The sequence below is a fragment of the Oryza sativa genome, chromosome 3 (genome assembly GCF_034140825.1).
Source record: "Oryza sativa Japonica Group chromosome 3, ASM3414082v1".
NCBI classification, from domain to species: domain Eukaryota; kingdom Viridiplantae; phylum Streptophyta; class Magnoliopsida; order Poales; family Poaceae; genus Oryza; species Oryza sativa.
The window spans coordinates 6,480,941-6,758,384 of record NC_089037.1 but is presented as its reverse complement, the minus strand read 5'-3'; the positions used below and the strand labels follow the sequence as shown (position 1 = coordinate 6,758,384).

At 44.8% G+C, this 277,444-nt stretch overlaps 28 protein-coding genes, 7 long non-coding RNA genes and 1 other non-coding gene across 47 annotated transcripts in view; 13 read left to right on the top strand and 23 right to left on the bottom strand.

Moving 5' to 3' along the window:
- Positions 1-3,869, top strand: part of LOC4332132 (glucan endo-1,3-beta-glucosidase 7) — a 4,232-nt gene extending 363 nt beyond the window's left edge. Inside the window, exons 2-4 of one of the 3 annotated variants that reach the window (XM_015776706.2) lie at positions 2,056-2,435; positions 2,510-3,127; positions 3,243-3,869. In XM_015776706.2, coding sequence (XP_015632192.1) covers positions 2,056-2,435; positions 2,510-3,127; positions 3,243-3,452 — 1,208 coding nt within the window. In that variant the 3' untranslated portion in view covers positions 3,453-3,869. Of the gene's footprint in view, positions 1-2,055; positions 2,436-2,509; positions 3,140-3,242 lie in introns of all 3 variants that reach the window. The other 2 variants (XM_015776705.2, XM_015776704.2) reach the window with 2 other exon arrangements.
- Positions 3,735-11,802, bottom strand: LOC4332131 (uncharacterized). 2 transcript variants are annotated; one of them, XM_015776707.3, is made up of 15 exons: positions 11,395-11,802; positions 10,836-11,067; positions 10,047-10,126; positions 9,230-9,268; positions 8,674-8,692; positions 7,745-7,801; positions 7,038-7,165; positions 6,885-6,953; positions 6,396-6,481; positions 6,203-6,312; positions 5,487-5,537; positions 4,937-4,995; positions 4,600-4,644; positions 4,391-4,465; positions 3,735-4,283 (listed from the first exon to the last, which is right to left on the bottom strand). In XM_015776707.3, the coding sequence occupies exons 1-15, from the start codon at positions 11,491-11,493 to the stop codon at positions 4,167-4,169; spliced, it is 1,266 nt and encodes a 421-aa protein (XP_015632193.1). In that variant the 5' UTR covers positions 11,494-11,802; the 3' UTR covers positions 3,735-4,166. The 2 variants fall into 2 exon arrangements, with proteins under 2 accessions (XP_015632193.1, XP_015632194.1); XM_015776708.3 differs by lacking the exon at positions 7,745-7,801.
- A 14,234-nt stretch (positions 11,803-26,036) lies between these two features.
- TRNAE-UUC (transfer RNA glutamic acid (anticodon UUC)) lies at positions 26,037-26,110 on the top strand. The gene has a single exon. It is a non-coding gene; the product is annotated as a tRNA-Glu (tRNA).
- A 144-nt stretch (positions 26,111-26,254) lies between these two features.
- Positions 26,255-33,814, bottom strand: LOC4332129 (coatomer subunit gamma-1-like). Its single transcript, NM_001417426.1, has 18 exons — positions 33,472-33,814; positions 32,282-32,379; positions 32,099-32,149; positions 31,911-32,024; positions 31,626-31,826; positions 31,449-31,550; positions 30,245-30,352; positions 29,936-30,166; positions 29,602-29,852; positions 29,318-29,489; positions 28,887-29,042; positions 28,740-28,790; positions 28,404-28,544; positions 28,133-28,327; positions 27,932-28,063; positions 27,656-27,829; positions 26,962-27,201; positions 26,255-26,836 (listed from the first exon to the last, which is right to left on the bottom strand). Exons 1-18 carry the CDS (start codon positions 33,551-33,553, stop codon positions 26,642-26,644), a joined length of 2,694 nt encoding a protein of 897 aa, NP_001404355.1. The 5' UTR covers positions 33,554-33,814; the 3' UTR covers positions 26,255-26,641.
- Positions 33,815-41,383: 7,569 nt separating this feature from the next.
- LOC9268745 (proline-rich receptor-like protein kinase PERK4) lies at positions 41,384-44,869 on the bottom strand. The gene is made up of 9 exons (XM_015774431.2): positions 44,749-44,869; positions 43,594-44,306; positions 42,997-43,482; positions 42,808-42,894; positions 42,627-42,697; positions 42,472-42,548; positions 42,238-42,382; positions 41,971-42,135; positions 41,384-41,872 (listed from the first exon to the last, which is right to left on the bottom strand). Exons 2-9 carry the CDS (start codon positions 44,171-44,173, stop codon positions 41,639-41,641), a joined length of 1,845 nt encoding a protein of 614 aa, XP_015629917.1. The 5' UTR covers positions 44,174-44,306; positions 44,749-44,869; the 3' UTR covers positions 41,384-41,638.
- Positions 44,870-46,272: 1,403 nt separating this feature from the next.
- LOC4332128 (DNA (cytosine-5)-methyltransferase CMT1-like) lies at positions 46,273-52,502 on the bottom strand. The gene is made up of 21 exons (NM_001417425.1): positions 51,413-52,502; positions 51,258-51,283; positions 51,066-51,162; positions 50,481-50,588; positions 50,269-50,403; positions 50,069-50,168; positions 49,623-49,834; positions 49,472-49,537; positions 49,133-49,366; positions 48,956-49,014; positions 48,815-48,881; positions 48,405-48,734; positions 48,262-48,330; positions 48,094-48,180; positions 47,905-47,992; positions 47,419-47,540; positions 47,242-47,346; positions 47,112-47,155; positions 46,970-47,039; positions 46,783-46,886; positions 46,273-46,617 (listed from the first exon to the last, which is right to left on the bottom strand). Exons 1-21 carry the CDS (start codon positions 52,256-52,258, stop codon positions 46,407-46,409), a joined length of 3,180 nt encoding a protein of 1,059 aa, NP_001404354.1. The 5' UTR covers positions 52,259-52,502; the 3' UTR covers positions 46,273-46,406.
- Positions 52,503-53,423: 921 nt separating this feature from the next.
- Positions 53,424-55,457, top strand: LOC4332127 (uncharacterized). The gene is made up of 2 exons (NM_001417424.1): positions 53,424-54,071; positions 55,059-55,457. The coding sequence occupies exons 1-2, from the start codon at positions 53,477-53,479 to the stop codon at positions 55,250-55,252; spliced, it is 789 nt and encodes a 262-aa protein (NP_001404353.1). The 5' UTR covers positions 53,424-53,476; the 3' UTR covers positions 55,253-55,457.
- An 837-nt stretch (positions 55,458-56,294) lies between these two features.
- LOC4332126 (uncharacterized) lies at positions 56,295-63,042 on the bottom strand. Its single transcript, XM_015775765.3, has 8 exons — positions 62,715-63,042; positions 61,120-61,452; positions 60,630-60,889; positions 60,128-60,269; positions 59,659-60,030; positions 59,410-59,541; positions 58,562-58,690; positions 56,295-58,472 (listed from the first exon to the last, which is right to left on the bottom strand). Exons 1-8 carry the CDS (start codon positions 62,811-62,813, stop codon positions 56,409-56,411), a joined length of 3,531 nt encoding a protein of 1,176 aa, XP_015631251.1. The 5' UTR covers positions 62,814-63,042; the 3' UTR covers positions 56,295-56,408.
- Positions 63,043-68,552: 5,510 nt separating this feature from the next.
- On the bottom strand, positions 68,553-73,527 carry LOC4332125 (metal tolerance protein 4-like). 2 transcript variants are annotated; one of them, NM_001402098.1, is made up of 7 exons: positions 73,118-73,527; positions 70,959-71,131; positions 70,679-70,877; positions 70,320-70,498; positions 70,077-70,227; positions 69,605-69,738; positions 68,553-69,509 (listed from the first exon to the last, which is right to left on the bottom strand). In NM_001402098.1, the coding sequence occupies exons 1-7, from the start codon at positions 73,293-73,295 to the stop codon at positions 69,330-69,332; spliced, it is 1,194 nt and encodes a 397-aa protein (NP_001389027.1). In that variant the 5' UTR covers positions 73,296-73,527; the 3' UTR covers positions 68,553-69,329. The 2 variants fall into 2 exon arrangements, with proteins under 2 accessions (NP_001389027.1, XP_066164224.1); XM_066308127.1 differs by having other exon boundaries at positions 68,963-69,509; positions 70,959-73,026; positions 73,118-73,256.
- Positions 73,528-75,290: 1,763 nt separating this feature from the next.
- LOC107280249 (uncharacterized) lies at positions 75,291-79,391 on the top strand. 3 transcript variants are annotated; one of them, XR_001544267.3, is made up of 4 exons: positions 75,291-77,521; positions 77,862-77,953; positions 78,849-78,949; positions 79,015-79,391. It is a non-coding gene; the product is annotated as an uncharacterized lncRNA (long non-coding RNA). The 3 variants fall into 3 exon arrangements; XR_010739877.1 differs by having other exon boundaries at positions 75,291-77,953; XR_010739876.1 differs by having other exon boundaries at positions 75,291-78,949.
- A 467-nt stretch (positions 79,392-79,858) lies between these two features.
- On the bottom strand, positions 79,859-83,142 carry LOC4332124 (probable protein kinase At2g41970). Its single transcript, NM_001417421.1, has 8 exons — positions 83,023-83,142; positions 82,567-82,781; positions 81,771-82,024; positions 81,536-81,662; positions 81,127-81,400; positions 80,849-80,981; positions 80,613-80,699; positions 79,859-80,530 (listed from the first exon to the last, which is right to left on the bottom strand). The coding sequence occupies exons 2-8, from the start codon at positions 82,664-82,666 to the stop codon at positions 80,411-80,413; spliced, it is 1,095 nt and encodes a 364-aa protein (NP_001404350.1). The 5' UTR covers positions 82,667-82,781; positions 83,023-83,142; the 3' UTR covers positions 79,859-80,410.
- An 879-nt stretch (positions 83,143-84,021) lies between these two features.
- Positions 84,022-85,129, top strand: NSHB2 (non-symbiotic hemoglobin 2-like). The gene is made up of 4 exons (NM_001417422.1): positions 84,022-84,244; positions 84,376-84,490; positions 84,591-84,707; positions 84,800-85,129. Exons 1-4 carry the CDS (start codon positions 84,108-84,110, stop codon positions 84,938-84,940), a joined length of 510 nt encoding a protein of 169 aa, NP_001404351.1. The 5' UTR covers positions 84,022-84,107; the 3' UTR covers positions 84,941-85,129.
- A 14,375-nt stretch (positions 85,130-99,504) lies between these two features.
- On the bottom strand, positions 99,505-101,526 carry LOC4332121 (allene oxide synthase 2-like). The gene has a single exon (NM_001402097.1). The coding sequence runs from the start codon at positions 101,262-101,264 to the stop codon at positions 99,828-99,830; it is 1,437 nt and encodes a 478-aa protein (NP_001389026.1). The 5' UTR covers positions 101,265-101,526; the 3' UTR covers positions 99,505-99,827.
- A 3,613-nt stretch (positions 101,527-105,139) lies between these two features.
- Positions 105,140-108,092, top strand: LOC136355520 (protein FAR1-RELATED SEQUENCE 5-like). The gene is made up of 6 exons (XM_066308214.1): positions 105,140-105,216; positions 105,298-105,520; positions 105,665-105,920; positions 106,446-106,903; positions 107,001-107,288; positions 107,361-108,092. The coding sequence occupies exons 1-6, from the start codon at positions 105,140-105,142 to the stop codon at positions 108,090-108,092; spliced, it is 2,034 nt and encodes a 677-aa protein (XP_066164311.1).
- Positions 108,093-116,273: 8,181 nt separating this feature from the next.
- LOC4332120 (wall-associated receptor kinase-like 14) lies at positions 116,274-120,648 on the bottom strand. Its single transcript, XM_015777737.3, has 3 exons — positions 119,761-120,648; positions 118,682-118,756; positions 116,274-117,688 (listed from the first exon to the last, which is right to left on the bottom strand). Exons 1-3 carry the CDS (start codon positions 120,527-120,529, stop codon positions 116,418-116,420), a joined length of 2,115 nt encoding a protein of 704 aa, XP_015633223.1. The 5' UTR covers positions 120,530-120,648; the 3' UTR covers positions 116,274-116,417.
- Positions 120,649-121,680: 1,032 nt separating this feature from the next.
- On the bottom strand, positions 121,681-122,428 carry LOC136355768 (uncharacterized). The gene is made up of 2 exons (XR_010740120.1): positions 122,343-122,428; positions 121,681-122,215 (listed from the first exon to the last, which is right to left on the bottom strand). It is a non-coding gene; the product is annotated as an uncharacterized lncRNA (long non-coding RNA).
- A 26-nt stretch (positions 122,429-122,454) lies between these two features.
- On the bottom strand, positions 122,455-129,132 carry LOC4332119 (conserved oligomeric Golgi complex subunit 6). Its single transcript, XM_015777193.3, has 11 exons — positions 128,788-129,132; positions 128,602-128,654; positions 127,880-128,027; positions 127,628-127,735; positions 126,989-127,056; positions 125,844-125,967; positions 125,600-125,746; positions 125,008-125,268; positions 124,644-124,928; positions 123,874-124,017; positions 122,455-123,248 (listed from the first exon to the last, which is right to left on the bottom strand). The coding sequence occupies exons 1-11, from the start codon at positions 129,001-129,003 to the stop codon at positions 122,733-122,735; spliced, it is 2,070 nt and encodes a 689-aa protein (XP_015632679.1). The 5' UTR covers positions 129,004-129,132; the 3' UTR covers positions 122,455-122,732.
- Positions 129,133-129,625: 493 nt separating this feature from the next.
- LOC4332118 (nuclear pore complex protein NUP133) lies at positions 129,626-137,128 on the bottom strand. The gene is made up of 8 exons (XM_015776570.3): positions 136,803-137,128; positions 136,474-136,598; positions 134,598-136,373; positions 133,298-134,013; positions 132,106-132,264; positions 131,627-131,936; positions 130,952-131,019; positions 129,626-130,459 (listed from the first exon to the last, which is right to left on the bottom strand). Exons 1-8 carry the CDS (start codon positions 136,976-136,978, stop codon positions 129,917-129,919), a joined length of 3,873 nt encoding a protein of 1,290 aa, XP_015632056.1. The 5' UTR covers positions 136,979-137,128; the 3' UTR covers positions 129,626-129,916.
- Positions 137,129-139,840: 2,712 nt separating this feature from the next.
- On the bottom strand, positions 139,841-143,831 carry LOC107277077 (protein RGF1 INDUCIBLE TRANSCRIPTION FACTOR 1). Its single transcript, XM_026024495.2, has 4 exons — positions 143,790-143,831; positions 142,131-142,490; positions 140,558-140,707; positions 139,841-140,439 (listed from the first exon to the last, which is right to left on the bottom strand). The coding sequence occupies exons 1-4, from the start codon at positions 143,829-143,831 to the stop codon at positions 140,116-140,118; spliced, it is 876 nt and encodes a 291-aa protein (XP_025880280.2). The 3' UTR covers positions 139,841-140,115.
- A 1,268-nt stretch (positions 143,832-145,099) lies between these two features.
- On the top strand, positions 145,100-146,927 carry LOC4332117 (pentatricopeptide repeat-containing protein At5g47360). The gene has a single exon (NM_001417419.1). The coding sequence runs from the start codon at positions 145,146-145,148 to the stop codon at positions 146,556-146,558; it is 1,413 nt and encodes a 470-aa protein (NP_001404348.1). The 5' UTR covers positions 145,100-145,145; the 3' UTR covers positions 146,559-146,927.
- A 1,366-nt stretch (positions 146,928-148,293) lies between these two features.
- LOC4332116 (cyclin-SDS-like) lies at positions 148,294-153,930 on the top strand. Of its 3 annotated transcripts, none has more exons than NR_184446.1 (9): positions 148,294-149,037; positions 149,142-149,312; positions 150,376-150,542; positions 151,762-151,890; positions 151,978-152,158; positions 152,416-152,460; positions 152,584-153,194; positions 153,270-153,443; positions 153,555-153,930. NR_184446.1 is itself a non-coding variant. In NM_001417420.1 (7 exons), the coding sequence occupies exons 1-7, from the start codon at positions 148,354-148,356 to the stop codon at positions 152,614-152,616; spliced, it is 1,410 nt and encodes a 469-aa protein (NP_001404349.1). In that variant the 5' UTR covers positions 148,294-148,353; the 3' UTR covers positions 152,617-153,913. The 3 variants fall into 3 exon arrangements, 1 of the variants encoding a protein (NP_001404349.1); XR_001544214.3 differs by having other exon boundaries at positions 152,584-152,890; positions 152,995-153,194; positions 153,270-153,911; NM_001417420.1 differs by having other exon boundaries at positions 152,584-153,913.
- Positions 153,931-163,843: 9,913 nt separating this feature from the next.
- Positions 163,844-165,130, top strand: LOC4332115 (mitogen-activated protein kinase kinase 9). The gene has a single exon (XM_015772890.3). It carries the CDS (start codon positions 163,905-163,907, stop codon positions 164,922-164,924), a length of 1,020 nt encoding a protein of 339 aa, XP_015628376.1. The 5' UTR covers positions 163,844-163,904; the 3' UTR covers positions 164,925-165,130.
- Positions 165,131-165,157: 27 nt separating this feature from the next.
- On the bottom strand, positions 165,158-167,368 carry LOC136355767 (uncharacterized). Its single transcript, XR_010740119.1, has 2 exons — positions 167,092-167,368; positions 165,158-165,703 (listed from the first exon to the last, which is right to left on the bottom strand). It is a non-coding gene; the product is annotated as an uncharacterized lncRNA (long non-coding RNA).
- A 1,564-nt stretch (positions 167,369-168,932) lies between these two features.
- Positions 168,933-172,752, bottom strand: LOC4332113 (heat stress transcription factor A-9-like). The gene is made up of 4 exons (NM_001402096.1): positions 172,261-172,752; positions 170,144-171,029; positions 169,610-169,667; positions 168,933-169,210 (listed from the first exon to the last, which is right to left on the bottom strand). The coding sequence occupies exons 1-3, from the start codon at positions 172,582-172,584 to the stop codon at positions 169,645-169,647; spliced, it is 1,233 nt and encodes a 410-aa protein (NP_001389025.1). The 5' UTR covers positions 172,585-172,752; the 3' UTR covers positions 168,933-169,210; positions 169,610-169,644.
- Positions 172,753-173,673: 921 nt separating this feature from the next.
- LOC112938216 (uncharacterized) lies at positions 173,674-176,447 on the bottom strand. The gene is made up of 4 exons (XR_003241266.2): positions 176,190-176,447; positions 174,948-176,106; positions 174,612-174,850; positions 173,674-174,043 (listed from the first exon to the last, which is right to left on the bottom strand). It is a non-coding gene; the product is annotated as an uncharacterized lncRNA (long non-coding RNA).
- A 10,376-nt stretch (positions 176,448-186,823) lies between these two features.
- LOC4332112 (alpha,alpha-trehalose-phosphate synthase [UDP-forming] 6) lies at positions 186,824-191,270 on the top strand. Of its 2 annotated transcripts, none has more exons than XM_015775090.3 (4): positions 186,824-187,159; positions 187,386-189,871; positions 190,236-190,509; positions 190,602-191,270. In XM_015775090.3, exons 2-4 carry the CDS (start codon positions 187,878-187,880, stop codon positions 190,914-190,916), a joined length of 2,583 nt encoding a protein of 860 aa, XP_015630576.1. In that variant the 5' UTR covers positions 186,824-187,159; positions 187,386-187,877; the 3' UTR covers positions 190,917-191,270. The 2 variants fall into 2 exon arrangements, with proteins under 2 accessions (XP_015630576.1, XP_066164366.1); XM_066308269.1 differs by lacking the exon at positions 186,824-187,159 and adding an exon at positions 187,211-187,273.
- A 508-nt stretch (positions 191,271-191,778) lies between these two features.
- Positions 191,779-197,577, bottom strand: LOC4332111 (two-component response regulator ORR21-like). Of its 2 annotated transcripts, none has more exons than NM_001402093.1 (6): positions 197,171-197,577; positions 195,316-195,468; positions 194,835-195,233; positions 194,581-194,657; positions 192,480-193,825; positions 191,779-192,061 (listed from the first exon to the last, which is right to left on the bottom strand). In NM_001402093.1, the coding sequence occupies exons 1-5, from the start codon at positions 197,292-197,294 to the stop codon at positions 192,503-192,505; spliced, it is 2,076 nt and encodes a 691-aa protein (NP_001389022.1). In that variant the 5' UTR covers positions 197,295-197,577; the 3' UTR covers positions 191,779-192,061; positions 192,480-192,502. The 2 variants fall into 2 exon arrangements, with proteins under 2 accessions (NP_001389022.1, NP_001389023.1); NM_001402094.1 differs by having other exon boundaries at positions 192,488-193,825.
- Positions 197,578-211,346: 13,769 nt separating this feature from the next.
- LOC4332110 (probable UDP-3-O-acyl-N-acetylglucosamine deacetylase 1, mitochondrial) lies at positions 211,347-216,407 on the bottom strand. Its single transcript, XM_015773134.3, has 7 exons — positions 216,242-216,407; positions 215,873-216,172; positions 215,544-215,750; positions 214,530-214,628; positions 214,102-214,166; positions 213,344-213,488; positions 211,347-211,750 (listed from the first exon to the last, which is right to left on the bottom strand). Exons 1-7 carry the CDS (start codon positions 216,302-216,304, stop codon positions 211,664-211,666), a joined length of 966 nt encoding a protein of 321 aa, XP_015628620.1. The 5' UTR covers positions 216,305-216,407; the 3' UTR covers positions 211,347-211,663.
- A 3,230-nt stretch (positions 216,408-219,637) lies between these two features.
- Positions 219,638-224,830, bottom strand: LOC107280403 (uncharacterized). The gene is made up of 4 exons (XR_001544427.3): positions 224,424-224,830; positions 222,939-224,303; positions 222,507-222,833; positions 219,638-220,396 (listed from the first exon to the last, which is right to left on the bottom strand). It is a non-coding gene; the product is annotated as an uncharacterized lncRNA (long non-coding RNA).
- Positions 224,831-233,913: 9,083 nt separating this feature from the next.
- Positions 233,914-241,901, top strand: LOC4332109 (protein VAC14 homolog). Of its 2 annotated transcripts, none has more exons than XM_015776560.2 (20): positions 233,914-234,333; positions 234,435-234,548; positions 234,634-234,699; positions 235,081-235,170; positions 235,244-235,363; positions 235,451-235,479; positions 235,581-235,723; positions 235,802-235,896; positions 236,085-236,171; positions 236,278-236,385; positions 236,488-236,579; positions 236,724-236,805; positions 237,053-237,118; positions 237,887-238,002; positions 238,137-238,257; positions 238,335-238,496; positions 238,579-238,707; positions 239,272-239,340; positions 240,580-240,846; positions 241,454-241,901. In XM_015776560.2, the coding sequence occupies exons 1-20, from the start codon at positions 234,241-234,243 to the stop codon at positions 241,538-241,540; spliced, it is 2,136 nt and encodes a 711-aa protein (XP_015632046.1). In that variant the 5' UTR covers positions 233,914-234,240; the 3' UTR covers positions 241,541-241,901. The 2 variants fall into 2 exon arrangements, with proteins under 2 accessions (XP_015632046.1, XP_015632045.1); XM_015776559.2 differs by having other exon boundaries at positions 234,631-234,699.
- Positions 241,902-242,548: 647 nt separating this feature from the next.
- On the bottom strand, positions 242,549-243,731 carry LOC112938310 (uncharacterized). Its single transcript, XR_003241448.2, has 2 exons — positions 243,144-243,731; positions 242,549-243,067 (listed from the first exon to the last, which is right to left on the bottom strand). It is a non-coding gene; the product is annotated as an uncharacterized lncRNA (long non-coding RNA).
- A 4,443-nt stretch (positions 243,732-248,174) lies between these two features.
- On the top strand, positions 248,175-252,406 carry LOC4332108 (glutamine synthetase cytosolic isozyme 1-2-like). The gene is made up of 11 exons (NM_001402091.1): positions 248,175-248,323; positions 248,610-248,649; positions 248,757-248,860; positions 248,972-249,020; positions 249,948-250,054; positions 250,440-250,527; positions 250,986-251,114; positions 251,251-251,325; positions 251,520-251,611; positions 251,701-251,860; positions 251,952-252,406. The coding sequence occupies exons 1-11, from the start codon at positions 248,250-248,252 to the stop codon at positions 252,105-252,107; spliced, it is 1,074 nt and encodes a 357-aa protein (NP_001389020.1). The 5' UTR covers positions 248,175-248,249; the 3' UTR covers positions 252,108-252,406.
- Positions 252,407-252,642: 236 nt separating this feature from the next.
- On the bottom strand, positions 252,643-253,775 carry LOC136355875 (uncharacterized). The gene is made up of 2 exons (XR_010740415.1): positions 252,767-253,775; positions 252,643-252,721 (listed from the first exon to the last, which is right to left on the bottom strand). It is a non-coding gene; the product is annotated as an uncharacterized lncRNA (long non-coding RNA).
- Positions 253,776-254,712: 937 nt separating this feature from the next.
- On the bottom strand, positions 254,713-257,310 carry LOC9266669 (probable cinnamyl alcohol dehydrogenase 9). Its single transcript, NM_001419167.1, has 5 exons — positions 257,157-257,310; positions 256,062-256,175; positions 255,436-255,967; positions 255,210-255,363; positions 254,713-255,073 (listed from the first exon to the last, which is right to left on the bottom strand). Exons 1-5 carry the CDS (start codon positions 257,237-257,239, stop codon positions 254,868-254,870), a joined length of 1,089 nt encoding a protein of 362 aa, NP_001406096.1. The 5' UTR covers positions 257,240-257,310; the 3' UTR covers positions 254,713-254,867.
- Positions 257,311-264,707: 7,397 nt separating this feature from the next.
- On the top strand, positions 264,708-266,874 carry LOC4332107 (cytochrome P450 CYP94D108). Its single transcript, XM_015773303.3, has one exon. The coding sequence runs from the start codon at positions 264,869-264,871 to the stop codon at positions 266,489-266,491; it is 1,623 nt and encodes a 540-aa protein (XP_015628789.1). The 5' UTR covers positions 264,708-264,868; the 3' UTR covers positions 266,492-266,874.
- A 5,439-nt stretch (positions 266,875-272,313) lies between these two features.
- Positions 272,314-275,963, bottom strand: LOC4332106 (probable inactive receptor kinase At1g48480). Its single transcript, XM_015775688.3, has 2 exons — positions 274,373-275,963; positions 272,314-273,288 (listed from the first exon to the last, which is right to left on the bottom strand). The coding sequence occupies exons 1-2, from the start codon at positions 275,778-275,780 to the stop codon at positions 272,669-272,671; spliced, it is 2,028 nt and encodes a 675-aa protein (XP_015631174.1). The 5' UTR covers positions 275,781-275,963; the 3' UTR covers positions 272,314-272,668.
- Positions 275,964-277,444: the final 1,481 nt, after the last annotated feature.

Here is a 277,444-nt window from a genome sequence, read left to right as displayed (position 1 = left end):
CACTCAAGCTGTCTCCTGCGAATTGTGCCAGTGATTCGTTGCTTCTTGTACATCATTGACATGCTACCTTGTTGTTTCTTATCGCGGTGAAAGTTTTGATTTCGTTTTTGCATTTTGTTGGTAGATAGATAGATGAAATGGTATCACCGAATCATCTTCAGATCATGTTTCGCTCGCTGGATGCTTATTAACTGGTTAGCTTAGTTCGGTTTTGGAATAGTGGAACAATGGCTTCACTTTCGTTGTGATTCTTTGTTCCTCGAATTAGCGTACTGCACTAGAATACTTTAGTCAGTTCAGCGAAGTGGTAGGACGAAATTCTGCGTCGTTTTTACGGATGCAGGTTACTCATTCGTGCCGAGTTACCGAACCTTTTCTAGCTTCCGGAATGGTGAGCAAAGAAGATGGCGATTGATGGCACATTTTTTTTTCTAATAAATAGGTGGGGAGGATTTGATGAGATCTTACTTTTTTGCTCCGAGAAATTGAGATTTCGCCAACACGAGGGGCAAAGTGGGGAGAGAAATGGAGTTTCTCTGCCACGACTCCTGATCATATTCCCAACGCCTAGATAAAGAGAGGAATTATTTTGGGATTGCATTCAAAAGCGACGGTTAATTATACAGAACACCATATATTGTTTGTTAGAGAAAACTCTTTATTTAATACCTAAAGCACTTATCAGTCTACATAACGTATGAAATCGGTTATTGTGCCCCTAAAGTACGAAAAGCGTTCCACATAAAGTATTCTATAGTTTCTGGGAGGTACTTTTAAGCTAGTTAAAGAGATATGATATTAGGTGTGTGTGTATGTGTGTGTGTGTGTGTGTGTATATATATATATATATATATATATATATATATATATATATATATATATATATATATATATATATATATATATATATATATATATATGTTTATAGAGATAAGTGCACGCATGTGTATGAATATTTACGTTTATACCGTGTTCCAAAAAAACAACATATCAAAGTTGTTTGGAAGTTTTTTTTATTTTCTAAAGAAACATGTGAGGATGGTTTGTAAGTGTTCTTTTAGGCGGTGATGCGACCGAGTGGTATTGTTTGCATGACAGACACGTTAACCAATTTCAGCCGAATAGTTCAATCACTAACTTTCTCCGATCACGTTACTTCTTTCCTAAGCCGCTATAGTTAGGAGTAAAAATGCATTTAATCAATTACATCCTCATGTCACTGTGTGTTCGTCGTGGTCCCGGTGGCCAAAACCACTCTACAGGTTATTTGAACCAATTTCATACTTTTGGGAGATAATTTACCCGGTTGTTCCATACTTTATAGGATTAATCAGACTTTTTCAACGCTTTATTCTCAAACGGTAGAAATGGTAAGAAGCCGTTGTGCTATGGCTGTTGACTTTGTAGCTAAACATTGCAGAGACCCGAAGTTGACTCTTCCTTTTTTTTGAAAAAGAAAAAAAGAACAGAGCAACTTGGCATGAACTGTAATCTGCGCTAGCTGCATATGAACCATGCTCAATTTACATTGGCCTGGTGAGGTGACTTTTACCAACGATTCGCATTGAGTACACCAAAAGGGTTGGTCAAGGAATCTAGCAAATACCAAATCAAATATCCAAAGCATAGGAGCCAACACTCGTGGGCGCAAGATCCATCACCTAACGGCCGCTAGAATAGTTGGAGGCTTTATTTTGGGGGAGAATAATTCGAACTTGACCAACAGGCAACAGCTCTCGCCATTGGCCAAACAAAGAGGAACAATGATCACGCTTCACGCCCGGCAGCATTTGACAGATAATGGCTGCCCCAAAGAGGCCAAAGCTGTACAACGCAGCTCGTCCTGTTGCTATCCAACTACTGCTCTGGAGGTAGTACGTTTGCGTGTGCTCTCACCACTGCCATATGCTTAACGTGACAATTAAGTAATTATTAGCAGATGCTGCGCGTACGAAGTTTGCGACAGCGTTGGCCATGTGAATTTGTATGTGAAATGAATTTTGCTGAAATTTTGTAAACTTGGATTTCTCATGCGAGTTTGATTGATATTTGCAGCGTCGCAGTCGTTCATCGGAGTGAACTATGGGACGATAGCCGACAACCTCCCGCCGCCGGCGTCGACGGCCAACCTGCTGAAGTCGACGTCCATCGGCAAGGTCCGCCTCTACGAGCCCCAGCCGGACCTCGTCGCCGCGCTCGCGGGCTCCAACATCTCCATCCTCCTCGGCGTCCCGAACGGCGACGTCCCCAACCTCGCGTCCTCCCCGGCGGCAGCGTCGGCCTGGGCTGCCGCGAACATCCCGACCACGGTGCCCGTCTCCGCCATCTCCGTCGGCAACGAGCTGCTCAACTCCGGCGATCCCACCCTCGCGCCGCAGCTCCTCCCCGCCATGCAGAACCTCCTCGCCGCGCTCCCCGCCGGCTCAACCACCAAGGCACGTATCTCATCACAGCATCTCTACGTACGCATCGCGGTGGTTTCTTGAACGAGTTTGCGGTTGACTAGCAGATCTCGACCGTGCATTCCATGGCGGTGCTCTCGTCGTCGGACCCGCCGTCGTCGGGCGCGTTCCACGCCGACCTCGCCGGGAGCCTGGACCCGGTGCTGGACTTCCTGAAGCAGAACGGCGCGCCGTTCATGATCAACCCGTACCCGTACTTCGCCTACGCCTCCGACACGCGGCCGGAGACGCTGGCGTTCTGCCTGTTCCAGCCGAACCCGGGGCGCGTCGACGCCGGGTCAGGGCTCACCTACACCAACATGTTCGACGCGCAGCTGGACGCCATCCGCGCGGCGCTGGACGCCAAGGGGTACAGCGGCGTGGACATCGTCATCGCCGAGACCGGGTGGCCGTACAAGGGCGACGCCGACGAGGGCGGCGCCACGGTGGACAACGCCAGGGCGTACAACGGCAACCTCGTCGCGCACCTCAAGTCGCAGGTCGGCACGCCGCGGACGCCAGGCAAATCGGTGGACACGTACCTCTTCGCGCTCTACGACGAGGACCTCAAGGGTGGGCCGGAGTCCGAGCGGTCGTTCGGCCTCTACCGGACTGACCTCACGGCGAACTACGACATCGGGCTCGCCGCCGCTCCCGGCACGGCGGCTCCGGCCACCGTTACTCCAGTTACGGTGCAGGTTTCATCGATGCTCGTTGCCTACCGATTCTGCCTGCAGTCTTTGGATCGAATGGAATGGACGTCCCTGATCTGATCTCCATGTCTTTTTTTGGTTTTTGCAGAACACGCCGCAGCCGAGCAGAGGGATGACGCCGACGGGGTACTGTGTGACGGCGGCCGGCGTGCCGGGGACGACGCAGGGGCAGCAGGTGCCGCAGACCAGCTCGTGCTACATCCCCGCAGGCGCGGTTTCGCGGCGAGCTGACGCCGCCGTGCGTCGGCTTGTTTGGCTTGGAGTGTTGCTTTGCCTGGTGACTTTAGTCCGCAAGTAGATGGCTGCGTAGGTACACTCCCTCCGTCCAAAAAAAAAGACAAACCCGGGTTGCCGTGTCTAACGTTTGACCGTCCGTCTTATTTGAAAAAATTATGAAAAAAATTAAAAAGACAAGTCACGCATAAAATATTAATCATGTTTTATCATCTAACAACAATGAAAATACGAATTATAAAAAAATTTCATATGAGACGGACAGTCAAAGTTGGACACGAAAATTCAGGGTTTGCCTTTTTTTCTGAGACGAAGGGAGTATACGTACTAGGTACCCGTCACCTGCTAAGAGGAAAAGACACGTACTCCACATACTTTTGTGACCAACTTGGTATCATTGTGCATATGAATAGTGACATGTCACTAGATAATATTTCTACGAAGTTGCACATAATCGAATGATTAAGCTTTCAGGTACCTACATGCCATTCTTCCACCTTCCAGCCAGCAGCCACCATTCATTAGAGTGTAAAAAATATCATGTTCTGTAGATTGCATGAGCCATGACGTGCTTTTATCTACAAAACTAACTAATTATCAGTTTCATGGTATGCACAGCCTGTCTAAACATGCACCGTCCACCTTTTGTGCCAGAAAGCACAGCGAGCCGCTCGCACCAAATTTGACAGAAACATAGCACCAAGGCACCTATCTTCTCAGGTGGAACTTTTGTGCTTGAAAAGTTCGTATGTTGTCACTGCTGGAAACATCAGCATAGTCATGAGTTAAGTTTGTTCCAAAGATAGGCGGCTCTTCTTATGATTAGGTCTGCTGACGAGCCTTCTGCATATGCTTCCAAAGCTCGCAAGAGTTTTATGAATTTGGCTCCATCATCCTGAAGAAGCATTGCGGGCAAGAATAACAGTGTAAGCAGGAATCAGAGGGACAAACTTTAGTAATGGTTTAGTTGTTTTCATAAATATATGATGCTACAATTGCTACCTTTGGCTTCTGAAACACAAGATCCGATGTCTTAAAAGGAACCATATAGGATGGAAGGTCAGAACGTAATGTGGCCTACAAGAAGTGTAAATTCAATGAGAAGAGTCTGGTTGAGATAGAATCTCACAATATAATATGGAAGATGATTGCATTTCATGATTCATCAAGACAATAGAAAGGACTTTTGAGCAACATAAAAAAAAGATTACCAGGCTTTTGCAAAGCATTGCTTGTTCAGATTGAGATATCAAAGCCTGTAAAGGACCACACCAAATATGATTTGCTCAACCATTTGAGAAGTCATAAGATAAAAAATGATATATTTGACAAGAGAGTATGTGCAATCAACATTCAAGAAGATAATCATATTATACTAAAGGGTAAAATATCAATGCCATTTAATGGGGTCATTGTATTGCGCTGTTCTAGTGAAACAAAAGCGTCATGCAACCCAGTTTCTGTATCTTGGCATTTCTGTGCATAAGTGCATGCTGATAAATGCGAAGAGGGGATATCTCATCTAATGTATAATATTAAGAATGATACCTGTTTAATTCGTTCTTCCTCAACTTCATCCACAGATTTCAACAGATTCTCCAAGGAACCTATGTGAGTACCAATAAAATGACAAAGTTATAACTTTTGGAGAATTGCAGGATTATCAGGACAGCTAATATGCCCACTATTTCCAAACTCAAAACATAGAATACTTGGATTCCAAATATAAGTTATTCTAGATTTATGTACAGGGATAATAAAGTACATCAAACGACCTTGTTACCCTTTACTTATACCACATTGAATAATGTGAATTATTCACGGAAGAAAGGGAGGAGTAAAAGGTGGCTAGAAGTTTAGGATGACTTACATTTAGGAAAGACTTGAGAAAGCTAAAAACTACTTATATTTTTTAGGGGAGTAGAACTTAATAACCAAGACTAAACAGGTAGATTGATCACAGGGAAATCATGAACTTTTCAATCTTGAGTAGTTTGAGTGTATACAAGCAGTCCTTTATTAGAACAGAATGTGTTTAGCTCGAGTGGTTCGCACCAAGGCGACAATCTAAAAAAAAACTTTAAAGAGAAGAACATACCAAACTTAGTTATCAGTTTTACCGCATTAATATCTCCAATCCCTTCAACTCCTGAAAAAGAACATGGTTCCGGTCACATCATAAACAACTTGGTCGATAGACTACCATATATAGAAAATTAGCTTACGAATCTGCATTGCACTGGTGAAGTGTTGGTAACGTACAAACATATATCATAACATGAAATAATTTTCAGACATGAGAATCATGTTTTTCCCCTTAAAAAGATGGGGGACAGTAGACTTCATAGGGTCCATAACATATTTGATGAGTTGATTTAAGGTTTTTATCAAACAGTAAGATTACAGCACATAATAAATAATAAATAAATAGGTAGAAGAACCAAAATGAAATCACTATGTCTATAGATCATGCAACCACCATTTTCTTCGGCAAGCACATTATATACAGTGTATGAACTTTATTTTCTATCACATTATCAACTTAAAAATACTTTGACACATCAAAATCGTGTGCAACTGTGGTCCATTTTTCTGTTTTAGAGCTGAAATGAAAGATATTGGACAAGAAAAACAAAGGTAGCCAAGCACAAGAATTTATTGCGAGAAATAAATAAATAAATACAACCCAATGCAGACCAAAGTTTAGTATCCTTTCTCTCATAGTTTTCATAGCTACCAACAAAAATTAGTCTGAAAGAAGAATGGATGTCAGAACAGATGTGTAGCATAAGGCACAATAGAAATAAAGGGTACCTGGTATATTGTCGGCTTTATCTCCAGAAAGCGCAACAACGTCAACAAACTGTGATGGTTTCAGTGCTCCATATCTCTTGACAAAGTCTTCAACTCCAAATGAAACCATCCTCCATGTCCAAATAAAAACGATTAGCTATTAGAGTATTCCAGTAAGCATGCAAGAAAGGCAAAAAAAACCAAGTACACTTACCCAGAACCACGAGGAGCAATCCTCAGCAAACGTAAAGAAGGTGAAAGAATTTGGAAGAAGTCTTTATCAGGGGAGACAATCCGTACCTTCAAATAAGGACCAGAGTACACAATAAGATATCATATCCAACACACTGCAACGGCATCACATTTTAGTTACACTGTATTTCTTGCATTTTTGTTACAAAATTCAACATACCTATGACTTAATTCCAGACATTCAGTTTTGTCATGTGCAATTGGAAAAGTTAGTTATGAATCAACTTTTACAAAATATCAATCATTTCAAAACAAATAAAAACAGTTTCAGTGAATCTATAACACCTCAGCAGTTTATAAGTACTAACTTTTGTAAATGATGTGAAAGATTAAAGACGGCACTGGAGAACGATTCATGAAGAGAGATACTTATGAAATATCCATTGAGAATATTGAAGAACAATTCATGAATAAAATGTTCACAAATAATCACAGTAGAAAGTTTTATTACCTTGTAGCCTGCAGATACACTGCTGACAGCTAGTGTGCCAATAACATCATCAGCTTCGACACCAGGAACCTACAACCATCATTTAAGAACTCAAATGAAAATATATAATAAAGAATATAATGCCAATCATACACTTGCTAATATATCTTTTACCTCAATCACTTTGATTGACATCGCTTTAATAGATGCCTTCAAGTATTGCATGCCCTGGACAATGGTGTCTGGTGTCGGGATGCGGTTGCTCTTGTAGGAAGGGTATAACATGTGACGAAAAGTCATTCCTGAAAAAAAAAAGACAGTTTCATGCTTTTATAGGATTGAAAACATTGCAAGACATTACTTCCAATTGAAATTTTAATTGTTCTTCAGTGTACAACTATATAAGAGTAATAGAAAAGGAAAGTAAAATGGGAAATAAGTAAGATGGATTGTTCCAGCCCAGCAGGCTAGAAACAAGTCCAGTCTCCAGAAGCCCCAAAGCAAATACAGATGAGCCAGGGTACACAAGTGTAAAAACCATATATAGTATTAAACTATCATTCCCAAATATAAAATGAAATATCATCGTATTATTCTACTAGGGGAAAAGAAAAGGATGATTTGAAATAGGATCAGAAATAAGCAGTATCTCCCTAAAAGTCATAAAAGAAATGAAAGGCAGGCATTTGGAAGGTCATGTTAAATCACTCCTACTGCTTTGATACTTGGCTAAGTAATGGACTAACATAAAGTGCGACATAAATCCAGGACATCCATCACATAAAGATGTGGTTATGCCTAAAATCTTAGATGAATCCAACGGTTACATTCTCCCATGAATCCCATGATCCTATCAAGTTACTTCAGTATATCACTCTTACCTTTTGCCATGTGACATTCTTTGGATGGCATGGCAGTATAATGACCATAAGGGACTCCTGAAAAGAAAAGTTTGGCCACTTATTTGTTACTCTAAGAATTTTAAGGAAATGTATCATTTCAAATTTCGTAGTAAAGATGCCGGGATTTTTCTTATGATCTAATAAATCAGGGGATGTAGATCCAAACAAGTAGAATCCCTCCACAGAAACATTTATATGGATTTAAACTTAAGCCATGCATCTTGAATTGAACTATATTAGATAAAATCACATGGGAGGCCAATAACATTTATTTGTTGTCATATCAAAATCTACAAATACTATCCTTTGTGCAGAAAAAAAAAGGGAAATCATAGTACACTTCAACAAGGATTAGTAAGAAAAGAAAGTGAGGAAAAAGCCAGTTGTTCCAATCAGCAATTAAAGGAACAAATCAGAGAATGGGATATATGAGCAGGAAAGAGGAAGGTTTTGTCTTAATATATTGCATTTCTTAAAAAGACAGATGGAGAATTTTTGTTTCTTTCCTGATTCATATTATTTCTCAGCTACTACTCTGTCTTGATATGAGTTACATACACAAGAAGCACAAGAAATTCTTCAAGAGCATGTATGTTTTAAGCCAGGATTTAAGGACAGATTTGACATTATATGAAGAGGTGACAGAGACTCAAGATTCCTTGAGCTCTGTTTCCAGGAGGCTAGACCTCCCATTACAGGCACTGCTGACCACTGCCACCATCCGTTGCCATTTAACAAGTTGCAGACAGGACAAGATCTCATGCTACGTATGCTCAAAGCTTACAGAGAAAAATTTACCAAGTGTTTGCTGCAGAGAGCAATCAACAAACAATCACAGCAAAATACTAAAATAATAAAGTGAAAGTTTACTCAGTGAATATGAGAATTATCCAATTGAAAAAGCTCACCATCATGGTCAAACACCACCTGCATATGTGTTCAAAGTACCATAAGGAAAAGGAATGCTAAGAGGCATAAAACATAAAACCACATACAGAAACAAACTGTGGTTTCTACAAATGATGCTTACACTGCACCTGGTTATTGGTTTCCTAGCAGTAAGCCAGTAACCTCTAAATATTCTGGAAATATTAAGTATTATGTTCCAGTATAATGGTAAAATAAATACTCCTTTGGCGCATTGGCCCTTGAATCCTTAATTATGGGCTAAACATACAATTTAAGTTGCTTATATGCACTTCTCATTACCATGGTTTAGCACCATGTGTTAATGCTCCCCAGTTCCTAAGGATAGACATGAAACTTTCACATTTTGTTAGCAAGAAATATGATTGGAATTGCAAGGGGTGTCTGTGATCTTAGTTATATATAAGGGTTTTAAAAATTCTCTATGATTCATCCAACAATGTTCTAAAACACTTTATTTTAACAAAAGTTCCATGAGAAAAATGACAGATATGAACAAGACCATATAATTTTAGGCTACAAAAAAGATGAGCGTACCGCTGCATGAGATGGAATGAACTCCAGCATATCTAGAACCTGGAGATATAAAAAGCAATGTAGTTATAATAGGGATCACACATGTTATAAACAAAATCAAGTGGAATCACAACAAAGGAACGCATGTCATAAAATATTACAACGAGAAAAGAAGATTCTGTGTAGAGGCAGAAGGTTAACATGTTGAATTGTAACACCGCCACATGATAAAAATCTATAACGATCCACAAAGGACAGATGTCAACCGGGGATAAACTTATGAGGCTAACATATACTCCTTTTTTTTTCAAACAGGCGATGTTTTTAGTAAATCATCAGTTTCCAACAACTCCAAATACCAACAGTTCATCTCAAGCATACTAAAGAAAAAAGTGTATCTTCTGTCATCACACTTATTCATCGCAAGTAAGTCTTATCTCATGCTGGTTCATTAAACAATGCCACTTAAAGACAGCATGTGTGTCAAAATTTCACTACCCAATCCACGTTTTGCAACATAGCAGTTTGAAAACCTTGCTTATCTACAAAAGACGTTGCTTAATATTTCTCCACTTCAACAATGTTGCACTTCCTACTTGTACGATGATAGATTTGTAATGAGAACAAAATACAAACACATGTACCATAGTCAACCTTAACTAGAAACACAGATGAAGACCATTGTGCTAGAAGCCTAGAAGATGCGTTTCAGACGAACATTAGGTGAAGCAACCAAAAAAAAGGACTATCATTAAAGGGACCCGGAAAACGAACTATGAATAAATTTAAGCTTATTAACAAGTATGCCACAAAAAAATCTATAAAAAAATATACTTACCAGTGACAGAGCTTTAAATATAGTTAAAACCCAGTCTCCATTTCCATCAGCATGCTCCAATTGACCATGCTGCAGCTGTGCTGCATACATGAGGAAAAAAAATAAAGCTGTTGAATCCAACAATTAATGCAATTGGGCACCTAACTCCAAATTAACCCTGGATTTTAGTGCTCTTTAATGTGAGCAGCTGAACCAGTTTTGTGCAGAAAAATACTATGGTAGTTTTGCAAAACATGATTTTGTTTGAGTGCCTTTGACATGATTATCCTAAAGGAATTAGAAAGGAACATACTACCGGAAACCAATAATGAAACTTTCTGCTGCTTATAAGATGCTATGACAGCATAGCACAGTTCAACAAGACAGATATATACTGAGATAATGGATGGGTGTTCTCAGGGTAGGAAAGCAGCAGAGAAGTTAAACCACAAAAAACCATGCCCATATTTTTTTTATCAAAAGATCATGCCCAAATTATGAGAATAAATTGAGAAAATGTTTTCATGTCATGAAATAAAACATCAAGTGTGGGCACATGTACAACTTCTTTTGCCCTTTGTGCATGTGTCTGTGTGTATCTAGGACATATTGCAACATTCTGTTGTGCCTTCACATTATAGGAAGAATAAAAATGTTCAGTTCCCATGTATTAATCATGCCAGTGGAATTTAGTTTAAATATAAATATCAAAACACTTATTTTCTAAACATGCATTTACCTTGATAAGGAGGAGAAGCCAAACATAATATACCAATACAGATGTAACAAAGAGAATCAGGAAACATTTACCCAATATCTTGTAGTAGGATCTGTACATTACTGAGGTTCCATCAACAAGCATTATTCTACTCTTTGAAGGGTCAGCATGAGCTACACTATCACTAGGATTCGGAGAAGTTGTCAACAAGCTTGAGGGCAAGCTATCATCATATAATGGAATTCGTGGAATGTTCTCCATGGATGGTCCTTGAAAATTCTCGATCATGTCTGTGATTGGCAATACGGACTGTTCCGAGAAACCCTGATATTACATAGAAAATTTCAGTAACATTAATTATCTTACATTCAAATCATTGGATTGAATGACAGTGTGACCGTATATAACCCTTGAATAACTATCATCTATAATAAGAGAAAAAAATGTTTGGATAGTCTAATTTGCAGCATAACATTACAACAGTGGCCCGATGAACAACAAACATTGGCAATGTCATTGAAGCATTGGTGGAATGGCTGTGCGCTGCCCCAAACCTCATTGCGTCTAGCTAATATGCTGATTGTTTTCGATTCGTGCACTCCCCAAGGAAAAGGGATCAGAAGGAAGAGAAGGGGGCGCTATAGCATGTACCTTCCTGGAAACCGCGACCGGCAATGGGGCTCGCCGCGCGGCGGCGCGGAAGAGGAGGAAGCGGGGCGCCGTGCTGGCACGGAGGCAGCAACACGCCATCGCCAGATGCCAACCTCTCCCCCGTCGCCCCCACGAGGGTTAGGGTTCTGGAGCACGTGGATTGATTGGTGGGAGGGGATGGAGGCGAAGGCGTTCGACGAAATGCGCGAGTGGCGGCTGGCGGGGGGAACCAGACGACTGGAGCAGAGACTGCTAGATGAGGAGGAGCCACTCTTCACCGCACTCCCCACGGCGAGCAAGCCGCACTTCACCGTGGACCACCGCGAGCGCGCCCCCTCCCGCGCCTCACGGCGAGCGCCGCCGCCCCTCCCTGTGAGGTCGCGACTTGTGATGCTCAGGATTTTCTCCGCCCTCCAGGACTTCCGCCTGAGTTCGATTCTATAGTGAAATGCGATTAGAAGGGTTTTGGAGGAAAAAAAATTACAAAATCAATTCAAAAAAAATAACTAAGTCATTTGTTTGTCTGTAGTATATATTGTTTTAAAGAGATTTTTATAGAATAGAAAAGAAAACTCTTCATATTTTGAAGAAATCTGGCATTAGGTATAACCTAATATTTTATGAAAAAAAACTTTTGATACGTATAATCTTCCTCTCTCGTCGTAACATCATTTAACCATGTTTATCAACCACAACTAAGTTTTAATGTTAAACTTGATTTTAAAGTTAATTTTGTGTGGACGAGGAGAGGAAAGGGAGTTTCTCGTAGTCTATTTTCAACATTGGTTTCAATCACAAATAATACATATATAAAAATTGTACCTATAAATTATTGTTGTCTCTTCTTTTATTTATCTATAGGTTATCAGCCATACATTAATCAATTGGAATGTTGTGTTTTTGTATTTTTGTGTGAGACATCCATATTATTGTTTTGAGCAATTATAAGGTTTTATCTGCTTTATACTATCTCTGTCCCAAAATATAAAAACCTAGGTAGTAGGATTCAATAGGTCATGGCAGTGACAGAGCTAGTGGCACCGTCAAGTCTACACAACCAATAATGTTTTATGGTGCTCCATCCATTTATCCTATATTCCTTTAAAGTTGATCCCCGCTAACTATAATTAATACCATTTTTCTACTTTGTGGTGCATCCACGTCACCAGAATTGTTTACCCCCGTTAGATTTTATTTTCAAGGCTGTGATTAGTCTAGATGTAGCTTCGGTCTGCAGACCACAACCTATCAAGTGAGTCTAGCCCAGCGAGGAGGCCGGCCCCAAACCAATTAACTCCCATGAGTTTTTTTTTGAGAGGTACTCCCATGATAATTGGGTTGCATGCATCGTTTAATTTTCTATCTTAATTACTACCACCTGTAGGATCGAGATGTCGACTAGAGGGGGGGTGAATAGGCGATTTAAAACTAAATAACACCTAATCAAAACTAACCTAAGTTGCTAGGCTTGGTGAGGGTGAACTCTAACTAAGCAACTAAGTTATGTTTTGCAAACCTAGGGTGATAGTGGCTCAATTATATCTCTAGGAAAGTAAATCACACTCCTATGTCAAAGTATGTCTCTAGAAATGTAAATTGCACAAATGTAAATGCGACAATCAAATGAGACAAGGAGACAAGAGATTTTTCACCGAGGTTCGGAAACTCGCCGGTTTCCTACTCCCCGTTGAGGCGAGCCCAACTCCACCGCTCAACCACGAAGCCACCGCACGCCCCCTTCGTCAAGGGGTGGGCAAGGCGGGAGCCGGCCCACGGAGAGGACTACCCAAGCCTCGATCACCAGGGTAGTTCTTCCTTCACTCCGAAGGTGGTGAACCCAAACCACTCACAAACCGGCGCCGGGCCTCCTTCACAATCTTCTCGGAGAGGTCACCGGGCAACTCCTCCACAAGCCGTCTAGGAGGTGGCAATCCTCAAGAGTAACAAGCAATGACCCGGCGTGGAGATGATCAAATGCCACACTAGCTCTACAATGGAAGCAAATGCACTTGACTCTTGGCTAAACAACCCTCTAACACACTAGATGGATGAACACAAAGCTCAAGTGAGTGTGAGAGAGATGCAAGGGGTGTATGCAATTGAATTGGGTGCCAAGAGAGCCCCCTTGCTGCTGGTGGGGGAGTATTTATACTCCCACCCACCAAAACTAGCCGTTGGGAGCGAAATCCCCCAACTCTGTGCTCTGCCGGTCTGACCGGAGGTATGTGGCCGGTCAGACCGTGCTACTCTGCAACGGCTAGAAAACTAGCCGTTGTAGCCCTGTCAGAGGGCCCCATCAGCCTGGTCGGTCAGACCGACATGGGGTGGCCGGTCAAACCGCCATCGGCTCGGTCTGACCGAATACGGCTCCGTCGGCTCTGTATCGGCCATCCCGAGCAGCACCATCCCGGCCTCCAGGGGGCCGGTCTGACCGCGCATGTGCCGCCGGTCAGACCGGCCTTATGCGTTGGTCAGACCGCCTTCTTGCGGCCGGTCAGACCGGCCAGGGCACGCCAGTCAGATCGCCACTATGTGGCCGGTCTGACCACCCCTGGTCAAGCCGAACCTAGTGAAGTGTGTGTGTGTGAAATGTGAGCACAAGTCTAAATGTATAATGACCTAATGTGGCAATTAAAATCATCTCTTTGCTAGGTCATTACCCCTTTTAATAGTACGGCGAAACTAAAAATAAACTAGCAAATTTGATCGCCCTACACCTCGATCAATTCTAAATTAAAGCGCTAGTTTTACCGTTTTCTTTCCCTTTGCTTTGCGCCGTCAATTTTAATCCATCGATAATCATCCATGCGCACATATGACGTGGACCTAACTTAAAATGTATAGCTCAAAGACAATGGTTAGTCCACAATTAGCGCTTGTCATTAATTACCAAAATTAACACCGGGGGCCTAGATGCTTCAATCTCCCCATTTTTGGTAATTGATGATAAACACCACAAATATATATAATCAAACATAGAGCACATGGACATATATTGCATTGACAAGCAAAAGCTCCCCCTAAACATGTGCATAACAATCACAAATAGCAAATATGGAGCCAATGCACAATTCAATTTCACAAATCAACATAGCACAACACATAGACAAATTATAATGTGAACTTCACATATGAATCAACCGAATGCATAAGATGGTCACAAGTATATCAATGTCACACCAACCATCCATCATAGCACAAGTTCACATTAAGACCACATAAAGGGCTCACAAATAAATATAGGCTATTACAAGACCACGAAGGGTCCAAATGACATAGAGATCAACAAAACGAAAAGGAACACACAATATAGAGTAATAGCCCATACCCATACATAATATAGCCCAAACCTCCTTAACCTATTAGATATGAGGTGACTAACCTCACTACTACTAGTCCCAACCCACGAGACATAGGAACACACTTTTTCCCCCCTTTTGGCATCAAGTACCAAAAAGGTCTTCATTCTTGTGGTGGAGAAGGAGGACGCGCCGAAGTGGAAGGATGATGAGCATCACGACGACGATGATACACAAATGCTTGGGTACTCTTCAAAGTTTGGACTCGAGAATCCAAGACACCCACCCTAGTATGCAATCTTCCCACCGAAGTATTCAAGTTGCCAACATCGGTGCGCAAGCCACGAACATCCTCATGCAAAGCTTCATGCCCGGTAGACAAGCGTTGAATGCTTTCACTCAGGGTATTAATAGCCCCAAGTACCGGGTTGAAGTACTCGTTGGGTTGCATTCCAAAATAAGCATATTGTGGATGGAAAAAATCACTTGGATCATACCCATGAGGAGGAGGAGGGGCTGCACTTGAGCTTGCACCTTGATCAAAAGTTGGTTGGCGCACACAAGGAGCTCTAGGAGTGGAGAGTTGGAGACGAGGCTTGTACTCCTTATGTTCTTTTAAATTGTGACCAATTTGTCCCAACTTGCTTTGAATCAACCTCATTATGTAGGGAGCATAATAGATTCCTTGTTCAATAGTCCCCTTTGAGATGGCAATCTCCTTCATTATAAGGTTGATAACATCAAACCGACGACCATCCAAAATGGCATCAATGACATGCCAAGCAACTCCGCGTATGTCATCATTGTTGCCGCATCTTGGGAGGATGGTGGCCCTTACTATACGGTTGATCACACTTGGGAGAGCCCTCAAACCCGCCACCTTTCCATATGTGTGCCTTCCCCCTTCTTCATAAAACTGAGAAAAGTGATCAATGGAGAAGGGGTTGTGGGTGTGCTCATCATGAAGGTCATCCCCGTTGTTGAAGCGGATGTGCAAGAGCTCCTTGAATTCACGGCGGTTGATAGAGCATCGAAGGGTCCCCGACATCCACTTCATTGCATCACAATCGCCGGACACTCATACGGTGGCATAGAATTGCCGGATGAGATCTTCATCAAAAGGTTGCTTCATGGTGACAATTCTATCAATCCCAACGGTCCGGAACATCTCTTGCAAATCTTCAAACTCCGGTGTCTCACCAATGTGCCTCCAAGAAATCCACTTGTGTTCGGCGAAGGCTTTGTTGGCATACACTTGTTCATACACGGACTTTTGGAACCGTGTATGAAATCTTGGATCATTACAATCGTTAGGCCTCTAGAATTGATGATGATGACGGAGGATAGTGTATTTTTGAGCATTCCTCAAATTAAGCACAAATTGGATGGTGGAATCGAGAGGACTCCCATCATCACTTGCCTCATCATCTTCACCATTGCCACTCCCATTGTCATCACCATCATCACTTCCTTCCATCTCATCACCCTGAACATTTTCCATATTTTCATCTTCACTTTGAACATACTCATCTCCGCTTTATTCCTCATTCTCACTGATGGGATTGGGCGTGGGCTCACGATGACCATGGCGAGTGCGGGGAGGCATAGCTGAAAAACAAGGAGCAAAGGATGGATAAGCAACAATTTTAGAAGCCACATAGTGAAGAGTAAGGAATGGGGGTGCTGCCTGTCAGGGGCGGTCAGACCGAGAGCCAAAGCCGGTCAGACCGACGGCCATGGGCCGGTCAGACCGGCGTCTCACGGCCGGTCAGACCGCCGCTGACAGTAGCACAACCGAATCATTCCACAATCCACACAAATGATTCTAAAAATTGCTAGGACAAAGTTGCACAAGATTGGAACATGAACATCAAGGTGTAGGTCTATTTCATAGAGATTGAAGCAATGGGGGAAACTACCCTTAACCCTAGAGATTAAAATAGACCGATTTGAGAGCAATGCACAAGAGAGAGAGAGTGATTTACCGGTTGAAGGAGTTGAATCACACCAAGAAACTACCCTCTATTGGTGCAAATTGAAGAACACCTCTTCCTTCACCTAGGGTTCCATGCCATGGATCACAAACTCAATAAAAACTCAAATCAATCCATGGAATAGAGAGAGGAAGCGGAGGAGAATCACTTACGGTGTAATCGGAGTGATTTTGACGGTTGAACCGGATGGATTTGGTGGAGGGAGGTGACTAGGGTTTGGGAGAGGAGATATGAGAAGAAATTTCGAGTTGGAGAAGAAGGATGAATGGGAGGAGATGGAGTCGGGTAGGGGAAGAAGAGAGAAGAAAAGGGAAGATTCCCGGGCCCACCATCCCCGGCCGGTCAGACCGGCTATACACGGCCGGTCAGACTGCCGGGGTGCGGCCGGTCTGACCGGGCCACCGTCGCCACCAGACCGGTCAGACCGCGCATATAGCGCCGGTCAGACCGCCTGGCCCCCAGCCAACTGTGCACAGCCCTTGCACAGTTCGGCTACCCCCACACAATAAAATTCAACAAAAATTTAATTTTTGGAGCAATTTTGAAATGTGTGAGTTGAAATATTGCCAACCATTCATAATATTTGAAATTTATGAAGATTTGCAACAAAACTCACTTGAGTGCTAGGAGGTGACCATTTATGGTCTATAGGGGTTTTTGGGCGAATTTGATTTTCAAACAACTTTTGAAATATTTGGTTTTTGAATATGATTTGAATACCAAAAACATTTCAAATCTTCTTCACTACCAACTTTGTTTTGAAACTTTTCTCAAATTCCTTCTCAATCTCATTTTGGGGTTTAATCTCATTTTGACCAAAAACAAGATTCTAGATTCTTCAAAAGAAGGCCAAAATGGCATTTTCATTCAAAAATCATTTTTCTTACAAAGTGAGAGTTGGAAAACATATAGGGAACCTTGTGAAACATTTTCCAAGAGATAGTTTTCAAATTACATTGATTTTGCAAAAGTTTTGACTTATGTTGACTTGGGCATTTTGAAAATACTACTAGCACCACTAGTTGATTTGCTTACATATAAAAGGAAGTAGAGCACATGCAAGAGTGCAAAACTCCCCCTTAATGTGATATGCTCCATTTTCGCAATGAAGAACCAAATGGCAATAAATCCAAAGCATAAGAGCAAATAGGAGCAAATATACAATATGCAAAGGAAGCAACCATGGTGCACCATCTCAAGCCACATTAGAGAAATATATGACATTTAACTCATTCCTCAACTTGCAAAAGCGGGTTTCATCAAGAGGCTTGGTAAAGATGTCGGCTAGTTGGTCCTCGGTTCTTATGTGGCTAATGACTATGTCACACTTGGCAACATGGTCTCTTAGGAAGTGATGGCGAATGTCAATATGCTTGGTTCTAGAATGTTGGACCGGGTTGTTGGCTATCTTTATGGCACTATCATTTTCACATAGGAGTGGGGTTTTAGTGAAGGATATGCCATAGTCCAACAAGATTTGTTTCATCCAAAGCAATTGGGCACAACAACTACCCGCCGAAACATATTCCGCCTCGGCGATAAAGAGGGCTACGAAGTTTTGTTTCTTGGATGACCATGACACAAGGGATCTACCAAGCATTTGGCAACTACCGGATGTGCTCTTTCTATCCACTTTGCAACCGGCATAATCCGAATCGGAATAGCCAACAAGCTTAAATTTAGCACCTTTTGGGTACCACAAGCCAATAGTTGAGGAATGCTTTAAATATCTTAGAATCCTTTTCACGGCCACTAAGTGACACTCCTTAGGAGCGGCTTGAAACCGTGCACACATGCAAACACTAAACATGATATCCGGCCTAGATGCAGTAAGGTAAAGCAAGCTACCAATCATGGAACGATAAAGTTTTAAATCTACCGGTTTACCTCCCTCATCAAGGTCGAGATGCCCGTTGGTTGCCATAGGTGTCTTGATGGGCTTCGCATCCTCCAAGCCAAACGTCCCATCCTTGAGTTGCTTGATTTGAAGTCCATGGAAGAAGCTCAACTCTCCAATCATGGACATCTCAAATTCCCTAGACATCATATCACCAAATTCCTTGCAAAATACCTCATTAGTACAACCGAATATGATGTCATCAACATAAATTTGACACACAAAGAAATCATCACCAATGATTTTTGTGAAAAGGGTGGTGTCAACTTTTCCAATTTTGAAATCCTTTGACAAAAGAAAATCTCTCAACCTTTCATACCAAGCTCTAGGAGCTTGTTTTAAACCATAAAGAGCTTTTGAGAGTTTATAAACATGGTTAGGATATTTAGGATCTTCAAAACCGGGAGGTTGTTCAACAAAGACAAGTTCGGCAATTTCACCATTTAGAAAAGCACTTTTCACATCCATTTGAAATAGTTTTATATTAAAGCATGATGCAAATGCAAGAAGGATGCAAATAGCCTCAAGTCTTGTCACGGGGGCAAAAGTTTCACCAAAGTCCAAACCTTCAACTTGTGTGAAACCTTGCGCCACAAATCTTGCCTTGTTTCTCACCACCAACCCGTTCTCATCTTGTTTGTTTCTAAAGACCCACTTTGTCCCTATGACATTGTGGTCTCTAAGTCTTTCAACCAAAGTCCACACCTTATTTCTTGCAAAGTTGTTGAGCTCTTTATGCATAGCATTTATCCAATCCGGATCACAAAGAGCTTCATCTACATGTTTTGGCTCAAGACAAGAAACAAACGAGTAATGTTCACAGATCGAAGCGACACGAGATCGAGTTTGAACACCCTTACTAATGTCACCCAACACTTGGTCAATTGGGTGATCCTTGGAAAGAGCGGTGTGTATCCTTGGTGGCATAGGTAGATCTTGTGCCTTCTCCTCCTCCACTTCAACTTGAGCTTGACTTGGCGTAGCGGAAGTAGATGGCTCATCTTGAGTGGAGGTGGATGGCTTGTCTTCCACTTCAATAGGCTTGACATCTCCAATTGACATGTTCTTCATAGCTCTCATCAAGCCTTCATCACCTACATCATCCAAATTCTCATGCCCCTCTTGGGAGCCATTAGTCTCATCAAATTGAACATCGGCGGTTTCTTCCACAATACCTTTGTTCTTGTTGTAGACCCGGTATGCCTTGCTATTTGAGGCATAACCTAGAAGAAACCCTTCATCACACCGACTTTCAAATTTGGTTAGTCTAACACCCTTTCGGTAAATATAACACTTGCAACCAAAAACTCGAAAATAGGCAACATTAGGCTTCCTCCCAACAATTAGCTCATAGGAAGTCTTTTTCAAGAGACGATGCAAATAAAGCCTATTGGTTGCATGGCAAGCGGTGTTTATGGCTTCCGCCCAAAAGGAGTCGGAAACACCATATTCATCAAGCATAGTCCTTGCCATCTCAATCAATGTACGATTTTTCATCTCCACTACACCATTTTGTTGAGGTGAGTAGGTAGCGGAAAGTTCGTGTTTAATACCAAGATCATCACAATAGTCCTCGATATTGGTATTCTTAAACTTGGAACCATTGTCACTTCTAATTTTCACAAGAGTGCAATTAAATTCATTTTGGCCCCTTTTTGCAAACTTTTTGAAAAGCTCGGCAACAATAGACTTATCATGCAAAAAGAACATCCAAGTATAGCGAGAATAATCATCAACAATCACAAGACAATGACTATTACCACCAATGCTCTTATAGGTTGTTGGGCCAAAAAATTCCATATGCAAGAGCTCCAATGGTCTAGATGTGGACATGATACTCTTAGTAGGATGAGAACATGCAACTTGCTTGCCGGCTTGACAAGCACTACAAAGCTTATCTTTCTCAAACTTCACATCTTTCAAGCCCACAACTAGATCACGTTTTGAAAGTTTGCTTAATTGATTCATGCCAACATGGGCTAGCCTCCTATGCCAAAGCCAACCCAATGAAGTTTTTGCAACTAAACAAGTTTTCAAATTTGCTTCACTAGAATTAAAATCGCCCAAATAAAGATTTCCATATCTAAAACCTTTGAACACACAAGACTTGTCAAGAAGGCTAGAAACAATAACCTCTTGTGGGAAGAAAGCACATGACAAGACAAGATCACAAATTTGAGCAACCGAAAGCAAATTGAAATTTAGAGATTTAACAAGAGAGACATTATCAATTGACAAATCATTGGAGATAGCAATTTTACCTAACCCAATTACCTTTCCTTTGCTATTGTCTCCAAATGTCACTTTCTCTTGTTCATTCCCTCCTACTTCAAATGTGGTGAACATAGCCCTATCACCGGTCATGTGTTGAGTGCATCCACTATCAAGCACCCAATGGCTCCCACCGGTGCGGTAGTTCACCTACAAAAGAAGATCAAGCTCTTTTAGGTACCCAAACTTGTTTGGGTCCTTGGAGGTTAGAGACCAAAGCTTTGGGCACCCAAATGGCATTCTTTTTACCACCGAGTATAGGGGAACCCACATATCTAGCAACAATGCTACCATCATAAGCCTTCCTAAGCATATAATGAGAATCAGACATGCATGTCTTAGGAGGCTTACCACCGGGGCAATCACTCACCAAATGCCCAACCTCACGACACTTGGAGCAATACTTACCATTGCTCTTGACAAAACGAGTGGCACGGTGAGAAGGTTTCTTACCCTTCTTTAGAATGAATCCAAGTCCCTCTTTGTTAAGGATGCACTGTTGCTCACTCAAAATCTTGTCAAGAGTGTTCTTACCCTTGAAGCATCTCTCCAAACTCTTGTTGAGCTTAGCCACTTGCTCCTTAAGCTCATTGTTCTCAACAACAAGTGAGGCATCACAAATAGAAACGCAAGAGCTAGAGCTAGAGTTAGGCATATCCATAAGATCATCACAAGAGGTAGAAATGCTAGATGATGCAACATGAGCAATATGGCAAGTAGCACTATCATCAAGCAAATCACAAGATATGCCAACATCAATGAGAGCTCCATGTTGAGTAGTGGAAAGGAGGTTGTCATGAGCTTCCTTAAGCTTCTCATGAGAAATGGTAAGTCTCTCATGAGAAGTCTTTAGCTCCTCATACAAAACCTCCAAAGAAGCATGATCCTTCTTTAGGGTCTTGAACTTGATAATCTCCTTCTCACTATAAGCATGGAGCTCCTCAAACATACTCACAAGCTCATCATAGGAAACATCATCACAATCATCATCACTCTCACTATCACTAAGAGATGTTACCTTAGAGGGGCTCTTTGCCATGAGACAAAGTGGAGCGAAGAGTGATGGTGCCTCCTTGATGGCAACAACGGCCATCTTCTTCTTCTTGGAGCTTGCATCATCACCACCTTCTTCCTCGGACCCGGATGAGGCAGAGCTCTCCTCATTTGAGTCTCATTCCCCGATGAAGGCCTCAATCTTCTTCTTTTTCTTCTTGAGCTTCTTCATGAGCTTGTAGCCTCCACTCTTCTTCTTGGATGACTTGTCTCCATCATCATCCTTGGAAGGGCACTTGGAAGCAAAGTGTCCCTTCTCACCACACTCAAAGCACCTCAAGTTGGAGAGAGTCTTGTTGGGTCTTCTATTTCTTCTCCTATTGGAGTTGGAGCCCCTTCCTCTCTCCTTTCTCCTTCCCAAGAGATCATTGAACCTTCTAGCAAGAAGGACAATCTCTTCCTCCAAGTCCTTATTGACTTCATTCACCTTGCTCTTGCTCTTGTCTTCAACTTCGGCTTGGAGAGCAATGCACTTCTTGGAAGGTGAGGCTTCCTCCATCTCCTTCTTCTTCAACTTGTACATGTCATTGGTGTTGATCTTCCCCAAGAGGCTTGCGGGTGTCATTCTTGACATGTCGGAGTTGATGAGCATGGTGACAAGGGTCTCATACTTCTCCGGTAGAGCCCTAAGCATCTTTTGGGCAACCTCAAGATTGGTGTAGTTTGCCCCAAGCCCCTTGAGATCATTCACAATGACATTGAGCCTCCCATACATGTCATTCACACTCTCATGAGGCAACATGGAGAATGTCTCATATTGGATCTTGAGGAAATGAAGCTTGGCATCCTTGTACTCACTTGTACTCTCATGGATCTCCGCCAACTTGTTCCAAATCTCATATGCGGTCTCAAGGTTGCTCACTCTATCGAACTCCTCTTGGCTCAAAGAGTTGAACAAGACATTCATGGCTTGGGCATTGAGTTTGAGGTTGCGGTGATCAATCTCCGTCAAGGGTGTGCCGGTGATAGCAAAGCCTACATCCACAATACTCCAAATATGGAAGCTCATAGCTTTGAGGTGAGTAGACATTTTAATTTTCCAAGTGGAATAGTTTGTGCCATTAAACATGGGAGCCTTCCCTACATGGTTCACCTCGTTCGACATCTTCTCTCTAGGCGGTGAAGCCCAATCAAGAGAGACCAAGCTTTGATACCACTTGTAGGATTGAGATGTCGACTAGAGGGGAGGGTGAATAGGCGATTTAAAACTAAATAACACCTAATCAAAACTAACCTAAGTTGCTAGGCTTGGTGAGGGTGAACTCTAACTAAGCAACTAAGTTATGTTTTGCAAACCTAGGGTGATAGTGGCTCAATTATATCTCTAGGAAAGTAAATCACACTCCTATGTCAAAGTTTTGCAATCCTAGGGTGAAATGATCTCAAGTATGTCTCTAGAAATGTAAATTGCACAAATGTAAATGCGACAATCAAATGAGACAAGGAGACAAGAGATTTTTCACCGAGGTTTGGAAACTCGCCGGTTTCCTACTCCCCGTTGAGGCGAGCCCAACTCCACCGCTCAACCACGAAGCCACCGCACGCCCCCTTTGTCAAGGGGTGGGCAAGGCGGGAGCCGGCCCACGGAGAGGACTACCCAAGCCTCGATCACTAGGGTAGTTCTTCCTTCACTCCGAAGGTGGTGAACTCCAAACCACTCACAAACCGGCGCCGGGCCTTCTCCACAATCTTCTCGGAGAGATCACCGGGCAACTCCTCCACAAGCCGTCTAGGAGGCGGCAACCTCCAAGAGTAACAAGCAATGACCCGGCATGGAGATGATCAAGTGCCACACTAGCTCTACAATGGAAGCAAATGCACTTGACTCTTGGCTAAACAACCCTCTAACACACTAGATGGATGAACACAAAGCTCAAGTGAGTGTGAGAGAGGTGCAAGGGGTGTATGCAATTGAATTGGGTGCCAAGAGAGCCCCCTTGCTACTGGTGGGGGAGTATTTATACTCCCACCCACCAAAACTAGCCGTTGGGGGCGAAATCCCCCAACTCTGTGCTCTGCCGGTCTGACCTGAGGTATGTGGCCGGTCAGACCGTGCTACTCTGCAACGACTAGAAAACTAGCCGTTGTAGCCCTGTCAGAGGGCCCTATCGGCCTGGTCGGTCAGACCGATATGGGGTGGCCGGTCAGACCGGCCTCGGCTCGGTCAGACCGCCATCGGCTCGGTCTGACCGAATACGGCTCCATCAGCTCTGTATCGGCCATCCCGAGCAGCACCATCCCGGCCTCCAGGGGGCCGGTTTGACCGCGCATGTGCCGCCGGTCAGACTGTCCTTATGCGCCGGTCAGACCACCTTCTTGCGGCCGGTCGGACCGGCCAGGGCACGCCGGTCAGACCGCCACTATGTGGCCGGTCTGACCGCCCCTGGTCAGGCCGAACCTAGTGAAGTGTGTGTGTGTGTGTGTGAAATGTGAGCACAAGTCTAAATGCATAATGACCTAATGTGGCAATTAAAATCATCTCTTTGCTAGGTCATTACCCCTCTTAATAGTACGGCGAAACTAAAAATAAACTAGCAAATTTGATCGCCCTACACCTCGATCAATTCTAAATTAAAGCGCTAGTTTTATCGTCTTCTTTCCCTTTGCTTTGCGCCGTCAATTTTAATCCATCGATAATCATCCATGCGCACATATGACGTGGACCTAACTTAAAATGTATAGCTCAAAGACAACGGTTAGTCCACAATTAGCACTTGTCATTAATTATCAAAATTAACACCGGGGGCCTAGATGCTTCACCACCAATAAACTAAACAGTTACATGCATATATTTATCGATTGCATTTCTTGACTCCTTTCCTTTCACCTACCCTTTCACCTCACTATTTATATGCCTCTCCACAATGGCATGTCTTAGCCATCGTATAGGATCATAACAGATTCTTTGTGAAACCAGTGGATGCAATGGCTGTGATCTCTTCAAATTACTGATGGTTTTCTTGATGTCTTATGCTGTCAATGCTATGCTACAGTCATTCCTTCAAGGTTTGTGGTGTGTTCCTTTCCTCGGCCTACAATTTAAATTATTATTTTTGTTTTACTTATAAATATTCACGTTAGTATTTTCTTTCTTTCTCATGTGTTCTTTGTTTATCTGTTTTCGCTCACCGTGATGATCTGAAGTTCTTCCCTTTTTCTACTGCTTATATGGACATTGATCCTGTTGATGTTGCTTTATGGCAATGAGCAACTAAGCTCCCTATACGACCACTATTTTTCTATGATATTCATTCATACAGCAATGATTCTTGAAGTTTATTCTCGGGTACTAACTAAAATTTACTTGCTATTTCATAGCAGGCCTATATCTTTGTATGCATCGGAATGATGCATGTCAGCACAATTAAGTCAATCTTCCTTTCCAACGACCTGACTCAGTTGAAGCAAGCATCAGAAAATGCGTAACTCCAATCTTTCTATTTATTATTGAATTTTTGTAATTTTTTTAATAGTTACAAGGTGTATTTAAATCACAACAATCAAGTGTACCCGACGCTTGAAGTAATGGATAAATTTACAATAGTGCTAATGTAGGTATACAACTGGCTAGATATATGTTGCGTCTAAAGTTTTCTTTTATCATATAAAAGTGTCGCGGTAACGCGCGGGTTACTCACTAGTTTCATACATTTGAGTGTTCGGCTTTGTAATTGTAATGGAGATGCCATTGATAGAACCCGAACAACTGTCTAATTAGCTCAAGAGGTGGCTCCACACACATAGCATGGTATTTCAATCGGCGGAGTTATAGATAGATAGTATGTTTTTTTTTCATCAATTTCAAAATATGGTATAATCTGTGGTAAACTTCCAAAACCAGTTTCATCGGTTAGAGTGCATTTTACCAAGTGTGTTGTGTGTCAGCTGAACTAACACATTATAACGGTTGCTGGTGGTGTTTGAGACGGATGAAGATGTAAAGTAAGGGCATGCAAAACGAGTAAACCATTAGGGCATGATTAATTGGTTTTAATTATTGCAAATTTGAGAAATATATTTATTTGATATTTTAAAGTAAATTTTATATAGAAATACTGGAAAATTTAGACCAATCCATTGTCGTATAGTGCAGAACAAATAAATTGCACTGTACACATATGTCACTTGTCCATTGTCGTCTAGTCCGGTTAGGATACCTGGCTTTCACCCAGGCGACCCGGGTTCAAATCCCGGCAATGGAATTTTTTTTCTATTTTTTCTATTTGTCTATTTTTCTATGTTTCTTTTAGGGGATCTACATGTCTTTATGATAAGTTAGCAGACTTAACTCAAAACTATACGGGACCTGCAGAACTTCTTGACAAATCGCACATAACTCCCAAGTTAGCAAATTAGCTCAAACTAATCAACACTTTATTTAGTGGTTTTCCGTGAGCATACGAGAACTAACTTGTTACTGTTAGTGTGACAACTCACAGGTCACAGGATTCGCAGCATGTTCACGGTTCACCAATGAATTATATCCACATTAAGTAAACAAACTGTCCAAAGAAAAGAAACAAAAAATCAAACCGAGCGGTGAACACAACTACACAAGGGGACATGATCTGATACACTAATACACTACCTGAGCAATAATACGCACGAGGCAGGAGTGTTGTCTGTAAAAAGTGAGGCATCAATAGGTGTAGTATAACTATTTTATCACGAAAGGTGAAAAAGACTATCTACCGGCTCTACATCATTTTATATCAGGGGCAGGGCGCCCCGCTTTAGCCGCTGGCAACAATCTCGTGGATCTTGTCACTGACTTCGGGATCATCTGACCTGACGGCAAGCTTCATCGCCACTTCCTTGGGCCCGCTCAGTCCAAACGATAGCCTGACAAGAACCTTGGCGTCGCCGATGAACACACCAGACAGCAGGCAAGTGTGCGATCTTGCATTCTTTGGTACAACCTCAGTGCCCTGCCAAACATGCGCAAGGATTTAGCGACATTTAAATTTCTCAAAAACCAAATGAATTTAAATTTCTCAAAAACCAAATGATGTAGGGCCAATTACGATGAATAGGAACAGAAGTGGAAACTGACCTCACAAGGCTGCATACCAAGGATACTAATGACAGCACTCACAGCCTCAGCCAAGCTCTCTCTAACACCAAGTCCATACTCATCGACACGCTCACTTTCTGGGTCCATATTTTCCCAGGCATTCCTGAAGTTGGAGACTGCAACCCTCAGCATGTAATCAGCCGAAACAATTTCCAGGTCTTCGATCTGGTATTCATCCTCCACACCATCCTCATCAACTTCCCCTGTAGATGTGTCAACCTGAGAATTGGCAGGATTAGTCATTGTTCTAAGAAAAAGAAATAGCCATGGAACAACTTAAATAGAGAATGATTACCCCAGTACAAGGTACGTGTTGATGCCTCAATTTAATTAGAACAAAATGGCTTATAACAATTTAAACCATAGAACATATTTTTATTACTATATTCTTAATTTGATTTAGAATGCCATAGTTCTATGAACAAGGGAGCAAGACTCTTATGAAGGATCCGAAACTCACTAAAGGTGAAAACATAGTTTTATATGAGATCAAAAGACTTTAACAAAGATGAAATTCACTTTCAGTACCAACAACCATAACACGTACGGGCATAGACAGACAATACAAAGTATATCCAAAGCATATGATATAGAACAGTCATACTTGAATTAGTATAACAAAGGATATTACTGTCGGTCATATCAGGATCCAACAGCAGAAGGAAACATTTACCTCTTTAACAATAAACTTCAGCACATTTGAAAATTTCCCAGTAGCAGGAACATGTTCTGGCTTTTCAAAAGCAACAAAAATTTGCCCAGGTGAATCATAAGGCAAACTTCTAAGTGGCTTTGAACAAACTTCTGAAAATTCCTCAGCATCAGTGGCATCAACATAAACAGTCACCTACAAGAATCAACATACATATATGAAAAAAAATCTTCAGTGTGAGTTGACAGCTGTGCCTCCAAGAACATATTTAATTGTACTTAATTGTTTGCTGCTTACATTTTCTAGCAGTTGTTCGGGTATAGTGTTTGTACAGTTGTACTGCAACACAACATGGCTACTGTATATGTGCTTAACCACATTAATCGCATATTCAGTCTCCGCCTCTGTCAGCTCCACAGGTTCTGAGGACTGGGGAAAAAGAGAGGGGTTTAGCATGTGTACTCAATCAAAATCATTAATGGTATAGAAGCTACAGACCTTGAAGAGCCTTCCAAACCCGGAGAACTCAGGAATGGACGAGAGAATCTTCTGATAAGCATCAACAGCTGGAACAGGTGCAGGAGCAGGAGCACCAGCAGGTGGCTTCTTTCCTGGGGCCTTTTTCTCTTGAAGTGGTTGTGATTTGACTTCTCTCGACACCAAAGAAATATCAAAAGGCTCCTCAGAGGGTTCCTTAAGTTTGAAGATGTTAGTATACCATAGGGCATGGCAGTTGCTTAAAACATAAAATGTTCATTGTAAAACATACATAGGTTTTAAGACTTGCTTCCAAGTTGGCAAGTGGCACATCAAATGATCCAAATAGGAACTCCTTAACATCCTTCTCAGTGCTACCAACAGCAACTTCACCATCAAGAGTTTGGAGATAAAGTGTAGCACGGTCACGAACCTATGACAAAGACCAATAAGACTTGTTATTGCCCAGAGAGGAGAGACACCATACACCAATGTTGTTTCTAAATGCCAAGTTGGCATCTTACAATAGGTGGCCTTAAAAATAAGAATTGTAACTGATAAAAACATACTTCAAGATATGCATGTCACAAAAAGGAAATGATAATAATCATGTCGGTTTGCTATTTACCTCATCATCGGTGTCAAACAGGCAACGACGCAAAAGAACAAAGATCCTAGGCTGAAAAAGAAAAAGAAAAGCAAGATCTCAAATGAGCTAAGAATACACAAAAGTGGTCTATATAAATTAGAGCACATGATATATGATTTATCCTACCTTCAAGGCATCAACTAAGGCACCAAACTTTGCCAATGTACTGACAGCACTAGCACGGACAGTGGCATTTTCCAGTATCACACGGTTGTAGATGTAGCGTATATATCTGCTTGGATCTGATGTCCTTGGTCCTTCATTTCCCAAAAGATGCAATATCTAACAAATAGAGAGGATTGATTCTCTGTTCAAATGTTGAAAAACAAGAGCTAGGCAAGGAACTACCAATTGGAAAAGATTGATTATGAACATTCTCAACAGTTCTTTTTATCTATAGAAAGGTCGTCAGTTTGTTATGTCCCCGTTCTTTTTTTACCATTGCATCAGCATTTTTCACTATATCAAGTAATACTACCTGATAATTCATAGGCAGCTGGAAGGATGGAAGTTAACCAGTTGTTACTTAATCAACAGCAAATAGCTAATGTAATTACCTGACTGGAAAGATAGGTGAACTCACAGTCTTCAATGAACTCACAGAGATACAAAAGACCAATTTCTTTAGCATCTGGTATCTCACTGATAAGAGTTACTATGGAATCAACGATGGCCTTTTTGTACTCAAAGCCCCCTTCTTCTCTCAAACTGTTACTCAAGAAGTTCATCCTATAGAAGAAAAAAAAATGAAGAGCATTGGACACCAAATGCAACTGATAGTCAAAACATACGGCACTAAAAGAATGTAAATGTCATCAACACCGAATTAAGATTTACATACATTGAACGATACTTCAGGGGAAACTTAAGGCATAGAGATCGTATAGCTTCAACAACAACTATCTTGAATTCATCTGCTATGTCTGACATGAAATTGGTAATTTGTTTCATGAGGCGGTCTACGCTAGATTCATTGCCTGTTTTAAGAAGTGTAGTGATTGCCAGGGTTGCTATACTCCTATTCTGGTCCGACATCAGACTTTCCAAGTCCACATTGCAGTTTGTCACTGCCAAAGGGCGTGTCATAGCAACCTGCGAGATAACAGGCAAATCAAGATATAGACATAAGCTGAGAAAATTTAAATGTCAAAGATTAAACATCATGCAGGGATAACCTTGTTGAGTGTCCGGACAGCAGCAAATCGAAGGACAGGTTTGGATGAACTCAAAAATAACTGTAACACAGTAATCGCTGGTGCTAATTCACGACTTGTCACATCCATCTCTGCTATTTTCCGTGCAGCCTCTAGAATCACCATTTCTGATTTATGTCTCAAACATGATTCCAGATAATCAAAAAATGGGCGATCACTGGTTTGTGTGTTCATGCTTGACTCGCGTATTACCTGGTAAATCACCCTTCCAATGTTCAGCAATTTACTTTTGCTAGGTTTTAAGCTTCAGTAGAGGTATATGTAGCTTACCTGGCTCGTGTAACGAATCAGAAGACATTGTGCAAGAGGTGAGCGGACAGACCCCCTAGTCAAGCCAGAAACCATCTTGCTAATAGCTAAACGATCATTCTGTCTGATCTGAAAGTTGGGAGACAAAATTAACAGAGCATCAACTCATCATGTGTCTCAGGCTAGGACACCTTATACCATACTATTCCTTTTGCATACCAAATGCACAAAAATAAATCAATTTCTACATAATTACAGTTATTTTAAGATTAAGTAAAGTGGAGGTCAGTGATATTTGAAGATGTTAACCCAGCATAGCATATGACTAAAACTAGTGCAAAATGGACTGAAGCAACTGAAAATTGGTTAGTCATACCTTAGTTCAGAAAAGCTTTACTTTGGTAAAAGTGTTTGACCTAAATAGTTTCATTCTGAGATATCAAGACATTGACATCTGGTGTATAAGTTCATCGTCGGCACTGATAAACTAACCATGGACTATTCCAAAACAGTAAACTGCAAAGCATATGACCTGTGGCCTGACAATGGCCTCCTGAACTGAATCCATAAGCTATCAAGTGAAACAGGGCACACAAAATGATTCAGGTAGATATTCTAACTTTCAATAAAGAAAGATGTCCTCCTAGAAAATTTAAAGAGTAAACTATGAAAAGCTACAATATATTAAGTAAAAGATTGATATTCCACAGTTCCATCATTTAGTCAAATGATGAAAAATACTTTTAACACAGATGCTCCCCTGTACCACCACCGATCATCCGAATGTCTTTGAGATCCATGCACAAAAAATATATAGCTACGAAAAATCCATGCACAGATCTCAAAATGTGCCATGACACAACCCAAGGGCATTAAGAAGTAGGATGGAATCCCATTAAGTGGTTAAAATCTATCTCCCTCAAATGAGATCATGCAGCCAAAGTGTTCTTCAAAGGGCCAGGATTAATCAGAGTTTGTCATGCTTTTCATTTTTTCGTCAAAAGCTAGTAAAACACAACGTGCAACCTATATTATTAGGCACAGAACTGCTGCCGGCTTCTTTGGTAATGCCCAGGTACAACTCAGAAGTTCTATTCACCGGATCAACAAGATATACCATAACATAGGCATTATAATCTATCTCACCTTCATGTTCAATACCTGTCTTTGCTTTGCTATTAGTCTAAGTTTAGTTGGGCATTGATCGATGAAACAAAATACAAACCTGGTGAAGAAGAGCTAGGCCATGAAATTGCACAAGTGCAAATCTTGATTGAACAGCTTCCTGCACTTCGTTGCTCCATCTTTTCACGATTTCTGGATTTGCCTGCATATAATAAGTACAGTTTTTGACTTCCGAAAAGAATTATGTTTTTTTTCGTATAGAACTATAGAAGTGTACCTGAAGCAGATGGATGCCACTAACAAGAGCAGCACTAGCAACCACAGGATTCTTATCAACTATAGCTTGTTTCAAATATCTCTCAATTTGAGTAAGGAGGGTGCCATCAATTATTCTACACAGAACTCTGATAGCATTGGCACGGTACATATCCGTCTTGCTGTTCATATCTTTCATTAATGAGCTTGTGACTATGATAACCTGTTGTGTAAAATTCAAACAATTTAGAATGACAATACAAGAAACAAGTTATAATTCATGGATCTAAAAACAGTTTCCTTTGACCTCATCTGATGATGGTGAAAGCTCTTTGATCATTAAATACACCAGCCGCCTAAGACCAGCATCCTTGGACTGGAACAGCTTTGTTACTGCAAAGAAAACTTCTGTGGCCTCAACCTACATCAGAAGCAAATCCATCAGGGCATTGAGAGCATAAGGCAAGTTTGGTTGCACGAGATGTAGTATCCTACCTTTGTGAATGTCTCCCCTTGGTTGAGTAAATACAATAGCTTAGTGATGACCTGAGAAATTCCAAGACACATCAAACAAAGAGCAAAGCCATAATAATGAATAACAAGAGGGTGAAACATACATCTGAACACAATACTCAGAACTGATATGAAAATGAGAGAGGTCATGCAAGAAACACTTACTTGCGAGCACTTCCTGGCATCAAGCTGCGGATCATGGAAAGCCCTTGCCTCCTGCAGAACGGCTCCCTTCTCAATCCCATAAAATGGCGAGTACTCAACTGTAAAAGCATCCATGGGTTAATAAACAGGTAATAACTTGAAAGCATTTTACTACACTGACTGAATTCAATCTAAAAACAAGAGATAGGACACTCTCTATAAAAGATCAAACTGCAATATCAAAATGAAATGCTCTGACGTTAAGGTAAACACCGCATGTAACCAGCTTGCATTGAGCACCAAAAACCTTACCATATTTGGATCATACAAATTGGCCGAACACCCATATAGACTAAGGGGGTGTTTAGATCCACCGGCAAATTTTTTTGCCCCGTCACATCGAACGTTTGAACACATGTACGGAGTATTAAATATTGATAAAAAAAAAACTAATTACACAGTTTGCGTGTAAATTGCGAGACGAATTTTTCAAGCCTAATTGCGCCATGATCTGACAATGTGGTGCTACAGTAAACATTTGCTAATGATGGACTAATTAGGCTTAATAAATTCGTCTCGCAGTTTACATGCGGATTATGTAATTTGGTTTGTTATTGGTCTACGTTTAATACTTCAAATGTGTGTCCATATATCCGATGTGACCCGGCAAATTTTTTTGCCAGTGGAACTAAACACAGCCTAAGGAACGGATCTACTCCTATATGCAAATTAGACGTGCGAATCTCCAATGGAAAGTGAAACGAAATGGTTCCAGCACACGGGCGCAACTGAATCTCATCTCACTATTGGATCACCAATGGGCCTAGCCGACTGATAATTAGAGGATGAACATAAAAAAAAAACGAAGTGCGTCGGAACCGAACGCCTGTGATGCCTCAGAGGAGTGATCGAGCGCACTCCAGATCCAGGTAAACCCAAGCTCTCCCACTCCAAATTCTCAGGGCCAAAGCACGCCAAGTCGCAAAACAGAAGGCCACTCTGACCAGCGGAGAGAATCAAACATTCAAACAGGAAGCTCGCACAACCACCACCACAAACTCTCGGGGGCGGACATGCACACGAGGTCGAGATCCACCGCGAGATCCCGCCAGATCCGGCATCTCCGCCGCTGGGCCAGCGGCTCCCAGATCGCAGCGCGGCCGGGAGAAAGCCAACAGGAGGAGAATTAGGAGGGGGGAGAGGGGACTAACCGTCCTCGTCGTCGTCATCCTTCTTCATGTACGGCTGCGCCATCTCCGGATCGGTGAGGTCGCCGGCGAGGGAGCGAGGCATGCGACGCTGTGGCAGGCGGCGGCAACCACCGAACCGGGGAGCGTGGGGTGGTAGGTTTTTGAGGGCCGTGGGGTGGTGCGTGGAGGGAAGCTTTTCCCCCTTGTCGCGCTCCGGATCCTACGAAACGGTGGCCTGGCCGTGCGGTGGTGGTGGTGGGGGTGGCCTGGCCGTGGTGGGGGAGCTCGGGACGGACGGGACGGGGAGGAGCTCTCTTTGCTCGCGCCCTTTTTGCACTTGGGTCCCTCGGTCGAGTCGAGACTCGAGACTCCAGACTGTGGAGGCCGGTTTGTTGGGGTTGCCACTTGCCAGGTGTTGGGCCAGCCCTGCCTGATGGAAGGGACACGGCCTTTTGGCCCAAACTGTCCAGCACCAACCTCGACCCTTTTGGGAATTTTGAAGGTAGGAAAAAGGCCACTTTGACTCCCTTAAAAGTATGCTGAATCTAATTCATACCCCTTAACTAGAAAACCAGGTAAAATGACTCCTCTAACTATTAAAACCGGTATAATTTAACTCCCTCGACGGTTTTGGATGCCAGTTTTGCTTATGTGGCGCTTTGACTTGGTCCAATTGGCTGACTCAGCGTGTGGGACCCACATGTCAATGTCACATTTTCCTTCTCTCTTTCTTTCTCTTTTTCCCCTCTTTTTCTCCTGCCTCCGAATGACGCCACAAATTGTCGTCATTCATGGATACTTGCAAGGACATCGTCGCTGCCCGTCTCCCCGCCGCGGGAACTCGGCCGGTGACAGATGCTCATGTGCCTGTGCGCGACAGTCCTTCTCCTCACTTCTTATCACCTGCTCCATCCTTCTCTCTCTTTCTCTTCCCTTTCCTCTCCCCCAAGGCGAAGCGACACCGTGGCCTCGAGGCGGAGTGGTGGCTGGAGGTCCTGATGCGCGGCATCGGCCTGGCCTCAAGCGGAGCGACTTTCTATGGGAGCCGTTTTTGCTTTATTTGCTGGATTTTACTATTGGGTGGGTAAAATCTTTGGCAGACATATCCTGAAACTTTAGGATAAATCCATTTTTCGATTACTTTATTCAGGGTTAATCTGACATTTTTTCCCATGCATTTCTTAGGACGTCGGCCCGGCGTAGAGGGGGATGGCGGCGGGCCGGCTTGGAGACGGGGTGGTGGCGTGGCGCGCCCAGACGCCCTGCGGCCGCCTAGGGAGGTCATGGAACAGGTCCCCTCCACCGTCGGCAGCGGCTCGGCTAGCTCGGACCCTGGCCGACACAGGAGTAGCCTCGCTGCACCGCCTCGCTCCAACACGAAGGTGGTCCTCCCCGCCATCGCTGACGAACTGCGGCGTGTCGAAGTTCACGGACACGCCGTCCCGAGTGGTGGCACTCTGTCACACCCCGAAGTTTTTCTCCCTAGCCAAAATTTAATTTATAAACGACCCCAAGAAAATGCAGGTGCAAATCAAGAGAAAACCCTAAGAAAGTAATGCAAATAATAATCGGATTTGATATGTGGAATTTTTCTTGAGTTCTACATGTCGAAATTCATTAACAGGATTTTTAGTGGAATTTTCAGAGCTCTAGAAATAATTTTAACCAATTAAAATTGAGCAAGCAATATTTTAATTCCAGGGAAAATCCTTTTTCCTTTTTCTTTTTTTCTTTTTCTTTTTCCTCCCTTTTTCCTCCTTTTTTTGAATGGGCCGCCGGCCCATTCTCTTCTTCCTCCCCCTCCTCCCTCCGAGGCCCATCCAGGCCGCCCCGCCACTCTCCTCTCCCGGGGTCGCCGACAGGTGGGGCCCACCTGTCGGGTCCTTCCCCCACCTCCCGCCGCTCTCGCTCGCGCCGCCGCGCCCGCAACCGCCGCCGCGCCCACGTCTCCGCCTCCTTCGGGCCACGTCGACCACGCCCGCGCGTGCGCCGCGTTCCCTGCGCCCACTCCCCTCTCTCTTCCGTTCGCGCCCGCGCCCGAGATGGCCGGGATTCGATTTTCGAATCCCGCCTCTCTCTCTTCCCCCACTCCCCCACGTCGGCCGGCGATTCCCGCCTCTCCCGGCCACGTCCGGTCCTCTCTCTCTCCCTATTTAAGCTTCCCCGTCGCTCCCTCTCGCTTTTTCCCCATTTCGCCGACCTCTCCCGAGCTCCCCATTGCTCCCGCGCCGTGCAACCACCCGCCGCTGCCGTTTCCGCAACTCCGGCCGCCGCTAGCCGCCGCTAGGCTCGCCGCCGCACCGCGCCGTCGCCGCCGTTGGGTTCGTGCGGCCAAGGTCCACCTCGTCCACCCCTCCTCCGTCGAGGTTCGCCGCCGGAGCCCCATTCCCGTCGTGCGTCGGTGAGTGACGCCATGGCCGCCGCCTTCGGCCGGCGCCCTCGTCCTCTCGCACTCTCCTCTCTCCCTCTAACCCCTCTCCTTTTGTTCGTTAGGAGGTTCCGGAGCTCGTCCCGCCGTCGCCATCGTCCTCCGTCGCCCGCCGTCGTCGACCGTTGTCGGTGAGGCCTCTCCTCCTCTTTTTTCTCTCTCTCCCGCACCGTTTCGCCGTCGCGCGCCATGGTCGCCGGGTCGGTTTGCGCCGTGCCCGCGCGCACCGGCCGCGAGCTCCCGCCGCCGTCCGATCTACCCTTGGGTAGATCGGGGCCGTCGGTTCGGCTGTCGCGTGGCCGCCGCGTGGCGCGCCGCTCCTCCCCGGTCCGTGGACCCGATCCGCCGTGGACCGCCCTCCCCGAGCCGCTGACTGGTGGGGCCCGCTTGCCGGCGCCCTTCCTCCCTCTCCCGAGCCGCTGACCGGTGGGGCCCGCTTGCCGGCGCCGCCCCCCTCCGCGCTGACGTCAGCCCTGGAATATATTGCGCAATAAATGATTTAAGGTTTTTCTTTTATAGTAATAAACACAGTGAATCTTCTAAAATTCATAACTAATTCATCCGAGCTCCGTTTAAGCCCATTCAAGTCTCAGTAAATCAAGAAAAATGTGTAGAATCCATTAAAAATGGTTGTGTTCCCTGTTTCAGTAGTCTTATAGCCTGTTTGCAATGTTTGCTTTGTATGTCGCTAGATTCCGACCCCTCCGACGCTCCGGTGTACTTCGAAATAGTCGCCGAGGTTCCTCCAGCAGCAGAGCAAGGCAAGTCATGCTTGTCACTTGAACATGTTGATCCTATATTGCAAATGCTCCATTGTTTTCTTTCAAATATTGCATTGTTTTATAATATTACTATGGGATGGTTACCTATTGTTACAGCCATGCTTTTTGGATACCATGCTCCTTTGTTAGCTTGGGGTTATAACATGATTAGAGTTTGGACTAGGAATTGCTTAGCCATGCTTAGTTCAACTAGTTCACAATGGGGAAAATCATATTAATGCTTAGACTGTTGGTTCTAATGGTTTTGTTGGATTAGTGCCACCGCTTTGGTGTTGGTTAATTAAAATAAATCACATGGTGGGCTGTGGGTGCATGGTTTTGCTGGTCGCACCCATGGCAGTTAAGGACCGGTTCGCGGGATGCCCTGGAAGAACTTATCGTACTTACCACAAGCCAGCGTGGGCAACGGCTGGGCTTGTAGTGTAGCTTTCCTCTAGTCGACGCATTCAGGCAAGGGTGGGCGTGATAGAGCGGGGCGGGCCCTGCGACGGCCTCTGTCGCTTCCGGATTCACCTAGGCACGAGAGGGGACTGCCCGTTGCCCGCTGGGGACGGGGGTGAAACCTGAGGTGTGGTGTGCTTGGCTAGAGGGGGTTATGCGAAGGGTCCTGTCACGGCCTCTTTCCGATATGTCGTGGTGGCATGTCGGCGCACGAAAACGTGTCGCGGGGCTGTGTCTTGTGGGTACAGTTGTACACCTCTGATCAGAGTAAAACTATTCGAATAGCCGTGCCCGCGGTTATGGGCGGTCAACCAGATTCACCGTGATTAGTATCACCCTAGTGTAATCTTTTGAATTTGGTTAGTTTAGGTGGATGGTTGGGCCTGTCGCAACGTGGGATAGCGTTGGATAGTGGATGTTTAATTAATTATTACAACGGTTTAATCTTTCAACTTCTGTTTATAAATGCTCGCTTTATGCAAATGAACCGCTCTAGCTCTTCTTTGATAATTCCGTGCATCATACCCCTATTCCGGTATGACTTGCTGAGTACAGTGGGTAGTACTCAGTCTTGCTCTACTTTTCCCAACCCCAGAGTTCGAGTTCGGGTCAGATGAAGGTTTCTCCGAGGAGTAGGCTTTGTCCGTGCCGTCGAGGATGCCTGTGGAGTGGTGTTCCCGCTGCAGTTTTAGTCAAGGCTTAGCTCTTGTTGTCTTTCTTTTCTTCCGCTGCATTTATGTAAGACTTTTATGATGTTTGTAAGACGTGGATCTGAATGTCAACATTGTCGTTTGTGTACCCCGGCTGGTCCTGGACGGGGAATTTAATGCACATTCTGCTTGAAATTCTATTCGGGAATTTCTGGGCGTGACACGCTCGGCGTACTCCACCAATGGCAGTGGCACGGGCGCAGCCGCACAGAGAAGACGCCCACGTGCTCCTCTCGCCGTCAGTCACCGCCCACTCCCAGCGCCCTGAAGAAAAAGAGGTAGAAAAAGAGGGGGAAAAGATAAAAGAAAGAGAGTTGAGGAAAATGTGACATTGGCATGTGGGTCCCACATGCTGAGTTAGCCAATTGGACCAAGTCAAAGCGCCACATCAGCAAAACCGGCATCCAAAACCGCCGAGGGAGTTAAATTATACTGGTTTTAATAGTTAGGGGAGTCGTTTTACCTGGTTTTCTGGATAAGGGGTATAAATTAGATTCGAGATACTTTTAAGGGGGTCAAAGTAGACTTTTTCCTTGTGTTAACAGTGAAATTTGGTAAGCCCGGAGTAATCATCGGCTTAGAGTCAGCATCGACTTCGAAGTCCTGAGATTAGCCGATGAGACTTATCACGTCGTCAGTTGCCGGATTCTTGCTATATTCGGTTAAGGAAATTGATCTACTAAAGGAAGCTTATCCAGAAGAGACCGAGTTCAAAGAGAATGCGACATAGCAAGTTATCTATTAATTAGGAATAATTTGTTAGTTTCCTTTTATCTTTAGGAAAGTGTGTTTAATGTCCTATAAGGACTTTATCTTTTCCTTTTATTTGTAGTTTCATTCTTGTCCGACAAGGACTAGTATCTCCCTATGGGTATAAATATGTACACCCGAGGTCATTGTAATCTATCAATCTCTCGATCAATACTACTCTCGGCGCATCGCCACCCTCTTTACCGAGGTTTTTACTTATCATCCGACGGAACTTGGCACCTAGTTGCATTGTGTTTAGAGACGCATCAATTTAGTTGGAATGTCTCGGTTAGGTCCGATCTTCTGTCTTAGCCAATATATCTCTACAATCACAAAGGTGTTCTAAATAGATTTGTTATATCCATCACATTAGACAGATCTATCGGCTCATCGAGTATTAGATTATCATATACAATCTCGTGCTGCATCGGTTAGGTTCGACCTATTAGATTGTTGTTGATAATATAAGTCTTGTTAAGCCGATAGGTTCATGCTGGTGTTTATCGGGGTGCTAGCCGATAAGTTATCTGGACGTTGCATCGGCTTACAAGGATTGCATATACATATAAGTTTGACTTAGCCGATCGCAACAAAGGTTTCACTGTTTAATCTAATCTTGTGGATTTTATGACATCGGACCTACAGCCGATGTATGTTTTAACCGTCGGATCAGTGCTTATTCTATCATATCATTGCTAGCTAATTAGTTTCTAATGGATTATGTTATTGTTATACTACATTATCATCAGCCGACTGCCTTTATATCATTATTTAAGTCAAGTGTCAGACTCTACATTGGACATAAAGCCGATAGCTCAGAAACCTATCGCTATCGGCTGGCATCGGTTATCGGCTGGTATCGGCATCGGCTGGAATTATTTCATCGGCTTGTCAACCGATCGGCTATTTGATCTACTCTTTACATATCTTGTCAGTTGCAGAATCAAACTGACTAGCACGCCCGCATCTCACCAACCTTTGGATCTGCATTGGAGCTAAGCAGATCTCAGGCCAGTGTGTGTTTTTCGCATCAACACCTTGAAGGTATTCTGGAGGAGGAGGAAGTTCACTTTAGGTCCCTTAGTTCGTCGCCCAATCTATTTTTCGTCCTTGATCCAAAAACCGGATATAATACATCCCTCAACTTATATAACCATACAAACGAAGTCCCTCGGTAGTATTGACTCCAGTTTTAACTGACATGATGCCTTTGACTAAGTCTTCGTCCCACGTGACATTGACATGGCGCTTACGTGGCAGTTTGACAAAAAAAATAAATGGAACAAAATTAAAGACTAAAAAAATAAAACAAAATATACGGGACCCACATGTCAGCCAAACAAAAAAAATAGGACCCACATGTCAGTGGTTCCCACTTCTTCCACCTCACCCTCTTCCCCTCTTTTCCAATCTTCTTTTGGGTGTCCATCCTCCATCCTTCCCCGCTCCTATGGCAGCGGCAAGAGCAAGAGGGAGAGGAGCGCAGCAAGGACGCCGAGCGCGACGGGCGGCGAGAGAGGAGCAGTGTGCAACAAGCGGTGAGAGTGGAGCGGCCGCTCTCCGTGGGGGGGGGGATGGCCATCGGGGAGAAGGGCAATGACCGGCGGGAAGGAGCTAGGCGATGGGCGCGGTGTCACCGAGCTCGACCGCTGTGGGGAGGTCTAGGGACCTCCGCTCCCGCCTCGCCATCAGGCCTCCTAAGCTCCCGCCGCGGCGAGGCTAAGCACCAAACCCACGACAACCACGGGGATTTGGGTCCCCTCCCGTCGATGATGGATCCAAGAGCCAGTCAAAGTTGGATCCCCTCTCGTCGCGTCTCCTAATGCCGCCATCGGATCCCCTCCTGTCGTCGTTGAGTTCCCCTTTTGAAGGCCGACATCACCATTCCCTCTCTCTGCACAGCTGCTTCCCCACTTCTCCTGCAGACAATGGTCTCCATTACAACGGAAGAGGAGCAAGCCGGCAGTGACCTCGTCTCCCATCAAGCGGTGCCAGTGAAGATACCCCCCTTCTCCCTCTCTATGCATGCTCGCTAGGGATGCAAGTGGGTAGTCCTACTACCCGCATAAAAACCCGCTTGCTAGTCTATTTTTCGCATGATAGTACAAAATTTAGAAGAAAAAATGAACTAGAAGTAGGATAAGCAGGAAAAAAAAGCCTGTTTGCCTGCCCGGCTTGCATCCCTAATGCTCGCCAGCCGACGAGGGAGCTTGAGGAGAGAGGAAGGATGGCCGGGACACGGCACAAAGAAACACGTGCAGTACGTTCGACGCTTTTCAACCGTTCCATTAGGGCAGTCCCAACCCATATTGTCCATAAGCAGTGTCTATGGTGCCATGTCAATAAGACATCACAATAGAAACTACACTCTACAACCTATGGTTTCTTAAAGTGGGCCATTAATAAATATAAACTACACTCTACAACCTATGGTTTCTTAAAGTGGGCCATTAATAAATACATCATCTCTCTTCTCTACCAATCATATTTATTCTTCATCTATTATAAAGAGACTATTCTCTCCAAATGCAAAACTTGATAGTGTCTAGTGCATGGGTTCTCGTGTTGAAACTGTGTCTTGCATGAGACCCGGTTTCTTCCTCTATTCACTCTCTCTCTCTTAATTAATACAGTGTCACATAAGCTAAAAGTCCTACATGACAGTAGTTAATGCCATATATACCATCTTAGATGGAGAGTTGGGAATGCCCTTAGAAACAAGCTGACTAAACTTATGTAAGTTCCTTCGAATGTATCCTTAACTTCAAACGAAACCTCTCTTCTTCCTTTTCTCGATTCAGTGCAAACCTCACCAGTAGATATATGCAAGATAAGCGCAATATCGCATTACTCATCGATCGGATACATCATTAAATCACACGATAATACAGCCAACAAAGCAGTCACGTCAAACGATCGGCCTGCAATATGCACGACAGTATCCCAATTCCCACATACACGGTACGCCCCGGTTCCCATCGATGATTCGCCATCTCGCAACACCACACAGTTTCCACTTTCCACACTCACGCACCGAAGAAATAGTCAAGTCTAGCTCGACGCCTCCGATCATACGGCTAGCGATGCTGTTGCCGCCGGGGTGGCTCCCCCGAGTCGGCGCTGGAGTGGGTCCCGTACTCGCTGCTGTCCTCGATGCTGCTCTCGAAGGCCACCTTCCTCAACCTGTTGATGTCGGAAGCGTAGTTGCCGGAGTCGTACTCCGACCCCGTGCTGAACATCATGCTCTGCCCGGGCTTCACCCCTTCGTTCAGGTCGTCCAGCGACGCGTCGCCCTCCAGCGCACGGACAATCTGCAATACACGCAAAGAAGAAAAAATATCATATATTGCCAGGCAACCAGGTGATCGATGATCAGTTTGATCACTGTGAGCTGTGCGGTTTCAATTACCTGCTTCATCTTTGGGCGGCGCTTGGCGGAGTGGCGGACGGCGGCGGCAGCGCATGCGGCCATGCGCTCCATCTCCAGCCGGTCGAACTTGTTCTCCAGGCGCTGGTCGATCAGCTCGTCGAAACTGCCGTCCTCCGACAAGGCGCGCGCCAGGAGGGGCCTCGCCTGTCACGACCAAGCGATCGAGTGGCCGGCGTGTCAGAACCACGTATGTAAGCTTAGGATGTAGTAGTGGTAGTTTGCGATGGAGGCGAGGGTGACGCTCACCCAGTCAACCAAGCTGTCCTCCATGTAGTTCGTTGGGTCGACCGGTCGCCGGCCGGTGATCAGCTCGAGCAGCATGACGCCGAAGGAGAAGACGTCCGATTTGTCCGTCAGCTTGCCGCTCGACGCGTACTCGGGAGCCAGATACCTACACACATGTAACTGGGACTCGTCATCCGTGCCCGCTCGTCCGTCATGCATGTCAACGAGCGAGCCACGGTCTCATGTTGCACTAACCCGAAAGTCCCCATGACGCGCGTTGAGACATGCGTGTTGGTGTCCGTGGTTAGCTTTGCAAGCCCGAAATCCGCAACCTAATGCAAATGAATTCAAACAAGTCAGGACTAGCTAGTTCAATCTTAAACGCAGCTTAAACAAGCTGGTGTGTTCACCTTAGCATCGAAATTCTCGTCCAAGAGGATGTTGGCCGCCTTGATGTCACGGTGGATGATCCTAGGATGGCCTTCGTACGTGACAACCACAATGCAACAAATCAGATCGTTAGAAGGACGTACAGACAGGATTTGTCCCTGCAGACTGCAAATTAAACGAAAAGTTTATTAGGGACCTTACAATCTTCGTGAAGGTACGCGAGGCCCTTGGCTGAGCCGAGCGCGATGGCGAGCCTCGTCGTCCAGGCCATCACCGGCACGCCCTTCCCTGCACGCATCCGGCACACGCGCGTGTCAGAATCGAACAAAAATCTCACGTACGAATGGCGCGTTACGATGGCTGGGAAAAGAGCAGGAAAGATATGGAGACCGTGGAGGTGGTGCTCAAGGGTGTCGTTGGGGACGAACTCGTAGACGAGGAGGCGCTGGGATGAGCCGGCGATGCAGTAGCCGACGAGGGAGACGAGGTGGCGGTGGTGGACACGGCTGATGATCTCCACCTCGGCCTGGAACTCGCGCTCGCCCTGCCCGCTCCCGGCCTTGAGCTGCTTCACCGCCACCTCCTTGCCGCTGCCCGCGAGGACGCCCCTGTACACGTACCCGAACCCGCCCTGCCCCAGCAGGTTCGCCGACGAGAACCCGCCCGTCGCCAGCGCCAGCTCGTCGTACGAGAAGGAGCTCTTCGAGAACCCCAGCGCCATGCCCGGTGACGGCGGCGGCAGCGGCCCCGCCCCGTGCGACCCGCTCATCTCGCTGCTCGGCGGCGCCTGGCCTGGCGAGTACTGCGCGTGCCAGCCGCCGCCTTGGTCCACGCTGTTCTGCCACCTGGGCATGCTGTTCGCGTAGTACACTTTCCCTGCATGCACGCGGACGCGGGAGCGCACCCCATGTCAACTGCACAAGATCTCTCTGCGGCATGCGTGGCGAGCGCACCATGCCGTCGCGTCGCGTGTAGATGTGTGCTTACCGTTCTCGTCGGTGTAGTACGGCATGTGCATGTGGGGAGGTCTCTTCTTCTTCTTGGAGCAGCACACGCAGGCGACGATGGCCAGCAGCAGGGCGAAGGTGAAGAACCCGATGACCATGCCGGCGATGATGGCAGCCTCTGGCCCCGGCCTGTTGCCGTTGCTTTCGCTCTTGCCACGGTCACTCGAGCTGCCTCCCTCCTTGGAGCTCCCACTGTCCGAGGAGGAGCCACCGTCGCCGCTACGCTTCGGAGCGGGTTGAGACTGGACGGCCTTTGGCGCTGGCGGCGAGCCATGCGATGGTGGTGGGGACCCGCCGCCGCCGGTATTCGCCGGTGGCGCCGACTGCGACGGGGAAGGTGGCGACGGTGCTGAGCCCGAGGAATTGGTCGGTGGGGCCGACGGTGTGGACGGTGGCGGGCTGGCAGGAGGCGGCGATGACCCCGGAGGAGGTGACTGCGACGACGGAGGGGACGACGACGTGGAGCTCGGCGGTGATCCCGTGGAGCTAGAGCTGTCCGCGCCTGCCGATGAATCCAATCCATTTCCATCAAACAGATTATCTAGCGGGGAATCGTCCATTTCCCGCCGGACGTCGAGACGGATCTCGCCCCGGCGATGATCAAGACGATTCCACCCCTCCCACGAGAGGATGTTCTGGAATGGAACGGCGCGGCGCGCCTCCCCCTCCTCGGCTCCTCGTCGCGATAAACCCCTGCAAAAATATGGGAGGAAAAAAATGGTGATATTATCTAAAAGGAAAAAAAAAAGAAAGGATGCATAACCATGGGAGAGGATAGTGAGGGATTTGAGGATTTTATCTGCATTTGAGGGACTTGTCTCATGTTTCATCAGACCTTTGGTTTAGTTAACATGTCCATTCATACAGAACTACACGCTGAAAAGCAGTCCTTTTTTTTTTGTTTATCTTACATTTTAGAATCCTGGAACATCAAGGAAGATAGTTCAAAAGCTACTTTACCTTACATCTTAGAATCTAGGATCAAGGGAATAACCACATTCACTTTAAGAAAAGCAAACATCATGCAAAAGAAATTGGGGTTTATGAAACTGGAGGTGAGATCGAATACAACATTCAGAGTACCAAACAAATAGAGGAATTGAAATGCCATGAAATTGAAGAATCAATAATGTACCTTCCTTTTTCCCTGTTCTTTCTGAAAAAAACAGAAGGGGTTGAAGCAGAATTGGGAAGGGAAAAGGAAGTAGGCTTCAAAGCGCTGGTTTCGTCACATTGTCCAACCTCCACCGCACCGCCTCGCGCGCATTTCTGGGATACAATCTCTTTATATTTTCTATTTTTGGTCTCCATGCCAACTGGGACGTTCCCAACCATTGGAGCTCAGCTGACAAACATCATTATCATTGGTGGTCAAGGGAGCTTCTGTGTAGATTCAAAAAAAAAAAAAGAGCTTATGTTTTTTTCCACTCCGCACGAGATCTAGTACTCATTGCCATTTGTGCTAAAACATGAGCTACCCTATTTGCTTCTCTCTTTATCTTGTGCACTTGCACTTGTTGGAAACACTACATCACTCCTTTAATCTCTTCAATTGTCGTCGCCTATTTATCTTGTGCACTTGCACTTGTTGGAAACACTACATCACTCCTTTAATCTCTTCAATTGTCGTCGCCCAGGCCGATTTCAATGGCCCCTGTTGTTTTATGCCATCGACAATTTCAGCATTGTCCATCTCCATCACAATTGGCATGTGGATCAATTCAACCGCCGATCACAGTCCTTCTAGACATGCTAGCGCCTCCGCCTGGGCCGAAGAACCGCATTGATGCAAGGTTTTGTGGCCAGCAAGAAGCACCAACCCCTTCAGTCTCTGAATATAAATCCGACGCTTGCATCCCCAGACTCTTCTCTGTAACCAGCGTCAACATTCAGTTTAGCGAAATATTCCGGCGGCGCACACCATCTGTCAGCCTGTCTGTTCATACTTGTAGTTGGAACTTTTTTATTATGTTCCATATACATAGGGCCCTTCCCTTTGTGATCATCTTCCCGTTGTCGGATCGGCTACAATTGATTTTCATAGCTTACCAGGAAGCTAGCCGAGTCAGCTATTGATGCATTTCCTTTACCATGGATCACGTCATTTCGCAGATGCCAGGCTCTCCAAAGTAAATACATCTGCCTTCGCTGAAGTACTGAGACTGTCCAGCAGTACTAACAGCCAATCAGGGCCCGTCCATGAAAAACTCCAAAAAAAAAAGGAGTTTATGTATATTACCATGCAAATGCTTTGTGCCATGTAGATTTCTTTTCTTTCTTTTAATAAAGAGCCAGTAATAGAAATTAAATGAATTTTGTATCAGTAAAAAAAAACAGTGACTGAATCTTCGGTCATTAACAGTCAGCAGTTGTCAAATAACAAATAACTTATGCCCATATAAGAAAACAGCATCGAAACTGGTGTACTGAACACTATCGTTCCATGCATCTTTGTGTAACGTCAGACAGGACAGGGAAATTTCATACAAGTAAAAACAAGAGCATAAGGATAGATTTTGCTCAAAAGTAGCCAGTATCCCATTAAATAAAGAGCCCGATAATACAATGTAGCAGCAGCTCAATTAGAATCGAAGCAAATAAAGTATTTCACTCACATATCTAAACCAGAAAGAAATGGACATCCAATGAAGAAACGTATGCAAATTACTCAGTTCCAGGGTTAACCAGTGAATGTTTGGAGCATTGGACAATGCATGCACTGTCCGTGTTCGAAACTCATACAGAAACAATTATAGCACATCACCCAACTATACAAGTGACTCAGATAACATACTATTCAAACAACTGTTCCGAATCAGCTATTTCACTTCCAGGAGTTCCTGCCGAAGATTTAACAACCGTCTCTTGATCAGCATAAATAAAACTCTCTGGCAATTTGAGTACTGCTCGATCTCCATCAGATTCACCCCGGTAGGCCAGCCCAAGAGCATACCCCAAAGCTCGAGCAACTGGAATTGCAACCGCATTGCCAACCTGGATATATCTACATTGAACAAGAATACATAGCATAAGAATGGAACTACACAACACTCATCTGTCATATACTATTATATCTGTGAGTAATTCAATCCAAAATATGGACACTAAAGTCCATATTACTGATTCCTGAATCCACTACAATCGATACAAACATCCTATAAGCACTTACTTCTCCTTTAGTGGGCCGATCAATCTGTAATAGTCAGGAAAACCTTGCAACCTTGCATTCTCGCGAATAGTCAGAACTCGGTCTTGGCTAGGATGCAAAATAATCTGCAATATGGGGGAGTCCGTTTATGCACAATTACAACCGAAGTGGCATTAAGATGGGAAAAACGCCAAAAAAAAAATGATACCTGGTTGTGAGGCTCAGCTCTGGTAACTACAGTGGGAACAGTTTCATCCCACCACAGGCGTCCAAACGGTCTGCATTGCCAGATTAATTAGAATTATCAATCAAGATTGTGTAAAATGAACCATTATGCTCAACGTACTTACTTAGTTGACTTCCCCTTGACGAAAGATATGGCATAGTCAGGCACCTATCCAGAGAAGCAGTAATTAATGGCATGCAAAAGAGGAAACATTGACATTGCAGTTGTTGAAATATAGCAAAATATAAAAGTACCAAAGGCTTCCCAGATGACAGTCGTTCACGGGAAATGTTTGGATCCAGCCGCACAGTATTATCTGGGCCAACTATGACGCCCTTTAGATCACGAAAGTTCGCTCCCTGAAACAGAAAAAAAGGTAAGCAACCAAGGTATTGAAAGTAACTGGCATGACAATCTTAAGCCTTGCTAACCTTTTTTACAGGTATCCGCTGCACACGCTCATAATCATCTTTGTTTAGCTTTAGAGGTTGATGATCAAACAATTTACCTTCTTCAGAAGGATCATCTCCACGAAAAGAGTAATCCTGAATGTCTGAAAATGAATAACAAAACAAAGTAACTTGGCCTAGAAATTCAATCAAGAAACTACAAGTAGCAACACTTAGAATTGCATAAACCAACGGGCAAGGCAATTGTCAAACCCACACACTAATGAAAATTTAAATAGTTAGAATTCCACAAATGCAGAGGGAAAGAGCATAACAAACGAACATAGCCCTCCATCCCATAAAAAAATAAACCTAGTAAGGGATATGGATCATCTTAATACTACGAATCTGAACAGACTGTTTCACATCCCATATTAGGTGTGTTTTTTTATGGGACGGAGGGAGTAGATTTCATGAACAGTATTTATCGATATTTGTTAATTCAATTAGTAACAAATCATGGACTACCTTTACGGTTGTTCCGGATATACCGTTGAAATTCAGTTTTGGGGGCAACACTATACTCTATTACATCTTTAGGTTGATCATTTCCAACCTGTAAATTTGTAATATAGCACATACAAAAAAAGAACAACACAATTGTCCAATCAGCATTCAAAAGATAAAGATCCATGGATATATGAAAATAACACAAACCTTGGGTAAATCAGATATGGCATCTGCAAGGAGAAGAGCCTTTCGTAGGCAACGGGTGTCTACCTCATTGTATGCAACAACACTTTGCTGCAAATGGAGCAGCCAAATATTAAGACAATACATAATACAATAATGAAATCTTGGCAATTATTTACTCAATTCTCTTACCGAAAATGTAGTTGGTACTATTCCACGCACAACAGCATCATGGGTAGGAAGTGGGAATTTTGGTAATACCTATTGGTGAATGTAACATCTTAATATGCAAAAGTGTCACAAAGGAATAAGATTAAGAAAGCATAGAGAGAAACCATTGATGGAAGGGCTCCCCAGAGAAATGCCCGCATTCTGAACTGCGGTAGCCCATAATATCCTGCCGCCATCATCCCAAGCCTAGCTTGATAATTCATAGCCACAAGGCAACTCATTGCATAGCGTCCAAGGAATCCATCTGCAAATTTCAATATGTCCACAACATTTTCCATGAGGACATATTTGGGCCTCAGATACTTCACTATATCCATAAAAACAACCAACTGTTTGTTCTTTTCATCCTCAAGTGGATCATTATGCTTTCTGAATCGGTTGAACCCACTGATGCCTTGACATGGAGGCCCACCACATATGACATCCACAGCACCCTTACGAATTTAAAGGACATGATAAGATGGCATGACAACAAAACTGAAAAGGAAAAAAAGAAGATGAGAAAGATACTTACGGGCAAGGGCAAAATATTTTCCTTGTGTCCTTTCTCTACAAATTCTTTAATACGCTCAGGGCAATCACTGAAATTTGTAACGATTAGGCACTAACAATAAAACAAAAAATGTGAAAGGGGCATAATGAAAGAGATACCAACCTGAGCCCATCAATTGGCTCCCATGTATCATAACTTGGATCATACCCTTTCCACCGCACCTATATAAAATATAATTCACAGGGTACTTTTTCAATAATATAGTACCACACTAGATTAATACAAATAAATATGAAATTAAAGGAATGCTAGTTAACTAGTAAACATTAAGTCTATTACCTTAAACCACAAGCCATTTTTTCCTGTGTTACTTGGATCACCATAGCATATCTCAAGGAGCTCCTCTACATCGAATATATCTTCTGGAAGAGGCTCATTTACATCGTCAGCATCATTTAAGGGCATATCTATACTAGGTTCTAGTGTATCGTTTTTGTGGACAACATATTTTCTACAAAGTGCATCCCACTGCTGAATAAGGGCAAGAAAATCCTCAGTTTTCTCGTTCCGCACCTACAAAGTAGAGGCAAAAGCAAACACATGAATTTGTCTATGTGGTGGATGTGCAAGGTGATACTATCTAGTGGCAGTACACAAGTGGAAACAGGAATGTACTACCTGCGAGTATGGGTGATTATGTTTGAGACAAGCACAAGCATATTTGTTTATGTCAACAGCCCACCTCTGCACAATAAAGCAAGTATTAACATTGTCAATAGACAAAAGAGCTTAGTAGGCAGTTAGGAGTCACACCAAGTACAAAACGTACAGTCTCTAAATTTATGCCAGAAAATGCAAAACCCAAACAAAGCCCAGTTGACATAGCGCCACATCCTGAGTAAAGATCAAGCAGAGAAGCTGTCTCTGTTTGTTCACTATATGGTGCCACAATATCAGCCGACAATTTTCCCTTAGAAGAATTGTCAGCATCATCGCAGGAAATATTTGATGTTGCCTCACTCCCCAATGCACCATCATTATCTACAAGAAAATAGCTCCCTCAGAAGATAAGACAATAAACATTGAGATTGACAATATTGAAGCAACAAGTGTATTTTTGCATCTGTCAAATATTCAAAATAGTAATATAATATAAAATATTTTTCTCATACAGTTTATCATAAAAGGTCTCTTATGTAAGTTAACAACAAAGTGAATGATGCACATACACACCTATGATAATTGCAATGGGAAAAGAATCATGTAAACAATTACCTGCTGGAAGATTTGCAAACGTGGAATATGCAACAGAGTAAGACATGTCATAGTACAGGTCACAATCAGATATAGCATGAGCTCTTGCTTGAGGCGTCATCTGAATTTGTTTAAATATTAGCAACAACAAAAAATCATCTGTAACATGACAACATAATAAGCATTAAATAGGATATATGCCTAATGAATATATCACTTACATTTGGATCAACATGGGCAATCTTTACTTTTGAGACTATGCACTCAATCAAGTTGTCATTCTTCTCCTTTGAAAGAAAAACACGCTTATGGTTATGTCTATGATCATGCACCTTTAACAACTTTGATGAGATGACCTGCAAATACATGTCTCTTATAAGTGTTACATTTCCATTAAAAAGCAACAAAAAGGTACTTCAGAGTTCAGACATACCGTATCTGCTGTACGGAAAAACCACTGACAAGAGAAATATGATCCACGGTCGACTCCTTCAAAAAATTCAGTAATCCGTCCAATGTAATTTTCCTCATCAGGACCAGCCTGCAAATTAGTTAGTTTGGTTCATATGGACCTAGTAGACAAGACATATGATAAGCAAATAGATAACGCATGAATAATTTACAACGATACACCATAGAGCATATGCAAGCCAAACGAAATGATATTCTTATTAATCTCCACAGTCAAATCAAGTTATGTACCCATTTCCCACACAAAATTGATATGCACAGAACAATGATATGAGAAAATTTACGTGCGTACAAAATGAGTGCCAACAAATTAATCGAAAACTTAATATCTCGTGGTTAACAACCAGTAGAACAAATAGTAGGATAATAAGTTTAATAACAATTATAATGAAGAGCAAAACAAAAATGGCAGAAAGTAAAAGGTACATTAATCATCCCTTGTTAGTCAGTCATATAAAAATGCTATCGTAAAAGCAATACATAAAACTAGGAAACAACATTGGTTAATAAAGTTCTAAGAAGTGTGAACAAGATATTCATGACTGACCTTGACATAGACATCATCATCAAGATGATAGATTTCATCATCCACATTAGCAGCCAGGTAGTGACATCGAGCCTTCATTTCTTCATCTTCGTCAGGCCTGCATAAATGAAAATTCTGATCACCATTATAAAAGCAGCATAAGAAGAGATTAAGAGTACTTTCAGAACAATGTTAGCGTAAAAACACACATACTCCTGCTTAAGAAGCGAATCAGACCCCTGCAACAAAAACAAAAGAGCATGTCAGTTTTATTTTTCAAAATCATCTCAAAATCGAAGTGATAACAAACTTTAGTATTCCAGGAGATAACTCTAGAATAGAGTTAGAGGTTTACTAGAAATTCTTACCTTTCTACTGTACCTCACGGGCCATCGTTGTCGCGCTTCATCATCCGGTACTGGATCGCCCACAAAGTGGTCATCTGAGTCCTCCACCCTTCTCGCAGTGCTTGGCCGCGCCACCCTCTTCCTCGTCGCAGCCTTCTCGGCTGATCCTTCTCCGACACACTTACCCATCCTCTCCTCTGCTTCCAGCACGTCGGCTGCCTCCTCCTCCTCCTCCATGGCCATCTGTTCGGCGTCCGGCTCATCCGCGCACACGTCTTCGGCCAGCGCGCCACCCGCATCGTTCACCTTCATCTTCTCGGGCGCCTGAGCCGCCGACTTCTCGGTCGTCTCCTTCGTCTTCTCCTTGGCCGTCTTCTTACGGGTACGACGCTTGACCTTCTCCACCCCGCGCTGCCGCTTGCCGCGTGACTCTGCGGGCGACAACCCACTGTCGAGCTCGGTCCCCTCGGGCTCCTGCGCCGCCGCCTTCTCCACGTCCTCCGGCTTCCATTCGGTCGCTCCCTCATGGGCACTAGGCTTCTCCTTCGCCGTCCTGCGCTGGCGCTTGCGCAACTCGGGGCGCGGCATCTCGCGGTCGATCTCGTCGAGCTCGGCCACCCCCTCCGCCGCCGCCGCCTTCTCCACGTCCTCCGGCTTCCATTCGGTCGCTCCCTTACGGGCACCAGGCTTCTCCTTCGCCGTCCTGCGCTGGCGCTTGCGCGACTCGGCGCGCGACATCTCGCGGTCGATCTCGTCGAGGTCGGCCACCGCCTCCGCCTCGGCCTCCATCGCGGCGGCCGTCATTAGGCGCCTGCGCGTGGAGCGCCTCGGCTCCGTCGCCGCCGCGGGAGCCGGCTCCGGGACCATGGAGCCGCACCGGCGCAGCCGCAGCCCGCAACCGAGGCCGCGGAGATCGGAGACGGAGACGGAGACGACAGCGAGAGGGGGGGAGAGAGAAGGATTAGCTAGGGTTTTACGGCTCAGCGAGCTCTCGATCGCAGAGTGTGGTTCGCCTTGGATAGGAGCGGAAGCAGGAGGCGCTTTGATGGCTTGCGGCGTCGCGACGGGAGGAGGTCTCGAGCAGGCCGGATTCGCGGGAATGCGTGACGTCGTGGTCTCGTGCCGACGCGGAAGATTGGAATGGAAATCGGAGAGAGCAGGGGCGGTGGGCGGTGGGCCCGTGCTCGCCGCAGCTCATGCAAAAGAGGGGGTCGTGGCTTCCGAGTGGGCCCCACTTGCAGTGACGGACACTTTCCTTCCTCAAATCCTCAGTTCTGTTGGTCTTCTTTTTCTCTCCGGTGGGGATAGCCTAGAGACTAGTCAATGGCTTGTCCTTCCCGCGATGTCAGCAGCATCTGTGATCTCTCAGTGGGACCCACGTGTCATTGGGCGAAGACTGATCAGCGCCGGGAGGGCCAAGAGCGGGACGATTCAAACTTTGGGCTTTGAGATTCGTGTAGACCCATTGTCTGGCAGCGGCGATCGTCCGATCGGCTGGTCGTGTGGGTCCGCCAGGAGCAGGGTGATCACCTCGTTTTCTGGTCACAGTTTCCTTTTGTGTGAAAAACTGAAAATTTCCGAAACTTTCTGGTTACCGTTTGAATTCCATCGTACTCGTACGATTCCCTTGGCATACGTTTTGTATGGGAAAAAAAGGAAGCATTTTCATGCATATCTCTATGCTCAATCTGTGATTGATTATACTTACTGTTTGAATTTTGAATCACCGTGCAGAAAAAAAATTTTGCTCGGCATGAACTATTCATCTTCGCCATGGATGGTGATTGGTCATGGACTCGCGGTTCGGGGGCTCGCGGCAAGAGTACCAAACATAGTTACCGCTATTTCAGAAGCCCGTAACTATTTCAGAAGCCCGTAACAAACAGGCCGTGAGATACAGTACACTATTTCAGAAGCCCGTAACTCTCTAACCAGCAACTAGCTAATTGGGCCGAATTATTAATGGCTATGGTTTCCTGGCCCGGCCCATAGTTACCGCTACTACTCACTCTGCCGAGACTGCATTGTCTACCTTTCCACCTTCCCATCCTCCTCCCGTTCCGGCCAACACCACCCTCTCCTCCCATGGCCTCCGCCTCCGCCTCCCTCTCGCTGGCGTTCTCCCCTCTCCTCCTCCCTACCCCGCGACCCCGACCCTACTCGCGACCCATCAACCCGGGGTTTCCTACCCCCCTACGGCTCAGCCTTGCGTGCTCGCCGCCCTCCCGTCGCGCCGGCCCGGTTGCCGCGGTCCCGGACGGCGTCGCCGTCGCGGACGTAGTGGAGAAGGACTGGTCCTTCCTCGATGCTGCGGCGGCGGCGGCGGCCGCGGGCGGCAGCCTCCCCCGCGCGCTCGCGGCGGGGGCCCTCTCCCCCGCGTCGCGGGTGCTGGCCGTGACCCCCGCGCCGTCCTTCGTGGACGCCCTCCTCTCGGGGCACCCCTGCGAGCTCCTGGTGGCCGCGCACGAGTCCCTGTACGTGCTGGCGGGGATCAAGGAGGGGCACGACGAGGTGAGGTGCTTCCACTTGGAGGGAGGCGGAGGCGGCAGGGGAGGCGGAGTGGTGGAGGGCGTGCCGGAGAGGTTCGACGCGTTCGACGCCGTGTTCGTCTGCTACTTCCCCGGGATGGGTGTCTCGGCCGCCGCGCTGCTCAAGTCGCTGGCCAAGAGATGCTCCAAAGGTGAGAAGCTATCTTATCTCTGTTTTGCTCTGTTAGCTTCGCAATCATTTGAGGGTTAAAACTCTGCATTCCTCGCTTAATTGGAGGGCCTAGTTGTGGGTTTGTACATAATCAGCGGAATTGCTGTGTTCACTGCTCTTGAGGTGGTTTGTGATGGTTAAGAAACTAGGAGTACATTTTGTTGTGACAAAATTTGGTTTGTATGACTAACAGTGACTTGAGATATCAATGTTAGTACTAGGTAACCTGTTGCCTTGCCATATTCATGAAATAAATTGGATACATTAGTTTACAATTACATGTGGTTTTGATACAGTGTCCTACATGGTTTGAATCGTTAATCCTTGTGTGTGCTGATTTAGTTTGCTTGAAACAATTTTGATGCGATTTATGGAACAGACAAACAGCCGTAGGCATGCATATACTTGTTTTGTTCTGATTATTTTCAGTTCCTGTGGTTAGGCTAGTTTTAAATCCTAATTCTACATTGTAGATGGTGTTTGTTTCATGGAGTGCATTAGCTCAATTCAGGCACTACTTGTATAGTTGTATGTGCCTAACCTTGCCCTCTAAAGTTTTAATGGGGTGATTTGCGGCCTTGTTGCTTTATATATGCTTTATAGTTCATCTTTTGCATCTGAGAATTGAATCAAGCTATCAAAATGTCCTTGTTCTTAGTTCAATAGTATTCAGCTGTCCTTTTCTCTTATATACATTTGCTCCACTCCTCAGCTCCGACAACCCAGCTTCTCACAAAGCTCTTAGATTAGCTATCTTAACCCGTTGCTTCTTATTATTAACAAGACATCATCAAGGATCAGTCATCAACCTTTGCTACATCCCCTAGTTTAGCCAAATTTCATGAACATCGACTTGTCAGGGTGCTTCATGTGTTGAGGTCATTCTGATATGTTGTGATTATACCACCTGGATATTTCTTGTATGCATTTTGTCTTGAATTGAAACGCTGTATGCCGTTTGCCATAGGTGGAAGAGTTGTCATCTTTTTGGATCAAGGACGGCAAAGTTTGGAGCAACATCGCAGGGAACATCCTGAAGTTGTAACTGCCGATTTGCCTACCAGGCCTTCTCTAGAGAAGGCTACTGCCGGTAGCAAGTTTGAAATATTAGAGTTTGTTGACGAGCCTACTTTGTATCTTGCTGTTTTGCAGTTTCAATGATGAACTTGTTGAAAACAACAAATTATATAGACAGCTTGCCATCCATGCCGGCGAGAATCAACTCGGCTTTGTAGTTTGTAGATATGCAAGAAATTATTGCAAAGTTAATGATCCTTATGGCAGCCAAGTTACTTTGTAGTATCCCTGTTGACATATGGGAATTACCAGAAGCACTGGCAGTTAAGGGCATTTACGATTAGATGAAGCCCTGCGCTTTACTGTGGGATATATGGATGAATTTATGTTAAATGTCGTAGGACTAATCGATAGATTTGACCGGTTTGGGTTAAATATTGTGAAAATAATGTGAGATGATAATTTAGTATGCTTCTATATTGAGGTTTAGAATATAATGAATTGTAGAAGTAATTGCTATGCATGCATGGTGAGTTTTAGGTGTTTAGTGAGTTGATGTGGCATGTTTGCATGTTATTCTTTTGAATATACTAACAACTACTACTATGCTTACATATGTTGAGTTTTAGATGTTTAGTGGGTTGTAACTTTATAAAAGATATAGGCCTTGTTTAGTTGGGGAAAATTTTTGGGTTCGGTTGTCACATCGGATATATGGACACATATTTGAAATATTAAACGTGGTCTAATAACAAAACAAAATACAAATTCCGTCAGGAAACCGCGAGACGAATTTATTAAGCCTAATTAATCTGTCATTAGCAAATGTTTACTGGAGCACCACATTATCAAATCATGGCGTAATTAGACTTAAAATTCGTCTCGCAATTTAATATTTCATGCATGTATTCAAACATTCAATGTGATGGATGAAAAGTTTTTGTTTTGGTAACTAAACAAGGCCATAGATACTGTGACGTAGGGACTAGCGAGTGGCCTCTCCTTCACGTTGGAACCGGAACCAGGGCTAGGTGACCGTTCTATTTCCAGTGCCCTGCAAGGCAGTTCGCACTTCACATGAACTAGAACTTTACCGCATTTCTGAAATCTATGCCTTTACTAAGTTTTCATACACACGAGGAACGTACAAGGAGGAGGCTAAAATAAAGAAGACAGAGGCAGCCAATACAAGGAAAAAACTCAAGCATCTTTTATTTCGTTCGGACAATACAAATCACTCACCAAGTATAGTGCCAACCACAACAGCAACAACAGTACAGATCTCCCGCGTGTGTTGCTTTTATCTCGATATAAATGAAAACATGCTGCCATTTTTCGAGCAAAACAGATTGTATTCTTTGACATCAGTCTGCTCCCTCGAGCAAGGCTGAACTTGAACCTGAGCCAACGGCGTTCTTGTAGCTGACTCTCCACTCGTGTCATCTTTGGATGATGGTGGGGCAGGGGGAGCTATTGGCAGGTTGAATTGGAACAACGAGAAGGATGCATTCCCCTCAGGCGAGCTTTTGTTCTCTCCTGGAGCATCCTTCAGGTCCAACGGCTTAGGCTGAGAAGGATGCCTTTCTAGAGTCGGGTCTCCATGAGGATGGCCAACAGTTTGACTCTGATGCAATCCATTTCGGTAAGGCGGCGATGTATGCATGACTCTGAAGCTTGGCGTGGTCTTCCGAATCGGCTCCGGAGGAGCATAACTAAAAGCAGGAGCTGGGAAGTGATGAACATTGCTGTACTGCACTGGAAAATCAGGAGACTGCTTTCCAGGTACTCCAAATCCAAGTGGATTGGAATAGAAGTGGCTAGGCTGGGCATACTGCATGTATCCACTTGCTGGAGCAGCCCAGGGATGGTTGTGGAGCCCCATTGTGGCTGAAGAATGTGTAGGTACATGCATGCTTTGGTGATGCAACAGCTGATCTTGGAAAGGGGGTATGTTGAATCCCAATCTGTCGTTGTGAGGCCGGTGCATGGCTTTTGGTTGGTATTCTCTGAAACCTTTTCCTGCACAAGCCTCAAGTAAGGACCGTGAAACGGTCTTTGTTGATGGAGCTTCCTCGATGCTGTTGACTCTCTCTGGAGATTCCTCAGAGTCAGATGATGATGATTCTTGATGTTGAGCGCTCAAAGAAGTCACACTGCTTGTGCTGCTTTCTCTATCTGCTTCACTCGTACATGAAGACAAGCCATCAGAACTGGTAGAGTTCATCATCAGCTCTTCATCATGCCCAGAACCTTCATCTTTTGTTGAGTAGCAGTCTTGTTTATCCACCATAATAGTACCACCGCAAGAAGTAGCTTGATTTTTCTCATTGTTTTCACATGGTTGATCTGTTTCTGATTTACAGATATCCCTGGATCTTTCAGAAGATTGACTTAGTGGCTCATGCCCTGCGTCAAAATTTGGGCATTCACTGCTATCTTGTTCCACTAATTTGGTTGGATCAACATTACAAACTGCTCCCGACCCATTGTTTTTGTTGTCTAACAAATTCTTCTTTTGAGAATCCATTGGCTCCCATACTTGCTTTGGAGCACCATTTTTCTGCTGAGTATTACCAGTACGGCTTTCTTTTGACACAATAAAGTTGTCCAAAGGATAGCACCTGCGGTACTGCACCCTAGGTCTCTCAACTCCTGTTTTTCTTGCCATCTTTGTCTCCCTACCTGATCCAGTTGATGATGAAGAACAGCTGTCATTTATTACATAGTCATCACGAGGGTCACAGCTGAAGGAAATGTAGTTGTGTCTATCCCTTGTTCTGTTATTTGTAGTAAACACTGAGTTACAACTTCGGGCACTATGTCTTGTCCTTTCCTTTGATTGCCACTGAAAATCACCAATGCTTCCATTTTCATCTCCGCACTCATCATAGCAACAAGAGGACTGATCTTGAGGGAAATCTTTTCTCAGCCTCAGATTCCATCTTGATGATTTTGATTGTCCAGATGTGAAAAGGTCACTGCTATTTGTTCGAGCAAATTCTGTCAATGTATTGCAGTAGTCCATATTGTTTTGCACACTAATCTCCCTGCAAGCTGTTTGATCAACAAAGGTGTCAGGGGAGCAAAGATCCACCACTGTGGAATTATCTTCTTCTTCACTAGCTGAATCTCTAGAGTCAGGAGTATTTGTTGATTCATCATTAGTAGATGTTGAGTTTCTGAGAGTTGAACATGAATTATCATCTGATGATTTCAACCCAAGGATTTCTTTCCCTTTATCCCTCTCTTTTTCTTTCAGCCTCTCTTTTCTCCTGTGTTTCTTCTCTCTCTCTTTTGTTCTCCTCCTCATCCTGCGCTCTTGTTCATCTTGCTTTTCTTTCTCTTCTTCTTCAAGAAGCTTGTTCTGCAAGAAGTGTGTCAACGAAGTTGATGTGCACAAAATCATGGATGATATGAAATATTTTATGACTTCTATGCAATCACCACAAGTACCTGCTTTTCCAACGTAATAATTTCTTTGCATGCTACATGGACTCGCTCTTCCAAAAGTTCTAATGCAAGAGACACAAAAATACTGTGTGCATTTTGCCGAGCTGTACCTTCTCTGAATGCCTTCTCGACCTGCAATTAACCCATATTTAGCATATGCTTAAGCTTGTAACATAAGCATCTGAAATTTTAGCAAAACCCTCAATAAATAAATCTTGATTTGATCTTAGTAACTACAGTAACCACTACTAGTAATATTACAGGATAAAAGAATATGGATCCCCTTATGTACATATCTCTGTGGAGAATCGTTCTTTAATTTTTTTATTGCATTAAATATCTTGAATAATAAAAAAAGAAAATTGACTTTGATATGTGGAGGTCCAGAACTAGATTGGCATGTACTTAATGGCTACAACAGTGGCTAGAAAACACAACCTCAGAAGTGACTAAAGTGACTGACAATGCTATGATGGGGGCAAGACGGGTAGAAACAAGAACAACAAAAAACAACTTTTATTCATGAACCTTAGGTAAAGGAGTAGTGCTGCTGGAAATAACATACCACTCAGTTGCCATTTGATAAGATAGACAAATCACACGGTGTATGTGGGTGGAGGACTTCATATAGCAATCACAAACACTGGTAAGTTACTGTTCCTTCATTATGAAGTAGCAATTGAAGGAAAATATATCTTATTGAAATGGAATGTATGATATGCAGGTTGTGCACCCAAATTTGGGAGCTGTGGTTTAGAAAATCAAGTTTTTTTTCTTTCTTTGTACAGCCACAATCATTACAACAAGTATTGCTTCCAACATTTCTTTTCTATACTTTGATTACAAATTACCTGTTCTTTAAATATAACTGCCGCGGCATCTAAAAGAAATTCTCTTGCCAGTTCAGGACTTTTGGCATGCTTCTGTGGATGTAAGCCATCACCATCAAGATCATTTCCATCCCTGTCCATGGCATCTTCTTCCTGCAAATATTTTTATGGGTCAGAAACTCAGAATGGCAACTTTTAGCACCAATAATAAATGTCCTAATTAAGTCTAGCCTAGTTAGATATAGTCCACCATTAGTGGTAATCACGTACATCCTCTTCCTCAGCCTCTTCAGCATGCTCAAAGAAACTTCTGATACTTTCACCCTTTGTAATTGTCACAAAACCATTCCCTACCACCAGTCTGTGGTGTACGCACGATTGGCCCTTTAAGGCATGTGCTTTAACGCACAGCTCTGTGTAGGTCCCATCAAGCTTCCAAGCTCTCAAAGTTATGAAATAGTCTTCAAACTGATCAAGATTAATACCATCTCTGTGGACTTGTACATTCATCCCAACATCTTCAAAGCCGAAAACATCAGATTGCCCTTCATCTGTCCCAATGGCCCATTCAAAATGATGATAAGATCCATCTGCCTCTGATAAAGTTTGGCGCCAATCAATTATGACAGCATCCTCAAACACCTAGAAAATAGAGAAGCCACATGTAACTTGAATATAACTCAGAAGCTATTGAATTGAAGTTAGAATAGTGAAGTGGGCATCGAGGAGGCACCCTGACCTCACACTGGAAATCAGTGTCTGCAACACAGAACCAACTGGTGCAGCGAGGTTCCCTTCGCATGCGTTTCAGTTCCTTCAGTTCCTTGAATTCACGGATAACATTCCTTCGGCAATCTCGACAGAATCTCTTGCTCTCAAACCTATTGACATTTGTATTAAGAAAAAATAAAATCAATCCTACACTGATCAATTGTCAGTTGCTGGATAAATACAAACAAATAGATGCATTATTGGCAAAAAAAAAAATCCCTACATATCTAGGTAGATCATAGATAGCTATCAGTATATGAAAAAGAAAATAGCAGGCCCTTATTGTATTTGCATCAGATAGCTATGATCGTTAATTAGAATTCACTGAATATCTGCAAGTCAGTTATGAACTCACTAGTTCAACTATGTTACTAATAATGTCCATGAGCTGAATGCCTATTCAGGTCAAAACAACTTGTTATCACTAATTTAAATTTGCATGATATGGAGGTCAACTTCATTATGCTCACCTACGCATAAGTCTTTCCATGAAATCCTCCTCCTTCATCCGCAGAAGAGATAATCTAGTTTCTTCACTCAATGCTGACCAGAAATCCACCAGTGTATCACATGAAAGGCGAGCAGTATGCAGAGCACATGTTTCTCTTGTTCCATACCCCCTGCTATAACTAGCTAGGCGTTGGCTAATCCATCCTCTGCCACTGCCACCACATGCATCAGGATAAAGCATCTCTCTTTCCCTTTCTCTTGCCCGTGCATTATCAAATACCTGATTAAACCAATGTTGAATGCATTAAGGTATAAGCTAATCAAGTAAACCTATCCTGTACTAGCATTGAAACTTCTAGGTTAACTTAACTCCACAAACATGACTTGGAGGTTGCTTAAGAAAAAGTAACAGAAGGGATCAATATAAAAATCAGAGCAAATTAGTTATTAATTGTACAATCGCCAATGAACTACACAAAAAGAGACATGAATCCCAAGTTGAAAACTTACATTCTGAAGCACCCGCAATGATTTTGCATTTACAAAGCAGTCAAGAAGCGTAAGGATGCCATCTTTTGTTGCTACAAGGCCTCCCCAAGGATGAACTGATGGGTCTTCTTGTTCCCCTTGCCTAATCCTTGTTTCTCCAGTTGTGTTCAGACGATTAATATCCGAGGCATCACGCTGCAGTGTCTTCCCATACATGACTATTTGCATGAAACTTTCCAGAAGCAATCCATTGCACCTTGAACAATACAAATTCTTGCGTGCTTGCTCAATGAGGGTTTGCTTATCCAATTTGAGAAGCTCCTGTCGCGCTTGAGGAGGCAAGCCATTCCAGAACTGAAACAAGTTTAATCCACAACCATGACATGCTCAGTTCCCTTTGCAACATGGCTATCACAAAAACCTCCATAACACTAAGACACACTTAAATAAGCTATTTGGTTTGCTTTCCAGCACAAAGGGAAGTGCTACTTTAAAGTCATAAAAACAATAAAATCCAGTATAATCTACTGTTCAACGATAAAATGAGATAGCTCTGCAGTAGTTTAATGACAGTATCAATCAACCACAACTCTAATCAAGACTATTGGAGCATCACATTTTAAGCATCAGAGGTGGTGCATCATTGGAGATGCTTCAACAGAGCTGCAAACAAAATATCTGTGTGCCAAAATGGGGAAAGAAGTTCAAATATCGTTATGTCTTATTTAGCAGTTACTCTTCAATCAAATTATATTTACAACTATACTAGTTTATCAGCTTGCTCCAATGGAAGAAAATAAATAACAGGATGAGCAATTGAACAAATATGCAAGGCATGAAATTTATGATTGAAGAGTGTGTACAATATGCATAGTTTGTTGATAAGGTCAGAAACTCGTAAAAACTTAATAGAGTTAGAAAGAAAAAAAACATTCTACACGAGCCAATGGCTTGCTTTCCTAAAATTATTCTGACAGAATTTTATTTTCCTAACAAGAACATTTTCATACATCAGATTTCATCAGCATAACAGCACTTACAGGCTACTCAAATAATCATGAACGACCTAAAACCAGTCCCCAACTTTTTTACTTCATTTCAAATCAAGTGCCCCATGCTCTTGCAAAACGAGGAATGACTGATTCAATTCCAAAATTCATACAGGAAGTAATCGGTAACACTATTTTGCCCCCCACGTTTATATACCAAACCAGGCGTACAAATCTACCTGCCACCATAGCTTAGAGCAATGTACCGCCAGAATCAGCTCAAAGCCAGTACAATCGAGCCTATCAGAAGTCAAAATTAGGATATATGCCCATGACCAAGTGCAACCCGATTGAATCTAAGCATGAAAATTCACCACTCAAATGGACTCACAAGCTTAGATAAAACAAAAACAGATCAACCAAACAACCTAGCTTTCCCCGACGCCATTTGCAGACAACTCTTCTGCGAATTACGCACAAACAAAAAACGCTAATCCAACCCACACGCAAGCAACTGTCTCAGTCCGATCCTCGGATAACACCACCATCGATTCACCCCGAATTCCCACCGCTCACATCAAACCCAGCCCCCCGACCAGACCAAAGTCGTTGCCCACGCGAGCCTACCTTCTGGAGGCGATCCAACGTGATCTCGTCCCGCCGCCGCGACCAGATCCCCGATCCCGACGCCGACGCCACCGCCGTCTCCGCCGCCACACCCGGCATCACGCCCCTCAAGCCTCCCGCAGACGCCCTCAACACAACGACGAGCTCGCCCCCGATCCACCGCCCATCCAAGTGGCCGCCGCCAGCGACGACGCAGCCGGAGGTGACCCGCCGCTTCGCCGCAGCTTGGCCCCGGGTCCGATCGGCCGCCGCCGGTGGCTAGCCGAGTGGGTTTTGGCTCAGACGGCGAGCGAGATGGGAGGAGGGGAGCGGAGCGCCGAGGCGAGACGAGGCGAGGCGAGGCGAGGTGTGGGGGTAAAAGGCGAGGAGAAGGGGAGGAGAAGGGGAGGGATGAAATGGGGGAGGGAACGCGACGACGCCGTACGCTTTTTAACCGCCACGGTTAGGCCCCGCGGTGCGAGCTGCGATGTCTGGAACATGGGTTTCTAGCTGTTTCGGGATTTTTAGCGGGATTTTCCGCTGTAAAAATCAGTTTAACCGAGGCGGCGGTTCGCTAATTTGGTGTCAAATGCTGTCGCGTGACGTTTTCCTCGGGTGGCTGTCTTTGTTTTCTTCTTTTTTTTTATTTTAGTTTTATTTATTTCCTTTTGTGGGATGATTTCTTTTTGGTATTTGGTATGGTGTGTGCGAGTAGCTAGTACTATCTTGACTATATATCGGAGCTATTTTTCTTGTATGTTTTTAATTAAACCGTATGGTTGGTATGTCTAGTTGGTCTAATATATAAATGAGATGAGTTACTATATTGTTTTCATTTCTATTTTAAGCATGTCGCTTTGAGGATGAGATGGTGATGATGAAACAACACTCTATTCAAATTCGGTCATTCAGAGTTGAATTTAAGATTAAATCACCCTTTAGTTGCCTTCTGCAAAATAAACAATTCACTCCCAAAATCCTAAAACTCATTAAAAACTAAACAACGGTTTTTCGTCTATTCATGGGGAAGACACCAACTGAAAATAACCAGATTTACTGAAAAGACACCAACCAAAATAGCCAAGCAGAGCCCAAAAACTTTCTGCTCTGGACTTTTTCAGGCAATTACATAAAAAAGCAGAAGGATGGAAAGGACTGAGAAAAGATCCACGAAAAACTCAAAAGGGAAAGCTAAGGACAGCAGATCGATGCCAGAGGGCAAGCAAAAGGCGAAGCTTTCTGGATCGCGTGCTGCCGATGGGGTGCGCAAAGCCCCGGCGCTCACTGCCCTCGGGCCCCACCTGGCAGTTTTCTACTACTCGCGTTGGACGGCGAAAATGAAAAATTCCAATCGGGCACACAGAACTACAGCAAAAACGTATGGTTGCTAAAAATGCGATGAACTTGCGAGCTGTACACACAAACGATCATCGATTTGTCCCTTCCTCGGCATGTACGTACAAGCTAAGCAATTAAAGTATACTTTTCCACGATTCGACACTAACTCACGACCACATCCACATGCCAGATACATTGGGTCCGGAAAACAGCAGCCCTGAGCACCGAAAACAAAAGCAGATAAGAAGAGAGAAAAAAAAAAAGAAGAACTGTTCCAAGAGACGCAAGAAAATCGTTGAGCCATCACCCATCATGCCACGGGAGCGGTCGCCGCTCGGTGCGCGCGATGCATCGCACCTGGCGGACCAGCGATGGGCCGGTGGATGCACCGTGGGCGCATGCCACCAGCGCACCGTGCGCGTGCGCGGAAGCTGTGCACGACGGAGAGGGGGGCAGTGGATGGGGTGGGGTGGGGAATGCCATCGTGTCGTCATCGCCTCGCCGTGGGAGGGCGACGTTATGTCCCCATGTGCGAGATCCGGGGACCGGGGGGGACATATGGAGACGACGATGATGACACCGTTTCATAAGCAGCGCGACACGATGTGTGTGCAGCGCAGCCGGTGATGGATGGATTGATGGCCTGATGCTATACTGTACGCCTGTCCGGTCGTGCAAGTGCTGCTTAATCGGAGAACAGGAAACCAGTGACGTACGTGGGTACCGTATCCACTGTTGCTGCAAACCCAAAGAGGATATAATTTTGTCACGTGTTGATCTGACCTTGTGAAGATGATAAATAGGGACTACTAAGCTGTGTTTAGTTTCAAAATATTTATTCAAACTTCTATTTTTTTCATCATATCAAAACTTTCCTACGCACATAAACTTACAACTTTTCCGTCACATTGTCCCAATTTCAATCAATCTTCCAACTTTAGCGTGATCTAAACACAGTCTACTCCCTCCGTCGTGTCCAACTTTGACTGTCCGTCTTATATGAAATTTTTTTATAATTTGTATTTTCATTATTGTTAGATGATAAAGCATGATTAATATTTTATGCTTGACTTATCTTTTTAATTTTTTTTCATAATTTTTTTAAACAAGACGGACGGTCAAATATTGAAGACGGAAACTAGGGTTTGTCCTTTTTTTTACGGTGTGAGTAGTCGTTAATCTTAGAACTTCCTTTGAAATTATTGGCCGTTGATGTAAATCCTTAAAGTTACACCATGCAGTTTACTGGAAAACTCTAGATTTCATTATTCCTACTATAAAACTGTGAATTGTGACTCACTGTGTTTCTATATAACTGTGAATTTGTGACTCGCTAATGATGTAAAGGAGCTTTCATGTAAAGCCACAACAGTACGAACATGTGGCGGTTAGTTTTGCGTCTACGAAAGTCACCACATATACTTTCGAAGATTGAACCAATATATCTTAGTTTTGATAAAATTGTCTTGAAGACTGGATTAGTATATCTTAAGAGAGATTGACGATATCATCACAAGTGCATTCGAAGACTGTTCCGATATATCTTGAGATTAACATAGTAACCATAAACATCCCGCTGTCTATGCCACCTATAAATAAAAATATAATTAGCATTAACTCTGAGCACTTATGTTAAGTTAAGAACTTTCAAAATGACAGGTTACATCATAAAAAATCTAACTGACTAAGCTACGATGAGTTTGTACATGGGTGTCAGATTTTTCCCAAACTAGCTAAATACCTGTGCTTGGCTACAAATAAAAATGAATTATACATGTGCTATTGTTTGGAACAAGTTAATTGTAAAGTTTATGGAACAATTTCGTCCCTGATTCATGTAGATGTCTTTCCATGATGATAATTGATAAACTGAAATTGTAGAGATGAAATAAAATATTAACAATATGTAGAAGGACCGTTTTGTAAAATTAAAATACTGGAAGATGTTGTTTGTTATATTGAGTTGGGAACTCACTTCCTCCATACGGAAAACGGAGCAACGCATTTTCTTATGATTAATTAAGTATTTACTTTTTTTTGGGGAAAAATTGATTAATATGAATTTTTAAAGCAACTTTCATATATAAACCTTTTTGCAAAAAAAACGTACCGTTTAGTAGTTCGAAAAATGTGCGCGCGAGACAGAGGGAAGAGAAGTTGGGAATTCAGAGCAAAGAACACAGCCGTAGTATACAACAGAGTTAGTGGGTGATAGATTCACTGTCACCACTATTACCTTTTTTAAAGGAGTAAAGATGTTCTTAGATAGTACTAGTAGGAGTGTAGCCCCGTGCTGCTAGGTGCTAAACCTATTAAACCAGGCCCGGTCCTGTCAATTTAATGGCTTGGAGCGGTGCTAAAAAGATAGGCCTTTAATACAACTCTGATAATATAATGATGTTTCTAACAAATGTAATGTATAAAAAAAAATTCTTATCAAACAAGCTATATATCTTTCCTCTCGTGGGCTTCCTAGATCTTAAGTTCCTATGGCCTATAGGCTCCTATTTCCATAGCATATATATATATATATGGGGTTGGGTCCTTTGACTTCGAGGGCTCATTACGATGGCACAGCTCGACCCCCCTAGGCCAGGCCTGATTAAGACCGTCCCATGCTTAACTATTTTTTTCTACATTAGAGTCAGAACTAACTAATGTGATTCTTCGGTATTATTGATTTCTACTCCTCCGCCAAAAAAATGAATTTAGGATTGGATATGACATATTCTAGTACAACGAATCTGGATAGAGGTATGTCCAGATTCATAGTACTAGGATGTGTCACATCCAGTACTAGATTGGTTTTTTATAAACGAATGAATTTCTAAAACATTTATCAATAAAAAAATGTCTAAGAAATCAAATGTATCTTGCTACTTTTTTTTTCAAGTACATACTTCCTCCGTTTCATAATGTAAGTTATTCTATCATTGTCCACATTCATATAGATGTTAATGAATTTAGACACACATATATGTTTAGATTCATCAATATCTATATGAATATGGACAATGCTAGAAAGTCTTACATTATAAAACGGAGGGAGTATTTATTTTTTTATGAATAAGCTAGTAAAAGGTAAATATGTATAAAAATGTGTTTAATGAGAATTTCATACGTTTGTTTTTTCTTGCGAAACAATGTTGATTATATTATATATATAAGAGACGATTGTTACATAAACAAAGACATTAAACCAAACCAAACTTCTCCACATCTTAAAACGTCGCAACTGATACGAGCATACGATGTAGAACATCCATCGCGCCAAGCCAGCCTCCCGCCGCTGGTCGTGCCTCCTCGCACCAAGCCGGCCTCCACCGCCACCCGGTCGCACCTCCTCGTGTCGTGCCGGCCTCCACTGCCACTAGACGTGCCTCTACGCGCCGAACCTCGACGCTGCACAAAAGCAGCAGAACACTTTTTAGCTCACGTCGCCCTCCCCATGGGCGACACGAGAGGTGATGCCACCACTGACTTCCTCCTTCCCTCCTCCTTCTCTGCCTCGCCACTGCCTGAGCGGGTGCCGGCAAAGCCACGCGGCCGCAAGGACGACGACGGCAGGGCTTTGCCCAGCGTACGCTCGGACAACCCGGGGAGCTGGCCGGGCTGCGGCGTTGGCAATCTGCGCCGTTCCGGCTAGATCCGGCGGGACGACGGTTGGCGGCAGGGCAGAGTGGTGGCGGCGCCGTCTAGCGATGGGTGGTGAAGGCGTTCGTTGTTGACGGCGGAAACCCCTGCCCAGATCCACGGGTTGAGTGATCGTGATGGCGGCGGCGGGGACTGCTGGCGCGTGCGGCCGGGAGCGGGTACGGAGGCCGAGCGGCGCGGAGGACGACGACGACGTCAGCTGCACGACGCGGGCCGCCCCCCGCAGCGAGGCCGGCGCGTTGGCAGGCGGTGGTGGGTGTGGGCGACGGCAGGGAGGCCCTCGCCCGGAAGCCGGCGCAGACGATGGCTGAAGGCCGTCGTGGTGAGCCCAACAACGGCAGTGGTCCGCCGGTGAGTTGCACGACGCGGTGGTTTGTTGGACGGCCACGGGCGGCTAGTCGGGGGGGGGGGGGCATGGCAGACGGCCACATTTGGCTGGTGCGGCAGCGGGGGGAGGAGTGCTCGGAGGCCAGCACGTCATTTGTCATCGTCCAGATATCAAGTGGTACCAACTTTACGACGTAGGTGAGGCATGAAGTGGTACTTTCCCTTTTACTCACATGTATCATCAGATACCTACATGTATAGCAGCCCCCTTCACTTAAACATGTCATCTTTCATGTAATTATTAATGGTGAAGTTGAGGGAATCGGGCCGAATTCTCCGAAACTTTCATACATGTCCGGAACTTCAATCCATGGTACATGGAGTATATCAGAGGGTGTCAACGTCTTCACGGGGAGGTGAGTAGATCAGATTGGATTCGACGCACTAGCACACAAAATATCACCTAACATGGCATTACTCCAGACAGATCTGATCGACTGAATAATAATTATACTACCAGGTATAGGCCAGTGCGCGATTCCATCTACTAAAATTCAGCATTTCAGCCAATAATGCGTGGCTTACAGACAGTCCCACGGCCGTACTACGGACTGCAATGGTACAACCACTAGTGACAAAGGGTACAACTGCAGAAGAATCATCCTACAATCCTAATAGAAGTACTTGCACTGTGAAGAAATTTCAAAAGAATTTCAAATTCAATAAATGAAAATATCCGGTCTATCGAAGAGGCTTTACGTTGTAAATTTTTACTGCTTGTTGTTTGCTGGATGTTTGCCGGGTGCATTGCTTTGCATCCAGTTTACACCTACTGGGCCAGTTCTGTTTTCCTTTCTCAATTTGGAAAGAGTGCTGGGCCTGATGTTGGGCTGAAAAAGGCAAAACCACATTTGTTAAAATGAGTTTCTTTTAGCACATACACCTTGACCTTCCCAGCAATGTAGGGCACTTACACACCATTGTTAAGCAAACCAGACAATATTTACAACTGACCTGAATTTCAGAACAAAAAAATTGCTTGAGATCATCCAGAACGTGATTTCCCCTTTGTGCTGAACTTTCCTCACAACAAAACTCTTAAACAGAGGGATGCACAAGTTCAGTCCACATAATCTCTAATATAGGTACTTAACTAATACAGTATTCTCTTAGGCCTACTTTCAGAAATGATGGCCAGACAATCTCATTTGTCTTCAGCCGTTTCATATAGCATAATGCGGCACGTACTGTAGCACATCCTGCATGGCAAGCGAACAAGCCAGCTAATTCGTTTCACGGTGGAATTCAAGTTGGTGGTCATGGTTGGCTGCTAGGCAACTTGCTGAGAATGTTGTGCTCTGGCTTGTGGTCACACTCGAAATCAAGGTGAACAAATGCCCGCTCGACTTCTGGGAGCTCCTCGATCTTTATTTGAAGTGATTCTCCAATAGCATGTGCCTCCTTAAGGGGCAATTCCTCTGGCAGCTCAATGTCAACCTGCCAGTCCGTTGATCAAATTAGCTGGGAAGAGCATATATATTTACCTAAAAGGGAAAAAAACAGCAAGGCAACAGAAAAACTGAGGTACCAACCTCAACAAAGTAAAGAACCCCAAAGGTGTATGCTCGAACTGTATCGACACGCTTGATTTGAGGATGATGTCTGATGGCCAAATATGTCAACTTCTGCAGCATTTCTGGCGGAGCTGATTCACCCACTAGTGACACTGCATCAAGGATAGCAATAAGCATCATTAATTCAGTATACGACTATCTGCCAGTTAATCTAGTAAGTAACTTTCAGAACACATAAGGAATTGTGCAGGAATTACACTTATATGGTGAGTCAATTTATATATTTTTTTTCGGAAAAACATGTTCCCTACAATCCTGCTTCTTGCATGGGTTTAGTTCATCAGATTTCCATGTCCATTAGGCCTATCAAAGCAATTGATCCTAACAAGAGTTCTGGTATGAAACTTTTTACTACGACAACAGATAATGGATGTGGGAGGGGGGTAGGCCAATTATAAACGAATGCAACAGATGCTGGAGTACTGCAAACCTGCATTTTCCCACACCGTTCCAGACCAGTTTGTAATTGTGTACACTGCAAGGGCAATTGCACCAACTGGGTCAATCCACCAGTAGAACATATCACCAAGGACAGCAGCAGCCAAACCCACAACATTCGTGACGACGTCAAAATAATGATCCTGTGAATACCAACCCAACAAACTTTGGGAAACTGCACTCATTTGCCTTTCAAAGCATCTATTGAAATTAAAACATGGAGAAAGATCTAAACCTTAGCATAGGCACGGACTATCTTGTTACCAGATGTTCTGCAGTAGAGCCAGAGGGCTAGCTTAACTACTGTTGCAAAAATCATGATAGAATATAGCCATGTGAGCTGCACTGGAGTCAATTTATCTGGAGTCTCGTTCACTATCAGCTTTTCCACAGCTTGAACAAATACTTGGAATCCTGGAAATGCAAATAAAAAGCACATTGCTGTGTTAATGCATAATTTTGGCACAAAGACCATACTAAGTTGAGTAATAAATTTTGTAGTTTGAAGACAACAATACTGTTGCATATACAAAGAAAGCAAGTAAAGACATGAATTGATTGTCCATTCTTGTCCTGGCAAAGTTGCAAGCATACCTAATGTAGCCATTACAGCAGCAAAGATGATGATTCCAACAGGCTGCACCCTCAGTTTACCAATAGGATACTTGTAGACGTTGATGCTCTTCATCGAGAGATGTGTGAACCAAAGGATACCACCAGCCATGAGATCAAGCAGCGAGTCCAATGTCGAGGCAGCTATAGCAATTGATCCACTTTTAATTGTAGCATATATCTAATGATGGTGTGGAAGTATAATAAAGTCAGCCTAGATGAATGTTAAAAAAGGGATTAAAATGAATCGGGAAAGTACAACCTTCAACGCCAAAAGAATCATGTTTGCATAGTTTGATATCTTCATGGCAAACTCACTCTGCTTTTGCTCCGCAATATCATCTTCTTCACTCATTACATTGGATTCTTCTATTGAATCAACTTCCTCAAAGGATCTCAAGGTGGCAAATTGTTTCTCATAGTATTCTTTCTCTCCTATATTAGCCCAAAAGGTAACCATATCACATGAAGGAAAGCAGTGTCTTTTGAGCATATAAAAAGAGAGAATTTAATTGGTGTTACCCTTCATATGGATCATGGGGAGTTTGTCCAGGGTTATGAAATATTAGGAATAAGCCGTATAACACATTGGGCACACCTTATCTTAACAGTTATATTAAGAGTTTGTAGTGAAAAAATTATTAATAAGAACAAACTCTAAAAAATGATGTGAATATAGGAACAATAAAAACTAGTTTATTATAGTCCAGGATTTGCAAATCTTATCTCTATACTTAATGTCAGTACAAGAAAGATATGTGGTGATTCATACAACTGAGAACTTACTGCATAAGAAATACTAAAGAGTAAACACCACATTATACTTCTATATTTCTCTCCCTGATACAAAGAGTATTACTTATTTCGTAATATTTGCATTAAGTGTTTTCATCCCACCATTTTTAACACAGTTTGTAGTCGTTTATGAAAAGTAAAGGTGTATGTTTTTCCACTTAGCGACAATTGACAGTCTCACAATCCTGATACAGCTAGGCAGGGTTACATCAAATCGTGGATTAAAAATAAATAAAATACATCCCACCCACCTCACTTATTTTAAAGAAAGAGACAGGGAACAAAATGGCAATACAATAATTAAATGTACAACCAATGAAATCTCGTAACCAAATTTTTAGTACATGCTATTGGTAGAGAAGTCAAAAATTTCCACTGGTAGATGCAGAACATCCTTACAAATATATTGGTATTAACAGCCAACGCCGGCTGGTTTTTGTATAATCTACATATCACCTCGGTTTGACAAACTGTAATTTAGTCTTGACGTGTTTTAGTATCTAAGCTACAATTTCAAAAGACATAAAGACCAAAGTTGGAAAGGGAAGTATATAGTGCTAAAATGAATTGAACGGCAGGCAGGCAGAATTAAAAAAGGCACAGCTAAAATTTCAGGTAAACAAAGGCCGGTATACCCATGTTTTGTATTACGTTGACCAGGACCGGAGAAAAAGTACTGTTCTGGTGGAGGAAATAGACTGTGGAACAGTGGAAGTCCTGGTTCTCCTGGACAAAGAAGAAATGCAGAGGAGACAGAAAGATCAAACGGAGATGTTCTCCTTGATGTGTAATTCCTTTAACTTCGACAACAGTTTCCTTTCTAGCAATTTAGATTTTTTTTTTAAAAAAAAGAACTCTAGATGGGCTGCGAGATAGCCCTCCCCCTACCCAAGCTACCGCCTTTTCTTTATATTGGTTGTATCTCTTGAACTATGTACTCTTCTTCCCCCTTTGGCTAAAAAAAAAAGAGCATGTCCGTTAGAGAGAGCATCAGAGCAAGAAAGAAATAACATTGTCCTGAAAGATTTTTCGTACACAATTGATAGCTGCTTAGCATTTTTTAAAGAACATATAACGAATGACCTTTGCCTAGGAGCATGCATGAAAACATTATAGTCGGGATAAATCGCCACCTGTTATTCTTTAGAACCAGAAGGAGATCTGCGTGTCATTCTATTAGGAGTCATTCAATATGTTACAATCGCTAAAACCATATGAAAAGACCGTAAAAATGCGAACCAAAAGATAGTAAACCCACGAACTTGATCCGTCACCGTCAAACGGTATACCAAAGGACGACACACAACTACCAAGCACGCGCAAGTGGATGGTGAATCAAGAATAGAAGGCGATTTCCATCCATACAACAACATCGACCGCGCGATCACCAGCAAGAACGGCATTATCCACCGTAATTCTGAAAAGCTACTACAGCCAAACCCCAAAGACAAACTCACCAACACCCAAGTGATGACTAACAAAAAGGAGAGCCTAAAAAGAATCACAACTTTCATGCAACGTTGCCACAGCCAAACCTAAAAGGACAAAGGACAGATCGAAAACGGGGGAAAGATCAGAACGCGCTTTACAAAGAAGTAATGCGGGGAGGGCTGTCCAGCGTGGTACCTTCGCGGAGGCCCTTGGAGCGGGAGAAGTCGACGTGGGACGGCCTCTCGGGGTCGACGGCGTCGAGCACCTTCTTGGGCAGCCGCGACACGAACTCCCCGCGCATCGACCCGACCGAGTTGCGCCGCCGCTCCGCCAGGAGCGGCGCCCGCGCGTCATTCTCCCCCTTCGCCTCCATCGAATCACCTCTCTCCTTTCTCTCCCCCTCCCTCCCTCCCGGCCGCGAGTGGGGAGCAGTCGAGCTCGAGCCGGCGAGCCGCCTCTCTCCTCCGCTCTCTCTCTCTCTCTCTCTCTCTTCTCTCCCTGTCTCCTCTCCCTGCGATTCGCGATCGGGTCGTGGTTTGTTTGTTATTTTTGGCGTTCGGGCGGAAGGCCGGGTGTCGCGCTACCGTGGCGTGCTGCGGACGTGCGGACTGCGGTGCGGCTGGGACGCCCTCTTAAAAGGGATTTTGTAATAATAAGATAAGAAAAAGGGGAAAATAGAAGGGGACTATTTCGCATGTGAGAGTGGTGTGCACAGAGGGCTAGACCACCGATCATGAGATGTGCGGTTCAGATCATAGTGCTGGCGCGAGAACTGAGCTTTGGTAAGATGTGGCTGTGTACCCCACCCATCAAATTGGAATTATCAGCTATTGCCTACTCCCCCGCTTCATGTCCTAATAAGACGTTTTGGTTATTGTCAAAGTCAAACTGTTTTAAGTTTGAGTAAATTTATAAATAAATATATAATATTTATAATATTAAATTAGTTTCATCAAATCAATAATTAAATATATTTTCATAATAAATTTGTCTTGGATTAAAAATGTTACTACTTTTCTTTATAAACTTGATCAAAGTTAAAACAATTTAATTTTAACCAAAGTCAAAACGTTTTATAACATGAAACAGATAGAGTAGTATACATGGTTAGTAACTAAGGACTTCTTTAGAACGTAGGATTATACGTAAGATTTTAAAAATATAGAAATAGAAAAAAAAAGGGTATGAATCATATGCCGAGTATTGATAAACCCTACATAGAAATCCACAGGAATTAGCAAAACAAGTTAATTTTTTAAAAGAATGGTATTTTTTTTACTCGGTCTATATATCCAACCGGATATGTGCAGTCTGCAAAACATGTTGTTTGGTAACACCGTATGAAAGAATGTAGGAATTCTACGACTCAAACAAGAGAAACCATCCTCCAACATTTCTATGAAATGATCCATTTCATAGAATTTTCAAAGAAATTTGAAAGAGCCATTCCTTGATCCAAAGAACCATATGATAATTATTTCCAAGGAATTCGATCCTCCAAATTTGCTATACTTTTTCTTTACTCCAAAGGAGACCAATCATGTACAGTTTGCCTCTCAGCATATACTCACCCAGTTCCAAATTATAGTACATAGGAAGAAACTTTAACATAATAATTATACCCAATCTATGCTTTTTTTCGTCTAGAATCTTTTGTTGGGATACGCGTAGACTACGATAGCATAAAACAAAATTTTCTATCGCGTAAACGAGGAACCATGCAAGTATTAGATTATAGATCGTTACCACTCGACGCGCTGTGCAGCGGAAGAAGACGCTGAGAAGTCGAAGGAACTCTCGCGAAGTAGCGCGCGTCGATATAGAGGAAGTAGTCGATCGCACCGGCTCGACCTTCTCCTCCTCGTGTGTTCTCCTCGCCGTACTCTCACGCCGATCAACACCGCAAATCAGCGGCGCCTCTACCGGTATCCACACGTACAGGGACGGAACGCCACGCGCAGATGTGCTAGCACCCGCGCGCGGTTAGGGTTTTGCTTGGGGAGGGAAGTGATGGCTAGGGTTTCTCACGTGATGCTATGCCTCCGCCGGTCACACCCCTCATGAATATATAGGATCCATCACTCGGGCCTCCAAGGCCCGTAGGACTCCTATTCGGTCTCTATCCGAATTAAGCTCATATTGGATCTCTATCCAATCCCCTTATTCCGGCCCATTAAACGTGCGACCCTGTAGGTTCATATATACTCGGCTATAACCTGAAAACTCATTTTCGGTCCACGCGTCAACAGCGGCCCCCTAGCAGAACGTATTGACCCACCGGGCATACATAAAGATCATATCGGCTGAACCTCTAGTGTATACTTGTATGAACCCCTTTGCCTCACGATATCGATTAAGCTTAAGGCTAGATATGTGCCATCCTCTAATAGCTCAATCATTCACTCGAACCTGTTGATAGATTATATAACTTGTGATTGACTCCTCAATCACCTTTGGCATGGCCATGCACTTCCATAATCTACAACATCGAGGGGCCCAGAGATATCTCTCAATTGGAGGGGCAAATCCTATCTTGATTATTTATATCCCACTACATGTTTCATAGCATACCCGAAAACTACTTTTATAACTACCCAATTACGGAGTAGTGTTTAGCAGTCCCTAAGTAAGCTACTACACATGTTGAGAACCATGATAATCTCAGATCTAAGGATTCAACACCAACACTCAATGAGATCACTGATGACACAACACATATGGCTCTTGCAGTGTCTCATGTTGGGTCTATCCAACAACATATTCACCAACATGTGTCCACATTATTAATTTGGTATCTCTATACCATGATCCATGAGACATGATTATCAATTAATACATGTGCTGATCATATAAACATATTTGTTCCATATATGATATTTGATCAGGGATCCTTTAGAAATAGTAACAAACAACATAAAGAGTCTTATGAAAGAATCACATATTCATTAACTAATAAAGAGTTATCTATTTCAAGGAACAATGTCGGATAAATATGTAAACATAGTATGTGATACAATCATTTCTATGATTGCCTCTAGAGCATATCACTAACATCTTTAACAAAATTGAACATTGGGCACAATTTAAAACACTTGAATTTCACAATAATTAGTTAATAATTGCTTTGATTTCCACTGGGCGAATTCTCTTGTTCAAATACAGCATGTTGCATTAGGTATTTAGGTAACTCCTTCCTGATATGAATACGTAGTATTAGATAATATCCCATCTAATTTTTTTTGTTGTTATATCATATTTTAAGACGAAGCTAGAGGAGTATGTATTTTTTTTAAGATGCATTTGCCGTCTTGCACACTCCATGCACAGATCTAGACGATCATTACGTCAATTTCTAAAATACAAATAAAAAATCATCACGTATACAAAGATGAATTTACGAAGTGAACTTAACTCAATCGGCTAGCTTTCTTACGGTGGAACTAAAACACCCGAATTTAAGCCATAGACTTAATACAGATACTTGCATTTGCAATTATCTTAGTGTTAGGCAATGTACCCATCAACAACGAGACGTTGGTGTTGACTTCGTCAATCTTAAGATATGTCAGCCCGGTCTGTTAGAGATGCTCATAGCGATATATTGTGCGTGTAAAATAAATTTCAGAAGACAGGAAGCATTTTATTGAACACACTCAGTGCACATTTATGGTGGTCTACATTTTTTCTTGTTTGCTTATGACTTGCGATATTTGCAATGTACATTCATGAAATCTGGCTGTCGTCTGTACGTACATATCGAATGAGCAGTTTTTGTACACTTTAGCTTGTCCCTATCTATGGGGAGCAGTCACCTTAATTTCTTAATGTGTTCGGCCCTTTTCATTTATTTTCTGAACTTATGCGACCGGCGACTTACCTTTGCTGTACTATTGGGTACTCCCTCTGTCTCATTTTTTGCATACATGATTTTTCGTGCCCAATTTAGACCATCCGTCTTATTTAATTTTTTTTAAAAAAGTTAAAACATAAGTCACGTATAAAGCACTATTTATGTTTTATCATCTCATAATTATAAAAATACTAATTATAAAAAATTTAAATAAGACAGACGATCAAAATTTTAGTATAGAAACTAATGGTTGCTTTTAAAATAGGACGGAGGGAGTATTGTTTAGTTCGTTTGATTTACATTTGTCTTGCCTAGCTTTTGGACAAGTAACTCTGTTTGTTTGAATGAAGCTTCACAAGAATGCAAAGAAGATACTCCATTTTGTAGTACATCTATAGCTCATAGGCCCAGTTTAATTCTTGACCTCAAATTTTTCACGTTTATTATGCAAACGAACGACCTACATTTTGCGTTATGTGTTGGTGTGGGTTGTTCATGGTCATGTGCCCGTCAAAATTCTTTAAGATCACGTGGCGCCCCAATCAAACATAGAAAAAAATTTGTTCAGGTCAATCCCTCCTTTTTGTTAGAATTTTGTTCAGGTCGATCAAGGTCAAGTCCATTCTTCAATCGCACGACGGCATCACCAAAATTCAATTTCTGGAATAAGAACTCCGAAGTCTCCGATCATTTTATGCACAATTGGTGTGGATCGACCAGGACCCGTTCAGATCCACGAAATTAGCAAGGTGTGTTTCACATTGAATTTGTATGGATTACCAGTTGTCACCTCTGGATTGCAGTTGACCCAGTTTTGGATATACTACCTCTGTCCCAAAATAAGTGCAGCCGTGGAAATTCGTGTCCAACGTTTGACCGTCCGTCTTATTTAAAAAATTTATGATTTTCTTTAAAAAAATTAGCCCACATAAAGTATTATACATGTTTTATCATCTAATAACAATAAAAATAGTAATTATAAAAAAATTCAAATAAGACGAACGGTCAAACGTTGGAGATAAATAGTAAAAAACTGCACTTATTTTGGAACGGAGGGAGTATAATACAATCGTCAGCTATTGTTGACAGGAACCAAATCTGGGACAGTGACCTTAAATTGGGCCTCATTTCTGCATCATATAGCAGGCATTAAAAGAGAAGCACACTTTGCAGACTTGCAGGTAAGCATATAATTTTCTAGCCCCACTATGGCATGAGCCGGCGAACCGCAATTAGGATTTTGCTAGTAAATAATGTAAGATCCAAGAGAAGTTCAGGCATCTTACTACAAGGAATAAAAAATCAGAATTTGGCCACTTGACATTTAGTTTTCTTGAGCTTGCTCAAAATTTATTTATATACTAGTACTTCCATTTATTACCATTAGGGCATTATCGCATTGTCACAGATTTTTCTCGATGAACAGAGTATGAGTGGGATCTACGCTAGGTCAGGACGGCACCTCACATGCCTCTCACTGTGCTATGCTGCAACTGGCACGGCATTGCTGCTGATGGCTGCTGCCCATCCCTTCGGTGGTGTTTAGATGCAGGGACTTAACTTTAGTCCCTGTCTTTAGACACTAATTTAGAGTATTAAATATAGACTACTTACAAAATTAATTACATAAATAAAAGCTAATTCACGAGACAAATTTTTTAAGCCTAATTAATCTATAATTAGAGAATGTTTACTGTAGCATCACATAGGCTAATCATGGATTAATTAGGCTCATTAGATTCGTCTCGCAAATTAGTCCAAGATTATAGATGGGTTTTATTAATAGTCTACGTTTAATATTTATAATTAATTTTCAAACATCCGATGTGATAGGGACTTAAAAGTTTTAGTCCCATCTAAACAGGGCTACATGCTGCCTGTATGCATGGCGACAAGGATGAAACATTGAATATGCTTAGGGCTCCGACGACCTAGCGTACCCGATGTCCCGATGAAAATGATGCAATTCTTTTTTCTGTATACTGATCCGTGAACTATGGAAATGTCACTTGTAAATTGCTATGGGTAGAAGCTTTCCTTGCCAAAAAGATCATTCTTTCTTTGTGAAAGCAACAGGGAATCAGATCGACGCCATGATGAAACAAATGCAAAACAAGAATTCCAGATGCGGGCTGCACCGATCAGATTCTGCACGCCACATGATCCTCGGCTAAGTGGTTCGTCTTCTCTTGTCCATTTCCTGCCGCTCTCTTCGACGCTGAAAGCTTTCCTTGCAAAACAGAAAGGGGGAGAAGGAGATGAAAGAGATCAGTTGAAAACGAGTAGGATCATCATCCCGAACGGGTGGATGAATGGGCTCTCATCCTCTCACCGCGATTGTGCGTCGTAACCGCTATTATCAGCAAGAGGTATCGCCGCTTGCCGCGAAGTACAGCAACGTACAGTTACACCTCTTGTTGCTTCTTTCTCTTCGTTTTGTTCTGACGCCAAAAGGAAATTAGGAAATTCTGAAAGGGACATGTGAGTTTGCTGTGTGACAAACTGACAATATGAGGTGCAGCTTTTCAGCGTGCTCTGGGCCTCTTAAACTATGAATTTCTGAGCACTGAAATGAAGTGAGCAATACAAACAGGAAACCATGTGGTCCTTACGCCAGAAGGTGTCAATTGTGATATGATATTCGTTGTTTCTTTGTAAAATTGTGCTGTTAGCCTGTTGCTGTTACAGTGTGATCATTTTGCACTTCAATCAGCTTGTTTTGGGAGTGTAGGGAGTACTGGTGAACTTCATTTTTGCAAGTCTGTTGCTACTGACTTTCTGCCAGACCTTATCCAAGAATTACTAGCAGCCACACCATCTTGAACCGCAGTGTTTGCAGCTTACTATTTGTTCTTACAGGACAAGGTATTTAGTTATCTGAGAGGAATAAATATTCAACAGTGAAGTAAGCGTCCTGATTCTTGTTAAGTCCAGTATACTAATATGATATTCTGATTATCTCCCTGAAAACCACTGTTTCGACAGTTGAGGCGATCTTTTCCACAACAATAACATCAACTCATCAAGTGCTCACATTCACTGATATGTGATAAGACCGATCATATTCAGTGACCATTACTGACGCTGAAATGAAAATATCATCTGTTCATAGTGAGAAAGTTATAACTACTAACCCATAACAGCTGACAGCGTAATGCGAACAATCAAGCCACAGTCATCACAAACTGCAGCTACACTGAGATATTGTCTCTATTAATGTTTCTCTCTTTGATAAGGAGGCCTCCTATTTTCTCTACAGTCCTTCGGTTGTCAGTTTGTCTCCCATCGGTGTGATGTCAATAAATGTCTTAAGATAAGAACACGACGTAGCTTGCAGTCATGCAGTGGAATGGACCCTTACGTACCTACAGAACGGGACAGCGAAATTGCAAAAATATCTACTGATCTGAAACCTAAACAAAGGTAAGGACTGAAGGAACAATGGAGAATCACAGCCAATGACCTGAAACTCTGTGAGCCCTTGGACCCTTTTAGCAGTTTGATTGATTTGTGAGTAGTACATGGTACAATCACCAGCTGTTTAACAAGTCTCAGCATCCAAGAAGAACAGAGCACATAATGTGTTTTGGATGCTAAGTTGGTTTGATGCATGGGCTGGTGTTAGTATGCATGTGCTGCTAGGGCCCTCCTGCTCCGGCTGGCTTGCTGAGAAGTGGCTGCAGCGCCTTCACCACGATGGTCATGTTCGGCCGGAAATCTGACTCGTATTGCACGCACAACGCCGCTACCGCCGCCATCTGAAAACACACACAATGCACGACAAGATAGCATCTCAGATCGTTCCTGCAAACTTGCAAGAAACTGATGGTCTTGTATTACCTTGGCAACTGCTTTTGGAGGATAGTCATCCCCGAGTTTCGGATCCACGCACTGCCTCACCTTGTCCTCGCTCAACCTTGGCGTCGCCTAGTCCATTTCACCAGTAGAAAATGTTCAGAAATTCAGCATTGTCCAAAAAAAAAAAACCAGAATTCAGACAACCACAAGAGCATATGGCTCTTGGAACACATGAAAAGCTCCAACAAGATGTGCAAGAACATGGCCTACTACACTACCCAGGTTACAAGACTCTGCTGTCTCTTCGGCATGGTATGGTCCACTGGCTTCCTGCCGGTCAGTAACTCCAGTAGGATGACTCCGAAACTGTACACATCGCTCTTCTGATTAAGCTGTCCCGTCATCGCGTACCTTCAGAAAGCGAAAGAGAGAATCCATTTGCCCGGTCAAAAATTAACCTTGACCTTTCTTACCGAAAGTCAATTAATCTACTAATCTTCTGATCATGTTTTTCTCCAATCAAACACAGTGTGGATTCAGACAGAGAATGTATTACTCGGGCGCGTGGTAGCCGAAGGTTCCGAGGACGCGGGTGGAGTGCAACCGCGCGGCGCCGTCGGGAGGCTGGGTGGTGAGGTTGAAGTCGGCGAGCTTGGACTCGTAGCCGTCGAAGAGGAGAACGTTGCTCGACCGCACGTCGCGGTGGACGATGGGCGGCTGGGCCTTCTCGTGGAGGTACTCGAGCCCTCTCGCGGCGCCGTACGCCACCTTCACCCGCTGGCTCCAGTTCAGCGCCGGCCCCGGCGCCGCGTCCCTCACGCCCTTCTTCCCTGCAGTTTTTTTTTTTTTTGGTTTCCGGATCGACCAACACGTCGTGTCAGGTTTCATGTGCCAAGAAGAATTCGCTGTAAACCTGTGGTCATTAATGCATGTAGATCATCAGAATGGAGGAAGAATTTGTATACCGTGTAGGATGTCATGCAGGGAGCCGTGCGTGGCAAACTGGTAGACCAGGATTCTTCGGTTTGCATCCAGGTAGTAGCCCATCAGCCGGATGAAATACTCGTTCTTGAGCCTCGAAACCATTGACAGCTGCATGTCCACGGAACCAGATGGTTTTAATCAGCAACGTAGATTTGCAGCACAAAAGTTTGATGTTGAACACGAATCCGTTGTGTAATTGTTTTACTGATCGTTAACCTGAGCAGAGAAGTCTGCTTCAGAGTCGCTTGACACGCTGGGATCAAGCTTTTTTATGGCAACCGGCTCCCCGGAGGTCAGCACCGCCCTGTAGATTCGACCGTACGAACCTTCTCCTATCAAGGCACTCTGTCCAAAGTGTCCGGTGATGTTGTTCAGCTCGCCCATGGAGATGGCTGGCACGTCGATGGAGAGCACCTTCGGTGGCGGGCCGCCGCTCCTGGGTGCATTTGGTCCTCTTGGCTTACGAGGGCCTGATACACAACCAAAAACAGGAGATTTGCACAATTTTCAGTCTTCAGATTCAGCATAAGGATTGTGGCATACTCCGTGCTAAACTCTCTGTATTGATGACATAAGTTGATGTGGCCTTGTTGAAGAATCTTGTACTAGTAAGCTCTAAAATGAGATGCTGCGAAGGCAACACAAGTTGGTCGATTGAACTACGACCTTCTCCTACTGATGTTTGGTATAGTGAGTAACTTGAGCATTAAATCTGAATGTGCAGATGGGTATCCAATTAGAACAGAGAATATGGATGGTAGTCATAACGAATTACAGCTTCTTATTTTCCCTCAAAAAATTACAGCTGCTTATCTATACAATTTTTCTTTCTGAAAGTTCAGATTAAAATTGCCTCTGAAACTAAGAAAGACAGAGCTGGCAGTGCGGTATTTAATCTGAACTTTCTGCCAATTCAATTATCATCACGATGCAACATTATACAGTTGAGCACCTTGGCCTCTGTTTCAGCTAACCACCTGCAGAACCGGAGGAGGAAACGGCGGGATTTCACCTGCATTGTACTGCGTCGCAGGTGTCGGGCGCCTGCTGCGACTGCGACTGGCTGCACGGGGAGCGTACGTCTCCTCCTCCTCGCCGCCGCAGCAAATCATCCTCCTGGCTCCGGAAATCAAGTGCAAGGACCGTGGCAATTTGCAGTTTGTGCTCCCGCTCCGATCCGATCCACCGGATCGGCCGGGAGCCTCCTGAATGACGAACACTGCAAAACTGAAATTGTCACGAGCGTCAGATAGAGAAAAACCGCGCATGGATAGAACACGGAATGGAAAAGGTGTTGCTGGCCGCAACAAATCAATAGAAAACGTTGCTTCTTTTTTTTTCCTTTTCACGAGATGCATGTCAACTTTTAAGGCCTTGTTCGTCGGACAGGACAATGAAAAACAACCACGCTTTTAATGGATTAAAAAAAATAAATACTGTACAAGATATGCCATGAAGAAGTACGTACGATTAAGATTGCAAGCCAGCCGTAAATGTTTGCTCCTCCTCGCCGACGCCGACGCCGACGCCGACGAGGTAAGAGTTCTCGCGATGGACGGTGTTCGCCGTCGGAGAAGAAGGAGAAGGCGGCAAATGGGAACACAAATGGGAGCCTAATATAGGTAGGAAAGAAACACGCATCGGTAGACCACCGCGTTTCGCGGGGGCGCGAACGGAGAGAGGAGAGGAGACGGTGGCGATTGGCATGTCCACAAATCACGTACACTGCCCGATCGAACTCATGGGCTCACGGCTAGTTCGCAAGCAAACGGCACGGCCGCCGCTGGTCGCCGTCGTTCCGCATCCACCCCGCCGGCCGTCGTCCGCGATAAGGATCGGCGGAAGTGAAACAATTAACGAGACCTATCTCCACGAGTCCACGTAGAGGGCCCAACCGAGAGCCCAGTTAACGAGGAAACGACATCTTCTCGGAGTGTCTGGCTGGCCGGGCCCAAAAAAGGCCGTGACTTTCGTTTGTGGAACGTTCCACACTACTGGACTTTTGGGCTGCACGAACGACCGAGCGAACACGACCGTTTTGCGTCTTGGTGGACAAGAAAGAAACGACCCGAGACCGAGAGGAGAGGCGAGAGAGCGTGGAGTATTTGACTTGGTTTCTTAAAGGTTAAAGCCGCCGCTGGTTTTCGCGCGCCCGGCCGCCCACGTTATTGAGGCGAGACGAGAGCGCACACTGCAGAAGCATGCGGCATGCCTGCCTTGCGCAGGCACAGCTACCCGCTCTCGCAGCTGCATCCGGCACACAGATTTTCGGCTCGAATGGATATCCGCCGTAGTCTCCAAGTCGATCTGTTGTTCCTTCCCCCCTGTACGTCTCACCGTAGAGTTGGAGTGGCATCATGGCATGGCTATCCCGTCTCCATGCTTCTTGGCTCCTCGCGAGCGCGAAAGGCCGCTCCAGCCTGGGACCGATCCACCTATATAAATCGGCCTCGCTCTGCTCCAGTTCGGACTCAGATCGCAACCAACAGTTGAGTTGAATTGAGCTCGAATTGTACTCGATTCACCACACAGAGGAATCAAATCGAAGCAGCCATGGCTCTCGTGGAGGGAAACAACGGCGTGTCGGGGGGAGCGGTCAGCTTCAGCGAGGAGCAGGAGGCGCTTGTGCTCAAGTCGTGGGCCATCATGAAGAAGGATTCCGCCAACATTGGACTCCGCTTCTTCTTGAAGTATGTACTACTACATGCTACTACTTACTAGTGCCATTCTTCGCAGAGTCAGTTTACGGCACCAACCATTGGTTTCTGAGGCATTATACATTTCGGTGTGCGTGATTGGTGCTACTATATCTCTATTCCAGGATCTTCGAGGTCGCGCCGTCGGCGAGCCAGATGTTCTCGTTCCTGCGCAACTCCGACGTGCCGCTCGAGAAGAACCCCAAGCTCAAGACCCACGCCATGTCCGTCTTCGTCATGGTAATACTACCATCAGTATTGCTGCAGACAAGAGTAAATTTGTTGTAGTAGTAGGCACTGACAGAATGTGTGCGTGTGTCGTGATCAATCGATGTTGCAGACATGTGAGGCCGCCGCGCAGCTGCGGAAAGCCGGGAAGGTCACCGTGAGAGACACCACCCTGAAGAGGCTCGGCGCCACGCACTTCAAGTACGGCGTCGGAGACGCCCACTTTGAGGTAGAGTGATATCCAGTTGTTGCTCCATTCGATCGACATGGAACTCTATCGATCGTGTTCTGATTGTGGCCTTGTCGAACGTTCGTAAACAGGTGACGAGGTTCGCGCTGCTTGAGACGATCAAGGAGGCGGTTCCGGTGGACATGTGGAGCCCCGCGATGAAGAGCGCGTGGAGCGAAGCCTACAACCAACTGGTCGCGGCCATCAAGCAGGAGATGAAGCCTGCTGAGTGATATATATACTGCTCCACCTCCATGATCCTCGCTGATCAACTTTGTTGCATTGTGCTCGTTCAATATTCCTCGCCCCACAAAAGGGACTTTTGTCGGTGTGTGTATGTCCAAATGATTAAATCAACTGCTGTTTTGTTCTATGTAAGATACATAACTCATAAATAAAGATGGTTTTCTACATGCCGTTTATGCGCTTCGATCTGCAGCATTCGGAAGTACAACTTCGGTAGTTTGGTGTGCCGTTCGCTGGATGGGTTGGACGTTGAGTGGCACACCCATCACGCCATATTCTTACCTTGGGCCTTGCACCCAAAAGGGAAAGAGTCTAATTCACCTCCCTCATTTCTTGCTCTTGGTCGAATCACATCCCTCAACCGTAATACGGATATAACCCACCCACCAACTTCTTGTAAAATAAAGGGAGCAAATTGAATAGATCCTATTCCTATAGATGGCCAAATGGGCCGTCCGGCCAGCATGGCCCAAGCAAGACCGGGCTTGGGCCGATGTTAGTCGGGCTGACCCACGGGCTACACCAACGGTCCAGGCACAACCCAATAAGACTAGGGCCGTATTCGGCCAGCCAGAAGGCACGACAGCCCATCATGCTTCTACATAGAATAAATCTATTTTTACTCCCTCATCTCTCTGGGCTGGTGTCTTACATGGATAGAATAAGTCTTATTTTGTATCTGTCTTCACTTTGGGCCATGTCTTATATGGATAAATTAATTCTATTTTGGATCCCTCAATTATTTTTTTGACCGTGCCGTGCCGAGCCGGCCCACCGTGCCAAGGCATCGGCCCAGGCACGGCTGTAGCGCCCGTTCCGTCGTGGCGCCTAGCGGGAAAACTATATCTTAAAAACCCTATTTGCGAAATCCGTTTCTTTGCTTGTTGTCTAGTGTCCGTGCCATCTCAGATCTTAAATCCCTGATCTATCGTCGAGTTCAATCCCGAATCCAGATCCTTCCCAAATCAAATCCCTCCGCAAAAGTCTATTTCGCCTCCCTCGGGTTTGATGGGCCGAATCCCTCTCGGCCCATCTCCCCCTCCCTCCCCGGCTCTCTCTCTCTCTCTCTCTCTCTCTCTCCCTCTCCCCCGCTCTGCCCGTGCGCTGCACACGCGTGCGCGTGAGCCGCGCCGAGCCGAGCGCCCTCCGCCCTCGCTGCCGCTTCCCGCCGACGCCGCCGAAATCGCCGCGCCGCCCGTTGCTTCCCGCGCGCGCGCGCGCCATGGTGGCCGACCGCCTGGTCGCTGCCGCCGTCAGCATCTGCCGCGCCTGCCCACGCCTGCCGCCCGTGTCGCCGCTCCGCTCCACACCGCCCCCGCCGTCATCGCCGTCGTCATGACCCGGCCCCCGCCACTCTACGTGCTAGTCTCCAAGGGACGGAGGCAGAGCTCCTCCTCCCTCTGCCGCGTCGCCCCCGCTCCCTCCTCCTTTTCCCAAAGTAGCAAGGGGTAAGCTCCCTTTCTCCCTTTCTTTTTCCTTTTCCCCTCCCCGCCGGCGTCATCCGCCTCTGTCGCCGTTTTGGCCACGAGCGCCGAGCGCCAGCTCGCACCTTGACCGCCCAAGGTCGGTTTCCAAACCGACATCGTCGTCCTATAAACCAAGGCGCCCTCCCATCGATTCCTCCTCCCGTTTCGCTCACCGCCACAGCGCCATTGCCGTCCCTCTGTCTCGCCTCCGCCGTTCATCGCCAAGCACCGGGAGAGCCGATGCGTTCGTGGACGCGGAAGGGGACTCCGGGCGCTCGCCTTCTTCCTCTTCCCCGGCCGAGGCCGGAGAGATCACTCCCGTGCCGTCGGCCTCTCGTCACAGCGCCCCGCCTCATCTCGGTAGTGCCTTCCTCCGTTCTCTCCCCTCGTTCCATCTCCTCCCCTTAGTTTTCGGTAGTAGCATGTGTAGTCTTCCCGTAGCTAGCTGGCGCCGCCCCGACCGTTGCCGCCGCTCGCTGTGTGCTCGCCGCCGTCGCCGCCCGTGCTCCGTAGCGCCCGCTCGTCGCCGGCCTCGCTCGGCGTAGCTCCGCCCAATCCGACACTAGCAACGGATTCCCGTAGCCGCGTAGATGCTCTCACCGCCGGGAATCGGCCCCTCGTGACCTCATCGCCGTTTCCCCCTTCCCTCCCCGCTGGTTGCCGCCGCCGCAATCCGCCGCCGTCGAGCTCCCTCCGGCGAATCCGAGCCGTTGGCTCGTCTCCCCTCGTCCTGTGCAACATCCCGGTGTGCTCGCCTTCGCCTGTATCGCCATGATTCGCTCCGCCGCTCGCCGCCGTCGTCCGCAGTCCGTTCCGGCCGGCGTCGTCATCTACCTCCCGCCGGCCCGCGTGGCAGCCACGTAGGCACCACGTCGGCGCCACCTCGGCCGCGACCGGGTCAAGTAGACCCCGGTCCGCCGCTTCCCTCCGCCCCCTCGCGCGCGCGGTCCACCGCGAGCCGTGAGGCTGCGCGTGGCCCGCCGCACCGCGTCCTCCGCGAACCGCGCGCATGCGCCGCGCCTCCCTCCCCAAACCCTAGCACGCCCCGCGTGCACCTCGCTCACGGTGAGCCAAGTCGCCGACAAGTGGGTCCCACCCGGGCCCACGTGGGATGGACCCGGCCCACCGGCTCTCTCTCTCCCCTCCCCGCCCACGCGCGCGCCTTGGGCTGCCTTCTTGGGCCAGCCGGCCCATTAAGCTCGGCCGAGCCGCCCCATTCTCTCGGGCCGCGCCCTAGCCGCCCGAGGGAAGTCTAATTTCCCTCCCTCCTTCTTTTCTTTTCTTTTCTTTTTCAAAAAGGATTTAAATAAATCCTTTTCCTTTAGACCAAAAATCCAATAATCTTAGAAATTCAATATCTTCCCAACCGTAAGTCCGTTTGACTCCGTTCAACTTCTAAAATTCCTCAAATCTCGAGATCTATCTAATGGCACGCTTAGAGGTCAATAATAGGGCTTTATTTTCGCCGTTTGCTGAGTTGTCCCGTTTCGCGTGTAGTTTCGGAGCCCGAAGACCCGCAGTGCGAGGATTTCGAGGATCAAGCTCAAGATCTCGAGCGAGGCAAGCCACCTTTGAACATCTTGAGCCTATATTTGAACTTAATTATGTTGCTTGAAAAATATTATGCATTGATAGGATCGCACTTAATCTGCTTGTCCCGTCTGCAAGGCAGATTGGCGGACCTACCTAATTTGTTGCATTTGACCCCCCCATTGTAATTGTTATACCATGTTCCCTTGCACCCCCTAGTTGCGCCTCGGTAATCGTGCACTCTGCACGGGTAACAACGGTCGCCTTCAAACTTAAAATCTGAGAAACATCTTGGGTAAAACTTGGGTTTTACAAAAGACTTGGAAAACCCGACACCTGGGTCGGTGCTTGCGAACTAAATGAATTTCCAAAATCGCTGACCGGGGAACGTACCGGGTGTACGGTTTCCCGCTCTTGCACTTAAGGACCGTTTCCTTGGAATTTCATCCGAACATAAGACAAGTACGACCACATGGGTGGAATGGGACACCCCTGGCTGAGTAACTAGCTTATCGGGGGAGCCATGATGCTAAGAGACATGTGGATTCGCCGGGGTGGTGTCGGGGAGGACCCCTGGGCTTCCTGGCACAGTATGGTCTGGGACCTAATCTGGTGTTGGTCTGGGACCCCTCTCGTTGGCATATGGTGAACCTGTGTCGGCTTTCGAAATGCCTTGTCATGAAAGCCTTAAGGTCTCTAGTCGTGGCCATTCTGCACGGACTGGATGATCCGGGTTAGTAATGTCGTGTGGGTAAAGTGTACCCCCCTCTGCAGAGGTTATTAAAACTGTTTGAACAGCCGTGCCCACGGTCATGGGCGGATGTGAGGTGATTCCTAGCGTAGTTTTGTTTGACTACTGCCTTGTGAAATTTGCTGTTGTGGAATGGGTTTGATGTTTGAAAAATCTGCGGCTGATGGGATCAGCCAGGCCCGGGTGGCCGTTTGAAAGCTGTTGGCCGGGTGCCAATCTTGATCAATTCAAAAGACTGATACATTGCACATACTCCGACCGGACGAGACGCACTGTCTCATCCGTGTCGTTTGAGAAGCACTCACTTAGTTGTTTCAGAAAAGAGTTCAAATAAAATCAATTGCAAAAAAATAACAGCCTTTCTTTGAAGCCTGCATTAAACACTTATTTTCCATGGCTTTCTGAGTACTCCCGTACTCACCCTTGCTTTATATAAATAATTCCCCCCCAGTTGCTGAAGAAGATGAAGCGGATCCCGCTGACGAGAAGTTCTTCCAGGAGCAAGCCGGCTACGATGAGTTTTAGGGTTTCGGCCTAGTTCCCAAGTCGCGCCTGTGATGTTTGGTCCAAGTCTTGGCTTCCGCTTCCCTTTTGTAATGCAGTTGTGAGCTCGGGATCTGTCCACAGCCCAACATGACTGTACTCCTACTCTATAATAAAGAGACCTCTGTTGCTGTGATATTCTGTCTTCCTGTGATACCAGCACTGTTTTCCTGGGACTGGTATCGATTAACAGGTTAATTTGGAGCGTCACGGGCTAGTTCCGCTCGGGACTAGTTCGGGGCGTGACAACGGCCAAACTGTCAGGCCGAGTCGGCACAGGCCCGACACCAGTCGTGCCGTGCCGTGCTTGGGCTAGGATGGCTGTGCCGTGGGCCAGGCCGTCGGGCCTCAGGCCTTATGGCCATCTATACTATATCCTTTGATGGTTTAGGAAGCGGTTTCTACTAACATAGCAGGTTGACTTCGTTCAAGTGTGTTGATGTGGCAGTCCAGATCATATAAGAAATTAAAAATAGAAGTAGGTCCGACGTGTAATTGATAGGGGTTAAAATAAAAAAAAATGTTGAGGCCCACTTATCATCGCCATGGCCACCATCCTGGACAACCGACGAAGAATTTCAGTGGGAAGTTGGGTTGAGGAGAAGGTGGAGATAGGCGACGGCGATGGGGAGCCACTCATGGGGAGGGAAGCTGGGTGGGAGGCACTGGCTCTGACTCACCTCGATCTCACATTGCCAGCAACAAAGGTGGCATCATCGGTGAGCGGTCATTGAGCAAGGCAATGGGGCGGAGAAGAGGAGGGGTTGCTGCCATCGTGGAGTGAGTCCCAGAAAACCGGGGTGGGGAGGAGCGAGATATCGGCGGTCGACATACCGTCCGCCATCACCCGCCACTGCTGAAGCCGGGCCAAGAAGTGGATCCAACTAGGCGGAGTGTCTCGGCTGTGATGGCGCTGTATACATGGTGACGATGGCGGAGACCTCGGGGGTAGGTAGCGAGCTTGGCCAACTATGTGACGTTGAGGGGGAGCTCGTCCAAATCGAAGCATACGGAATCAAAGATCGGAAACCACCAGGGCTGCCGGGTTGGCGGAGGACATGGAAGCGTTAAGGAAGGCTGCGGCAGCGTGGTTAGCCGTACGAGGCGGTGGCGCCAGGCCACCACGGTCGGGTCGTGATAGATCTTGTATGCCCCGAATGTCTCTGTTGTCCCACCCGCCATGAGGAGGATCTAGTGCTAGCCGCTGCTGTCACTTAGCACACTTGGACCAAGTTAATCCGCCGCATTGATAGAAATAGCTTCCTAAACTATCGAAGGAGTCAATTTGTACTTTTTTTGAAGTCTGTGAAGGAGTTGTACCCGGTTTTATAGTTGAGAGATGTGGCTCTACTGAGGACAAGAAATGAGGGAAGCAATATACTTATATATTCCAATGAAAAAAGGCCACTGCACGGGCACAGAGCACTGGGAGTGACAGGGCGAGCAACCCAGCTACAGTCCATGCAGGACTGGGCCGAGAGCTTAGCCTGTCTCCGTCTCCGTGGATTAAATGATTTATTCGTGTGGACGATGAAGGTAGCCGAGCCGCATATAGTTAGCGGAAGAACCGAAGAAATCACCAAAAAATTCCATGGGGTGTGAGCAAGCCGTTCTGGTTGATTGATCGGAAAAATTCCCGGGTTCGTTACCGTGCAAACGTGCAGTCCTGAAAGTCGTGCATACAACCGCGCACCCAATTGACTCGGACTTATCATTTCTGCACGTTACCTTTTTTTTCTCCCTAGTTAAGGGTTGAACTTTTTTTTCCCTATATACGTTTCTTTTGTGCCTTTGTTTTTTTTTTCCATTTCTTTTTATTCTGTATAGATAGCCAAATCACCGACAACACCTATATAGAACCTTAGAGAAGGATAACACTGAACCGGTCGCTGCTATACCAACAAAGAAACTACATCCGAACCACCCAAAACCAAACTCTAACCATCAAGCACCGCACTCAACTTCATCTACGCCTGATGGATTGGAAGGAAAAAGGTGAGAGAAAAGAATGTAACCGCTCTCCTCCATAAGGCCTGCCAACATGGCTAGCTTGTATTAGATAGGACTACACCGCAAAAGGACAAACATATAGAGAGAGCGCCCACAAGTTGTATGAGAGAAGTTTTGGCGCGGGGGAGGGGGGCTCCTGGACGAAGTCTTCAGGGAGAAAAGCAGCGATGAGCACAAACACCGCCATCCGTTGTGGTCTCGAGAAAAACCAAGATGAGGTTTTCACCTGGCAGCCCCACCAAAGAAAGAGGGAGACAACACCCCAAGAGGGAAATGACGCCCAAAGCACCGTCATTGTTGGCCCGACAAGGTTGAGCTACGTTTTTACACCTACTGCACACCCCTAATATAATCGATAAAAAAATAATCTACCTCACTTTATTCTCCGAAATTTTGACAAAATGACTCTTTTAGAAAACTTATTTGAAGATTGAACCGTACCAAAAAAACTAATTGTAGAAATGAGCCTTTGTGCCAACCCCGATGGCGCTGAGCTATAACATCTCAACGCCACTAATATTGGCGCTGAGATTCTATCTGAGGCGGCGAAGAAGTGCCAAATTGTCGTAGCTCAGCGCCGAATTTATTCTTCTAGGTTTAGGAGTAGATTAATCTAATTCCTTTACTGATTTGATTGAAAAATTGGTCGGTCGTTATCACGAAAGTGCATAGTTTTTTTTTATTTCGTTTCAAAAAAATAGTTATCTTTTTATTAATTTGTTCTTGACTAAGGGTGCGTTCGTTCCAGTGATATTGGGTGAGAAAACACCTCGTTTTCCGCGTGCACACTTCCTAAACTACTAAACGGTGCGTTTTTTGTAAAAAATTCTATAGGAAAATTACTTTAAAAAAATCATATTAATCAATTTTTGTAATTTAAAATAGTTAATACTCAATTAATTATGCGCTAATGGCCCACCTCGTTTTGTGTATCTTCCCAATCTTCTCAATCCCCTCCTCCTCAAATACATCCTAAATGCGTGCTAGCGATTTTCGACGCCAACATTAACATGCATTGTTTGTCGAAAGTTCGGCTTGCTAGTTGTAACGTCCCGCCTTCCCCCAGGCCGGGTCCACTTACATCTGATAGCTTTCATAGGTCATAGACTGCCCTCACAGACCAACACATGTCTTTTCTGCACACTTTGTCTTCACTCGTGTGCACCCCCCTGGAGTTCTTTGGAGATTGGCTTCCGGAAAAGAAGTTGCAACTTGTTGATATGAGTATTCTATTAATCCTATTAAGCCCTAGGCCGGGATGTTACACCCTCACCCCCTTAAGAGAGATCGACGCCCCCGTCGATCAACCCTAGGCCAGGAACGTCCTCTCTTGGCCACGTCCATGTGTCCAGTGCCAGCGCATGTGCCATGCTGTGTAACCACTCCCGGTCTACACCAGCCATGCGCACCATGCCTGCGCAACTGCGACACACGCGCCTGTGAAACCGCGAGAGTCGGCTCTGATACCATTTTGTAACGTCCCGCCTTCCCCCAGGCCGGGTCCACTTACATCTGATAGCTTTCATAGGTCATAGACTGCCCTCACAGACCAACACATGTCTTTTCTGCACACTTTGTCCTCACTCGTGTGCACCCGGGAAGAATTTCCCGGTCGGTCACCCATCCCAAATTGCTCCAGGCCAAGCACGCTTAACCCTGGAGTTCCGTCGTGGCGCCTAGCGGGAAAATTATCTCTTAAAAACCCTAATTGCGAAATTTGTTTCTTTGCTTGTTGTCTAGTGTCCGTGCCATCTCAGATCTCAAATCCCCGATCTATCGTCGAGTTCAATCCCGAATCCAAACCCTTTCCAAATCAATTCCTCCGTAAAAGTCTATTTTGCCTCTCCCAGGGTCGATGGGCCGAATTTCTCTCGGCCTATCTTCTCCTCTCCCCCGGCCCTCTCCTCTCCCCCGGCGCGCTCCCGCTCTCCCTCTCTCTCTCTCTCTCTCGCCCCCTCCCCTCCCCCGGCGCGCTCCCTCTCCCCCTCTCCCTCCGCTCCGCTCCGCCCCGCCCGCGCGCCGCGCGCGCGTGTGCGCGAGCGCCGCGCCGAGCGCCCCTTCCCCTCGCTCTCCTTCTCCTCTCCCTGGCGAGCTCCCCGCTCGCGAAGACGGCCCCCGCGCGCCGTCATTCGCGCGCGCGCCCGCGTGGTTCCCCGCCCGAGCCGCGTCGTCTGCGCCGTCCGCGTCGCCCGGCCCCGCTGCTCTGCCGCGCCTGCAGCCGCTCGGCCCCGCGAGCCAGCACGCGTGCCCAGCCGCGCCGCCCGTTGTTTCCCGCGCGCGCGTGCCAAGTGGCCAACCGCCTAGTCGCCGCCGCCGTCACCCTCTGCCGCGCCAGCCCGCGCCTGTCGCCCGTGACGTCGCACCGCTCCAAACCGCCCCACCGTCATTGCCGTCGTCATCGCCTCGGCCCCGCCACTCCCGCGCTAGCCTCCAAGGGACGGAGGCAGAGCCTCCCTCCTCCCTCTGCCGCGACGCCCCCGCTCCCTCCTTCTTTTCCCGAAGAGGCAAGGGGACAAGCCCCCTTTTCTCTCCCTCTTTTCCCCTTTTTCCCTCCCGCCGGCGTCATCCTCCTCCCTTCTCCCTGTCGCCGCTTTGGCCGCGACCGCCGAGCGCTAGCCCTCTCCTTTGACCGCCCTAAGTCGGTTCCCAAACCAACATTGCCATCCTATAAACCCGAGCTCCCCCCCTTTTTCCTTTCCTCTCCCATTCACCTCCGCGCCATTGCCGCCCCTCTGTTTCGCCGTCGCCGTTCGTCGTTGCGCGTGTCGGAGGAGCCGGCACGAGCAAGGACGCGGAAGGGGACTTCGGCCGCGCCCTCTCCTTCCTCCTCCCCGGCCCGAGGCCGGAGAGATTACTCCCGCGCCGTCGGCCTCTCGTCACAGCGCCCCTCCTCACCTCGGTGATGCCTCCCTCCGTTCTTCCTCTTCGCTCCATCTCCTCCCCTTAGTTTTCGGTGGTAGCACGAGTAGCCTCCCCGTAGCTAGCCGGCGCCGCCCCGACCGTTGCCATCGCTCGCTGTGTGCTCGCCGCCGTCGCCGCTCGAGCTTCGTAGCACCCGCTCGTCGCCAGCCTCGCTCGGCGTAGCTCCGCCCAATCCGACGCTACCATCGGATTCCCGTGGCCGCGTAGATGCTCTCACCGCCGGGAATCGGCCCCTCGTGACCTCGTCGCCGTTTTCCCCTTTTCCCACCGCCGGTTGCCGCCGCCGCGATTTGCCGCCGTCAAGCTTCCTCCGGCGAATCCGAGCCGTTGGCTCGTCTCCCCTCGTCTCGTGCAACCACCCGGTGTGCTCGTTTTCGCCGGTATCGCCATGGTTCGCTCCGCCGCTCGCCGCTGTTGTCCGCCGTCCGTTCCGGCCGGCGTCGTCGTCTACCTCTCGCCAGCCCACGTGGCAGCCACGTAGGCGCCACGTCGGCGCCAGCTCAGCCGAGGTTGGGACGGGCCGACCCCGGTCAGCCCCTCCCGTGCGCGCGTTCCACCGCGAGCCGTGAGGCTGCGCGTGGGCCCGCCGCATCCGTTCCTCCGCAGACCATGCGCGTGCACCGCGTCCCTCCCCCGCCCGCGCGCGTGCGCCGCGTACTCCCTCCGCACGGTGAGCCGAGCCGCTGACAAGCGGGTCCCACCCGGGACCGCGCGCGGTGAGCCCGGTCCACCGGCTCTCTCTCCTCCCTCCCACGCGCGCGACCGTCTTGGGCTGGCCGGCCCATTTAGCTCGGCCGGACCGCCCCAATTCTCTTGGGCCGCGCCCTAGCCGCCCGAGAAAAGTCTATTTTCCCTCCCTCTTTTCTTTTCTTTTCCAAAAAGGATTTAATTAAATCCTTTTCCTTTAGACCAAAAATCCAATAATCTTAGAAATTCAATACCTTCCCAACCATAAATCCGTTTGACTCCGTTCAACTTCCAAAATTTCTCAAATCTCGAGATCTATCTAATGGCACGCTTTGAGGTCATTATTAGGGCTTCATTTTCGCCGTTTGTTGAGTTGTCCCGTTTCGCGTGTAGTTCCGGAGCCCGAAGACCCGCAGTGCGAGGATTTCGAGGATCAAGCTCCAGACCTTTAGCAAGGCAAGCCACCTTTGAACATCTTGAGCCTATACTTGAAATTTAATTATGTTGCTTGCAAAATATTATGCATTAATAGGATCGCACTTAATATGTTGTCCCGTCTGCAAGGCAGATTGGCGGACCTACCTAACTTGTTGCATTTGATCCTTCCATTGTTAATTGCTATACCATGTCCCCTTGTAACCATCCAGTTGCGCCTCGATATTCGTGCACTCTGTGCGAGTATCGACGGTCGCCTTCAAACTTAAAATCTGAGTAACAACTTGGGTAAAACTGGAGTTTTACAAAAGACTTGGAAAACCCGACACCTGGGTCGGCGCTTGCGAACTAAATGAATTTCCAAAACCGCGGACCGGGGAACGTACCGGGTGTATGGTTTTTCCCGCTCTCGCACTTAAGGACCGATTCCTTGGAATTTCATCCAAACATAAGACAAGTACGACCACATGGGTGGAATGGGACACCCCTGGCTGAGTAACTAGCTTATCAGGGGAGCCTTGATGTCGAGAGACATGTGGATTCACCGGGGTGGTGTCGGGGAGGACCCCTGGGCTTCCTGGCACAGTATGGTCTGGGACCTAACCTGTTGTTGGTCTGGGACCCCTCTCGTCGGCATATGGTAAACCTGTGTCGGCTTTCGAAATGCCTTGTCATGAAAGCTTGGAGGTCTCCCGACGTGGCTGATCCCCACGGGCTGGGTGATCCGGGTTAGTAATGTCGTGTGGGTAAAGTGTACCCCCTCTGCAGAGGTTAACAAACTGTTCGAACAGTCGTGCCCACGGTCATGGGCGGATGTGAGGTGATTCCTAGCGTAGTTTTATTTGACTACTGCTTGTGAAATTGCTGTTATGGAAAGGGGTTCGCTGTTTGAAAAATCTGCGGCTGATGGGATCAGCTAGGCCCGGGTGGCCGTTTGAAAGTTGTTGGCCCGGGTGTCCGTTTGAAAAGCTGTTGGCCGGGTGCCAACCTTGTTTTAAATTTTAAAGACTGATACATTGCACATACTCCGACCGGACGAGACGCACCGTCTCAGCCGTGTCGTTTGAGAAGCACTCACTTAGTTGTTTTTAGAAAAGTGTTCAACTAAAATCAATTGCAAAAACAACAGCCTTTCCTTGAAGCCTGCATTAAACATCTATTTTCCCTTGGCTTGCTGAGTACTCCCGTACTCACCCTTGCTCTATATAAATAAATCCCCCCCAGTTGCTGAAGAAGATGAAGCGGATCCTGCTGATGAGGAGTTCTTTCAGGAGCAAGCCGGCTACGATGAGTTTTAGGGTTTCGGCCTAGTTCCCAAGTCGCGCCTGTGTTGTTTGGTCCAAGTCCTGCTTCCGTTTCCCTTTTGTAATGCAGTTGTGAGCTCGGGATCTGTCCGTAGCCCAACATGACTGTATCCGTACTCTATAATAAAGAGACCGTTGTTGCTGTGATATTCTGTCTCCCTGTGATACCAGCACTGTTTCCTGGGACTGGTATCGATCAACAGGTTAATTTGGAGCGTCACGGGCTAGTTCCGGTCGGTACTAGTTCGGGGCGTGACACCAGTTAACAAAGATGCGTGATGAGTTTGAATTGAACTGTTCAAACACACATCTGAGCTACTATGTATAGTATGGAGGGTGCATTAGTGGGGACGCGGTGAGAATGTTTTCAAATTAGAACGCCTTTGCATATACAATACGTTATGTTTCGAAATGGACAAAATAGAAGATAGTACGAATTAAATTACCATGCTATCGTAGTAAATCTGCTCACTTCAACCCTCCTTTTCTGCATGCGATTAGTTTAGTTGACATTTCTGGTCACTGGTCAGCCGGGAAAAGTCCGATCCGGGTGAGAGGTGAGAGATACCGTTCAGTCCTGGACGTACTACCGATCTAAGCTTGTACTAAAGTTGAAACCATATCAGTCACTACTGGCGTACCTGCACGTATCTTACGCCGGACAGGCGCGGCGTCACGCTTCGGTGGTTGGTGATGATGACTTGGTGACGTACTCGCCGGCTGCCAGAGCGGCGGCGCGCGGCGGCAACGTTTCTACTGTAGATTATTATATAGATGACTGACTTCACGCACGTCGGATGATTAAGTTCCATATATATGCATGGCAGAAAATTCTAGATGAGGACTGAAGAACAGCTGGTCTATATACGTATAGCTATATATGCTGTCTTTGTGGAGTACTGAATTAACCAACCATTAATTAATTCAACTGGAAGATACAGAAGCCCAATATACCGAAGCCTCACGACTACTTAACAAAAATAAAATTAAAGAATCAGAGCCTTTGATTTCACGTGACAAATGTAGTACTCCTCCAATAAAATAAGATATTTCTGGTTTTTATCATAAGTCAAATTTCTTAAATTGAATAAAGTTTATAAAATAGTAATATGTACAATATATATCAAATTAGGAAGGGACTAGGTGTCGGGCGCCTGATCCGGGTGTAAAAAAATCAGGCGCCCACGTCAGCTGACGTCAGCATGCATGCATGCAAAACCACTTTAAACTGTTTTTTCTTTTAAATTATTTATCCAAATCATGATTCGATTGTACCATTAAATTTGTTGCAATTAAATCGTTAAAATTAGACCACACATGGATATATTCTGATGAAAAAAAATTAGCTTATTATTGAACTATTTTTAAATGTTGCACGCTGTTGTACCAAGTGTATTGGAATTTTTTCACTAAGTAGATCGAAAATGTTTCAATCGTTTAAGATCGGGTGTCACCTTATATAAAAACAATGTTTCAGCAAATAGCGAAATAATGTTTCAATTCACTGCAACATTTAATCCATACATAGTGAAACATCACGAATACACTAGGTGAAACATTTTTGGTAGAAAAAAAATAAAACGAATTTCCTTAATAGAGGGTTTCCATAATATGTGGGTGATTTTGTTGCAAAAGAATGTTTCAATTCACTGCAACATTGAATCTATACATAGTGAAACATTGTGAGTACATTATGTCAGTGTTACGGATAAGGTATACCCTCTATCCTTGGATATACGTTGTATACTGATATGGTATACCCGCGCGTATACGGATAGTTCCTGTACACGTTAAGGAAATCTATCACGTGATAGAAACAGAATCCACATATGGGAGGAGTCCTACTCGGACGAGACTGGGTCGTTACCATATCGTGAGGGGTCCGATATCTCCGAGTCCTACTTGGAGATCAACTGACCCGCGGTATAAAAGGGACCCCCTGGGCAGGACATAAGGCATCGAATCTCACCGCCAATACATCCATCACAGCTACGAAGTCGGAGCCTACAGGAGCCAAGTCGCTGGGAGATCTAGTTGAACCAACTCGACTACGGTCTCGTCGGTACCATCGAGTTCTGCTATTCCCTTTGTAATCTGTGGTTTCCATCATATAATCCCATATCAACTGGATTAGGGCTATTACCTACCAAGAGGCCTGAACCAGTATAATCCTTGTCTTTTGTTTGCTTGATATCGTACTACGTAGATCCTCGTACTAACGGACCACAATACCCTCTATATCCGGTCTACAGGTATCCCCCGTCGACATATTAGGTGAAACATTTTTGGTGGAATAAAAATTGAAACGAATTCCCTTAATATACGGGTGATTTGTTACAATGGCGCGCATAGTGGGGACAAGTGATGGGAGCGGCGTGCGACATGTGGCGGGCCTGGCATGCACGTGCCCGGGGGGAGGGTCGATTTTGAGCATTATCGAATTAGTTTCGTTATATTCAGTATAGATCATATTTTTATACCATATTTATTCTGTTTTAAAAATGTTGTTTTATTTTTAAAAAAACTTGGACAAACATAAATAAATCTGAGTTAGGGAAAATTCAAAACAACTTACAATATACTACCTCTGTTTTTTTATTTATGATGCCGTTGACTTGTTATAATGTTTACCATTCGTCTTATTTAAAAATTAATATAAATATGTAAAAGCATAAGTTAAAATTACATATAGCTTCTTTTGATGATAAAATAAGTCACAATAAAATAAAAAAGTATTTATATTTTTTTAATTAAGACAAATGATTTAACATCGCTGTCAAAAATCAACATCGTCATATATTTAAAAACACAGAGGGAGTAATAATATTGGAACAACAGGTAAAGATTACTTGTTTTATTCTAAGAGATATGAAGTGCTATGTACGTGGGGGAAGGACGACGACAAAGAAGAAAAAAAAATGCATGATTGAATAATTAAAGAAAGTGGATCTTCACAAATTAGACATGACTAGGGCAGATTGATCCGATACATATTAGAGGTGTTTAAAGACACTGTCAGCCCTGTAAAATACACAATCGTAATTCAACAGCAAACAATAACAACAAAATTACAAATATGGAATCGAACAAATAAACAGAATACATACACTTATTAGTAGTGTTTAGCCATGCAAGAATTCAGGTACGAGTATTTCTTATTGCATATGCGTAGGACGGAGCTGGTTGAGTGGATGATCGACGACCCACGCCTGAAGTGATGGCCGGCTTAAGCAGTACGATTGACGGCGGAGGTTGAAGCTTTGGTGACCCCGGTGATGACCACCTTTTTGCCGGCCTCGGCGGTGAAGGTGTCGTACCGGAGGAAGAGCTCGACGAGCAACAGCCTTCCGACGAGCACCACCAGGTTCTTGCCGGGGCACTGCTTGTTGTCAACGCTAGGGTTCTCCGTCTCTCGCCCATTCGACCAGTACACGTATTGCAGCAGCTTCCTCCCCTCCTCGCCGACGAACCGGTCGCCGACGAACTCCCTCGCCGTGGCGCCGAACACCCGCGGGTCCCTGGTGGCGCACGGCTGGTAGCCGAACAGCATCTCCCCCTTCTTGATCGCGAACGACGCGTCGTGGCTCTCGATCTCCAGGTCGGCCTTGGCGCGCCCGTACTGGAACCTGACCGGCGGGTCCAGCCGCAGCGCCTCCCACACCACCGACCTGGTCAGCTCCATCTTCTCCAGAGCGGCCAGCGTCACGTTGCCGCCGGCGTCGGCCACCGCGCTCCGTATCTCCGCGGCGAGCCTCTCGTGGAGCTTCTCGCCGGCCTGCGCGACGCGCGACAGGATCTGCGGGAGCAGCAGCTTGAAGCCGCCGTAGCTGTTGAACACCGTCGCGAACAGCAGGTTGTGGCAGGCCTCCTCCCGCGACAGGCCAAGGCCCTCGGCGGCGTCGAGCGCCTGCGACGCCGCGGCGGCGAAGTACGCGTACAGCGCCTTGTAGTCGGAGCTGATGAGGAAGGGTGGCAGCGGCAGCGTGTGGAGGAGCGGATCCTCGATGATCATGGGCAGGCCGAGCGTGGTGAGCGGGGCGAGCTGCCATAGGAGCCACAGGGCGGCCTTGGTCGGCCCGCCGGTGCCGAGGGAGCTCGACGCGGAGGGACGCACGCCGAAGTACGCCTCGCCGATGAACTCGAAGGAGGTGGCATCGTTGAGGGCGGTGAAGTCGGACTTGCCGCCGCCGCTCGCGAGCTGCGACTCGACGGTGTCGAGGAGCGCGCCGAAGTTGGAGCGGAAGACCGGGACGAAGGCGTCCTTGCGAGAGACCAGGAGGGAGAGGAGCAGCTGCTTGATCTTGGCGTGGTTGGGCTCGGACGGGTCGAGGTAGGCGCAGACGCGGTAGCCGCCGGTGAGGGAGGTGGACGGCATGAACGTGCCGGTGAACACGTCCCGCTTCTCGACCTTGGCGACGTCGAAGAGGACGGGGAAGCTCTTGGCGTCGAGGAGCGCCACCACGCGGGGGTCGCGCGCCATGAATGGGCCAGGCGGGACGTTGATGCGGACGACGGTGGAGCCGTACCTCTCGGCGCGCGACTCGAAGTACTTGTCCTGCCCCTGCAAGTAGTAGAAATCGAGGCGGTCGCGCACCGCCGAGACGAACGGCACGCCGTAGCTACCGGGCACGGGCCGTCGTGGCAGTGGCACGCCTAGCTCCATGGCGCCTAGCTAACTCTCTTCTAGCTAGCTAATCGCGATAAGCTAGCTTTGTTTGGAACTAACTTCGTTAGCTAGCTTTGCTCCGAGTTGTTGTTCTTTGGATCGATCACCGTTCACGATGAACTCCCGAAACTTTGGACGCCTAACTACTCGGCGGCGGGGGTAGAAATAGCCCGTGCGCGCGCGTTGGAGAGAAATAACGAGGAACCGTTTTTCGTCGGCGCTTGTTCGGCGTTCTTTCTTGGAGAAAGAAATTGGACGTACGTCGACTAAGAGCACGTACAATTGAAAAAAATTAGCTGGAGCCTGGTGATAGTGTGTCCACGATGGCAAAAGTGATGAGGTGGCAGAGAAATGAGAGGGGAGACTGAATAGTCACCCACGACACACTCTCTCTAAGAGCAGGTACAATAGCAGGCTAATAGCCTGTAAACATATTTTAATGAGATAAAAGATGAGAGAGAAGAGCAGCAGGCTATAGATCTGTAACCAGCTGCAGCGCGGACTCTAAGACATAATATATGTATGACAGATGAGACCATATATTAATAGTATAGTAAGCAATTATTTTATTGGCTATTGATGAATTGGAGCTAGCAGTGGCCACTATTAAACTTGCTCTAAAACGTGAGAAGCAGCACCAGGGCAGCTGCTATTTGCCAACGTGATTGTGGGGTCCACATGAGGCGATTCGAGACCCAAAAGACCGCAGGACGGAGCGCTGAGACGAAAGCTAGCAGAGCTCGTTGCTGCTGATGGGAGCTGCGTCACTCGCGAAGACGGCCGGCCGGACGGCGGCCGAGATGGTGGCGTGTTTAAGCAGTGTTGTTGCCACCTCATCTGGGATGGGGAGCTGGAGCAGGAGAGGAGAACGTGTGGAATGATTGCTGTCTAGCTGAAATTATTTGGTGCATCCGTCCATGTAACTAAACAGTAAATAAGCACGCGTGTGCTGCTTGCATGGTTTTACCTAGTCTTTTTTCGCTTTACCTCCACACGTTCGCACGGCAAGTGGACAACATCGTCGTCCAAGGTACATGCGCGCGGGTGACTTGGTCGAAGGCTAGAATTCGAAGATTGTATTCCCTCGTTGTTTCCCTAGTATATCCAAATCCAAAGTTATTGTCGAGACGTCTAAAGCATGGATCCAACGTGTACTGACAGTTCCATCTGTCAACAGTTCATGTGTCAATCACTATGTAACAGTACTCCCTTCGGGTTGTTTGTTTGGAGGGGCTAATCATAAGTCCCTTCACTTTAGTCTATTTTAGCCCCTAAAATACTAAACAGGAGGGACTAAAAGAGGCTAAAATTACCTAGGTCCATAAATCTCTAGGGGAGGTGCTAATTTAGACTAAAGGCCTATAGCGCACCTACTATTGAATGGATGAAGCATGTAGGTGTTGGATGAAGTGCTAAAAGATAGGTCATTTAATGAGGTTTTAGTCCCTTTTAGTCCCTCCAAACAAACAGGGTATGACTAAAGATGACTTATGTTTTAGCCCTAGAACTAATTTTTAGCCCTAAGACTTATGGAAAGAAACATGGCCAAAATAGGGCAACTTCTAAATTCTACTTCCTTTCTTTACGTTGTTTTGAATTTTTTTCTAGTCAATATTTTTTTTAAGTCCAAACAAGTTTATAGAAAAAATTAGAAATATTTTCAACACAAAACAAACATATATATATATATATATATATATAGGACAAATTTACTATATAGGACACTCATATGGGGCACCATGGTATCTAATGTACAAAATCACTCAAATTTTTCAAAATTTTCAAATTGTGAGTATATACCTAGTTATAATAATTCGATTCATATCTATACCTATCAACAAAACAACTCAAATTTAACTTTATTTCACAATCCATGATTACATACCTAACTAATTATATGTATGGATGCTATATACCTAGAATCAAAATCTAACAAAAACAAGTTCAAATTCAGTACAAACATGCTTTGAACTAGTTAGTAAAGTAGTTAATGTTAATACCTAAGTAATTGAAAAAGTTTCATACTCATTTGAATTGGGTATATACTCAATTTCAACAATGGTGCCCGGGCACCATGGAGCACCAAACAAATTTACTATATATATATATATATATATATATATATATATATATATATATATATATATATATATATATATATATATATATATATATATATATATATATATATATATATATATATATATATATATATATATATATATATATATATATATATATATATATATATATATATATATATATATATATATATATATATATATAGGAAGCCTATATTCTACTCCCAGGAGTAGCTACTCCTATTGTAACCATCGGACACCTGTCCAACTCACATCAGGGTTTCGGGCTTCAACTCACTAACGGATTGTGAGAAAAGATCCATTAAACCAGTGATGCAGAAACTTGAATATTCTTTTTTTTTTGAAAATTCGGATCACTGCGCTATGTTCTGCATGGTGAGTCATTTTGAATGTTCTGCATGCATGGTTTGTTACCCGCACGCATGCACGACCGAGCGACCAGGAGAGTAGTTAGTGTGGAGGTTGCTGTATTGATACTCTATTTAAGTTGACGGTGATGGAGGACAGAAAATGAGGACCACAATTATCTTTCGGATTTGTGAGGAAGAAGATTTTGTTCTGCAGGTTTTTGATGGAGCAGAAACTCTCCGGTGGAAAGGGCAGAATGTCGTCGGCGAGGTCTGTTGCGTCGCCTTCCGCGGCGCGAGTAGGCGGAGGCTCGTCGGCGCCTGATGTCGAGCAGCAGAAGTCGGTGGCGGCCGTAGGCGTGTCGTCGCCGGTGAGTAGTAGCAAGCACCATCATATGGCGAAGGCAGAAGATGGAACCATTACAATTAATGGTGACAAGCAGCAGAATCCTGCCGCAGATAGGTACACATTGAAGTTTAGTTTTAGTTTATGTTCTGTTGAAATTTTTTCTCTTGTTTGTTTGTTTGGCTCTAACTGGTTATTGCGTTATTTGGTCATCAGGAATGGTTTTGTGCGTTGCATGGATACTGCTGCTCGGAGTGAAGTGATGAACCACTCTCTCCAGAAATATGTCATTCATTTCGATGGATGTCATCCTCTTCCCATGAGAAATCCTAGGAAGAGATGCGCTTGGTGCTCACTCCGTGATATTCGCGCGGCTTGCGACATGAATTTCAGAAGCAACGAAACAACCCGGGTCAACAGTAATGGTTGCAAACATGTGTCCAATGAAAATATGTAGACAATAGTGTGATGATCAGGAAAATTGTAATAAGGGCTTGCTTTCTGCACGGTCGTAGATTAGTCGTACGAACTGTCTCTAGTTTTGTATGGTATTTTCTATGAGGAAAAAGCGAGTAGTATCTAAGTTTAGAAATCTGTATCTTCTGCTGTTTGGGAAGTGAAATAAAATTGAGATGTTATCCTTTCATTTATCTATTTAAGTTGTGTGTACTGCAAACTCCCTGTTGTCATCGTGAATGCAATCCTTCACCAAGATGAAGTTCTTCGAGCAGAATATTGTACAAGAATGGAGCAGAGATTTCGAATTGGTTTCTGTGAGTGTAGCGTTGCGTACTCGGAATGTTTGTTATAGATGCTATTTTTGTGGCGGTATGGTTTCATCAGAATTCGTTAATGTTGCTAGTGGCTGACTTTCCGGAGTCCAATAACATGCTTCGCACGTAGGAGCCTTGATTTTCGGGGAGGTTGTTGAACAGCTAATGGAAAATAAACCGGAATTATTTGTCAGTATATATCCAACCAGCTGGAAAAAATGACGCCCTATAGCAAATTCTGTTTGCCGAAAGGGGTAGCTACCAGAATCCGTGCTGGACAGAAACAATATTCGCGAAGATAGCTATGGAGGAAGAAGGCTGGCCGGAGAAAGGTGGCGAGGATCATAGTGGACAACCCATGGACGTAGTTCCGTTGGAAAGGTATTTTTTATGTCAGTGTGATTGTAGTGTACAATTTCCCTTTCTGCATTGTTAGCTGAATTCTCATTTTTTTGATCCTAGGATCGTGGTTGAGGGGGAGGAAGATAGTGATCTGCTGCCTATTTCACTCTCTGACCCAGCCATTCTGTTGCCGAAAATTGGGCAGACCTTCAATGAGGACTCTGATGGCTATGCGTTCTACAATCTGTACGCTAGGTTCACTGGTTTTGGTATAAGGAGATCCAAGAACAGATACAAAGATGGAGGCGTGAAGTCCATGCAAGAGTTCTGCTGCATTCGCGAGGTAAAAATCTTTAGTGTATTCTTTTTTTTTTTTTGAAAACCATGGTTTCGTATTCTTGTAAGATTGGCAAGGTTCTATAGTGTGATGCGTAGGATCATCATTTCATAGGTTTTACGTAGTAAGGTGTTCCTGTAATTTATGCAGGGTAGAGATAATTCCGTCACTGGTCCGCCGACCAGGATAGGCTGCAAGGCTATGGTCAGGTTAAATCGTTCTTCTGAAAGTCAAAAGTGGAGAGTTTCTGCATTCGTTAGTGAGCACAACCATGAAATGAAACGGGACCTGCAGCATACTAAACACTTCCGGTCTCATAATTTCATTGATGAAGGGACAAAGAGGAACATAAAGGAAATGGTAGATAATGGGATGACACCTACAGCTATGTATGGATTACTTTCAGGTATGCACGGCGGGCCGTCCTTAACCCCCTTTACAAGGAGGGCTGTGACAAGAATGGCGTATGCCATCAGAAGGGATGAGTGTAGCAATGATGTGCAGAAGACACTGAATTTTTTTAGGGAAATGCAATGCCGCAGTAAGAATTTCTTTTACACCATACAGATTGATGGTGCTTCAAGGATTAAAAATATATTTTGGTGTCATTCTCTTTCCAGATTAAGTTTTGACCATTTTGGGGATGCAATCACTTTTGATACTACATATCAGACTAATAGGTATAACATGCCATTTGGGATTTTTGTCGATGTAAATAACCATTTTCAAACAGCAATTTTTGGTTGCGCTTTGTTGAGGGAGGAGACAATCGAAGCATTCAAGTGGCTTTTCCAAACATTTACTGATGCAATGCATGGGAATAGGCCTGCAGCAATTTTAACAGGTATATGTTTATTTGGATGGATCAGTGGTGTGTTTAATGATATGTCTTCTGTTTTTAATCTCGAATGGTTGTGAACTTCTTTTTTAGATAACTGTCATCAAATGGAGGTGGCGATCAAAGCGGTTTGGCCTGAAACTATTCATAGAGTTTGCAAATGGCATGTTCTGAAGAATGCTAAGGAGAACTTGGGGAACATTTACAGTAAAAGAAGCAGTTTCAAACAGGAGTTCCACCGGGTGTTAAATGAACCCCAAACAGAGGCAGAGTTTGACAAGGCATGGTCAGATTTAATGGAGCAGTACAATCTCGAGTCTAGCGTGTATTTGCGCAGGATGTGGGACATGAAGAAAAAATGGGCTCCAGCTTACTTCAGGGAATTCTTTTTTGCTAGGATGTCAACCACACAAAGAAGTGAGAGCATGAATCATGTTCTGAAGAAGTATGTAAAACCATCCTCTTCGCTACATGGATTTGCAAAGAGGTATGAGAATTTCTACAATGATAGGATTGAAGCGGAAGACGCTGAGGAGCATGATACATACAATGTATGTTTTTTTTTAATTATTTCCGTATGATATATCGGTGTATGGTACTTTCTGCTGAACATGTTATAATATGCTTGTCATTTCTCGTGAACTGTAGGAGAAGGTTTCCACATTAACTAGCTCGCCCATTGAGAAACATGCTTCTCGGGTGTACACTAGGGGTGCATTTTCCAGGTTCAAGGAACAGTTCAAGCTAAGCTTTTCATTTATGGTTTATCATACTTCTGATCAGCATGTTCTGCAGCTAGTCCATATAGGTGATGACACCTTGCAAAGTTGGGGCAGCAAAGAATTTAAGGTTCAGGTTGACCTGACTGAACAAGATCTGTCATGTGGATGCAAGCTTTTTGAACACTTGGGAATTATATGCTCCCATATTATCAGAGTAAGTTTGAATATTAAGCAGTTCTCATAACGCTGTTGTGTTTTTGTGTGTTAATGCATAGTGTTTTTGCAGGTTATGGTACAGTATGGTTTCACGGAAATACCGAAGAAGTATATCCTGAAGAGGTGGACAAAAGATGCTAGAGATTCAATCCCAAAGCACTTGGAGGAGTCGTACTTGAAGGATAAGGAGGCGGCATCATCGAGAACTTATCGGAACACCCTCCTGCACAAGTCTGCACTTGATATGGTTAGACTTGGTGGTACTAGTTCGGAAACATATGAGAAGACAGTGGAAGTGTTGACAAAGCTGATTGGAGAACTTCAGGTCATGTGTACTTCGCAAGTTGTAAACAACAAGGAAATTCACTGCGGAGATAGAACAATTGGGAAGAAACCTACTGGTGTGCAATTGGATGATAGTGTAGACAGTTCTGACTCGGAGCCTGGAATGTCTGATGAATTTTGTGTAGCCGATGAGGACGGCATTGGACAGGATGTTTCTGCTGGTGAGGATTCAGTTGATGTGGACATGACTGATGTCAACGAAGAAGACATACTCCCTCCTGAGGTTAGAAGAAGTCGTGGACGACCGAGGAGTACCAGACTGATGTCGAAGGGAGAGACATCTAGCAAAGCAAAGAAGAAGAAGGCTAGTGAGAGTACCTCCAAGGACGAGTCGAAGAATCACGCCAAAGGAAAAAAAGAGTCAACGAAGCAGATTAGGTACTGCAAGCAATGTGGTGGTCATGGCCACTATAAGAGTACATGTGGTCGGAAATCTAGTTATGAGAGGAAGAAGTGAGTGTAATTATTCTGTTCAATGTTCTGCAGGGTTGATGTTAGCATTTCGTTTAGCATACAATGGAAATTTTATTATTATTAAATTTCGTCAGCAGAACATGTAGTTCATTTTGAATATTTACATTTGGCAAACATTGTAGGAAATTTGCAAACACTAGTTTTGTATTTTCCTATTTTCTGTTGTGCCTCAGAGTATGTGGTGAAGTTGTAGTCTTTGGAAGCATCCTATTGGAGCAGAACATGGCTAATTGTTTCTGCTAGAGGTAGTGTAGGACGAATCTTCGTGGGAGCCAAAAACGTTTTTCATCATGCTCTGCATCGGGAGCAGAACATGAAAAGAGTGCGTGTGGTGTTTTTTTAGATGGGGTTTAGCACGGTAGCAGAACATGGCTAGTAGTTTCTGCTGTTGTTCTGGTGGGATGTTTTCTCGGCAGCAGTACATGGCTAATAGTTTCTGCTGTTGTTTGGTGGGATGTATCCTCGTGGTAGCATAAATCAATTGGCATACTGTTCTGCTCTGGGAGCAGAACTTGTCTTTTTTTCGCCGGGCATGCACTGATTTGGATCGTGTCATGATCTGCTCTCTAAGTTTGGAGGAGAGCTGATCACGTAATGTACGGCAACAGAAGATGTAATTAGTTTGTAGTATTTAATTTGCCATAGGTGAACATCATGGATTTGATGTTGGGAAAATCTAAATTTATGATATTTGGAAGGTAAATGACAAATTCATTAATTTGGGAAGAGAATAGCAGAGAACATGAAGCCTTGAAAAATGTTGAATAAGAACAAGACAAATATTATTGGGACCTAACAAATTTTAGATAATAATGATGTAACTGAATGTAATCTTTATTTTGGCATGCTTGCATAACATGCTCAGATCTTGTTAGATAACTTCAGGCAGTGAACGACGAAGTCCGGCAGAATAGCTTCGTTGCCTTTGAATGACAATAAGTTGGACAGAAATTCCTTTCGAAGATCTCGTTGATCCTGTTGTTAATATAGAAAAATATTTATTATAAAAGGAAGCTACTTCAATGAAACTTAAGTTGAACCTAGTGTGTACATAAAACTCACAGATTTTGGGGGGTTCACAAGGCGAGTTCCATCCCAGTTTCGCATGTAGTAGAGCACGTGAAAGGCACATTCCAGCCTACCAAAATTGTTATTATTGTAATGACCATAAATGAGTAGAATGGAAAAATTAATTTGGATCAAATTGGGAGCATGAACTGGAACCTGTTGTTTATAGCTGGGATGGCCGAAGGGAACTCAGAAACCCAGTTTGGTATATCCTCGTCCCAATCTGGAAATGCAAGCTTCATGCACTCCTTCAGAGCAGATGAAATGTGAAATTTTGTTTTTAAGTGTCTTTCTGCTGTATCCTCTGATCTTTTCGAGGCGTCTCTCAGTGGGTCAAGAATGCATAATTTTTTTTTCTCCATATCAAATGCGTATAGAGAATAGTGCAGTGGTTGAAGTAGTGGAATAAATATCTGCAAATTAATATTGACATTGCAAAAGTTAGTGGCCTGAACATTTGCACTTGATGTACTGAATTTTTCAAGATGCTGTTAATTATCAAACCAGGTGGCAACTAGGTACGTCATATGGTATCAGGGAGTCATCTTTGAATGAGGGGAGATGATCCTCTGGGTTCCACTGGTCATCACCAGCTGTTGCAAACATCTACAGCGCCATATTGTGTTAAAACACACCATATTTAAGAATTAAAATAGTCTAGAGTAATTGGAAGCACTTACTGCAAAATCTTGATTTAAGAAATGTCTCCAGCCTACAAAATCAGTTCCTCCAAATCTCTGTATCTCATCCGCTGCTAATACTTGAACTGCAACATTGAATGTTTCTTCTTGCATTTGAGTGTCTAGCCGAATAGCCTGTTGTATGTCATGTAGGCTTAATGACATAGGGACAGGTTGGGAGATGTGAACCCAGATTTTCCTGTTAAATGTGATATCTTTACAATTAGTGGTGAAAGAAAGGAACATTTCAGGTAGGTGGCTTACATTAGAGCTTCTGCATGAGCGATTGAAGTTGTATATGTGTATAAATCATCAAGTGTTTCAGATAGGTGGCTTACTTAAGAGCTTCTGCATCAGTGATTGAAATTGCATATGTGTATAAATCATCAAGTGCCTTCTGGTCATGCCTGACGAAAGAGTGTTGCTTGCTCAGAAATGGTGATTTCACCGAATGGCTTGGTTTAATCGACCTCTTTGGCCGATCGAATAGGATATCAGAAGGACCGCCGATAATTCTCCTCTTGGATTTAGGTGGGAGCTTTGTACATGCGTACTCCTCACGCATGAAAATCCTTGCCCCACTCGTCTCTTTCAACATAGAGTACGGAGAGAAACTACTAAGTTTAGTTTGTTGGTAACCTATTATGAGACAGAACAGTAAGAGTGAGACATATTATGTGCATGTGGTTGGTTATGAATGAAAATGAAAAACTGATATAGGCTTGTGGGTATCATTACCTCCATGCGAAGAGGGAGTTTTGTGCATTGCATTACCTTCTCCGGATTTGTCAGAGGCATCTACTGACTTTGAGATTGGCTGATCTGGGGTACGTGCTAAAAAGTTGAGTTCTTGTTCTTTGTCAGAGTCTTCAGCCACATTGGAGATGTCATGACCTGGGGTACATGCCACCATGTTTGCTTCTTCGATATCTTGTGTTATTCCTAGATTAAAGCTTGGGGGCTCGATGTCAGACCTGGCATCGTAGGTACGATCCACATGGATAGCCTGTGTACAGATATATCAACAATTCTTATGGAAAAATGGATTCTTTTTATATTGAATAGATTGACAAACTACATGAGATTGCACCTCTATTGCACCCGTATGATGGCCAAGATTGTATTTTTCATCATGTTTGTTTCGCAGCTGAAACCCAAAAAAAATGTCAGTAGTCTGAAGTTTCTGCACAAGGGAAATTTCAACAAGAATACTCTACCGGCAGGAGAGTTGATTTTACCTTCATCTTTCCATACGCGGGGAAAGGATTCCGGTTCTTGAGAATTACATCCCTCTCAATGAATTCTGCTATCATGGAGTCATTGTACACGCCAATCCTTGGAATGTTTTCCTGCTCGGGAGTGTCCGTCCCGAAATCCAGATTGTCCAGATAAAAAAGCTGAGCAGTATAAATTATAGCATGTGAAAAGATGTTGCGAGTATATTAGAAAGTAAAAGGCAAATAATTCGAACGAATAATAGGATAATCTCACCTGAGGTAGTATAATGCAGCCATTGATGTAACCAATGCTTTTTCGATGGCGTATTTTGTGTTGCAATGTTGCTGCTGCATCTTTGATGTCATGCAAAACAAATTCCGCCCAGTTGTACTTGTGAATATTTTCTACATCAACCAAAGCCTTCATATACCTTATAGATATGTGATTGTTAACAGATTGAGGAGCCAAGAATTTGGTTACAACGAAGATTATAAAAGCAGTCTTGAATACAATCTGTTCGTGAACAGTCATCGTCCTGTTAAATTTTTTCTCCAATATCCTCTGAATTGTTACAATGGTAAGTCCATCAAAGGAATCTTTCTCAAAGATTTAACACATATAAGCCTTAACATCTTTTACCTCGTTTTTTATTGCAGGCAAAATCTCCTTCCGTCCACAAGGGATTCCCAAAAGTAGGCTGACATCCTCACATGTCAAACAAATTTCATGTCTAGATCCCGCAAACAGATTACCTGATGATGGGTCTAGCTTGCACAGAATCCATGCTCCGAATTGCTTGTTCAGTTTAGTCAGCCTCATGGAAAGCAACCCATAAAACTCCATCTGTTTCACTAGCTCTTTTTGCTAATCACCAAAACCTGAGAATAGATCTGAGAGAATAGCAGGAGTGCACCTGGTGTAAATTTTTTCTTGTACTACCTTTTTACCCTTGATGCCACTTGTTTTTTTGGAATTTGATACTGCAGAACCAGGTAGCTGCTTCCGCTGATGCATCTTTCTTGCTTGAGCAGCATGAAGGGCTCTAGTGAAAACAGAACTAGAGCCACCACCACCTGAAACATTCGCACCTGCTGCAGGACTGCAAAGGTGCTGCAAATGCAAAAACATAAACAAAACAAATTAGTAAGAGATACGATCAAAAAAAGACTCAAAGATTAGGAAAAAAAATCCATCAATGGCTGCCGCGAGCTTCGACGGCGCCGGCGTTGGGGCGCTCGGCGTGCACGCGGCACATTGGGGCGCTCCTCTCCGGCAGCCTGCAGCCTGACACTGCTATACCGTACCAATGTCGGGTTGGTGCTGTTCATTGTCGCCATGGCCGGCACCACATTCACTGCAAAATAACAGATGAATATGGCAACAAACCTTGGAACTGGAGTTCTCCATGCTAGACCTTTCAACGTTATCTGCAACGCAGCCGCCGGCGAGGCTACTAATCTGAGTTTAGATGGGTTAAGAACTCTCAAAACGCAAAGAACGGTTTTAGATCGATAATGTTCTGCTCGACGGGATAATCATCCTGCTTTCTCGCTTTGGATAAGCAAACTGAAGAGCGAAAAAACCACCCTGAAATATATCTGGTCAGCTGTCTCCGAACAAAATTCTATCTACAACAAACTCAGGAATCTTGATTCAATTTTCGAATCTGCTACAGAACAGAAACAATCTTGTTGACCCCGAGGGAAAAAAAATACGGGTAAAAGAAAACGGGTAAAAGTATTCGATTCAATAAACCCGTTAATAGTCATTACCATTATCTGGGCAAACGAATTGAATTGGTGGCGGACAGGGAGGGAGTAGCTACTCCCGGTAGTAGTATATAATTTTCCTATATATATATATATATATATATATATATATATATATATATATATATATATTCAATGTTAGATTTAATGGAATTAAGTAGGTGTTATAAATATTACTAAAATTTTATATAAATTTGGTCAGACCTAAAGAAGTTTGACTACTAAAAAAAGCCAATACAATTTGTAGTATGAAATGAATTGAGTAGCATTAAAAATTCAACTTTAATTCATTGAATTTAATCTCTATTTAAAAGTCGCTGATGATGGCTAGTTCACGAGCTTGATTCGCTCCGATTTTGGAAAAAATGGAAAGAAGAGATTGAGTGGATCAAAAGCCCTCAACCAATTTTGAGAGATCGAGAAAGATTCAGCCGAATTTGATGGGGAGTGTCGACGTTTGAGATCGTGACTACGGTATTTTGCATAGTATATATGGGGATCGTTAGTACAGGGTATATGTGATATTAAAGTAAAAGAGATGGAGACAATGATTTTTATATAGGTTCAAGCCCCTTATTTGACAGGTAATAGCCCTACTCCTGTTGACCGAAGCAGGTGTTGCCCTTTATTCATCTGAATCACACAAGTACAATAATTGGGATAACTTATCTAGCTGTCGTCTATTTGGCAGTATGGATAACCAACACGTAGTTGACGACAGGGTAGTCTTCCTCCTTGAGTATGAACTCGGCGAGATCGGCGATAACGCTAGATTCCTCTTGTTGGCCTCCGCAGACACCATATTGGGTTTGTCTAGGCTTATCTCTGATGTCGATATTCGTCAGCTTGTCTTGGCGTGTGTTGGCTTGTGTATTGTGTGTCTATCTATTTTTGTTTTTGTTGTTCCCTCTCTCCCTATGGGGTCTTGTATTTATACCCATAGATGTCCACTTGTTCAAGTAGAACTAGGGAGACCAGTATGGATACAATCCGGGTAGTCCTTGTCGTTTCCGTATAGAATTATATTTGTCCTTCCTTATCCGGAACTCCTTCTATATACGAGATATGATTCCGTATAAGACTTGGTATGTGGTGGGCTCTGCCGAGTTTAGTCAACTACTATTAGGTATGTGATATCCATAACTATGATAGGGAGTATCGGCTCCGGCATTGTACGGGTATGGGACCACCTTTCGGAGGTTGAAGATGGCATTGTGTGAGCTGGGCCTACGAGTCTACTTGTTGGCTGGTGCGAAGAGAGGCAGGCTGAGTGGAGCAAGGTAGCAGACTAGGCTGGGACTGAAAAGGAAAAAAGGAATGAGCTTTCGGACCAAAACCAAGGAAAAAATTTCATTAACTTTTTTAATTACAATGTATAGCGATTTCAATGAATCAATTTATTGCTTAGGTCTTAATAGTTGTTGTATCACTAGAAAAACTATTTATCCGTTGCAACACAGACATTTTTTTCTAGTCGGCACAAATCTTAGTAATACTACACCGACCTCTGGTCAAATAGGACCATCCTCTTATCGAGGGCCTAAATCTATAGAATAGATTCCCTGTATATCCTTCAAAACTCACTCAATACCTTTCATACTCCTTAAATTTACTCGATCCCATTTATACCCCTGAAATTTCAACTTAATCCCTTCCATGACCTTGTCGTTACACTTTCCTTTATTTCACTATTGCAATGTCTTTTATGCCCTTGATGATTTAGATTTGAATATAACCTTGAAAAATGATTGAAAATTTTGTTTGAGTGCACAATATGTGCATTTTATGAAACTAACGAGACTAAATAATTAGCGCAGAAATTTTTGACATAAATTTTGAAAATAAAACAAATGTAATAAATTAAAATTTTGATTTGAAATTTTTATAGGACAATGGATTCTTTTTTATCAGGAGCATTCATAAAAAAAATATCATGTGCATTGGTAGTACTATCTTTGTATAAATGCTCCTTATTTTATGACTTTTTTTAAAAAATAAAATAAATACATATTTTTTTACTCCATTATCTAAAAATAAATTTTTTTCATCAATAATGCATCACACAACAAACTCATAACTATAGTAGTCTCATATGACAAACTTTTACATTTTTAATAATGTAAATTTCTATGTTCATACAAAGGGTAAAATGGTCATTTTTACAGAAATTAGACGGTCAAATGACAGGAGGGATATGGAAGGGATCACAATCAAATTTTGGGGGCTTACAAGGAAGTAAGCAAAATTCAGGAGTATAGAAGGAATTAGCAAAATTTACAGAGATTTACAATAGATGGCCATAAGGCCCGCTCGGCACGGCCCGAGGCGATCGGGCCGGCACGGCATGGTCGGCACTTCGGGCCGTGTCGTGCCAGCCCACGGGCTGCACCTCAGGCCTAGGCATGGCCCACCAGTAGTCGGGTCGTGCCAGCTCGAAGGCACGGGTGGCCCATCGAGCCTTCTTTAAAATAAGTATATTTCCCCTCCCTTCTTGGGATCTGGCATATATATAGCTAATAAGTCTATTTCATGTCCTTAGTCTTTGGGCCGTGCCATATAATACGTCTATTTTTCCTTCCTATTCTTTGTGCATATAGATGGCCAAAAGGCCCGAGGCCCGACGACCCGGCCCAAGCACAGCACGGCCCGACGGGAGTCGGGCTCGTGCCAGCCCGGCCCGACCGCTGGGCCATGCCTGGGCCTCCCCACTAGTACGTTCGTGCCGGGCCGGCACATAAAGAATAGGGAGTACAAAAAGACATTATATGCCACTGTCCAAAGAATAAGGATGAAAATTAGACTTATTTTAGCTATATATATATGTCAGACCAAAGAGGAGGGAGGTAAAATAGATTTATTTTAGCTATATATATATATATATATATATATATATATATATATATATATATATATATATATATATATATATATATATATATATATATATATATATATATATATATATATATATATATATCACAGCCCAAAGAAGAGGGAGGAAAATAGACTTATTTTAAAAAGGCACGATGGGCCACGCGTTCCTTTGGGCCAGCATGGCACGGCCCGACTGCTGGTGGGTCGTGTCTGGGCCGGAGGTGCAGCCCATGGGCCGGCTCAGCCCGGCACGAAGTGTCGATCGGGCCGTGCCTGGGCCGGGCCTTGCCGGGCGGGCCTTATGGCTATCTATATTTATACGTGCCTTACATGTGATTGACAATAAGTCTGTTTCGCATCTCTGAACTTCGTGCCAGGTCGTGCCAGCGCAGCGTACCGAAGTAGCACCCCAGGCACGGCACGACTGTTGGGCTGGTCCGGCATAGGCATGACCCAAGTCAGGGCGTGCCGTGCATTGGCCAGGCCAAATCACCATGTCTTGGGTCGGGCCATCGGGCCTTAGGCCATATGGCCATCTATATATGTCACTGTGTGTAGCTTTAACCACGACGTATAACCCCATATTCAATATTGCAGATATAAACATCGACAATCGATGCACAAGGGATCATTGCATCAATTACAGATCGTTCTAATGCTACTTACACCTAAAATGCCATGACAAGGACATTGATTGAGTTAGTTCAGGGAGCTATTCCTCAGCAGGCTATTTGAGGAAGGGGAGCTCCTATCGCTGAACCATCTCTCCTGCACGGACACGGGGGAGTCGGCGACTGCACACTTCGTCGTCTCTTGCTTTACCACTGCGTTTGCCGCGGCCTGCCTCTTGCTCTTAGCGGTCCCCCAAGACTTGTCCGTGCAACGTGATGGAGCCGACGAGCAAAGCGAGGACGTCGTTGACATGAATGTGGCGTCATCCGTGGACGGCGCCCACCCGCTGACCTGAATCTGTTCCAGCTCGTCGGCGACCTCAGCCATGGAAGGTCTCATCTCGCTGTGGAACGCCAGGCACCGAAACGCCAGCTCGGCCACCTTGTGGATGGACGTGAGAGTCCAGGCGTCCCTGTGCGGGTCTAGGTAGGGGTCGACGATGTCGTCGAGGCTGCCTTTCCCGATCCTGTCGACGGCCAGCTGCGCCAGGTTGACCTCGCTGCCAACCCGGCTGAAGTCGACGGCCTTCATGGCCGTGATGATCTCGACGAGCACGACGCCGAAGCTGTACACGTCGCTCTTGTCCGAGAGGTGGAAGTTCTGGTGGTACTGAGGGTCGACGTACCCCGGCGTGCCCTGCGGCGCGGTGGAGATGTGCGACGAGTCGACGGACGTCATGCCCATCCGCGACAGCCCGAAGTCGGCGACCTTGGAGTTGTACTCGTGGTCGAGCAGGATGTTGCTGGACTTGATGTCGCGGTGGTAGATGGGCGGGTGCACCTCCGAGTGCAGGTACGCGATGGCCTTGGCCGTCTCGACGGCGATGCGGAGGCGGACCGTCCACGGCACGGCCGGGCCGCGCTCCCGCTGCAGGTGCTGCGCCAGCGTGCCGTTGGGCATGAACTCGTAGACGAGGATCTGCTGCCCGTGCTCGATGCAGCAGCCGAGGAGGCGGACGAGGTTGCGGTGGCTCACCGACGACACGAGCTTCACCTCGTTCATCACGCGGTCCAGCCCGGCGTTGTCGCGCTGCTTGATCCGCTTCACGGCCACGAGGCGGTTGTTGCTCAGCCGCCCCGCGTACACCGTGCCGTACGCGCCCGTGCCAAGGCGCTGGTCCTCGGCGAAGCCGTTGGTGGCGCGATCGATCTCGCGGTACGTGTAGAAGGGCACCGTGCAGGACGCCTCCGACAGCAGCCGCTTCGTGCTCTTCTGGCTCCGGAGGGCCGCCGACCGGCGCCGCAGCAGGTGGTACACCAAGCAGGTGATGCCCATCACCATGGCTCCAAAAAAGACTCCTGCATTGTGTGAGCGCAAAGAATCCATCATGCAATCCAATTACAATTGCGGTTAAAGCCTAGTGGCTTTGGTTGGTGTGGTTGCTTAGCTTCGAGCAAATAGGCCGGGAGATCGTTAGGAAGTGAAAAATAGCCAAAAATCTGGCCTGCTAGACTAAATAAAAGATAAGGGACTAAGGCCATTTTTCTAGTCCGGATACCAGCCCAATTTGAAATCGCCTCAACTCTACTACCCAAACAATTTAAACTTTCTCTAATCTGGGCCTTAACTCTGTCTGAGTTCAAGGCCCATTCGTTGCTACTCCCTCAATTTTAATAAATTATAAGACATTTTAACTTTGTTACAAGTCAAACTATTTCAAGTTCAATAAAATTTATATAAAAACACACCAACATCTATGACACCAAATTAGTTTAAATGAAATCTACAATTTTGTGTTAGAAATGTTACTCTGTTTTTCTATGAACTTAGTCAAATTTGAAAAGGTTTGGTTTAGAAAAAAAATCAATACATTTTATCATCTGAATATGGGAGAGTAGTTTGGATTTTGAAACATTGGAATTCTTCTATTTCGACACATGTATTGCTGCCTCAAACTAATTGGTTCCATACAAATATTTGTAGGAACTTGCTACATGGGTCCTCTCGAAAGTCTTGAAATGTTCGGCTTGAATGGTGTCTGGTTTAGATATTTAGGACGGTTTTTAGATTTTTGTAGGAATTCAGGGGACTTTTTCTTAGAACAAAATACTAAATAATATTAGCACCATATCCTCCTAAATATCAGTCATGTAGCCATACGTATGACGAGCTGTTTCTCTATGGATGAAGCTCAAACCTACATAAATACTCTGTCTTTAATTTCTGAATGCTACTTGTAAGATCGATGAGCAAACTGCAACGCATTTTTACTAAAATCAAATTCCAACCTCTTTTGGCCAAAAGTAGATATTGTTTTCTCTGACAATCAGACGAGATTTATAAGCAATTACCTGCCACAAGAAGGCCGATCTGAACCAACTTGCCACATGATCCTGATAGGTATTTTGAAGGATTACACTTTGGAACTGAAAAAAAACAAACATTAGTGTGAGATTCAAAGGGAAGAAGGGAACAAACGAGGAACTTTATTATATCAAAGTTGACTTCATACATTGAGAAAAATCAACATAATTTATGCAGTGATTTGGAAAATTCTTCTTCCAGGGATGAAGCCATACAGAGAAGGTAAGCATGGCAGCACCTAAAAAACTATGGGTGGAACTACACCCCACTTGGTTGATCTGTATTTTTCTTAGCAACTGGTTCTTGTTTTTATGAATAATTATGGGACTCAATACCATCTATATAGGATGTCAGGCAAAAGAAAGAAACAAATATTCCTCAGCACATAGGCAGGCAGGCAGGCAAGCATCAAAGCCAACATGTCAGAAAAATATTTCTTCGAGAGCTTCAAAATATCTAATATATCAATGGCACTACATTTCAAGCAACTTGTCGTAGAAAACAAAAGTTCTGATAGTACTTAAATCGATTACATATCCTCTAATAAATAACCGAATATACTCTTATGTCACTTGCGCAAGTAGTACATTACGGTTTGACATCAGCGAACCACCCAAAAATAATTAGCTTGAACTGCCAGTCGCTTTACATGTGTGACGGTATGAGAACCCAGTTGACAGCACTTGCAGTTGTGCAAGGAATGTTATAGCGAACGCTCTCGCACCTACCAGTAACAGAGGCTTTTTTTTTTTCCTTTGAAAGGCCGGTAAGCAGAGCCTTTCGCTGTTCAATCAAGTGATGATCAAGTTAATCGTTCATCTTTAACGCTGATTGGTCATTGGTCCAATCCTTGGTCTTGCGCTGCTGGTTAGCTAGGTGTATAGTCAACGAAGCACAAGATATGCTTACTCTACTGTGTACTGTCTACTCCGGACGATTAATGGTTATGGTCGAGTGGCTAGAGTAGTTAGCTCGCAGGATTTGACTGACCAAATCAATGGACGAAAAAAGTAGAGCAATGAAGCTAATCAGTGGATACTATCCAGCCAATGTACTGAGTACTGACCTCTCCGGCAACCGGCGCCGGCGGTGTAGCCGTCGCCCTCGAACCCCTCCTGGCACTCGCACCGGAACGCCTCCTTCTGCGTAGACGGCGGGGTGAACCCGTCGCAGATGGCGTGGCTCGAGCAGCCGCACCGCCCCTGCACCCACCAATCCAGCTCCAGCGCGGTCAGCTGCAGCGCCGGCCCCGCCGTGTTCGAATAGATCGACGCCGACACGAGCCCGCGGCAGTCCGAGCCGAGCCGCCGCATCTCGCTTCTATTCAAGAAAGGGTCTGTGACGTTTGTCCCGTCGACGTTGGCTTTGGTAGAAGGTAAGACGCAGCGGATGGAATTGCAGCTCTTCTCGAGGTAGGCCTCGGGTGGGATGCTGCAGTTGCTGAGGCGGGCGGCGGCCTGCGGGTCGCACGAGCTCACGACCAGGGCGTTCTGCGCGGTGGGCGCGTAGTTGTCGGTGAAGAGCGCATCCAGGGACTCGTTGAGCGGGCGGGAGCAGTTGGGGGGCAGGGTGAGGACGATGGCGCGCGGCGTCACGTTGCTCACGAGCAGGCCCAGCCCGCGCGTCCCGCCGAGCCACGCGGTGCCGGAGGCGTCGTCGCAGCCGAGCTGAACCGTGCAGCCTCTGGAGAAGCCGAACGGGTACGGCACCCTCATGCGGCCGCAGCTCTGCGTGCAGCTGCCGTTGCCTCCGCCGCCCGTCGATCCCGCTGATCCGCGTGCTGCGTGCAGCAGCAGCACCACCAGTGGCAGGAGTAGCCGCGCCGCGCCCCGCATCTCCCACGGAAACCGGCTACCGCGTCCGCGCGAGGCGTCTCATCCGAGCCGAGCTACTGAGCAAGCGATGCGCGACGAGGCGCCGGGCGCGCGCTTGGAATTGGACGGGTGGGTGGCCTGGTGGGCTTTGCCGCCGCGGCTGATGCGATGATGTCTTTGTTTTGGATTCTTTGGCGCAGAATTCCGCATTAAAACCAGGCCAAGTCGGACCAACGACCAACCTACTCCTGCATCTCCTCCGCTTCTTACCCCCATCCTGTACTGCACAGGCAGCTCATCGGTGGGCCCCGCGGAGTAACGCCACGGTACAACCGTGCAACGCTGCCATGGAAACCGATCACTAAATTATCCATCGCTTCATCCTGTTACTCTTTGGCCGTGGCCATGTCACGTCACGGCAAGGAATGCGGGGCCGTTGTCTTCTGCCGGCTCATGGACACCCGTTCCCACTTCCCTCCCGTCGCTGTCACGGCTCAGCGTTCTTCCGGTCTTCCCTGCCGCCGTGGCCGTGGACCGGCGACTCTCGCCTCGCCTCACACCCGTTCCAGTTCCACCCTTAAAACACGTTGCGCCACTTGCCCGGTCCGCCTGCCAGCGCACGAAACCCTCGAACTAATCCAAATCTGAACGACAAACCTACGGTCTGACCAAACGGAGGACACAAACGAACATGGAGCGGTTGGACGGTTTTCTTCTTGGTAAATACGGCGTAGAATAATTTGTTCAAGTTCGAGGTCCATGCACATATAATGTCGATACGGAGTTAATAGGTGAAATGGTGAATTAAGGACTCAACCAGACCAACGTTTAAAGATTAGATGAAACTAATTTAGTTGTACTAGTATTAGTAGTTAGTAGTACGCTAGCACAGTAAAGGACACCGGCATTACATTAACTATTCCATCAAGACAATGGAGCAAACCAACTTTTTGTAGGTCTCTACTTAATACGTTTTTGTTCATAGGGAAGATGTGGAATTAACTTGTACTAGAGGAAACTTGAAGGTTTACTGAATCCTTTCAACGAAGTTGCTGTTGATGTACCGCAAAGTATCCAGTCAGTTAAAATTAGGAGACATGCCTAACCCAATTTCAGTTCTGATTTCTGAAAGGAGAAAATGTCATAACAGGACAAACAAGACGTGCTCGTGGAAATTAAGGACACCAAAATGATTGTCATAAAAATGAATGGAGTAAGGCCCTGTTTAGTTTCCAAAAAGTTTTTCCCAAAAACATCACATCAAATCTTTAAACATATGCATGAAGCATTAAATATAGATAAAAACAAAAACTAATTGCTTGAGCCTAATTAGTCCATGATTAGCCATAAATGCTATAGTAACCCACATGTGCTAATGACGGATTAATTAGGCTCAAAAGATTCGTCTCGCGGTTTCCATGCGAGTTATGAAATTAGTTTTTTCATTCGTGTCCGAAAACCCCTTCCGACATCCGGTCAAACGTCCGATGTGACACCCAAAAATTTTCATTTCGCGAACTAAACGGGGCCTAATATTCAACCAAACCTGTGTAACTTGTCAGGTTGCCCCTGATTAGCAGCACTTATTTCCAACCTGCCAAACTTCAGATTTTCTTTCCTTGCTGCAGTCAACCACTCCAGCTGGTCCATGCGCCAAATCAGCGCAAAAAGGAGCTTGGATAGAACTATAAGGGGCCACAAGGAAAGCTGAAACAAGATCAATTATAAGTGTGCACTAGTACTGAAAATACAGAGGATACAGTTAATTTGGATGCTCTGCAACTTAAAAAGAGAGAAGGTTATGCAAATGGATCGAGAAAAGACAGAAACTTACCAATCTGCATATGAGCAACCGAACTGCCAGTTTGACTTTATTGGTTGGCACGTTGGATGTAGTTTTCTAGAAAAAGCAAATCATATGCATCCATTTTTTAAGAGGGTACTCATGCATTAAAAAAGGTGGATTTATAACTAAATATCCACTTGCAAAAGGTGCAAAGACATACAGGAGAAACACTACGATTCAAGCAGTTTTACTTTTACAAAGATAGAAAAAACATTAATACAAGAGAAACGCTATGATACAAGAGTTCAGTGAAGGTGTAAACAACTTCAGTAAAAGAATTTGAAATCACACCTTTTCGTAGCAAATATACCCCACATTGACATTGACTCTATAAAAGGGTTCTCTCATTAACATGTATGAAGAGATTGTGAATAGACCTCAGATTTCTAGTATAGTCCTTATCTGCTCAGGCGAGTGTTTTACTAAAGACCTTGGGTCAGGGTAGCAATTCTTTGGATCCACCACTGCCTTATAGATCAGTTCATAAGCTTCCGCCAGAGCTCTAGCCAAACCATAGCATGCATCAGAACGCAACCTTGGTACCTGCAGCTGCTCAAATTCAGGCAAGGAACCTTCTGTTCCAGTCACTAGACCATAGAATGCCTTCAAGCATTCCAACAACATTTGCGGTGATGTCTCCACAATATCAGCCAAAGGTCGTGCGTCATCCTTGCTGCCAGTAGAGCTATAGTCCTTTATGTATGGCATCTTGTTTGATAGTCCACATTTCCTAAGAATGCTATCAGCTTCTTTATCTACTAGGGTGTGCAAATGTGTTTCAATCATAGACCGCAGGTTGTTAATATAACTTGTAGCAACATCTTGGCCCATCAATGGTTCCTGAATAGCTGACAAACAGTTGATGAGGTAGATTTTGGATGAAGATTCACCACTCTGCACATGTTATGACATATATGAGGAAAATGATAAGCAAATGTCCAAAAACGATCGGCACAGCAGAAGCAAAGTCTATCCAGCTGAAATGTTCGAAAGCAAATGGGTTTTAGACCACCATCAGAAATCATGCTTTCATCAATCAGATTTCAAATACAAAAGGTTGAGACTCAAAGACGGTGATGCCAATCGTTAAATTATGTACATGCAATTCCCTCCATAAAGCCAGCGTTAGATAATAAAAATTCAGATTGCATGTAATTTGGCATGTGTAAGAGCAATTTATATAATAACAAACCATGAGTGTTTCCCATATCTAATAATGACATCAAAATATGAATTAGAAATCGACAATAATAGCAAGTTCCTAGTTCAGAATTAGAAATTAGAAATGAGGTGAGAAAAAAGGTTGTCAGTTTTACTATCTCAATCCCAAACCACATTGAACTTTTTTAAGTAGTCCCACATGAGCCACATTTTCTTGGTCCAAATTATCCACATTTTACAATTACAAACTTAAAATTACCTACAACATGTGCTCAGTAGCCAGTGAATTAGGTGAGTACTATTCCATATACTCCAGGTATTCTATACAGCGGAAACAAAAGAATTATATGCTACTAACCAGAAAGGATGTTGATGAATTCTTAGATAAAATAGCATCAACTGAGATTGAATCTCTATTATTTCCAGTGGGATCAGAACTAGTTCTACCACGCCGTGCAATTGTCCCTTTTGACTTTTGTGCCTCTGCAGCTTGCTCACACATCTGTACAGCAAGTCGGGAATATCAGTAACAGTATATCGCAACAAAGTCATACTGTAGATAACATCCCAATATTCCAAGACAAGAAGAATAATTATTAACATATCCAAAAAGTAAAAGAAAAGAGCTGTCTCTAGGTAAAATATAAAATTTGCACCAGCTGCAGTAAACTAGTAACTGGTTGCACCAGACATAATAGCACAAGAGCACATCGGTTTTTAGTCAATGGCCTAACGATGCAAGTATGGAACTCCTATAATCATTGGACATAGTAACACACGTCCCACAAAACCGCATAAAAGAATTGGAGAAGCTCAAGAGTTTACCACATTGGAGCTAATTGTGAGAGATCATATATGGCAATGCCAAATGTGTAGGAGTACAAACATGATACTATATATGTTTATTAGTTTAACATTTACTTAATATTATACATCTACACACACAAAACTAAAAATAGCATGCAATCCCTTTCATTGGAAAAGAAATTGCAGCGTGATTAGCAGATGATCGATACTAGCTGGGATAACTATGCAAATTTGCACTGTGGGCAAGCTAAGTCGCATGCCAACCAAAACTTTCAGATATCTACACAGACTACAAAGCAAATCAAATACACAAAAACTCACCTGAATTATAGGATCCAGTATGGCAGAAATGACAGGATCGAAATTTGGCCTTTTTCCAGAGGCAGGAACCATCATGCTATTGTAGGTATTTATGAGTTCAAGCAACAATGAAATTCCTTCTCTCACTGCTGGAGGGGGAGAGAGGTCAACAGCAACAAGTGGAGGATATCGCAATAACTTTTCTCCTCGGCTCTTAAGGATATTAAAGAATGTCTGCTGCGTTGCATCTCTAAGTGACCATATTGTATTGCACAGTGCAGCGTCTCCACCCAACAGATCTGATATCTAGAACAGAAAAACATTATTTGTAAACAGAACAGCTCATGGATATTCTAAATGGCAAAAAATAGTATGTCAGACTTACTGTGTAACCATAGAATTCCAAGGTATTGCTAAGTTTGTAAGAAATTATCAGGCTTGGTTGTGACTGCAGAACTTGTTCAACTCGAACTTTAAATGGTCGACAAGCCCCTTCAAAAATTCTATCAAGAACAAAAGTTATATCATGCTCTCCTTTGGAGGGATCACCTTCTCGGACAGAATAACGACGAGTAGTTGGACCACTGTCAGTCATCGCATCCGGATCAAGCAAAACAACTATAAGCTCTCTTTCAGATGCCAGAGCCTACACAAATGAAGGATTTAAAATTAAGGGATGGTAAAGAAATGTCTTATAGAAACACATGCATGATGTATATGCTTGTTATTTGGGAGAAAAATAACTATTCATGTCAGTTATATCAGATGGATTAAGCAATAGAACTATAGAGCCCTCAGATGCCAGTGCCTTCAGAAATTAGAGAATGAAAATTTAGTACGTCCAAAGCAATATCATAAAGGCACAGATGCAAGGTGTATTGTAAATGCACACGATTTGGAAGGGCAAAAAGAGAACCGAAGTCACTCATCCTTTACTAGTTCCTACACTAGGACCAAGGATGGACAAAAGAAAATACCTGATGTAGCCACCCCAGCATATCGCCAACATAACGAAGAGGATCATGAGCATGCACTTCTATTGGTCTTGGGAGCCCTCCCGGTCCACCTCTAGTAAGAGCACTTATAAACCGTCTGAACAAGGCATTATGTCTCATATTGGCAACCTGTCGATGCAGATCACTCATCATAACATGTAAATTGTGGCAACTTTACTATCTTCAAGGTAAACTTAGTATTCAAAAAGGGTACAATATAGCATACCTCTTCTGCGCAGTACTTAAATAAAACAGGTCTTTCCTTCAGGCATCGAACAGCCTTCTTTAGAAGTTCACTTACTTCAGGGTTGTCAGTATCACCTAATCTTTTACATTCAACTTGAACCCACCTGAAAAGAAAGCAAGATGAATTACACCACTTGAACATCAAATGTCAAGCGAACATGTTATAAAGAGCAAAATGAAATAACAGATTAGTCAATCTGAAGGTTCTATAGTTCTTATCAAGATAACTAAGGGTGTGTTCGGAACCCAGAGTTCCCAACTCACCCCTCTCTTTTTCCGCGCGCACGTTTTTCAAACTACTAAACGATGTGTTTTTTGCAAAAAGTTTCTATACAAAACTTGCTTAAAAAAATCATATTGATCCATTTTTGAAAAAAAAAAAGCAAATACTTAATTAATCACGCGATAATGGACCGCTCCATTTTCCGTGCGGGGAGTTTAGTTCCCAACTCCCCATATCCGAACACAGCCTAATTCCTCAGTTGTACCTAGTAACAAAATAAGGAGTGGTTGAACTTCATGAAAACTAAATTAGACATTCATGCTTTGGTACATAATTAAGAGAATAGATCAAAAACTAATGAACTAGCCAATAGAGGCATCGGCAATAAAAGCTAGTGAATAGAAATTCTAAATGCTACTCCCCCCGTTCCAATTTGATCGTCGTATTTCACCTAAGCAGCAAGACCAAGGAGCAGTTACTATCCGCATCGATCAACATACAAACGCTTCGTATCCATGCATGTCGCTCCATCAATTTTGCATGCCGCATGAACCAGCCAATCAGCTGTAACGCATTAATTCCACGCATGCAGCAGCTCCCAACTTAACTCTCGCAGAGCCAATGCATGCATGCAGTGCTGTGTAATACGAAGCACCGTTATCGTCTGCCCGTGATTTCTGCTGCTTCCTAACGAAATAGGACGATCAAATTGAATTTCTTTTATTTTTGGTAATGCGACGATCATTTAGGAATGGAGGGAGTATTGTGGAATGAACACTGAGATACAAGGTAAGTAAAAGAAATGACACGAGAGAGAGAGAGAGAGAGAGAGAGAGAGAGAGAGAGAGGCGAGGGGAGGGAGGGAGAGGGAGAGAAGATTACTATAGAAGGACAGCCAATACCTGCATAACCTTTCGTAAGCTCCTTCTTGGTAAACAGACATCATATCCATAAGTTCCAAACCAGCACGCTGAACAAATATAGAGAAAACAAGATATCGAAGTAAACACTACTTTCTCTTGCTTAAAATCAGCCATTAATAGTACAAGCAACACGTTGCATGCCAAAGCATCTTTATCTGGGCAGAGATGAAATATAAGGATGGTGGCTTTATTTTTTTGGTATAATCGTAGCCAAAAAAAAACACTACTTTCTTGGTATAGTTTAGGGTGATCTCACATAGTTTGAGCATGCTCAATTCTTATCAATAAACTGGGTTAATATAAATCCATAATTGTGGAACATTCCAAGCTAAAAAAAAAAATGTAACTGAAATATCCTATCAACTAAAATAGTTGTGGAACATTCCATAATCTTTTTTTTAGGGGAAACATTCCATAATCTTGGTATACTCATGAATGTTTTTACTGGCAGCTGAAAATCCAACTTTCCTGCTTGGGTTGAAGGTCTGAGGATATAACATGCACTAAAATGTTATGATCTGTTACCTAAGTTACAGGAATGTACATAGTAAGATAAACAACAAAGTTTTTATGATCTGTTACCTAAGTTTACAAAATTCAAGGATAAAGCACCTGTACCTGGTGGTGTGTTCGCAGCAGAACCTTGCAGTTTGAATGTATTTCTTGGACATGCAACAATGCCTTGAAGAATTTCTCATCTATTTCTTCGTCCCGGAGTGCATGTATCTATTAATAGAAGAACAATAGATAAATATGATGGACATAAAAGTCGAGGTTGCATGCACTAAAAAATGAATAAGACATCACAGTTTGGCAACCAAATCATTGATTCATTTGTTTGATTGATTCTATTGTATTAGGGGGTATTACCTCTTCATTTGAAAGTTGGTAATCCCTCAGGAAGCATGACACAATTTCCTGGCGCTGAGTGATAACCTCAAGTTCTTGTTGCAGCCTCTCCGTTGTACTGATGATATCCCCCGTACTTGCACTACAACTGCCCAATGCTTCCTCAATCCTAACACAATGAAAGAGAATAAAATCAGCACTAGTAGAAAAAGTAACCATGTCGAGCATTGCGCATAATAAGAGGAAAACACAACTACTTTAGGACCAACTTTGGGTAACAATATAACCAATTATGTAAGAGATTTTGCAGTTTCTTTTTTGAAGATGTCCTAGTGGCTAGACACTTGAATTGTTTTGAGTACTAGGCAAGTAGGCAGCAAGTGTCAAACTATGTTAACAAAAAATGTAAATTCCACGTAGTAGAGCAGCTGGTTATAATAGTATCATCCAAACTAAACCAACCTAACAGCTTGGCTCATGGTAGAAAGTAAAAACCTTCTGCAAATACATTTCAGCACCCATGCGAGTCAAATATTGTTTAGGATCCATAACAAGATGCTAATACCAGATTTTACATCCAAACACCAACCGTTCCTACATCTACATACAATTAAGCTTTGACTTCTTTTTACGGGGAAAGCTTAGCCGAATCTAAAGTCTTGGACTGAGATTATAGTACAATTCCACACAGGCAAACAGGAAAAAGGAACAAAATGAAAGCGCGGAATGGATGGTACACTCACTTCTTCCAGGAATCGTTGAGCGCGTGCACCTCCCCCTCGACGCGATCCAACGCCTGAAACAGAAATTGCAATCACTCACAAACCAAAACGACTAGAAATTACAAATTTACAATCACTCACAAACCAAAAACGACTGGCTCACGATGCGGTGGGTAGCAACGCGCCAGTAGCGTAGCGAGCGCAAACCTTGTGGGCAGGGAGGGAGGCGTCGAGGAAATGGCGGTTGATGGTGAGGCCGCGCTGCTCGACGGAGGACTTGAGGTTGCGGCGCGCCTGCGGGGTGTTCTGCACGTAGAAGGTGGAGAGCGCGCCCAGCGAGGCGAGCAGATCCGGGTTGTCCGTCCGCGTCTCCAGCACCTTCTTCAGCTTCCGGGACACCCCCGGAGCGAGCGCCGCCGCCATCCTGATGCCCTCCGCGCCGCCGCGCCCACCGCGCTCAACGCCGTCGAGTCGGCGATCTCCTCCCCCTTTCCTCCTCCCTCCGCCAGGAGTGGTTGCTCGTCTGAGATCTCGGTGAGAGGGGAGTGGGTCGCGGGTCGCGTGCCGGCTGGCCGTGCCGTGTAGCTGTGTTGGCTGCAAGGCTGGCCCAACTTGAAAGCCCACAAAAATACATGGCCCGCACTTGAATTGAAGGCCACGGAAGCCCAAACAAGGATGCGCATGTGCACTATTTCATCATCAAGCCGACAATTTCGCTCGTCCTAAACTCTCCTCCACTAAACTACGAATCTCTGGTCCCCGTTTTTAGCCATACGCTGATAATACGCCGTACAATGTATTAAAAAAGTAATAATTTATAAATAAAACTTTTATATGTGTGCTCTTAGGATTTAAATGCCAATTCTGAGTAAACTTTGATTAAAAAAACTTCAAAATCAAGTTTAAAGTTTCAAATAATCAAATTTAAAAATTTAAATTTTGGTAACGGCTGATTCTATATGGAGCAGACGATGGGGGCCTCTCGTCCCCTAAACTCTTCACTATCAAAAGTTTGATTTCCTCCACCAAAAACGAAAAACCTTGATTACTAAGAAAAGAATGCATTTTGCATTTCCTACTAATAAGAAAATTTTAAGATACAGCATCAGCTTGCTTTGTTCCATCGGGGGAGAAAAACTCGTTTCAAGCCACAGCTCATGCTAAAAAAGGGCACGAACTGACAAAATCTTGCAGTCTCTACAAATAGTTTCGCCCGCAATATGAATACATCTGGAACTGCACACATTCCGTGCTGCAAAGAAAAGAAAATTGACTCTGATTTCAGATTTGGAGGTCCCAACCTGCAGGTCTTTCTCCCTGACAGAATGTGACAGTATCAAGAGTCCATGTCAACAGGTTCAGCTGTGGAAACAGTATAAGGTAGCTCCTTGCCCATTATCACCGCGGTCATCATCAATTTACCCGCATCAGGGAAATCCTTGTGCTGCATCAGCACTTCCTCCACTGAGAGACATCTGCCCTCCAAGCCTCTCAGATGCACGTCTTCTTTCTTCACAGGCAGCACGTCCTCAAACGAACCGTCATACACCACGGCGTCTGGGCTATAACACAGCCTGGAGGCATTGAACAGGACAGTGCCCTGAAGAGATTCTTGGATGACTTCATCGCTCCAACCTCCTGAAGATTCCTCTTGAAGGCTAACCCAGTCGTCCTGGTCGGCTGCATTCATCCAGCAAGCCTCTAGAAGGCCTTTGTTGGAGCTCCGGAACGAGGCCCTCGTCCAAGCAAATACTTCAAAAGCTTTAAGAGAGAGCTCTCGATCTCCCTTCAGGCACATCTCGATCAGTTCCAATGGACGAAATGGCTTGGTAGTATATTTATCTGGTGCATACTCTGGGTCATGCTGAACAATCTCTTCCTGTAAAGAGAAGAAAGAGAAAAAGGTAGAACTTAGTTTATTTAGCTGTTCATTCCTACTTATTTGATACTAAAAGACAATGCATCTTTAAATGCAAATCTTGCATGGGTTATTTTCCTTCTTTTTACTGCTTGAACACTTTCGTAAAGCTAAATAAGACAGAATTATACAATTATGTAAAAGTTGTAAATATGGTCAGGCTGTTACATTGGACAGTTAAACACCTATCTAGTGTGCTGGTTTTGATAATGTCTTTTTCAAGGAATGGAATGATGGATGAATGTACAAAAGAACAGGGTCTTATGGAACATATGAAGTCATGAGAGAACACAAATGTAGATTTCATCATCGATACGTAGATTTGGGTTCACTTGCCCTACCAAAGTGATGCACATGTGAAGGCAAATATGAAAGAACATAACATCACACTAAAAGTTTGAAAGCAAATATCATGACTAGAAAAATAAATGTACAACATGAAATATGACAAACCTGCAGATTTAGAATTCGGATATCTGCATCTATATGGGCAACCTTCACTTCATAATCAACATCCTTACCTGCTTGTTAAAATTGCAATATATCAGGAATGCATTTATCCAAGGGAAGAAATAAGAAAAAAACAATAACTATGTTAAAGTAAACAAGAATTAGTGCAAAAGAATGGTGCAGGAACTATGTTCCGGAATTCGGGATTTCAGGACCTAGGTGTAGGTGCCCCCATCAAATTGAATGTTCATGACTTTGAGACATATGCACTGCCAACAGCAATTCAAAGGATAATTAATTCTTTGAACCATGAAAAAGACTGAGCCTCTTGGCGAGAAGCATGGCAAGTAGCATTGTTTGCCTGTCCTTTTGCACAGAAAAAGAACTGCAAAGTGAACTATAGCTTATGTTCACAGCTCATATGAACTGATTTAAAATCAAGCTACGCAGCATTCGATACAAGTTATCCATCATCAAATAGTCAGAATTTTCTTTCAAAAAATTGTTTGGAGCCAATTTTGCACAGAGCCAGCATGATATATGGAGAATGACAACTTCCTTATCAACCACAACAGTTAACACAGTGCAACCTCAACAAATTGTTGTTTCAGGGCAGTGCACAGCGTAAGGTAATCAGGTTCAGGTATACCATGAAGTAAAAGAGAAGAAACAGCTAACCTGCTGCTGCTGCAATTTTGGAGAGATAGAGAAAGCGTCTTCTTTCAACAAAGGACAGTGATTTCCTGTTGCTTGTAAGGTTAGCATCTTCCTCAGGACTCACGAGAGTATGAAGAGTCTTCGAAGCAGAAGAGAACCGATTTAAGCATATCTCATGAAGCCACAGAAGATCATCCCGCTCTTTCAGAAAATTGGCTAGCTCTTCCGGGAATTCTTCACCTAATCTTAATAGCTTAGCATGTTGACGCCTGTTGACTAGTTGTTTGAAAACAAAGAAACTGAATCCCCCGTGAGGTCCTACACTATCATGCTGCAACACAAGTTCAACATTAGAACCATGTCCCTTAATAAAACTTGGTAGAAAGAACAATTTGATTGCAATAACACATGGCATGTTATCGCCTGCAGAACATAGTCAACACTGTACCCCCTAGAAAGATTAAATGGGATAAATTGCGGATATGGTATTGTGATTATACCATAAGACTGCGAAGAAGGCCTGTATCACTGAGATCATAGCAAATCTGCCACAATGTTTGGTACCCTTCATGCCGTTTAGCTGTTGCCAAAATTGGAGAAGTGACTTCTCTGAATATAGATTCTTTCAGTTCCAGATTGTCAGTGACTTCTGTCGTCTCCTAAAATATATGCATAATACAAATATTAGTTGTTCCACATTAAGATAAAGAGTACAAAAAATAACAGTATCAAATTCAACAGCAGTGCTACACAGCTACATGCCTTCATGTAAATATGATGTCAAGAACTGAAAACAGTAGAATACTTGACCAGTGGACAATCCAGAAAATATGCCTCCTTAATTAAAAAATTGCCAGTCATCCAAAAATAACTTTTTAATGTTACCTTATAATTTGAATTTTGAGATCACCCTTACAGAAACTTTTCGCCGGGCCAGCGTAAGATACGCGGCCGAAGTTTATTAAGATTGAGAAGAGGTTCAAACTAGAACAACAAATACAGCTACCATGGAGGCTAAGAGCTGTACAACCGCTATTGTTACAACGATGAACATTACTTTACAGCATAAAACAGGCACTCTAAGCCACAACTCCGGCTAAACACCATCCAACCAAAGCTAGAACATCAGTATTGTTTCAAGTATGTAAATGCTAAAATGCCACGAACATACATTTATGGCAGCTGCCCAATAATATTTGTGCTAAGATCGGAGAATAACTAAAGTCAATAACCATATAGACTGTAGTAAATACCCCATACAGTGAACTAAGTCACTATAAGGAAGCAACCAAAGAGAACCAACCAAGCAACAAATGAAAAAAAAAAGAAAGAAAAAGAGAGAGAGAGAGAGAGAGGATGGAATTGGAGAACACAGATTCGGTACTGAATGGGTGACTACCAAAATAATGACAAAAAAGGGTTCCTTGGTTACTGTTGCATACATAATTGCATATGTGTCTGACATAAAGCAATCCACTAATTTGGGTAGAACAGCACATGATTGCTGAAATAAACTATGCCTTACTATGTAACCACAAAATCTCAAGGAATGATGGGCAATATAATGAATGATACTACATTGATATGACAGAACGGGTAAAAAGCTGGACAATGTGAAATTGCAAAAGGTAAAGCGCCTTACTGTAGTAAGGAAAAGTATTGAGCAAACAATGATTTTAATTTAAACCAAACCTGATATTTTGCATCTACAATTTGTTTTGCGAGGTCATAGAGGGACCCAAGAAGTTCATCTCTTCTGTCACAGTATTCTTGGATTAGCACACCATGCTCATCCCCACGCTCGAATTTAGCAGTTAACAACCCAATATATGCATCCAGTAGGATATCTGTGAGTCGTTCCAACTGAGACCATAGGTTTGACTTCATTGACATGTCCGCAGCCCCTGGTTCTCTCAAAAGCTCCATGGCAAAGGATGCTACTCGCCAGATTCCAGATCGTACAACAGGCTGGCTGTTCCATGTTATCAGTCCTTCAGGAGAAGGATACCAGTCCTTGTGCTCCTCTCTGTAGCGCAATGCTGCCTGAACTAGGGTCATGCAAGCATTTGATAACTCAAGTGCACGTTGCATCTGAACAGAAGGGTTTTCTTCTCCGGTTATAATGTATTGAAGCTGATGAGATATGCAATTAAATAGATCTTCTATATCTGAAACTCTGCTGTAGAACACTTCAGCATTATCACGGTCCATTAAGAGAACAGTGTTTCTTCGAGATTGCTCACCAACCAATTGAATAAGGTTCCACAATGCACCAGTTGTTTGGTTTTTTGACTGAGGTGATAAATGTATGCTTGAGCGTTGATGGCTAAGAGCATTTTGTAATTCTCTGAGCTGGATCATTCCAGAGAGCTTTTCTCCATGCTCCATGACAGTTAGCATCGCAGTTCCTACAAGACAATCAAATTACTTCTTTTCCAACAGAAGTTGTCACGCAAAATGATGCACTGGCAGTTATTTTTTGAAAAAAATTGTGGCTAACCTGTATGGTTATTTGTCAATATTACAGCTCATACTGTACTGTTAGTAACAGTACCATCTTTTAGCAGAAATAAAGGTGCAAGCTGTTCTAAGAGTGCATAATATATGTCCGTGTCCCATCAGGCATGCCAAAATTAGCATCCCTATATAACGCTAGGTAAAGATTCCAATAGAGTTACATGCTCAGTCACCAGTTTCAACAATCATGTATACAGAAATGAAGGTAAGAAGAGTTCTACAACTGTATACGGCTTTAAAATCAGCTAAGAAGTTTGTATTTTTCATGATTTACAGCAGCATATCTAGATTTTCTTCTTCTTTTTTACCAGACAGCTCCTATAGTTTTAATACCATCAAAATTGTCATCAGCATTCATTATGCTATTTTGAATAACAAAGAACCAATGTGTTCGATTAATATCATAGCTAGGATGATATATGCCTAAAATAATAAATCAATGAATATAAATAATGACACAAAAGAAAATCCATACTTTGCTTTGAAGAGAGTTCCTCATGGCACTTAGACAAGACAAGAAACTGAAGGAATTTCTTGTGTTTTTGCTGCTTCTCAGTTAGGGATGAAACAATTGTTGAAGCAAGAAATTCAGCTTCTCTAGTTGTTGTCCAATGCTTAGATAGAGTGTTTACGATGGATTTGCTTATTCGAACAAATATGTTCATCTCACCCTCTTTGTCAAATGCGCCTGCTGCTCTAAGCTTTTGAAGTGCTTCATGAACTGTACCGGACAAAACAAAATCATGAAATAACCGGTTTAATAACATTTCAGACTCCTCATCAACCACAGCCTGCTGAGCTATACCAGTTAATGCTGGTCTTTGCCTCTCTCCAGCACTCCAAGCCTCAGAACTAGCTCTTCTGGGTACAACACTAGCATTGAATGCCTGATTTCTTCTTTTCTCTTCAGCAACTGCTTCATTGCAACTTCCTTTTCTTGACAAGCTCCGCTCTGGTGGCTCAACCCCACCAACTAACACAGCTTTCTCAGGAATTGCCCACACTCCTGCCTTTTCTGTAAGAACAACCCAAGCTCCTTCATCTCTGTCCTCGGAAGATGGGATAACTGAAGCATCGAGAACCTTTCCAGCATCCCAAGGCAGATCAAATTGATAGAGACGGGTTGAACCTCTCCAGTATATGGCTATTGTTGCTGTTCCATCACCTGACAGTATGATTACAGAACCAGAAGGCTTACCACCAGTTTTTAGCCTCATAGAAAACAAGAACTCTTCATCCTCTACTCTAGCCTTAGGGATTATCACCTGAGAAGGAGCTTTTTTCTCCAAAAACCTTTCAGTTTTAATCACATTATCTTCAGATGAAAACTTTTGGTTAGGTCTGTACAGCATCGTCAGAAGAGAATACTGAGTGTAGTTCGACCCACTCACCCGATCTTTGCAGAAGGTAGCAACAAGAATGATAATTTCTTTCCCATGATCATCTATCTGCATGTCCAAAAGCCATATGTTTTTCTGTCCAGCTATGTCTTTCTTTATTCCCATATCACCATCACTACCAACAATTTCCTGAGACCCTATTTTTTTGCAGTTGATATCATGCCCGAATGAGATGCTCCAGCATTGCAGCTCATGACTAGTCAATAAAAAGAACGTCCGTTCAGCAGCCTTAGATGATGCTTTACTTGGTAGCCAAGCCAAGGACCTTCCACCACTATTTTTCTGAGAATGATCAGCATTATAAACTCCTAATGTACCCTTATGAATTTCTCTTCGACGAACTGCAGCTGGTGAACACCAGAACATCCATAATGTGCCTGTTGGCTGAGAAGCAATCACAATGCATTCATTAATACCTCCTGGAACTGCCACTGCAATAAGAGAATTAATCCTGCAGTTTCCAGATGTGCCATCACCTGAAGATGTATCACCATATCCAATTAAATCAAGAACTGAACTCTTACTGCTTTCAGCATAGATATCAGACCAATAAGCTATAGCTTGTGTTCTTTTGTTGCACAGGATAAAACCAGTCGAACTTCTTCGATGCAATATATCTCCACTGCTCCGTGTTGATGCACCACTACTACCCCATCTCACTATGCAAACTGCCCACTGATTACCACATAGAGATTTTTCTTCTTTGTTCCCCATAAGAGAAGAAGGGACCTCAAGTACAAGACAGTCTTTTGCAACAGAAGCCAGGTAACTCCAGATAAAAAGCTCATTTCCACATAACATCCATGCAAGGGATGTTTCTTTATCAATGCCACCAGCAAGCATGTTCTTGCCTACAAGGATGTATTTAACAAGCATCTACTGTTCAGTATGGTACAAGCAAACTAATAACCAGGAAAAACTAGCACAGGACCATCAAACAGGAATAGTTACCGGAAAAACTCTTTTGCAGAAGGTTGGCTTGAGCATTTCGAACTATTTGGGGAAATTCGGATACATGCACCGGTTGGATCTGGCCAGAATCCCCTGTCCTGTCTGTTCGTGTTGATGTTGAAATCCTGCTAGTTTGCAAAAAGTTTCAAAATAAAAAGTTTATAAAACTATCGCAGCACAATGACCTGTAGTTAACGCACTAGACTACTGCAAAAAGGGCAAACGAGCTCATTTGAATCGCTCGCTTCCGGCGCCTCAACTGGGGACGAAAATACGATGAAATGCGGTGATTCTGATAAAATCAAAGAAAAATGGGGAATAAACGGAACCTGGCGAGCAGGGAGGAGGAGGTCCACGGCGCCGGGGTGCCGGTGGCGGGGCGGTCGTGGACGGCAAATCCACGAGGCGCGGGCGTGTGCGCGGGAGCGGGAGGGGGTGAGGGGGACGCCTCCTCCTTGTCCCTGCGGTGGAGCAGGTGGGGCTTCTTGATCGCCGGGGAGAACATCTTTGGCGGCGGGGGAGTTCGCGCAGCGCAGCAGCCACCCGCACGCGGCCGCACTCTCCGACTAGCCGGCCTTGGGCTCTCGGCGTCTCGGCGTCGGCGCTCGCTCCGGTAGGCTAGGGTTTTAGGAGTGTTTTGAGCTCCCCAGTTCTCAGTTTTTGCGCTTTGGCCCCTCCTGGCGGTTAATATTACGGGAATATCATTTGGAGCGACTTCCCGTTTTGAAATGTTCATTTCCAAGTACTAGGCCATGTTTAGATCCCACGTAAAAACTTTTGGCTCTGTAATATCGAATGTTTGGACACATGTATGGAGTACTAATTACACATATTGCGAGACGAATCTTTTAAGCCTAATTGCTCTATGATTTGATAATGTGCTACAATAAACATTTGCTAATGACGGAATAATTAGGCTTAATAAGTTCGTCTCGCAGTTACAGGCGCAATCTATAATTTGTTTTGTTATTAGTCTATATTTAATACTTTAAATGTGTGTCCTTATATCCGATGTGACACGTCAAAACTTTTTACCTCTGGAACTAAATAGGGCCTTAGTACTTAGTTCGAAGGTGTTGTATTCCGGCGCAGAAAACGCAACGAATTGTATGATTAATCAAAGAGTAATGTATACTTTGGGCTAAGCTTTTTTTTCAAAGTTTTACTTTGAACTAACTCAGGCGAAAGTTTTCATATAAAACTAATATGAAAATATTAAATTTTCCAGCTTCTAACTTACTTCATTTTTCGATGCTACAACTACATATTGTCATAATCTAAATCAAAATAGAGTAAAGTGCATTGGCGGTCCTTAAACTTATAGAATTGTGTCATATAAGCCCCTAAACTCTCAAAATACATATTCAGGTCCCAGAACTTGTCAAAGTGTATCATTTAGGTCCCAAATTGACACATCCCCTCTGCGATCCTATGTGGCGCTGATGTGGCAATGCCATATGGACGTGACATGTCATTTTCTTTTTTTTTCTTCTTTTCTTTTTCTTTTTCGTTTTCTTCTCATTCTTCTTTTGTTTCCTTTCTTCTGCACGGGTGAGAGAAAGGAGAAGAAAGGGGAAAAAAGAGAAGAAAAAAAGGAAAAAAATTTAAATGTGTCCTATTTGTCAGTTAAAATAATGCCACGTCATGTATGTATGGCATATTACATCAACGCCACGTAGGATCCTGAAGGGGTTGTGGCGATTTGAGACCTAGATAACACACTATGATGAGTTCTTAGACTTGAATATGCATTTTGAGAGTTTATGGACCTAAATGACACACCTGTACAAGTTTAAGAACCGCCAGTACATTCTACCCATGAAAGAGTAAATATATATTGTTTGAGAGTTTCTAACAGCTGTAACTAAAATAATTTTTTTATAAGCTGTAGCAGTTAGTAGCTCCAAAAATGACTCCTAACCTCTCGCTTAGCAAAAGCAAAACACATCTCACTCTAGCAATAGCATTTCCTTGTTCGGCACTGTAAAAGTTTCCAGTTCCTGGTTTATGCTCATTGCCTCATTGACACGTGGTATTGAGACCCACATCCCAGTGGCACGAGGAGTGATAAACAAAGAAGAATTTTCATATTTTAGTGAAATGGAAGAATGATAAATAGGAAACTTTTAGAAAATACCGAGAAATAAGAAACGTCTACAGCAGAGTGCAAATTAAAGCAGTCCCAGGTATCGCTGAGATGCTAGTATTTGTAAAATCAAAAGTGTTTTTATTATTATTCTGTGATGAACAATTATGCATCGGAGATGATTGGTTTTGTTATTTGGAATTTATTCATGAAGTGGTTTTGGAGATGATTGGATTTCACAGGTGAATCTACAGGTTATCATTTTATGTGGACCGGTCAGACTGGGCAGGTGTTGCCGGTCAGACCGGCGGTGATCGAGCGGTCGGACCGGCCAGCCCGCGGTCTGACCGGCCGACACTGTGTCGGTTTCGGTTTCGGGTTGTTTATTTGGATATCCGAGTTTATTTCATGATTATAACTTCCAGATGGATACTATATACGTATGTAATACTATTGTTTGCTGCTAATGAGTCAAGTTGGAGATAGCTTGGTCTCGGAATATGGTTTCTTTGTTTGTTCCATGTGTAGGTGACTCGATGTTTCGGGAGAGTATTTGCGGTGATGGACCGGGAGTCGACTTGGGGATAAGACGACGTCCGTGGTGGTCAGAGATCATGCGGGATACTTAGGCTAGAATTGATGCACGTGGTTGATGGAGATTCCATATGGCATACGATGGAGGTATTGTGTGCGTATGGGATGTGGAGTCAAATTTGGAAGGAGTCCAAATTTGGTACGATTGGTTATGTAAAGTTTCTTTCTTGTACTAGAGGGTTTCCTAAGGTGTTTAGGACTCCTCGTATGAGTTTGGTTCGTGGCTTTAGGCTGCCTACCTCATGTATAAATAGAGGGGGAGCGTGAGGCTTCCCGGTATCGCTTTAGAGAGCAATTGAGTTGAGTTTTGAGTTAGGGTTTCGAGTTTAATCGAAATTTTTGTAAGGAGTGCTGTTGGTGCACTTTGTAAACACAGAGAGAAGTAATAAAGACGTCATCTACTTTAAGAGTTCTTCGATTTGTGTTTCACCGGGTTTTGGCGGTCTAACCGGCAACTCACCGGCGGTCAGACCGGCGGCACTACGGCAGTCAGACCGGCGGGAGCACGGTGGTCAGACCGGTGGCGGCAACAGGCGCGGCGAGCAGCTTCGGCGGTCAGACCGGTTAATCTATACCGGTCAGACCGACGGCATCTGAGCGGTCAGACCGGCAAGGCAACTTCGGTCAGACCAATCTCCGTCGATTTCGAGGGTAACTTTTATTTCCGCTAAAAGTTTTTGGTTTTTGGGTATACCAACCATTCACCCTTCTCTGGTTGGCTTAGTTCTTGTGATTCGATCCTACAGTATTATTACAGAGCTTAGCACCTCCAAATGGGTACTACAAAAACATCATTCAAACCAGTAGCTAATGAAAAAAAAATCACAGCGTGCAGCAAAGCAGGTTCACCCTGAAAAAAACATGTCGCAGCAGAAATGTCTCACCTAGCTGTCATAGCTAGTAGATTTTATTACTACTTTCGAACTTAACCATGGCACAACCTTCCTCGAGATATCAAAAATTCAGAAGAAGGGGGCCCTCTGTGGTGCCGCCTGCTTGCGAACTCGCCTCCTCAAAGAGTGGATATCAACATTGAACTTAGTAACTTTAGGTATAACCTCATCTGCATCTCCTACCGCTGACGACTCCGACTCCGTCGCATTCGTCTGAACTTGACCACACTCAGCTTCAACCATGGTGGCATCTTCATTTCTCACAGGTGAGGCATCAAATGGTTGTGGGATGCTCTGTTGAGGAGATGACTCCACCACAATTCCCAGAGTCTGCTTATGCCTACGCTCAGCTTCAGGTCCTGAGAAATCATCCTGAGATATATCTACACCAACCTGGTAATTAAGAAAGAGAAAAAAAAATCAGATTTTAAACCCTTTTAATTTCGATGCTTTTAATTTGCAAACAATTAGAAAGGGGGGTAATTGAGAACAATAGTTAAGAGAATGTAACCTTGCAGCTGAGAGAACAAAATATGTTGGGAGCACTGCGGAGCCAGCAGAAGCAAGATAAGCAGCGAGGTGTCTCTACGTGAGGCTTGAATTGCGGGGACCTCCTCATGGGCCTCAGGTGCACGCCCTTTTGGCCATTGACAATGTATGTCTGCAATCACGAGTAAAATTTGTGAGCATATTGAGTTTCAGTACTTCAGGCTTTCAACAATCACGGGAGCTTTTTTTTTTTTTTCAAAACTTGATGCATATTTATCCCCATGAATACATACATGCCATCCCCTATGAATACCTTCAAAGATCAGGCTAATATATCTTAAGATTTATCAAGTAACATAGACGTTTCGCTGTCGACGGTATATCATCTACCACTAAAAGAATTAGCCGTATATTTAAGCATTAATTGTTGGAGACATGGTAATGACTATCTGTCGTTTGAGTTGTGAGATAGCCCAGCATAAAAAGGAGCAGAGTGCCGTTTTCGGAAAGAGACGCACATCCGTATATGTACGGATTTAGGAAAAAAAGTGGGCTGCGTTTAGACAATACAGCGACTATACGTTGTTTAGTCACGTCGTTTTAAATATGAAAAAGTACAAATTACCCCCTAAAATATTGGGTGAGTATGAATTACCCCCTAAACACGAAACAAGGATGTTTTTCACCCTCAACTAACCCTCAACTATCAATACCGGATGAAAAAACCCCCGAGCAGCTTTGCAAACGGTTTTGGTCTACGTGAAAGTCCAGACATGAATTCATTTTTTTAAAAATTAGCGGGCCCCTCCTGTCAGTCTCCCACCCTCTCTTTTTCCCTTACCTCTCTATCTCTCTCCAAAATCCACTCTCTTCTCCCTCCCTCACCTCGAGGACGGCAGGCGGAGCTCGGGGCGACGAAGGGGCCACGAAGCTTGGGACGGCGATGGGAAGAGGTCGGAACGACGACGGGTGGAGTGGGCGGAAAAGGGGACGGCGGCGGGCGGAGCTCGGGATGGCGGCGTGAGGAGGAGTGGCGAAGGGGGCACTCGGGATGATGGCGGGCGAAGCTCGGGGCCGAAGGGGTGGCGGGAGGAAAGGGCGACGGAGCTCGGGGCGGCAGGAGGAGGGGGCGGCGGAGCGAGCCGAGGATGGCGGCGGGCGGAGCTCGGACGGCGGAGGAAGCGCCTGCAGCCACCGCCACGCAGCTCGTCGAGGCGACGGAGGGGTCGTCCGCTGCCGTCAGTGCTTAAGTCGCAGCCGCCGACATTTGAGAGAGAGAGGTGTGTGAGAGGGAAAGAGATAGACTGGAAAGATCTGACAGGTGGGCCCCATCGTTTTTTAATAAAAAATTTGCTGATTGGACTGCCACGTAGACCAAAACCGCTTTGCAAAGCTGCTGGGGGGTCATATGGTAACGAAAGTTGAGAGTGAAAAATATATGGATTTCGGGTTTGTGGGGTAATTTGTACTTTTTTTTTCCTTTTAAATATAAGATGTTTAGGAGTACTTTCAATGTTACATGTTTTAAAATGGAGTTTGGCTTGATGAAGACTAGACAGGAAGAAAACACGGCCAACACGCGCTTAATTACTTACCTGTACCCTGGACACGTCAACGTTGAGGCCCTGCAAGTCCCTGGCGAGAACGACGGAGCGGTACATGTAGCGGCGGACCTTGAGCAGCCGGTGGCCGGGCTCGTCATGGCTGCAGCGCGGGCAGAGCACCTGGCGGCAGCGGAGGCAGAAGATGCAAACCTCCGCGCGGCTCGCGTCCCAGTGCTGCTTGCACTGCCCCCAGAATTTCGTCCGCAGCAGCACGTCCAGCCATTCCGGCGCCTCCTCCTCCTCCTGCACCGGCACCGGCGGTGGCAGCTTGTTGATGTGCTCGCTGCTGCCCCCCGAGGCCTTGCTGACGCTGGAAACCTCCGGCTCCGCCCTGGTCTCCTTACCCTTAAGCTGCACCACAAACTGATGGGCTGATTGATTAGTCAGTTTGTATTTGGATAGATTGGATTTTTCCCCCCTTTGGGGAAGATAACGGCAAATAGTTTGTTAACACTAAGTAGAATATAGAGTGTCAAATAATAGGATCATGAACTCTGCTGCAACTATGTTGTCATTTTTATTTTCTCGACATGAAACACTGACAGGTATGCCAGTGCCAGATAGTTTGATTTCATAAAAAATATCTTTTGGCTTATGCTTATGCTTATAGGTAAAAAATTGAATTTTCAACCTAAAATTTTAAGTTAATTTTGGGGTTTTATCATCGTAGTTTATTTTTCAGTATTTGCTTTTAGATCACTAAGAACACATACATAAAAGTTTTATTTATAAATTATTTTCTGTTTACAAATATGTCATTTCTCGCTTATTCCGTCAATAAGCGAAATGATGGGGTCCTTGGCACCAAAATAAATAGGCAATTGAGCTTAGGCTATACTTTTTATTTTGGCCGGATCAGCCAAAGGATTAGACTAACCAAAATTCATTAAGATTGGAAGGATAGTTTTAAAAGTTAAACATTGACAGGAAAATAGGCAAGCCATACCCCCACAAAGAAAACTGAAAAATTACATAAGACACTCAGATCGACCGGCAAGTACACAAACAAGTGTTATTTTTTCTTAACTTCGCAAGCAATTTCATCTTGTTATTGCTATTATCATTAAACCTAAGATATATATGTGGAACTAAAAGAAGAAATATATGACAGACAAGGTTTGAGAACTGCCAAAAATTCAAACGGTTTTGGTTTCCTGTGAACAGCTGGCTTTTGCCCTCCATTACCCCTTTATAATTTATTTGCCATCCATTCAGGGCTTGACTAAATAAAAAGACAGTAGATCCAATTTTCTTGGATATCCAGAGATCTGTAATTCTCGTGCCAATCCAAACGGATTGAACATAATCTCCAATCATTCAAACAACATGTTCATATATTAGAAATTAAGCATACCGTTTCTACAAAAATTAAAAAAAACGACTGAAAACACTATAGTTGAGTTCATGGTCTTCAAAACCAGGCTTTACAACATTACAAGAATCCCAAAAGATTGATATATGCAAAAACGAAGAAATTATGTTTTCAAATATACTACGAAATCTTTTTTGAAGAAAGGTGCTATGAAACAAAATAGCATATGATCCCTCTATTTTTTTTACAGCCTTGATTAGTCAAAGAACTAACCAACGTCAAACAAAAAGAAATGGAGGTACTCCATTGAATTTATCGTATCCTAGCTCTTTCCTTACCTTGTTGCTTGACGGGATGGGTTTGGAGCCAAAGGGAAACATGATGGCTGAGAGCAGAAAGCTTGCACCTTGCAGAGCTCAATGATTTTCACGAACATGAGCAAATAGTACTGTGCCAAAGAGGACTGGGTTTTTATGAAGCTAGAGGCAAAGGTGGCACTTGGCTGTAGAAGGAAAGAAACGCAACACGTTAAACTAAACAGCGGACATTTTTCACTCTACATTTGCCCTCTGTATGACAACTGGATCCCACAGAGTTTTAACGTTCGCATTAAATCTATCCAACTATATGTCAAGGGGTAAATGCATACACGTTCTAAAGATGCCGTTTCATACCCATTCTAAAAAGGAAAACCATTTCATATGCATTTTTGAGAGCATCGCGATATATATATTCACGTTTCCATTTTTTTCACTGGAACAATGGACACACCAACCGAGAATCTCTCCAGCATACGGTATATAAGAAACTTTGATTCCGAATCGGAATCGGACATATAATTTTTCGGTGTATAAATGTTCGATTCCGAATAGAACATACTTATTTTTATATATAAATTCTCGGTGTATAGACTTTAAAAAAAAGGAAATATATGGTTGTAGAAATATTAAAGCGTGGGTGCTCACGTGAGTTAGCCATGCAAATGTTTGCGAATTAGCCTTGCAATATGGTGGCTTTACAATAGAAATGTAGTTTTTTCACTTCCCATGAAATGATCAAAGATTATCAAAAACTGGTTCACTCATGTTCGTTCTCCTTTTCTACTAACAGAGAAGTGACATTATGCATGCAAAGAGTGGCTTAAATAAAGAGAATTAATACATGAACCATGAAAATTGTGGAGCTAGGCGTTCGCGGAAAAGAAAAATTGTGGAGCTATGAATAAGAAGAGACTTTTAATAGGACCCACCATTAAACTTGAGGCATAAAAAACCACCGACTTATAAACTAAACTGTAAAAAAAAATCAGTTTAAAAACTTAAACCATTGTTCCTACGAATTATACCGACACAAAAGTAAACCAATAGAAAACACAATATTTATGGGTGAGTTTCTTGTTCCAAAATTCCAATGAATATTGTGTTCTGAAGCTTTCTTGTTTTTTTTATTTCAACTATTGTCCGCCTTTGATCTCGCTCAAATTCTTCCCAGCCTTATCAGTTCATTTCTGAAATTGATTTTAACTTTTAAGAAAGGTGAATCAATTTTGAGTTTCAAAAAAACAACTCGAAAGTAAATTCTCCCTGGAGTACTGGATTCACCCATCCACCTCGTCGACTAGTCCCGTCGTCCGTGACCGTGTGCCTTTGCCTTTCCGCAGAGGAGCGCGATCCCCCACCCCAAACCGGCACGGGATGCCTCAGCGGCGGCCGCGCCTGGCGCCCCTCACCCGCCGCCTCTCCACCTGCCGGGACGGCGACCTCGCCGCCCTCCTCTCGGTCCTCCGCTCGCCGCCAGCATCCTCCACGTCGCTCCCGCGCGCACTCTCCAGTGCCTTCCCGTCCCCATCCGACTCCTTCCCCCTCGGCAAGCTCCCCTCCCTCCTCCCGCTCCTCCCCTCCCCACTCCTCTCCCTCCGGTTCCTCCTGTGGCGCCTTCCCCCCTCCTCGCCGCTCCCGTCCTCGTACGCCCTCTCCTCGCTCGCCGCCTCGCTCCCCGATCTCCCGTCCGCCGTGCCCCTCCTCCTCTCCTCGTCGCCGCAACCTCTCCCGCTCAGGCACTACGCCCTCCTCCTGGGCATCTCCGCACACGCTGGACTATTCCCCGCCTCCCTCGCTCTCCTGCGGCACATGCGCTCCTTCGGCCTCGCCCCCGATGCTGCTTGCTTCCGCTCCGCCCTCCGCTCGGCCGGCTCTCCCGGCGATGTCTGTGCCGTTCTCGGTATCATGTCGGCGTGCGGTGTCTCGCCGAGCGTCCCACTGGTTGTGACCTCGGTGCATAAGCTGGCAACCGCGGGGGACTTCGTCGGTGCCCGCCAGCTGATCGAGAAAATGCCGGAGTTTGGGTGCGTGACCAATGTGGCCGTGTACACCGCGTTGCTCGACGGGATGTGCAGTTTCGGGGATGTGGATGCAGCGCTGAGGCTGGTGGAAGAGATGGAGGGTTGGAGCTTGGGTGCAGGGTGCGTGCCCAACGTGGTGTCGTATACGTGTTTGGTGAAATGCCTGTGTGGGAAAAAGAGGATGGGGGAGGCGCTGAGCTTGCTGGATAGGATGACAGGAAGAGGGGTGATGCCCAACCGGGTGTTCGTGCGAACGCTCGTCGGCGGATTCTGTTCAGAGGAGATGGTCGCAGACGCTTATGCTGTAGTGGAGCGTGTGGTCAGCGATGGGAGTGTGTCGAGCGACCAATGCTACAATGTGCTGCTTATTTGCCTGTGGAGGGTTGGGATGGATGGTGAAGCTGAAGGGCTTGTGCAGAGGATGATGAAGAAAGGGGTGCGGCTGAGCCCTCTTGCGGCCAGTGTTATGGTCAGAGAGCTTTGCAATAGGAATAGGCTATTGGATGCTTGCTACTGGATAGGAGTCATGGAAGAGAACGGGGTGCTCTGTGACACTGATGTCTACAATGGTTTGTTGCTTAGGCTGTGTGTGGAAGGGCATGTTGGTGAGGCCTTGGCGTTGGCTAAGAAGGTTGCTGAGAGGGGGATTCTCATAGAGGCTTCTTGTGCTGATCGTTTGATGGATTTGCTAAAGCAATATGGTGATGAGGAGCTAGCACCAAAAATATCAGAACTGAGGAGGTGCTCTGAAGTGCTGTCACATTAACCAATGTGTGATCCGAACCCTCCTACAAGTATCATGCTTGGTTGATTTCAAATCAAGAAAAATGCTTCCGTGCTGCATGATTACAGCAAGAAAAGGCTTTGAGGGTTTGTTACGCTGAAATAGATTGGTGGGGATAGGGTGCAGCACAGAGTGATTTGTGTGAGCAAAATGTGGATGAGTTACTTCATTTACTTGCCCATTTCCTGTAGTTTTTCTGAACTCTGTTCAGATCCTCCAGTCCAAGGGATGCTTCAGGACATGTGAACTATGATTGCGATGGAATTCTCAGGTTCCTCATTAGTATGCTCCCAAACAGATATGTTTGTTTAAGTGGTGATCAATCAAATGTTTTACATTTTTAAAGAACACATATGCTGACACTGTAACTTGTAGTAGTTCTTCGACCTCCGTTGTATAGCGGCCAACTCTAATCAAGATCAGGTTACCGATTTACAGCTAGAATGTTCCAACTTGCATCCTTTGATGCAAGTGTTTTAGTTCACTGACTTTAGTAGTGAATGTTGTTTTACGGGAACTCTTGTGTTTCCCCAGGGTGATGCACAAGGGAACCAAGGTTTTCGGTACTCTGTTCAGAATTCAGATTCAGAGGAGACGTTTCTGAAGTCTGCGGCAAATGACGGTCTTCAGAAGTGTGTATCAGACTATCAATCAGTCCATCAGGGTCCCATCTACATGCATACACTTTCCTTTTCTTTCATTTCCTCTTTACCGAGCTATTTGCTCCAAACCTTATCCAAGCCGTTTCAAGGGCCCTTTGAATCGTAGGAATGAAAAAACAGAGGAATAGGAAAAACACAGGATTCTGACAGGAATACAATTGTAAAATAGAGGATTGCAAAACACAGGAATGGCCATTTGATTGGATCACAGGAAAAACACAGGAATCAGATGAGAGAGATAGACTCAGAGGAAATGTTCCAAGAGGATAGACCTATTGCTAACTTTCCTCCAAAATGTGCATAGGATTATCCATTCCATAGGAATTTTAAAGGATTGGATAAGATTCAATCCTTTGTTTCAAATGCCTTCATAGGATTTTTTTTTCATAGGATTGAAATCCTCCAAAATTCCTTCATTTTTCCTACAAATCAAAGGAGCTATGTGTAACTTGAAATACCACCGGAATACCAGCAGATTCAAACAATCGAGCTTCAACTGTACTTCCTTAAAAACGTAGTGATCCGAGTATGCAGTGACCCAATTGGAGACAACCTGGTTGGGATTGGGTAATTCTTCCCCGATCCCAACTGGGTTAACCGGATCGTTCGATCGAGATTGTTCGGGTAAGGAATTAATCAGGGTCAGGATAGCATTTTGACAACCTGGCCGCCGTCCGCCAATCCCGCATATGCGCTGGCCCCAGCCCGACATTCCCCACTGGAAGCAAACGCCTCGATTTGCCTGGGAGGCTGGGACACGGGAGGCAAGGCCGTTATTCCGGCGGATCGCTCGTGCACCAGATGCATCTGGGACCCACAGGGATACGCCGGCGAATCTACACGGACTGGAGTACACAGGCCATCCAATGGAGCGCGAGCGGCGCATGTGCATCGTCGCAGCACAGTCGTGGCTTGAGGATTTTTGGAAGTTCAAAAAACACTTCACCGATCAGGCGATGCGGCGAACAGCCGAAGGTTGCTGAACACTCCTCTCCCCCTTCCTCTCCACGCCTCAAGTCACGGCTATATAACTAGCAAGCCAAACGAACATAGCCGTAGGCCCGTAGCATCACAAATTCACAATTCACACACAAAGCACACAGCGCCGCACGCCAATGCCTCCTACCATGCTTGCATCGGTGCCGACGAGGCCGCGCTCCCATCCCTTCCGCCGGCGGCGAGGCGCGGCGGCGGCGGCTCCTCCTCTGCTCCCTGATCAGATCGCGGCGGCGGCGGCGGCGGCAGCCAAGCGACCCGCGGAGTCGTCCACCTCGGCCTCCTCCTGCTTCCACAGCGAGGTCATCTCCGCCACCTCCACCACCTGCCCCACCTCCCTCGCCGCAGCTCAGCGCCCGGAGAAGCGGCCTCGGTACCAGGATGTGGACGAGGAGCAGCCCGCCGCCTCCGAGTGCTCCGAGATCATCGGTGGCGCGAGGCCGCGCGCCGCCGAGGTCGAGGTCTCCGAGTCGTCGTGCCTCGCCTCCGTCCTCGAGTCCTACCTCGCCTGCCCCGAGCAGCTCGCCAACGACGCCGAGACGACCGCCTACTCCTCAGCCCGCGAGGACCTCACGCTGTCGGAGACCGAGGAGGAGGAGGAGGAGGAGGAGGTGCGCAGTGGTCCCTGCATCTGCACCGATTGCTCGTTTAGCCCCCTTCATGAGTCGTCCTCGTCGTCCGACGACGACAACGCCGTGCCCTCCCCCACCTTCTCCCTGTTCCTCGCCTTGGCGGAGCAGTTCGTCCCCTTCACGCATCCCAAAACGCCCACCGCCACGGATGTCGCTCTACAAGCGGGAGAGGTAAGCAGGTTCCACACAGCTTCTCTCAAATTTGTTGGAGTTTGGCTGCTCTCTCCCGAATCAGTGCGACATTTGATGTAATCAGATGGGAATTATTGTATCAGGGGAAGAGATTTGAGGACTTGGACAATGAGGTGAGCTACGAGCGGTTCCGGCGGCGCGAGCGGCGAGGGGTGGTAGCCCGCGACTACATTGAGGTGTACTCCTCCATGCTCGGCAGCTACGGCCGCGCCGTCGTGGAGCAGCGCGTTGTCATGGTGAACTGGATCATGGAGGTCAGTATGCTCTGCATTGTACACGTATGCTGCGACCATGACTTTGCCTTGGTCCAATAATTCATCTAGCTCGAGCGCAATTTGTTGTGTGGTAGCTGCAGATGTTTGTTGCACGGGTATTGTGCTGATAATGCACATGTATACTTTCGGAGTGCTGTACTGATCTAGATTCTATCAGCTTATCTGTCTGACTGATGTGTTCTGCAAGAACAGTAGTTGCTTGCATTTTGCACTAACATGCTACTCTGCAGTGTAAATGCTGTGCTGGGTGGGAGTGCTGAGGTAGCAGATCCGGTTGTGATCTTGCATATTTTGTGTAGGGGAAGCTATCTGATACCAATATACGCATTGCATTTGCTGATTCGTTTATCACACAGTTAGCTGCCTGTACATTTTGCAGCATTCCCCGTGTTAGTCTGCCAGCAGTGTGGTGGTAATCCTAGTGATTTCAATGTAACTCTAGTCATTAACTTTTATGTCATCGCATTCAAGTTCTATAGAGCAGTGATAAAGATTTTCTAGGTGCTTATTTTGGCATGCTTGCATATTTTTTTTGGATGTAATGGCATGCTTGTATGAAAAGAAAAGAGATACATAGGATTTTTCTAGGTGTTTATTTTCGCACCTGAAAGTTGCTCTGTAGTCATTTGCCATCTGAAATCCCATGGCATTGGGCATTGGCATATGGCCTCCAGAAATGTCTGCATCACTTTTTACTTCTAAACCTATATATGCAATAAGTGTTAGAAAAACATATTGCCAGTGTATTCCCTTTTTTTGTGTATCCACCATCATCTGAATTTAATCTTTTCTAACTCTAGTTCCATCAGTTTATATTTGCATTGAAACTTCAGGTAGCCTTTGAAAATGAAATCGCTGTGTGTTTTTTGTTTGAAGTTTTTTTGGGCAACTCAGCGATAAGTACTTAAGTGATATGATCATTTATACTTGTAATTTGATTTTTCTGAAAATAATGTACTGTCATTTGTGGAGAATATGTTTGTTCTTACATAGAGTTCATACATAACTTGCAAAGAATGACTTGTTCTCTATGCATCGCTAGCATTCACAAGCGATGAAGCTGCAGCCAGAGACCGTGTTCATGGGGATAGGGCTGATGGACCGCTTCTTGACACGTGGATATGTAAAGGGCTCTAGGAACCTGCAGTTGCTGGGAATCGCCTGCACCACCTTGGCAACCCGCATTGAAGAGAATCAACCCTATAATTGGTAATGGCTCCCTTAAATGACCAGTTTCAGTATGAATACTTCTGCAAGTTGTTGGTGTCTGCTTGTCTGGTACTCACCTAAATAGTTCGTCTCATTTGAATATAGCATGTATTATTAAATGGGATAGTGCTCAATTGCAATGCTGCAAATTCCTTAGTATTCTTTGATAGTTTGATTTTTCTGAAAGTTGAACTTAATTCTAACAGACATTAGCATGAGTTTATGAGTTTAATTATGTTCTATAAATAACTTAATAACAACAGGAACATCCGATGGTAACTCATATCTCATCTAGTAGCTATTTATCACTTTCAATACTGAGCACTGCATGTGAGAACTCAGACCATTGGACCATTGTTCTACAAAAAGGTTTCACACGATGGGTATTTTAGAAATGAAGGGCTTGTTTGGTTCTAAGCCATTGTGGGCCATACCAATTTTTTGGCAATGGCAAGATTTAGCCACTCCAAAATCTTGGCAAAGGACTTGTTTGGTTTGTTGACAAACTTTTTGGCAAGATTGATTAGTTTAGTATTTAGTTTGCTACCAAGGAAAAATATTGGTGTTGCCAAAATTTGGTGACAAAAAGAAAGCTAACAAAATTTTAGGCAGACCAAAATATTGGTATGGTTTTGATTGGCTGAGAACCAAACACACCAGAAGTTTCTTGATTGTGTTGACTATGATCAAGCATCTCTCAAAATAATTTACCGCGCCAGTTGGCATCCTTGAGCTATTGTTTTTTAAGAAAAAAAGAACTAAGCTATCAATTATTGGGAGAGATGCGATTTTGAGAAATTATCACTTGCATAGATCTCCTTGATATAGTTTTATTTCTCTGTTTTTGATGTTACAATAAAGCTATTACATCAGCGCTCTGGTGGGCGAGATATTCTCTGTGTTTTCCCTTAAGTTTTAAAGACTAAACTCATATGAATCTTCAACATTTTTGAAAGTAGACCTTATTTGTATCCCTGAGAACTTGCTAGTAAATGAATGTTTTATGTGCCACTTATTACTGCACAGAAGCATGTGAAGTGAACCCAGGAACTATTCTTCTTTGCCTGTCTACTTTGCACGAAGTATCACTTTTGAACTTATGAGTTTGCCTCTGGATGCGCATTTGTTTCAAGCGCCTAGTTTCTGTCAAGGGCAATGTGCAATATAGACCTTTTCTTTAGAACACTCTACAGGAACCTAATAATACGATCTCTTTCAGCATCCTTCAAAAAGCTTTCAAAGTAGGGATCAATACTTACAGCCGAAGTGAGGTCGTCGCCATGGAGTGGCTGGTTCAGGAGGTCCTTGACTTCCAGTGCTTTGTCACAACAACCCATCATTTCCTCTGGTACTATGCCTGTGTGTTTGCTTCATTTTCTGTGTCAGCTGGACAGAATGAATAAGAAACTTACAATTGTTTGGTTCAACTTTGCAGGTTCTATCTGAAGGCTGCGAATGCAGATGACAGAGTCGAGGACCTGGCGAAGTACTTGGCCTTGCTCTCACTTCTGGACCACAAACATCTCTCCTTCTGGCCCTCCACTGTGGCAGCCGCAGTGGTAGCCCTTGCTTGCCTTGCCACAAACAATGAGTCATCATGCCATTTGGTTATGGAGGTAAATACTTTAATCTTCCATCACTGGCTATGCTATTTCTCTTATATCTGCAGTCTGCTATTCGTTCAGAACTTCCTTAAGGAAAAAGATTCTGAACTTTTGCTCAGTTTTGTATGTTGCTGCTTTCATTTTATCTCGTAGCCAGATGACAAATGCCATGAATCACCTAGGTCTTCACATGCTTATTCCAATTCACAACATACTGATCCTTGCAAAGAATACAAATGTCTAACCACTTGCTCTTCACATAAATGCAGACTCACATGAGAACGAAGAATGATGATCTGCCTGAATGCCTAATGGTTTGTTTTCTCCTCAAATTATGATTCTGGTGAAAAGTGTTGTACACAGTTTGCAGCAATTTGACTATTACCCGGATCTTTAGCGTGCCATGGCATATAACGTGCAGTAATCCTTTTATGCAGAGTCTCGAATGGTTGACCAATTATGCTTCCTGATTTGAACAAACCCAGGTGATATGCCGACCCAATCTTCTGCCCATTCCCAGAAACACAGTGTAGTACGTACAGAGTCGCTTAGGAGGAGGTGTATATAGTACACGTGCACTGTAGCTAATTCTTCGTGCATAGCATTAGTTTGACAGCAGGGTAGAAAAGAGGGCAAAGAAGCCGGCTAAACGTGGTTGTGATGGCACCAGACTTATAGGGAGCATCGCAACCACGAAATTTTGCTACTACTGCCGGCTTCAGTGACTACGACTAACCTCCTGTTGTAAGCTGTCTTAAAATCAGCCTTCGTTGTGTTAAGGGCAACCAAAGGTTGAGACTTTGTTGTTCTAATCAAACATCCTGTTTACAAATTGCAACTGGTGCCAGAATGAAATTTGTTCTCCGGGTGGTATTGCACTGCACGAGGTTCGATTCTGTGACCCTGAAAGACGCATACTCAGATACTCTGATGCTCAGGTTTCAGATTCTGGGATGAATAAAATGCTACTAGTAGTATCATCTTCTTCTGGATCTGCAAACAGATGTTCAGTTAGCTGAAGATCCAGAGTACCACCTCGTTTGCTCAGGTACATGTCATCAAAACATCTACTACTAATCTCTAGTTTTATTCTCTAGACTTCTCTATTCCAATCTATCTCCAGGATGCAACAGGAAGGGTCTGCATCCAGGTGGGCTACCTGAAGTGGACGAAGCGGTCATCTTCGTGCCGCTGCTCGAGTGGCCTAGTGGGGACCCCGGCTGCGCCCGATGCCTCGGCCACTTTAAAAACTCGGATCGCGAGAGTTCCTGCACGCCATAAAAATGAGGAAAACGAGGTGGGGAGGGCGTGGCTTCTTTTCTCTATGATGAAGTGCGTGGCATTTGTTGAGCCATCCTAATCAGAGTGTTGTTCATGCATGTGCCCCGAATGTTGGGGGCGTCTGCAGAAAGAAGGGAGGGCGTTCGCGTACACCCCCCTTTCAGCCCCACTTGCGCCCGCGCTCTCGTTGAGCCGTCTGCCTTTTGGGGTTCTAGAGTGAATAGGGTCGGCACGTTAGCGGCGAGCCGGCGACGGGTAATGTGGTGTGCCAACAACTTTCAGCTGCTGCTGAAGTGAAGAGCAGGTGGCGATCAACCAGTCCCGGCACTGAACTACTGAACCTGAAGTGGTTACTCCATTCATCGACAGAGATATTTAATTATTTGTCACTTTTAGATGTAATATTTTACCACATAAACCTACAAATCATAAACATATAAGTGACAAATTATTTAACGCCACATCGAAAAATGGTAAATGCTTATTTGCCCCTTCCCACTCTCTCAAAGTGTGGATCCATGTCTCCTGTAAATTTACTTTTAGTCGTTTTCTTTGTTTTTAATACCGATATTTTTTTATCTACCTATAAATATAATTATATTAGTACTATACTACAACTTTGGCATTTAAATCCGAAAATCTTATATGTGGGTGATGCGGCTGTTTTCCTCACTCCAGCAAGGAATGAAGTGGAGCTATGAAAATCTTATTGGCATTCTTAGGGACTTCCGCGAGGCAACAGAGTTGCATGTCAATCTCGGAAAGGGCCTGTTGGCACCCATACGATGTCAGGAAATTGATCTCGATGACGTTTTGTGCAACTCCTCTATGGTGAGGGCTACCTTCCCACCAACTTGTTGGACTACGGCTCACCCTTGGCCATTTGCACAAAGTATACATCTGCAGCTTGTCCAACACAAGATTAAGGGTTGTCTCTTGAGATGGAATCCATCGTTCTTATATGCAGGGGGACGCTAGATTATGGTGAACTCAGTCCTAAGTGCCATCCCAACATACGTCCTCACAGTGTTGAAGCCGCCAAAACAATCCATTCAAGATATTGACAAGGCAACAAGAGGTGCGCTTCCTATGGGTTGGCAATGAGGAGATGCATGGAGGCAAATGCAAAGTGAGTTGGTCCAAAGTTTGCTATCCCGTTCAATATGACAGTCTAAGAGCTATAGGCGAGTGTTGAAAAATTTGTGAACTTTTCACCTTATATGCAATAATATAATAGAACAGTACAGAGCTATAGGCGAGTTTTGAAAATGCTCATAATCTTTATAATATTTGTGAACTATGATGACTTTACCGAATTTGCTACTGCCTCCGTCCCAGAATATTAGAAGTTTTATAATTTGATATAGCTATTAAGAAAGTAGATATAATAAAATAGGAGAATATTGTGATTGGTTGAGACGTGGAGGTAAGTGAAGAAATTGAATGGTGAAGGATTGTGATTGGTTGTGAAGAGAATATTGGTGGATAAGCTGTTACATTTTGGGATAAATTTTTAATGCTAGAAGTTGTTATATTTTGGGACGGAGAGAGTAGCTGAATTTCTTACATAATAACTGTGGGCAAGATTATAAGTCATTTGGAAGCAATTATAAATTTATATACAGGTAGACTCAGTGCTCTAATATATATCCAACCATTCTACCCTATTAATATTATAGATCACCTCCAAGTAACATGGTAATGTAGATTACTTGCGAGTTGAGAATGGAAGTTGTCTCTTTTAGGACTTATTAATATCACAAGCAACTCACCAGGTGATCGAAAGCCATGCATGTGTCTTACATGGCATTTATCCTAAATATGGAAACATAAGATATGTTATGTTTCAAGTGGTATAACCTCTTAAGAATTATGGAGCAACTTGTTAATGTATCGATGTTACTATCTCTTGCAAATTGAAATTCAGCTGATCCAAAAAGGTTTCAGTGATCCAATCGCTCTCTGCCAGCGTCCTGTCTCAATTTCTTTCAATGCCAGCGAGAGGAACTCCGATAACTACTCGTACATCAAGTCGCTGCTTAGGTCTTATTCATGATGGTTAGATAACAGTGAATCCATTGATCAACTATCAGGTATCGTGCGATGGCAAGCAATACATGCCTAAATCTTTGCTTGGTTTTTGGTGCGGTGAGAAAACGAAATGGGATATACTCCAGGAACGGTTCTTCACATTGAACCACTGTACTCTGTTTTTTAGCTACGAGTAAGAATAGTTGGCATTTATTCTATACACAGGATCGGACAAAACAGAACACTAGTAAGTGGGGGTGAAGAATCTTTCCAACAATCGTCTGCACGTTTAAGCATAGTTGGTTGATCCATCTTCTTGGATGACTAGCAATGAGTTTTTCGTTTTCCACTGATTTATTTCGATGGCTTAGCGGCTTCGTACCAAATACGGCCAGCAGGTGAGATTCTTCAAGCACTCACTCCTCCACAATGAGACAAATGCGCGCGTATGCCAATTACTAATTTCTACGTAGTACGATGTTTAGTTGCTGGAATTCTGCTAGCTAATCATCGCATCATTATCTGAAAAACTAAACATGGCACACCTAATCCATCCACTTCGTAATATATGGTTCGGACGTTAGATTTCCTCCAACAGGGGCGGCTGATGTGAGCTCAAACCACCATAATTCCACGAGAAACTTTCTTAAAAAAACTGGGCATCATCTCAGCATTTCTAGCGCACGAGATGAAACGAGACCACTTCGTATCTCTTGTCTTTTTCTTCCAACCTGCAAGGCGCACAGAGATTTGCAGGGGTGAGGCAGGAATGGATCCACAGTTAAATGGAAGGAGGCAGGAACGGACGGTTGCGAATCGCGCGAGGCGGAAGAAGCCGCGCCTCTCGTGCCATCGTGCGCGCTTCGTATTCGATCACGTGTACCTCAGGTTGGATTGGATTGAATGATGGGGGTTGGTTACTTTTACTTCACAAAGGTATTACGGTTTTTTTATTCCGTCTTTACGAGAACCGAACGCAAAGCTAATACCGAGCGAGATGGGTTCAACTGACAAGTTGCGCCTAAAAAAGAAGAAAGGGAGAGGATAGCCGGGGCCAGAGAGAGAGAGAGAGAGAGAGAGAGAGAGAGAGAGAGAGAGACGGGATGGATATCCTATCACGAACAATGCGTGCGTCATTTAGCATTGTTTATGCCATTGGAAAACGACGCTGAAATTGACACTAACCTGGCCCCACGCACAGAAAAATAAAAAATAAAATCAAAAGGTTGGCCCGTTGTACATCACCGCAAAAAATTCACCGTATTCACTCACGCTTCCACGATCGTTCCTAGCCATACCACTGGTGAAAAAATAAAGATCTACTACTACATGTTGTGTACTTGTGTTCGCTGCCGTGCCACCTATCAAGTTTTCGAGTTGCCTCGCCCAATAGTTCACCTCTCGCTACTTACACTTCTATAGGTGCACGCACGGTACATGCATGCTTATCCCCTCCGAGATCCACTGATCCAGGCCACACGACGAGCAACGGAGCAAGTACCTATCCAAGCATCGCTTTCTTGCGGCCAATTTGCACAGTAGTACGTGGTGGGCAGTGGCACCTCAGCTGCAAAAGCAAAGCACCCCAAAACAAAACAAAACAAGCCAAGCGCAAGCACAAAACGGAACACCACGCCACGGCGTAAGAGCGCGACGAGTCACGCACGGACGCACGCGCCCCGTCCCCCATGCGGTTGCCTCCCGTTGGGCGCAAGTTGCCCGCGCGCGCCGTGACGTCGGAAAGTTCTTCCCCTCTTCGCGAATGCCCCTGCCTGCCGCCCTTCGCTCGCTGCCGCCGTCACGTCACGCATATCGTATCAGGACGAAACGGAGAAAAATCCTTGTCCTTATCGCGCGGGGCGGCGCGGGGCCTCACTTCGCCCTCACTTTCTCGGTTAGATCTTGCTTTCGCCCCCACTGGCCTGCGGAAGTTGGTGTGGTTACCGGTCTCGGGACCGCGCGCGAGGATGGCTCCGCTGCGGAAATGGACTTTTTTTTTTTTTGAGAATTTGCGGAAATGGACTTGACCTCCCCGCGCGAGAGACCGAGAGAAAGGCAGGAAACGGGGAGAATCGAAGAACCAATCCCACTCGGAAGTCTAGAGGATTGGAAAGAAACGGAGAAAATCGAAGGACCGCGCGCGGCCGCCCCTGCCGAATTTTGTTGTTGTCAGTTGTGGCTCCGGACTTTGAGCAGATTAGATATCTCAGACTGAAACAAATCGTGCACCTACCTAACCTAACTCGGTCGGTAGAATGTAGGCATAAGCTATGAACCTGATTAATGACAAGTCTCTCGAGGTTAGCTCGCGTGTGCTAACAAACTGCTAATATACCACGTGATCAGCAATTTGGAACGCATGAGGTAATGTAAATATCTACATGACTCCGTAGGCACAAACTACTATATAAGAAAAAAATGTACTTTTCTTCAATACATATAGTCTATGAGCTAATGGAAACCGGCATTTTTGAAAGTTGAGCATCTCCAACAGCCTCCTTACTCCACTCTCTAAGCCAAATTTTGGCAATTTTAGATCAAAATCATGCTCTAACAGACTAGCCAACCGTATAGCCAAGCCATCCGGCTGGCCAAAGCACTTCTCACGCTGGCCAACTTTGGCCAGCCAAAATGGCCTAGCCAAACATGGATCCCACACCTTTTCCCCCTCCCATCCCACACTCTCTCTGCAATTTCTCCGATTCACCACTCCCCAGATACAGCTCCGCCGGCGCCACCACTCCGCCGTCGTCGCCCCCTGCCGGGCCCGCCGCCGGTTGCCCTCTGCTGCCGAGGCTGCCTTGTCGTCGTGCGTTGCCGACGCCACCGTCGACCGCTGCCGAGGTCGCCACTCAACGCCACTGTCTTCATCATCTCCGCCCAGAACACCATTGCCCTCACGCGTGGGGATCCGCCGCCGCCGCCGCCGTCACCTCCCGCCTTGCGCGCACAAGGAGCCACCGCCGTCGTCGTCCGCCTTGCGCGCGCGGGGAGCTGCCGCCGCCATCGCCTCCCGCCTCGCGCGCGGGGATCCGCCGCTGCCGTCGCCTTCCGCCTCGCCCGCACGAGGAGCTGCCGCCGCCGCCGCTGCCGCCGTCGCCGTCGCCGTCGCCGTTCGCCGTCCACCTCGCGCGGGGATGGGTCGATGTGGGAGAAGAGAAAGAAGAGGAAGAAGGTAATAGAGGCTTATATGTGGGTCCCTTTGTTATTTTGGAGATGTAAATAGAGAGACTGTTGGAGTGAACACCTAGTTTGATTACCCAAATCAGTTAAAGAGTTAGATATATAAGTATTTGGAGAGTGGAATTTGGAGATGCTCTAAGGCTGTGTTTGGAGGTGGGTGTTGGGAACCCATCTCCCATACATGAAAAACAGAGCGGTCTATTAACACGTGATTAATTAAGTATTAGCTATTTTTTTTAAAAATGGATCAATATGATTTTTTTAAACAACTTTTGTATAGAAATTTTTTTTTGTAAAAAACGCACTGTTTAGCAGTTTGAAAAGCATGCACGCGGAAAATGAGAGGGGAGTGTTGGGAACTTGCTCTTGCAAGTATAGTATGATGGTATTTGTTAGATATGCACAATTTTTTGTCATTTTTATTAGTAGATATATACTCCCTCTCTTTTAAAATATAGCAATCTAGTAAAAAAGATTAGATATAATGAATCTGGATACGCTGTTTAATCCTCTTTTATATTGTTATATTTGGGATAGAGGGAATACAAACTTTCTCAACCAATATAGATGGGGTGTGAGAGAGGAAGAGAGCCCGCCAATGTAATCCTCGCAACCACATGGGGTTGCCCCCTAGCAATGGCAAGACGGAGAAAATGGGATGGACGACGTCACGACGTGGGTGCATGGGTTCCACCCTTAACACGAAATGAACTGATTATATAGGCAGTTCCTACAGTATTTTAGATAATACTATAAAACTATCTACAAGATGTTTGAACAGATGATATTATTATGTTCTTCACGTCACTTGAAATTTTTGCGTGCCAAATTTCCCAGCCAGCTGAAATCACACCACTGTATATACCCTTCCTAATGCACAGCAATCTATAAATCATATTGGAATGTTGCATCCGGGGCAATGAGTTGGTTTCATAAAATCCAAATTTAAACAGAATTCAATAATTGTATAATTATCTTAGGTTGACAATCTTTACTCTTTAGTTTGTTTCTTCTTGTTGATTGGTTTCATTTTTAAGTTTTTTTAATTTCACTTATTTTAAGTGTGAGATTATAATAATTGGCTGTAACTTTTAAGCAAAGACCATAATGCCCTATTTCATCATCTAAGAAAAACGAGCCTAGACAGTCTCATAGAAAACAATGAAATGTCCCCAGCTGGCTGTCACGCCCCGAACTAGTACCGACCGGAACTAGCCCGTGACGCTCCAAATTAACCTGTTAATCGATACCAGTCCCAGGAAACAGTGCTGGTATCACAGGAAGACGGATTATCACAGCAACAGAGGTCTCTTTATTATAGAGTAGAGGTACAGTCATGTTGGGCTGCGGACAGATCCCGAGCTCACAACTGCATTACAGAAGGGAAGCGGAAGCCAAGACTTGGACCAAACAACACAGGCGCGACTTGGGAACTAGGCCGAAACCCTAAAACTCATCGTAGCCGGCTTGCTCCTGGAAGAACTCCTCATCAGCAGGATCCGCTTCATCTTCTTCAGCAACTGGGGGGGATTATTTATATAGAGCAAGGGTGAGTACGGGAGTACTCAGCAAGCCATGGGAAATAAGTGTTTAATGCAGGCTTCAAGGAAAGGCTGTTGTTTTTGCAATTGATTTTATTTGAACTCTTTTCTAAAAACGACTAAGTGAGTGCTTCTCAAACGACACGGATGAGACAGTGCATCTCGTCCGGTCGGAGTATGTGCAATGCATCAGTCTTTAGAATTGAAACAAGGTTGGCACCCGGCCAACAGCTTTTCAATGGCCACCCGGGCCAACAACTTTTCAAACGGCCACCTGGGCCAACAACTTTTCAAACGGCCACCCGGGCCTAGCTGATCCCATCAGCTACAGATTTTTCAAACATCGAATCCCTTTTCACAACAGCAATTTCACAAGCAGTAGTCAAACAAAACTACGCTAGGAATCACCTCACATCCGCCCATGACCGTGGGCACGGCTGTTCGAACAGTTTGTTAACCTCTGCAGAGGGGGTACACTTTATCCACACGACATTACTAACCCGGATCACCAGCCCGTGGGGATCAGCCACGTCGGGAGACCTCCAAGCTTTCGTGACAAGGCATTTCGAAAGCCGACACAGGTTTACCATATGCCGACGACAGGGGTCCCAGACCAACAACAGGTTAGGTCCCAGACCATACTGTGCCAGGAAGCCCAGGGGTCCTCCCCGACACCACCCCGGCGAATCCACATGTCTCTCGGCATCAAGGCTCCCCTGATAAGCTAGTTACTCAGCCAGGAGTGTCCCATTCCACCCATGTGGTCGTACTTGACTTATGTTTGGATGAAATTCCAAGGAAACGGTCCTTAAGTGCAAGAGCGGGAAATCGTACACCCGGTACGTTCCCCGGTCTGCGGTTTTGGAAATTCATTTAGTTCGTAAGCACCGACCCAGGTGTCGGGTTTTCCAAGTCTTTTGTAAAACCCAAGTTTTACCCAAGATGTTTATCATATTTTAAGTTTGAAGGCGACCGTCGATACTCGCACAGAGTGCACGGATACCGAGGCGCAACTGGGTGGTTACAAGGGAACATGGTGTAACGATTAACAAAGGAAGGATCAAATGCAACAAGTTAGGTATGCCCACTAATCTGCCTCGCAGACGGGGCAAACATATTACGTGCAATCCTATCAATGCATGATATTTTGCAAGCAATATAATTAAGTTCAAATATAGGCTCAAGATGTTCAAGGGTGGCTTGCCTTGCTCGAGATCTGGAGCTTGATCCTCGAAATCCTCGCACTGCGGGTCTTCGGGCTCCGAAACTACACGCGAAACGGAACAACTCAATATACGGCGAAGAATAAAGCCCTATTAATGACCTCTAAGCGTGCCATTAGATAGATCTCGAGATTCGAGGAATTTTGGAAGTTGAACGGAGCCAAACGGATTTACGGTTGGGAAGATATTGAATTTCTAAGATTATTGGATTTTTGGTCTAAAGGAAAATCCTTTTTGGAAAAGAAAAGAAAAGAAAAGAAAAGAAAAGAGGAAGGGAATATAGACTTTTCCTCGGGCGGCTAGGGCACGGCCCGAGAGAAACGGAGCGGTCCGGCCGAGCTAAATGGGCCGGCCGGCCCAAGGCGGCCCAAGCGCGCGCGCGGGAGGGGAGGAGAGAGAGGGCCGGTGGGCCGGGCTCACCACGCGTGGTCCCGGGTGGGACCCGCTTGTCACCGGCTCGGCTCACCGTGCGGAGGGAGCACGCGGCGCGGCGCTAGGGTGGGGGAGGGACGCGGTGCACGCGCACGGTTCGCGGTGGATGCGGATGCGGCGGGCCCACGTGGCTGCCACGCGGGCCGGCGGGAGGTAGACGACGACGCCGGCCGGAACGGACGGCGGACGACAGCGGCGAGCGACGGAGCAAACCACGGCGATACAGGCGAGAGCGAGCACACCGGGTGGTTGCACAGGACAAGGGGAGACGAGCCAACGGCTCGGATTCGCCGGAGGGAGTGCGTCGGCGGCGGATTGCGGCGGCGGCAACCGGCGGCGAGGGAAGGGGGAAACGGCGACGAGGTCACGAGGGGCCAATTCCCGGCGGCGAGAGCATCTACGCGGCTACGGGAATCCGTTGCTAGCGTCGGATTGGGCGGAGCTATGCCGAGCGAGGCCGGCGACGAGCGGCGCTTCCGAGCTCGGGCGGCAACGGCGGCGAGCACACGGTGAGCGACGGCAACGGCCAGGGCGGCGCCGGCTAGCTACGGGAGGCTACTTGTGCTACTACCCGAGTCTAAGGGGAGGAGATGGAGCGAGGAGGGAGAACGGGGAGATGCTCTACCGTGCGGGCGGGCGCAGTGACGAGAGGCCGACGGCGCGGGAGTAATCTCTCCGGCCTCGGGCCGGGGAAGAGGAAGGAGAGGGCGCGCCCGGAGTCCCCTTCCGCGTCCTTGCTCGTGCCGGCTCCTCCGACACGCGCAACGACGAACGGCGACGGCGAACAGAGCACGGGGGCGGCGGCAATGGCGCGGAGGCGAATGGGAGAGGAAGGGAAAGGGGGAGGCTTGGGTTTAAAGGATGGCAATGTCGGTTTGGGAACCGACTTAGGGCGGTCAAGGCGCGAGCTGGCGCTCCGGCTGGCGGCCAAAACGGCGCCAGGAGGTGACGCCGGCGAAAGGGAAAAAGGAGGAAAAAGGGGGAGAGAAAGGGGGCTCGCCCCTTGCTTCTTTGGGAAAAGGAGGAGGGGAGCGGGGGCGTCGCAGCATAGGGAGGAGGGCTCTGCCTCCGTCCCTTGGCGGCTTGCCCGCGGAGTGGCGGGGCCGAGGAAATGACGACGGCGATGGCGGCGGGACGGTTTGGAGCGGCGCGACGACACGGGCGGCAGGCGCGGGCAGGCGCGGCAGAGGCTGACGGCGGCGGCGACCAGGCGGTCGGCCACCACGGCACGCGCGCGCGGGAAGCAACGGGCGGCGCGGCGGTTTGAGCGACGCGGCTCGGGCACGCGCGCTGGCTGCGGGGCCGAGCGGCTGCAGGCGCGGCAGGGCAGCGGGGCCGGGCGGCGCAGACGGCGCAGGAGCGACGCGGGCGACGACCACGCGGGCGCGCGCGAACAACGGCGCGCGGGCAGAGCGAGGGAGGGGCACTCGGCGCGGCTCTCGCGCGCACGCGCGCGCGGCGCGCGGGCGGAGCGGAGGGGGAGGGGGAGAGAGAGAGAGAGAGCCGGGGAGGGAGGGGGAGATGGGCCGAGAGAGATTCGGCCCATCGAACCCGGGGGAGGCAAATTAGACTTTTGTGGAGGAATTGATTTGGGAAGGATTTGGATTCGGGATTGAACTCGACGATAGATCGAGGATTTGAGATCTGAGATGGCACGGACACTAGACAACAAGCGAAGAAACAAATTTCGCAATTAGGGTTTTTAAGAGATAGTTTTCCCGCTAGGCGCCACGACGGAATGGGCGCTACACTGGCCATCTCTTCCGCGCCCAGATGAAGCAGTTACACACGGCAGGACATGACAGGAGAAGCGAAACGGAAACGGAAAAAACAGAACTCAGATCCTACCGAGAATCACACACAATCACTCACCCGGCGGTGCCTCCACCCGCACTACACTCTCCTCCACTCGCACCCACACATCGCCTTCCATCTCACTCCCCCCCTCTCTGCTCTCTCCTCTCCACTCCATATATACGCCCGCTCCCCCTCCCCTCCCCCTCCTCGTCAGCTCCCATCTCTCCTCGACTCCTCTCTTCTCTTCTCCTCTCCTCTCCTCTCCAACCGATGGCTCTCGTCCGCCAGCGACGCCACCTGCCGCACCTCACCCTCCCGCTCGATCACTTCGCCCTCCGCCCGCCGCCGGCGCCGCAGCAGCAGCAGCAGCCCGCAGTCGCGCCGTCCACCTCCTCTGACGTCCGCCTCTCGGACTTCGAGAGGATCTCCGTCCTCGGCCACGGCAACGGCGGGACGGTGTACAAGGCGCGCCACCGACGGGGTTGCCCCGCGCAGCAGCCGCTCGCGCTCAAGCTCTTCGCCGCCGGGGACCTCTCCGCGGCGCGGGAGGCCGAGATACTCAGGCTCGCGGCGGATGCCCCGCACGTCGTGAGGCTCCACGCGGTGGTCCCGTCGGCCGCCGGTGGGGTGGAGGAGCCCGCCGCGCTGGCGCTCGAGCTCATGCCCGGGGGTTCCCTGGCTGGGTTGCTTCGCCGTCTCGGGCGCCCGATGGGGGAGCGCCCCATCGCCGCCGTGGCGAGGCAGGCGCTACTCGGGCTCGAGGCCCTTCACGCGCTCCGCATCGTGCACCGCGACCTCAAGCCGTCGAACCTGCTCCTCGGCGCCGACGGCGAGGTCAAGATCGCCGACTTCGGCGCGGGCAAGGTCCTGCGGCGGCGGCTCGACCCCTGCGCGTCCTACGTCGGGACGGCGGCCTACATGTCCCCGGAGAGGTTCGACCCGGAGGCCTACTCCGGCGACTACGACCCGTACGCCGCCGACGTGTGGAGCCTCGGGGTAGCGATCCTTGAGCTGTACCTCGGCCACTTCCCGCTTCTCCCCGTGGGGCAGCGCCCCGACTGGGCGGCGCTCATGTGCGCCATATGCTTCGGCGAGGCGCCGGAGATGCCGGCCGCCGCGTCGGAGGAGTTCCGGGACTTCGTGTCGCGGTGCCTCGAGAAGAAGGCCGGGCGGCGCGCGTCGGTCGGCGAGCTGCTCGAGCACCCGTTCATCGCCGAGCGGGACGCCGCCGATGCGCAGCGCTCGCTCGCCGCGCTCGTCGCCGAGGCGGAGCAGAGCGGCGATCTATAGCCAATCGAGCCGCCGGTTAAATTAACTCTGCAGATTTAGGAACCAATCAGAGATGACGTGTACATAATCTCTGCCACGTGGACGAACAGCTTTGTCCCGTGTGTTTTTTTCTTCCTCTCTTTTCACTTCTTGCCATCCAAGGATTTGTTTGTTTTTTAAGTTCGTTCTTGGCCAAATTACAAATTGCAAGACACAATTTTGTGCAATCGTAATGAGAGACTAAAGAGTCTAGTTCAATTGTCTGAATGATATGTTTGCTACAAGTTCTGCAACTACGTGAAACCCAGAGCACAGCAAGAAAAATTATCCATGATATTGTGCTCCTTCAGATCATAAAACATGTGCTCCTTCAGATCATAAAACAATTTGGTCTTATTTTGTAAATAATCTGTATTCTCTCATTCTCTATTAATGATAAGAGACAGTCCTCCTGCCGTCTTTTTCGAAAAAAAAAAAGATCTTATTATAAAAGCGATATTACCAAAAACAAATCGAATTTCTTGGATTCATAAATTCACCACATGCTGCTTACTGTAAAGCTAACTTATATTAGAGACATCTATAACATTGGAGGAAACTTGACGGCATGGAACAGATTGCTTCATTTGAAAAACTTCAAATGAACAGGTACTGCGTAACCACATGTCCTAAAAAAACATACGCACACAGACACGGTACCTTCTCTTAAGAAATTATTCTATTTTCCAATGGGCCAGGACACATGCCATTTTTCTTCAATGGTTTTGCTTTTGTAAACTCCCCCACTTGTGCCTCCCGATCTGTAAAGGAGATAAAGTTGTGACTGAGTGAATACAGCAAGCCTGAGCTAGCTTTAGTATTAGTGGATTGATTAAAAAGAAATCTCTTTTAGAGTTGCTGGATTCATGTGGTGACTCATACCAACATATACGACAGAGATGCAGCGGCATAAACAGAAGATGTAAAGAACAAAAACGGGTACAGGAAACTAACCCGGGTCGCTGTGAGCTGAAAATGTAGCTCCAACAACCGGTCGAAAGGACGATATGTTTTAATTTTAGATAGACAGCACAACTACTGCAGTGTTGTACTCATTCCATTAGGTAGTGAGCAAAATAATAAAACGTCCATAAATGTGCTATAGGCAACACATTGTACATGTGCAGCGATGGATCGCCAATTGGATCCTTCATTAGCATGTGTAGTGAGAGTGTCATATATATATATATATATATATATATATATATATATATATATATATATATATGCATCTTGTGTGTCAAATCTCATATGCGCATGATATTGACTAGGGGACTCTCCTCATATAGAACCACAGGATCCTGAAAATCCCCCCACCATATCTCAATTCTCAAGCAAGGTAAAAAAACGACACTTAAAAAGCTATAATTTAAATTTAAAATATTAATAAAGTTGGTTTTGATTTATTTTGGCCTGTATTGAGTGGTAAAAATTTGCTACGAAATTTCATCAGGCTCCTGACCAAAATGGTCTTCAGACTTCAGAATCATGATCCTAAAATACTTTCTTCAGACTTCAGAATCATGATCCTAAAATACTTTCCTCGTTCACGAATATAAGTATTCATAAAGGATTTAATAAAAAATAAATAAGGAATGGTCAGGATGGAGAAGCTATAACCTAAATATTACTATTTACTTCCTCTATCCTAAAAACTAAAATTCTAGCTAATTTAGGACATATTAGAAGGATAGACAAATGACCACGATAATGAACCCCATACATACATACATTATATATATATAATTGATTAAAAAAATTAAGATAATTAATCCACATAATTAGCATTCTTAAATTACTTGTTGAGTTTCACGTGATTAGAAATACTTTTTTATGGGATAAAGCCTCGGAGTTAGAATTTTAATTTTTATAAGTCGGAGTAAGTATTTATGAACACATTTTAAACAAAAGATATTTATCAAGTAGCAAGGCCACCAAAAATATTCCCAAGCCGACGTGGAGAGGGTTGGCTCTGCGCCCAGTTTGGACACGGCCACACGGCCGCAAAAACGAAAACGAGCAACAGTCGCTGCGGGTACGTATCATATGTGTACCACTGCAGATCGAATGGGCCAGGGTACAACAAAGTCGCCGTTTTGTCAAGTTGGACATTTATGGAGAGCAGCAGCACAAGTGGAGGCAGCAGTACCTGATAACTGACGGCGCATTATTGCGTCCACAGGATGATAGGAATGGCTTTTCCCCCGTTGGCGCGATCGACTAGCTGCTTGCGTGGAAGGTATCATCGGAGACGGTTCGACCAGCCACAAGAAGGAAGCCGGAAGCCGCCGCTGCCTCCTGCCTCGGCGGAAGAAGAAGGGCACCGGCCGCGGGCGTTTCGCCGAAGGCGAAGCCCACCAGGAGCCCGCCCGGTGGGTTCGCAGGTGCAAAAACTTGGGCGGCCTGGCCGGTGGCCCATCAGATCTCCCCACGCGACTGACTGGATCAACGTAACGGTAAGACGGGGGCGGTGGTTGATCCGGTTGGGCGATCAAGGCCGTCGGTTTGCCATCGGGCGATGCGGATGGGGCACCACGGGATAAGAGAGATGACGAGGCACGGCGGCGAGCCGGCACGAGTGGTGTGAGGCCAACCGGGACGGAGATGGACAGGTAGGACGATGTGAATAGAGAAGCACAGAGCGGCGTGACCGGGTGAGATCGCAGGTCGGAGTTCACCGTGGGCTCGTGGCTCCGCCTCCTTGGGCCTTTGCGTCATGTCCCAGCAATCTCTCCATGAGTCAGGCAGCGAGAGAGCTCGACGCTAAGAAATCATTTTTTCAGGCGGTCAAAAATCATTTTCCTAGACGGGAGGACGGCCCGCCTATGCGCACAAGTCTATGAAAATAGTTGATTTTCACGGGCGTCGTATCCACTCGTTTGCGGAGATATTTTAGGAGAATAAAAAAAATACCACCCCATCCCTCGCCCTATACACCTCCAGCTGCACCGCTACCATCACCCCTCCCTTCTCCGGCCAGATCTAGGAGGGAGGAAGGGGAACCGCCAGCGCTTGGAGCCGCCGCCACCACCACCCTCTGCGCCGTCGCCGCGGTCTCCACCGGATCTGGGAGGAAGCCGCCGCGTCCTCCACCCTCCGCGTTGCTACCGCCGGTAGCCGCCGCCACCACCGCCCTCCGACTGGATCCCGCGGCGGGAGAGAAGGAGAGGAGAGGTGAGAGGGGAGAGGAGGGAGAGGTGTGAGGGCGAAGTGCTCTGACTTAGCATTTTGGTGGGTAGATGATGTTTTTAACATGTTTAACCTTTTTGCAAGCGGACGACGATATCGCTCAGTTGTTATTTTCACAGACGGTCATTTAGCTCTAAGTGGCATACCCGTCAGAGAAAAAAATGTCATCGTCTGAAAAATAGTTTTTCTAGCAGTGCGATTACAGAGGTCGGCATGTTCTATTGCTCAGTTCTATTAGCCTATTATAAGCTTTAGCGGCCGCTGCTGCGGTGCGCGATGGTCGGGACTCGTCGGACGAGTCGTGACCTCCATTTCATGTGTGATAAACTGAGAATTGAAGCGCGTGCGGCTATTCAGAACATGGATGTTTGTTCAGGCTATGCAGCATTGCAACGTCATCGTCAAGCATTTGTTCGTGGCAAAAAGATGACACAGAACATGGTAAAGGACACAGAACCTAGGGCTATAACCAAAAAATGCGCATCCGGGGAATCGAACCCGGTCAGTACCGTGGGAGGGTACTATGATACCACTACACCAGATGCGCTTCTTTGGTGCTGGAAGCTTGTTCCCCTTTAAATTTGGATGTCCAGGAATCGTTGGTCGTCCGCTAATAAACGGCAGTGAATGCATCCTTCATCCTTCAGCAGTCCAAAAAAAACCGGTGGACTCTGTACGACGGAAAGCCGGAAAGGCGCTTCTACATAAACGGCATCACGCAAGATGGCCGGCAGCCTGGTGTGCAAAAAGGTAAGAGTAATGCAATGCAGAGGTACACAGCTGCGATCATGATACGCAAGGTAAATGTACAAAACTGCTCATGTTTTATAAGACGAACAACAGTATATACACCAAATGAATTCGATGGTAGCAACCATCGCTAGTGTAAGACGACGAGAACTGCGAAAAGGCGTCCCCTGTCCCCAAAAAGTGCCTTGAACAAGAAAGGTAGTTCTGTATGGTCAACCAGATTAGAGTTATATCTTCTTCTGTGTTAGCATAATTCATCGGTACACCCTGAGGACGCCATTTCGGGATGCCAATGGTGCAGATGCGCCCGGAGGTTGGTCACCGAAGAACTGCAGATGTTGAAACTGGATCAGTACTGGAACAAACATTGGTCATACAAATAAAAAAAATATAGCTTCGTGTATTTATTTACAAGAAATGGCTGATGGCATTTTTTTAACGACCAATCATGTTTATTTAGTAAGCATTCAGTTCAAGCCATTAAGTTCAATATTTTTTCGATTGAATTTCAATTTGGAGGCGGTTGCAGGGTTAGTTGACCATATAGTCCTAGCCTGACACGAAATACTAGCCTAAAGTTCTGTAAGAAACAACGGCTAGAGGAATTAAACAAGGATGGTATGTCTTTCAGTTTGGTACTTTGGTATTGCAACGCAAAGTAAGCATTCCATTAACAAAGCACATTAAGGAATAATTCCTTTTTCATGTTAAAAATGGACTGTACCCACCTAATGTTACTGCAAGTATGCTCCTGGACCACCAATCAAGCTTCGGTAATGACATCAGCTGATGAAAAAGGGAAGATGTCAGGCATGTATAGAAGTACTGCAGAGTGAATTGAAACCGATATGATCAAACAAAGAATAGGCTGATTGGGAAAATAATCAATGTGACGCAGGCACAGCTTAGATCTGTTTTGGTTGAGGAAACTAAATCAAGAGGTTTGGCTGTGATCAAAATTGTCCAATTAACCAGATATAAAAAAAAATATCACTCTAGTTGTCAAACACTACTTTCGTGAAATAACAGAAGGAAATATCAAAGCCATTTGAGAAGCAAGTATTGAACTTTGAATAAGGCTCCATGTCATCTTTGCCAAATCCTAGCACAACAGACTAAAAGGGTGGTCTGTAAACATCCATTGTTTGGCATTTGGCATGAAACATGCACATAGAAACTCCACAGTTAACTAAAATGACATCACGCTTGTTTTCCACAAAATGATGAACAAAAACATAGGGTATACAGTAATTAGTCATTACCATATTGAGGATTGTTGGAGTTATATTGTGCTTCCATCAGACAATCCTGCTCTAACTGCGGAAAATCATAATCTTGAACACTCAAAGGAGGGCCCATTTGACCATCATTCTCAAATGGTGGAAGTATTGGGTCTAGGTTATCATCAAACAGAAGCTGCATGTCGTTATCATCCCATTCATGTAGAGTAGAGTTATCAGCGAAAGGCTCCTCAGATGAACCGAGAGTATCAGCAACGTTAGACGTTTGCATGTCCATGGGTGTGGCAACTGCAGGACTTGGAACTGGTTGTGAGTTGGCCGAACAAATGGCTCCTTCCACTGGATTTACTTGACCTGATGTTTCTGGGACAGGTGGGAGATATTCAACAATATGTGCCCCACGGCCAGAGGTCTCCTGATCAGTTACAGGGCCCTGCTCAAGAGCATGAAATCTCCTTTTCTTGCTTCCATCAGGACTCCACCAGTTGGATCTGCGCTGCTGCTGCTGTTGCTGCACAAGCTGGTTGAGAAAACTAGGATTCTGGACAACGATTGCTAGAAGTGCCATCATCTGCTGCTGGTTCTGTTCCATTACTTGAAGCCGTTCAATTAAATTCTGCACTTCAAGGTTAGATGTTTGCTGGTAGTGCCTGAGATCTACAAGCTGCTGCATGAGAAGAGCTTTATCCCTCTTAAGGGTTTCAACCTCCTTTTCAAGGCCACCATATTTTCCTATCTCAATATTTTCAGTACCAGGTGCAGTTTTGACAGGCGCCTTCTGTATCTCGCTAGGTGATTCCTGAGAAGACTTCTTCCTCCTCTTAATGGTCTTCAGAAGATGTTTTTGGCCCATAATAAAACCTTCATTGGCCCACTCCCATCTATCAGGGTGAACTTTACGAAATCCCTGATTATGAAAGGAAACTTGAGTAACTTCAGCTAATATAAAACATATGCTCCAAAAGAATAGAGAACATCAATGAAAGCAGATAAAGTAATGTTTCTACTGATCCCATTGGAGATTTCACTTTTCAGGCTTTGTTTTTAAGTTTTACTGAGTATATGAAGCCAAGAACAACTAATAGATGGTTAAATAGAACTACTCCTAACTACAGGAAAGCAACCCAGTGAGCAAAAGTCAGGTGATTTTCGCATTTAAGTAATTAGACATCAGAAGAAATCCTGGGTGCAAGAGTCCAGTGATTTATCCAGAAATCAAAATGAGGACATGGATTTGCCAAAAGCACAAAATTAAGTGTCCATATAGTTCAATAAAAGAGCAAATTCATAATCTTATATTTCATCAGACAAATTCGATTGTGAAAAGGAAGTTCAAATTCAAATAAAACAATGTATTGAGGCAAATGACACAGAAGAAGATAATAGCAGTACAATATCAGCACAACCAAACATGCATTTCTTTCAGCCAAACAAGAGGGAACATATTCTTCTTATACAGCATGATGGTAGGTTATAACATCATGCTTTCTCTAGTTCTGAAGTTCACTAAATACAAATATGGGGGAAATAGACTTTTAGAAGTAGTGATAGGCAACACATATCATTCCCCTGTAATTTAAAGCCAAGAGTTTGGCATAGTTTCTACAGCCAGCTTTCATACGATCAAATTCACAAAACATTAAGAGAACAGAAACTGGTCTCAAAATTAACAATATTAGTCCCCACCCCCAATGACGTGTTTTATGTACTAGAACTCTAGAAGTTGTTGTTGAATAGAAAGCCACCGCAGAAACTAGTTCTATTGTGTCTTTCGACTAGAAGAAGAAAGGCATCCAACTATATCGCCAACAGCTTCCAACGTAGTTAAAATTTAATAAGTGATTAACTCCAAAATGGCAGATAATCCCTAATACACGCAATCAACTTAAAAGGCACAAAATAGAAGAAAGTAACATCATATAACACGCAGTCACGATTCAAACAAATTCATATGCAGTGCATCGGAAGCTACTGCCCAATTTATAATTGCAAGCAAGATTTGCTGTCTAGCCGTGATAATAAACAACAAATTGGGAACAGAAACTCAGATTTCACTACCGATTTCGTCCAACCAACTGGAAATGGCACCGAATTCGCGCATCAGAAACAAACGAACACAGGGATCAAGGGAATCTCACATAGGTGTTGAGCTGGCGTATGAAGCTGGTGAAATTGCTGTGCTTGAAGTGCCTGTGGAGGTCGCGCTCGAAGGCGTGCGAGTCCCAGATCACGAAGCTGCCGCCGCCCTCGGCCCACGAGATAACGTTGTCGGTCGCGGGGTCCGAGACCATGTCGTACACCTTCGTCAGGAACGGCGCCACCTCCGACGGCTTCGGCACCACCGGCCCGTTCGCCGTCGAGGCGCCACCATCGCCGGAGACCTCGCCGCCGCCGCCGCCGCCGACGGCGGGAGGGGGCGCCGCGGCGGCCGGATGCTGAGGCGACCGCTTCTTAGAGCCCATGGAGACGCAGAAACCCTAGCCTCGCCGAGGCTTCGAGATTGAGGCGGCGGCGGGTCGACGGGATGAGACGAGAAGGATGTAGTAGTCGTCTGCGCGAGGGGATTTTCGTTCGGTTTTTCTCTTCTTTTTTTTTTTTGTGTGTGTGTTGTCGTCTGGTGTACTAGTAGTAGGAGGTTAATTGGTAGGAGTAGACTTTTATACCAGAGATCACGAAAGGCGCGTGGCCTGCAAAATACTTTATGCGATATTGCTATATATACCTTCCTTGTTGAATGACCTGTGGGCCCGTAAATTTGGTCCCACCCGTCAGTCAAAAGCGTTTCAGTTAACAGCGTGCAGGATTTCTTGTGGGGCACGATAGTCAGCGTGGCTGTGTCACGTCCGCGGGTGCGGTTTATGGTTCGTTCCGAATTCGTGGCTGTGCTTGTGACATGTGGGGCCAGCAGTAAAATCGTGTGCGTCATATCAAGGGAAGCGGCAGGTCGGCCCGGGCCGGAAGTAGCGAGATCTTGGATTGTTTAAACTTTTATATTTATTTTTTAAAAAGAATTTAAAAATAAATTATCATTTCAAAGTTTTAAAAATATACTTCTACCGGGAGGAGTATTTTCATGTAAAATATTTGAAATGGAAATTTATATTTTAAATCTTTTAGAAAATAAATATAAAAAATAACGAGATCTTTAGGACGCTGTCCAAAGGCCGAATGTAGAGGCTGACGTGTCGGGTCCACATGCGGGAAGGTAGGTCGGTCGGCGTCATCGCTGCCGTTTGTTGGAGTACAAAGTCCAGCTGGCGTCGGTACGTAGCAACTTCCCCGTACGGAGTCTACGGACGCGCTTCATCCTTTCTGGGCCCCACCTGTCAGCGCAGAATATAGCGCATTGTCGTTGCGTTCTCACGAGCGAGATGCCGAGATGATGAACACATTGGACCTCAACTTTGACCAAACGAATAGGAGTAGCTGCTTGTGTTAGAGAAAGGCGTGTCAAATATTTTTCCTCGATGAAATCTTTGACCTGCTCTTGCTACCAACTACAATCCGTACTTCGGTAGTAGTACAGTAACAGTACTACCAGGGGGACGCAATTAAGATAAGAGTTATTGTTCCGGTTCTTCAACGTTTGATTAAATTACAGATTTCATGGAACAGCATAGACTGGGGACAACAGTCAGTGGACTTATTTTTTGAACAGTTTATGACATATGATCAAAATAACAGCTAGATTAGTGCAGGGGACACGTTTTTTAGCTAATGTTTGGTGACTGGAACGAAGGGGACATACTTCCTCATCTGAGGCCCATCTCAATTGCTGATGATAAGGTTCCTGAACCTGTAACTATCATTAGACCATTTTACTTTGAAATATCCATTGGATTGCTTTATTCCTCAACAGTCAACCCCCCTAGGAATCCAACCTGCAGGTGGACAGCTTTCTTCACAACATTTTCATTGAACCTGGCACAGGAAAAAGAACAAATAAGTTCGCAATAGCCACAGGCAGATTTATATATTTAAGAGCCTCAAATCAATGGGATCGGCTTTAAATTACAACAGAGAGAATCAATTTAGTGAAAAAAAATATTTCACGTTCGCTAAAAAGAAGATATTAGGAAAATATACTGGACATGGACAGCAACTGGAAAGCTACAAGGTAACTAAACAGTTAAACTCCTTTATCAATATAAAAAAGTCAAAGCTTTTGTCTTCCTTTTAAAAAAAACTAAACAGTTAATTTACAGGAATTTCTTATGACAATTCAGAACTGACATTTGAATAACAGATCGTTTATGAATACACTTTCAAGCATATTGTGCGTGACATGGAGCAAATAAACTGAGAACCAATATTATGTTTCTTATTTCCAGCTATACATGGAAAAAAGAGGAAATTGTATATTGAATAAACCATCATCAACTATACATATATACCGAGAGGACTACATATATACACCTTAGCCTTGTACTTATTAGTTATGCACACCACCATCACTAAACGATAATATATTTTCAAAAAATAAGCTTACCAATTTACCAAAGGTTTGTGTGTGAACTCAACACCATATATGTCGAACATATATATCTCACCAACAAGTAATGGTACCAAATAATGATATCACTTGCTGATAGTAAGCTGCAGATAGTCAACTGGAACAAGGAATGCAAAACCAAGATGAATAGTTCGACGGGAAAAACTGTATTTGATAGTCACTTTCTACCCAGCTAGCAATCTCAAGGTTGATCTGATTAACATGCTCGACATTATCTGTAAAGGAGTAACATTAGGTTGTTAGTGACACTCCAATTAAAAAGAAGTAGGGGATTCGGTAACACACACACACACACACACAAAAAAGGGAAACCTTTAGGAAGATCTTTCGAAGGTCAGCATGCAATTTGATTTACTTGCTTCAGTCTCAACGTGCCCTGTTCTTTTCTCCAACAAGGCTTGGATGAAATTTTGTATACTCGTGGCACGTTTTTTAAACTGTTAAACGGTGCGTTTCGTGCGAAAACTTTTCATATGAAAGTTGCTCTAATATATTAGATTAATCTATTTTTTAAGTTTGTAATAATTAAAACTTAATTAATCACACGTTATCACCACCTCGTTTTACGTGAAACACTGAATCTTCATCTACATTTTCAGGAGATTCAAACATCAGGTATATACAGGATTTTAGAGACAGAGAGTTACAGGAAATTGAAATTTAACGGTACAGACCTGGTCATGTTTCACTCAGTTCGATCACTTCTTTTCAAACCAAACGATTTGGGTACTATCGAGGTTATTTCAAGATGCTCAAAATTCTCCAAAAACTCACATAGTACATAAGTACTACTCCCTCCGTCCCACAATATAAGGGATTTTGAGTTTTTGCTTACAACGTTTGACCGCTCGTCTTATTCAAATTTTTTTTTCAAATGTAAAAAACGAAAAATTATGCTTAAAGTACTGTAGATAATAAAGTAGGTCACAATTAAATAAATAATAATTTTAAAATTTTTTAATCAAGACGAGTGGTCAAACGTTGAAAACAAAAACTCAAAATCCCTTATAATATAGGACGGAGGGAGTATATAATTTAGGTTCCAGAGACCAGAGCATCCAGGTTTCACAGCTTACCACCATGGCAGATTCATTGCACCATGCATTTTAGGCTGTGTTTAGATCCAAAGTTTGGATCCAAACTTCAGTCCTTTTCCATCACATCAACATGTCATACACACACAACTTTTCAGTCACATCATTTTTAATTTTAACCAAAATCTAAACTTTGCGCTGAACTAAACACAGCCTTGCATATCTGATTGCGTGTTCCTCTACAGCTCTGCTGAATCAGTGAGTAAACCTGACCAAATCATCAATCGCAAAAAACGCATCACTCCCTCCATACCTACTCAGATGCTGCAAATTTCAAGAGGAAGTGGGGTACAAAATTGGATATCACATCCATGACGCGGACAATCTCCACGGACGGTGGCAGCGGAGCGGCAGGATGCAATATGAACTCGTCCGGTCTGCGCATTTGAGCAAAATCGTTAGTACTAACAACGGTGAGAGAGTACTTGATGTTGGGGGGCATTCAGGATTAGAATCTCACCTCTCGATGGCGTCATGGACGAAGCGGCGGAAGACCTTGGCCGACGGCTGGTCTCCGGCTTCGCCGCGCAAGAGCATTTCGATGTCCAGTTGGTTCGTGTTGATGGCAATCCTTCACTGCTGTCTGTCTCGGCTGCCGGCTGCCGGTCGCCGCCGCTCCTCACCGGAGCTCGTCGGCGGAGGCGCGGAGCAAGAGGAAGGAAAGCGTAGCGGGCAGATGGGATTAGTGCAACTGAGGATAAGCTCCAGTTAAATCAGGGCTCCGTTGCGAAATTCCCTTTGCCGTTTGGTTAATCGCGGCCGTTGCTAACGTTGATCGAACGGTCAGAAAGGTCCAGCTTTTGCTCTCCTCCATCTGGGCCACGATCGCAACGGTTGATGGCGCTAACTGCGTTATCCCTCTCCGCCGTCGCCGACGCCGATCTGGTCCTCACCGGAGAGCCGCCTCTCGCCGACCACCACCCTTCTTCCCCTTCCTGTCATCCTGGATTTTTCACATTTTGATCCTTTTGAAAAACTTATTTCGCAAGTAGATCCCTAGAAAAACTTATCCCAAAAATGGTCCTTTTTGGGGCGCCAGAGTGGCTGCCGCCGTCGTTCAACAGGACGGCGCCAGCCTCTTTGGCGCCGTCCCACCGCCGACTTGGCGGGGCGATGCTGAGGTGGCTAGGGGGAGTGCGCCAGAGTGGCTGGCGCCCCCCTCGAAATTTTTTATTTTTGTTTTATTTGTTTGATATTTTTTTCACGCTTAGGGACACACAAAAACCAACCATAGAAAAATTGAATTCAAATGGACGTAATATATGACATGTAGAATTTTTCCTCTCCTCTCCTCTCCTCTCTCCGAACTAGTGCAGAGGAGAGAGATGTGCAACTTTTTTATTTTTATTTTATTTTTTTTATATTTTTTTCACACTTAGGAACTCACAGGAACCAACCACGTAAAAAATAAACTCAAACGGACGAAATATGTGGCATGTGGAATTTTCCAAAGCTCCACCGAAAAACTTCTCTCCTCGAAAATACAATCTTGCAAGCGGAATTTGGAGGTTTTAATATCGCCGAACCCGGCAAAGCGGGGGAGAATCGGATGTAACTTTTTCTGTAGATGTCCGTTCATATATTATTTGCCTGATTCCGAGTCCGTATGAGAAAGTTACGCCTATTTTAATAGATGGCATATTTTGTCCGTTTCGGTAGAGTTTTGGAAAATTCTACATGTCACATATTTTGTCCGTTTGAGTTTATTTTTTATACGGTTGGTTCCTATGTTCTCCTAAGTGTGAAAAAAATATCAAAAAAATGAAATAAAAATAAAAAAATTGCATCTCTTTGTACTGTTTAACTTATATATGTCATTTCATGTGGTTATATTTTGAATTAGATTAAGTAATTTATATAGTGGTAGAGTGCATTATGTTTAACATGCTGATCAAAGGGTTTTACTAAAGGAGTTATGGTCTAATTTGAGTGAAGGTGCAAAGTAGACTAAGTGGTATGCTAGATATTTTCAGACTTAGCTAAGTGGTAGTTCGAGTTTAAATTTTTTTTGTGGTTGGTTGTATCGTGATCCTGAGTGTGAAAAAACATCCGAAAAAATAAAATAAAAATGACACCGTTGCAACTCCATACAGAGAAACAGGAATGGAGGCGGCGGCGCCAGCCATGCTGGCGCCCTCCTCCTGCCACGTCGGTTCGCGTGCGCCACGGTGGCAGGAGGAGGCGCCGTCCCGTTGGATGACGGCGCCAGCCACTCTGGCGCCCCAAAAAGGACCATTTCTGGGATAAGTTTTTTCAGGGGTCTATTTGCGAAATAAGTTTTTTAAAAGGATCAAAATGTGAAAAATCCAGTCCTGTCATCCATCAGCTCCTTCCTCGAGACTCAGGCACTCTCGCTGGAACGGTGACATCGATGAGTTATATGGTTTAGAGCAGGTATAATAGCAGGCTATAAGCTGGCTACAGATTTATAGCCAGCTGTAGCACGGACTATAAGACGTAGTGTGTATAACAGGTGGGATCAGGTATTAATAGTGTAGTATGTAACTATTGTATGTATGAGCTATTAGATTGGCTATAGATGAATTAAAGCTAGTAGTTGGCTATACTATTAAACTTGCTCATACGTGAGTTTAGGTGTATATATTTCTGTTTTGTGATTAAGGAATATTAAAAAAATCTTGATGTTAAATTGAGGGACCTTGGTGAACTAGTAACTGGCTTCCGGAGAGAGCCACAAGGCCCTTGTATCCTCTCTTCCAAAACAGGCCCAACCAGCCTGGCATTTTGCCCCAAACAGGCCATAAAAGAATGTAGGCCCAATAAACTTCGCAGTATACAGGACAAAGGCCCAAGCTTTTTTTTCTGTTGTTGTTGTTCGTTTTTTTAGACTGGTCGTTGTTGTTGTTCGTTTTGAAAGAAGACAGATGGACAAAGTAGCCGGTGCTGATCAGAGCTGACAATGGCAATGCTACCGGTCCATCCATCGTTCCCCAGCAAGAGGATACCATGATTGCTTGATTACTCCCTAAGCAAAGATTTAGAATTTTTTTGTTTGGTTGAAAAGGAGATGCAGTAGTAATATTCATTATCTTATCGGCTCCGTCCTACTCCTCTCGTCCTTGGGAACAGAAGATGCAGCAGGGCACATGACACCTCTACTGAAACTAATCCCAACCTTATCTCGTACGGTCCCTAGAATGGATAGGATCATAGAGAGAGCATCTTGCAAGTTGCATCTCTGATGAACCCTTCTATTATATTGCTTCATCAGAGCACGTATTCCGCTACTGCGCGCTGGATAACGCAACTGCCTCCAGCTGAATCTCTCGCATTGCAATTCTGTCCACCAACGCCGTCGGAGAAGACGACGCAAATGCGCCGTTCCATTGTATACTAGGCAGGCCGGCCGGCCATTGGCGTATACTTTCTATGTCCTATAAAAAAGAATCTAAAATTAGATATAACACATTCTATTACTATAAATTTGGACATATAATAAGGCTGATCGCTTGTGATTGTTGTTGCAGCGCTGCAGAGCTGCAGCAGCCAGCTCGCATCAACTACAACGGCAACCAACAAGCAGCTGCCCTCTGCAGCAGTGTGCACATTCAAAACATAAGAGTTGCTGTAGAATTTTAGGCTGCAGCCGATTGGCTGGGCTGGACAGCTGCATCCCAAAACTCTGCAGCCAGCTGAACCAATCAGCCCCAATATGTCCCATTCCCGTACTAACTTGGTTTTTTATAAAACATTCTAGGATTTACTAGGCGGCATCGTCCCTGGCTGGTGGGCCCGTGCACCAGTGACACGTCATCGGTCGTCACCATCCACAGCCAAACAAACGCTAGTGGCATGAGTATATATGGTTTTACTAAGACAATGACCTGGAGTAATTAATTTACTAACAATTAACAAACCAAGGCCCGCCTGCCAGGTCCTGCAACCGTGCAGGTTGGTAGCTGCTGATGCAACGCGGCAGTTTCACCATCAACTCATCGACTTCACTTTGACTTTACTGAACTTTGATTGATTCCCTTTGGAACAATTCATGTGAGTAAATAATTCCAAGTGGAGTTGGTTATCATGCTAACTACTTTATATTAATCTTGTACTCCCTCCGTCTAAAAAATAATTCATGATATTTCAAGGTAGAATTAGTGAGAAATGAGAATGGCTAAAATATCTTTAATTATTAAAAAAAAGTAAGAGTGATAGATAGATAAAGAATATTAAATGAATAAAACTTCACATTTTACGTGTTAAGGGTTGACAGAATGATAGAAGTTAGTTTTCTATGGAATAAAATTTAAACTCTATAAGTGATTTTTTTTTGAGGGGGGGGGGGGGGGGCCGGAGGGAGTACGAAGACAAGTTATATATCAGTGCCATAAGTAGACCTCTGTATATAATGTGTTCCTAACCTCCTAAGTGAAATTTCCTAGGAAAATGTTGCATCCGCAAGGATGGTATGCAGGTATTTTCTTGCTCTGCCGGTGGTTGCCAAAAGCTTTGCTTGATTAGTACTGCCACTTGAGTAAATCAACGAACTTAAGATGTATGCTGTCGCTTTTGCGGCTTTGCTTCGTCATCTTGCATGATCATCGAGGTTAAAGAAACTTTATGAGAGTATTTTTGCAGAAGCTAAAGCGATCATGTGTTCGTCTGTTGTTTCTATGTTGATCTAGCAACCGGCAATGCGACCGCGTTACATACGATGCGGGCCAGCGGGCAGCGGCCATGGTTAGAAAAACAGCAGCTTCCATTTGAGGCCAACTTCAATGTAAGCGATACTGCCATTAATTATCATTAGTACCCCCTCCGTTTCTAAATATTCGACACCGTTAACTTTTTAGCACATATTTAACCGTTCATATTATTCAAATTTTTTTATGAAATATGTAAAACTATATGTATACATATAAGTATATTTAACAATTAATCAAATGATAGGAAACAAAATTAATAATTACTTAATTTTTTTTTAAATAAGATGAATGGTTAAACATATTTTAAAAAGTAAATGGCGTCAAATATTTAGAAACGGATGCAGTATTCTACAACTGGTCGATGGGGCGTTGCTCTCACCGTCCCAGGTTCAATGAATCTTCTCCAAGTTGATACTAACAAGGCATCAACCTTTCTTTGTCCCCCACAAAATGTATCTTTATCTAATCACTAATTTTAGACCAATTGTCGGATGTTGCATTATATCATTTGGACCTGATGATATGGTAGCTGTTGTAGTGCGTACTCAACAAATGGGTGAGTATTACTGTATTATCCTAGAGACCTTCCGAACAAGAGGTGCAGCCAAACGTGTTTAGCCAACAGAAAGTTTCATCTCTGTTCATGTTGAAAGGGCCAAAATTTACCAATGCTTTATATATTTTGTCTCGGAAAACATTTTTTTTACTTTTTTCTTGACGGAAAAGAAGATTTTTAACTGAACTTTACGTTGCCCAATCATTTCCATCTAATTGAAAAGATAGTGACAAGCAACTGCCTACCTACAAGTAATATAAGCACACCTTTAGGAGAGACAGTGTGAGATATTTTTAGAGGAAAAGGCGAAAAGCATGGTAGTACCAATTTATTTAAGAAGAATGCGTATAGATCAAAGACTACATTTCACAAGAGAAGTTGTGGATAGTTTGCCAGATTATTTAGCTAGCCATTCCTGGTTTGTTGCAAGCTTTGGCTGCAACGACCATTTGGATAATCACGAAAGGATTAGGATTAGTAGCTGTACTAGGTAGGCAAAATGGCAAGCAAGGTTGGTGATGACGAGTTGACACGGAACGAGATCAGTGTGTGTGCCAAAAACATTGATCACGCTTACAAAAAAACAGCCACAGTGTCCTGTGTCCTCGCTTTCTTCTGCGTGATGAAGAATCAATTGCCACGAGATCGACCCAATTAAATGGCAGCTTGGTCCTTAAGCTGATATGTTGACACGGCCCGCACATCAACCAAGTCATTTGTAGGAGTATCTGCTACCTAGAAATATTAAAAGCGAGAGTTGTTGTACAAGCTGCGAATCTTATCCAGATTAAAGCATTTAGGGTCTGTACCATCAATACAAAATTGATCCTATATTAACTGTTTTTTCCCTAAACTCTCGTAGTTATAGAATAAATAGTTGATTAAGGGATTTGCCAAACAAAATTTACTTTAAGTTTCTTTCCCAAAAATGAGCAAAATCTCTATTTGTTGGATGTCAATTGCGATTGGGGCGGGTTAGCCTTCTCTTATCAGATCGGAGCTTTGGGTTACGAATAAAAAGTTCATTAGCAATATGAGGGTGTTAAGTTTTTTTTTTTTGCGCTAAATGGCTGGGTGACAGAATACCACGATGATTTGTGAGAATTATTCTAGGTTACAAATTAATAATAACTATTATAGTTAAAAATAATTTAAATAATTTAATACATAGATTGTTTTTAATAAAATTCGTACCGGTTTAAAGCTCAAGAAACACGTGCATTCATCCCTTCTATGAAAATGAACAGCGTGGGGATACAGAAAGATCGGGTGGCAGCCCAATGGTCGAAAGCAAACAGGCCAGTATTCGTAACCCATCACTAGTGCTATGGGCGAGAGTAGAGGTTGAGAACTTGAGATTAACATAAAGTAACAAGAAGCGCCAAAATGTAGAGTATGACCACATGTGAGAAGCGCGAGATCTTGAGCGGATTGTTGGTAGAAAGAGAGCACGCAGACCAACGGAGGACTAGAGGCAAGTAGGCAAGTCTAGAGAGGAGAGTGGTAGCATGTGCAACTGCTCAAAGGTTTGAGATGGTAAGCAGGGTTTCCCAAACCGCCAGGGCCGGGGTTACCGCGCCCCGGCGGCAAGCACGGTTACCGCGGTAACCATAAAAAACCATGCAAAATTTATTAAAAATTCAAATTAATTTTAAAATTTATTTAAATTTAAAAAGGTTATTGTGGTATTTATATTACCGTACCCCGTGGTAAGCCCGGTAACCACGGTAACCGCGCGGTTACCGATGGTAACGTAAACCCTGGCGTTAAGTACTAGTAGCACAAGAAGTTTTGTGATCTAATTATTTGAAACTCATATTGCCATATTGCCGTCGTTCAGAAATATAACTACTTTTATCGTTTAAAATTTATCCAAAAACGTAAATATTTCTAGTACCAGTCTTCATCAATTAATCATATATTGATTATAATCCATACGATTTATTAGCAAACGAATAATAATTTCTAGGTAAACCCTTTTATATATACGTCCTTTGTGATTTAAAAACCAATATAAAAATAAACTTTGATAAGAAAAATTCAAAGTCATGTTTTAAAACGGGAGAGCTAATTTTTCAATTCATCCAAACGCTGCATTTATTGCTCATTGGTGATTGCATCTTTCAGTATGATATTTTCTGAAAGTAATCTCGCGACGACATTTTACAAGGTGATTTTATCTAAAACTACTAAAATGCTTATATTTCCTCCGTACTCATAAAGAAAGTCATTTAGGACAATGTTTAAGTCAAACCTTGGGAATATATATCATGAATAACTCTCAAGTTGTTGAGTTTGAAAATGTAAAAATTATATGAATATATTTGTCTTGAAAAATACTTTAATAAAAGTATACATATTTCATTTTTTAATAAATATTTTTATAGAAACAAAAATTCAAAATTGTGTTTTGGAGATCGTGTCGCTGTCCAAAACGACTTTCTTTACGAGTACAGAGGGAGTATTTGCTAACGGATGGAGTAGTATCTAACTTAATTCGTTCAATTGGATTTGTACCAAACCTAAGTTGCAAAAGTCGAAGCATATATTCTGCTGAATTGAGATTTAGTGGGCCTATATTTGGAGTGATCTGTAAATAAATAAGTCAACCTCGACATGCAACACGCAAGTCACTTGTACTTCTATTTAGCGAAAACGATACTGTTCCGTAAGTCATACCTGAGACCTCAAGAGGTTACCGACCAATGACAGTTCAAAGGCCCAAAATATAGCGATCCAATGAGACCGACATCGGTTACAGTCTTCTCAAATCTCACGGCTCGTCACACCCACGATATTTACCTGGAAATTTTATCTGCGGGTGGCTTGCGTCCAAGGTTGCTGGAGCTATAGAAGTTAATAACAGCAGACGTCACGATCAGGAGATTAAACACTCGATACGCTACCTGACTCCTTTGACAACGAGGCCCAACCTGCTGAAAATAACAGATAATAATAGCAGTACTTCTACTCCTAGTAGACACGATGCACGTACAGTGTGCCTTATCAGTGGAACGCCCTTTGCGTGCGGCACTGTGGCATGCCTTCCCCTTACTAGTCCTCACATCAAAGTTGCTCCCCTGTAGTAGATGTTACAGTACTACAGTGCGATCAGCCACACCGACAGCCACCACCAGTTGCAGTGGAGCAAACCGTATGACTCGGGGCCGCAGTTATACATGGCAAGTTGCAGCGACGAGACGTGCACGCCCATGGAAGCAACTGGAGTATGGAAAAAAGATCTCGTAGCGCTAAGCACCGCAGCCGTCGCGTCGACGGATTTCGCACGGCTAATAGTCGGATGGTCGGGACCGGAGGAGTACGTGCGCCGTTTGCCCGCGGGTCATCTCGGCCATCACGACGCGCGTTCTCGGTTTGATGAGATGATGGTTATCGTTCGTGCCACGAGGGCGAGGTGACGGGGCCGCGCCTGCTCGCGGCTCGTCACGTTTCCTCGTCGACGAATCATCGTGTGGTGAGGTCGCAAATACGCTGTGGCGTGGCGTGCCAGTGGCGATCCGGTCGACGGGTTAGCGCGGCGGTGGCGAGCACAATCACAAATGCCCGTCGTGGTGCCCGGGGGGGGGGGGGGGGGTGTTTCCCCCGTTTTCTTGCTCGGTTGTTGTTTCAGCGGAGGGGACGGGGGACGCGCGGGCGGCCAGCGATGGTGGGCACGGGCGGCGCACAGGGCGTCTACGGGATGGACGGTGCAACAAACGAGAAAAGTTGCAGCACAGGCAGGTGACAAAAACGAGTACTGTACACTTGCTGGAACCTTATCTTTGTGGCCCAGTTGACCCCGCAACAAGTCACAGGCTCGGCAGAACAGGATGCGGCTACTCTGCATTTCAGTACTGTACTATATAGATTGAAGAGTACCATTCCAATGACATCACATTTCAGTCCTGTAACTTGGTGGTAGTGTTCTCTGCATAATAACTTGGTGGTAGACTGGTAGTGCACACATCCTAAAATAAAGGGTTAATTTTACTTTGGCCCACCTTTTATTACCAACGTTTCGCTTTGGACCACCTTAGAACCAATGTTTTCACTTTGGACCGGATATTTTTACCTTTGTTTCATATTGGACCACCCTCACTCTTTTATCCATCTACATCCAACTTGTAATATGTCGAAGAAATAGTCTTACATATAGCTGTGTTAGTTCATTGACGAGTAGGAGACAGCGTAATCGAGATCGTTCATATGCTTGAGAAGAGAGTTGGGTGGTCCAAAGTGAAACAAATGTAAGTTTACCCAATCCAAAGTGAAAATATTGCTTAAAGGGTGGTCCAAAGTGAAACATAGGTAACAAAAGGTGGCCCGAAGTGAAATTTACTCAATAATAAATCATTTTTCGGTACAAATTAAAATATATTTTGGGCGTATAAAGAGTGTTATGCGATATATGGAGTATTATATATACGATGAGGAGATAATTAAACGAGGAGTGGCTTAAAATGGGTGAATTGTACTCTTTGGGAGACAATTCTGGAGAACGCCAGATCCAGCGTGGATGACAGTAAAGTGGAAACCCAATCAAGGTGTATTTAGTTCCAAATTTTTTTTTCCAAATTTTCAACTTTTCATCACATCAAACCTTTCATACATACACAACTTTTCAGTCATATCGTCTCTAATTTCAACCAAATTTTAAACTTTGGTTGGGACTGAACACAGCCTCAGATACCGTCCCCAACATGGAGTATGACATTTACCACTAGTCACTGTCACTCTTCCTCGATCTATCGCACTCCCCGAGAAAAAAGAACAGCGCGCGCCTGGCACCCACTTGTCAAGCCTTTTCCCGGTGCACTGGCCCGACCGGACTCGCCGCCGCGGACGTACCGCAGCGCGCCACGCCGGCCCCGTCGCTGTTGCCGCCGCACGGACAGCCGCGGCCCCCGCGCTCGCCACGTGTTGCCGCTCGCCGCTCGCTCTCTCCCCTGCCGTTCGCGCTCGCTCTCCCGATCGCGGCTCGCTCGCATGGCATCTTCACGCAGGCTAGAGGTTTGTCAGTGTTCAATGGGCAGAAGAGTCATCGGTGGAGAGCGGAATCCACTTCGATTAAACAAACAATCGTGATGCACAAAAGATTGTCCGGTGGCTCCAACCAAATGCGTGAGGCATCTCCTATCTCCTTGTTTTGACCGGCGTGAGGTTAAGGGCTGGTTTGGTTTGAGGTCTAAATTTGACTTACCAATATTTAAAAATTTTAATAATGTTTAGTGTCTATTTGTTTTGAAGCCAAATTTTAGCATGCCTACGAAAATAGGCCATTTCAATAGTTAACTTAGGCTATTTTGGCTTCAATCCAAATACAACTTTGCCTTCCCAAAATTTGTCATGCCAAAACTTACTAAAATTTGACATAGTCAAAAATTGGTAAGGTCAATTTAGTTCACAAACCAAACTAGCCCTAAGACTTAAGGGTGATGAAGAATTCAAGATTCCCTGCTGCTAAACCTAGATTAGTAATGCAGTCCTTTTTATCCCTTTGGTGCGAACTGATGAGGATGGCGACTGTGCCTTGATGGATAGATCTCATCTACCGGCAGCTTAAATTAGGAAGCAATATTCTCTCTGTTGGGTAGAGAGCATATAATCTAGCCTGTATTTGGCTCTGATAAGTGGGTGGAGTCAGTTCAGTTTGCTATTTCAGTTCTTTACCTGTTCCATGCCATGCCATATTGTCCTCCGAAACAAATTCTATGAAACAAATTCCAGTGATTGGAATATTGTCCTAAGAAAATTATCCTAACCATAATGGAACAAATTCCACAAGAGAAACAAATCCATAAAGTGTTAGACCTGCACGCTCTTTCACTGTGTCCTACTATAAAACGATTAAATTGATTGATTGGAACGGCCACTGGTCTCTCTTTCCCCTCCGTAAATTTCTTGCTCAGTTCAACTAATCTAGCAGCTGCGTGGCTGTGACTGTGAGCCACCGAAAGATCCAAACGCCACCACCAAAACCAAACCAAGCAAAGCCCCTCTCAATCTCCGAATAATCTCGCGTCTCTTTTGCGCCTTTTCTTGTACTTCCCTTCGCTTGCTCGCCTTTGAATTGATCCATCAACCACAAAAAAGAGAGGAAGAGAAAAATTTTGCAGTCTCCATCACTCCTGCTGTCCCATGCGATTATTTTGTCCCGGTCGTTTGATCAATCCAAGGACAACTCAACGAGATGATGCTGGTGATGAGGTGAGTCATCCTTCCTCTCCTATTAAAAGCTGTTTTTCTTGCTCCCTCCTCGCTCCCTCTCACACGACATGAGCAGCCCTAGATCGTCCGGGGTTGGAGCAACTGTTGTGTGAGGCACGGAGGCTCCCAGATTCCTTTTTGGGTTCTTTTCATTTGAGTTCTTCTGGCACTTTTACCTGATATTTTTTTCCTTCTTTCTTCTTGCCGGGTGGTGCCTTATTTGCAGGAGATCAAATCTTGATGGTCATTATTAGCTGAAAAGGATTGGATTTTTACCGCAGAGACAGTATCTGAGCTGTGTTTCTCAGTGCCTCCCATGTTCTTGCACCAACCAAGCTAGAACTTGGAAAGGAACACCACCATCACCAATTTGCAAGAGAAGGTTCTCTCCCTTGTATTATAACCACAACTATATTGATTCGAGATTAAAGAGAAGGGCACAGTGAGGATACTGGCATTTGGAGGCTTGTTGAATCCAGGTGCGTGTGCCACCTCTCCCGAAAGGCCAAAAAAAACCACTGCTGCGAGTGCGAGTGTGCAACTTTCCTGCAAGAAACAGTGAGCCGAACACACCGGCTCTGTTCTTGGCTAATTAAACCCCAATTGCGGCGCTGTTTGGATTCAGTTCTTCGCAATTCTTGGATTCCCCAGCAGCAACTGTTCTTCCCCAACCGAGAGCCCAAATCTTTGATCCAAAACTTTGAACCAGATAGAAGCCATGGTTTCTCGGTCCTACTCCAACCTGCTGGACCTGGCCACCGGCGCGGCGGACCAGGCGCCGGCGCCGGCGGCGCTCGGCGCGCTCCGGCGGCGGCTGCCGCGGGTGGTGACCACCGCGGGGCTCATCGACGACTCCCCGCTGTCCCCCTCGACGCCGTCCCCGTCGCCGCGGCCGCGCACCATCGTGGTCGCCAACCACCTCCCTATCCGGGCTCACCGCCCGGCGTCGCCGTCGGAGCCGTGGACCTTCTCCTGGGACGAGGACTCCCTCCTCCGCCACCTCCAGCACTCGTCCTCCTCCCCCGCCATGGAGTTCATCTACATCGGCTGCCTCCGCGACGACATCCCGCTGGCCGACCAGGACGCCGTCGCGCAGGCGCTCCTCGAGTCGTACAACTGCGTGCCGGCGTTCCTGCCCCCCGACATCGCCGAGCGCTACTACCATGGCTTCTGCAAGCAGCATCTGTGGCCGCTGTTCCACTACATGCTGCCGCTCTCCCCCGACCTCGGCGGCCGCTTCGACCGCGCGCTGTGGCAGTCGTACGTGTCGGCGAACAAGATCTTCGCGGACAAGGTGCTCGAGGTGATCAACCCGGACGACGACTTCGTGTGGGTGCACGACTACCACCTCATGGTGCTCCCAACCTTCCTCCGCAAGCGCTTCAACCGCATCAAGCTCGGCTTCTTCCTCCACTCGCCGTTCCCCTCGTCGGAGATCTACAAGACGCTCCCCGTCCGGGAGGAGCTCCTGCGCGCGCTGCTCAACTCCGACCTCATCGGCTTCCACACCTTCGACTACGCGCGCCACTTCCTCTCCTGCTGCGGCCGGATGCTGGGGCTCTCCTACGAGTCCAAGCGTGGCCACATCTGCTTGGAGTACTACGGCCGGACGGTGAGCATCAAGATCCTCCCGGTGGGGGTGAACATGGGGCAGCTCAAGACGGTGCTCGCGTTGCCGGAGACGGAGGCGAAGGTGGCAGAGCTGATGGCGACTTACTCCGGGAAGGGGAGGGTCGTCATGCTGGGCGTCGACGACATGGACATCTTCAAGGGGATCAGCCTCAAGCTGCTCGCCATGGAGGAGCTGCTGCGGCAGCACCCCGAGTGGCGCGGCAAGCTGGTGCTCGTCCAGGTCGCGAACCCGGCGCGCGGCCGCGGCAAGGACGTCGACGAGGTGAAGGGGGAGACGTACGCCATGGTGCGGCGGATCAACGAGGCGTACGGCGCGCCCGGGTACGAGCCGGTGGTGCTCATCGACGAGCCGCTCCAGTTCTACGAGCGCGTGGCGTACTACGTCGTCGCCGAGGTGTGCCTGGTGACCGCGGTCCGCGACGGCATGAACCTGATCCCCTACGAGTACATCGTGTCCAGGCAGGGCAACGAGGCGCTCGACAGGATGCTGCAGCCGAGCAAGCCGGAGGAGAAGAAGAGCATGCTGGTGGTGTCCGAGTTCATCGGGTGCTCGCCGTCGCTGAGCGGCGCGGTGAGGGTGAACCCGTGGAACATCGAGGCCGTGGCGGACGCCATGGAGAGCGCGCTCGTGCTGCCGGAGAAGGAGAAGCGGATGCGCCACGACAAGCACTACCGCTACGTGGACACCCACGACGTGGGCTACTGGGCGACCAGCTTCCTGCAGGACCTCGAGAGGACGTGCAAGGATCACGCGCAGCGGCGGTGCTGGGGCATCGGCTTCGGGCTGCGGTTCAGGGTGGTGTCGCTTGACCTCAGCTTCAGGAAGCTCGCCATGGAGCACATTGTCATGGCGTACCGGAGGGCGAAGACGCGCGCCATCCTGCTCGACTACGACGGCACGCTCATGCCGCAGGCGATCAACAAGAGCCCGAGCGCCAATTCCGTCGAAACGCTGACCAGCTTGTGCAGGGACAAGAGCAACAAGGTTTTCCTCTGCAGCGGGTTCGAGAAGGGAACACTCCATGACTGGTTCCCCTGCGAGAACCTTGGCTTGGCGGCTGAGCACGGTTACTTCCTGAGGTATGATCCTGTGACTTACTCTGGTTTGTGTTCTTGCAAGGACAGTTCATGACTCAAAATACCGAATTGTGCATGTGGACGGACCATCTAGCTAACCTGATTCTAAGATAACAAGATTCATGACTAGAAATGAATTAAAAGATTAGTACATTCTTTTTACTTAATGAAAAGCGTAGTACTACATGATTGTGATCTGCACTAGTAAAACATAGTGTCACATGGATGGGGAAATGTTTCAGTAGTAACATTGAAATGGCCAAATGAGAAAACCTTTCAACACTATAAACGCCTTTTCTGCCTTGATGTTTCTTGCAAAGGGGAGCAATTTTCAACACTTTGACAAATCTGTATGATGTTTCTGAAGGTCATCGAGGGATGCAGAGTGGGAGATTTCCATTCCCCCCGCGGACTGCAGCTGGAAGCAGATCGCGGAGCCGGTGATGTGCCTGTACAGGGAGACCACGGACGGCTCGATCATCGAGAACAGGGAGACGGTGCTCGTCTGGAACTACGAGGACGCAGACCCTGACTTCGGTTCATGCCAAGCCAAGGAGCTCGTCGACCACCTCGAGAGCGTGCTCGCCAACGAGCCCGTCTCGGTGAAGAGCACCGGCCATTCCGTTGAGGTCAAGCCACAGGTGAATCCTCCTCCTAATCCTCGTCATCTTCGTTGTTGTTAGCATCGAGCGCCATGGTCGTTCGCGGTGTTTGATACCTTTGCCATTGGCAGGGCGTGAGCAAGGGCCTGGTGGCGCGGCGGCTGCTGGCGAGCATGCAGGAGAGGGGCATGTGCACCGACTTCGTGCTGTGCATCGGGGACGACCGCTCCGACGAGGAAATGTTCCAGATGATCACAAGCTCCACCTGCGGCGAGTCGCTGGCGGCCACGGCGGAGGTCTTCGCCTGCACCGTCGGCCGCAAGCCGAGCAAGGCCAAGTACTACCTCGACGACACGGCGGAGGTCGTCAGGCTGATGCAGGGCTTGGCCTCCGTCTCCAACGAGCTGGCTCGGGCGGCGAGCCCCCCGGAGGACGACGACGAATGAGCACCCATAGGGCGCGCGAGGCGTGCCATGGAAAGGATTAGGCAGTGCGGTGCACCGGAGAGCCTCGTTTAGTTCCCCCCGGTTTGAGCGTTTGATGGGTCGTAGTTGCTAGTTAGGTGTACATGATTTCCTATGATTCTTCAGGGTATTGTACCGTACGGAGTAGTGATTTAGTCCTTGGTTAGAGCATCATGAATTGGTTTGTCATCAGTAAGAGAGTATTATTGATCTAGTAAAGCTCGGGTTACCGCAACAATTATCATATTTTTCTCCGAGCAACACGTGATCTAGTGTTGAACTATATCTCGACAAATCTGCTGCTTAATCAATGCATGGTCCTTCATCTGGAGCAAATCTGCATGTCTGATTTCACTTCCGGTTGGTAGATGGATACTGATGCAGTCGATGTCATATACTGAATGGAAGAGAGTACTACTAGAAAACAGACTGTTAAATGATGAACTGACGGATAAAAATGGTCCAGACCCACTAGCTCGGATAAATGTACATGCAAATGGAGTTGTTCTACCCTTCTATCCCAAAAAAACCTAATCCTAGCTATGAACTTGAACGTAACATATGGTTCGTAGCTAGGGTTTGTTTTTTTTTTTTTTGGACGGAGTAGTACTTAAGATACATTTGAACTTTACGGAATGCAAAACATTGTATTTCAGCAGCTATCATTATGCGCAGAATATGTCGCAAGGTAACTCAAATGGGAGAAGTAACGAGCACTTGGAGAACATCTTCTCCATGAAAAGAGTAAGAGTGATTAGAACATGTACAGCAAATGAATTGCAACCTGCTCATTGGGAGATGCAAGGATGAATAGCTAATTTGGTAACAATTTAAGTGGAAGATCGCAAGGAAAACAGAAAAGCTGAAGAACTAGTGAGAGAAGAAGATTTGCAACAAAATCAGAAAACTGTACACAAAAAATGAACAAAGGAAAATGAGCTATGTCACATGAGGCTAAATAATCCAAAGTTGTTTAAACCGAACAACCTTCTATAAACCAAGATTCGACATGCTGTCACATAAATTATTCCCTTTATAAACCAATTACAGAAGGAAAAAAAAAAGGATGAAATGAAAAACACGGCAACCGTTCATCAACCCACTAAAAATTGTTTCCAGTGATTACCCTGCATAAACAAATAAACAATGCCATTAGAAAAATGAGGTTTCGGTAATTGCACAATTAAACAATGTTTTTGCATAAAAGGCAAAAGGTACAGTCAACTTGAAATATCAATTATGAACATGACTCACGAAGAACATACTGCTAGTTCGCTAAATTACCATAGGCATAACAAATCAAATACTCCATAACAAATGCGCGAGGTAAAATAAATATAGCAACCAAGCCATCAAGGTGTTCATAGCTTGAAACATAACCAAGGTCTACTATTGTCCAAAGAAGCAACATGAATGATATGCCAAAATTGATGGGATCACTAGGTAGAGACGATCACATTATAGAGAGGACAAAATGCATTAAAGCAATATTTGGGGTAAGAACACCAAAGCTATCTGCTACCAAAATTAGGATATTGTACCTACCTACTTACAAATTCAAGAAGCCTTCACATCTGTCCACTAAATCCGAAAATATCAGGGCTCATAATATCTCCACTGCTTCCAATGCTGTGACTCAAGTTGTTAGTTGGAGATTCAATCTCATCCACTGCAAAGCGGCTTGGAATGCAAGTACCTTTACCAACAAATCCATGATTCTTTCCTCGCCCTTGATCAGGCAATTTCCCAAGAGCCACATTAGAACTTTGAAAACTAGATGAACTGGACCCAGGGTGGCTTAGCCCAACAGTATTACCATAACTGTCAACATTCGGCAGAGGCGACCAGCTACCAGTGATGTCATCCTGACCCAGTAAACCAAACTGTGTATTTTTTGATTGTGAAGAGAGTAAGCCAGAGTCCATAGGGGGGTTGCTACCACCAAGATAACCATAGCTATGGTTCAGAGCGTCAGAGTTTTCTGTCTTAAGAACACCAGGTGGTTGTTTGGAGCCCATTCCCATAGAATTTGGACTAACCAAATATGGATTATTTGGAGTATGAAAAGTACTGATCCCTTGAGAAGGTACTACATTTGGATTACGATTTACAAGGCCAGAAAGATTCCCCCCTCCATGGGCACTTATTAAGGGCTGACTTGTTGAAGCTTGATTAACCAAATCAATACCACCTAACAGACTACTCGATGGTTGAGAAGTTGCAAGAACAGGTTCATGCTTCATGGATGGAGGCATGGCCGCTAGAAAACCAGATGACTGAGCAGGTATCATCAAGGTATTTTGATTAGGGGAGAGACCCTCACTGGCTGAGAAAGTATTTAATGACTGAGAAGGCATAACTATCCCAGAAGGTTTGACATCTAGAGAGTGAAGGGTTCCTGACAGCATGGCATCTGGCTGCTGTTGCAATTCATGCAAGACTATATTGCTATTCTGAGAATTACTCATGCCTCCCAATGTGCCGGTTGAGTCTGCCATACCAAGTTTGTTATTGGGCCAAGCTGAAAATGAAGGCATTCCTCCAACAGCTGGACTGCTTTGAGGGAATGCCCCATATGCATTATTCTGGCACTTGTATATAGGTTGACCAAATGCTATTTCTCTCTCCCCATGGGGCTTGTTTCCTTTGACTGCAGCAAGCCGTAAAGATGACTGGTCCCTTCCAGGCAATACCAAACTATTTGTAGGTCGCCCTAGGAGCTCATCCTGCAAGGCGGCCAGGGCTTGAGGAGGGATCTGACCTGAGGCAGCCAAAGCTTGGAAATCAAGTCCTCCCAGTGAGCCTACTTTACCACTAGAAGCAGGCGGGCAGAATGGATTAGCTATTCCGGCATGATGCTGAGCAATCCTCTTCAGATACAATCTGAACTTCTGAAAATAGAAAAAAAAAACTCATTGCATCACCATGATTATCATTACATAACTAAAAAACTGGAAGTTACAGCAAGAGCAAACAGATACTTCATTACTGTTTCAGCAACTTCAATATGCCCAAGAAAAACGACATTGTTTCAAGATAACTTAGGGACGTCCTGAGTTCAAACAGGGTCTAAGCTACTGTATATCATGACTATTGAACTAAGCACTTAAACAGGTCCTGGTATATATTAAAAAAATGAAGGTAACAGGGAGATTGGAGCTCAACAGACAAGCAGCACAAATGCACAAGGTAACCAATGGAATTTTACTCTGTAGACAAAACCTTCAAATGGATGATCCCCAGGCAACACAATAAGAACAACAGAAAAACAATGTTTATTATCAAACATCTATTATAGAGCGATTCGTTGCCATCTGCACTGGTTGAATGATCTATAATTTGGTATGGTTTCATTCTACAATAAAAGAGTGTAACAGCACTAAAATAGTGTATGTACAAGTCCCTGGAATTACAAGATCATTCCAGGAGCAAGTCCTTTGGTTAGTTGGTTTCTACTGCTAATTAAATCAGAGTAGATACATTCAGGTAGAGCAAGGATGTGTAAAATAAATACGAATAATAACAATTAGGATAATACAAAAGGGTAGATATTCCATGGTGCCAGTAAACATAACATCCACCACACCATGCTAAATATGATACAAGAAAAAGGACCCGTGATTAAAAATGAAAACCAGAATCAAACCTGCAAATGGCTGGCGACATTTTCCCTAGTTAAACCAGGAACATTCATCAACTCCAAAATTTTCTTGGGAACAGCTTCTGAAGAGAAAATTATAAAATTTGTGTAAGCTTGAAAGCGGAAAGATTTGATGTAATTGCAAGGTTCAGGTGTTCAAATGTGGTAAACAACACCAAAAGAAAAATAAATTAGCAAGTGTACAGCCGACCAAACATTGCTGTTGATGAAAATAAGTGCCAAAAGTAGGAAAAACTTACTGTCTATCCCCAGATGATTAACTGCGTTTACAAATTGTTGGTGGAGTTCAACTGACCAAACAACTCTTGGTTTCTTTGATGTAGAAGAAGGGTCACCACTTTCCAATTCACCATCGTCATCATCTTTATCCCGTTTCTTTTTCTGAGACTTCCAGCTACCTTCAGCTCCATCATTTGCAGATGAAGCATACTCATTATCGTTATTGGTTGGTCTGGTACGATCTGTATCATCTAGGCTACCTGAATGCTCATGCTCCTTGTTTTCATTAAACTTTTTCCTTATAACATGTTGCCAGATGTTCTTCAACTCCTCCATTCTGACGGGTTTAATTAAGTAGTCACATGCTCCATGTTTTATTCCTTTCATAACGATATCTGTCCTTGAATCAGCAGACATCACTGCAATATTATCAACAGATTTCAGTAATGCCTTTGACAAACCAGAATTAACAAGCAGGGTGGAGAATATTAATCTACTTACTAATAACTGGGAGATCCATCTCAAGGCCAACAAGTTCAAGTAACCTGAATCCGTCCATATCAGGCATATGAACATCGCTAATTATAACATCAAAACCACGCCTGTTCTCTCGCAGCATAGTTAATGCTCTTGTAGCCTGAGAACAAGTTGTCGCTGCCCAAAAAAAACAAAGTAAACAAAATAACTATTCAGACATACAAATGAAGCAGATGCAAATTACGATATTAGCTTCCCACGAACGAGTGGAATTTTCGGAAACAACAGAGTGAAAACAAAACAAAGCAACGAAAAAGTACTGCACACAACATGATATAAACTTAAAAGTGTATTTGAAGGCATAAAAGCAGCAGATGATATTTATGTACAATTGCATTACATTATGAATACTGAATACCTCCATGGGTATGCCTAATGCTTTTCACGTTCGTTTTAAAGCAGAGATCATTCAATAGAGAAGACTGGATAAGGAATAAAATCCAACAGTTTCTCATGCTGCACACATTCAACTTATAGTAGGAAATAAATCAACTGTAATATAATAAGAAAAAATAGATCAGTAATAAACCCATTATATTATTTGTTATTTCCCCTAAGCTGTGATGCGCATATGTGAACTATTGGCGCCCAGAACAGAAACTAGAAAGGAATAGCAACACTTTACAGAACAAAGATTCTATATAGGCTGCAACCTAGATATGCCGCATTGCATCCTTGGAGTATTCGTTCCTGTTGCAACAAAACTTAACTGTGGGGTAGGTGGGTGATGCATAGCGCCTCTAATAAACTCCTGATCCTAAGCTAAACTTTCCGTGATAATTTGCAGTCATTACTATGGGTGATAATTCACAGTCATTAGGCATAACAAAATGTTATCGGGATAGGGAACAAAAGCTAGGAGCATCGACGATATATTCCCAATATATTGCAAGTCTTAGGTTGGGATGATATAATAGTAATTCGAAGCCCGCATGAATCCACAGAATATAAGGCCAGTCACAATGGCTAGTGTCATTGCACGGCTACCCAAAATATTATACCATCTTCTCTCAAATGAAATCTTTTATGAAACAATCCCCACAGTGGAGGGGTTTCACTTTGACGTTTCCAAGACTAAGCAAAGCATTTAATTGATACAAGTTGCTGGGATCATTTGTACCCAAAATCCGGCGCGGCGCGGGAGAATGCGGAGGTCGCACGGCGGAGGCGGACGCAAGAGATCCGGTGAATGAAACGAATCGGCCTCAACGGGGGTTTCACTCTGTTACCGAGGACTTGGAAACGACGCTGACGAGTTTCACCAGGATGAAACTCTTTCCTTCTCTCTCATCCCCATTTCATGCAAATAATCATTTTTTATTCAGTCTTACCCCTATTAAATGTGCATGACACACCAGTGAAACCCCCATTGTGACTGGCCTAAGAATCTTAAAAACTACTGCTTATATTAGCACAAACAAAAAGGCAGGATTAGATATTAGCAACACGGTTCAGATTTCACACCGCAAACTCGCTCAGATCTCCAATACAATCACTAATCTATATAAACTCAACAATCTATTCCCAGATTGAGAAAACCGACAATAAGGGCAAAAATTCCCAATAACGGAGATGTGCAGAAAAAAAATAAAAACTCCCCAGAATTCACGGAAAAGCAAATCAACCCACGGAGCAGCCGACTCCTCCCCAACCCCAGACAAATCGGAACACGAAACACTAACCGAAACAACGAAACTTATCCGACCAACCGCCTCCACGCAACCAATCATGTCACGCCCACACAACCGCAGCACAGCAAGCGATAGACTACAAGGACAGAGAACGCGGGAGAGGCAGAGGCGAAGGCAGAGCTGCTCACCGTCGTAGCGGCACTCGAGGAGCATCCTCTTGAGCACGGCGAGGCATGTAGGGTCGTCGTCCACCACCAGCACCTTCATCCCCACGGGGAACTCCACCCCGCCGCCATCCTCCACCGGCGCCATCTCTCCCCCGCCCACGAAACCGAAAACCGTATAACCACCACCACCACCACCACGCCCCCCTCACGAATTCACGCTCCAATCGCCACCATCAAGGCAAGCAGATCCAACCCCCGTCCACGCCCCCGACTCCGGCGTCTCCTCCCAAGCCGCGGATTCAGCGGGAGGCGGCGGGTGACGACGAAGAGGAGAGGGAGGCGGGGGAAAGGGAAGAAGAGGTGGGGGAGAGAGAGACGAGAGAGAGAGAAGAGAGAAGACTAAATCGCCAAAACGTGATTAGTAAACCTAGTAAATACGGCGATCCGAGGGATTAATTAGCGACAGAGGGGGTGAGGGATTAGCAGCTAATGATGCCTGCTACTGCTGCCGCGGCCGCCTCTCTCTCTCTCTGCTTTCCACTTGCGGCTGCGGGTGGGGTGGGGGCGCCTTTTCTGCCCCGAGATGGCTGCGTGCGCGCTGAGCTGGCGGCTACCGGGACGCTTCCCTTTTTTTATTAAAAAAAATGGGCCGCATTGATTTTCCATTGATTTCTTTCCCTTTTTCTAGTTGAGTTTCCCCCCTTTGTTTTGGGAATTGCAATAAAAATTCCCCTAGTACAGATACAAACACAGTTGTATCAGGATTTCTGTGGCATTGCCAATATGGCAGGTACATGGCTAGCACCACCTTAACAGCCATGCTTACGCGTAATGACACCGTGAGGTTTCCACTGTATTTGTAACACGTGTTGTTTTGAGTATGGAATTTTGAATTTGAAAAACCAGATAATCAGATAAATTAAGATGAGAATTCTTCCATGTGGACTACTAGAATTGACTGTATGGAGAACACGTCACCGGAGTGTCATCAAATAGAGCAAATGTTTTCTGTCTTTTATACTGGGAAAGACACCATTGCTGCTTCTGATTATATATGCACGTGAATGGTGTCCATAAATAAAATCGGAATCAAAATGCAGGCACGCATGTTTCAATATTCATACGAAATCAAAAGCTGATCTGATTCAAAATATATTTTCTTAGCATCACCTGGTTAATTCATTAGCCTTACTTAATTACTTTAATGCTAGTTTTCCACCTGGGCGTCTAACGGACGAAAAATTCAAGGTTTTTCATTGGAAAATAACAGAAGGCATCTTCGACATTTTCTAAACGTCAATGGTATGAATTGACACGATGAAAGCGGCTTAACTAGCAAGGGTATGCTACATATAATTATCCCTCGCTGATTAGAAAAGAAATGGAGTCACCAATATTAGGATCTTTGTCTTCAGATGGACAACTAAGTTTTCCCTCATTCTAGTATAATTTGTCCGTCCTCAAAGTTCAAAATAAAGAGGTGAATCTTAAATTAATTAGTTGTTTATCACAAGTAGGTCAAGAGGGCATATATGATATACCTCACACGTTCTTTTTTTACTAGATATGTCAATATAAAACAGGAAAATTAGCAATCCTACAACAACAAATTGCTCTGTTTTTCTCTTGAATGTTGCATGTAGTGGGCCACTTGCCATGTGTGTTAGTAATTAGCATACATCTATTGATATATAGTGCGTGTGTATGTATATATATATATATATATATATATATATATATATATATATATATATGTGTGGGAAAATGATACATCATGCTGATTATGTTATTGAACGAATTCAATAATAAATATAGACAATCAAATGAGTATTGAAAAAGAAATTTATATGTCTTGCCATCCATGCTTATTTTTTATTTCCATTTCTTCCCTTGAAAATATATACCGCGCTACTACTATCTCAATAGAAAATTTATACAATCTAAAGGATGCACAATGAATAAATTGAAGAACTTTATAGTGAAAATAGTTGATTTTCTTACCAACTGATTGTTGTTTTAATCCATGCTCCAATAAGGGCTTCGAAGGCGGCTATCATGATTTTCGCATCGTGATGCTCTTTTTTGTGGAATCTACCGGTGGCAATGCAACGTTTGCACTTCCACCTTCGGTCTTGGAAAACCGATGAATATCGAAGTTATAGAAGCTAAGGAGTCTCAGATCTAGGGGGCAGGGCCAGGGATATCAACATCAAGGGCTCCTTTGGAACACAAGAATTTTACAGGAATTTCAGGAATCAACTCAATTCCCGTGAAATTCCCGCAAAATCCCTCCGTGCAAAAGGAGGCCTGGTACTATTAGAAGAATACTATAGATCAAGTTAGAAAGAGCACCTGCAAAGGAAACTAGTGAGTACATCGCGTCCATCTCTACTCTATTGAGGAAGAACATCATTACCGCCCTGAATTGTTGGCAAGATCTAAGCATGAGGGTGGTGGTGGCGGCGGCGGCGCAGCGCGGTGGAGGGAGGAGGTATTGGACTAGGGTTAGGGTGTGAAGGAGGAAGAGGGCTATATAAAGGGTACAGGGTAGACATAGATCCATGTGATGCTGATCCAACGGTAGATCATCGAAAGGTCTCTTTTAGAATAAAAGAATAATGGTATAATAGTTGAATTAACAAAATGTTTTACTATGTTGCTTTTAGCAATTATCCTATATTACTGAAAGTAAAGGAAAAATCGCCTCATCCTGTTTAGATTGCCACCACCAAATCACTTTTCATCTCGAGAAAAAGCTTTCAAGTAAAACGAACACAAACTTTCAACTCCCATATAAAACTTTTTATTGCCAAGATTTATGTTATACTTTAAAGAGTAAATTTCACAAAACTACACGTTTTATGATACAAGTTACATAAAACACACACATTTTGACACTTGGCACTCAAATACATATATTTTGGCATTATAATTTCACAAAACCACACTATCAATGAATGGATTCACTTGTGAGATGACGTGGTTGTTCTACCTACGATGAGGACGTGGCATCCTATTAATTTCATGCGATGGCTTGTAATAGGGTGCCACGTCCTTGTCCTAAGTGGAACAGCCACGTCATATCACGGGTGAATCCATTCATTGATAGTGTGGTTTTGTGAAACTACACTACCAAAATATAACTTAAACGCCAAGTGTCAAAGTGTGTGTGGTTGTCTGTAACTTGGACCACAAAACGTGTAGTTTTGTGAAATTTACTCTACTTTAAAATAATTTTCTTTACCTTTGGACAAAAAATAACTTTTCTTTACTTTTGAGGACAAATAGTTTCTTCAACTCAAGCATTCGAACTCTAACAACACCAACCTACCGCATCAACTAAGGATTTTTCAACCCATGGATTCAATATATCTAATACTATAAGAAACCTAAAAGCTACTTCCAACTACAAAATGAACTCTATGTCAGATGGATTGCTTCCTTCTATATTTTGGCTAAGAGATATCAAATTAGAAGGAAAAAATTGCTAATATTGAGCACCATAAGACATTGCAAATGGATTACGCAAAAACTCAAAGTTCATAAGTTTGTGACACCCAATGTTTACAAAACCAGCGGTAACCGTGCGGTTATCGCGCTTACCTCCAGGGTACGATAAAGATAAATCCGCGGAAACCCCATTAAAATTCAAATAAATTTAGAAAATAATTCAAATTATTGATAAATTTTATACAGTTTGCCACGGTTACCGCGTGGCAACCGTGCTTATCGTCAGGGTGCGGTAACTCCGGCGCCGACGGTAAGGGAAATCCTGGTGATACCACTTTTTTCAAAAGAAAAATAAAACAATGCTTATCCCCTGAAAAAGAAGAAAATAAAGGGCCATGTCCCTCCCCACCTAATAAGAGCAGGTACAATATGTCGACCCCCGTTTTTATAACAGGAGTCAATCGTGCAAACAGTACCATTTTCCTGGATCAAGTAGTCTGGTACACACGAATTCGTAGCTGAGATACCAAGTGCACATACACGAGTGTCTAGTACGAATCATTATATCATAAGCCCGCAGGCATAGTCTTAAATCATCGGACCGAGCGGTCCGGAATACATTCCAAAAACAGAAGTGGATAAGGCAGCGGAGTTAAGGCAGCGGCACGCCATTGCCACAGGCAACGACCGTAACTGAGACCTACTGGGCGTCATCGTCTTCATCACCCTCCTGGTAATAGGCATAGGGATCCTCCGAAGCTTCATCTCCGGCCTCTGATTAAGTTTGTATATTGCAAGGGTGAGTACCAACCGTACTCAGCAAGCCACCACAGCAACAATGCATATGACAGGGGTATTCAAAGGATGGCTATGATTCTTTTGCGCAAAGCAAGTTTTGTAATTCTTTTCACAAACCTAAGACCTAGCACAGACTGATCAAATTTTATTACCAGTGTTCATATTAAACAATGACGGTTCTATCCACCATCCATTGTGATCCCAAGGATAGCTTCCCGCTATTGAGTCGACATGGTTTTCTGAGGACGTCCACCTTCCCGCCTCTCAGGAAGTGGCTCCATCAGCATAGAAATTATCATGCAATATCCCATCCCACACAAGTTAAGAATTTAGAGTCTAGCCAAGTGTAATACATGTCCCGGTGCTCAGTAACCGCGAGCACGACTATTCGAATAGATTTGGTTTACTCACACTGCAGTGGATGTACACTTTACCCGCACTCCGCGACTGCCCAACACATGAGCCTCGTACCCGCTCCATGAACTTAAATCCTCATGCACTCTAGGCGTCCATGTTTCTAGCAGTGAGAGGAGTTCTGGCACTCCCGGGAAAGAGAAGTCTCACACACATATTAAATTATGGTTCAAGTTAAGTTCTCTCTCTCACACACTCATGGCAGTCCTACCGATGGCGACACCGATGTAGGGCACGCCTCTCGGCCCTACCTCAATGGTTGTCCCACCGTAGCGCACCTGCCTCACTCAGGGGTGAACCATCTATGCAGGGATACTGCCTCCGCTCGGCTATCTAATCCGCTAGGTCTATACCCATACGAGAAGTACGGTTGTACAGGGGTCGTTTCATGCTTAACTTCATGGCTCGGTCCTTAATTGATCGGGGACGGTACTAGCCTTTTCCAGATACCACCCAAATCCTCCGTCCGCCCCAGTCGAAAACAGTTGTTTAATTTTATTTCTCCTTTCACAAATCATATCATCAACATCATGGCAATGTGGCGCTCATGTCTCCACATGCCGCATCTCAATTACCTTCCCAAAGGTAATTGCCCAAGCATATAGCATTTGATAAATATGAGTATGCATAAATCTAGAGTAGCATTTCTAAGCATTTGTCATAGTTGACTAGGGACTTATACGTAAATCATGGTTACAAGGATTTAAGGGTAACAATAATCAAGGCAAGGCATAATCACAAGTAGGATGTTCATCATTGCATACAATTTTTATTTGTAAATAAAAATAATTTCGGAATTGGGATCAACATGTTCAAAGAATAGTGATGACTTGCCTTGTTCAAAGTCTTGCGGGTCTTGGCCTTCACTTGGATCCGCAACTCCCTCGGGCTCTATAGTTACGTGCGAAAATTGATTTGAATTCGGTTAGAATTCAAATAAAAATCCAAATAAATCCAAATGGAAGTCGAATGCGAAAGTCGACTCTTTTATATTAACTTCACTATTCGCGAACTAGGGCAAACCCAATCTCGATTTATACATCCTAAACAATTTTTGCGGGTATAAATATTTTGTTATCTGTCGGTGACATGGGGCCGGGGGTATCGTGACTAGAGGCTTGGGTAGCCGCGGTCACCCACGTGGCCTGACCCCCTCTGGGGGGTCGGGCCCGAGGGTGACGTGGCCGCCCCTCCCTCAGTCTCCCCGAGGGGTCGGGCCACTCCTGTTTCGGCCCCGAGGGCTGGGGCACCCCGACCCCCTGTGGTGTTGGCGCCACGTGTGTGGGTTAGGTGAGCACAGTGGCGCTCACCTAACCGCATTTATAGCGGGTTAGACGAGCGCGCCACGCCGCATTCAATGCGGCGCAGCGCATGCTTATCCGGTCTATGACCAGTCGCGGTATGTGACCGGTCACAGACCGGTCAGATCGCGGGTTAGGTGGCAACAGGCGGCCTGTCGCACGCCTCGCCCCGTCCCGTCGGAATGATGAGAGCTTCCTGGCTCTCGTCTCTAGCCGGAGCTGGCGTGCTGACTTCTGGAGTTGGTATGTCAGTCCCGGTCAGATCCATTCCAGGCTTCAGCGCAAGCATGGCAAGAAAGTCGCTGGCCATTGAATGAAGGTTGAAACGGGCGTCCACCGGGAGAGCTGACGAGCGGAGCAGGAGGCGTGTGTACTGCTTGTCAGAGGTCATTTCCGGCTGTAGATTAGCCCTCATTGTAAAAATCATGTTTCTTTTCTTAGGCATCTAGAGGCCCATGTGGTGACCCCGAACCGGTTAAAAAAAAAAGGAGGCCCTGGCCTAAAAGAAAAGAGGGAGAAGCGAGAGAGGGAGGGGGACTCTGGCCACTGGATTCCAGAGCGAGAACTCTCTCTCGCTCTCGAGCTCTCTAGCTCTGGAGCTCTCTGTATTCCTTCACACACAGATCCACCAGAACACAGGAGTAGGGTATTACGCTTCTCAGCGGCCCGAATCTGTCTACGTCGCCCGTGTCTCGTGTGCTTTTTCTCGCTGACATTCCTCAGATCGAGGGCGAAGAACCTCACATAGCGCCCCCGGCCGAACCGGCAAAGGGGGGCCTGCGCGGTCTCCCGGTGAGGAGCCCCAAGCTCCGTCATTATCATAAGTTTTTAATTTAATCTACCCGAGCATTATATATATGTTAGAATTTTGTATCGCGAGCTAAATATCGGACAAAATCCAAAAATCATCTTATAATATTGTACGATTTAACTTAGTCTATGATTAAACGATTAAATATAACACACGGCTAAAATCCCTAGTAATTAAATCCGAATTTCTACCGTGAATCGATTACTTATAGAGATTACCCAAAAATAATCTATAATAATCTATAAGAATTCATCTATTTGTTTAGTTATTAATTACATCTAAATTACTACCGCGAATTGATTTATTATAGAAATTACCAAGAATAATCCATAATTTATATTAAATTTCGCAATTCTTCGACTATAATTAATCTATAATTAAATTGTAATTATTTTAAATTTTCTAAACTTCCCTAATCTCCCTCTAATTTCCTATTTATTTTCCTTTTCTTTTTCTCCCTTTCTTTTTCTTTTTCCTTCCTTTCTTTTTCTTTTCTTTTTCTTTCTCTCTCTCTCCCTCCCGGTTTCTCTCCTCCTTCCTTCTTCTTTCTCTCCCTCGGCTTCTCCCTTCCTCTCTCTCTCTCGGCTCCCTCACTACCCGGCGGCACGGCGACAAACAGGGGGGGGCAGCGGCTCACCGATGGCGGCGGTGGCGACGACGGCGGCGGCGACGACGGCACACGGTGCGGCACACTGAGGCGGCGACGCGACGGTACGAATGCGGCGGCACGACAGCATGAGGGCGGCGGCGCGGCGGCTCGAAGGCGGTGACGCGGCGGCACGACGACGGCGGCGCGTGGAGAAGGGGAAGAGGGAGAGGAGGGGGAAGATGGAGCGAGGAGAGGGGAGAACGGTGGGGCTTTTACAGGGGAGAGGGGGGTAAGAGGAAGAGGGAAGAGAAGGGGCGGGTGACGCGATGGCGGCGCGGCGGCGCGGGGCGCGAGGCGGTGATGGAACGCGCGCGCGGCGACGGGATGGCGACGGCGACGGCGCGGCAATGGTGGCGCGCGGCGCGAGGCGGCGATGGGACGCACGCGCGGAGGGACGCGACGGCGACGGCGTCAGCGCAGCTGCGGCTGGGGCGACGGCGCGCGGCGACGCGACGGCGCGACAGGTACAGGGCGCGAGGCGCAAGGCGGCCAGGCGCGTGGCACGAGGCGACGCGACGGCGGCGCGGCGCGGCAGCGGCGATGGGATGGCGACGGCGACAGGCAGCGATGGCGACGGCGGCGCGGCGGCAGGCGACGATGGCGACGGCGCGCGGCGGCTCGGGACGCGAGACGGCCAGGCGCGACGGGCGGTGGCGCGTGGTGAAGGTGGCGACAGAGAGAGGGGGAAAGAGGAGGGGTTGGGTTAGAGGACCACGTCGAACACCTGGCGGCCGATGAATAGTGTCTTTTCCTATTTAATCCCCATTTTAGCCTATTTCTTGTAAATTTGATTCTATAAATCCTGGATTTTGTATAAATGAAGTTTACTCAATATTTGTGTCATTCTAACCAATGGATTTACTCTAGATTAATATTACTCGTATTTTATTTATATAATTTATTTGAATTTTTAATTAGGGTTAATTCTTATTCCGTCGTATTTAGATTTAATTAATACAAATATGACTGCGATGATATTTTATTCATTTCTATCCCCACCTCAACCTTTATTTTAAATTATATTTCAGTTATTTATTTTGCTCATTTAATTTTAGGTTTTATTACTAATTAATTATTCTTTATTCGCGATCAACAAACTCCGAAATCAAAATCCAATGGAATAGGCGAATAAAATTGGCATGATGCAATTTATTTAAAAAGTTTTTGAAGGCCCATATTTTTAGAGTTTAGATTTTTGTCGGTCAAATTTTCAGGGTGTTACACAATAGCAAACTATTAGCCAGCTATAAATATATTTTAATGAGATAAAAGATGAGAGAGAAGAGCAGCAGGCTATAGATCTGTAGCCAGCTGCAGCACGGACTCCAAGACGCAATGTGTGTATGACAGGTGGGACCATATATTAATCTTATAGCAAGCAACTATTGTATAAATTAGCTATTAGATCGGCTATATTGGAGCTAGCAGTGGGCTATACTATTAAACTTGCTCTAAACGTCCCAAACACCTGCGGTTCCTACCAACGCCACAGCGTTGGTCACACCGTAGAAAGGCGTAGAATAAAACCTGCGCTCTGTGACTATGGGGCTATGATTGGTCAAGGTTTACTCGTGGCTTGGGGATCAAATGAGGTGACGCCGATGTGTGGCATGTGATGGGACTTGGCTGGCGCAAAGTGCCCGGACAGGGCATGATGGAAGAATCATGTGAACTTCCGGCACTTGACAGGCTCAAGCAGTCAGGCCAACAGGTACTTGCCTGTTTAGTTGCCCAGAGATGATCAATTTGATACACTAAGTACATCACTGTAGAAGAAAACAAATGGAGTAGGGTATTTTACTAGTTCTAGTAGTACTAGGATATGTATAGTGCTAGTACGGTGTGATGTGTTCGTATACTTCTTCCGTCCTAAAATATAAATATGATTAGTATAGTGTCAAGTCAAATATTTGTAACTTTAGCTATTAATAGCAAAAAGATAAAAAAGATCAACCATGTAAAATTGATGTTACTATATTTATCATTAAACAAACACAATATACAACTCTTTTTATTTGAAACATCTCACTTTTATAGATATCGTTAGTCAAAGTAGCATCTTAAAGATCATGTCGAAGTTAAAAAATACTTATATTTTGGGACGGTGGGAGTAGCTTTGAGGTAAACAAAGCAGGGTGAATTATTATCTTAAAAAAATTGAAATAGAATGACAAGAAGAAGAATATTAAATCGTACCATAATTGTTATGCACAATTAGCTCTAATGATCTATTTTGGACTTGGGTCAATGGTCAATACTGTATCATGTTTGATTGTTAATCACTATCCTCCATCTAATTTTAATAGTCATATTTCATCTTGACACACAGACCAATGATAATTAATTCTACTTATCATCCATTTAAACATGCTATTAGTCATTCATCGTAAATAAGCGATTCATTAATATTTACATTTCTCAATGCCCATGTAGCCAATCATGTATGGAAGAATGGTGAGTCACGCATTAAATTTGAGAAAATCATTAAGAGGATAGGTTGTTGGATTGAAATATGCCTATCAAAAATAAACTTTTCAGATTTAGAAATATGACTATCAAAAGTAGATGGAGGGAGTATATTTTAAGAATAAAAACAATCACAAAAATGCTACGCCAGTATACCAAACAAAATGTTCATCCTAATATAAGCAACAGACCAATGGGTCGGTGGCCAAAGAGATCGTTCTCGGTTTTGGGACCAACAACAACGATAAACAACCATAGTAAAATCAGAGTTTTGCACACAGCAAATGGGTAACTGCCAACGCAAAAGCAATCCACCAAACTGAACTTATTTAGAAAACCGGACCGCTCGAACTGCCTGCCCCACTGTTGGGTGGAGTACAACTATAGTCACATCATCCAGCAAAATCTGCCCAAGAAAATTCGCTGGATCATCCATCCATTCTCGGCTCGTGATGAGCGAGTACCTGAAATTGCCTTGCGCAAGCTCTTTTGACATCATTATGCTTTCATGATTTCATCTACGTGCACAGAACCAATCGACCAATCTAGTAATACTAGTACTTGTATTACTCCTTTTCTCCGGTGATCTTGCACCTAACCTTTGATGTTTTAAAATGGCACACATAATAGGAGAGCACCTACTCTCTTTTTTTTTTCTTTTCTGTTCATTCAAAATGTTTTGGTTCCAAGTCAATTAAAACTTGATCATTGTTAGGAGACCTCTTTGTTTAACAAAAACTACACCATTAGTGAATAACAGGGTTCCAGAAATCAAATGGTAATAAGATCCTATTGCTTCTCTGAAAATGATAGTCCTTCCATTCAGTAATATAAGACGTTGATTATTCAATTTTCATTCATGTTTAAAAATACATTCGTATGACTATAATTTTATAACCATAAGCGAAATAGTATAAGAAAAATATACTATTAAAGCTTTTTTACAGTTAAAACACGTTCTATCTTAAGGATGATTTATTTTTTATAAGAGCCCCTTTGAATCGTAGTAATGAAAAAACAGAGGAATAGGAAAAACATGGGATTCTGACAGGAATACAGTTGTAAAACAGAGAATTGCAAAACACAGGAAAAACACAGGAATGACCGTTTGATTGGACCACAGAAAAAATGTAGGAATCAGATGAGAGAGATAGACTCAGAGGAAATGTTCCAAGATGTTAGACCTCTTGCTAACTTTTCTCCAAACTGTGCATAGGATTACCCATTCCATAGCAATTTTAAATGATTGGATAGGATTCAATCCTTTGTTTCAAAGTCCTTCATAGGATTTTTTTCAATAGGATTGAAATCCTCCAAAATTCTTACATTTTTCCTACAAATCAAAGGAGCCCTGAGATACTGGAAGATCGTAAGATACTTCGGGCTCGGGCTCTGCATTGAGAATACACACTAGACACTACAAACCTAGTAGAAATGATGATACACAAGTTCCTTGGTCATACCTGTTGGGTATAGATTACTGTGTTAACCGAGACGCCTATGAGATACTCCTATCTTAACTTACTTGCACGCTTAATTTACTGCAACTTTTCTCCAGCCGAGCAGCAACTCAAACGTACACGCGCTGTGCACTGGGTGATCACTGATCAGGGACCACCTTAACAAAGCATGTGTCATTGCATGACACAGACGAAACCATGGCCGCACTATCAGCAGGTCAGCACACTGTGCCAGGTTTATCTGCAGTATAAAAATACGAGGAGAAGATCTGGATCCTGCCATGAAAACTGCAGTAACCTCCAAAAGATGGGAGAAAAGAGCGGCACTACTGGTGTTGGTGTGCGTTCAAGGTGCTTGCTAGGGAATCTTGGAGCTCAATTTTTCTTCTCCATTTTTTTCTTCTTCTTTCGTGCGTCCCGAGAAAGGATTGGTTTGGTTCTTCTTTCGATGGTTAGCAAGCGGTTAATTAACTAAATCCACCTGATGGCGAATCTTTTTGGGCATGGGCATGGCAGAGCAGCGCTTAATCAAGTTGGGGCTTTTTAATGAACTCCAAATTTTATTCAAGTGCACAGCACGTACTCCACTTGTTCTACAAGTAGCAGCATGCAGCTGCTGCCTTCTGCTGTAGATGCCTGTCCATTTGCGAGAGGTGTTGTGTTATTTGCGTCTTGTTTGACATCGATGTTGTGTACTTCTGTGCCATTTGTTGGTTATTAGTTATGCAGGGGCCTCATAAAAGCATGACAGGCATCCGTTGTTGTGTATGCAGACGCAAGCAGTTGCATGACAACAACTTGATGCTACGCCTTATAATTTGCAGGAAAGCGATTTAGTTAGCATCATTAAGCCAAATGGCCAGCTTGAAGCTGTAGCGTGCTTTGTGGTCTGCTCCCCCAAGTTGGATCCATTTGCTCGGTCTTCTGGTTGCTGTAGATGTTTACTCTTTCATGTCTAATCCAATCCCCAAGGTACCTATCTGTATGTGACATAAAAAGCCCTTGGACCTTGCAACTTGAGACGTGCCTCCAAGAAAAATGCTGGCTCTCTACAGGATACAGGCCTATTTCTACTGGCTTTGAACATGATAGTAGCTTTTTCTGTTCTGTTCCAATTTTGACATGAGCTTGACCTCCTACATGTAGAACTCCTCGAATTCCTTGATTTGGAAGTGATCAAGCGAACACGTACAGGTGCACACGACTGGACCAAAGCGACGAATAATTGAGCAGCGAGTAGAGTAAGGACAAGGACCAGTAGTCACCAAGCATGCCGTCCAACTCTGACCAACCAACATGAAAATCTCGTCAGCTTCTCGCACGCTTTCCGTCACTTCCTGCCTTCGCCCTGGAACCCCCAAGTGCCAGCTCGCTCGCCTCAGTGAGAGAAAGCCAAATCTCACTTGGGAAATTTAGGCAGCGTTCGTTCTGGGAGATTAGAGATAGATTGCACATCGTTTTCCGCATGCACGCTTCCCAAACTATTAAACGATGTGTTTTTTGCAAAAATTTTCTATAGGAAAGTTGCTTAAAAAAATCATATTAGTCTATTTTTAAAATTTGAAATAATTAATACTCAATTAATCATGCACTAATAGCTCACATCGTTTTGCGTATCTTACCAATCTTCTCTATCTTCCCTTTCTCAAACACAGCCTTAGAGAGCTTACATAGTTACAGTTATGAGAAACACCTGATTAATATACCTTTTAATAATTTAAAAAACTACTCCCTCCGTTTTAGGTTACAAGATGTTTTAGCTTTGGTCAAAATCAAACAGTTTTAAGTTTGACCAAGTTTATAGAAGAAAGTAGTAACATTTTAACCTAAGACAAATTATTATGAAAATATATTTAATTATTGATTTGATGAAACTAATTTAGTATTATAAATATTACTATATTTGTTTATAAACTTAATCCGACTTGAAATAGTTTAACTTTGACCAAAGTCAAGACGTCTTATAACCTAAAATGGAGGGAGGGAGTAGGGTTTTTTTAGAGGACTGCTACAAAACGGAATCCCGTTGTAACGGGATAGACATATTAACTATTCTCTTGCACGAGTATCACAGGTATCAGGTCCTAGGTATCACAGATACCGGGTAACAGATATCACAGGTATCGGGTACCATGCAGCTGGTAACACAATAGGTATCAGGTATTAGATACTGTCTTATAGAAAGATATCCCGTTCCCGTTCCAACGGGATACTGTTGTCTAGGTTTTCTGGTTTTTTTAATAGCTCGTAGTTTATATTCTTCAATTATATAACTATACCTTTTTAAATCTTAGACTAAAAGCGAAACTATTAAGAAAGTTTGTAATTATAGGAGAAACTGTAGCGATAAGAGGCCCAGGCTTAACACCCACCAGACCACCACCACCACGGAGGCGTACGTCGGCGTCCTCCGCGATGGCGACGCCACATTTGCGGCGCGGGGGAAAGTCCAAGTGCACCGCGCTTTCGGTCGGCTTGTGTGCCGTGCGCTGTGCCTGCACCCAGCCAGCCAGCCGGCCAGCCTACGACGCGGGCCGACTCATCCATCATCGACGGCTACCTCGATACCTCCTCCTCCTCCTCCCCGTGAAGACATTCTCCACGGTCGCGCCGTCGCTTTCGTCCCTTTTCGCGCCTCCACGACTCCACCCCTGCCTCGCATCCATTCCAAATCCAACCGCGTCGCTCGCCCGCCCGCCCGCCTGGGAGCCACCTCGGCTTCCTTCGTAGTTATCCGCACGCGGGGAATGGAAAGGGAGGCCAGGCCAAGCCACCCCACGACGTGGCGAGGCCTGGGTGATCGCTGGTTGGATGGCAGCTTTCTCCATCCACATCAGAGGATAAAAAGGGAGAGAAGGGTTCAGTTTGAGTTGTATTTGGCTGCTCAGAACTGTACACACAGATAACATGGGCATCTACTTCTATGCTGAATTGCAACTTTGCAAGACTAAACAGGTTGTACAGATGCTGATGGGCTACATGATTCATCAGATCAAAAAAGAAAGAGAGAGAAAGGAATAGATGGAAAAATGGCTGGCAGATAATTGCAAGATGAATAGTTGGTACTGCATGGCCTAGCTGGAAGAAGGGCGACCATCCTATGTTTGTATCCTTGAAATTTTGCGTCCTTGCCATTATCGACGGAGCAGCGGTATCCATATGCTTTCAACATTGCTCAGCAAGGTTTTCTTGGCCCACAGCGCTCCTTCCCAACAAATGCCGTAGGAAATCAGTATGCAGGGCATGACCAGCCTTTGTCACAGAAGGAAAGCTTAAAATTAGATGTCACAAACTGGGTTACAGATATTTAGGGATAGAATAAAAGGTGTAGAAGTAGAAATTAGCACAGAAGTTTGCAATTTGTTCTATACAAGAGAATTTTCTTTCTGCAGAAAGGCAATATGATAAGGAATATCCTATGGCTTCAGATAAACCTTTTAGTGTAAGGACCACATGCTATAGACAGTACTTGAAAGCAAGAGGTTGTGATGCATCAGCAAAAACAAAAATGTGTATGTAGTTTAAACCTTTAAGGTCACAATCAGAATAATGAGTATTTTTGCAACTTATTATGAAACGTTCACTTGAACAGCATAACACAATAATAATACTTTTTGGTTGGTAATTGATGTTCCCTTTAGGACCAATGGTAACTTTTACTAAGCTTAGACCAGGTTTTACCAATGGTCAGAAGTCAGCATCCACAGTTTCATTGTCATGAACTTCAGAACTCAGAAGCTATATAGCTACCGTTAAAATGGAATGAAATTAAGTAATTAACAGAATGGTCTAATCCAGCCAAAGCTAAAAATATAGGTCAATGCGATTGGTAAAAAGAAAGGGTGCTGCACAAACCTAAAAGACAACAAGTACATGGAATTGTAGAAGTCAACTATGAGCATAACCACACGTACAATTTATGAAATTTGACTTCTTTCAAAAAAAAATATGCACATATGAAATTTCACGAAACAAACTAATCTCAACTCTCAACCATAGTAGCACACCCTTCAGTTATCTCCAAGATTTAGTACAAGTTCAAGAATTATTTGGCAAAAGATAAACAATCAAGACAAGCAGTTCTACATAACTCACCACTGGTTAATCAAATCCAAGCGTGGAACTGGATGACCAGTGGTGAACTTAAATAATTCAAATGATGGAAGACAACTCCAGAAAAAAAAAATGATGTTCAAGGTGTCAACACACACTAGTTTTCAGGGCAGGGAAGAAATATATAGCTCATAGCAAGTGTGACTGGTCCCAGCATCCCATATTTACGTAAGGATCTTGTATCCTGTGTATTTGGGCATGATTTCATTTTACGAATGGTTAAACATAGATTCTCACAGGCCTCACACCATACTAGACAGAAATGCCCTTCCTAGTTTCCATGTAAAATCAGAGTGGCACCACCTATCAGACGATGCTACTCAGGTGGGAAGCATTAGCCTGAGAAGCTAGCACAGAATTTCTGACTGAAACATATACACGTGAAATCATGTCGCTTAGGTTCTCATAAACAGCATGGCATCCCAGTACATTACCGTAATTTCCTCTATCTTTCCACTCATTAGATAGGCACATAGATTAGTATTCACATGTAGAACTGGTTTTATACTTGTAGACTACTGGGTTGAGATTACATTCACTCACAGCTTTGTCCCATATGTGAACATGGATATTCTATATGTGATAACTCCAGCATACTTGCTGACAATTTTACTGGAAAAATCTGACATGCCATCTCAAAGCTGCTATACTATATTACCACTGACATGGCATGTGCTACGAACAGCATCAGAAGATAACAATGCTGTAGTAAATTAAATTTCAAGAACATACCTTGTAGGCAACTACATGAGCAAGTGGAAAACCCTGGTTACCATTCTGTGCAAGAAGCGAGAAATCACCGATAAGATCTAAAATCTTGTGGCGGCAAGGTTCATCCTCAAACCGCAGTGGTGGATTAAGCCAACCACCAGAAATACTGCCAATAGCCAATGAGTATACAATTATATAATTGAATTAGAACAACGTAATCTGCAGTTTAAGCTGTGCAACAATTTCAACGCCTAGCCACATGAGCCCAACATCATCAACAGGCATATCTTTGTAAAAATAGTTGCACTGCCACTAATTGAACTGTACACAGTATACTAACTTTGGATGGTGATCATAGAACACGAATAAAGTTCACTGCTAAGCTATTGTGCATAGTATTAAGTTCTTTTCAGAAAACCTGAAATATGTATTCATGCTAACCTAGACAATACAAACATTAAATAGAAAGCACTAAGCAGGTTGACCTATTTTTTAAAATAACTAGCAATTATAAGATCATTTGACTTGTTACTCATTCAGACATTGCGCCAGACAATATTTAAGAAACAACCCGATATATTTAAGAAATAAAGCAACAAGTGGAAGTCCAAATTTCTAAATCCATACAGGTTGGGATGATGCCATGATCTGATTATTGCCCAATATCAAAATCCATCATGCAATAAGTCAACAGGTATGTGCTTCTCAGAACTACGTCAAGGAAAAAAAATCACCAACCCACGACAAAGAACACAAAATTCCAGGATATCATTCCTCACCTGCAAACCGTAGCATTTTCTAGCGATCCTCCTCTGATGAGCCCAGCAGAACGCAATTTTTCAACCTATAAATTCCATAAATGCAGCAAAATACAAAAATGATCTTCCGGTCAAAATTAAAAAAAAATGGAAGAGAGGATAAAACAATAATGTGGACAGCACAACTAGCAGAAAATGTAAGTACTTCAAATACTTAGGCCTTACCCGTGCAAGATTCGAGAAATTGCTGACTACTCCAAGATATGAAAACAGATGTGATTGAAAGATGGATGATCTAATGCAACATGAGATCGTGACAAAGTAGATGAACGCGAAAGCATATATGGAAAGTTACATTGCCATGATTCTTGTAAGAGACACCATAAGTTGCATGAACAAAACATAGAAGGCAACATCCATATTGTATAACATCAACTACTGTAAAATACCTCTTCAAATATACAGAAAGTTCTTGCTGGGGCTATCTTGCTTGAGTAGACATTAGCATCTAGGACTGTTGCGAAGCGCTGACACCCAATTCCTGGCACCTGCAACAGGATGCATGCTCTGCTCAAGTTCTAAACATATATTTTGAGATATTTTAGCATTGACATCCAAGTTAAATATTCCAAATATTATAATAAAGACACTCCCTTCTGATAGAGTGATTTTTTGGACATTCAACGACATGGTTTTGAAAACACAACTTTGACTATTAATTTCTATTACGACGTAGTTAAGATGGTAAACATATAATAATATGATACTACCTTTATTGACAATCTGTGCATTTTTTACCTCCAATATATTCTCATAAGATATTGATAGCTGATAGATAGTGTTTATAAGTTACTGTTACTCACTCTGTTCACAAATATAAGCATTTCTAGGTTGTTTAGCAGAGATTAAGGTTGAGGAGAAAATATTTTTGGTGCCGCTCATCGAATGAGGGATGATTGGGGGTGAGAGGATTGTTGAGGGTAAGATGGGGATAAATTTGAATGAGGTGATTGATGGGATAAGTAGTTCGGTAGGACTTCTTATATATCTAGAAAAATTTCAAATGCTTATATTTGTGGACAAAGGCAGTAGGTAGCATACACTGTATTGTCACCTGAGGGAATAGATAATATGTGGTTTATTCATGTGATTCTTGAACCTTAGAAACAAAAATCTTGAGGTCCAAAATAAGGGAAACTTTGGGTAAGCTGACCTTTATTTCAGTGCATATTAACAAAACACCCATTATTTAAACCCAATTACATACCAATCACATGTATTGCAGCATAATGAAGACATAATCAACATTACAAAAGGTAAGACTAACTTAATTATCAGTAATCCTATAAGAAAGTTAGAAGAAGAAATAGAAGCAAATAAGGGTTTAAAAGAACTGCATAAAATAAATGAATGTGCTTAGAAGTTAGCATTTCCTGATCATAAAAGGAAGAGATAAAACATACTTTTGGAAAATCAATCCCATAGGTTATACGGATTCTTGAGGAAGGGAGTGCAGCTATGAAACAATCAGACTTCTGCAAGTAAACAGGCTCATGGATTTCCGGAGCCAGTTTCTCCAGTTTCTGGCCACTGGAATCCTTGGCCGCACATTGACCTGCACCTCTTATAGCCATCACCCACTCTTGCGCTGATCCATCAAGCAACGGAATCTGTCATCGCTGAACAGTTCACATAAATCGGGAAGGCATCATGTTGCAACATTTTTCTCGTTGCAGTGCAGTCGCACATCAACATCTATCAAGCTCCTCGAGATACCAAAAGGGCGCCGCACCTCGTCGCCGCCGCTGACCTCGACGCGGCAGTTGTCGACGCCGAGCGCCTCCATCGCGGAGAGCAGGTGCTCGACCGTGCGCACCCGCGCGCCGCCCCGCCGCAGCGCGGTGCATAGCGGCGAGTGCGCCTCGGCATTCGCCACCTCCGCCGCCACCCTCGTCTCCTCCCCCTCAACGACGAAGTACCTCCCCTCGCCGGCTCGCGCGGGGAGCAGCGTGGCGGTGGTTTTCGCCCCCGAGTGAAGCCCCACGCCCGACCTGCTCACCGCAGCGGCGAGCGTCTGCTGCGGCAACCCTGTCTGGTAGAGAAAGGGGGATTAGTCAGTATCGGAGATTCAGAGAAGTGTTTTGCAAACCATCTTACTCACTGGTTTCCAGGAGAAGGCCGCGCGGGAGACGGAGTTCAGGGCTCGGGCGGCGGAGCCGCACATGACGGCGGCGGCGGCGGCGGCGGCGAAGGGATTCAACTTCTCACTTTCTCAGGTGTGGGGCGATCTCTGCGGAGACGGGCGAGCCCCCGATGAGTATGACGGTGGGACTAGGCCGGCATTTTTCTCGGATCCATATGTCAGTACTCCGTCCCATTCGGAAAAAACCGGAGCGGGGACCGACCCGGTGAGCTCGTTGGTTCACCGGTCAGACCGCCGGTTCCCCGGTTCATGGCTAATTATTTTTTAAGTCATAATTGACTTTCATATGCTTGTGGCGCTGCATTCATTGAACTTTCCCACCAAACCAACTGTGCCAGAGATATTTGTTGGTTTGAATGAAATACCTATTCTATTTAGCAGTTTAAAGTCAATTATGAAGTAAAAAATAATTAGCCATGAACCGGTATTTAAGTCATGTCTAGCACGGTTTTCGGTCCAACCGCTCCGGTTTTAAGCCGGTTCAACAGAAAACCTTCTGGTTCGATGTTTTTTACCGGTTCAATGTAAAATTTAAAATTTTCCATGCAGCTAGCACGGTTTTCGGTCCAACCGCTCCGGTTTTAAGCCGGTTCAACAGAAAACCTGCTGGTTCGACGGTTTTGTACCGGTTCAAATATATTGACTGTCTTTTCTGTAAACCGAACCGTGACATGCACTGGTTCCGGTTTTCCGGTTGAACCGTTGGGCCGGTCTGGTTTTTTTACTATGATTCCAAGTGCAGCCATGATTTTCCGTGCACAATTTTAACCGTCCGTCTTATTTAATTTTTTTTTAAAAAAAATAAAAACATAAGTCACATATAAAGTACTATTCATGTTTTATCATCTTATAATAACTAGCAAAAATGCCCGTGCGTTGCAACGGGTAAAAAAAATAATCCAATGACAATAGACATTTTTCAAGCGTACCCATATCAATGATAATGTTTCTATGGATCGTTGTAGCTAACACAATTAGAAAATTAGAGCATCTTTATGTAATGACCCAAACTCGATGATGGCAATCTTTTTACCAATGCTTGCTTTAACTAAAATAATTGGATTATTCATATAACAATATACATATAATAAAAAAATATTCTTTCAATATTATTCTTGCAACCAATAATAGGTTAATCAAATCCTACACTCAGGATCAAGTCTACACAAAATAGTCACCGTGCACTCTTCTCTAAATAACAATTAAAAATATGTTTATTTTTAATACTATTTTCATATAATATGTTATTAAAAAAAGTCTGATAATGATAATTGCATACAAAAAGTGCAGGGATTAGATGAGGAAACAAATGATGTGTAGGAGATGGAAAAATATCGATGGATCTTATCCGACCCAAGCGTCCATCAATTTTATCTCGCTTTGAGTCGGACGGTTTCTCGGAGCGGTTCTTTTTATAAACGGCGGTTTTTTTCTCGCATTGAGTTGGATGGTTTCCTCTATTTTTTTTCGAAATGATGGTTTTTTTCTCGCATTAAGTCAGACGGTTTTCTCGAACCTTATTTTGAAACATCGGTTTTTTTTCGCGTGTTGAGTCCGTTTGTTTTTTTGGATCTGTTATTTTATAAACAGTGTTTCATCGGTTAGTTTTTTCAGAGCGGCTTTTTTTTATAAACAGTTTTTTTTTTCTTGTGTGGTTTTTTGAAACCATTTTTTTTAGAAATGGTGTATTTCTTTCTGATAGTTTTTAATAGCATTTTTTTTGTTTTTTTCAGACGAAGGAAACCGTATTTTTCCCGCGCATTTTTTTGGAAATTATTTTTTTCTTGCGCATTTTTTTCCTTTTTAACGGATGATGGAAACTTCTCTTTCTAAAAAGTTAGATTAGATTGATAGATTAGATTAGAGTTAAAGAGATATATACGGATAACAAGGGGCGACTTTAAGTTTGGTCGGGTCGTTTTTTCCTCCTTTTCTTTTTACGGAGTTTGAGTTAGATGTTTTTTTTCTTTTTTTTATTACGGACGAGAAAACCTCTTTTTCACGAGTCGGACTTTTTTTTCTCTACAGGAGTCGGTCCTTTTTTTTTCCTTTTTTTTACGACAGAAGGTTTTTTAGAGATAGATATTTATTTTTAATTAGGTATTTATTCACGCGTGTTTCCCTTCGGATAGAAACTTTTTTTTTCGCACTATTCTTTCCTTTTGTAGGAAGATGGAAACTCTTTTGTCGCTCGGAATTTTTTTTATTTGGAATCGGACAGAAACTATTTCTGTGGGTAATTTTTTTATAATTAAAAACGGAAATTTCTTTACCGGTTTTTTTTGGATCGGACAAACTGGTTTTTTTCGCCCGGTTTTTTTTCACCCGGTTTTTTTACCGGTTTTTTTGGATCGGACAAACTGGTTTTTTTCGCCCGGTTTTTTTTCACCCGGTTTTTTTGACGGACGATGGAAGCACCTCTTATTTTTTAAGTAGTAGTAGATAGTAGATAAAACTACTAATTATAAAAAAATTTCAAATAAGACGGACGATCAAAGCTGGGCAAGAAAACTTATGGTTACACTTATAAATGTGATTGGATTAATCAATGTACGAGAACCACTGACTTGTTATTTCTTGGCTGTTTCCGGCCTATAAAAAATTCTCCACTCCACTATAAAAAGGAAAAACTTGGATCACAGGTATATTAACAGCCCTATGGTTTCGCTTATACTTTATGGTTTTTTAATCATGATTTATTTTACAGCATTTACTTTTTTGTCGTTAAAAACTCGTATATAAAAGTTTTAACTATCAATTATTTTCTACTTGCTAATAAAAGGTACGGATGAGGTGTACTCCCTAGGTCCTAAAATAACCACCTAAAAAAACTGTTGTACCAGCCCCACGTTAAAGCATACCAAAGTGCAGAACTGGACAGGTTTTAGCACGACAGAGTAGCAAGCAAAGATTCAGGTGCTCCACCTGATCACATGTAAGCTATGATAAGCTGTTCCCCAACTTGATCAGCCCAAAAAACTCAGCATGTTACAAATGTCTGGAGCTACAGAAACAATATTCTGAAAAAAAATAGAGACAATCCATTATATGCCACTGAGTTTGTCATAGCTCTACGATTTGCCACTGACTTTGTCACGTTCTATAATATACCATCGACTTTTACTTAACTTCTATGATTTACCATCGCCGTCCAGTTAGTCTCCGTTACTACTGTACAATTTTGTCCAAATGACCAAAATACCCCTGGGATAAAACTTCCAAAATGTGGACAAAAATTCTGAAATACCATATTATAAACATAAGATTGTAAACATTCAAAATTTGTCCAAAAACTTAAAGTCTGACATTTCAGAATTTTTATCCAAAATTTGAAAGTTTTTGTCTCAGGGGTATTTTGGTCATTTGGATAAAAGTGTACAGTACTAACGGAGACTAACCGGATGGCGGTGGTAAATCGTAGAAGTTAAGCAAAAATCGATGGCATATTATAGAACGTGACAAAGTCAGTGGCAAATTGTAGACCTATGACAAACTCAGTGGCATACAATGGATTATCTCAAAAAAATATATGGAAAGCTACAAAACCTAAACGTTCATCCTTAAAGAATCGTTTGGTACGGAAATTTACAACACGGTACAAATTGAAGTTGTAGAACATGAATGCAACAAGAGATCTTTGTGTCGCTTTTAAGAGCTCTAGTTCACTTTGCACTCCTCTCCTGAATCCTGATCCACCGCAAGTAATGCCAGACGAATGGCATCGCCCGCAGGACTTACTAGCAATCAGCCCAAAATAACTTTACCACATTAACAGCCGTAATTCCGTAATTCATACTGATTGTTTGGCTAAAATAAGGAGGTTGCACAGATGGATAATATTTGATTGATATGCAGTCTCTTGGTACCCTTGGGATCTCGCAATGACGTCAACCACAGGAAGAGCATATCAGAGATCATGTCCAATTGAACCAGGATGGCTGGCTTTCTCTCTACTTGGTAGAGCAAATGCACAATCCCATGTTTTACAGTGCCGAGAATACAAATTGAAATGGCTACTTATTAGATAATAATTTCTCTTCTAACTCTCGGAAACCTCGATAGTCATTCTTTTTTTGGTTCTGTGGAAGGTTGAACCGCCTCATCTCAGCCAACCTGAAGTTACACATACAACATAAAGTAGAAGGAAAATAATCAGCTCTAACTGTAAAGTGGTTTCATGATATACAAGAAAATATGTTGAGATAGCAATAGTACAAAGAAGCAGGAGTATTTTCTAATTGCTTACGGGGATCAGGTGCTTACAATTTTTTTTGGCAATGTCACAACTAACAAAAAAAATGCCATGTTAAAGATAAAATTGAAATTTCACGATAATTTATTCAAATCTTAGTTATCAAAATAAATTGTGATGATTCGGTTCAGAATTTCATGATGCGTAGTTGCTACCTGGCTAGCATACCACACATCAGGTAGGGCCAATGTATAAGGCCAGTGACTTCTTTCTATAAAGTTAAGACCCAAAGCCGAAACCTCAGCGTTCCATGTCATCACTAATTCTCAGCCGTTCGATCGGTGAAAGAGATCGCATATGAACCGTTGGATGAGAAGATCCCTGGGCCTTGGGCCTTGGATCAAAGATGAAGGGAGATTAGACCCATTCATCCTTCCAGTTGATCTGATCCGAATTCTGAACGCTCCTTGATTCCCATCTCTCTGTCCATCATTGCTGATATATTGAGCCCAGCCCACCCAGTATACCAAGCGATCCAATGTATCCGATCGGTTTCCTTCCAATGATGCATGCATGTCGTGTGACGTGCGTGTAAAAATCTACTACGCAGGTTTCAATCGCCTTCACTTCAATGTTGTGCCCGCACATGTGCACGTTCTGTCTCCCGGTCCATCAATTCGCTTAATCACATTCTACCTTGCCTGAAACCGTCGGTTGGTCGACTGCCACAAGAAACAGCTTCCAACGAGATTAATTGGCGATTTGTGCTTGCAATCCTCCCTTCAAGATCATCCCTTAATTCCACAATTCCTTTCGCAAGGTCATCGATCAACCTCAGGCTGCGCAGCGCACCGTGAGCAGGCTATGGAATCATCATCTGGCAAGCTTTACATGATCTCTCCTCCTCTCCTTCCTCTCTAAATTCATGTGTTGCCTCCTGTTTCCAGCTACTGATTTGTTTTTTGGTTCACGCATGGAATTTAGACTTGAGAGTTGAAGGTATGTTGAATTTTTTAGGCTTACTCTGCACTTTCTATCATATCTGTTCGTCTGTACCACTTCTTGATTTTGGTTCATTATGTACTTTTGTTTGCTCATCAATGTGAACTGATAGTTTCTACTTTTCTCCAGAATATTAGAAACTGTCTCTCCCTCTCTAAACATTTGCAGCAAATGGATATAAAGATGGACTACTACGCAAAAAGGAATTCATATGGATCTCAAGTACCAGGTGCCAATCATCGCCTCACATTTAAGTTTTGTTACCGCCTCATGCTGAAAAATATTTGGATTGGATTCTTCACTTTTACCTTTCTGATGGTACACAAATGCAAATTTATATAGGTTGGTACTTTGTTCGAAATAAAGGTGCAGGTATGTGCTTTTACATCTGAGTTTATACTTGAAGTCTAATCCATTTTATTTTGTCTAATCCACTTTATTTTGTCCCGTATTATATGTGGTATTTAATCCATGCTAGATTAACCTCAGATCATCCCGTTTGCATGTTATGCAAATTCCAACTCAGAATTACACATAGCTACCGCACGGATATTTCACATTTTGTTTCAGTTTTCTTTATATAAACTATATGCTCAATTTTGAAGGTGTCTTTTTCCTATCAAGCATCCTTTTAGACAAATACTTTCTGTCGCTTTTACAATTTTTTCTCCTATTCAAATCAAGAATAACAGTTGAATGCATGGGAAATCTTGGGGTGGCAATTAACGGTGTGGTTATCTCCCGTGGTTCCTCTCTAATTAGTGGTGCAATTCTATGTTTTTTTTCTTGATTTCCCTTATAAATTAGGTCAACACTGTCCTTTCTATAGTAAATTATATTAGCTCGGTGCTTAAAAAATTGCATGACATATTCTATAAGAATATAAATATCCTGCAGCAATGCGTGAGGTATCTATCTAGTGCATATTTGTACAGAAGTCCAACAACAAAAATATTGCACTTTGTAAAACACGCTAAGAATGGGAGAATTTTGAGAATTAAAAATGCCACTTAGATGAAGTAAACTTACCAGTTTGCCAAACTAATTATTTTATCCCGGATGCCTTGATTTAAAGACCATGTTTGATTCGGTGAAAATGTTCCATCAAGAAAGAATGAAGCCCCAGCAGTTGTGGTGCCTAGTTTATGTGCAATGACAGTCATGCCCATTCACGAAGGATTAAAAGGACTGATCTCAGAAGCCACACCTTCAGGTTTAGGGAGGGCACAATAGCGCCATTTGATAACAGTTGATCATACACGGCAAGCACAGGTTCAGGTAGACCTTTACAGGCTCCAAGAAGGGCTCTTGCAACATCCTCGTCACCAACTAATCCTTCTCCGAGCTTAATCTATCCTGTAGCATGATAGCATAGCTATGTAAATGCCACTACAAAATGGGTTGCTGTTACTTGTTAGTATAGAAAATACCATTTATTTATAGACAGAATTGACAGATTACCAGTGCAGCCTTCTCGAGATGAAGGCATATTATATCCAATGGTAAACAAGAGCCATCTGCAGGATCAAGTTTTGAACCTACTCTTCTCACCACAGAACATGCTTCTGCAACACCACCTCTTGTACTGGCCAAGGAGCCTGGCCCAAATTTCTCAAATAATTTTACTGTCAGCATCTCCAGAATAATTTGCAAAGTTAACAAGAAGGTTCAAGTCATCATGAAAAATTACAGTGACTATCTAAAACAGATTTACCTTACCAAGTGAATAAGTGCAAGTAAAGCACTACATACAGCTGCACAAGAAAAATGCAGACCATAATATATAACTTTAGAGCAGCAACTTGTGAGAATTTACTGTGATCCCACACCCAGTTATAGAGCTATATTACTATATCACAAACTGTAAACTCAGCAACATGAGAAATTCGAAAAGAGTTTTTTGTGGATGCAAATTCAGAGGATTTAGATATACCTATCGTAACATGTAAAAAATATTGATAAAGTGCTTGCTTATTTTCACACAACTAAGTAAACTCTTTTGAGATACAATTTACACTGAGAAAGTTGTATTACCCATTTAATGTAGTTATGTGGAAAGCTTCCGAAACCTTATTGGTAATTCTGTATATAGTAACCAGTCAAGTATATTTATTAAATGTATAAAGACGCAATGGAATGCTGAGGATATGCTCAGATCACCGGTTTTCATTGTATGATCACACTACCACCGCAAGTCCACAACACGTCATAGTCTATCCTACTGATTTGTGGTATCAGTTCATATGACTTTAACAGTAAAAGAAGTGCAATCTTTATGACAGTTTAGAACTTATCAAGTGAATTTCACAGTTCTACTAACTGTCACGATCCCCATAGATATGTTGGTTATTCCTGGTAAAAACAAGTGGATCTGCTGTGCTGCTATCAATAGTAAAAAAAATGCTTATTGCCTAGTAACCCTCTTACAAGAGAGAAGAAAGCAGGATCAAGGAAAAAATCTCCAAGAAACAAAGATAGCCATACCTCCCAAAGATTAAAAGGAACAGCATAATTGTTGAAAAGTTGAGTAATACTCTTGAGATTCAGTGAAAGCTCTTTAGCCTTGTCCATGGGACATCTAGCAGTCTCCACATCAGCTAGAATGTTATCATGAGGAAGGCATCATTTGGTGATTCAGTACTGCCTGGCAGATTTTCAAGCCGTGAAGCCATGAACTATTCTTACTTGATTTGCATTTGGAACTGAAGAACTGCAAGTTTGCCTTCAAGTCGATCTACTGCGCTGCTATCAATAGGGTTCCTCGAGGAATCTGCAGTAATCCCTTCACTTTTGCCCTGAACCGCAGCACTGCTCAGATATTGATACCTGGATGCAAAAAAAGTAGGTCTCATTCCATATGACACATGGACCTTATGAAAGCAAGGACAAAAACTGAGCAAAAATCAAATAAGTAAACAAAAAGAAGTTGAGTCAAAATTGGGAGACCTCTGGTCAAGAGTTGAAGCTTCTTCCGCACTGGAGCACTGTCTTTCTGCCAATATCAACAACATTCTAGCAGCAGCAATATGCTCCCCCTTGAGAACATAATACCTGGCTAGCAGCTCAAGATACTTGGTTTGACTAGTTGAAATAGGTGCATCCAAATCAGTCAATTTAGAGGCTTTTGATGCAACAACAGGAAGTCCTTGAACCTAAATGAAATAAATTTAGAGGCTTTTGATGCAACCACAGGAAGTCCTTGAACCTAAATGAAATAACTGGTCAGGATAGCATAACATGCAGATATCCATAACACAGTAGAGACATAACATGCAGATATCCATAACACGGTAGAGACATAAACTGAGTTTGATGTAACCACTTGATGAATTGGAAAGATATAGCAAACTCAAAGTTATCTGTGGATTCATATAGCCAGCATATAAGAAAGACTTGTCCAGATACTTAATGCAGAGAGCACACTATTTCGTAGGATGGTACACGATAGTAAGAGATCTAGCTGGCATTATTTAAGTCATGACGAGCTGCCTCATGTGTATCTTTCCAATAGTTTGTTTGTACTGAAAGGATATTAATCAGGTAAATCATGCCAAATAGTTTGTTTGTCTTGTTAAAGATACATCATACATGGGTCAGAACACATGGATCCTATCAGGACAGTAAGCACATACAAGGAAAGGGGCGAAGAAGGGCCAAAATGCAAGAAAGCAAAAAAAAAAAAGTTGAGAGGCGAACTCTAAACCCTTTGTCCCATCTGTTAAAAGGAAATAAAAGTTGGTTCCTAGTTTCATAAAATTGCATTGCCTACCTAGAATATGCCCCCGAGATCCCCCAAACTACACTCAAACTATGGATGTTCTCCCAGAAAGAAGGAATTTAAGGGAGACAGGAAAATAAGCTCACAGAATGATAAATGATGCTGCAAAAAAGTGTCACTATTAACGTATATATCTCCCCTAGAGTTTTCCCCAGATTTCAAATATAACTGGAGAGTTCATTCCATAATTTATTATACATAATCCAGGGTTAGCAAGATCCTAAAATTTAATATAAAAAACTAAATTGGCCCAACATTGATGATCTCTGTTTTTGTCCCGGCCTCGGCCTCCCGGGATCTCAAATTATGACACGGAAGATAAACCATAATTTTCAAATGATACACCACCGTAGCTGTAGAAAAATTCACCCCACGTTCTACTAAACTAATCATTTTTAGAAAATGAGATAAACCCGGCCTCTACATCCGATCGGATGTACACAGCCAACAATAAAACAAGAGTTCTTAGACTCCACCTTACAAAGGTTCACAAACAAACATCACGACACATCAACACCAACACAAGAGAACTTAGCCTCTCAGTCCTCACAAGGGTGATCTTACAACTTTGACAAACAACACAAAACAAGACAAAGATACATCTAGACATCCAACCTTCGCCTTAAATTCCATCCATGCTTAGAGAAGAAATCCAAAATTCTTCCTTCCAACAAAGTGCGCCCCTCCTTGACTTTGTCCCTATCATCCTCCTTAAGTAGCAAAGACCATTGACGTGCCCAATACGTCCCCTTGAAGATTACCTGCACAAAGGAGTTAGTTTTGGAGCCATTAAAGACTACATCATTTCTACAAAGCCAAACCGCCCAACACAAAGCTGCAATGCCAACAAAAAATTGATGTTTAAGCCTAGGTTGAACACCATTCAGCCAATTACCAAAAAGATTAGTAATGCTAGTAGGCGGATGGATCCCAAAGGTTATAGACACAGCATTCCAGATTAATCTAACCAAATGACAATCAATAAAAAGATGTTGTATCGTTTCATTAGAATCACAAAAGCAACACTTAGTGCTACCTTTCCACCTTCTTTTTTGCAAGATTATCTTTTGTTAGAGTAACCCCTTTTTTTAAGTACCACAAGAAAATTTTAATCCTCAATGGAATTCTAAGCCCCAAAGGAAAGATTTCCTTGGAATTACTCCGTTAAAAATGAGAGCTCTGTACATGGAGTTGACGGTAAATATTTCCTTTTTATTGGCTTTCCACACAAAGACATCATTTTGTTCTGTAAGTTGAGTTGACATAACTTTTGAGACCAAGTTATACCAAGCTGCTAGGTTATCCCCTACAATAGCTCTTCTGAAAAAAACGTTTAGGGGCACCTTTTCCAACACTTCAGCCACCATTACATTTTTTTTCCTGACTAGATTATACAACGAAGGATACATCTTAAAAAGAGGAATCACCACTCCAACAATCCTCCCAAAATCTCAGTTGTGTGCCATTACCTACTTGAAAAGCGCCACAAGAAAGAAAAGAGTTCTTAACCTCCATCAGCCCTGCCCAAAAATGAGAATCCCCTGGTTGTTTTTCTACAAGTGTAATTGTTTTCTTAGCCAAGTATTTTTTCCTAAGTAGTTTTTGCCAAACCCCATCCTCATTGATAAGCTTATACAACCATTTACTCAGCAAACATTTATTCTGCACATTTAGATTCTGTATTCCAAGACCCCCACAATCCTTAGGTGTACAAATCACACTCCATCTCGCCAACCTATATTTTCTTTTATGTCCATCACTTTGCCAAAAGAATCTAGACCTGTAGTAGTCTAGCTTCTTGAGGATACCTTTAGGTACCTCAAAGAAGGACAACATAAACATGGCTAGGCTACTCAACACCGAATTAATCAACACAAGCCTTCCTCCTACTGAGAGACATTTCCCTTTCCAACTACTCAACTTCCTCTGGAACCTCTCCTCGATAATTTGCCAATCCTTATTAGAGAGCTTCTTGTGGTGCATAGGAATTCCTAGGTATCTAAATGGGTAAGTCCCAGATCTACACCCAAAAAGCATGACATACTCATTCTCTGCAAATTTTGACTTGCCATAACAAAACAATTCACTTTTATGAAAATTGATCTTTAAACCTGCAAGTTTCTCAAATGTACTAAGTACAAGTTTGAGATTTTTCACTTCATCAAGATCATGTTCCATAAAGAGAATTGTGTCATCAGCATATTGCAAAATTGAGAGGCCGTTGTCAACTAGATGAGGTATGACTCCTTGAAATCTCCCCTGATCCTTAGCCCTTTGTATTAAGATAGATAGCATATCTGCCACTAAATTAAATAGAATTGGTGATAGGGGATCTCCTTGTCTCAAGCCTTTTTTTGTTTGGAAAAAGTTCCCAATGTGATCATTGACCTTAACAGCAACACTTCCTCCTCTAACAATTTGTTCAATCCAGTTACACCATGTTTGCGAGAATCCTTTCATCCTCAAGGTTTGTTGTAAAAAAAGTCCAGTCTACTTTATCATATGCTTTCTCAAAGTCCAATTTTAGAATGACTCCACTCCTCTTTTTTCTATGCATCTCATGGATTGTTTCATGTAAAATTACTACCCCTTCCATTATATTTCTCCCTGGAAGGAAGGCCGTCTGTGAAGGTCTAATGACTTTCTGAGCTACTAGAGCTATTCGATTAGTCATTACCTTTGTAAAGATTTTGAAGCTAACATTCAACAGACATATAGGTCTGTATTGCTGAATTTGTCTAGCTTCCTTCTGTTTTGGTAACAAAGTAATGATACCAAAATTCAAGCTGTGGAGCGGCAATTTTCCTTCGTGAAATTCTATAAAAATAGCCATGAGATCTTCTTTAATTACCTCCCAGAACACTTGATAAAACTCTGCAGGGAAACCATCAGGTCCCGGGGCTTTATTGTGTTCCATTTGGATAATAGCTTGTTTTACTTCCTCTTCGGTAAATATTTTAGTTAGCATTTCATTCTCTAAATCTGATACCTGCGCAATGTCCTCTTTCTGTGATTCCACCATGGAAAAATTATTTTCCTCCGGTGGTCCAAAAAGATTCTTGTAGTATTTAGTGATGTACTTTTTTAAATTTTCATCACCTTTAATTACACCCTCCTCTTGTTCTAACTGAAAAATTTAGTCTTCCTATGCTTGCCATTTGCAATCATATGATAGTATTTTGTATTCCGGTCCCTTTCAATTAAATGTTTTGTTTTTGACCTTTGGTACCATTTAATTTCCTCCTCCCTTAACAGATGAGCTAGTCTATTTTTCAAGTAGTTCTTGAGATCTAACTCATGCCTAATCAATATCTGCACCTCTGCTTTTTTATCTAACTCATCTGCCTTTGCACTTAATTCAACCTTCTCTTTTCTATATGTTCCACTTGTGCTTTTTGCCCAACCTCTCAAGAACTGTCTTAATCAACGGATCTTATTTTGCCATCTTTCCATCATCGTAGAACCCTTGTTTTCTTTTCTCCAAACTTCCGTTACTAACTCATGAAAGCCTTCCCTTAACAACCATCCAAGCTCAAACCTGAACAAAGGTTGTTTGGTAGCACGAGTTTTGGCTCCCGTATCAAGTAGCAAAGGTGTATGATCTGAAAGGTCTCTATTCAGAGCCCTAACTGTAGCTAGCGGGTACTTTTCTTCCCAATCGGTACTCAAAAGCACCCTATCCAATTTTTCAAAAGTTGGTACTTGCAAAGAGTTAGCCCAAGTGAATTTTCGTCCTGATAGCTCTAGCTCTCTCAAGTCTAGGCTGTCTATAACAGCATTAAACAAGAAAGGCCATTTGTCATTGTACCTATCGTTATTCTTCTCACTAGGGCTTCTTATAATATTGAAATCCCCCCAATCAACATGGGCAAAGATTCTTTACTACAAGAGTTTACCAATTCAACAAGGAAAGCCTCCTTATACTCCTCATGGGCAGCCCCATAGACTGCTACAAGGATCCATTGGAAGCCATCTACCTTGTTTCGCACGTGAAACTTGACATAAAAATCTCCTTCGTCTATGCTAGACAAATTGAACACCTCCAAGTTTACTCCCAGGAGGATACCTCCCGATCTCCCTCTCGGCCTAGTCCAATGCCATAAGAAATCTCTTCCTCCGCAAATATTTTTAAGGCAAGAATTAGAGAAGTCATCCTTGCCTGTCTCCAAAAGAGCTATGAAGTCTAGCTTCTACTAAACTAAACATGACAGCCCATTTTAGGGTTCTCGTTCTCATCAACACCCCACTTCACGGCTTACCTCTTTCTCTCAGCAAACAAGGAACTAAATAACTAAAATTCCAGAACATCGCCCAAAACAACAGCTGCTTGGTGCACCGCCCCCAACTCCGCTGCAAACTTCCTCGAGTTGCCAAACAAGCCGCACCCCGACAACGAACGCTTCTGCAGATCAACGGCTTAGCCGTGCACAGCCTCGAGTATATAGCACGCGATTGGTTCCGGCGTGCCCACCTCATTGGGATATGAGGAGTAGGGGTGGGAGGCGTGGCCGCGTGGCGTGAGGCCTCGAGGGCCTTCCTCCAGGTCAGGCTGAGCGGCGGCGTCGCGGCCGATCCGCTCCGAGACGTGGAGCCCCGTGGAGGCCACATCGGGGCCAATCGCCTCGTCCTCCGTCCAAGCCATCGCCGGAGCAATGCGCCTTTTGGGGGGAGGAGGCGCGGCATGGAAAACCCTAGAGCGCGGTGAGGGGGGGAAGTATGAGGAACGGCGGGATGGGAGGTTCGGTTGGGGTTTTTCAGGTTTTGCTGCGGCGCGCGCTGGGGAAATTTCCCTTTGCCGGTTAAATTACCGCTAGCACCGCGGTGGAAAAATCTCCCCGCATGAAAACTAAAATACACATGACTTTGCTAGTTTAACTAAGGATGAGTAAAAAATTTAAAAGACATCATGTTTTCAGATCAAATTTATATAAAGTCAAACATTTGATATTTAACCATATATTATGATTTTAAAGTTTTATAAAACCTCACTCTTATTCAATTTAAGCGTGAATTTATTTAAAAATATATACATATAGAATATATGGAATTTTTAATTATTAAGTTAAGGTTGATACTTAATTCTTTCTTACTATTTTAAAATATTTTTTATGTTATGCTGAAATTTATCATGATATCAATAGAGTAGAGATTTTATGAAACATTGAGACACATGTGTCAGTGTCACATGTCATAATACCGGTGTTTTTTTTTTTGCAATTTTGACCATTAAACATGATGTTTTCCAGAAATTATTCTTAATTTATTGAAGAAGTCCAATTTACTTTTCAAACTATTTCATTGGATCACTTAATCCTCCGTAAACTATTCTTAGCTTAGTTTACCCCTAAACTATTAAAAATTCGTAAACTATTCTTAGCTTAGTTTACCCCTAAACTATTAAAAATGGTTCACTCTACTCATAATATTTTTTTTCTCTTTTAAGTTGCATTGTAAGCTGACTTTTTTTAAACCTCACATGGCACCATTTTTCCAAAAAAAAAATCATGATTGTTTGCTTGAAGTTTTTTATTCATGTTTAAATGTCTTATTGTTTCCAAACTTTGTACAATTCTATAAATGGTAAAAAAAATGTTGAGACGTAAGTTACAGTGCCTCTATCATCCTACCCAATTTCCAGTGCAAAATATGAATAATATAGAGAGAGAAATGAAAGAGAGATATTGTTAGAGAGCAAAGAAAAATAGTTCAAGGGTAAAGTGAGACAAAAAAAATAGTTTAAGAGTTAACTGCTCCAATGAAATAGTCCAAGAGAGTAAAATATATTTTCCCCTGGTTTATTTAACAGTAGGGACGGAATCTTGTCCCGACATAAACAAGGCGTCATTCCCTGGCGAAGAGTAGTTAAGGCAACTCTTAGTGGAGAAGTAACTCGAGTTGGCCGGTGACCAGGCAAGGTGCTTCATTGCCTCGTCATCCTAATGAAGTGGTGCTAGATCATTGGTCTTCATCTTTACGTCATTTTTGAAACTCATGAGCAGTTATACGCTCGAGTCAACTTGCGTCATCATCGGTTGGTCATCATCGGCGGCAGAAGGGGCGCGATGCTACTTCTTGTGGCAAGTTTGAGCATCCTGGTAGGTGACATCGAAGATTGGCCAGCGTCGGAGCGCTACACCTACTTGATGGTTGGGCATTGCCGATGCAAGGTGGCAGCTCTGCTTCCGCTTGGAGTCTAGGCGAGGTCGAAGCTAGATGTCTTTAGCATCCGCTTTGTAGGTCATCTTGATGGCGACAATGGAACTTGCCTTTGTTGTCCATGGTGTTAGCAGGAGGTCGCTGTCCATGCGAACCGCCTGTCTAACCCCTCCCCGAAGTCGACTGCCTCTACTTCCATCGTTGTCCTCTAGTGGAATCAAAATGATCACGGAGCCCTCGATGAAATGTGCCAACAAGGTGTTGATGAATTTGGTACCCCACAGGCCACAGGTATCGAGCCTAGTATCTACTTGGTACCCACCCGACACCGTACTATTTTGGATCAAGAGCATGTACAATAGTAATCCTCTAATCAGTGATATATCGTATAATATAAAAGAAATGATAAGTTATACTAACCAAATGATGAATTTACTTTTCCAAGTACATGTTGTGTTGAGAAAAAAAAAGCTTGACGTGGTAAATTCTTTGACTATCTATATATGTTTATGGTGTTATATTTCTCATTAAAAACAGTTAATTTATGGTGTTATATTTTGACTAACATATGTCCACGTTTATATCAAGAAGTTGTTTTTTCCTTGGGACGGAGGGAGTACGTTGTAACTTACAAATCCTGCATGGCACTCCTATAAATTTCCAAACTTACACGATACTTCTATAGAACTCTCTCCGTACTCGTAAAGAAAATCGTTTTGGACAGCGACACAACTTTAACTTCTTATTTCTATAAAAATATTTATTGAAAAGTGATATATGTATACTTTTATAAAAGTATTTTTCAAGACAAATCTATTCATATAATTTTTACATTTTCAAACTCAACAATGTGAGAGTTATTCATGATTTATATTCCCAAGGTTTGACTTAAACAATATCCTAAACGACTTCCTTTACGAGTATGGAGGGAGTATACATGACATACTACCTTCATTTTTCATTCTCAAAAGGATGACGTCCTATAATACGTGCAAGAACATTTTCTAGAAAAAAAGTATTATTTACTCCATGCTTAAAAAATACATTTTCTAGAGAAAACGTTCTTCCACCATATTATGTAGACCACTTACTTGGAACTATGCCAAGTCTATTTTTCAAAATATATTGACGTAAGTATATTATACAAGACAATAATCCACTCAAAAATCTGATAAACCAAATAGGCCCCATGATTGAGATACCACGCTCTAATATGCCATCTCTCTGAGTAAAACAAAATGGCCAATTTGTTACGGTACCATCGCAAAAATCAAGTTGTTGGAAAATACCATCGTACGTGTTGTTTGACACGTGGATCTAGGCTCCACACATCATTTTCACATATGAAATTATTTTGTAACTCATGTATCTTTGTAATGGTATTTTCAAACTATCCAAAACAAAACAATTAAAGTAGTGTCTCTAGCGCGCGCTCTCTCTCTCTCTCTATATAGGATACTCATATGGGACTCCATGGTGCCCGGGCTCCAAGGTATAAAACACACAAATTCTCTCAAATTTTTAAAAATTTTCAAATTGTGACCTAGGTATATGAATTTGATTCATACAAATACCTAACAACAAAACAACTCAAACTCAACTTTATTTCACAATTCATTATTACATACCTAACGAATTATATGTTTGGATGTTATATACCTAGAATCAAAATCTAAAAAAAAAGTTCAAACTCAGTTCAAACTTGTTTGAACTTGTTAGTAAAGAAGTTAATGTTCATATCTAAACATTTAAAAAAATTTCATACTCATTCAAATTAGGTATATACTTAATTTGAATCTTGAAGCCCATACTCCATGTAGCACTAGTTAATTTACCCCTATATATATATACACACACATATACATACACACACATTTCTACTTATGTCGACCATCGAGTGATAATAACGTCAGTAATTTAGTTTACTTATAAAAATACTTTAGCTCAGTGAAACTACCAAATATCAGTATCACCACTTAAAATTACTCAGCATATATCACCCTTCATCGAAGGACCCTCGAACAGTCAGAACTCAGGACAGTCACTCACACAGTCACACTCCTAACAACGAGGACTACCAGCCTATGACGAACAAACTAGGAACAAAAAGGCCGGAAGATAACACGAGCAGCCGGGCAGTGGCTCCTTTTCCGTGGAAAGAGAAACCTGGACACGACTACAGGGACCACCCCGCCTCATATGCACCCAGTCCACGCACCACCTTTCCCGTGTCCTTTCTCACCCCTCCCACCAGCGCGGTCCTCCTGGACCGAGCTCACGCACCCGTGCCCCTCCTGGCTCAATCCATTAGCTGTAGCACGACGCTCAGTCCACCGCGCCAAACCTGCCTAGACCGAGCCTCCTGCACCGCACTCTCCGTCCACGGGGCGCGTCCCCACCCGCCAGCCTCACCGCCCCTGGACCCGCACCCACGGGTAAACACGCGCCGTTAATGGCCGCCGCAACGGTAAACGTTACCCCGTGTGGGAAGGGGAAGAGAGCAGCCGCGCCCGGATCCCCACCTCCTCCTCCCCCTCCTCCTCCAGATCACACCACCGTCGTCTCCAACCTCCAATCCATTGAGATAGGCTTCGCCAGGGTGCCCCGCGAGCGAGCGGAGGTGGGCTTAGGTCTCTAGGGTTTGGCGGGGCGCACCCCCTCGTGGTCTCTCGTCGTCGCCTTCGCCTGTTCGGGGGGCTAGGGTTGCGTCGACGGTGGGGGGTGGGGGTGCGGGTGCGGGGGGCGGGCGGTCGATGCGGCGATCGCGGGCGATCGGGAGGGTGTAGCGGCGGCAGGGGAGGGGGGATCTCCTTGGCGGTTTGTTCGGAGATGGCCGCCGACGCGCTCTCCATCATCCCGGGCGCCGTGCTGCGCAACCTCTCCGACAAGCTCTACGAGAAGCGGAAGAACGCCGCGCTCGAGGTGAGGGATTTCGGCTCGTCATAGGGGGTCTGGTTTTGGAACAATCGACGATGGATTTGAGCTGGAATTGTTTTTGTTCGTGGTGGGCTGTTTGTGTATAGATTGAGGGGATCGTGAAGCAGCTGGCGACGTCGGGAGAACATGACAAGATATCAGCAGTGATCGCTCTGCTCACCAACGATTTCACCATGTCGCCCCAAGCGAACCATCGGAAGGTTTGCTTACATCGCCGTCATCTTCATATTCCCTGCTATTGGGGATCAGATTTGTTGAAGTTCTGTGGCGCTTTTTTGTTAGCAGGGCGGATTGATTGGTCTTGCAGCAGTCACGGTTGGACTCACCAGTGAGGCTGCTCAACATTTGGAGGTCTGTTAGCTCTTTACTGGTCTTATATCCCCGTTGATTTCTCTAATTTAATCAAATTGCTATTCTGTGTATGCTGAACTCAGTGCTTGGGATTTAGTATTAAATTTTAAGCAGTGTTTGGTTGTACTGCTAACTGGACAAAAAATAGCTGTAGTTTTCTTTCCTGATGGTAAAACCTACCAGTTTTCAACACACCATATAATCTTGTCCATGGATTAATCTAAGTCTAAATTGTTTACTTTTGTATGTTATAGTATTTACTTGAGACATCTATCCTGTTAAGTTAGGGCTATGATGGACTGCGTTTCAGGTCTTCATTAATGGTGTGTTCTATCAAGTGTCATTTTGGTTGCATTAAACTTTTTTGCTCTATTCTTCCAGCAAATTGTGCCTCCTGTGCTTACCTCCTTCCTGGACCAAGACAGTAGAGTTCGCTACTATGCGTGTGAAGCACTATACAACATAGCAAAGGTAAACATTTTGTCAAGTAATGGTACATGAATTATGCGTTTGCTTTGCTGCATTAATCTTTTCTTTATTGTAGGTGGTAAGAGGGGATTTCATCATCTACTTCAACAAAATTTTTGATGCATTATGCAAGCTTTCTGCAGACTCTGATGCTAACGTGCAGAGTGCTGCTCATCTTCTTGACAGGCTTGTCAAGGTACGATCGTTTGGGCAACTGATACATCCTGTACGTATTGCATCCTTGATTAGCCCTGATAAACATTGTTTGTAATTTATAAACCAGGATATAGTAACTGAGAGTGACCAGTTCAGGTATGCTACATATGTGATGTCCTTTTTCAATCTCAATATCATGCACAACTTAATCTAGTATCGATTTCTGATAGTTCCTGTATCTTAATTTTGCTATTTAGCATAGAAGAATTTATACCACTCTTGAGGGAGCGCATGAATGTGTTGAATCCTTATGTGAGACAATTTTTGGTGGGGTGGATAACAGTGTTAGACAGTGTGCCTGATATTGACATGCTTGGTTTCCTTCCTGATTTTCTTGATGGTAATGCCTCTCTTACTTTTCAAGTATATTACTTATTACGTTGACAGTTCAGCAACCTTTTATTTGTCACCCCTGCAGGTTTATTTAATATGCTGAGTGATTCCAGCCATGAGATTAGGCAGCAAGCAGATGCAGCACTTTCTGAGTTTCTGCAGGAAATTAAAAATTCACCAGTAAGTCCATCCTCATTGAAATTGCTTGTCTATCTGTATCAGTCACTGAACAGTGAGATGCAATGCAACATATGTATCTTGCCCGATGAATATCCCTTTAATAACTTTGTCTTCATTTATACCACAAAATTACATTTTTCATTTTTTGGGTATGCTTCCAATGCTGATTTGCAACCTTAAATGAAAAGAATGTAGATTATGGTCGTATGGCTGAAATACTTGTTCGGAGAGCTGGTTCTTCTGATGAATTCACTCGGTTGACGTCTATCACATGGGTATTTCTTTTGTCTTCTATGTTTTCTTTTGTTAATTTTGATATCGAAATCTAAAATATTTAGTCTACTTTGATACACCTGAGTAATATTTTGTCACATTCTGCAGATTAACGAGTTTGTCAAGCTTGGTGGGGAACAACTTGTTCCTTACTATGCAGATATTTTGGGAGCCATCTTGCCCTGTATTTCTGATCAAGAGGAGAAGATCAGAGTGGTAATTCCCTCTCTTCTTTGGACACAGACAATTCTTGAAGATGTAGCCTGCTTGTCTGTCGGAAGTCATTTCTTTAATCTTTATTTACTTTTTGTTGGCTAGGTTGCGCGTGAAACTAATGAGGAACTTTGTGCTATAAAAGCTGATCCAACTGAAGGATTTGATATTGGAGCCATTCTCTCAATTGCAAAGAGGTTCTCTACTAAACCACTTGCATAGGAAATTTGGTTTCATGCCGATGTATCTATATTCATGGATCAAGAGTTAAAAATATGTGCAGTCACTTGTAACATGGCATTTGTGAAATAACACCGAGCCTTTTTCAATTTCAATTTCAGGGAATTGAATAGTGAACACGAGGCTACCCGGATTGAGTCATTGCATTGGTTTTCCACTCTCTTAGTTCGATATCGTGCTGAGGTGCTCAACTATGATGCTTTTTGGGGCTACACAACATATATTTTAACAAGCTGTACCTGCATAATTTGTTCACATTTAATTTTTTATGGACTGTGGGAGGTTTTTCTTCAGACCCTTAGGATTTAGCTCAATTTAAACTCTCTCCTGAAAGTCCCAAAGGAATCCCCCTCTAACATGGACATGTGGTACACACAGTTCAAATTCATTATTGGATGGTTTATGTTAATATTTTTTTCTTGTGTAACAGTTCTTGGCATACTTGAATGACATCTTCGATCCACTCCTAAATGCACTCTCTGATCCTTCAGATGCGGTGAGCTCTCTTACAAAGCCTTTGAAACTGCACCTTTTCATTACAACTTTCTGTGAGCAGCTGATTAATTGCTTTATTTGTTATACAAATGATCTGTGACCAAGTCTTGAAATAAAATCAATGAAGGTTTAACTTAGTGAGAACAGTGTGTGCTAATTTATTTTTTGACTTGGTGCAAATTTAGTGCATCGTGGGCCTATTCTTTCTTCCATGGATAATATACCAAGGGGTTACTTCATCCCTTCAAATGTTTTTTTATAAGTAACCCTCATGGCCCTATATCAGCCATCTGAGTGTTTGGCTTTCCAAAACATATACAATTACACAGACATGATTGCGCTTGCAGTATAGAAACCATAATGGGATGCTTTTCAGTGTTGGCGTTGGCAATGATTGAATCCATTTTCGCTTGCTGTTGGCAAGGATAGATTTGCTGTTGTTTCCCTTCCAAAAAGAAAAACACCTGCTGTTCTTGCCATTGGATTTGTAATATCCTTTGTTTCATAAATCTTAATAAAGTCTACTTCTCCATTGTCACCTGGGCTTGACACAATTATATGATAGCTATAAATAACCTTCACATCCCCCCAACCACCACTGCCACCAAAAAGGAAAAATCATGCTAACCCTTTGCATCATAGTTCAATAAATGACTGATGGGCTGATGGCTTTATAGGGTTATTGACCATTAATATTTTGCTAATTCAATAAATTTGTTGTACCGTATCAGAGAGCTTGGCTATTGTCATCACATTTTTTCATGTGCAGGTTGTTCTATTAGTGTTGGAAGTTCATGCGCGCATAGCTGAAGAGTCTCATCACTTTCATCATCTTGTATCCTACTTAATCCACACTTTTCACAACAATCATGTTCTACTGGAGAAGTATGCACATTTCCCCACTCAAAAGTTGATTACATAGTATATGTTTCTTTGTTATTAGTCCTACTTTTAGGGTTACACAGTTCACTATTACATAAATTGCTTACCAAACAATGGTTTATGACATACTTATACAGACGTGGCGCATTGATAGTTCGTCGACTTTGTATTCTTTTGGGTGCTGAAAAAGTTTATCGAGAGTTCTCTACTATTCTTGAGACCGAAGGTGACCTTGAATTTGCATCCACCATGGTTCAGGTATCCCCCACTGTTGCAACACTATACTACTGCCTAATTTAACTGTAGACATTCCGTAACTGTTAAATTTCTTGTAGGCCTTGAATTTAATTTTGCTCACATCAACCGAACTTGCTGAGCTGCGTTCTCTTCTTAAGAAAACATTGGTTGATTCTTGTGGCAAGGACTTATTTCAATCTTTATACGCTTCTTGGTGTCACTCTCCGATGGCTACAATAAGCTTGTGTCTACTTGCGCAGGTAATGACCAACTTCTAACTTTTGCAGTTTGTGTTTCTTACTTGGGCACTGATCTTTGGATGTTCTTTTCCAACATGTGTAGGCATACAATCATGCAATTTCTGTTATCCAGTCTTTGGGAGAGGAAGATATAAATGTGAAGTTTCTCGTGCAACTAGACAAATTAATCCGTCTTTTAGAGACTCCTGTATTTGCTTACTTACGTTTGCAGGTAGAGCTCCATTTTCCAATAATACCTCATCTTTGTTTCATTCGGTTGATATGAAACTACTTCCTCCGTCCCAGAATATAAGAAGTTTTAGAGTTGGACACGGTTATTAAGAAAGTAGGTAGAAGTGAGTGGTGGAGGGTTGTGATTGGATGAGTAGTGGAGGTAGGTGGGAAAAGTGAATGGTGGAGGGTTGTGATTGGTTGGAAAGAGTGTTGGAGAAGTTGTTATATTTTGGGACAAATCCTGAGGGCTAAAAGTTGTTATATTTTGGGACGGAGGGAGTAGTTGTTTTTTGGTTTGCATTTTATTTAAACTTTTTGATATCTCCTAATGCTTCCACATTCAGTACAAATGCTGTAAAGCCCATATGTATGTGTTATTCAGTTTATGTGATGTGTCACACTGACACTGTGTCAGTAGTAGTTTATGAATCTTTGGTGACATGGGCACTGTTCTTGTTATCTTACTTGTGGTATAGGCGTATAGCAGTATGGAGAATTGAATGTTCTGATGATACTATTCTATGATATGGTACTCCAATGATTTGTTTAATAAAATTTGCAGCTTCTTGAGCCTGGAAAACATACCTGGCTTCTCAAAACACTTTATGGTCTCCTGATGCTACTGCCTCAGGTATGTTTGATATCTCATTTTTTGTGACCCTACGGTCTTGCTTTGATAGTTTCATGCATATTCTGTTTCCAAACTGAGAAGCGGAACACTTGATACACATAGAGAAGGAAATTCTCGTGTGTTAGATTGTTAGGTTGGATGCAGGAATATGCTTAAGTTATGCCTAACATGGACTAGTTAGAACTGTTTTAGCTTACTTAAAGTAAGCAAAGTATCTGGTTGATGTGGCAATCTGATGTTAACATAGGTGTCTGATGACCTATTATTAAGTTGTAAGCTTTAGCCTAGTTCCGTGAGAAGCGACTTGGCAGCTACTTAGTCCTTTCAGTTTTGACTAGGATGGCAGTTGCTGATCAATAAAAGCTGATGCTGAAGCCGTCTGCTTGACATTCGCTGTTGTCGATAACTCTCTGCCGCTTCTCCTTCCTCAACCTATTTCATTCTGTTGTTGCTACTTTTGCTGCTCCTCCCTGCAGTTGCAAATAGCTTCTCTGGGAAGCTTGCTGAGGCCATCTCCACCTCCTATTGATGTGGCATGGTCACGGTCTGGTTGGCCAACAGGATAAAGCTGATAGGGAGATGTCGAGGTGGCCGATGATGTGGGGAGAAGCCTGTGAGAAACAAACGGCATGGGGACAGAGAGAGGTGGCCAGCTATTTATAGTGATAGGCTGAGCTGGGCTACCCCACCTGATCACCTCTTCTCTTCCAGAGGGCAAAAACCATTGTACAAAGCATGGTGAGAGACTGAGCTTGCTTGGCCCACCTGGCTATGTCCATTCTTCGCTGCCGTCCTTTTGTTCGCCAATCACCAGCACCACCTCTGTTCTCTGCAGCATGCATGGCGCTCTGTTGCTAACATAACCATTACCTTTCCCTTTTCCCCTCCGTTATTCTAGCATCATGCTTTTCGGCCTGCATATGCTGTTCGAAGTGAGGAGCCCAACTACGCTAGTATGCGTTGGTTCACATGTCCATTGATGATTTTGGTGAGACAATCCATTTCCTCATTTCCCCACATAAGTAAACTTGCGGTTTCAAGTTCTGAGGTATTGATTATCAATTCATCGTCTCATTCTTCAAGCCAAACATGACATTTTCACCAGATTCTGTAGGAAAGGTTGAGCTTTTGTAAACCTTATGTGTCCCTCATGTTATTTACAGACTACGGGAAGTTTTCAATAGTCATTTTTCTAAGTAGTTCTAGAATTGAATGACTAAGCTTTATGTGTTTGTGCAGCAAAGTGCAGCCTTCAAGATCTTGAGAACTCGGCTGAAGACTGTGCCTTTCAGTGAAAATTTGAAACGCACATCTTCAACAAATCCATACTCTCAGATTCTACAAGTGACAGAAGATGGTAATCGAAATCACGACACTCAGAGCTACAATGCAATCAATTTCCCATCCCGGCTCCACCAGTTTGAGAGCATGCAGCAGCAGCACAGAGTTCATCTAAAGAATCAACTGCAATCCCAAAAATCTGCTTCAGCTATAGTATTATCACAGGTAATGTTTCTCTTGCATTAAGCCATTAACATATATCTGATTATATTGTATACCTATACGTAGTTGCTTCCCCCATTAAAGTGTAACTAGGTTTTTAGTTGCGTACTGAAAATGGTTCCTTAGCTTACCTATGCAACTAAGATCTGTGTTTTCTTGGTGTTGAACACTTCTTCTTCTTCTTCTTCTTTTTTTTTTTTTGGGGGGGGGGGGATGGGGGGGGGTGGTCTTTAATCCTTTCATCTACAATTGGTTGTGAGAGTTTCTTCGTGTTAAGTTGTAAATCCTTCTCTTTGCAGATATATTAAATATCTGATGTCTCCCGTATCAACTGTAGGTCTACCTGAATCATCATCGCATCATAATTTAATCTTGTAACACATTTGTTAGTCCCTTTGATTTGCTACTAAAATGTTATTTCCCAGAAACCTGACTGTTTTCAGAAATCTGCCAACTGCAACTAGGAAAAGTTGCTCTTGAATGGCTTCTTTGATTGTGTACCATAGTTTCTCACTGCAAACCTTCATAACTTAGTCAAACAAAGGTTGCCACTAAGATGCTTATTCTTTGATAGGAAAACCGCTATGTAACTTTTGTGAATTGCATGCAGGAAATTCAAAGATACGAAGAAGCACATTCCTCTTCGACATCAGAGATTGGCAGGCCCCCTTCGAGAACATCCAGAGGCATTTCATGATGCATTTTGGTTGATTGTGATGTATTATACATTTGCAAGACGCATCGTCACAAATTTGTTGGGGCTTTGGTTAGTCTCCTTTATTTTTTTTTCAAAGGAGGTTCATAGGGTACATAGAGTGTAATCTTTTTGTTTGGTTCCTAGATTTTTGTCATGGGATGGCAATTATTTGTTGGAGAAAGCTCGTTTCCCTCTTTCAGCTATTATTTTCCCTTTTCTTTTAGCTGTTTCACTGCTCATGTGGTTTCTGTAATTTTTCAATTGAAGGCCAATGAGCAAAATAGTATTTGGAGATATGTCACGACTGTTCTGCTTATCAATCTCCAATAAATTAGTGATGCAATGTAAATTTTTGTTCCTAGCTCTTGTGATCCACGCCATCTGTAATTTTCTACCACATGATAATCGTGAACTTTTAAAATTGGTAATTTACTTCTTAATTTTTAGCAAATTCATGTCGTTGCTTTAAGGACGAATTCTTGAAATTCTTCAGGTTATTTTTGACATTTTCTTACAGTAGATATATCATTTTTCACTGTGGCGTGTGATTTTTTTTACCAGATGGCGTGTAATTTTCATTCTTCATTCGTAGATTATTGAGCTGTTACTTCTAATAAGTAGGAGATTTCTGTAACAAAATGCCATGAATACGGGATGCCTAATCTGTGTAGAGTTCATCGAATACTTTGGTCATTGCAACCTTCATGTTTCGTTTGTTGCGATTGGCTGTTGTGACAGGCATTTAGTGCCGTGGTTTATTTTTATTTTTATTTTTATTTTTTTTTCAGTTCAGTTCCAGCATAGCATTCATGCTATAGGGCTGAGCGGATCACAGTCGTATCACTGACCGGTGATTGCGCTCCAGTGATGCATAGTAAGAGCTTGATCCGTTGGTCTAATTAGTCAATGCCAAAAATCAAAAATTGAATTTTCATATTTAATTTTAAAGTTAATTTTAAGAAATTTTTGGCACAGTTTTTTATATTGACTTTTAAGTCACTAAGAACATTTCTATAAAAAGTTTATCTATAAATTAATTCTTGTTCTTTAACAAGCTGTTTTTATCTATAAAAGTACGAATTACCCTCTGAACTATCGTGGTGGTCCGAATTACCCCCCGAACCACAAAACCAGACATATTAGACCTCAAACTATTGAAACTGGATAAATTACCCCCCTCACTCAATATGAAGTGGTATTGATCCTACGTGGCATATACATGGCGTTGAGGTGGAAATCCGATCAACATTTTCTTTTTTAAAAATGGTGGGGGCCACCTGTAAGACCTCATCTTCCCATCTTCCTCCCTCTCTCTCTCATCATCTTCCACGCGGTCTTGGTTCCCGACGGCGTGCGGCCACGGCTGCGCGGATTAGACGACCCCCGGCGTGCCCACCGCCTTCCAGGACCCCGACGGCGTGGTCCAGCTCGGTCGCCCGCCCCGCACCTCCCGCTCCTGCCGCGGGCAGAAGTAGAACCACGGCTCCCCCTCCTCGCCGCTGCTGCCCAGCATCTCGTGGTGAATCTCTGCAGGTGTATACAGGTGACGCGGCGCTCGCGCGACGACGTACGACGAACGCAATGCACACGTGTGTGCTGGTACCTGAGAGCTGCAACGGGTCGACGGAGTAGATGTCGAAGACGGGGATGACGCACTCGATGTCGTCGTGGAGGCCGTCGAGCTTGTTGCGGAGGTAGAAGCATATCAGCTCCTCCTCTGTTGGGTAGAAGCGGAACCCGAGAGCCAGCCGCCGCCTCAACCTCCGTCTCCGCGTCCCGCGCCGCCGCCCGCACCCGCCTCCATCCGTCCCCGCGCCAGGGGCGGCTGCTTGTCGTGGCGGTCGGCCGCAATCCCTCGCGGTGGCGCGCACGACGGCGCACGGCGGCGCACGCAGCGTGCGGAGGCGGGCCTACGGGGGCGGGGGCGGGCGGTTGAAGACGAGCGGCAGGGCGAACGGCCACGGGCGCGACTTCGGTCGGCGGTGAGCCCACCGCGCGCCGACGAGGAGGAGGAGCCCGCGGTGGCGGCGGTGGCCCACCACGCGTTCCTGCACGCTGCCGCCCACCGCGCGCCCACGACGTGGAGGAGGAGCCCGCCGCCCACCGCGCGCCCGGTCAGCCTCCGCCTCCGTCGCCGGCCGCCGCCGTCCTTCGCCCCCCACGCGCCGCCGTCCTCACCTCGCCAACCGCCTACGCCGACCGCGCTCGCCTCCTCCGCGCAGACGGAGCTTGGGGCGGCAGGCTCCCGGCCGCTCGCTCCGACACTCCCCCTTCTCTTCCGCCACCGGACGCACGCTCCGCCTCCGCCTCCGCCTCTGTCATCGGCCGTCCGAGAGAGCTCCGCCAGGGTGCCTCCGCCGCTAGCCGCCTAGTCCGCCTCCGCGTCCACCCATCACCGCCGGTCGCACGCCTCGAGCCGCCGCCGCTCGCCACCTAGCTGCCGCTCGCCTAGCCGCCGCTCGCCTAGCCGCCGCCGCCGCCTCCTCAGCCGTCGCTGCCTCGCCTCGCCTCCTCTGTCCGCCGCTTGCGTAGTTGACAGTGAGAGGAGAGAGAGAGAGAGGAGAAGAGTAAGAGAGAGAAGAGAGAGAGGAATAGTGGAATATGAGTATGACAGGTGGGTCCTACATTTTTTTAATAAATAAAATGCTGACTGGACTGCCACGCGTATGCCATGTAGACCAAAACCATCGTGGATTGGGTCGAGGGGGGTAATTCGTCCGGTTTGCATAGTTGGGGGGTGAAGAATGTCCGGTTTTATGGTTCAGAGGGGTAATTTGGACGACCGCCATAGTTCGTGGGGGTAATTTGTACTTTTTTTCCTATTAGTAAACGTGGGTAACCGAGGAGGTGTAAGGCTCCAAATGGTCTGTTTCTGTACTTGTTTTTGCTACATTCGCTTCCTGCACATTACCAGATCGATTTATTATTCATTTATGTGCTTGCGATTCTCCTCCCATCTTTTCCTCATGCAGCTCACCAAGCATCCTTGTACAATGTCCGATGGTCCCACGATTCACAGGGAATATATCCACGGTACAAATTCTGGTCTCAATTTGCCAAAAAGCTCTACTAGACCGAGCATGGCTGGTCCTAGTTCATCCATGGGGCACACTTCTATCCAATCTTGTTGGACAACCATGTGCATCGTCAATCTGGTGGTTGTAATCCATTCTTTCCTCTTAGCCATCCTCTGTTTTTACCCCTCCTCTCCTTTCATCCTGTGCCTGTTCTCCGCACATCTTGCGCCCTGCTGCCCCCTTTTCTGCAGGGTGAAATACACACGAGCGGATGACTGTCCAATGGCAAAAGCCATCTCGATTAGCAGATCGATCGAACATGGATAATGCATCGCCTGGACGCAGCCAACTGCCGTCCATTTTTCTTTTGTTTCCTGCCTCCAGTTCCAGATCTGATTGGCGCTCGGCACCATGTTTCAGTCCTCACCTGACCTGCTGATGGTTTCTGGAGTGGTTTTCCTGTTTGATCCACTCGGATCTCAGCGCCCGGTTGGGCTTTTGTCAGTTTTTCAACATGTTACCCCTAGAGGCTGTGACTGTATATTAGTTTATACTTAGTTCTTCATGACAATTTTCTTTAACTAAAACAATTACCAAATGATAATTCAATATGAATTACTCTCCCCAGTATGACCAATCCTAGCTGTGGTGTTCTTATATGTTGGGACATCTGTGGCACCCCATTACAATAGCACGGGTCGCACGAAGAATACAAATTCGTTCCTGCATCAGTTAATTTCTTTTTAGATGGTAGCATAAGTTGTCTATGACACTACTGTTCGTATCACATGAATTGGGATTAGAAGTGTTGGAGAAAAACAGTGCATGTGGAATTGTAGTTAATTGACAAGGTTTTTGATGGGGATAGGTTGGACAAAATGAGGAGTATCTTGGTTGACCTTTCTTCATAAAAATAATACTTGCCATCTAGTAAACTAAAACTGTTGGGAAGTAGATTCCTTGGCCAATTGAGACAAGCCAGTGGTGCTTGGAAGATGCAAGATTCTGCACAGAAAAATGGGTTGCAAACAACAATTTGAGTTCTTTGATTCAAACAAATAGACATAAACTAGCTAATTTGTTCTTTGGGTCCCCACAAAAAAAAATTATTTGGGACAACAATGTTACTCTTGCCACCTTGGCAACTGGCATGACTTCTGTGAGCCTAAAGGGTCATCAATCTGGAGATCTCATGCCCGACCCTAACAACTGATTGCCCTCATATGAACATATGAATGATTGTAGGCTTGTTGCATAATATATCAAATACTTCCTCCGTTTCACAATGTAAATCATTCTAGCATTTCCCAAATTCATATTAATGTTAATGAATCTAGACATATATATATATCTAGATTCATTAACATCAATATTAATGTGGGAAATGCTAGAATGACTTACATTGTGAAACGGAGGAAGTATCAAATAAGAGTGCCAAAAGGGAAATATAAACCCGGGAAGATTCAGATCACCTCACTTCCTACTAACACAAGGTAGAAATTGCACAATATCAGTAACTCTAAGCATGACATCTGATCTGAAAGTCAGTAATATAAGAAGAGCAAACTGAGTGCTAAATGCAAAAGGTAGCTACTAAATCATTTGGGATATGGCACAAGTAACCATGCATCTTCAAGAACATACACTTAAGACGTTGGGATTAGCAAGAATGTAACAAAATGCAATCTGTCTTGGTCTTAACCAACAATGATTGGAGACATGTAACCAGGGACCAAAATGCTTAAAACACAAATTATTTGTCAAGAGTCACACATCAGATGATGTTATTGTATGCAATGCAAAGTCAATTTCTTAAAACAACAGGCCGGGAAGAGAAGAAGAGCAAAATATGTAGATGCAAAGTCAACCAATGCGGTGAATGGAAGACGTTTGGATGCTACAAGTTGACATTTTAAAAACCGCTTTGTTGCTGTTTTTTAGAACCTGGCAGTTGTAGATACCATTATAGAATCAAGGAGTCCAGATTGGATGAATAAGTTGAACAGATCAAGGAACAAAGTAAGATTGGTGGAGCTAAAAAAATATTAATGTTTTGGCCCAGCATTGAGAATATTGAAGCAAAGTTCTGCTTGTTTATGCTTAGACAAACTCTCAATATGTCATCAATCCGATTAATAATCAGTGTTTTATCCTCAGTTCTTAGGTTAAAAAACCTTGTGTCATTTCTTTCTAAAAACTTGTAATAAATTGACAAATCATTGACATCTGTGGAGTGTATGCCACGGCCGTTGTCGGATTTAACATTTGGAAAGTTATTGTCTATGCAAATACAGAGCAGAAATGTGACGAACCAATCAATGATCATTGTCACGTTGAGGTCAACAGTTAAAAAAAAAAAGATTCCGTGGATCAATTGGTGATCCTTTTTATAAATTTGTTGGCTGATGTCTACTATTGGAGGCCTGATAGATACATCAAACCTCTACCTCCTGTATTTCTCAGAACAGATAAGAAAAACAAAGAGAAAAGGGGTCGCTCCTTTTTGGCTTGGAATGATGACGTCCAATTCTTTGTTTTTTTGTCATGGAGATGTAGTTAACCAGAAGCATGGTTTTTGATTACTTGTGATAGCCGAAACTTATTAATGGAAAGCAGTTACAATTTGTACTGCTCTATAAGAGCTATTCTACTCTAAAATCTTAAGGACACAAAATTAAGTAAGCAACAGTCATTAGCAATTTAGGTTCTGGATAAGTGACCATCCAACAGAACAAGGGGAGCATCACGGCCAAATTCTTTGCTATACTATACATCATCATCAAACGTTATTTCGAATAAAAATATGTCTAAGTATCAAGGCAGCATTTTGTGTCTTTCTTTCCCTTTTTTCATTTAAAAATAGAGCTCGCATATTCTTAGGTCAACACCGAAAACTAATCACCATGTTGACTTTGAATTATTTAAATCAATGTAACTCAAAAGTTAATAAACGTGAATGTGCAAGCATACAAAACAAACTATTTTGTATTTTAGTTGCACGATCATGTTCACTTACAAACTCTTTTCCTCATTATTTGGAAAACTGACCCACTATATTTTGCTCCTCCTTTTAGTTGTAAACATCCTTCTGGAAATACATATGTGCACAAGCACAGTGCTCACATAATTCATGAGTTGGACACCAGATGAAAAAAAACCCCAAGAAAATAATAAGTGGAGTAAACTTCCATCCAACTTAAGTTACCACGGTCCACGGTTAATTCCTATTGACTACGAACAAATTGTTTTACTATGTTAACCATGTTTTTTTAGACAATAGTGTCAAATTATCATATTACGTATGAATTTATGATTACACCTCTTCTTTCTCCCTGAAAATACTGCAGCATCCTCTCGATTTGAGATGATTACTTCAGTTTCTTGCCACACCAGAGGTAATCCATTCCCTTGATTTTTGTTAAAAGATAAAGATAATATAGACGCTATCTTTTTAAACGGCCAATATCATTATTAATCAAATAACTGAAAAAAAAATGTCTCTGAATGATACTTGCCCCTACTTCGCTATCCACAGTTGCGATTTGCGACTTGCAAGCACACCGTAGCTAACTTCTCTCCTTCTGGGTATAAATATCCCTCTCCTCTCCCTGTTTCTCCTCATCCCTGCTTCCTCTTCTACACCTCATTTTCCGCTTGCATCTTGCTCATTCAGATCTCTTCTGCTTTGAGCAATGGCCAACCTCACCGACCTCGTTAACCTCAACCTCAGCGACTGCAGCGACAAGATCATCGCCGAGTACATCTGGTTGGCAAACCTCCTCTGCTTTTGATCTGTTCTTGATTTCTTATATTCGTCTGCACTAGCAAGTCTCCTGCTGCACTGGTGCGTTCTTCAAGGATGCAAGATCGCGTTTTTTTGTGCGAAATTAATCTCCATTTCCCTACCTATGATCGTCGTGGATCGTGAAAATTGATGATTGTTCGCTTCCTGAATTCTACCACTGATCAAACTTTTCTACCAAGTTTCTTTGATACAACAACCTGAATGATCTTCCTCGTCTCAAAACGTCATCTTTTTTATTTCTGTTCAGGGTTGGAGGATCGGGCATAGACCTCAGGAGCAAAGCGAGGGTGAGTGTGTTTATCTCAACATACAATCCTGGACTCATTATGATCACTAACACTATCACAATTCTGAATTTTCTCACCATTTTTGTTCTTCCGTTTTCATCGAGCAGACTGTGAAAGGCCCCATCACCGATGTGAGCCAGCTGCCGAAGTGGAACTACGACGGCTCCAGCACCGGGCAGGCTCCCGGCGAGGACAGCGAAGTGATCCTCTAGTATGTATATGGCCTTGTTCTCATCGTCTCTTGTGATGGTTTTACTTTGTAGATTACCAAAGGTTCTTTGTTTCTTATGCCTTTTAACATTTTTCTTTTCTTACTTTGAAGCCCTCAAGCCATTTTCAAGGACCCGTTCAGGAGGGGCGACAACATCCTTGTAAGTTCCTCTCACTTCTCTTGTACTTTTTTTTTGCTTTGTAGCTCATGACATATTGACACTTTATGATGGCCAAAAGGAAGGGAACGAAAGGTCCTTTGCAAACAAAATTTGAATGTGTGAGATGGTAGATTTGTTGTAGAAACATATTATTTCAGGCACTGTTAAGTGTTAACCTTGTTGAATTGTAGCTTGGTCTGAAAAATAAAATTATGAATATGTTAACTAGTAGTTAGGTTATTTTTTCTGGCTGTTGGATGTGCTCGAAACCTTTAGCTGTTTATCTTGCTCTTAGCCAGCAAACTGCCTACACCCTGATGTAGACATGCCAAAATTCTTACATCATTGATTGGCCTGCTCGTACTTTATGGAATTCAACTCTTGTGTATAGATATAAATTAGCCTGTTAGAAACATTGGCCACGAATAGCTTCCGTACTCCTTCCGTATCAAAATAAAACAATTTCTGGAATTTGAAATTTATTCCAAAATAAACACCTTCTATCTTCTTAACTATCGTCAATCCGCAAAGCAAGAAGTTTTATTACCTCAATACCCCCGACCTACCAGTAAATCAATACAACTTTCACATTAATTGAGGGCATTGTGGTTTCTGTTTCTCTCCTTAAAATTTTCTTTGGATGTTAGGGTTTAAGTTAGGGAGAAAGGGGGTAGATGTACTTCATTCAGCTTAAAGCAGTAACTGCATAGCCCTTAATTTTCAACTATGCCTAAGTTTATTTCCAAACTTTTTTTTTAAACTTTCAACTTTTCCATCACATCAAAACTTTCCTACACACACAAACTTTCAACTTTTCCGTCACATCGTTCCAATTTCAATCAAACTTTTAATTTTGGCGTGAACTAAACATACCCTATATCGGGAAGTCGCTGGTTTGCTTACTTTTTTAATTTAATGTTACTATAGGTGATGTGCGACTGCTACACGCCACAAGGTGAGCCAATCCCCACTAACAAGAGGCACAGTGCCGCCAAGATCTTCAGCCACCCTGATGTTGTTGCTGAGGTGCCATGGTAAGAACCGTTCTCTCCAGATTATTAAAGTATTTTTGCATACGACTTAATTAAAATTTTAACTCCGTTGTTAAAAAAAATCCTTGTTTCCAATAAATATAAGCATGTCAGAACTTTCAAGTTCTGAAACGATTGTTATATTCACCAAGTGATTTAAATTACTACTTGGTGAGTAGTAATCTAGATCATTTTTGTTGACACAAATATAATAGTTTAGTTTAGTTTATCAAATAGCTAAATATGAAAACTAAAAGTTTTCAAGGCCGTTCAAAATAAAAAAAAGTTTTTAAGGACCACCAAATGTGGAGACCCCCAAATCTATATCTACTTTACTATCTTATCTGCTATACCATTCTCATAAGGTTTTATCTCTGAATCCAAACAGGTACGGTATTGAGCAGGAGTACACACTCCTTCAAAAGGATGTGAACTGGCCCCTTGGCTGGCCAGTTGGTGGCTTCCCTGGCCCACAGGCAAGAAATCACTGCTCAAAATATTCATAGTTACTCCATAGAATTTAGGGCATTAGAATCTTCATTAAAATAGACTTTGTTTGGTAGTATTGTTGTGAATTTTTCAACAAAAATGTTCTTGCTTTACCCAATAGAAACAATGTTTGAAAGAGTTTGAAAGAGGAGTAACATCCTACTATTGCAAATTATATAAAACCAAGCTATGTGATGTACGTGAATGTGATGTCAGAATTTGAAAAATCAAAGCCACACTTGCAGTTTTTATTAATCTATGGTAGTTGACTTGCTGAAAATTTACAAATCCTTAAATTGCCACTTGAGCCTTATAGGGACTTAACTGAAAAAAGACCAGCTCTAGTGTCATGAATAGCAATTAGATATGCTTGTGTCGGTAATATTTTCCCATAAAATCCTCTGTAATTTTCTGAACTTTGTTCTGAATTTTTTTTCTCTCTCAGGGACCATACTACTGCGCTGCCGGTGCCGAAAAGGCGTTCGGCCGCGACATCGTGGACGCCCACTACAAGGCCTGCATCTACGCCGGGATCAACATCAGTGGCATCAACGGGGAAGTCATGCCCGGCCAGGTACTTCCAACGAAATCTCCATATTGTTCTCTTCATCTTATCACCACCGGGCTCCATGTACCATAGTATGGCACATGAACACGACGGCTGATACGTGTGCTAATTCTGATTCTGAATCGGATTCTGTGGGTGACAGTGGGAGTTCCAAGTTGGCCCGTCAGTTGGCATCGCCGCTGCTGACCAAGTGTGGGTTGCCCGCTACATCCTCGAGGTACGTACAAATCATATCCTGATATGATATATTATATTATTCTCGGCTAGCTTGGATTAATCGGAATAAGCATCGCGACAAGTACACCGCTCAACTGCGAGCAGTATATGTTCCAGTTCTGCAATGTTACTACATCTTAATTAATTAGTACGTTGAGGTTTAGCTGAACTTTTGTCGTGGTTGATTGGTTCCAGAGGGTCACAGAGGTGGCCGGAGTCGTGCTCTCCCTTGACCCGAAGCCGATCCCGGGTGACTGGAATGGCGCTGGTGCCCACACCAACTTCAGGTAGCAGCAGTAACAATTTTCTAGCTCTCTGATGCTGTGAGTGAGCTGCAACACAGGTGGTTTATGTGTGCATTTTGTGCATTTTGCAGCACCAAGTCGATGAGGGAGCCGGGAGGCTACGAGGTGATCAAGAAGGCGATCGACAAGCTCGCGCTGAGGCACAAGGAGCACATCGCCGCCTACGGCGAGGGCAACGAGCGCCGCCTCACCGGCCGCCACGAGACCGCCGACATCAACACCTTCAAATGGGTACGTGTATACACGCATACGCCCGCCGTTCGTCGATCGATCGGCTAGCCTACCATGAGATCATAACCTTTTTTTGCGTGCGTGCGTGCAGGGCGTGGCGAACCGCGGCGCGTCCATCCGCGTGGGGCGCGACACGGAGAAGGAGGGCAAGGGGTACTTCGAGGACAGGAGGCCGGCGTCCAACATGGACCCATACGTCGTCACCGGCATGATCGCCGAGACCACGCTGCTGTGGAAGCAGAACTAAGCCGTCCGGCGGGCCTCTCCCGTGCATTTCTGCGCCCAAAAAAAACAAAAAAAAGAAACGTACGCGTGCGTGCATCAGCCGTGATGTGTCAACGTTGGATTTCGGTCTCGGTCTATCCTTGGCGTCGACAAGGCCCTTTGAATTTTATTACTAGTCTGTCCTGTTCACCGAGTGTCATTTTGTGTACTCTGAATAATAATGCTTTGTAAAACGGATTTGCTTTTTCCGTAGGGACGGATGTTCTTGATTTTCCTATATCGTGATTTATATATATGGAAAACCGCTGTCTTTTTTTGTTCGATCAGCTTGTCTGTTTGTTCGATCGGGTTACATCTTCTCCACTCTTTACATGTCACTCTGACTGATGCGAATAACTTCGATGGATGGATGTAAACGTCTGTGCCAAATGTGCAAAGTGTTGCACTTTGAGCTAGCGTGTTGCAGGCTAAAAGCAAAAGAGAAACTGCCTCGTATATTTTTTGAAACCTACGGTCAGGCCGTTGCCGACATTTTATATTAAGAAGAAGATATCCCATTTTGAGAAGAAAACGGGATCAAACTTTACAGTGCTCAGTTAATTAGAGAAAACTGAGCGAAAACCACAACTACAACACCTCAGTTAATTAGAGAAAACTGAGCGAAAACCACAACTACAACACCACACCAACAGCTAACCTATCCTAAACTACCACGACAGAGCCCGACACAAGGCATCGGCCAAGCTTGCCATTTGAGACAACACGGCAGCTTACACATGTTATCGTTGCCAAGCTTGTCACCCAAGTGACACAGCAGCTTCGACTTCAATGTGATGCTATCCCAACGCCAAAATGAACAAACAAGAACGACACCCACGAAGGACATCAGCCCAAGCTACCAAGGAACCACTCCTACACACAGCTAGCATCAACAATCCTATAAAGAAATTGCAGTGTGTCATTGTTGCCAAGCTTCGTCGCCCCCAGCAAAGCAGTTCCGACTCTACCCCACAGTAACCAGATAAGAGTGATGAACACCCGTTGTAGCAAGGAACGAAGCCAAGGAAGTGAGGCCTCGTCAAACACCCTAGACCTGAAGAGCTTTGGGGACATTGCAGGAGTCCACCAAGGCTACCATTGCGCGTAGAGGGTTCTTCGTGTTACGAGGGGTCAATGCCAGGACGACGCCTCCAAGGAGGGGAACGGCGCCAAATGGCGTCGCCGTCGTCATGCCAGCCCATGGCCTGGCAAGGCTTTCGCCAGCGGTTTCCCATCAAAACCCCACACAACCATCCTGCACAACGACCATCGCCAGACCACCACGCCATCCCTTCAACACCCAAGCTCAGTCTACCACCCCGCAGGTCAAGCTGGCAATACAGAGGATGAACTCTTCACTGCCAAACCGCTTCCTGCATGCTGCAGAAAGCCACTGAGGTCACCAATGGCAGCCAGCCACTTGATGACCCCGTCACCACCGCCGGCTTGCTCCTCGCGCAGCACCTCCACAGCCTCACGCCGCCGGACATCGGGCCAAGGCCGCGTGTCCGGCCAGCACCACCTCGCACACCACCGGCCGCCGCCTCGCCCTGGCTGCCGGCCTCGCCTTCCTCCTACGCGCCATCTGACAACGACGCCGGGCGGGGGCACGAGGCAGAGCAGGAGCAGGCGCCGTCGCCGCAGCAACCCCAACCCACGCCGCCGCCGCGCCGGCCGGGGCCCGCGTCGCGCCGCCCGCCGCCCACATCGCGTCCATCTTGCCGCCCATCTTGCCGCCCGCTGCACCGGCAGGGCACGCCCGCGCCGCTCGCCGCCCGCTCCGCCTCCATCGCGCCTCTCACCGTGCCGACCGGATCCGTGGGTGGGGAGGCCAGATCCGGCCACAGGGGCGCCGGATCCGCCGCCCCAAGCCGAACTGTCGTCTCCACCTCCGGCCGCGCCATCGTCGGCGTTCTCCGTCCTCCTCGCGCAGGGGCCGGTTCCGCCGAGCCGTTTGGGCCTCGCCGCCGCCTTCCCGGCACGCCGCCGGCTTTGCCACCGGCGAGCTCCGGCGGCGGCGAGGTGGAGGAGGGGGATGAGGGTGTGGCGGCGCGGGCGGCTAGGGTTTCGCCCCCGAGCCGCCCGCGCGAGAGCGACGCGGGGGTCCCGATAATTCTAAGTTTGTGATATACACAGCACAGATAAAAGTATAAAAAGATAGAATAACTGCCTCGTATATATGCAGCAGTAGCACGTAGTACAGCCTTAAAAGTGTAACCCTATCACATCTTATCCGTATGCAACTACCCGAGGAATAATATCATGTATTCACGTTTCTCTTTAATCTTCAGCCCTTCTTTTTTCCCCCTTCAATGGATGTACGCTTATTCTCAGCAGTAGTAAGCACTGTTCTCAGATGGAAAAGGGGATTTTTCCTTTTATTGACATGCCAACCGTTCAATCAGTGATTTTTATGGCTATGATTCAGCTTCTTTCCAAAGTTAGCTCACCATTACTAATCTATAAAACTTTCATTCCCTTGCGCATTTTCGAATACACTATGAAATTCTATCACTGATAAACAGGATTTCCACGGCGATGCATGGGCATAGCCGCATACTCCACTCCTCGCTTACACGAAACACAAGCAATGGCAAGTAAAAGGAGGAGCAAAGTGAATCTTATCATGTTCTTCAGTTTTGACTGAATCTTATCACGTTCTTCAGTCCTGACTTCGAAAAATCATAGTTCAATGCATCTCTTGCTTCTTCTGTCCCTGAGAAACCACCACCACAAACAAACTCTAACGAGCACGGGCCATTGTGTTGGCTACGTCGATCACAAACCTGTACCTCACGTCTCCCTTCTGCAGCCTCTCCATCGCGCCGTTGACGTCCTCCATGCCGATGACCTCCACCTCGGCGGCGACGCCGTGCTCGACGGCGAAGTCGACCATCTCCTGCGTATCCCTCATCCCGCCGATCATGCTCCCGGCCACGCTCTTCCCATCTGCCACATCGCACACCATGAGCACGGCCCATCTAGCTCTGATTGGGCCTCCAGCCCAATCTATTCGCGGGCCAACTGGTGATGGGCCTGGTTTGGTGTGAGGCTGTAAGGCCCAGTAATGATGAACCACACGCACCTGATTGCAGAGGGTACAGGGCTAGTTGCACCGGCTTTCCCGGCGATCCGACCGGGACGAGCTGGCCGTGAGTCCGCAGCAGCGTGATGAGTGGCGTCAGGTCGTGCACCGCCGAGACCGTGTCGATGATGCCATCCATGGTGCCCGCAGCTGCCTGCACATATGGTGGTTCTTAGCTTCAGAATTCGGATGCAAAATGGCGCACAGATCGGTGTTTTTTGGTCACCTTCATCTGTTCGGCGTTGGTGCTGAGCAAGAACGCGTCGGCGCCAAGCCTCTCCACGGCCTCCGCTTCCTTCCACGGGCTGGTGCTGATCACGGTCACCTTCACGCCGAACGCCTTGCCGAACTTGACAGCGAGATGGCCGAGGCCGCCGAGCCCGGCCACGCCGAGGTGCACCCCTGGCCTGTCCAGCCCGAGCCGCCTCATGGGGCAGTACACCGTGACGCCGGCGCACAGCAGCGGCGCCAAGCGGTCGAGCGGCGCCGGCGACGCGCCGCCGCCGCCGCCGGGGATCCGGACGACGTACCGCTGGTTGACGACGGCCAGCTCCGAGAAGCCGCCGTGCACCGTAGCGCCGTCGGGGAGCGCGGCGTTGAAGGACGGCACGAGGCCCGCGCAGTAGTTCTCGAAGCCGTCGCGGCAGTTGGCGCAGGCGCGGCATGTGCTGGCGATGTACCCGACGCCGACAGTGTCGCCGGCGGCGAACCTCGCCACGCTGCTCCCGACCTCGGCGACGACCCCAACGATTTCATGACTGGATTAAGCACGCAAAACGATCGATCAATAATATATCTCTGGATAATTCTGTTGCGCATTAGCCGATTTGCATTGCATGTGTACGTACTGACCCTGGTACTACGGGATACTTGGCGTTGCCCCACTCGTTCTTGATAGTAGAAAGATCAGAGTGGCAAATGCCACAGAACAGTATCTTGACAACGACGTCTTCGTCTCCCTTAGCTCTGAAATATGAAATGCACGGTGGAAATGACGATTAATTAACCCTTTTCTGTACTCACGAAAAAGAAAACAATTGGGGAGAATGCATATAGTTTGACAATGCATAAACATAAATCAGCAGGTGAATAATGGAAGAAATGCTGTTGCAACGACTCGAACTCGCCCAATGGCGTGCAAACAAGCCATCGGTGCCAAAATGGTTTGATTCCTTTCAGCCGTGGAAGTTGGGTATGAGTGCGTCGCCACTACTACCTACTGAATGGCTATCATTCATTCTTTCTAAAAGATGGCAATCGAGGCTTCATGATGAATGTATAGTGCATAATTGGTCATCACCCGTGTAGCCTTTACTTTCCTGCAGTAAATGATATATCTTTGCAATCCAAGCATAAGTTTCTTTTTAATCAAAAAATGTAATTCAGAACGCATTGTGTAGCTGCAAATTTCTTGAAAAATGCTCAAAACTCAACAGACAATACTACCTCTTTAGTTCTCAGTGTTCTAATTTCTATATAGCAGTACACCAGTGATGTTTTCGTTAGAGTGGCAACCCAACGATTGGTTACTACTGACTGACTGAAGCAATTTAGTTATTTTTCAATAATTAACAGAGTTACAGAACCAATGAGCCATGCAGTACTTCTCATCGGTCATTACACAAAGAAAATATCACCGGAGACCGGTAGAAAACGTAGACGGCAGCGTTTATGTGCTTGGTGCGTCAATTGTCAAAGGCAATTCCATATTCCTCATAAATCTCGATCGATACAGTTTGATGGTACCCGTTCAAAACTAGAATTCCTGACTACAATTAATTAACGAAGTAATGGAGATGACTATTGACTATTTATCAGTAACTTTGCTTTCATAAAAAGAAAACGGTATAACTCAAGAATTTTGTGTGAACTTCTCTTTGAATATTTCAAGACCCAGGAACATCTGAACACACAGGAAAAAGATAGAGCAAGAGAGCTAGAGATCACCTGAGGGGGTAAGAGAAAGGAGAGAGCAGCCCGTTGGCGTCTCTTGCCGCCCATCCGGTCACCATCTTAGGTTGCTGCTCCATCCCTGTCTTCTTGATTATGTTGGCTGAAGAGGGATGAGGTTCTTTTCCCCAATATATAGTCTAGTGGTGCATTGGCCGGTGCAATCCATATATAGCTCGAGGTAGGTGAATGAATTATCATATTAATGTGATTGGTGAAAATTAAATGCATTTTTATTCTCTTCTATAGATATCATAGGAGAAGAACGTATTCATACTGTGAAGGAACCACATAATGGCATACTATTTTGGGCGTTCTGCTATATAGACTATATCTTAAAAAATGGTTCTGCCTAATACAAACATTCCTATAGAGCGTCGTACCATTCAGGGATGGTATAGAAATCACAATCCCGCGATTCTTCTATGTGCAGTTTCCACGTGTGCAGTGTGCACCCACGCTTGCGAGCAAGTCCTCCTTACAATTCCCTCAAGCACATCCTTCCAAGCCTCTACACACCGGGCAAGCACCTCCTCTGTGTTGGATAATACATGAGCATACACCACTATTGGGTCATATGCATGGTAGGATAAGGCTTGTTAGAAGTGAACTTAATTATGTTATATCAGATCGACCCTTACACTTTGTGCCTCATGTATCTCCATAATATCATAGAGGTAATTACGATTTCTATCATATCTCACATGTATCTCCATGTTTTATTTATGTAGATGGTACCACATGATTTCCATCATATCTGAAAATGTCATCATGGTTATATTTACAAAGATTTCACGAAATATTTGGAGATATCATGAAAATATCGTAAATGTTGTTGGTTGTATCGTAGAGGTTTACTGTGATAACATAAAAAAAGTCTTAATACCTTCATGACACCAACGAGGTATCACAATAAATTGATGTATCACCGATACTTCATGGTTTTATTGTAGAAGATACCATAAAAGTATCATTATACCTTCATGGAATCAATTAAGTATTATGATACCTCTATGGTGCCGAGGAGGTATCAACATAAAACGATAAATTTACCATGATAATTTCATGGCATCAAGTAAGTATCATGATACTCCATTAGGGGTGGGCAATCAGTCAGACCAATCAGTTCGGGCTCGGGGACTTTAGAGAAACTTCGGTCGTCTAAAATTCAAGACCAAATTGCATTGCCTAAAGGGTGAAGATAGATCATGGTCGAGAAATAAAGTTGTGGCAGTAGCAGGAAAGAAGAAAGTGCTGCTGCTCGGTATGTTCCGATAGGCCAACTGCCTTGACGTGCTGCTAATGGGGGTCAACACTTAATCAACATTCATCATAGTTGGCGTGTTGGGCAACATTGTTGGTGTGGAGGAGCTAAGGAGGCAGGATGCGCGTCGGTACGGAGTAGGGCGCAGCGGTTGGGTGCGTGCATGAGGAGGAGGAATGAGTGAATGACTGGGGATGGGGGTGTTAAGAGATGACGTGGCTAGAGTTTTCCAGTGATTCTGGGCTTAATGGGCCTAATGGGCTACTTTTGGTTTATTCGGTTAACGGTGTCACGCCCTGAACTAGCCCCGAGCGGAACTAGCCCGTGACGCTCCAAATTAACCTGTTAATCGATACCAGTCCCAGGAAACAGTGCTGGTATCACAGGAAGACAGAATATCACAGCAGCAGAGGTCTCTTTATTACAGAGTAGGAGTACAGTCATGTTGGGTTGCGGACAGATCCCGAGCTCACAACTGCATTACAAAAGGGAAAACGGAAGCCAAGACTTGGACTATTCATCACAGGCGCAACTTGGGAACTAGGCCGAAACCCTAAAACTCATCGTAGCCGACTTGCTCCTGGAAGAACTCCTCATCAGCAGTATCCACATCATCTTCTTTAGCAACTGGGGGGATTATTTATATAGAGCAAGGGTGAGTACAGGAGTACTCAGCAAGCCATGGGAATTAAGTGTTTAATGCAGGCTTCAAAGGAAGGGCTGTTGTTTTTGCAATTGTTTTTATTTAAACTCCTTTTTGAAACAACTAAGTGAGTGCTTCTCAAACGACACGGATGAGACAGTGTGTCTCGTTCGGTCGGAGTTTGTGCAATGTATCAGTCTTTGAATTGATTCAAGGTTGGCACCCGGCCAACAGCTTTTAAACGGCCACCCGGGCCTGGCTGATCCCATCAGCCGCAGATTTTTCAAACATCGAACCCATTCCACAACAGTAATTTCACAAGCAGTAGTCAAACAAAACTACGCTAGGAATCACCTCACATCCACCCATGATCGTGGGCACGGCTGTTCGAACAGTTTGTTAACCTCTGCAGAGAGGGTACACTTTACCCACACGACATTACTAACCCGGATCACCCAGCCCGTGCAGAACGGCCACGTCTGGAGACCTTGAGGCTTTCGTGACAAGGCATTTCGAGAGCCAACACAGGTTCACCATATGCCAACGAGAGGGGTCCCAGACCAACACTAGGTTAGGTCCCAGACTATACTGTGCCAGGAAACCCGGGGGTTCTCCCCGGCACCACCCCGTTGAATCCACATGTCTCTTGGCATCATGGTTCCCCCGATTAGCTAGTTACTCAGCCAGGGGGTGTCCCATTCCACCCATGTGGTCGCACTTGCCTTATGTTCGGATGAAATTCCAAGGAAAACGGTCCTTAAGTGCAAGAGCGGGAAACCGCACTCCCGGTACGTTCCCCGATCCGCGATTTTGAAATTTCGTTTAGTTCGCAAGCACCGACCCAGGTGTCGGGTTTTTCCAAGTCTTTTGTAAAAACCCCAAGTTTTACCCATCATTGGATATTTTAAATTTGAGGGGAGGTGTCCCGATGCGCGTGCCCGAAGGCCCATGCATCGAAGCACAACAATCGACAAAGGAGGTTTAAGTGTTCAATAATTCAAGGAGGGTAATTGCAGCAATTAGGATTGGGGGCCGGCAGGCTATCTCGCAAGCCGCGGCCGAATTACTCGTGATAATCCTATTTATGCAATATTTGCGAAAAAGAAATACTTAGATTTAAATTATAGGTGCAAGATGATCAAAGGTGACTTGCCTTGCTCGAGATCTTGAGCTTGATCCTCGAAATCCTCGCACTGCGGGTCTTCGGGCTCCGAAACTACACGCGAAACGGGACAACTCAACAAACGGCGAAAATAGAGCCCTATTATTGACCTCTAAACGTGCCATTAAACAGATCTCGAGATTTGAGGAATTTTGGAAGTTGAACGGAGTCAAACGGACATACGGTTGAGAAGATATTGAATTTCTAAGATTATTGGATTTTTGGTCTAAAGGAAAAATGATTTAATTAAACCCTTTTGAAAAAGAGAAAAGAGGGAGGGGAAACAGACTTCCCTCGGGCAGCTAGGGCGCGGCCCGAGAGAAAGGGGCGGCTCGGCCAAGCTTAATGGGCCGGCCGGCCCGAGAAGACGGCCCAAGGCACGCGCGGGAGGGGAGGAGAGAGGGAGCCGGTGGACCGGGCTCACCTCGTGTGGTCCCGAGTGGGACCCGCTTGTCGGTGACACGGTTCACCGTGCGGAGGGAGCACGCGGCGCGCGCTAGGGTTTGGGGAAGGGACGCGGTGCACGCGCGCGGCTCGCGGTGGGTGCGGTTGCGGCGGGCCCACGCGCAACCTCACGGCTCGCGGTGGACCGCGCGCGCGAGCGGGGCAGAGGGTAGCAGCGGACCGGGGTAGGCTTGACCCGGTCTTGGCCGAGGTGGCGCCGACGTGGCGCCTACGTGGCTGCCATGCGGGTCGGCGGGAGGAAGACGACGACGTCGGCCGGAACGGACGACGGACGGCGGCGGCGAGCGGCGGGGCGATCTACAGCGATGCAGGCAAGGGCGAGCGCACCGGGAGGTTGCATGGGACGAGGGGAGACGAGCCAACGGCTCGGATTCGCCGGAGGGGGCTCGACGGCGGCGGATTGCGGCGGCGGCAACCGGCGGCGAGGGAAGGGGGAAACGGCGACGGCGCGACGGGAGATCGATTCGGGCGAGCTAGAGCATCTACGCGACTCCGGGAATCCGGTTCTAGCGTCGGATTGGACGGAGACACTACGAGAGAGGTCGGCGACGTGCGGGCGCTACGGAGCACGGGCGGCGACGGTGGCGGCACATAGTGAGCGGCGGCAGCGGTCGGGGCAGCGCCAGCTAGCTACAGGGAGGCTATACGAGCTTCTACCGAAAGCTAAGGGGAAGAGGAGGAACGAGGAGGGAGAACGGGGAGGAGGCACTACCGTGCGGGATGAAGGGGCGCAGTGACGGTGGCCGACGGCGCGGGGCGTGATCGCTTCGGCCTCGGGCGGGGAAGAGGAAGGAGAGGGTGCGCCCGGAGTCCACGTCACGCGTCTCGCTCGTGCCGGCTCCTCCGATACGCGCGACGACGAACGGCGACGACGAACAGGGCAGGGCGCGGCAATGGCAAGGGCGAAAACGGGGAAGATTGGTTTGGGGAGAGGCTCGGGTTTATAGGGCGGCATTGTCGGTTTGGGAGGGAGGAACCGACATTGGGCGGTCAAGCCAGCGAGTTGGTTCTCCGGCTAGCGGCCAAAACGGCGATAGGGAGGATGACGCCGGCGGGGGGGAGAGGGGGGGAAGAAGAAAAGAAAGAGGGAAAGGAGACTTGCCTCTTGCCACTTTGGGAAAAGAAGGAAGGAGGGAGAGGGCGACGAGGCAGTGGGAGGAGGAGCTCTGCCTCCAACCCTTGGAAGTATGCGCGGTGGTGGCGGGGCCGGGTCGTGACGACGGCGATGACGGCGGGGGCGGTTTGGAAGGGCGCGGCTACAGGGGCGGCAGGCGCGGGCTCAGGCGCAGCAGGGCACGCGTGCTGGCTCGCGGGGCAGGGCGCGGCGCAGGCGGCGCAGCGTGGCAGGGCGCGGGGCCGGAAGGCGCAGGCACGGGCAGCAGGCGGCTGACGACGGCGGCGACCGCGCGCGCACGCAAGGTAACGGCGCGCGGGGAGTTTGCCGGGGATGGAGCAGGGAGGGAGAGCGGGAGAACGAGAGAGAGAGGGAGAGCTCGGCTCGGCGTCGGCTCATGCACATGCGGCACACAGGCAGAGCGAGGGGAGAGCTGAGGGAGAGAGAGAGATAGAGAGAGAGAGAGATGGGCCGAGAGGAAATTGGCCCACCGAACCTGAGGGAGGCAAAATAGACTTTTGCGGAGGAATTTGATTTGGCAAGGATTTGGATTCGGGATTTGAATTTGACGATAGATCGGGGATTCGAGATCAGGGATTGGCACGGAGACTGACAACAAGCAAAGAAACAGATTTCGCAATTATGGTTTTTAGAGTTTAAATTTTCCCGCTAGGCGCCACGACGGAACGGGCGCTACAAACGGTCAATCGAGTATATTAACAGAATTGACCAAACAAAATTTGATCAGTTAGATGCTAAGACTGAATGGATGATCAAATTTATTCGTCTTGATCCTAGTTTTCCAGATTCAAGTAATTTTGCCCAGCCCTGTACTTCGTGGTATCAAGGAGGTATCGGTATCACAAATTTTTCTTGGTTGTATTGCAGAGATTTCATAGTGATACTTTAAGAGAACATGATACCTCCATGATACCAAGGAGGTGTCATAAAGATACCATTGCTATATATAGTACTAGTAGTATCATGAAGATATTTTTGGAATTTCATATTGGTATCATACAAGTACCATTGATATTTTATTTTTTACGAACGCACAAAAGTATTGCACGTCAATATATTAGAAGAAAAAGAGTTTTAGTTACACAACGCAATCAGCCAGATTGGCTTATACCAGGGGAAGGGAGAAAAAGCAAATGAAAAAAAAAACTGAAGCTTAGAGAAACTATGGCGGCTAAAAATAGACTCCAAGCAACAGGAAGGGACCAAGCCACGCTACACTCCAAACAAATCACCAAAAGTAGCGACACCAGCTAAAGACCATAGATGGCCCTCCGAATGGATAGACTCCAAAATCACTGAGACTGAAGAGAGAGCAGAGTCGAAAACCCTAGAGTTCAACTCCTTCCACAGTTTCCAAGAGACCAGGAGCACCAGGGAGTCGAAACTCTCGCGGAGATGCTTAGGTAAGCAGGCCCTAGAGGACGGCCACCAGTCCTGGAACCAGCTGCCACAGGGGGGAGAGAAGGCAGCCCAGCCAAGAGGCAACAACACCCGGAGCCAGACCTGCCGAGCGAACACGCAGTCGAGGAGGATGTGGTTCGCCGTCTCAAGATCCTTAGCGCAAAAGAGGCAGGTCGAGTGACTATCGATGCCACGCTTCTGAAGGAGATCAGCCGTTCAGCAGCGCTACTGAAATGCGAACCAAAGGAAGAACCTGCATTTGGCAGGACACTTTGCGTGCTAGAGAAGATCGGCACAGGCAAAGAAATGCTGGTCATAGAAGAATTCCTGGTGCACCGAACGCGCTGAGAGCGCTGGTCAGCCGTCCAATGCCAAACGAGACAATCCTCGACACCCGGTGAGAGCTGAACGTGAAGCACCGCATCCCAAATAAGAAGAAACTGAGAAATGACCGGGACAGTGAAGGCACCGCGGATATCAGAGACCCAGGAGTTGTTCGCCAGTCCAGAAGCAACTTTTTTTTCACCATTGATATTTTATGATTGATGCCACAAAAATATTCTGAAGGTATATATGATATTTCATAGTTATATTATAGAGATTCTTTGTGATGGCACAAAGATATTATGTGCATGCTATCTCTATGGTATATGGTGGTATCATTACATGATAAGGGGGAAATTATTTTAAACTCTCGAGGGGACATTCCCTTGTTGTTTCCTTGTCATCTAAATTGTTATAAAAAATAATTCAGAAGATAGATTGATATGTGATAAATCACTCCACAAACATGCAAAGTTAAATTTAACTTCTACAAGTTGCAAAAAAAAATTGACTGTGAATATACGTTAACTAGTCATAGTTTAATTTGTTTTTCTTTACAACTTGTAGAAGTTGAATTTTAACGACCAAAAGAATGGAAGCATCTGCATGTGATGGATGAATATCTTGCAAACAGATCCTTCAGTTCAATTTTGCTAGTGATTGGCTCTTGAAAAAGCTCAAGGTTCCCAAGTACATCATCCTAGGCTCCATTCGAGCTCTAAAAGACCGAGATAAAGTGCAAGTTTACGCGAAAGCTAGTGAACTCGAGCCTAGATAGGAGAACTCACTTGAGGTTTGTTCGCTGAAAACCCCATTAATTTGGACCAAAACCATTAATAACTCATAGTGGTCAGAAAATTTTTCAGATAAGTCCCCAATTCGGACTGAAATTTTAAAGATTAATCTCTAGGGGTTAGTCTAGTGTTGACTCGAGAACATGGCAAGAGCAGAAATCTTTGGATGGACGCGGAATGCCACCGTAGAACGACGTGACACTGAGGACTAGAGTACGCAGTTAGTAGTCGTAATGTCATCGTCATCGACATCGATGTGTTGCTACATGGCATTTTCGTTCAGAGAAATTGTGAACCCAACCAGCAACAAATCAACACTGTTCGTCTGTCCCTACGTACCGGACAAACCTGACGTTGGCACTACAGCAGCCCGTGCACAAGAACACAACAAGATCACGAGTTTCACGAGTGGCCATGGCGACACCACCGCAACAGTTTCACTAATCACCAGTCATTACACTCTGCCATTTCCTTATCCAGTTATCTGGTACTCCTACCTGCTTAATTCGCTCGAAGTACAGATGAAACAGATTATTAATCTCAAATTCGTCGTCCTCGCAAATCGGATCAGCATGGCTGCCATCCTGCTGCTGCTGCTCGTGTTCTTGGTGAGTGTGGCCTTGGTTGTTCGAACATGGAGTGCTAGTAGGAGATCTCATGAGAAGGCGCGGTATGCGACGGCCGAGCTGCGGCCGTATCCGCTGGTCGGCCACCTGCCGCAGTTCCTCGCCAACCGGCACCGCATCCTGGACTGGATGACGGAGGTGCTGTCGCGGCAGCCGACGCGCACGTTCGTGCTCCGCCGCCCCGGCGGCGTGCGGGGCGTGATCACCGCGAACCCGGCGAACGTGGAGCGCTTCCTCCGATCCGGGTTCGACAACTACCCCAAGGGCGAGCGCTTCGCGTCGCTGCTGCACGACTTCCTCGGGCGCGGCATCTTCAACGCTGACGGCGAGGCGTGGCGGTCGCAGCGCAAGGCGGCGAGCTACGAGTTCAACACGCGGTCGCTCCGCGCCTTCGTGGCGCGGTGCGTGCACGGGGAGCTGCACGGGCGCCTCCTCCCGCTGCTGCGGCGCGCCGCGGCGGAGGGCCGCGCCATCGACCTCCAGGACGCGCTCGAGCGCTTCGCGTTCGACAACATCTGCCGTGTCGCCTTCGACCACGACCCCGGCCAGCTCCCTGACGCCAGCGGCGGCGGCGCTCTCGCGGAGGCCGACGATGGCTCCACTGCCAGCGGCAGGTTCGCCGACGCGTTCCGCGACGCCGCTAATCTCAGCGCGGGGCGGTTCCGGTATGCTGTCCCGTGGTTCTGGAGGGTGAAGAAGGCGCTCCACATTGGGTCCGAGCGGCGGCTGCGCGAGTCCATCGCCATCGTCCACGACTTCGCCGACCGCATCATCCGGTCGCGGCGGGAGGAGATACGCGCCGGCCTCGAGAAGCACGACCTCCTGTCCCGGTTCATGGCGAGCCACGACGAGTCGTACACCGAGGTGGCCCTCCGCGACGTCGTCATCAGCTTCCTCCTCGCGGGGCGGGAGACCACGTCGTCGGCGCTCACCTGGTTCTTCTGGCTTCTCTCCTCTCGCCCGGACGTGGAGCGGCGCATCCGCGAAGAAGTCGCCACGGTGCGCGCACGCCGTGGCGACGGCGACGTCGACAGGGTCGGCTTCGACCTGGACGAGCTGAGAGAGATGCAGTACGTGCACGCCGCAATCACGGAGTCGATGCGCCTCTACCCGCCGGTGCCGGTGGACTCGCTGCATGCGCAGGAGGACGACGTCCTGCCGGACGGCACGGCGGTGGAGGCCGGGTGGTTCGTGGCGTACAACTCGTACGCCATGGGGCGCATGGAGTCCGTGTGGGGCAAGGACGCGGCGGAGTTCCGGGCGGAGCGGTGGCTGGAGGACGCGGCGGCGGCGACGTTCCGGCCGGAGAGCCCGTTCCGGTACGTGTCGTTCCACGGCGGGCCGAGGGTGTGCCTCGGGAAGGAGATGGCGTACATACAGATGAAGTCCATCATCGCCTGCGTGCTCCAGGAGCTCGAGCTCGCCGTCGACGGCGCGTACCGGCCGCGGCAGGTGACGTCACTGACGCTGCGAATGGCGGATGGGCTCCCCACTAGGGTGAAAGTTAGAGGCAATTGAATGTGACATTTGGGCTTGTGGACCATGGCCCGTAGCAGAAAGAAACAGTTTCCCATGCAGATGATGGTGCCGATCTCTAAACTTCTTACCAGGCCGAATATAGAACCGTCCGAATAATTGGGCCGGGCCTAAAGCTACGTTGGTGGCACGTCCTGGGCCTATTCATACAGCTGCTGTATGTAAATGCTTTTCATTTTCTCTTTGGGAAGATCATGACACGTATGTCATTAGTCATTACTAGTACTCATTAGATAGTCACGGATTCAATGAAATCTAGGGCGCTTGATGGGAGATGCAATTGCGGCAGACCGCTGAACAACCTTGAACCGGTCATTATCATTTGAAAGGAATACTGGAAAATGATCATTTGCTTTGCTTGCTTAGGTCTTCTTTGGAACTAGACATCAGGTGAAACCTAAACCTGTATCTTCAAGGCAAGGGAGCGAGTTCTTTACTTCTTTTGAGTGAGTATGTTGGCCTCCGAAAACTCGTTTTCAAGCTACGGCCTTGAAAAAATTGGCATGCGTAGACTTGACTTGAAAAATATTATCATAGTAATACAGACTTGTTAGATTTTATAAATTTTTTTATAAAACCGGCACTTAAAGTTTTAAAAGTTCGACTAAATTTGTCTAAGCATACAAATACTGTAGATTGCATCGATTTAGTTCAACTTAAACCCACTGATCGATTGCAAATAACTTTAGATATCAGTCGACACGAACTCGCTGATTGCAAATCACTGGAGATACCAGAGGACTGGTACTGCTATTAATCAGTAGCAGACATGGCAGTTTCACTTTCTACCCGCCCCACATTGTTTATCTGTGGTGTGCGATTGAATTAAAGCCCTTATTACCGTATGATTAGTAAGTCTGAGCTAACTTGTCACTTTCCACTGCTCATGCTTTGCTTCTAACTTTCTCTTCTTTCGATAAAGAAAACGCGATGCTCGCCTTTGGGCCTGTTTAGGCCCTGTTTAGATCCTCCAAAATGGTAAAAGTTTTGCCATTTTGAAGTATTTTTTTGCCATTTTGGATCTAAACACTAGTAGCAAAAGTTGGCAATTTGGCATTTGGCATTTGCTAGTCCATAGTAGTAAATTGTGTCAAAAAGTGCTTTGGGACCACTCCCTCTCTCTTTCTCTCTCTCACTTTAGTGCTAGAATGGCAAAATTTTAGGATGCATCTAAACACCAACTAATACTTTTGCAATACCAAAACTTTTGCCATTTGTCATTTGCCATTCCAATGACAAATGGCAAAAGTTTTGGTATTGCAAAAGTACTAGTTGGTGTTTACATGCATCCTAAACTTTTGCCATTCTAGCACTAAAGTGAGAGAGAGAAAGAGAGAGGGAGTGGCCCCAAAGCACTTTTTGGCACAATTTACTACTATGGACTAGCAAATGCCAAATGCCAAATTGCCAACTTTTGCTACTAGTGTTTAGATCCAAAATGGCAAAAAGTGCCTCAAAATGGCAAAACTTTTGCTATTTTGAAGGATCTAAACAGGGCCTTAGATCCATTTGGAATGGCAAATGGCAAATGACAAAAGTTTTGGCATTGTAAAAGTACTAGTTGGTGTTTAGATGCATGTTAAATTTTTGCCATTCTAGCACTAAAGTAAGAGAGAGAAAGAGAGAGGGAGTGGTCTCAAAGCACTTTTTGGCACAATTTACTACTATGGACTAGCAAATGCCAAATTAACAACTTTTCCTATTAGTGTTTAGATCCAAAATGACAAAAAGTGCTACAAAATAACAAAACTTTTGCCATTTTGAAGGATGTAACAGGGCCTTTGGTCTTCTTCTACCCGTGCCCATCGACGCAGACAGACCGCAGGCGAGAGAGGAGAAGAAACCGTGCGGCTTTGCGTTGTCATCAAGCCTTCGACCTGGTCTCGATCGATTCCATGGCGACAACGAGACAAAAGTTTAAAGTTACAACCCTCTCCATGTTCACTGAAAAGTTCTACTTTTTTTTATATATAATGGAAATCAGTGAAAAGAACGAACACATCTGTAACCCAGAGCTCTATGTCAATTGCAACAAGAAAGCCGCCCTCTTCAGACACGGATGACACTATACATGGTAGGTATTAGGAAGCAATCAGAATCAAATGGTTTCGATGCAGATGGATTTTGTCTGACAATTAAAAATTTTCTTGCAAGGTACAGCTAGGCGCACATTCACTGTGACTAATGAAACAATGATTCCTCTGTCTGCAGAGATTGTTTTGTAGGAGCATTTCCAGGTTCGGTTTTTGGTTAAACTAACTCGATTGTCGATTCTGCTAGTGACGACTATTTATATGATTGTCTTTCAGGAGGAGCAAACGTGGCTGGTGTCAGGGCTGAGTCATCCTATAATGTGAGCTAAGCTAAGAATAGATGGTGATTTACAGTACCAATTAGCAAGCTAGATGGTTAGTCCAAACTACTAATGCATGACCACTCTTATGGGTTTGGACGTGCTTCGTTTTCGTCATTAGGCAGTAGGCAATAATACATTTCACTTTGCTTTACTGTTTTATCAAGTGAAGCAACGGGATGGAGCTTGTATTTAATGCTTGTTTGAAAGGCATGCTTCAGTGAACATTGCAAGATCCAGTGTTGAGCTAACAGCCACTGATCAGCATAGTCAACTCTCTGATATGTAGCATGATCCTGGACCACACTTGTTGGGTGTAACCATAGGTTTTGTTTATCGGGATTGAGAAAATCAGCGATTGGGGTAGAAGTAATTTGACTACATGGGATTTGTTAATTGTTACCCATGTGCAGATGTTGTCACAAAACGGTATAAATCGGCAGCATTAGCATTGCTAATATATCTCTACTATATTTTGCCTTCTTGGTGAAGAAATGAAGGATAAACTATTCAGGTTTTCAACACTATGATTCAGTACATGGCAAGTCACTGAAACTGGTTGGAGGAAATGAAATCCAGAAAGCCGTTTTTAACTCAACATGAGGCTCTGTCAATCAGAGGATCATTACAGCAAGGTCATGCAGTTATATAAATAATCTTCCAATGACTAGGCTTAACAATGTTTAATAAACAACCTTGTGTCATATATCCATTTTTCTGGTCTGCAGCTTATTCCATAGTTAATTGCACGCAGGTACTATTGAACGGTCTGATTTCTATCGTCAACTCTTCTCATGTGTTTTTTATTTATATGTTTATGCATTCTTTTATTCCCTATCACAACGTATTACACGTCCGAAATCACGCTCCTTCGTTTCTAAACATTCATTCCTTTTAAAAAAAAAACTCAACTAACGACTAGCTATCTGCAATTTGCAAGCAGTTTTTTAAACAAGGCAATATGCAAGCATTATCAAGTGGTAGTAACAATAAAATATCATAATCCAGATCACTTCCTCCCTACTCCTTGACCTGTAGCAATATATCAAATCGGAATCCAAGCTAGGCATCTCATACTTTACCACCTCATCATTACAACCAAACAAGCTACTCCTATATTAGAGGTTTCACAGCTCACTCTTAACCAAATGCAAAACTGCACAAAGATCATGTCCAGGTCACTTCACCTGTGCACACACTTGCTAGTGATGTGTAGCAGCAAGAACAGACCCAACTGCCATGGAATTGGGGCATCAGAGAAGAATTCGGTGCATAGGTACATAGGAAAACGAAAGTAAATGGGGCCTTTTTCCTCTCACCCAACGCCATTATAAAGAGGTTAAGGTCTACATTAGGTGCTGGCTGATCAGCAAAACAAGTCAAAAGTCTTGCTGAGCTACATTTGTTTCTCCCATTAGATTGGCAGTGCAACCAACTCTGATGGATGTTGTCCTAACAAAAATGATCAGCAGCATATGCTGAGGCCTAAGGCCAACTTTAGTAATTCAATAGAATGTCGTAGAAATTTCACATAAATAGTTCAACTCCCACATTATTATGGAAAAAGTTCCTCCTCTAAATCAGATCGTAATGAAACACACATAAACACTCAAAGACTCATTTGGAATGCATGTATGTTACAGGATTTTCATATGAATTACTTCAATTCCCATAAAAGTCCTCCATCCAAAAGAGTCCTTATCTTTTTTTTTTATTTCCTCTTTCCAAAAGAACCTTGTTATCATTGACAGACAAAGCTAAACTTAAACACAAATAGAACATCGACGAGGACAACCAACCGGGATTAGGAATAAATTAATAGTATCAGTCCGGCTGTAGCAGCAGGAGAATCTGATGATTCCGACGAGGCATGACCCAGCAAGCTGGTGTCCAGACTCCAGAGCCAAAAGGCAGAGCTGGTCGCTTTCAGGCTGTAAGCCAGGCCGCATGCTGCAATGGCCGCCGGCCGACAGTTCATGGAACAGTGTAGTATAGCACACATTGTACAGCCAATATGTTCTTCACTTCTTGCTGGCTGATGCTGCTCAGGTTGGCTTGGCTAGTTACTACTTTTACAGGTTACAGGTGCAGTACAAAACTACCAAAATTACCAATGCTGATCTGAGATGAGGAGTGAAACATTTACAAACGGTTCGGTTCGTACTTGTAGTGGGCCACTGGGGACTATTGGTTAATGGCGTACTACATGCGTCTTTAATTCCTCATTAGATGTTATTAATTGGCAGCTACAATGAACGAATTGAAGCCAGCAACTAGTGTGCCAGCTGGTTTGACATTAGACAGCCCGCTAGCCCAGTTTCATCAGCTGGCCAATCCGTGTACGGAGTAATATACTGCTTCACGGGTACAGGAAATCGAAGACAGGCAATCTGAGCCGTCCATTATCAGTTTCTTTTTCTGAAGGTGCTCATTATCAATTTGACAAATTGTCAGCGTTGAAACTCGGAATGTAACAGGCTAACGACGCATGCGTTAGGTCTATATATTATCATGGGGGCATTAACAATAATAAATTAATTTCCCTGTCAACAAATTGTAGCAGCAACAGCATCCTATGGTAAGATGGACCAACGAATAAAATCCACATTTATCAGATGATTTAGACTGAGAGTTTGTGCTATTTAATGATATAAGAATTTTTTCCCGTATTACTATAAACTTACTCTATTCGCTGATGCTAACTTTCTTTCTCCAATATGATCAGATTCAGCCTATCCATGTAATCTCATAGCTCCTTTGAAACGCAGAATTTTTACAGAAATTAGTTTAATTTTCACAAAAAGTCCTCCGAAAAATACAATTCATTTCAGACGAGGGCTTATGTATAAGTGTATCGTCGGTGCCATTTTTAACGGGTATGATGAGGTACCGTGTGGTATAACTCTTCTAGGGTCCATTATTCACAGTACCAACTAAACAATGAAGAAAGATCAGCCTACTGCTGTATTCGTTCAGTCAGTCCCCACGTACTAATTTATTGTGCCACATTAGTGCTAACATTCGGCTCTACATTTTGAGTATCATTTGCATTTGCAAAAGCTAAACTAATCTTGCATCTGGTGGCACTGCGGGGCTGCTGCACCGTTGAGTGGAGGCTCAAAATTTAAAAACAAAAAAAACTTGTCACTGTCATGTAAACTGCGTACAAACACAGGATTGCATGAGCATGGGTCTCTTTCTGTCGTCGTGTTAACTTGGGCATCACTCCTAGATAAAGAACACACAATCTTTTTTCCAACCTACTAAACCAGCAAGCTAGCTAAACGCCATTTGCAAGCAGAGAGCTATCAGATGGCAATTTCGCCAACCAAAAGATGGTTAATTACTCTGTCGGAAGCAGCCACCCCAACAACCATTACCTCCCCCTAACAACCAGGATAAGAAGAGACGGGAAGCAAAGCATGGCAACGAAAGCCTAGCTACCTGCAGCTGAAATGAAATCATTTCGTATTTTAAATAGCAAACCATACAGCTGGTGATGGTATTCGTCATAGATACAACGCATTATCAAGTGTTCCTTTCCAAGAATCAAAGAGTACAGTGACATGTGCTATAGAATAGAATCAAAGCCCGTGAGAGAAAGGCCCAAAAAAAAGAAGGGAAAAAAAAGAAAGGAAGAAGAAAGAAAAAGTAATGAAAAAAACATGCACAAGTTGCTGATGAACCAAAAGTAGCCTGGGGGAGCAAGATCCATGCAAAGAACTAAGCAATTCTCCAACTTAATTTCCGTTCGCTGAGGCTGAGATCGATGTACGGTGATCCAGACGGCAATGTCGGCTGGTCGGTTATAGTGAAGGCTCCTCGCCCTCGCCGGCGCTGTCGGTGGCCGGACGGTCGCCGAGGCTGGAGCGGCGGATCTCGTCGATCCTCGCGGCCACCTCGGACATGGACGGCCGCCTGTCGGGGTGCTGCGCCGAGCAGTCGATGGCGAGCTGGAGGAGCTGCACCATCTCCTCCTCGACGTTCTGGTACCTGAGGAGCTCCTGGTCGAACACCTCGGCGGTCCACTCCTCCCGGACGACGGACTGCACCCAGCGCGGCAGGTCGAGTCCCTCCTCGTTGACGACGGCGTGCGTCGGCGCCTTGCCGGTGAGCAGCTCGAGGAGCAGCACGCCGAAGCTGTACACGTCGGCCTTCTGCGAGACCCGGCGAATGTCGGTCACCTCCGGGGCACGGTAGCCGGACACCCTCGTCGGCGAGAATGACGGGCCGACCAGCGTGGGGAGGCCGTGGTCCGACACCCGCGCCTCGTAGTTCTTGGTGAGCAGCACGTTGGACGACTTGATGTTGCCGTGCGACGCCGTCGGCCCCGTCGAGTGGATGTGCGCCACGCCGCGCGCCGCCGCCAGCGCGATCGCCGACCTCGTCTCCCAGTCCAGCGGCGTCCTGCCGGAAGCACGGTTCCCTGCAACCCCCATGAGATACACCAGAAAAAAACCGCGTCATCCACAGCGAATTCCCCATGAATTTTACTCCGTTTTCACGACGGCGGACAATTAAGAATGTTCACTGCACGGTGCACGCGACCACAGCGCGGTAGCTTCAGCTTCACGTCTCAAGTGTGTGTGCAACAGTGCGCGTGTACATCTATGATCTGTCTACGCTGTCCGGGAATGAATAATTCTTCAAATCTGTACGCGAGATAGAGGAGAGGAGAGGAGAGGAGAGGAGGAGGCTAAATTATTGGCGCGCAAAAGGGGAATCGCGAGGAACAGTGGCGCCAACCAAACGTCACATGGTCCATCAAACCACCCTACCCGGACTGCAACCCGGGGCACCGGCTCACATGCGCCACTTGCCCCCAAATTTACCACCAATCTACCACAACTCCCTCCTACACTAAACTCTGGCACTCTGCTTACTTTACTGGCACCAGTTCAGAGATTTCAAATGAACAGCCGCAAGTTGCTATACCTGTTTCAACTGCGAGTTCGAATGCCGAGACGTGCCGGGGGGCCAGTCATGGCTGTCACGTTGTGGGCTTAAACTAAGATTAGATCTCACGCTCACCCCTCTGGCAAACACTGAAGCAGTGTTTGTTTGCTGGTAAACTAACTAATCGCGGCTCACCCATAGGACGAAGTACACTTGGCTTTTGGCAGCGCCCCGTCGAACCAGCTCAGCTTGGCTCGGCGACACACGGCCACACCATGAGAAGAAAAACCGGAGGATCACTACTGGATCGGAGTAGGTGAGACCACCATTGATTGGTGCCGAGGCGGAGCAGCCACAGTCGCGAGCCGCGACCCCGACGAGACAGACGCCACGAAAACGAGATGCACACACGAGAGGGACGCGACACCTTACGCGAGAGCCCAACGAGGCGACGACTCTCGCGGTGCGCCACTGCGGCCACCGGTGGAAACTGGAGACCGGAGGAATATCGCCAGGGTGTAACGGCGAGATCGCTCAAAAAAACGCATGGTTTGATAGTGTGGATTCGGTTCGCCGACAGAAGCGTAAAAAAAGGATGGGGGAATTTTTTTTACCGTGGAGGAGGGCGGAGAGGCTGCCCATGGACATGTAGTCGTAGACGAGGAGCTTCTCGTCCTTGCTGAAGTAGTAGGCGCGGAGTGGGACGACAAGCTCGTGCTGCACGGCGCCGATGGCGGCGATGCGCTCCCGGAACTCCGGCTCCGGAAGGTCCACGTCCTTGAGGCGCTTCACGGCCACGGCGGAGCCGCTCTCCATCACCGCCTTGTACGCCGTCCCGAACGCGCCCTTGCCCAGCACCTCCGCCGACGCGCGGAGCAGGTCCTCCAGGTCGAACGGCGGGGCCGCCGCCATGGGGCCGAAGAAGATGAGCTTCTTGGACCCGCCCGTCGCGCCGCCGGTCTTCGCTGCTGCTGCCGCCGCCGCGACGGCGGCGGAGGTGGCGGCGGCTGGCGCTGCCGCGGCTGCTCCGACGTGGGCGCCGTTGCCGGCTGCTGAGCCGTTCTGTCCCTTTGGTTCCATGTCCATCGGAGCCATCTGGAGGTCACGACCCTTCTCCACCGCTGTCGCTGGCGTGGATGAGCTAGACTTCTTCCGGCAGAGGAGGAAGATCAGGGCCAGCAAGAGCAGCACGCCGAACACACACCCGATGGCAATGCCGGCGATGGCGCCACCGGAGAGCTTCTTCTTCGTGCCGCTGCTTGCGCCGCCGGCGTCTGCCGCGCCTCCACCAGCAGGTTGAACCTCCGGAGATCCGGCCGGCGTGAGCGCGGTCTCGCCGGGGCACAGGCCGAGCGGGCCACCGCACAGCCCAGTGCCCAAGAACGAGTCCTTGGGCATCTTCCGGAGCGACCTAGGGATGGACCCGTTGAGCTTGTTGTACGACACGTTGAACTGGCTCAATGTCGGCAGGTCCAGCTTGGGGATCTCGCCGGTGAAGCTGTTGCCGTCGAGGAACAGCGTGCCGAGGCGGTTCAGCTTGTTGAAGTCCGGCGAGATCTCGCCGGAGAACTTGTTCCCAGCGAGGTCCAGCCTCACGAGGTTCTTGAGGGTGAACACCGACGCCGGGACCTCGCCGGAGAAGCTGTTGTGCTGGAAGTAGATGGCCCGGAGCTCGGGCAGGCGGGAGAGGTCGTCGGGGATGGGGCCCGTGAGCGCGTTGTAGCGGAGGGAGAGCGTGCGGAGCGCGGAGAGGTTGCCGAGCACGTTCGACGGGAGGGTGCCCATGAGGCCGGCGCCGGGGAGGCGGAGCTCGGTGACGCGGCCGCTCTCGCACGTCACCCCCTGCCAATTGCACGTCGGCGTGCTGCTGTTCCACGACGGCAGCGCCGACTTCCCCACCGCCGACCGCAGCGCCTGCAACGCCTGCGCGTCGGTGTTGAGGTCGTCGGAGAAGTACCCCGGAACGGCGGAGAGGAGCACCAGAACCGCCAGAGCCACGGCCGGCGCCGGCATTGGCGCCATCGCCGGCGGCAGTGGCGCGCACACGAGTGGGGTGGGAAGAAGAGTGGGAGAGTAGGCGGTAGGTGTGTGAAGGAGAGAGCCTTTACTCTCTCGGCTCAGGGAGAGCGAGCACTGTCATGGAGGCACACACACTCCCTGTGAGAAGAGAGAAGAGTATTACTAGTAGTAGAGGAGAAATGGACTGGGCAGGTGATGGGAATCTTGAATTATAATGGAAGATTTGTTAGCTTAAGCAGCTGGATGTGGTGTTATTGAGGGTGTGAAATGGGATTAGGGAGAGGAGGAGGCTTGATTGCTTTAATGATGGATTACTAGGTGGCACTTACTGGAGCCTAGTTGGAGAATTCTCTCCTTTTGCTCCTTTTTTTTTATATCCAAAGCTCCTGCAGGTGCAAAAGGCAGCTTGGCAGCAGGTGCCTCTGTCTTTAAAGGTTAAGTAAGGCTGGATGTGGGACCATCAGGACAAAAGAAACTAGGAGGAGTCCATAATTTGATTTTTGAAAATCATGAGCAAAGTCTTTGTTTCACCACGGAATTCGATATTCTTAACCTCCAGTACTAGTACCTGAGCCTGTCCATTCATCAGTTCACCCAGAGTGAATTCCAGCTTAAGATTGTGTTTAGTTCCTAAAAAAAAGTTAAAAGTTTGAGGAAAGTTGATAGTTTGGAAAAAAAAGTTGGGAGTTTATGTGTGTAGAAAAATTTTAGATGTGATGAAAAGTTAGAAGTTGAGACTTAGACCCTGTTTAGATGGGACTAAAACTTTTAAGTCCCTATCACATCGGATGTTTGGAAATTAATTATAAATATTAAACGTAGACTATTAATAAAACCTATCCATAATCTTGGACTAATTCGCGATACGAATCTATTGAGCCTAATTAATACATGATTAGCCTATGTGATGCTACAGTAAACATTCTCTAATTATGGATTAATTAGGCTTAAAAAATTTGTCACGTGAATTAGCTTTCATTTATGTAATTAGTTTTATAAGTAGTCTATATTTAATACTCTAAATTAGTGTCTAAATAGAGGGACTAAAGTTAAGTCACTGTATCCAAACACCACCTTAACTAAACACGGAATTTGCTTGCATATCCACTAGTCGCCGGTCCACCACGGCATGTTATCCCCTTCGCGAGCATTTATCGGCCAGTTCCCCGATGAAGCTACACGAGTACGATTCTTTCCAGTGTACTCCTACATTACTTGAATCTTCATCTAAACGCTGGCGATACAGTAGTAGTAGAATACTACGGAGTAGTAGTACAATAAATCCTTCATTAACGGTTTCTAACGGTCTTGGACAGAGTACCGACGGTGTCACTGCCATGATTTGTAAGCAAGTTTTTCTTTGGGAGTTGAGCTTTAGAGCATCAGCAATGGGTGCCCTGGAGTATCCCTACTCACGGCGTCCACTTTTTCGGCTGGAGCTGTCTCCTAGCAGAGGGCCGCGACCCCTGTGCCTAGGGAGGAGCCCGTGGACATGGCTCTCTCCCCCTGTTTTTCCCCTTCTACCCTCGCCGCCCGCCGGAGAGAGAGATGCAGGAGAGAGAGAGAGACCGCCGGTTGCCGTCCTCCCCGGTGACGACGGATCCACGCGCCTTCCTCCCGGCGGCAACGATGGCACCGGATCTGCTGCTTCCGGCCGGCGACGGTGC

Coding starts and splice junctions, on each gene's coding strand:
- LOC4332131 (XM_015776707.3), bottom strand. CDS start 11,493: ATGGCGTGTTGCTGCCTCCGTGCCAGCACGGCGCCCCGCTTCCTCCTC. Junction 10,127..10,835: donor ATCCTACTACAAGATATTGG/GTAAATGTTTCC, acceptor TCATGTATGCAG/CACAGCTGCAGCATGGTCAA. Junction 5,538..6,202: donor TAAAGCCGACAATATACCAG/GTACCCTTTATT, acceptor GTTCTTTTTCAG/GAGTTGAAGGGATTGGAGAT.
- LOC4332129 (NM_001417426.1), bottom strand. CDS start 33,553: ATGCCTCGCTCCCTCGCCGGCGACCTCACCGATCCGGAGATGGCGCAG. Junction 29,490..29,601: donor CCCCTGAAGTATCGTTCAAT/GTATGTAAATCT, acceptor TTTCTTCTATAG/GATGAACTTCTTGAGTAACA. Junction 28,791..28,886: donor CCTTAGTTGATGCCTTGAAG/GTAGGATAAATC, acceptor TTTCTTTTTCAG/CCTAGGATCTTTGTTCTTTT.
- LOC9268745 (XM_015774431.2), bottom strand. CDS start 44,173: ATGGACGATTCCCCGCTAGATAATCTGTTTGATGGAAATGGATTGGAT. Junction 42,698..42,807: donor CGCGTACCTTCACGAAGATT/GTAAGGTCCCTA, acceptor TCACGTACGAAG/GCCATCCTAGGATCATCCAC. Junction 41,873..41,970: donor GCCGCCCAAAGATGAAGCAG/GTAATTGAAACC, acceptor CGTGTATTGCAG/ATTGTCCGTGCGCTGGAGGG.
- LOC4332128 (NM_001417425.1), bottom strand. CDS start 52,258: ATGGTCCCGGAGCCGGCTCCCGCGGCGGCGACGGAGCCGAGGCGCTCC. Junction 50,404..50,480: donor TTTTCCGTACAGCAGATACG/GTATGTCTGAAC, acceptor ATGTATTTGCAG/GTCATCTCATCAAAGTTGTT. Junction 48,331..48,404: donor GGGGAGCCCTTCCATCAATG/GTTTCTCTCTAT, acceptor ATTCACCAATAG/GTATTACCAAAATTCCCACT.
- LOC4332127 (NM_001417424.1), top strand. CDS start 53,477: ATGGCCTCCGCCTCCGCCTCCCTCTCGCTGGCGTTCTCCCCTCTCCTC. Junction 54,072..55,058: donor GGCCAAGAGATGCTCCAAAG/GTGAGAAGCTAT, acceptor CGTTTGCCATAG/GTGGAAGAGTTGTCATCTTT.
- LOC4332126 (XM_015775765.3), bottom strand. CDS start 62,813: ATGCCGGGTGTGGCGGCGGAGACGGCGGTGGCGTCGGCGTCGGGATCG. Junction 60,270..60,629: donor ATGGAAAGACTTATGCGTAG/GTGAGCATAATG, acceptor AAATGTCAATAG/GTTTGAGAGCAAGAGATTCT. Junction 58,691..59,409: donor CAGTTATATTTAAAGAACAG/GTAATTTGTAAT, acceptor GGTTAATTGCAG/GTCGAGAAGGCATTCAGAGA.
- LOC4332125 (NM_001402098.1), bottom strand. CDS start 73,295: ATGGAGGCGAAGGGGGAGAATGACGCGCGGGCGCCGCTCCTGGCGGAG. Junction 71,132..73,117: donor CTCCAAGGGCCTCCGCGAAG/GTACCACGCTGG, acceptor GGGCTAATATAG/GAGAGAAAGAATACTATGAG. Junction 70,228..70,319: donor TAGTCCGTGCCTATGCTAAG/GTTTAGATCTTT, acceptor TGGTATTCACAG/GATCATTATTTTGACGTCGT.
- LOC4332124 (NM_001417421.1), bottom strand. CDS start 82,666: ATGATTTGCTGCGGCGGCGAGGAGGAGGAGACGTACGCTCCCCGTGCA. Junction 81,663..81,770: donor AAGCAGACTTCTCTGCTCAG/GTTAACGATCAG, acceptor GTGGACATGCAG/CTGTCAATGGTTTCGAGGCT. Junction 80,531..80,612: donor CTCCAAAAGCAGTTGCCAAG/GTAATACAAGAC, acceptor GTGTGTTTTCAG/ATGGCGGCGGTAGCGGCGTT.
- NSHB2 (NM_001417422.1), top strand. CDS start 84,108: ATGGCTCTCGTGGAGGGAAACAACGGCGTGTCGGGGGGAGCGGTCAGC. Junction 84,491..84,590: donor CCATGTCCGTCTTCGTCATG/GTAATACTACCA, acceptor TCGATGTTGCAG/ACATGTGAGGCCGCCGCGCA. Junction 84,708..84,799: donor TCGGAGACGCCCACTTTGAG/GTAGAGTGATAT, acceptor GTTCGTAAACAG/GTGACGAGGTTCGCGCTGCT.
- LOC4332121 (NM_001402097.1), bottom strand. CDS start 101,264: ATGGAGCTAGGCGTGCCACTGCCACGACGGCCCGTGCCCGGTAGCTAC.
- LOC136355520 (XM_066308214.1), top strand. CDS start 105,140: ATGGAGGAAGAAGGCTGGCCGGAGAAAGGTGGCGAGGATCATAGTGGA. Junction 105,921..106,445: donor TATGTATGGATTACTTTCAG/GTATGCACGGCG, acceptor CTTCTTTTTTAG/ATAACTGTCATCAAATGGAG. Junction 106,904..107,000: donor AGGAGCATGATACATACAAT/GTATGTTTTTTT, acceptor CGTGAACTGTAG/GAGAAGGTTTCCACATTAAC.
- LOC4332120 (XM_015777737.3), bottom strand. CDS start 120,529: ATGCGGGGCGCGGCGCGGCTACTCCTGCCACTGGTGGTGCTGCTGCTG. Junction 118,757..119,760: donor CGGCGCCGGTTGCCGGAGAG/GTCAGTACTCAG, acceptor GTTTTTTTTCAG/TTCCAAAGTGTAATCCTTCA. Junction 117,689..118,681: donor GATCGGCCTTCTTGTGGCAG/GTAATTGCTTAT, acceptor CACACAATGCAG/GAGTCTTTTTTGGAGCCATG.
- LOC4332119 (XM_015777193.3), bottom strand. CDS start 129,003: ATGGCGGCGGCGCTCGCTCCGGGGGTGTCCCGGAAGCTGAAGAAGGTG. Junction 128,655..128,787: donor CCTCCCTCCCTGCCCACAAG/GTTTGCGCTCGC, acceptor TTTCTGTTTCAG/GCGTTGGATCGCGTCGAGGG. Junction 123,249..123,873: donor ATTCATCAACATCCTTTCTG/GTTAGTAGCATA, acceptor TAACATGTGCAG/AGTGGTGAATCTTCATCCAA.
- LOC4332118 (XM_015776570.3), bottom strand. CDS start 136,978: ATGTTCTCCCCGGCGATCAAGAAGCCCCACCTGCTCCACCGCAGGGAC. Junction 136,374..136,473: donor TCTGCAAAAGAGTTTTTCCG/GTAACTATTCCT, acceptor ACATCCTTGTAG/GCAAGAACATGCTTGCTGGT. Junction 130,460..130,951: donor TCCGAATTCTAAATCTGCAG/GTTTGTCATATT, acceptor TTCTCTTTACAG/GAAGAGATTGTTCAGCATGA.
- LOC107277077 (XM_026024495.2), bottom strand. CDS start 143,831: ATGTTTCCCTTTGGCTCCAAACCCATCCCGTCAAGCAACAAG. Junction 142,491..143,789: donor CCATCCCGTCAAGCAACAAG/GTAAGGAAAGAG, acceptor TTTGTGGTGCAG/CTTAAGGGTAAGGAGACCAG. Junction 140,440..140,557: donor TTTGTTCTCTCAGCTGCAAG/GTTACATTCTCT, acceptor CTTAATTACCAG/GTTGGTGTAGATATATCTCA.
- LOC4332117 (NM_001417419.1), top strand. CDS start 145,146: ATGCCTCAGCGGCGGCCGCGCCTGGCGCCCCTCACCCGCCGCCTCTCC.
- LOC4332116 (NM_001417420.1), top strand. CDS start 148,354: ATGCCTCCTACCATGCTTGCATCGGTGCCGACGAGGCCGCGCTCCCAT. Junction 149,038..149,141: donor TCGCTCTACAAGCGGGAGAG/GTAAGCAGGTTC, acceptor TTATTGTATCAG/GGGAAGAGATTTGAGGACTT. Junction 152,461..152,583: donor ATCTGCCTGAATGCCTAATG/GTTTGTTTTCTC, acceptor CCTTTTATGCAG/AGTCTCGAATGGTTGACCAA.
- LOC4332115 (XM_015772890.3), top strand. CDS start 163,905: ATGGCTCTCGTCCGCCAGCGACGCCACCTGCCGCACCTCACCCTCCCG.
- LOC4332113 (NM_001402096.1), bottom strand. CDS start 172,584: ATGGGCTCTAAGAAGCGGTCGCCTCAGCATCCGGCCGCCGCGGCGCCC. Junction 171,030..172,260: donor TACGCCAGCTCAACACCTAT/GTGAGATTCCCT, acceptor TTTCATAATCAG/GGATTTCGTAAAGTTCACCC. Junction 169,668..170,143: donor CTCCAACAATCCTCAATATG/GTAATGACTAAT, acceptor CTTTTTCATCAG/CTGATGTCATTACCGAAGCT.
- LOC4332112 (XM_015775090.3), top strand. CDS start 187,878: ATGGTTTCTCGGTCCTACTCCAACCTGCTGGACCTGGCCACCGGCGCG. Junction 189,872..190,235: donor GAGCACGGTTACTTCCTGAG/GTATGATCCTGT, acceptor ATGTTTCTGAAG/GTCATCGAGGGATGCAGAGT. Junction 190,510..190,601: donor CCGTTGAGGTCAAGCCACAG/GTGAATCCTCCT, acceptor TGCCATTGGCAG/GGCGTGAGCAAGGGCCTGGT.
- LOC4332111 (NM_001402093.1), bottom strand. CDS start 197,294: ATGGCGCCGGTGGAGGATGGCGGCGGGGTGGAGTTCCCCGTGGGGATG. Junction 195,234..195,315: donor GATGGATCTCCCAGTTATTA/GTAAGTAGATTA, acceptor ATAATATTGCAG/TGATGTCTGCTGATTCAAGG. Junction 194,658..194,834: donor TAATCATCTGGGGATAGACA/GTAAGTTTTTCC, acceptor TTTTCTCTTCAG/AAGCTGTTCCCAAGAAAATT.
- LOC4332110 (XM_015773134.3), bottom strand. CDS start 216,304: ATGTGCGGCTCCGCCGCCCGAGCCCTGAACTCCGTCTCCCGCGCGGCC. Junction 214,629..215,543: donor ATGGGATTGATTTTCCAAAA/GTATGTTTTATC, acceptor ATCCTGTTGCAG/GTGCCAGGAATTGGGTGTCA. Junction 211,751..213,343: donor CTCATGTAGTTGCCTACAAG/GTATGTTCTTGA, acceptor TCTGTGACAAAG/GCTGGTCATGCCCTGCATAC.
- LOC4332109 (XM_015776559.2), top strand. CDS start 234,241: ATGGCCGCCGACGCGCTCTCCATCATCCCGGGCGCCGTGCTGCGCAAC. Junction 236,386..236,487: donor AAGAGGAGAAGATCAGAGTG/GTAATTCCCTCT, acceptor TTTGTTGGCTAG/GTTGCGCGTGAAACTAATGA. Junction 240,847..241,453: donor CAGCTATAGTATTATCACAG/GTAATGTTTCTC, acceptor AATTGCATGCAG/GAAATTCAAAGATACGAAGA.
- LOC4332108 (NM_001402091.1), top strand. CDS start 248,250: ATGGCCAACCTCACCGACCTCGTTAACCTCAACCTCAGCGACTGCAGC. Junction 249,021..249,947: donor GGAGGGGCGACAACATCCTT/GTAAGTTCCTCT, acceptor ATGTTACTATAG/GTGATGTGCGACTGCTACAC. Junction 251,115..251,250: donor GGGAAGTCATGCCCGGCCAG/GTACTTCCAACG, acceptor TGTGGGTGACAG/TGGGAGTTCCAAGTTGGCCC.
- LOC9266669 (NM_001419167.1), bottom strand. CDS start 257,239: ATGGAGCAGCAACCTAAGATGGTGACCGGATGGGCGGCAAGAGACGCC. Junction 256,176..257,156: donor CCTTTCTCTTACCCCCTCAG/GTGATCTCTAGC, acceptor TTCATATTTCAG/AGCTAAGGGAGACGAAGACG. Junction 255,968..256,061: donor AAGTATCCCGTAGTACCAGG/GTCAGTACGTAC, acceptor TGCTTAATCCAG/TCATGAAATCGTTGGGGTCG.
- LOC4332107 (XM_015773303.3), top strand. CDS start 264,869: ATGAAACAGATTATTAATCTCAAATTCGTCGTCCTCGCAAATCGGATC.
- LOC4332106 (XM_015775688.3), bottom strand. CDS start 275,780: ATGGCGCCAATGCCGGCGCCGGCCGTGGCTCTGGCGGTTCTGGTGCTC. Junction 273,289..274,372: donor CCTCTCCGCCCTCCTCCACG/GTAAAAAAAATT, acceptor TGGGGGTTGCAG/GGAACCGTGCTTCCGGCAGG.